The sequence below is a fragment of the Haliaeetus leucocephalus genome, unplaced genomic scaffold, assembly GCF_000737465.1.
Source record: "Haliaeetus leucocephalus isolate CR32 unplaced genomic scaffold, Haliaeetus_leucocephalus-4.0 Scaffold0, whole genome shotgun sequence".
Lineage (NCBI taxonomy): Eukaryota > Metazoa > Chordata > Aves > Accipitriformes > Accipitridae > Haliaeetus > Haliaeetus leucocephalus.
The window spans coordinates 7441996-7652094 of record NW_010972436.1 but is presented as its reverse complement, the minus strand read 5'-3'; the positions used below and the strand labels follow the sequence as shown (position 1 = coordinate 7652094).

Here is a 210099-nt window from a genome sequence, read left to right as displayed (position 1 = left end):
TGGGGGCGCGGGGGGAACCCCGGCGCGGCGCGGCGCGGCCGGGGAGGGCGGGGGTGAGAGCAGCGGCATCCTGGGCTTCGCGGAAGCGGGCGCTGAGCTCTGCCTGCCTCGCCTTCTCCCCTTGCCAGAGTTAGGGCCGGGGGTGCCTGCGCGGGGGGGTTGGCAGGTCCAGTGCTGTGCCACAGGACAGGCAGAAGTACCCCGGGTAACCCAGGGCGCGTACGTTAAAGAACCCCCTCTAGGTGTGACGTGCATGTTGTATCTTTCTGAGAACCCGTTTCCCTTCTTCCTGAGCTTTCTGAAAGAGAGTAAGGTCGGGGAAGAGCGATGCTAACTGTTCACAAAGGGCTGCCAAATGTCCAAAATAAACAGGCAGAAAAAAACAACATATCTGTGTCTTCTTTAGCTGCCTCCTCTGACAGCAATCTTAGCTCCTACTTCTGTGCTGAAGACACAACATCTACAGGCTAAATGTCTTTCCCCTGTAGCTGGGTGAGCATTTACACCAGTAAGGCTTAATTCTGCCATTGTTGTAACAACGATCCCGGCGGTAACTATTTTTTTAGTATGGAGAGTACATTATTGAAAGAGCTGCAGTCAGGATCTTGCTCCTGCATGCAATCCTTCTAATAACTAGGATAGCGGCCGGCTTGATTTTAACGAAGGTTTGTTTCTGCACTGTGGTACCCAACGGACTTTTGCTATTAATTTCAGTAGGCACACAATCAGTGTCTTAGGAAAGCACCTGGTAAAATTATAATTATTCATTAGACAACCTTTGTAAGTAGCTTCAAAGGCCAGACAAAAATCCCAGTTTTTCAAGAGCAATTTTACTATCAAAACGGTGCTGCCAGCAGTAGAGATGAAGGATGTAGGTAGGTAATACAGGGCAATAACAATGGCATAAAATTTAACAAAGAAAAACTTAGACTGAGTAGCAGCAGATTGTTTTCAGTATGAATGCAGAAGTCATTTAAGGGAGATGACAGAATCTCTCTCATTTAGATAGTTTAAAACTTGAGTGGCCAAAGCACAGAGCATGTTCTCTAATCCTGCCCTGACACATCAGGTAAGGGACATCTTCCTCTGCTGTGAGAAGTGACCAATATAACGTAGAGGTATTATCTGTAACGTATTACTTTGGCTCTTTTGGCATGCAAAACTACCACTGATTTTTAATTCTGTTTAACTTGCAGTCCTGCAGAAGCAAACATCTTCACTGGAAATTCTGATAAACCTGAACACGAACACTGGGCAGAGGGGAAGGTAATCTTCACATCCCAATTCACAGTGAAGTCAGCTATTACACTTCAGCTATTGTACTTCAGGTATTGTACCTTACAAGGAAGAATTGGAGCCCGTATATTTTGCTAAGAATTTATTCTTTTTTAAAGGAAACTGTGCTTTGGTTTCATTCTGATGGCAACCAGAAGTGCAGGAATGCAGTTTGTATCTCAACGTAGGTCCTTGAGGTTTTAATTTCCTTTATTCAGTGAAGCTTAGTCAAGCAAATGAAGCTGACAAGGTTGAGCCACTGAAGTGCTTGCAGCATAAGTCCTGGGCTCCAGCTCATTCCATTCACCCACTGAATAGGAGGCAGAGGTCACACAGCATTCCTGAGGCTCAGGGTACCCGCAGCCCAGCCTGGACGCTGTTGTGCTCTCCAGCCCTCTGAGAGCTCTTTATTTAAGCCATCAAGTTTGAGCCGTAAGCCTTTGTGAGCCCCAGCACAAAAGTACACACTCCTTCTATGAGCAGGCAAAAAAGTAAAGCAGCACATAAGCAACAGCCTCACAGATTAAAGATGCTTTACTACTCAGAAGTAGTGATAGTTTTAGCAGATTGTTGGTTTTTTAAAGGTGTGCCGTGCCCAATCTGTTTTTCCTAGCTGAGCACAACTTATTTATACTCCACAGAACCTTTAGTGGCACACACAAGCAACAGTCATCCTTCATTCAGAAATTCCTTTGCCCCTAAAATCCAAGGAGGTGTTTGTTTTAGTAAATAAAGATGACCCCCTCCACCACCATATTTGAAGTGTAATTTCCATATGTTTATGTCACCGCTGCCATATGTATTCTTGGCCACCTGCCTTGTTGCTGTTTCTCACTATGAGATTTTCCTAGAAATGTTCAGATATTGTCAGTTTTCAGGACTACAATAAACCTTTAAGTGCCTTTTGCTGGTTGGCACTTGCACAGATGCATAAATGGAGGAAGCTCTAAGTTTCTTACAAGGCTGTAATAAATTTAACACACATTTGCATCCAAACCCCAAAGGGGAACAAGAAATGGTCTCTTGAAGTGTGAAAAGATCTCCACAGTACTTGTCAGGAAAGACTCTATCTCAGTTTAGCCATAAAAATCATGGAAAGTGTACTTCTCTGAATTGAAATGAAACCACAGAAATCAGCCTAATTTTAAGGAAAGTGCTATGGGACTCTCAGAATCTGTGGCTGGTCAGGATCTTGATCAATTCTTACATGAAGGACAGACAGCTAACAGCATCACTAAACACCACGCTGGGGATTATTCATAAACTATTAGTTGTCATCTGTTTTGTTTATTGCGATGCTTTCATTTGCAATTCCAGTATACAGTCAGGCAGCTGCCTGGTCAGCTTGCAATGCCACTTACCTCTACAGATGTAGCATCAGAGGTAAGCCAATGGCACTCTTAAAAAAAGAAAGATGTATTTTTATTCTGAGCCTTTCAGTTCACACTGCAAAATTTATTTTGGCATTTTTCATCTTTTTGCCAAGGAACTGATGTATTTGTTCACTGCCAAGAGTGAAATAAGGAATCAGGCCCTATAAGTGTAGCAAAAAATACGGGATTGTTTAACTTTCATTAACAGGAAAAATGGGTGTGCATAGGCAGAGGGTACAGTTGCCCGATTGGCTTTATACTGAAAATCTGTTACACTAAAACCAAAGAAGTCCTCATAACAGTCAGAATTTCTCTGACTTTCTTGCACAAATATCTGTTGGTCTGAAAACATTGCTGAAAATAATGGCATTCACGTTTTTTTGATGTGCCACTTTTATATAAACAGTAAGGAACTGAGAAATTTAATCCAAATATTGAGTGTGCTTTCCAGTTATTATAGACTTTGACTAAACAGATGTGAATACTTTCATTAATCAGATTTGTGCACTTTTAGTAAAGTTTCTGCTTCTAGGAGATATAAAATGACCCATAAATATTAAATAACCAGGAAAAACATCCTGCTATGCAAATGCAATCACTTTTGTTGTCAGTATCATACAGCAACCTTAAGCCTTGGATTGCATGTGGCCATAGAGGCATTCCTTTACACTTCCTCTGCTCCATGAATATTGAACAAACTCCAGGTAAAGGGACCCACTTTAACATGAGGATATGAAAGACTCTTAACACCCTACAGCAGAAGGGACTCTCCGCAATGCTCAGCTACAGCAAGTACTATGGCTTATCGCTTGAGTGAGTGCTGTAATCTTTAGTCCGAAAAAGCACTTCCTCCTTCAGCCGTGGTCTAAAAAGATGAAGACTGCTATGGTTTTGAAAACAGAAAGGTTCCTGTTTCTAAAAAATGGATTCTGGCTGTAAATCTTCAGCTAGGGCCAGTCTGTCCCTCTATCTGAGAGCTAAGTGTAATGGGGAGCCCCAAAGAAAGGCTGGTGCATCCAGGGAAGGACTGATTTTTCTGAACCCACAAAAATATGTCTCCCTGCACGCTGCCTGGGAGAAGCTGGTTTGTTTTCTTTTAACACCACTGGGCTGCAGAACACCTAAATGTCCAGGCATTGAAGTCTCCCTTTGTGAGTAACTTCCTTGACTAATTACAGTCTTAAGAAAGAAATTGGCAAATTCTTTTATGAAATTTATTTCTTAAATTATGTTGCCTACGGTCATTGCCAGTGTTGCAAAGCATATCAGACTGGTGTGACTAGCTGCTGATTTTTTTCAAGGAAATGACTAGGTTCTATACTCAAAACTAACCGAGTCTCTCTGCAATATTATATTTTAATGTAAAATGAACTATATAAAACTGGCAGGGGTTTCAGCACTAGGGAAGTGTTTTGAACATGACTCATGCCACCCAGTTGCATGACTTATATTTCCAAAAATTATTATTGTCGTGCATAAAGTTCCGTCTACTATGGTTTCTAATTGCCAGAATAGGATGTTTTCTGTATCAGAACAGGACTTTTCTGTACTAAATCAGGTACTCATTTTCAAAGCCAGTACAGCCCTCAGCCCTGAGTCCCACAGTTGTCGCAAACACCATGCACAGTTCTAGCGACACAGGGAAGAGAAAGAGTTTTTCAGCTCTATCATAGGTGTAGCAATTTATTTAATCCATCCCTTAAACAAAAAAAAAGGATGACAACCCAAGTATTCCATCTGTCTTACTTCACTTCATAGCAATAGCACTGACTGCTGAATGTCAGCAATACATTTAGCAATGACTGGGACATAAAGGCCAAGGTTTTCCAAACTGACAAGAGGTTTGGCATGGTTTGAGGCTTGATGCTCAACCTGAAACTCTTTAAGCAGAAATAATTTCCAGAATACACAAAGTCCCTCACTCTTGATTTGGAAGCTCAAAAATAGATAATTTGAAATTTTAGCTCTCTGCTGTCCTTGTTTCGTGAAATTTGTATTTTGCTAAAGACCAAGGAACTATTCAAGGATCATGATAAGCACTTTACAAAGACTATTTAACTTAAATACCAGATAAAGGGTCTTAATTTACAGTCAGCTTAAGCTTTCAGTAGGATCTATGTAAAATGTTGTATAATGTGCGGGGATTCTTTCTGTCCTTTGCCACATTGCTGACCTCACTATCTTGAGCTTGCTATCAAGTACAGTGCTCAGCTGCTATCCCTGCAGTAAGCTGTTGGCACAGGTAGAAGTCAACAGCATGGATGAACATTCATTTGTCACATTACAATGGGAAGCCATTACATTAATCTCTCTGGGATTGCTGTTTTAAATTTTGAGATTGCAAACCTTTTCAAAGATGAGTCATCCACCCATCCATTCTCTCTTTTGGAAAAAGCTAAAAGAAGTGATTCTAATATGCCATTAATGAACCCTGTCAGTTAGACATTTACTACTTCTTTTTGGCCAAGCTTTTTCAAAGGAAACTGCTTAAAGAGCTCTAGCCAAAAAACAATTAAATCTGAGGAGTGATTTCATTCTTCTCTCTCCCCCAGTTCCACCACTTACACAAAGCATAAATAGCATAATGTTTTCTTGCCATGATATACCAGGAAATGATGATGTTCTTTCTGAGGAAGAGGCAGGACACAGCAATGGAATCGTTAATTGCATGCAGCAATTGTTCCCTTCTTCCTTTGAGGTGCCCAGGACAAGCAGAACAGTACTAGCTCCTCGAGGGCCAAGTTTTTAGTGGATTCCTCAGTCCAAGTTCTTGTGCCAAATCCTTGGTTCCAATGAGACTCATAAACTGAGCGTACATTGTGTTAGCCATTCTGGGATTACTTGGCTTCTTACAAAAGGAAGAGGCGGTGGTGCACACACCCCAAAGCTGAGAAGACTGAGCTTCTAAGAAGACGAGCTGTTTTTTCATGCTAGCTCTATGCCCAATTTTCAAGCATAAGTATATTCTGTCCAGTTGGGATCGAGGAAGGAAGATGATCCAGATTTAAGCTGATATTATGCATAAAATATTGTGGGCTACAGGGAATGGAGTGGAAACTTTATTGAATATGTGTAGAGCAGACGGCGCATATGGCTGGAGAAGGAAGAGAGCAAATATCTGGAAGAGTGGAGGCATCCGTATTTTTTCAGGTGGAAAGGTGTCCTGCTTCCCATTAGAAAGACAAATTCACTATCTGCCTGGAATTTTCCTTGAGAATTTGGTCTTGCATATGGTCATTAGGTGGGAGAGACGTTGTGCAGGATGACAGGAGGAAGGACCTAGCAACTATTTAGGAGCTTTGTAGATGCTTTAGTTTTGCTGACTCTTAGACTTTTGCCAATGTTTGTGGCTGTTTATTTGACATGGATCAGGCATTTCCCGTAAACTTCATGACATGGAAGTTACCAAGCCTACCACGTAAGTCCGAAGCATGCCAGGATGAAAAAACATGCAGGTCAGATGTCAGGATCTTTCAAAGACACAGGAATGATTTACCCTGAATATGGTAATAATGCCACTGTCCTGCAGTTGTATTCTGAAAATAATCAACTTTTCTGATATCAAGAGGAATCTTGAGATTTATGCTGGAGATGTAGGATGTAATACTATTGTACTGCAATATATGTGATACCTGCACTGGTAATGACAATGGGAATTATGCACAGTGTAGGTTAATTAATTACTTGAGTTTAATTGTGTTAGTTTTTGAACAACTGTGTCCTATACCGTAGGCGATGAGTGCTACATCTGACTTGGCACTGTAACTGCAATGAAATCATCCTCAGGGACTTCATCTGACACGCATGGTTCCCGATAGACAATTCCAACAATTTCCCATTGTATTTCTCTTATGAATTATGTGAAACATGTTTGCTGGAGTCTTAAATCAGCCCAACTCCCTACAGCTGAATATTGACACTGCCAGTCCATACTGAATACGTCTTGTGCAAGAAGATTTCTCTTTTTCAGAAAGAACTATTCTAGGCTTTCTTGACTTATTTAGGTTAGGCTTATTTGGGCTTCTCTCTCCAGACTGTCTCAGCAAAAATAACATTTTAAATTCATAGCCATTTTTCTAAAAAAGGTTTGTTTCAACTTTAGGAAAATGCAAAGCTTTTTGTTCTTAGTTGAGGCAATACTTAATTGGGGGAAGGGACCCCAAAAGACGTAGCAGCCAAAAATGACACTTTTATATTTTAGGTGGGATTTTTTGCAGAATAACTTTTCAATTTATCCTTCATTTCAGTTTATCCTTACAAAATCTCACAACTTCTTCAAATCTGTGCTTTTCTACAGACTGTTTTCTAAGATACTTTCTGGTAGAAAAGAGCTACGTCCCAGCCATTAAGCTTTAGTATATTGGTATGCTTGACAGACATTTGTAGCCACATCCAAAGTGAGAAAGAGAATATTTACAGTGCAATCACTTCTGTAACTGCAGTTCATAAGTGATATCAAATAGCTTTAAATTAGCTTTAAAGTAACTCATTTGCAAAGTGCCAGCAATATAGCCAGGGTGGCAGACACCTCCATGCTGCCTAGGTACCAAGTGCTCAGCTTCTTGGGCAGATTTTACGGTACTTACTTCGTGCAGTTGTGGTTTATCTAATTTCAAGATAGCTCAGCAAGTCCACAGTTACAGCTCTGCTGCGGCTGCATTAAAGGTTTTCTTTCTCTCTGGAGGAAACACCCTGCTACTGAAATCCTACCACCACTGTGACCAGCATAAGAGATCTCATTTCCTGTGCCAACTATAGCCTTAGTCAAAGATTAAACTCACCACATGGGACTGAATGAAAAAAACAAAGTTTGGGCAGGGGCTGAACTACTTAAAAGACAAGTCTGTGGTATACAAAAGCTTTAGGTGATACTAGAAGGCCCCGTGAGCAAAAGGCATGACCAATGCTAACATACAGCTACAAGTCTTTCTCAGTTTGCACACTATAGGCTGTGCAAATCATATGGGGATGCCGGAGATGAAAGTTTCTGCCTTGAGCAAAAAGGTAAGAGGCCCATCCAGGCTCACCATCTGCACTCTTTTTTCCTCTCCTTTCCCTCATACCCCCTCCCCCAGAGAGAGAGCAGCAGGCACCATGCTGTTTCCTCCTGCCCCTGCAAGGGAGCTGGGATCTCCCAAGCCATTACCTCATCCCGCTGGAGCGGCTTGAACTGATCCCTCCTTTAAGAACGCCTGGCTCCATGCCTGCTGTCACCCGCTTCCTGTGACCCTTCAAAGGTCTGATTCAAAACACATTCGTTGCAGCATCAATCTTTTAGCTGACTGCAGAGGGCCTTACAGAGGTCAGAGTCCGTTTTGTTCAGTCCAGCGAAGGTTTTATAAAAATATATATATCTATTTGGTTGGTTGGTTTTTGTTGTTGGTTTTGGGTTTTTTTTGATACTAGCCTTTTTTTATCCTTTTTTTTTCATCAAGCACTGGAATGTGTAAGTACAACAAGAAAGTCAGTAACATTATGTAAACATATGCATCTCATCCAGCCAGGGTGACCACTGGAGGCCAAACATAACAAACAGGCCAGATTTATTTAGATTTAAATTTATTTAAACTAGAAAAGTAAAGATTTAATTAGAGAAGCAACGTCTTTTTATTCCTTATTCCCTACAGAGTATATGCATAGCTCCAGAACCTGAAAATAAAATCCTGAAATGGAGAGATTAACATATTTGAAAAGAGAAAGGTTAAAAATGCTTGTGTCTGAGGACTCTTCCAAATAATTTCAGCTACATAAACTTCCCCTGTATAGAGTTCTTAGAAACGCGTTGGGAGAGGCTAACAAACCTGGTTTGATGTGGGTTTCATTTCTAGTCTTGCAGATGCGTGGCATTATAAATGAAAATCGTAGGCTTCGTTAGCCATACTGGCATGGCCCAGCAGGCTTCCCAGAAGTGCCACGTCTGTGGCTGACAGCTACCTTTGCTGAGCATCACTTCAGCAGAAACCAAGTGTGATAAATTCCATCCTGAAACATTACATCCAGTACAGATCCATTTTGATAAACTGCAAAAGGTTTTCAGTTTTATTAGTAACCTACTGGGCCAATGGTTATGGAAACAATAATTCATGCTAGATACTCTCAGTGAATTTTTTCAATTCAGTGATTGCATTCCGAGGGTATGACATGCCTCACATTCTTTCCTAGCCACAGCGATTTCTGACCCAGAACATGAGCTTCCCTTCTAGACAGCTGAGATGTCTGTATACTCTTCCTGATGCCCACTTAAGTATTTAGTAGGTTATACTGGACATTCAGACACAAGAAGCATTGTTTGTTGTTCAGCCATCAACATTAATATTTGCCTGTATTGAAGTTTTGGCTGATCACTGTGAACACCCTTTTAAACATCTGGTGGATCGGCAGAGGGGGAGTTTTCTCTCTCTCCATTTTTTGAATATAGAGGAAAGGCTCACAAACACTTCACAGCTACGGGTCTACTAGCTTCCATTACCTAGCCTTACGTTGAGGGGTTGCATTCAAAGGAAACTTCAAGCAGTTTATACTGCTGCGGTATTGTGGCATCAATAAAAGCCTGTGACAGGCACTGCAGACTGGCAACCTCCTGCTCACAGCTGGGTGCAGGCAGGGGCCTTGCTGGCATGTTAGTCTGCTCTGCTGCAGATGGAAAGGCAGGGAGAAGAGTTAACGTGTAGCTGCAGAAGGCTTAAGATGCCTATAAAATGTTTTGTGTAGGTTTGTTGTGTGCATTTGTTGCTGGTGTGAATTATAGAAACACAACAGTGAAAATCTTTTCTTCTCACTTTGAGGAAAAGAGTATACATACGGTCCAGTCATAGTTTGTAATTTTACCTTTCAGTTGCCAAGTACAATGCAGAATCTTAAGGCAGTGGTTTTTGTACGTTTCTGTGATGTTGTTTGGCAGCATTGATAATTGTAACATTTTTAACAATTCTACAGCATTTTAAGAAGAGAAAATACTGCAGTGGTTTCATTTGCGTGTTCCTCTTACCACACGTAGCTGTTTCACTGGATGTGTTTATAGGTTTCTAGGGCAACAGCTTCAGATCTAGCGTGATTACCTGTATCATACCACTCATCAGAGATGTGGGCAAACTTTGGAAACTTCTACATTGAGGAAATGCTGCTAGTTGCTAAGAGACAGGAGTTTTCAAAAGCTGTCTCAATGAAAATGCTGATATCACATGCCTATGTCGACAGCTTTAAAAATGTCATTAAATTATCAGTTTGTTTAAAATATATTTTACTGTAAATATATTAGAGTTAAGAAAATAGCTGCTTCATCAATGCATTATCATAGTTCTATAGATGTGCTCATTTAGAATAAATTAACATCTTTTTAGAAAAGCCTATCAATTGTTATTTAAAGCCAGCTATATTGTTGAGCCATAACTGGTATATGAAACAGCCCATACCTGTGTCCTAAAAAATGTTGAAGAGTCCAGAAGTGAACATTGGACTTCAACTCTGTTATTAATATCCTCTGTTAATCAAATTAAATGTTCGTTGAGATTTACAGGAATCCTATCCATCCTATATGCACGGAGCAGACAAAGAAGGAGCTGTCACAATATCCCAATTTCAGTAAGTCAGAGAGATCTAGTTGGGAAATTTTGCAGACATGTGGCTGCTTTGGGGTCACAAGACAAAGAGTGAGCAACTGTTAATCCTGCCCCATGGCAGTGGCAGCATATGTTAGCAAGATATTCTGAGTGAAGCATGAACAATTGCTTTCACAGGGCTCATCCTCTCTCTGCAATCATTCAGCTTTTCTGTAAGGAAGAAGATATGAGTGGCCATGGATCTCAGCACTTCTTGGCCATTGCCCCAGTCTCTGAAATAAGCAGCATAACTTAAATACTGTTATGTAAGGTCTGATCCAAAAAGTATGGTTGTTATTATTATGCTGACTTTACATTTATAAAGGGAAGAGCACTAAAAGTAACTGTTTCCAGATTCCCTGTTTTCATTTTGGTCCTTTTTGCAGCTGTCAATTAATAACGAGAACCAGGTTAGGGTAGACACAGTTATACAGAATTATAAAACTGACTACTGGCAGTTGTTTAAAAATGAGCACTAGGGAAATTTTGATGTTTCTGATTCTTTGCAAGAAGCAGCCAATAAAATCCCAACCTAGTTAATTAGTTTCCTTGTTGCTAGAGTGGAGATGTGTTGATCAGATTCTCCAGTTTACTACACTGGTGGAGGAGGTGGAGAATTTCCCCTGAGCAGGGAATGTCCTACTGCCACCAGTATAGCAAAGACATCTCTGCTTTCTCCATCAGACTCCACCTTTCCCATGCGCGAATGGCAAGAATACCTTGGAGTCAGGGAAAGGAGAGGAAAAACACGGCTCAGCTGTCTCCCTGTCTGATATAAGGAAATATTGCTCCTCTGTAGCTTTAATTGCTCCAGGTACTGGGCAGCTCCAAATAAACGAACTGCTCCCAGCTGCCTACAGCTCCCGCTCATCACAGTATCTAGCATTGCTGTGATGTTGCTGAAATAGTAACACAAGGAGCTCAGACTCATTCATCAGCTTTACTAATTTCAGTAGTCTAAAAGCTGCCTTTTTCTTTACCTTCACCTTGCATCTGTATTTTGAAGGGGTTCTATTGAAGTGTGTCTTCGTAGCTGATAACAGCCTTGCTCTTTGTAGCCACCTTCATCATCTTGAACACTCTTCTTCAGAGCCTTCCCCGTCTTTGTCCCATGACTGTTTTCTCCAGCTGGCACATTCCTGCTTTTGTTATGCCATGTGATTCAGCCACCTTTCTCAGTTCTCCGTCAGCCAGCCATCTGTGTAGGCAACCTGCCTCACTTCCTTTCAGAAATTCTAAAGTAGACCTTGGACTTCTTGTTTTAGTCACCTGCTTACGTCCATGGCTGACACAGAAAGCAGCAGCCCCAGACTCTGATGATGAAGATCCACAGATGAATGCCAGAACTGTTTTGAAAAAGCTGGCAAGGACCAATATTCTTACTTTGAAATTTTGTTTCTAATTCCACTGTTTTCCGCAGTTGATGTGTCCCATATTCTGGAGAAGTACATTGAAAGGCAGCAGATCTCTCTCTTTTTTGCCCTTCAGTTTCAGCTAAAAATTCTTCCCCCACTGAAAGGCAAGAGGTAGGAGCTATGACAGGCTGTATGAGGCAGCTTCTAAGGAAAAATAAATATTCCTCAAATCTACCTTGTTTTTGCCAGGTTTCTAAGAGGCTCCACAAAAATATGATTAACTCAAGAAATTATTAGAGAAACATGCTGAGGGTTTTTTTTGGTTTTTTTTTTTAATGTTTCATCTTCACTTTACAATCTAAATCTGCAAACTGAGGCATAGGTGAGCGTCTACTTGTATATGGTGGGTAACCCACATTATAGTGTCTGTCTAGCTTTTGTTTTGAAAACAAACTTCTTTTCATGGGCAACAATGTCTTTAAGTTGCCTCTTCAATTTAGCAACAGCAATTTCGTAGTGTTGGGGCAAATTAGAACAGTTTCATCAGTTACTTCCTTCCTTCCTGTTCCACCAGTGGTGCAGGCTTTGAAATGACTTCTCAAAAACATCACTACACGCTGAAATCATGAAATGCTTAGGCTCATAAAACTGTTGAGGGCCATTCGCATCAGCTGCCCAGCCAGACAGCAGGCCAGCACGCGCACCCCCGCACAGGGATAAGCCCCTTTTGCCGCCCTGCATCCCTCTTCTCTCCCTGTGCCCTGGCCAGGTGCAAGCCACCCAAACTAATTTCGGCCTCCAGCCTGCCCTTCCCTGCTGCCCTGACACTAAGGTCCAGGCTTGGCCTCCACCCCCCCGGCAAGCGCTGGACACCCTGCGGTGGCACAGCAGGGCCTGAGGAAGGGCGATGGAGTTGGGGATTTCGTTGCTGCCCCTGTGAGGAGACGTTGACCGCAGGGACTGATGGCCGGGAGAAGGGCCTTCTCCTGAGCCCCCACTCCCGGGAGGGTGCAGAGCTGCCAGCCAGTATCAGCCCCACGTCTGCCTTTGGCCCCACGTCGGCCTCAGGGGCAGCAGAACCAGTCATGCCAGCGGGTGGCTTCGTCCTCCAGGCCCTAAGCCCGCTTTGGGGTTTAATGAGCAATTAGCAACGCCAAATTGAGCCGCTGCTCCGGGGCTGTGCAGGGAGCTGCGGGCGCTAGGGAGGAGGGCGGAGGGCGGGCGGCGCGCAGGTGGGAACGAAAGAGCGGCGGAACGGGCGGGCGGCGCTCAGGGAGGCCGCCGGGAGTGCTGCGCCGGACGCCGGAAAATGGCGCCGCTGCGGGTGCTGGAGCTTTACAGTGGCATCGGGGGGATGCACCAGGCCCTGAAAGGTACCGGCGAGCGGCCGCCGCCGCCAGCGCGTCCCTCGGTGCTCGCTGCCGCCGCAGCTCCGCCGTGCGCCCGCCCGCCTCCTCGCCCAACCCCACCTCCTAGGGCGCCATCTTCTTGGTGGGACCCCGACCCCTGAGGGGAGGCTGTGGAGGGCGCCATCTTCTCGATGGGGCGGGTTAAGATGGCCCCTCTCTTCCCACAGCCCCTTCCCCGGCCGGGCGTGTCGCGCCGCTCCCCCCCATCTTGCACAAGCACCGTGTGGAAGGAAGGTACGGGGTGGGAGGGGGTCCCCTCATCCCAAGTCCCGGACACACAGTCTGCCGCGGTGCGGTGACAGGGAAGTGACCTTATAGCGGCGGGGTTGGTGTTAAAGGGAGCCGCGGGAGGTGGCTGTCTCATGGGCCTGCTGTCAGGGACTGCCTGGGGGTGATTGGCAGCACTGGGCATTGGCAGCTGAGTTTTGGCTAGCAGTATGTTTGCACTGGGGGCCTGTGGCTGTAAACTGAGCAGTGCCCGAAAGAATTCGCGGCCTGCTGGGTGGCACCAGGTACCCTGGAGCACGCTAGGATGGAAATTATGGATCCGTGGTCCTGCTTCAGCCTGGGCAGCTGCTCCCGGGAAGGCTGGGATTTTGTCTTTGTTAATACGTGCTCTGTCTTGTACTGACAAACCACTGCTGCGGATGGGATCGGGATCATGCAGACGCACAGGATGATACTCGGGCAAATTAGCCAGGGTATCCGATAGGCGTGCACGCAGACTGGGTTTTCATGGCGCATAGTTAGGTGAATAGCTGATACATGATCCATATATGAGACTGGTATAGCATTTCCTAAATATGAAAACTGGTATAGAGAATTCATGCTAGACCATGTGCCCTGGTTAGCTTTTGATCTACAAGGAACTCTGGAGCTGAATTTGCTGTATTAAAGCATGGCCTGGGTGACCTTCAGCAAGTTCTGTAGACTCTGTGACTTGGCTTCCCCAAATAAATAATTGAGCTAGTTTTATTGATCTCCTTTGTAAAGTACCTTGGGCCTTGTTACTTCGAAGTACAGGCTTCAACAAAAAAATGTGTAATTTAAGAGAATCACCATAATAATTTTAATTGTACCTACAATCCTTCAAATACTTCACCCTTCATAAGCATTAGCAGCCCTTCTATTTACAACAGAGAGCATTTTCATTAAAAAATCAGGTGAAAACTTATCTTGTTAGTTTTCCAGTGAGCTGAGTAATATTAAAAGGTTATGCTTACAGAGTAGAATCCATTTAGTGTTGTTCATTGACTTAAAACATACTCACAGTTGGCAGTGCAACATTTTTTCTAATTTCTACCTGAATGTGTATATGTTTTACATATATATAATATGTAAAAATACATGACATACCGAAATATGTACCTACATCGTTACTGTAAATAATCCTGCCTGCCTGTTGTAGGGATGCATTTTCCTTATTTCCAGAGACATCCTTAGATTATTAAGAACAAAATATATCTTTGTATGGAAGTGCAGATTTTGGAGTCTTTGTGGAATGAAGAGAGAGTGTTAGACATTGTATGTTGTGTATATAGCTGTAATAGTAATACTCTACTTTTCTAGTAGTCTGGTTTGTGAAGTGATGGGGAACTATCTACATGTTACAGACAATTTCCATATTTCCATAGAAAGTGGATTGGTTCCTGAAACTTAGCCTACACCATGGTCCTTCACTCAGCCATTTGTCATGTGTTACTGTGTGTATATATGTAACAAATCTTTACTGAATGTTATCTAACTCTGTTCTTAACATAATAATAGGTGTCTTGTGAATGTTTGGTAGTGTTCTGCAATAGTTAATAAATTGTAATGCCAGATGTGATAGCCTATGGATGGCTAACTAAGAAAGTGTCCTTTACAACACAACAAAACACTTAAAAGAATGGGAGTATTGGGAATGCAGCCTTAGAAGGTTATCAGAATACTGTAAACAGAATGCTGTATCCAGTAGATAGTTACTGTGCATATGAAGGCTTGAGAGCATATATCACATTTATATCTTGTGTAGTTTGGAGGGTGAAGGAATTAACCAAACCCCTTGTATTTTTTCCTGAAAAGGTATATTTTTTGCCAAGCTCACTGTTTCTGAACTTGCTGAACAACTTCATCAGTGTCAGTACATGTTGTAATTTCTGTTATTCTGGGTTATATTTGACTGAAGAAATTCTACCGAGTATGAAGTGAGACACAGATTCTTTTGTAGTCATACCAGCCTAAGCAGATGAAGGGACTGTGTATAAGAGGAGACTTAAATTATCTGTATAAATTACCCTAGATAGTATTAAATTGTTAAATACCAATTGAAATTTGCAAGGCGTATAGATACAATGCTATTTGCATTACAGTTGGTTTAACTTTTTTTCAAATCTCAGTGCTTATTTTTCTGGGAAGCATATGAGAACTCGGCCCATAGGCGTTGTGTTCTCTTCGAAAAAGTCCAAACCGTATACTTCTAGATGAAAATCTTGGTTTGAGTGTTGTTAAAACTAATAGTGAGGCAATTTGAAGAAAAACGGTTCTGTGCAATTTGCACTGAATTGACTATTTAATGACAGGCCATTATATAAAACTGGTTTTGATGAATTGAATTACACTCAGGAATACTGACAGTCAGGCATTTTGGTCCTTTCTGCTGTTTTCTCTTTTTAAGTCTCTTAGACATCTGGATTCAGTTTTCTTATACAATTTATAAAGGAACAAAGTAAAGTCAAGGGGGATTTAAGTGTTTGCTTTTATGTGGAAATCAAACAAAAAAGTGAATGTTCCTCTGTAAGTACTTTTTGTATATAATAACAGGGTTTCATATATGTTTTAGGCCTATATGTGTACATGAAACCATGTTATTTGAAAATGTTTCTGATACAGTTTTTTGGATATCATTTAGCAAGTGGCAGATTGGCATCTTCCATTTAAATCAAGTACAGAAATATTAGAAGGTTTTTCTTCTGTATAAATATGAAGCTTGAAAGCAAGCCTTCCATTTTGCCAGTGCTTTCATAAACCAGATACATGAGAGATGAAGATTACGTATAATACTTTATTTTCTTGGTATGGTTTCTAGTGGATCTATACAGCCAAGAAAAATAATAGAAACATGTAGAAGAGAGAGAGAGCATGAAATACTTCAGTGGCAGCACCCCAGGAAAGCTACTTGTTCTACAAAAGGGATTCTGCAGTCCTGGCAAGTTCTGGCTCAGTGTTGGTTCCTGGCTGTGTTATGGAGCCAGTTTTGTGGCCAGTTATGTTTAGCAGAGCTGGTCCAACTTTCTACTTTTCTGTGAAATTGCCAATGTTTTCAATTGGCAAATAGGTATTTTCCAGGAAATCTGACACTGCCTTTTCTACCTGGAAGCCTTTTTGGCTGTCATCTTTCATAAACTTAGTTTTAGGATGGCATATACTTGGTGTTACTGGATGAAGATGCTCATTGTTTTGGCAGCTGTCATTAGAAGTAGAATGCATTTGGCACCAAGTAGTATGCAATTGGTTTTGAGATTGTCCTTGCCTACAGTAAGAAATAATGGAGTTTTAATAAATTCACAGAAGTTTATACTCTCTCATAAGTGTTTGTCTATTAACAGTACGTAGAAGTTATTAGTACATAGTTACATAGTTGAATCAGGTTCTTTTTGACAGTGAAAAGAAGGCTGTTCCTGAATTTAGATTTCAGTCCAAAACTGAAAAAGAAAAATTTTGGGGATTGCCTAGCTCTGTTGTTTCTTTAGCTGTAGATAATTCAGCATATGCAGAATTTCTAGTTTTAGATTTTGAATGCTGTATAATAGTATTTTAAGTTTAGCAAAGGCATGCAAAAAGATGTGATTTAGAAAGTTGAGCTTGATTAAGGTCAGAAGTCAGCAAGTCTGTTCATATTCACACTCTTGAAAGATTGAGGCAGCTAAGGGATGGGAGTGCATTTCTTTCTTCCTGCCCTATGCTCCAAACTTTGTGAGATTTATAAAGATTGATGTTTAGATCATGTATGTCTAAACCTATGATATTTCATATATATGTGTGTGTGTGAATGTATTCCTTTATATATAAGGTGCAGAGTTTCTGCAATGAAAAAGTGTTTTATTTTTAGAAAATCTATGGCTACAAATTCATTTCCTTAGTAACTTTCCATCAAACAAACAGCCTACTCTTCCTCATTCCCAACCAAAACAAACTTAAACTGGTTTATTAATTTAGGCAGTTTTCCCATGAAAAATGGGTTCCAGGTCTCTGCCACAAGCATTTGTAATCTGCCAGGTTACTGAAAAAAGGCTTCGTGCATGAAAAGTGAAAGGACGTTTAAAAAAAAAAAAAGTGATTTTTGCAGCGCTAAAGTTCGTGATATTTCTCCTCTGCAATTGTTATATTCCAATTTTACAGACTAAGAATTTGAGTCTCTTGTACTCTGTCATCTCTGTTTATTCATTTTATTTGATTATCTGTGTGAATTGCACAGCATAATAAACTGGTGTGCGTAATTAAACTAGGCATAGCTATCTCAGGAGGAGACGCAAAGGAGACAAAACTGGCAAGCAGCTTTAGGATTGAGCACAATGCAAAAAAAAAAAAAATTGCCAGTTTGAGCAAATTTTTAAACCTAAACTCACTTTCATATATTGCTTCTCTAAAATATAGCTCTTCATAGCACAGGATGGTGCTAGTTGTGCTATAATGTAAATTTGCATGGTTTGTAGGGCTGAACATGAACAAATCCTGTACAAGTAGAGCAGTGAAAAAAGTTACTAAGTATCCTGCAGGAAGCAAGTATCAAGTTTACTGATAGTCCTGTTGACTGTAGCCATGGACAGTTCAGCCTAATCATTTCAGCCAAGAGCTGACGACGCCTAAATTAAATCTTTGCTCTCTGTTTTAAAAGGAAACAGGACTGACAAAACATGTGACTAATCTTCCCTTTTCCATCTGTTTCCATATACCTGTTAGAATAGATAATTGTTCTGGCTCTGATTTTCCAATATGCTGAGATCTGCCAGGCTCTGCCCTTGGTGTAACACCATGTATTTCATGTGCTTTGCTGACATTGATGATTCTATTACAAAAGTACAGTGGTGAATATAAACAGATCTATGTTAATTTTAGGTCTGCTAGAAACACATGACAAAGGAATCGATTCTGAAGAGGAAAAGGACAGATATTGTAATGTCAGAAACTTTATTTTCAGTGTTTGAAGATGACACGCTTTGGGTTTGTTTTTTCCAAATCAGAAGCTATTGCACACATCCCATCTTCCTTTGTTTCATGTGCCACACCTTCCAATCATTACAGCAGCATCCCTTTCACTCAAGTGACTATTGCGAGTACAACAAAATAGAGAATAGGGACCCAAAGTTTGATTGCTGCCTCTTTAGGCAATTTAAATAACAGTTAAAGAGTTTCTGCTATGTGGATGCTAGAGGTTTTAAGACTCAAGTGCAAAATCAGTACTTTCCTAATAGGATTCCTAAATCTGAGTTCACCTGCTTTCAGCCAAGTGAGGGTATTATAGTCTGCCTAAAAATAAGCCATAAGACCTCCCTCAGTAATTTCCCCATCATGTCTGTGGCTTCCTTTTGAGCTACAACATCTCATTCAGAAACTGGAAGTCTCAGTTCAAAAACTGTAGTGTCGAGGAGTATTGCAAATCAAGTATTCCAACAGCTACTTAGTTTCACTTAGAAAATGTGTATTATTTTTCTTTAGTCTGCATAAAATGAAATTATTCTCTGCATAGTTGTAATTCTATTAAATGGCTGTTTTTTGAAAATTGGACGTACTTCTTCGGGGGCAAAAAAAAAATTTCTCCAGAGCTGTGTCTGTTTCTGTATTGAAGTTCCTCTATATATTTTGGGGAGTTGATTTAACATCTCACTAAGTCAGCAATTCAGGGGCATTTTCATATTCCTGAGTTGCTTTTGTGCCTTTTGTCAGTGAGGATAGTTAAATACAGTCTTGATTATGTTTTTTTTTTTTACATTCTGCTTTCTGTCTTTTTTGTGATACATTGCTACAGTCATTTTCAAGTAATAAATATAATTGCTATAGCAAAATGGAATAGCACAGTTTGACATCAAAGTTATTTAAATTTCAGGAGAAGTTCTTTAAAAATGTTTCATTTTCACATTGTTTGAAATTTACACAAGCTTTTCTTTGTTAGGTTGGATGTGTGAGATCTGCTTGTCTGCTCGAGTTCCTTCATGCGTTTCCAGGGTATTTCCACACAAATACGCTTAATCAGCTTTTAGAGGGAGTCTGTTCTATAACAGGAACTCCCAAGTGAGCCACAGCTTTTGAGTGAAAAGGAGGAGAAGCTTTGAAAAAATTATCAGGTCTTTGAATTGGGAAGAGAGGATGTCGGGTGGAATAGCTCAGGAAAAGTTCCTGTCCCTTTTCCATGCAGATTAACATCTCTGATTTAGACTGAACATTGTATCGCAGGGGGATTCAATAAATTACTGTTAGCTATGTCCTCTATTTCAGTATTTCGGCCTGTGAAGTCCCTTGATGCAAATCCCAAGTACTTCTTTTCTTGTGTATGTACGCGGGGAGAGATTGAATTGATGTTAGTAAAACGGGTGAGTGTCTGAATCATGAGTTGTGAGAGAAAGCACACTGCCTGCCTTTCCAATTGTCATTTTTAAAGTATATGTTAATTTAGATAATAATTTGAGTTCTTGATTTTTTTTTAGTGTTTTTATTTTTTTCTTCTGGAGTGCCTGGAACTCACCCTAAGCATCAGCTTGTCAGGACAACATGTTCTAAGAACTGAAAGAATAAATGAGAAAAGCATTCTCTTAAACAGTACTTGAAGTTTGTTCCTATTACTTAGGTGTTACAGCTTTGTTTTAGGAAGATGAAAGTGTTGAGTTTTGAATATGCTTGTAAATTGGGACAGTCAGCCTGCTAAGGTGACGTTCTTTTCACGCTAGATGTCAGTGTTAACGTACCTGTTCTGTAATCTCAGGTGTAGTCATTCTGTTGTCCTCCTGGATACACCTGTATTAAATACTTTAGTTACAATTGATGGTCAAAATGTCAAGACAGTAACTGCAAATAATGATTTGTAGGCTGACCCTTAATGGGCAGCTCTCTCTAAATCTTTTTCTTGTGAAACTCCTGTTCTTACTGTGTACCAAGTAAACCCAGGAGAACCAGGCTGGCCTTTGTTAAAATGTTTGCTACAGCCTTTCCAATACCCAGATTTCTCTTTCATCTTAGTTTTGACTAAGATGGCTTTGAAAACCTGAAAGATAGTAGATGGGTGATAACTGCATCACTCAAAATTAAATCCACTGGGGATATCATAGTTGGTTTTTCATCCTCTCAAACTGTAAATAATTAGCTGACTAGCAGTAATTCATAAGATGTCTCATAAAGTCATTTGTCAATGTGTTGTTTGAGCATGTTGTGAGATTACTCAAAGGCATGTGGCTATTTGCCGTGTTTCTTTTGGTTTACAAAAGATTTTTTTTAAATCCCCTGTTTCATCTGGGGCTTTGTAATGGTGATCATAATGTAAATTTCCTGGTGGTTGAAACTGGTTGTGTATATTGGGACGTATGGTCACTGTTTTCTGCCTGTGGCTATAACAGTGACCACAGCCTATCTTCGTGGATACAAAGCCTCAGTGAAGGTATTGTGGTTAGTAATAATAAATAGTGTGACGTGATGAGCAGTGGTTTAAACACTGTTCTTTTTATGTCTTTGGCTTCTGTAGAACGTATTATTCTATTACTCTATAAATTAACCATTGCTTATTTACATTCTTTTAAGTGTATTTTTTTTCAGGATTTAGCTGTCAGTAGATTTGTTACACTGTGATCTCTTCTTTTCAATAACACCTCTAAGTGTCCAGAAGTACTTCCCTTGATATCAAGAGAAGAGGAGCTGCCAAATGTTGTCCTTCAAAGCATTTGGTATTTTGGGGACCTTGAACTCAAAGGAGGCAGCAGCTGTGTTCAAGGCCCAAGGTTTTATTGGAATATAAGCATAAATGTTTTTCAGGCAACTTCTTAAATATTTATTGCAAGAATAGACATACCTCAAACATATTTATTGGTACCAGTTTTTCACAATGAGTAGTAGTATACTTCTAAAATAACACATTTATTTCCTGAAAGTTGTCAGTGGCTGGAGAGGCTCAGGCAGTGGCAGGGGGGCTCGGCAGGTTGATTCAGGATGTGTTCCTATAGCTGAGGAACTTGGTGGCTACAGAGACCAGCTGAGTGTGGGTGGGAACGTTGTAGAGATGCGCCCTGTTTGGAGTTTATGTGTAACTCCACAAATTGTGTGCAATTAGCTTCCATTTTTGGATATATAAGGAAGGCAAGTACTGGCCATACAATTAGAAACATGGTATATTTTTCATATAAAGTTTTAAAGGCAACACAGCAAAGTTCGATCATGTAATTTCCCTTTTATTTTTGAGCATAGCTGTGACATAACTGAACAAATGCATTTTTTCCAAGAGTAGTAAAGAGAAGCTACAGTTTTCAAATTCTTTTTTTGATTTTAGAGAGCTGCACGTCTGCAGAAGTTGTTGCTGCTGTTGATGTGAACACTCTTGCCAATGAAGTTTATAAGCACAACTTTCCCAGCACACCATTATGGGCAAAGGCAATTGAGGTGAGTAATGAATGTCTCTCTTACTCTAGTCTGGCACTTGTAGAAGTAAGTTGTCTTTACTGTCCTTATTAGTAACAAGAGAAACAAAAAGATTTAATTTATGTTGTTATGAATATAGCAGTTTTACAATAACTTTGATTTCTTATGCTATGGTTGCTTGTTGAAGTTAGAGGGATACTCACACTGCAGTCTTTTCCTGAAAGTCTTGACGGCTGCATCAAGAAAGGTAATGTGAATGTCAAGAGGAATGCTTACCACCAATAAAGGAATGACAAAAAAATATTTTTAGATTAAAAAAATATTTTCATGTATTTTGAAAGAATTTAATTAAATTACTTGGAGTCATGCCTTCATTTTGTAGTTATAGTTGATCTCAGTAGAACACAAGAAAATATACTGGATGGAACAGTCTGGCATTTTTTTGTGGGCTCAACAGATCAAATGTTTCAGGGATTCTGTCCTTTTTCCAAATTATTTGAAGAACAACTAGGTAAAATTGGATTCTGTTTTAATAATTGAGGGGCAAACTAGGTGTGTTGTTTTGCCTGGATTTAGGTAGAAATTACAGTATACTTGATCTTCTTTTACAGTTTTACAACATGACAGTAAAAGAATCTGAATTTGCTTTAAGACACCAGCTTAAGTACAAAGTTTTGATGTACAAAGACTTAATATCTGAATAAGGATACTTTATTTGGAGGAGGGATGGGGAGAAATAACTAGTCAGTATTTTGATGTGATCTGCTGAAAGAACAAACTACACGCCTTTTCTGAAAGAATGAGTAGATAAAAACCTCACGATTATGTATAGATGCTGACGTCATTAGTGGTTTTGACTCGTATTTAAAGCAATTAATGCATATTTGCATTGTATGGTTTGCCAAGGTAGAAAAGATTGAAATTATGAGGTCAAATGAGCGATTAGGTAGTTTTTTGCTAGGTGAAGCATATAGTGGAAGTAAGAGGGGTAGTTTGGTCTGAAAGATGACTTTCAAACAGTTTACAACACTCAACATTCTTTTTTTTTTCCTTATTCAGGGCATAACACTGAAAGAATTTGACAGATTATCTTTTGATATGATTTTGATGAGTCCTCCCTGTCAGCCGTTTACAAGGTAGATATAGCACACTTTGGAGAAAAGTGCAGTTATTACAGTATGTAATGTTAAAGGAGAAATGTTCTCAAAAGTGACACTATGTGTGGTTCATCTGTGTATCTTTCTCTTCTTAAGCAAAAATGTTGTAGCTCTGTTCACCGTGATATTTACTGAAGTGAAAGAAATGTAGCAATTTCAATCTTAATAAGTGATCACACTTCTTGTAATATATGTTATAATTCAATTTAAGTAAGCTTCTTACAGCACCTATTTTGCATACTGTATTGTTCCTCCAGTAGTGAAATTCAAAGATTTTGCTGCTTAGGAGTGCTTCCTTTCCCTTTAAATATCAATCTAATCTTTTCCTGAGGCAACTCAGGAAAAGAAGGAGGTTTGGAATTTCTCACTTCTTCCTGAGACTAAGAGTGTAATCTGGTTTTGTTTGTACTTTGAAAATTGCACACGCACACAAATAGTTTATTCTGAGGAATGTTTCTATTTTAGCCAAGACTAGGAGGATAATGGCTTTGAAATGATTTTGTGGATGATATAGAGAAATGTCTTTCTGATTAAGAACTGAATTTACTGAGATGTTATTTGTCAATTAGTTTCAAATTCATATCGTTTGACAGCAGTGACCAGTGGAGGTAAGATTCTAGTAACTGTACTTATGCAAAGTAGTAGCTTCATGAAAAAGTCTGTTGATGGTGATGAAACTGCTTGTGTGAGAAAGTATATGTTATTGAATGGTCTAAGATTAGAAGGGTGCTGGTCTATAAAAATGTATTTGTGCAAATCTATGATTTATATAGCAATCATTCCTTAAAAAAAAAATTTTTTTTTCAATAATACGGTGAAAAGAAAAAAACTGTGTATGACTAATTAATTTAGAGACACACTAAAGCTCTTCTACCAAGGCTTTATTCTTTTTTAAGAGCTAATACAAGTATAAGTTAGGGGAACACAGGCCTGGAATCGTTATCATTTTTATAACCTACATGAGCTGTCCAGTTTAATGTTGCAAAATTGGTTACAAAGTTATTTGCGTAGGGCTCAATCCTGCTAAATGGTGAGCACTGAGGCTTTAATTCATAGAAATAATTTAATATATTCAATGTAAAATAGCAGGCTATTCCCGGGAACCCAGTGGGGTTTTTTTGTTCTTTCAGAGCCAAGTATGTTCAAGGCATTTGCTGGACAAGACCAGAATGCTAAACGCTTTGCAGACTAGGGAGTGGATTTCATTACTGAATGCTTCAATTTTAACCTTGCTGTGAGCTGATGGATTCCAGAGGCAAACTATCATTCCTCAGAGCATTTCTTAGGACACTGCCTCTGTGAGCACGTCCTTATGTCTGTACACAATGCTTTTGCAGAATCCCTTTTTGAAACTCAAAGCAAAAAGTGTCAGCATTCTATAGAAAAATGTAGTCAAATGTCAGACTGCTCCAAGTAATATACAATTGTTTGTTTATTCTTTCTTAGACTTGGCCTGCAAGGTGATGTATCTGATCCACGGACAAAGAGCTTTCTCTATATCCTTGATATTCTTCCAAGGTATAAATGAACTTCTACCTCAGTTCTTACGCCTTTGTTGTAACTAAGTAGGTCTTTTATATTTCAGCGGGACAAGTCATCTATGATTTTTTACAGGGGTACTACTAGTATTGTGTTGTATTACTTGTTCGTTTTCATGTGATCATATGTAACTTAGAAATACTTGTATTTTAGTAATGCCATTATCATCTCATAGTTACTGTATATGCTTTCATGGTTTGGTTTTCTTTTTATTGTGTGTCTGTTTAAACTGTGGCTGTATCATAAATGAAAAAAATTGAGTTATCTTCAGTTCAACGTCAAACTTGCACTGACTTTATGTAGAAGTGGGAGTAGGTAATATAATAATTTGCTAATGGGCATCGTGGAAACATGAAAATTGTTTGAAATACCAGGTTAAAAAAGCTTTGATTCAACATTTAGTCACCTTTTGAATAGGTAACATTTGAAAGTTTGTTTAAATATGTTATTGACTGTACAATATGATACATCTTCCGTCCCCTTCCATTCTTTCTTAAAGTGTCTATTCTGTCTTCCTGGTGCTGCTGCTAGATATCTTGGGGCAGATTGTGTATTTTTGGTTTGTAGTACAATCTCTTGTTTTGAGTAGTAATACTAAAGAAGTCAAATAGCACTGCATTGTCTTTGTGTTGATGTGTCATTTTTGCATGGTCAGACCCCAGTTCCTAATAAAATAGCTGTAATTATTTGTATTATTTATGCCTTAAATTTTGAAACAGTAAATCCAAACAAAGTGGGTTTTGCTGCCTAAATTGTTCTTACTGAGAGTGTTAAAATCTGCTCCAAGTAATGCTTGTAGTCTTTTTGGGGAAGAGATGCATAGCACTAAGAACCCTTCCTGGGAAAGTGGAGCAAGCAGTTGCTTAGGGAGATTATCCAGCAGAAATCTCTGCTTCTGAATTGAGATGTCCATTGGGCACCAATTGGCATGAGCCTGAGAATTTGCATCAGTTGCAGTCCACCAGATGCTTACTGTTTCTGGCAGTCCTGCTTCTGTTGGAGACTGGGACAACTGTTCTCTACATGTTCCTTCATTGGTTAATCTTGCTCTCAGAATTGGAGGAGGATGAAGGGAGGTTTGGCTGTCCTTTTTTTTTGTTTGTTTGTTTGGTTTTTTTTGGTTGGTTGGGTCTTTGGGGGTTTTTTTTTGTTTTGGTTTGGTTTTTTAATGAATGCTTTCTGCACAGAAGGAAACCGGTACCAACAGCAGCCTTTCTTTCAAACTGCTGTTAACACTGGGAGAAAAGGGTCTTCATCCTTCTTCCAGAAACAACTTCTTTGCAGCCAGCACCATTAAATGGGACTACCTCTTTGCCCCTGTCATGAGCAGATAGAGAACACAGGCACAGAAGGGCTGAGTGGCTTGGCTGGGATCACCTAAGAAGTCGGTGGCAGAGAACACAAAACAGAACACAATAGAGATTCTGTAGCCTTGTAAGTTAGACAATTAATAGGTAAAAAGCAAGATTATTATTAGTACCCTGCTTCTAGCAGAGACACAAAAATAGGGAGATAATGTGAGTTTCCAAAAGTTGCAAAGGATGTCTTTTCTGGAACAAGGAATGTAAGTCAGTCCTCCAGACTGACCTTTCAAAATTATAAATTAAAAATGGCAGATAGAGTGTAAGTTCATAATTTGTCAGAATAATAGTACCTTACTTATCTTTAAGGGAATCCTGACCTCAGTATTCCTTTCCATTAAACTGAGACACAGTTAAGAGGCTGGCTGCTTTTGGGACACTGTTGTGCATTCATATAGAAATGTTGCTTCCTGGTTGCTGTGGGCTTAGCTGGATAAAGGGCAGAAGCTTTTCCTTCTCAAAACCAAAACTTCAGACACTGTAGATCATATGTTTTTCGTCATGACGATGCAAAGGAACTGGGCTTGGCTGTGGCACTTTATCTCAACACCCCATGAGACCCTGCTGATGTCCCTTATCTCCCTTGGGCAGGTTGTTTCTTGAGGGAGCACTTAGTAAGCAGTCTGTAATATGTTCAAGATGGTGGCTTCTGCAGAGTTTCTCAGTTCCAATAGATTTATGTTTTACTGAGATAGTGTTTGTGTGTTTTTTGGATATGACATGTTTGCCAGACATTGAACATGGAGTATTTCAGCCCAAAAAAGGGAAATTCTTAATATAGGAATTATCACTTTGCATTCTAAATTCGTACAGCATGCATTCAGTTTATGGAAACTATAATTTCTCATCCCTTGGCTGTTCCTACCTTATATTCAACCTTTTATAATGAAGTGTCGCTGAAATGAGGCTCAAAGATAGCCTGGGAAGACAAATATTAGAGATAAGGAAAGGCCAGTTTCAAGATCTGGAAAGACCTGGGAAATCCTTGGAGCACCCAGCCAGCAAACAAAGTCTGACCCAAATGGTCCGGATACTGTCTGTTTATCCTGTCCAAGCCATAACCCATGGAAATCTAATGCTAAGACGTCAAAGCACTGCTTTTACAGACACATTTGTAATGTTAATACCTGCCAAGTACTTAACACATACTCTTTGTATAGTGATTACTTGTCTTGTGATCTGTTGATCCTCTATGAGCTCTTGTATTTTAGGCTATGCTCTGGATTCATTACTTAAAAATAAGTTTCATACTAGGTGATGATGATGTTGAGTGTGGGTAAACATACCAACAGATGTATTCTCCATTCCTTTGCAGGGAATTTAGCTGCCTCTGCTTTTTTCAGTTCAGTAACTTTTTTTTTTACTGTTATTTTTAGTATTTTTAAATTTGATGTAGTATCTTGTACATTTTCCAATTGCTTGTGAAATGCTTTAGTTCTTTAGTTCTTCATGTGAATGTCTTTAATTGATGGTAGTTAAGAACATGCTAAAACAAATTCTGCTGTGATTTGTACCAGTGGAAGTCCAAAGTCACTTACTGACTTAAATAAGCATGGTGCTGCTGTCTGGTGGCATTAGTATCCTGTTTCTATATGCTGTTCTGAGATCCCAATGTATGACAGACACACTATGTCTACATTAGCCTTACTAGAGGATTAATCAGTGCCAGGGAATGTTCCCAGAGACCTGAATCTGAATCATCTATGCATCTAAATTGTTAGAATGGTCCCTGGCACAGTTTGGGCATGTTCCTTTCTCCAGAGATTTAATATGCTGTTTTTGGAATGAGCCTTTTTCCAGACCTCTGCAGTGATCTAGCTAAACCTCAGGAACCTCCTTCCCCTGCCCTCCCCCCCACCCCCCTCAAAATGAAAAAGCTAAGTATAGAAAATTAAGAGTATCTGTAGTCTGAGCTCTAAACGTGTCATATTTCTTAAAGCAATTAGATGAATACTGGTTCTGATGTGTTACCGCTAAAGTTGATGTGACATTTTGACACTGATTTCAGGTTTAAGCACTTTAAAATAAAAGTTTTCTGTTCCATGGCTAAATAGTGATCTTTTTCCCCCGACAATTATCCTTCCTATTACATAAATCAATCTGTTCAATAATACTATGCTTTAGGAAATGACAGTGGTAAGCATTTTCAGAAGTACATGCATGGGGTACAGCAGTCCATCTGAACATAAGTAGGTTTTGTTGCTTTTTATAGTTACCAGCAGTCCACATTTTTAATTCAGTTGGGAATGATTTGATCTAGGCAACCTTGGAAGTTGAGGTACATTTTTGTAAGGATGCTAAACTTTAACAGCTAGCATGATGTGGAAATACTTTGATCTTTCTCGTAACTAAACAAATCTGTGGATGAATATAATGTAGTTTACATCTTGTTACTCTGATTTGTTGATTTTTTTTTTTTTTTTCCTTGTAGGCTCCAGAAGCTTCCAAAATACCTACTTTTAGAAAATGTTAAAGGATTTGAATCCTCTTCTGCAAGGTAAAGTCTAATTTATGCAGGTTTTAGTTGTTAATAAATGACTTTTTCTTTAGAAGGGCAAAGCAGGATTTTTATTTCCTAGAATTTAAGTTAACAAAATAGTGAGATGGAACAGCTAGCAGCTGTTTAGTTTAGGAATGAAAATCTTAGGTTGTGAAAGGACCTTGTTAAATAACTATTTATTTCTCTAAGCAGATAAAATATGTTTTAACAAGTTGACTCCATTGATTTCATTTGATAATGCCATGTCCTTTGGAAAGAGTCAATATTAATTTTCAAAGAAAAATAACAATAGGTATAGCACTCAGAGGTTTTGGGGTTTTATCCATGACAGGAGCTTGTGGTATCTTGTGTTAAGATCACAGTACCGTATAGGGGCTTTCTTCAGTACCTTTGGTGATAGTAGATGATCAGTCATTCAGGGTTGCCATCAAATGGTCCAGAGATGTAGTATGAAGACTGTTTATAATCTTTGAAATGTGGAAGAGGAAAGTTGTCGGTAAGGTTACCTAGTGACAGCAGGAGCATTCTCCTCTCTTGTGGGCAAAGCAGGAGACAGGGGGTTGCAGTCTTCCTTCTCGTTTCTTGCTGGAATAGAGTAGGATCTTTCCATAGCATTCCTTAAAGCACCAAGAGAGCAGCCAGCCTGCACATCATGCTCCTTAATGAATATGGCAGGCAGCTGGGAGACATGTTCAGCGCGCTCACTGGTTAAGCGTGCGGCAGTCCTCTTTGAACACGTGAATACTTTGCTGAAGGTGCAGGCTGCTGCTGTAGATCCTGCAATTCCCTAGGCTATGCCTTGCTGGCCAGTGTTTGGAACAAGTTGTAGTTCAGAAAACACCCCAGTCAGAATGCTTGCTTTCTCATATGACACTTAGGGTGCAGTGTCACATACAGTACCAGGTACAGGTCACAGCTTATGCTTTTAGTATAGTTCCAGCCTACTGCAGTCTGCATGGAATAGAAGACACAAGTCTTTTTAAGAAGATTTCCATTTCAGTGATTTTTTTTTTTCCACTGTTTATAAAGTACAGTCCTACCTCACTGTTATTATCAAAGCTACCAATTTTTGTCATCCCTTGAGTTAGCCCTTTTGTGAGGCTTAGCTGATGCCATGTATGTGAACAGAGGGAAGTAGTGAGCTATTTGTAGTGGTTTTAATCTCCTGTTTTATGATTCACAATAAAGAGAATGTCTTGCCCTCTGATTATTTTCCTTTTTGACACACTATAAATACTGTCCTAGTGATGGGATATTTTTTGAAGGTGTTTGCACTGAAGTAGGTGTGAGAGACCTGTGAATGTGTAGTAGTCGTTTTTGGCTACAGTAACACTGAACTGCATATGTTGTCTCCTCAAGTTCAGAAATGGATGACTTCATAACTGTAATTGTCTGTCCAGTTCTTTCACTGAATGTCTTGGTACCTAAGGTCTTGCTTTCAACGTGTTTTTATTTAGGATAAAAAAGGGCCTAGAGGTTATATGAAGGGAGTAATTGCTTTTTTATTCTTTTTACTGCCAGAAATGAACTCCTGCGAACGCTAGCAACATGTGGATTTAAATATCAAGAATTTCTCTTGTCTCCAACCTGTGTGAGTACTAAAAATACTCTAATGTTATTTAACTGTTCAGACTGCACTGAGCCCAAGAACGTTTGAAAATGATCTATTGTATTAGAAAAGAGAGTTGTGCCCAGAGCTGAAGATACTTTTGAATGAGGAAGTCATCTCGCGTGACTTCTGACTTCTTACCAGTATACTGGCATAATCATACTGCTGTTATTCTTCAGATCCTAGTCCCATATTGCTTTGCTACCATTTGATATTTTTTAAGAAGGCATGGATTTACACCATGACCAGGAAGGTGGTTTTCCCTGCAGGAGCCTCATTGCTTCAGAAGTGCTGATGCCTGTGAATTTCCCAGCACAGAAAATGTGACTGTGTTTGTGGGAGGAGGGGCTTTGTTTGCATATTTCCCTGGCAACTGAAAAAAGAGTTGAGAGAGATTTCAGAATTGTGCAAGACTAAATGGAATCAGTGAAGTGCTGTATATACCTGAGAGACGCTGATAGAGGGTAGCTTGAAAACCAGTTGTGGTGCATTTGTTTCATTGTTAGATGACTTATAATTGTTTGTTCAAAAAGGCAAGAAGACACCATTTTGCTTTTGTCTAGAAAACAGATAGTACCTGTCCCAAGGAATTGTGATGCATGTAATTTTTCTTTTTACCTCACATAAAAGTTTGTTTATGTACTTGTTCATTTACAGAGAAGGTCAAAACCATGAGGTACAAAGAATAATTGTCTGCTCATTTCGTTGAAAATACCTAGGTATGGAAGTTATAAGTGTTTAGGTATTATCAATTAATACTGATATCTCTGAAGTTGCAAAATATATTAGTGTCTCATAGTTCTATTGCTGTATATAAAGGCAGGTAACTTGTATGATGCTATAGACCACTTTTTTCTCTCTTTATCACGTGGACTAAAGGCTTGTGGATTTTGCTTACAGCTTGGCATTCCCAATTCTAGGCTGCGATATTTTCTAATTGCAAAGCTTCACCAAGAACCATTTTCCTTTCAAGCTCCTGGTCAGGTGAGTCTATTAGTGTTAACTGAATTTGTTTTGTTTCATGAAGATTGAGGGTTAAATTTTCAGTTTAGTGGTGTGTTTTGATGAATGGAGAGTGGGATAAATGATATCAACAGAAAAGTTAAATTCTGTCTCTTTTTCAGCCTGAATACTGAGTTTTCTAAGAACTGAGATGCATGCCAGTGGCTTAGGTGGCTTTAAACAGTTGGGAGACAGTGGCTGATAGTGGGCTAGAAAACAATTCATTCTGCTACCTTTTTCACACCCTTGGAAAGGTCTTTTTGTGAAAGCAATTATTTGTGGTTGTTTCTGACATCATTGCTGGTAGATCAGCAAATCTTGATGCCAACCTTTTTTTGAAATCTTCATGAAAACAACATGAAACGATTATTTGCTTTATTCTGAGTATCTCTGAAGGAATTCTTACTCACTACAGAGTCGGCTATCAAATTGTTTGTCAAGTGCAGTTCTTTAATTTTTTTTTCTCACAATTTGTTTTTAGATATTGACAAGATTTCCAGATCAGGATCTAGAAGACTTATTCAAGGACAAAGTCATTGACAAAGTGGGTGAAGCTAGTTCTTTCTTGTCTTCTGAAGATAAGAATCTGGATCCAGACACTGGTCCTGATTGCAGCAGCAAGAAGAGTTTACCAAAAGGGGCCTTTCTTTTTAAGCTTGAAACAGTAAAAGAAATGGAAAGGAAGCATGATCAGGACAATGATTCTTCTATTCAAATGCTAAAAGACTTCTTGGAAGAGGAAAATGAAGAAATGAGTCAGTATTTCTTACCACTGAAGTCCTTATTGCGCTATGCTTTCTTGTTAGACATTGTTAAACCCACCTGTCGGAGATCCACATGCTTTACAAAAGGGTAAGTTGCAAAGAAAATGTCTTGCTGAATCATGTTCTGAAATTTTAAGTGTATTTTTGCTTGTGTCCTGTAAAAACAACGAGAGCCGTTTCATCAAAAAAACCCAGGCCTCTGAAAAGAAATCTCCTTATATAGCATGCTTCCTGGTCCAGTGGAATGCCAGCATGAGAATCTGTCTGGCAGAACATCATGTGCCCACTCCAAAAAGGCATTCACAAAAGACAGTGCCATTTGTTGTTGACCTTCACAGAAGCTTAATTACCCCTGCGGAAATATGGTTCCAGTAGACTGGTATAGTACTGATTCATTAATGAATTTCTTTATATTGTGCAATGAAGTTACAAAGTGTCATGCTTGACAGATCCATTCCTCATTAAAACTGTCTCACTGTACATTTATTGATTTCTTGGATTTTTCAGCTGTGTAGGTCAGAATAGCTGTGGATTGGCCATATATCATAAAACCAGTTAGGCTGCTGCATTACAAATCATATTTGATGGAGCAGAACGTCAGTGCTTTTCTGTCTGGTAGTTTTCTGATTCGTACCTTGCAATTTTAAGTTTGACTGCCAGAGGCTGGTGAGTGTTCTGAAACTCTGCAGACAACCAGTCAGGACCTTTTCCACTGAATGCATTTGTATTGGAAAATGGCAGCTGGAGCCTGGAAGTTTGTGGGAAATGATAATATTGGTGAATTTTTCAAATTAGTTTGTTTCTTTGGAATTCTTGAAATGTTTAAAAAAAATTACTTAGTTGATGAGTCAAAGCTAATTATAACTTTTTTTTTAATTAGTAGAAGTTAGACTGCCAGATTGACAGAGTTCCTGCAGATTCTGTGATTTTAACTTTTTAACAATAAGAAAGCTGAGAAGAGAAAGAATTTCAGAAGTTCAAAATTTGTGCAACAGGAAAGCCCTTCCCCCAGCTCTCATTGACATACACCTTTTATGCCCTCACTCTTTTGAGTTGTGGGGGAGTCGGCGTCTCATGGAATGTGTTTCTTAACTAGAAGAGTCAAATAACCTTAGGCCAGAATAATCTCTTATGTATGTCATGTATGCCTTCAGTGTCATCAAAAATAAATTGGCCACTTGTGGTTTCACTAGAATACATCATGGTAGTTTGTGGTCATGTTTATCAAAATCACACTGAAGGAGGCTCCTGAGTAGTTAATATGAAGTCTTTATATATAGTGATGGGAAATCTGACATGGAACGTGACTGTTGCCCTTCTGCTGATGTGGAAGGAGCCAGGCCAGATATTTGTGGTAGTTTTTGGCTCAAAACATAGGAATCTGATTTACTGTCTTTGTTCCCTTTTTTAAGAGCCTTTGGGAATGAAGGTTTCCAACATGGTTCTCAATGTGGTCATATCATTTACAGCTCTGCATTAAGAGAAGGATTTTAATTATATCTCAGGCTTCATCCAGGTCACTTTCTGAGGCCAAGAATAAATTTCTGCTGTACGTGTTCTAGGAGTTCTGTTTTTATGTTTCTCTGAAGCATGAGATTTAGGAAAGAGAACCCTGAATGGAGCAGAACAGCACTCCCAAGTAGTACAGAGAATCCCTCCACTGAGATGCCTGTCTGGTGTCTTTCTTAGAAGTCATACTCACCATCAGCTTTGAGACTGGGAGAAAAATTTCCCTCGGTTCTGATTGGTTTTCAGGTATTTCCAGCAAGGTTTGTGTATTGAGGATAATCCAGATATGCCTTCTCCAGGTTTTGCTAGTTCAGGGACCTCAAACACCGATATTTCATCAGTGTTTTTTTGCCTTTCTGCCTGCATCATACCAGTATGTCTTCTGAAAGGCTTTGGTGGAGTAGAGGGCAAAATCTAATGGCCTGTGACGTGTGACAGAGACAGCAGATGATCCCGTGTTCCCTTCTGACCTTGGACTCCTAGGCAATTGGAAAATGATTGCTGAGTTCCTTGAGACTACGAACACCATGGTTTCTCCTAGGAGTATATTTGTGGTGACTGAAGTTGTGAGAGGAAATTGTCCATTTTAAAGGGCAGAGCAAATGAAAACTACTTCTTTAGATATAATCGTTCTGGACTTATTTGTAAATTCTTGATAAGCTATTGACAAGAGAAGCAATACCTTCTAAAATAGTGTAGTATTAGTTACAGAAACTCTGTCTAGCGTTGTGGAAATTACCTTTTTGTTAGTCATAATGTAGGACACAATATACCCAGAAATAATATATTATATATATGAAATTAAAAGTTTTTTTCGAAAGCTTACAGAAATAAAGGGGTGGGGGGGGAGTCTTGAGTCAGAGGAAAATTGAAGACTGTAATTTCTTAAGCCAACTTCTTTCATTATAACTGGTAATGAAATGTCAGAAAATCAATGCATCATTTTTTACTGTGGCAAAAATTCCCATCTTTAATGATGTTATGAGTCTAAGGTAGGAATGTTAATTTTTCTGTAGTCAGCATCTGCAATAATAATTAATAACAATCCAGCTAACACTGGCTGTCTGCCCACATTTGTGTTAAAAACCCACTCCACCTGCTCCCCAGCCCCCAAACCACTTCTCCACCAACTAGATTTTGGTGGTGGTGGTAGTTCTGTACTCTAGTGCCAGTTATTTAAACTGGAGTATTTTATATAACATGGATCCTATTAAAAGATTCTTTTCCCCCAATAAAACTGTGAAATACCACTTTGAAATTTATCATCATTTATTTATGTTGGCTCAGATATGTTCATCTGAAATATGATCAGATGCTGTATAAGATGACGATCAGGATTCCTCAGTGTTATGTGCGTTGCATTGTTAAACTTGGTATTGGGGAATTTTCAGAATGCAACTAACCAATTAAAGGTGATGTATTTACAACACAGTTCTATTCCATGTGTTTTTAATCTGCATCAGTATTTAGGGCTTTTTGTTCTGATCCTAAGGAAGATTTGCAAGCACTTTATTTTCAAATGAGTGTTGCTCTCGCTGATATTGGCAGAACTACTCGTAAGCTTTTCCAACTGAAGAAGAAATTCTCAAGATTGTGCCATGCTGGGTCATTGTGTCTGTGCTGAAGGGACAGTATTCCTTTATTCATTGTGGAATTAGAAAGGCTTGAAACAAAAATTGTTCCAGTGCCTTGCTTTAGAATGGGCCCCAAGTAGAGCAAAAGACCTTTATAATTGTCTTTACAGATGCGCAGATAAAAATAGAGAATAGTATCTGTTAATGATTGATGCAGACTGCATCTCTCTAATGCAGTGGATCTTCTGAAATTGTTCCACAGTGCAAAAGCCATCTGTTGACTTGCTTCAGTCTCTCTCTGTTCAGGACATTCAAACACCATCATAGACGAGCAGATCATGTTTCTGAAAGCCCATAATTATATTTAAATGATAGCCTGGAAGAGACTACAGGGTAAACATGTTGTTATGCAATCAACCACAAAGCATCCAAAAGAGCTTTTGTATGGTTTTAGAATGTAAGTTTGCTTACTGTGTAGTTGGATTTAATTTTTTCTTTCTTTCTTCTTTTCTTTCTTTCTTCTACTGCTCTGCATGGATGCCTGGCCATCCTTTATCCCTTCCCCCTGTGGAAAATCCACAAGCAACCAAAAGTTAAACCTGACTGAACCACTTTGTTTCTAATGGACTGATATAAAAGCTGGAGGCTCACACTAATGGTCCTCCTCTGAATATGGAGAACCAATCTGACCTCCTAGGACCATTTGGCCTTTAACACGTTTTGCCTTAATGTAAAATTGGTTTGTGCGATGTAGATGGCCCTTTCTGATGATGCTATGCTTGAATTCCTTGGCCTTGTATATTTGCCTAGTTGCCTTATATAAGGCATTAGTGTGGATAAACCCTTGTGTGTTGATTGCAGACTCATCCCTAGGGAGCATGTTCAGAAGCTACTGCACTCCAGGGGTTAGCGTTGTTAATAACAAGACCTTTTGCTTTATCTGTCCAGGATGCTATTTGTTAATCAAGGCAAAGGAACCTAAGTAACCTCCCTGTATCTTTGCAGTTGTCAGTACGGAGGTCCGATGAAAATATTAATTTAAGATTGTTATTGTTGTTAAGGTATGGACACTATGTGGAAGGGACAGGCTCAGTTCTGCAGACAGCAGTAGATGTACAGGTAAGAATGTGGAGACTAACATACAAGAATGACATTTTAAAATTTGAGACTTGTTTTAAAACTGATACGAGATTTGTTTTAAATTTTTTTCTGTCTTCTGGTTTGTTATTCTGAATATTATAAGAAAAAAGCTTTTAAAACTACATTTTATGGCAACTGAATTTCCAATTGATTTTCTTTATGTTCCTAAACAACAGTTTATTTAAATCAAAATTATATGTGTGTGCTTCTGAGTGGAGAATGTGAGTTGCTATTATTTTATTATCTGTAGTGTCATACAGAGGTTTCACAGGCGTACATGAAAACATTAAAAATTACTAATTCTGTGGATAAACTGCAGTACTGTGTTGTGAATCTAGTGCCATTTTTTGTGCATAGATGATCCAGTAAATATTGTCAAATGTTTAACATGCTTGAATTTCAAAAGTATTATTTATCTGGGAAGATATAGTATTTTGAAAAGTTCTGCTGTTGATACTAAGTTCACCACAAAGTGGTATTTAGGCATTGGGGAAGGTAATAATAAATGTATCGGTGAATCAGCATTCAAAGATACTTTTCACACAGCCTGTTTTGTACACAGGCACTGCCTCCTGCACTTCTGTGCTGTTCACTAATATTATATGGCATTTGTAAGCATAAGAAGAATGCAGCTTTGGAATTAGGAATAATCTCAAAGCAAATGTATTAAAACAGTTGCATCCATACAGCTTAATTTGTGTGGATAGTCTGCTATTGAGTTAATACTAAGTCACTATCCTGTCATTAATAGATGTTTATAGTCCTTTGATTGCCTCATTAAGTATTGGTATAGCTTGTAACTGGAGGAAGAAATGATGAATGCCCTCATGGCAACATTGATTTCTTTCTTGCAAGTCCATGTGTTGAGATAATGGCTGCAAAAATACAACACCAATTATACTTTCAAGCAAAACACGCTATTGTCTTTGGCACTATGATAATTAAATAAATATTCTGTTAAGATGTGACTGTTGAATTTTACGTATTTGGCCTGTGTCAGTAATATCTGTTGTTTTGAATATTCTTCATAGCTTGAATCAGTGTTTAAACACATTGAAGACTTACCAGAAGAAGAGAAGCTTATGAAATTGTCAACACTAAAACTGAGGTACTTTACGCCAAGAGAAATAGCAAATCTTCATGGATTCCCTCTCGAATTTGGTATGTGGTGCAAAGTACCCATTTCTACATCATTCTTCAGAAATGCTGATGTAGGTTTTTTACTGGGGACTAATCCATGCTTTTTATTTTGCATTTTTTTTCAGACCGTTTAATTCTTATGATTGATTCATGCTATTTGGCTAACTGAATTTCTGAATTTCCACTAGTTTTTTATATTTTGTAAGAGCCAGCTCCTGTGGTTAGGTTTATCTTCATAAACTTAGAAAAAAGTTTTGTGAGAAATGCTCTATTACTGAACAGCAATGAAGGAATACCTTTGTGTAAAGTTGAAACTATTTACTCAGCAGCCAACATTACTCACAACTGTGCTAAGTCAACATATCCTGCCAGTTTAGGAGCTCTGTTAGTGGTTCTCAGTGTTTGAGCTGCTTGCTTTCTCCCTTCCACACATTTGCAGCTGCTGACAGAAAGGGAATTTCAGAAGGTACAGATACTTCTTTGTTTAGGAGTAACGAAACTCTTCAGTTAATGACCTTTTAAGTCATCTCTATTTTCTAGAAAAGGCAGTCCTAGCCCTTGTTCAGTTACTTAATTTTCTAGCTGTTTTTGTGAGGAAGAGGGAGTCAAGGAACAAGACTCAGCAATACCAGTACATTGCACACAGATCAACCAGAATTAAGCCTGAAATAAATTCACCAGAATTCCCCGTGTAAAGAAAGGGAGGCAAGAAAGTGTAGCTGTTACTACCTACTAAGGAGCTTGGCCTGCTGCTGACACATCAGATCAATTTATTGTCTCAGCAACACAAGCATCCCTAGAATAAGACACAACTGACCTTGAGTAATTGGTTATATTTTTTTCGACTTCCTCAGTGACTTAGAGTTCTGAGGAGTGCTAATAGTTTTATATAAATTTTTTTCTTCTGCAGTTTTAGTTTGTTTTCTCATTTATTACTTAGTTATATTCAAAATTACTACATTCAAAAGCACATGATCAAGGTTGCAAAGTCAAATGTTACATTTGCCAGCACTAAGCTTACTTATTTAAGAGTATTTGCAGGAGTGTGCTGTGTTGAATTACATGCCAACATGCAGGATTTTTTCATAGCCTCTCTTCTTTAATAGATTTGTTCTTTTGGCAGACAGCCTTTTTCTTAGCACAGCTCTGTTCCGTATTGATGTAGGCTGCTGTGAAGAAACTTGAGCTAAACAGGGCTGGATTGGGCTTGTATAGATTTATCATTCTGTTCAAGATCACTTTCAAGCACAAAGTTGCCCATTTTCTCTTTTTTTAAAAAAATACAGCTTGTGTTTTCCAAATGTTAAATCAGTCTTTGCACCATCACTGAGAGGTGTAGCAGGGTTAATATTGCTTATATTTTACAGAGTGAGAACCAATACAATGCAGAAATTAATGTTTGGAAGACCCCATTAATTTTGGGTGATCAGTTTGCAAAACCTGACCTTTACTATTTCAGAGTGCTTGGAATGATATCATGCTTTCTCTGTTCAGAGCTCATCTTCAGGGGCAGCTGTGAGGTTCAATATTTTTGCAAACCAGAACTGAACTCTCAAGACAAGTCAGGCTTCTGAATTTGAGGAGCATCCAGATCACCACCATCTATGAAGTGCTCGTTTAGCAAACTTGTCTTTTGTCACGTGGGAACTGCAGAGGGAGGGACAGGGACAGATTCCACCTCTCAGAGGGCAGTACCCTTCTGCCTTAATCATAGGACCTTCTTTACAGTTCTTGCAGTTCCCTGCCTCACTGTATTACTTGTCCAACTTTCACAACACATAAAACAAGCCTCTCTCATCCAGTGGCTTCCTCTCACATATACTCCTGATTCATAGGCAGAGCAAGTTTTTCCCACTGCTATGAGTCACAAGTCTGACGTTTGTTTCCTTTGTGTTTAATCTAAGACATTTCCCTCTTTGTACTTTAAAAAAAAGTGTTACTCAGCTCTAGGCTGATTGAAACCTCTGGTGAATTTAGGTACTATAATCTTAAGTTTCTTTTGAGGATTTGCAAGCTATGGGATTTTTTGAAAGTTGCTATATTTATGGCTACAGTAAAGGGTGTTTCCCTCACAGCATTTCTCCCATGTTAAATTTCAAGTAATTATTGTGAAGTGTGGTATTTTCAGAGGGAAATATGCTATAATTTCTCTGCTCCTGTGTTCTGTAGTGACAGCAACATTTGTGCTGAAATTTTCAACAACAGAAAGCCTGGAAATGTACCCAAATATGTTGTTGGTCCAAGAAGCTGAAGAATCAGAAAACTAGAAGCTGAAAATGAAGTGAAGAGAATGTCAGGAAACTTTGTAACACATAGTGTTACTAGCTGTAGCTACAGTATTACCAGAAGAAACATGATTGTGTCTAAATGGTTCTATGTTTTAACAAATTGAGGGCCTTTTCCAATACGTGAGATGCAGAGTTAAAATCATTGTTCGTTCTTAACATTAATGGATTTATTTGTGCTTTTAACATCTAAATGTATAAATAGTACTTGCACTACAGGTCAATGAAATGCTGCAGTCATTTGTCTTAGTCGCTACTGTGGGTCCCACAGCAATATCATTAAAAGTGATCAGGGCATTCTTGCACCTGTGACCTGCTTTCATGAGGGTGATGTCAGGATGCCTTTTCCATTTTTCCTGTTAGTGATGTATGTAAGCTATTAGGAAACAAATGGCAGCCTAGCAGAAACCCAGCACAATGTGGCAGTGTGTGTTGCCAAGACCGCAACATCATCAAGTAGCATGCATGACCTAAACGATATGATGAGAGCTGTGCAGCAAGTGCCATCGTACTATGAATTGTTAAATCTGTCCTTCTGATGTAGGCTACTCTTGAGGCAAGAAGATAGAAGGTGCAAGATAATGTTAACACGCAGATGGAGGAGCCTTGGGATAAAGGAGACAGTGAGCCTTGAAAATTAATTCAGGTTTTCAGTTACCAAGAGGCAGAAGGAGAAACTCTGAAATTTTCAGGGTTCAGATAAGCTTCTTGGGCTGTAAGTGGACATGCGTGTGTGTGTGTGTGCATAAATATGTGTTTATTTTTATATATGCTTTCAAAACGTGTAGATTCTGTACCTTAGTCAGTGATATAATGTGAAAACTCCATCTGAGGAAGTATGTGTGGAGTGCAAGTGATTGTTCCAAAGAGAGAAGAACGGTTGCCCAAATGTGAGTGCCAGGAAGCTGGGCAGAGTTGATGGAGCTGGCAGAAGATGTGTTTACCAAAGCAGTCCACATTTGAGGCATTAATAGCTGGCAGAAAAGGATGGAACAACTCCTCCCAGACACCTCCTCCTCAGCTTTCCACCCTTGGCTCAGCAACTGTCCAACCATGTTCTCTCCTGAGCGACCCCTGAAAGAGGATTTTTCTGAAGTGCTATGAAAACTTCAGAACATACGTATCGCTACTTGCACACACAGTGTATTGATGCATCAAAGCTAATCTGGCGGGTGATGACCTTGGGCTCAAAGTTAGGTTTTCTTCTTGGGGAATGATCAAATAATTGAATGTGATCAAGTTTCAGCAGCTTAGCAAATGACCTTAATGGTTGAATCACCACTGCTGTTCGTCTTTCACTCAAGTTGAAGCAAATGCACTTTAGCTCACAGCTGGAGTAAGCTAAGAGTGTAAGCAAAGACAGTTACAGCAGACCAACTGGCTGTTGGCAACTTTGTTCTCAGAAGCTTGCTCACCTTTGGGTGCTCAATACACAGCACAGCCCTTTCACAATAGCTGGGCCAGTTTAATTTTTTCTTGGCCTCCCTTCTTTCTGCCAGTCCACGCACTTTACCATGTGAAGGACATCTCAGATGCTGTCTTTATTTCTGAGTGCATTTGACAGGGTCAGCATTGAATTACATGGAAAATTGTTCAGCTGCTTGATCACTGACTGAATAAGCCTTGCTTATAGCTTAATCTGTGCTGGTGGTATATTGCACTGCGAGACTCATTTGATTTGCCTCAACTGGTTAGAGGTGCTCAGATTGGAAGTACAATGTAAAGCTTGTTGAGAAATGCAGTTTAGTCCATCTGCAGAATCATCACTTTTTCTTTCTGCCATGGCCATGTTCCTCTGTGGATGTTCTCTAGAGTAGCGGTTGTTCAGTGTTGTAGGTGCTGCTGCCTTTCCTTGAGACTGCTGGATATTTTGAGCTACATGAAGAGAAGATAGTTTGGCATTACTTACACAATAGAGCAATGTTTTGAGGCTTCTTGTTAAACTTCAGAGATGGCAGTACTGCTAATGAAAGAACTGATATGAATCCAATGAACTGGTTGGGAATTATTTTTGTAACTTTGTGAATTTTAGACTGGGGGGTGAACCCTGCTGTAATCTGTGGTAACTGCATTAAGAACTGTTCACTGAAAAAATGAGTAGACTAAAAGCTAGGAACAAACCCAAACTAATGATGTTGCACTGTATGTTTTTGTTTTAGGCTTTCCTGACAAAGTAACAATAAAGCAATGCTATCGTCTTCTGGGAAACAGCCTCAATGTACCTGTGGTGGCAAAATTGATCTCCATTCTACTTGGATAATTTAGAACCTGAATCTGATGAGTACGGAATGGTGACAGAAAATACTTCTATCTTGCAAGAGAAAGCTGATAGCAGCTGAACAAAAGTCATAGCTTACCAAAATATCTGCCTAGAGATTTTGCTGAACAATTCTGATATGTTTTTAATGCCTTGCTTTAATGGTGTATTTGAACTGTAGAGGTGTTTTATTTAAATGGAAGTTTCCAGGACTTAATTGCTTTATTTATATATGTCCTTTTTATTTTGCAAAATGAAAAAGAACAGTGTTTACATATACCTCAATGAAAATGGATAAGACTATTTTATTTTATCTTAAAAGCACCCTCTCGGTGCAGTATAAAAAGGCTGTAAATGTAAAAGGTGTTCTAATTAAGTGCAGAGACCAAGTTCTACATGTAAAATGTCTTCAGCTGTAAATATCAGTGATCCATTCTTAAAAGATTTATTGTATATATAATCTGAAATTTTGATGTATTTTTTGTAGCCAATTAGACTGTTGAATTCAGTATTTTGTATAAGATTTTTAAGAAGACACAGTGTCATCCTTAGTTTATGGTTGTCTCATCCTCTCAAAATACTTCTAGGTTTCTGGAACCTAACTGCATCTGTCTGGAATGATTTTAGGTGCACCTGAATAAAAATATTTCAAGATCATCACAACCCTGACAATAACTTGCCTGTTTTCTGTTGTCACTGATATTATTCAGGATAAGATCATTGCTCCTTACCAGAAACCTACACATAAAAGACATAAAAACTGCAAGGGATGCAAAGAATAACAGGGGCTTCTACAGCTATGTCAGCCAGAAAAGGAGGGTCTAAGAAAGCATACCCCCCCGCCTTGATGAACGAGGCTGGCAAACTGTTAACAACGGACAAGGAGAAGGCTGAGGTACTCAAAACCTCTTTTGCCTCAGTCTTCACTGGCAGCCTCTCTTCCCACACTTCTCAAGTGGATGGGCTGCAAGACAGGGACTGGGGGAGTGAAGTTCCTCCCACTGTAAGAGAAGATCAGGTTTGTGACCACCTGAGGAACCTGAACATACAAGAGTCTATGGGATGTGACAAGATGCATCCCAGAGTCCTGAGGGAGTTGGCTGATGTAGTTGCCAAGCCATTCTCCGTGAGATTTGAAAAGTCATGGCAGTCAGGTGAAGTCCCTGGTGACTGGAAAAAGGGAAACATTGCACCCGTTTTTAAAAAAGGGTAGAAAGGAGGACCCTGGGAACTACGGACCTGTCAGCCTCACCTCTGTGCCTGGGAAGATCATGGAACAGATCCTCCTAGAAGCTATGTGAAGGCACATGGAGGACAGGGACATGATTCAAGACAGCCAGCATGGCTGCACCAAGGGCAAGTCCTGCCTGACCAACCTAGTGGGCCTTCTGTGGTGGAGTGACTACATCAGTGGACATGGGAAGAGCTACAGATGTCATCTGTCTGGATTTCTGTAAGGCCTTTGACATGGTCCCCTACAACATCCTTCTCTCTAAATGGGAGAGATATGGATTTGATGGGTGGACTGTTTGGTGGATGAGGAATTGGTTGGATGGTCACAGCCAGAGGGTAGTGGTCAATGGCTCAATGTCCAGGCGGAGATGATGGTGACCAGTGGTGTCCCTCAGGGGTCCATATTGGGACCAGTACTGTTTAATATCTTCATCGATGACATAGCGAGCGGGATCGAGTGCATCCTCATCAAGCTGGCAGATGATGCCCAGCTGAGTGGTGCATTTGACATGCCTGAGGGATGGGATGCCATCCAGAGGGACCTGGACAACTCTAGAAGTGGGCCCATGTGCATCTCATGAGGTTCAACATGGCCAAGTGCAAGGTCCTGCGCCTTGGTCGGGGCAACCCCTGGTATCGCTACAGGCTGGGGGATGAAGGGATTAAGAGCAGCCCTGCGGAGAAGGACTTGGGGGTACGGGTGGATGAAAAGCTGGTCATGAGCTGGCAATGTGTGCTTGCAGCCCAGAAAGCCAACTGTATCCTGGGCTGCGTCAAAAGAAGCGTGGCCAGCAGGTCGAGGGAAGTGATTCTGCCCCTCTATTCCGCTTTGGTGAGACCCCACCTGAGGTACTGCATCCAGCTCTGGGGTCCTCGGTACAAAAAAGACATGGACCTGTTGGAGCAGGTCCAGAGGAGGGCCACAAAGATGATCAGAGGGATGGAACACCTCTCCTATGAGGACAGGCTGAGAAAGGTGGAGTTGTTTAGCCTGGAGAAGAGAAGGCTCTGGGGAGACCTTATGGCAGCCTTTCAGTACTTAAAGGGGGCTCATGAGAAAGACACTTTCTAGTAGGGCCTGTCACAGTAAGACAAGGGGTAATGGTTTTAATCTAAAAGAGGGTAGATTTAGACTAGATACAAGGAAGAAATTTTTCACAGTGAGGGTGGTGAAACACTGGCACAGGTTGCCCAGAGAGGTAGTAGATGCCCCATCCCTGGGAACATTCAGGTCAGACAGGGCTCTGAGCAACCTGATCTAGTTGAAGATGTCCCTGCTCATTGCAGGGAGGGTTGCACTAGATGACCTTTAAAGGTCCCCTCCAACCCAAACTATTCTATGAGAAATTTAAAAGCTCCGTGTTTAGGTTCCTATGGCGTAAGAGCTGGAGAAAAACTATATGGGGTTCTTCTGAAGATTTCTTCACAAATCTTGATAATAGTGCAAGGGTTAGAACTGTATGTTGGGATGAAACCACTGCATATGGCCATCCAGAGTGCCACAGTTTTACACCATCTCATAGAGCTGGACTGAATGTTTTTTTAATCATCAAGTCTTGTGAGTTTAATATCTCTGAAACAATAGAGAAAATTATGGAAAAAACTGAAAACCTTCTAAAGAAACACGTGTTCCAGTTGTTATTTTTCCTTGCAGGTAATATTATATTGGTATCTAGAGAAAAAACAGCTTGAGGGAGGAAAAGGCAAGATGATACTTAGTAAGCATCCATTAGTGGTGTGTCACAAAACTGAAGGATTTCTTAGATTGATCATAGTTCCTGTAGTACCAAAGCAGTAAGTTATCAAAGCCGCCAATCCTGATTTTTTAATTTTTTTTTTTTTTCCCTATGGGATGACATAGAAACAGTCATGGTGTTATTGCATCTAGGTTTGGTAATGCAGGAGAAACTAAAGACCGTAGAGAACAGAGCTGCTGTCGAGATACTGCAGCTATTCTCATCTGCTGTAGTCCTCCTGAAAAAGAAAAGGACTACTTTTGTAGTCCTTTGTTATTTTGTGCCATACTTTATCTTATGCTGACTCCTTGTGTATTTCTTCTTCAGTCTTGATTTGCATGCTGTTTCTGGACTGTTAAACCAGGAAAAGCCTGGGTTGACCTACTTCAGCCTGTCTTATTCTCCAAGAGCATTTGGACCACTTGGGCTGTTCTACCTATAAAAGAGAAATGAAAATGGATTCTCCTAAAAGAGCTCTGGACTAGACTCTAGAGAAGGATGAGGTCGGCCTCTGTCTTTACCTGGTCTCTTGTAGTACTGTAATGGCAAAAAAGGGCTAGACTAATGTTAGGCTGTGCCTACTACTAAACTGTGAAGAGCAAGTGTGTTTTTGACAGTGTTATGAACCATAGCTATCTGTTTACATGGTGGTCATTGGGTAGATTTATCAGCCAGATCAATAACTAGTAGCTATATGGTTTCTTCTTGGGAGAAACATGACAACAGGAAGATCTGTTGCAATCTAACATGATCCAAACATTGAAATGAAAACAAAGGAGATAAATTTTATGTATAAATTGGGATTTCTTTCGCTAAACCATGTAAATAGTCTGTTCATTTTGCCTCACTATAATAATATTTGGCAAAATATTACTATTAACAATGAGTTTTCAATTCCTTAATCTATAAAACATGTTTTAATGATTTATATGCCACTTATAAGCAAGCAGTATTAAAGTGTAAGTTGAAAGTTATCTAGCTGCACCTAAAACTGATATAGCAATACAGCCTGTTACATGCTGACAGTGAATTTTAATTGAATGTGATTGTGAAGACTGAAATCTGTTTGCTACTCTGAGCTGTTTCTAAAGGAGATATTTTGAAAGAACAGAGTTCAGAGTTGTAAATATATATTTGTGTATTTTACCTCTACTAACCCCGTAATACCAGTGCAGCTAAATCAAGTGACTGCTGCTTATCCCATCAGTTTGTCATTACTGGACTCATTTACTGAGCTCTGCTGGGCTGCACCTGCTTGACCTTACTTGATGATCACATTGCTTCCTTCTCCGTGTAGTCTCCTAATCATAAGTGCTTTTCAGCCTACATCGGTGCTGCACTTGTGACTTCAACTTAAGCATTTTCACAGCAATGAAATGTGATTACAAAAACAGCTGAAAGGTTAATGAGTGAAATCTGGAAGACAGCTCTGGAAATGGAAGATTTCCAGAATCTGATTTTTGGTTTTATAACTCATTTATCTGCGTATCTGAAGCACATTTCATTATCTGAGTGAGAAGATGTGGTTGCATTCCCTCAAACTTGAGGAGCTCCACTGAGGAAAAGGATGTCATATTAGGTGGTGTCATATTTATGCAGTCATTTTTGAAGCTTGCCAGTTGCCTTACAGAATGTGTTGCCTACATAAGCTTGTTTTTCTCTGAGTTAATCTAGGGGTGCTCTATACTCATGGAGAAACCTGTGTAGCAGTGAATTTACTAAAATACCATTTGTTTAATGCAGTGGGTTTGAATATTTTTTGATACATGAACTCAAAATTTTCCAGTGGAGGTGCATCCTTCCATGTAGTGAACGTAAGGCTCCTGCCCACAGGCTTTTTTATCTCACCTTTTGCTGACTCTTGTGGGAGGAGTATAAAGATTGTCAGGAATCTGTGCATTACAGGCTGGAAAACATTGATCTGTGATAACACTATCATATGTCTTAAACTTAGTCATGGGTAAGCCCATTTTGTTTTCTAAAGAGACATCTCAATAGAAATCTGAACAGGTCCAATGCTTTGATGGCTGTATGTCGTGGTTTAACCCCAGCCAGCAACTAAGCACCACGCAGCCGCTCACTCACTCCCCCCCCACCCAATGGGATGGGGGACAAAATCAGGAAAAGAAGTAAAACTCCTGGGTTGAGATAAGAACGGTTTAATAGAACAGAAAAGAAGAAACTAATAATGATAATGATAACACTAATAAAATGACAACAGTAGTAATAAAAGGATTGAAATGTACAAATGATGCGCAGGGCAATTGCTCACCACCCACCGACCAACACCCAGCCAGTCCCCGAGCGGCGATTCCCCCCCCCCTTCCCAGTTCCTAAACTAGATGGGATGTCCCATGGTATGGAATACACCGTTGGCCAGTTTGGGTCAGGTGCCCTGGCTGGGCATGAGAAGCTGAAAAATCCTTGACTCTAGTCTAAACACTACTGAGCAACAACTGAAAACATCAGTGTTATCAACATTATTCACATACTGAACTCAAAACACAGCACTGTACCAGCTACTAGGAAGACAGTTAACTACATCCCAGCTGAAACCAGGACACTGTACAATTCTTTTTTAGCAGTTGTCACGCATTTCAAAAATAAATAGAAAATCTAGCAAATATGTGTTACATCTCAGGGATGAACTATTCATTCTCAGCTCACCCTTTGATTTCTCTGTTCTATTTGCTTGCTATTCATACTGAGGTTTAACACTCTGTTGGCTTATTGTATAAATACTGAATTATATTTCTTTTCCTTAGCACTTTAATGTATTTTGCCTCTTAGATATTTGAAGCCACTTACATACTCCATGTATTTTTTTCCTGCATGGTGTTTAAAGAATATGCCATATTAGTAAGGATTTGGAGGAGACAAAGTAAGAATTGGTTAAGAACACTGTGCATTTCTGGACAGCCTTATATAAATAGTGTATAAAGTAGAAATGGTCGAAGAAATATCCAAGGAAAAATAATGTGAAAGTGTAAGAAACTAGGCACAGAGGCCCAAATGAACTCCAGCAACCATTTTGCTTTTGCCTGGGCAAACATGAGTATTCTAGTGTTACAGCCTCCTTAGAAGTTTATGCTTGTTTTGTAACAACTTGTTTGAATAGATAACTGATATCCAAGGCACCAGGGAAAATGAAATACTGAGTAGTGATAGTATGTCAGTTTAAATGTTGTGAAGAGCATGAAGAGATTTGTGTTATTTTTATCTTCAGTTGATTACAAGGTTTGGGGAATTTATACAGCTGTTGAAGAAAAGAAGTATGTGGCCTTAGATGACCAGGCAGCCATCTCTAAAGGCAAGACAACTGGGTTGTTCTCTTTGACTTTCCTTCCCCTGGTCCTTTTGACAGTGGGAGGAAGCATGGACAATGGATCTTTTGGCAAGAGCTCTGATGAAGCAAGAAGCAGAGTTGAAGGGCTAAAACTGAGTGGAATACACCACTCTTAGTGAGAGAGGGTTGTTGGAGGGAATTTCAGGCGGCCACGCTGGTTGGGTACCTTTCACTGGGATTCAGAAAACTCTGCAACAAAGAAGTCCCTAAAATCTCCTTCAGCGGGGAGCCTCTCTGATTTTAAACACAGGAATACCTCCCGAAATCCCAGCTTCATTTGAGAGCACATTTGTCTTGTGCTTTTGTCCATGACCTGGGCTGTTGTAACTCAAACATTTTTAAATAACAACCTGGCATTTGGAAGCAAAGCACATTGATGGTGCTGAGGTATTTTCTCACACCTAGACAGTAATAAATAGTTTTTATTAATTTAAATGTTTTCCCTGTGTACATTTAAAAAAAGAAACTAATCCCATTCTCTTTATAAATATTGCACTTAAAAATGGGATTCTACTCAGAATTAGTATTTCTGAGTGACATTTTGACTGTATATTGATCTTACTTACCATGTGGCATTACTCATTCATTGTACATGTGTTGTAGGGTGAAGCATGTGGAAGAGTTCAGAAGAATGGACAAGTTCATGGAAGAAAAATCCTCTGAGAGTACTGAGTAAATAGACTTCTGGCTGAAGAAGTTCCCAAGCTGCAAATAAATGGAGGCCAAGAGAGTACCTAGGAGAGGTACTGTATGTGCATGCCCCTTCGTGCACCCTTCATTTCTGAACTATCTGCTCTTGGCCACTGTTGGAGACTGGGTACTGACCTAGATGGATCTTTTTCTAACCCAGTATGACCACTCTTATCTCCTTATATTTGTATGGTGACAGAATGCCAATATTTGTAATCACAGCATTAATACACAGCAAATGATTTATGGACTTATCTCAGATCTAAGCCTCTCAATAAAGCCAACAGTACAGAACGGAATGAATCTGAGGGAGGTTGTGCAGCCAGGTCCATTCATGGCTTTAGGATTATTAGTGGAGAAGGGTGACTGTGCAAATGGAAGTCCCTAAAAATAACTCCAGTGTATGTTAAAGCAATTGGAATGTGCTAAAAGGAGTGGAATAATCAATAGAAAAGAACAAAGCCAATGTAACTGAGTGGAAACTTTTAATGAACCTAATTTCAAAAAAGAATGAAACAGAAAATAGGAAGCATCAAAGTGGTTGGTGGTTTGTAGAAACACCATGTGTAGGGAGAAAAATCAGAAAGACAGAGGAACCAAATACGAGTCTCATAATGAAACTAAAACCCTAATATATAACTGCCTTCATTGTGATAAGGGAACCCAGGGAGAATTGGGACAGTAGATCAATTCCAGCTGAAGTAGCTAACTAAATCAAAACTCATCTCTTCTTTGTTATTTGCTATTAAAAACTGAAAACCTAGATTTCCTGGCCACTTAGTTTAACTTTGTCAGCAGGTAACTTATTAACTTCATCAACTGTATTGAGGGAGCAAAATGTTAAGCAGGTGTCAGAGGGCAGTATGCTGACAAGTAAAAGAAATTCTTAAGGAGTGGTGTGGGAAATGGAGCCTTGCTGCTGCTGCAGCCCCTGGGGAAGGTGCTGCAGCCGTAAAACTCTCCAGACACAAGTAAAGAGAATGAAGGGAGCAATGATGGGTGGATATAGGTAAGGGACAGAAAGGGGAACATTAGTTCTCAGAGTAACCCTTGTCTGATGTAAACCTTGTGGTTGTTGATCCTCCATATAAGGCCTAATACCAGCTTAGTGCTGGGCTGTCTCAGAGCTATGGGGACACATAAGAAGTGCTGAATTCAGTAAGGAGCATTGTTTACACCAGCGATTTGCACATTTGTACCATGGAGGTAACAGTGATTCTTCGTGTGTCGCTTTTGAACACTGGAATATTATTAGAAGGAGGAAAGATGAAAGAGGATCCAGGGAAGTGAAGATGGAAGTACTGGGAGACACGAGCTCAGGGGAAACTCAGGTAAATGTGCACCACTTGGGATTAAACCAACAACAGGGCTGGATTTGTAATTATTTGCAAATATTTGAATCATAACATTGAATAGCTGGGATCATTTTTGCATCTATAGAACAAAATAAAGGATTATTTGTTAGTCTTCCATTAAAAAAATAGCCAGGGTGGGATTCACACCAATAGTTTTCCTTCCCCCATATAAAAAGGGAGCATTGTCACAGACTTGTGTCATGTCTTTGCATCTGAGTTGACTTCCTAGGTGCAATTAATGCATATTGAATTTTTGGCCATAATCTGAGTCAACTCTTGTCTTCTACAGCAGCGTCTTTGCATTGCAGGCTCATACTGCTGGAAAAGTAGAGGAATACCACCATTTCATGTCACACAGCTACACAAGATGGTGGTAAATTGTAGTCCCTGCTAGTATGGGATAAACTTCAACTAGAATTAGAGGTGAATGCTCCATTACTTCCTGCCAAATCTGTGCACAACCTATACTCTTTAGAGGTGTTTTCTCAGCCATCATGTCAGTGAGGTAATGAATGATCTGTCCCAGGAGGAGGAGTTTGTGCCAGCTCTTCTTGTTAGAAAGAACAGCCCCTATTCTTATGCCAGATGTTTGCAAGGTTTCCATTCTGTTCCTCCAAAAATGATGTCTCAATCCAACATGTTTCAGTAAAATTAAAAGGTGTGGACCTATTTTTCTCCTTAAGATGGTTTATGGATTTCCCAACTTGGCCAGCCTAAGGTGCATTCACTAGGAATAGAGAGTAAATTAACTAAAATCTGGATGGTCTAATGAAATGGAAAATAGTGTGTCATGCAAATTTTAGATAGATGTCCAGAGCTCTTTCCATCCTATAAACAGTGCATAGTCAAAGTCACTTGGTCTTCAGGTCAACCATTTTCTAAGCTATAAAGCCTGTAGGAAGAGAAGGTGAATTTCTTCTTCCTCCTTGCATTAGCAGCTTTCTCCCCATTCTCTGTGGTTTATTGCTCATTGGTCATTTGGTATATTGGAGTTAATGAGTTGGAAAGGGAAGCTTAAATCAAAGATTGACAGGCAGCAGAGAGGGGCAAGGCATGCTCAGTATGCAAAAGAAATCAATAGAGAAAAGGAAGGATTTTGTGGGTCACAGCCAAAGTCCAGGCTGAAAACTGTCCGCATGCAACAGACTTTGTGAAAGAGAGTCCTTGAGGTATGCATACATTCAGCCAGCCTGCTAAGAAGTGCAGGTTTAGTTGGCCCATAGTTTCTTCAAGTTGACATGCAACTGACAGTTATAAAAACTCAGTCAACTGTTAAAACAAAACCCAAAACAAAACCAAAAGAGCAAAAAAACCCGGACAGACACAGAATTGACATGAAGAATGTTAGTGAGCACTAGTTTAACGGACAGTACCAGGATACCCAGGGGCAGAAGGTGTCCTGTTGACTAGACAGAAACATCAATAATTTGTCTATGTTCTGCTATTCCTGAACAGAGGTTTCAGAGCAAAGAGCATAAATTAAAAAACCATAGAGGGACAGGTTCTCTGTTGTCATAAAATATCATAGCTCATTTGGATTGAATGGAGCAGTAACAGTTTTCAGCAACTGAGGATACAATTCTGTATTTTCATGTAAACACTATCCCCTGTGATAGTAAAGGAGAACACCTGGGAATTCCTTCTCATGTTATTCTGTTCTGGCATCAACAGCTGATAGACTTGGTCTCCTGGAGGCCACAGGCTGCTGCTGAGGTGAATATCCAGCAAGCCGAGCTGCTGCTACCGCACCAGTAGGCATATGGGATAGGCTGTCCCCTGTGGGTTCAGAAGGAGCTTCACCTCTGCCCTTCCAGATCTCTAGGCAGCAGCAGTAGCTGTTGGGTTACCTGTATCACAGTCTGTGTGAGCACAAGAAAGATGGTCAGCAGGCTCATGCTGTTCTGAATTCTGAGATAAGTTTCTAAAACCACAGAGAATAAAATGTAATAAAAAAATACTCTTTATGCACACAACAGAAAATAGTGGAGGTGGTGGGATGCAGCTGATATAATCTCGGACACTATAGTTATTCACAGTAAAGATCAAGTTATTACTTGTGGCAATACCACAAACATTAGCTATCCTGGCTTCACATTCATTTTCAGAGTCCACCTCTGTCTCTTTTTGAGGTTACATTATTTTTTGTCACCACGTCCAATCTCTTCCCAGGGTTCTTTGACCTCATAACGCTTCTGTCTGTGAAAGCTCTAGAGTTCATTCAATCCCCCAGCTCCAGATCATGTCCTGCATATCTGTAGGACACCTGTAGGTGACAAGTGCAAACTGGAGCAGAAAGGAAGGCTGGACAGGGCTAGGAAGTGCAGGAGCTCTGTGGCCTCCAGGAAGGACTGGGGCTTAAAGGATCAGTGAATGATGGCTACTCTTATCTTCGAGCACGAGCAGTTACAACTGTTGCTACACTTTTCTTCTCAGTGGAGTTTTGAAATGTGAGCAACCTGCATGAGTTGTCTACTAAACAAAAAGGAAAATAAAAAAGAACAGTGGTGGGCCTGGAGGTTCAGGTAGCTCCTATGCATGAGGAAGGAAAAGATACATAAAGCTTCCCTAAGCAGGGAGAGGAAAGCACAGCAAGCTCTTGTGCAAGGGGAATATGGAGACTCTGGCAAAAGCAAAGGGGAGGTGGGACATAGACCCTGTCATGGGTCCAGTAGCAACAGCCTGGGTGTCAGAGACAAGTACTGACAAGCATCTGGATGAGACACTTCTTCTGAGAAGGCTGTGAGGTACTGCTGAAGGGTAGGTGAAAATGGGATCAAGATTCAAATATTGGCTCTCAGAACATATTAACTTGCATTTTTTATTACTTTTGAGCCTCCTTTGAATTCTTCCTTGGTCTTCTGCATTGTCTATGGCTGACCCTGAATTTGGGAGCCCTAGTGTGTGCAATGAAAACAGCCTACACATGCCAAACAAAATGCAGTCCCCTTGGTGTGTGATTGTCTGCCCAGCATCTGGGGACCGAGTCATCCTTGAATCAGAGCAACCATATTTGGTTAAAATTGTATTTTGCTGTTATAATCCATGGGATGCTGTTTGGTACTGCTAACTTGTTTGTGTCATCTGCCCAATAAATTACTGTCTGGAAGCTTCTCTTTCAATACAAATATTCCTTGCCAGCCACTGTGGGTTTTATATATGGGGTTTGGGGTTTTGGTTTTTTTGGTAGCAGTCTAGGTCCTTTAGTGCTGCCAAATAACTTTTCCTTTGCCTGTGTTGTGCAGCATGTGGGGAGAGCGAGCCATTCCCACGGTAGCCAGCTGCAGATTACAAGGTGCTCCAAGATACAGGGATGCACAGCTGTACAAAGGTCAAAGACATAACGATAAAACACAGGCAGATTTCAATTAATAATCTTTCAAAACTCCTGAAACCAAAAGACAAAAAGAGAAAAATGCATTTAATGACTAGAAGATTTGCATGCTGTCAATATTTAATTAAGATACCTGAGATAAAGCTGACCCTTGCAAGACAAGACAGCAGAATGGGCACCTTGTGAATAAAAAGCCGTGTGAGAGCAAAGGGCATCTGGGCTGGCAACAGTACAATTCAGTACTGGAGGTTTCACTTCAGATGCAGGACAGCTGGAGGAGGGCAATGCTCTGGGCTGCTCCAGCTCCTGGGCTTTTAGTTGCATTATTATTACTTACCGGATTGAGCTGTGAATCAAACCACTATGAAAAAAAGAGGCAGAAAAGAACCATTTATGATGAGCAGTAAGTACCATTGCTTGCAAATGCATTTGTTCATATGGTGGCTTCTAAGTGCCAGTAACAGGAACAGAATGGTTTTACTGCAGCTCTTTTTTTTTACATACTCTTTGGCAGATATGTGTAACTAAATGATCTCTTTGTTTTTTCCATAATACAACAGGCCTCGTTTGTCCTCAGAGCAGGGTAATTTAGTGTTCCATGCTGGCTCCAGCAAAAATATTGAATTTAGAACTGGACCACTGGGGAAAATAAAAATTAATGAAGAAGACCTTGCAGAACTTTTCAGTCAGGTGATATAGTTACTTTTCCTTAATATGTTTTTGCTTTCAGTTTTGCACATTAATAGTTTAATTGTCTTCAGAATTTGTCTTACCAGATGTTTGATGTGTTTTGTATGTTTGCTTTTTCATATTATCTATGTCAGCACTCTAATATGAAAGTAAGCTATTGCAGATTTGTAAAGTTAACATGCCATTACAGGAAATAATTAAAAGATTGAATTGTGTATGTAACAGAGCTCTCTGTATTTCAGTGGACTTTATAACAGTAAAGTTAAGCAAGAACGAAACTTTCCTAAGCTTTTGAAAAAGCAAAACTTGTTTCACATTATCTTTTGTTTAAATTTAGGTGAGAGAAAGTAACACAGAGATTAAAGAACTTAAAAAAGCCAGTGGTGCCTCTCAGAATGTGTCCCAGCAGGTTGCCCTGCTGACTTCCAAGGTGAGCCATACCCTTATGTTACCCTCCGCCAGCATTCCCAGTTTTCCATTCCTCAGATTAACGTTGTTACTTGATTCATTTTAGTTTTTCTGGACTCCAATTCAGGGAACTGGAGTAGAGTCCATATTTAACATCAGACCAGAGTCTATGTTTAATGTTGAGATACTTATGCAGTAACTCTGGAGACAATGGAAATATCCTGTAAATTCCATAATTTCCAGTTACCAGGATTCTTCTTTTGTTCACTGTCAACATCTCTATGGACTATATCCTCTAATATTTATGGAAGTGAAATCCCACTAAATTCAGGAAATGGACCCTATATGTTCTATAGTTGTTATGCAGACATTCCATTCCATAGGTGAAATGGGCTATAGGGGTTTGCAGTGGAAAGAAAAGACCTATGTAGTAGTTTTCTCTCTTCCCTGCTACTGAAGATTTTTCTCCAACCAAAGATTTTGAAACCTTCGTCTGACATGGTTTAAGTGTCTTTTGTAACAGTGTTGCCACAAGTTCCTTATAGGAAAATATTTTACAGCCTAAGAGACCTCCCTTTGGGAAATTGTGCTAAAATGTATCCATCATATTCCCTGATTCAGTTTCAGCTTGCTGTTTCTGGTTACAACCCACTGAGATGTAGTGAAGCTTTTCTTGGCTTTTGGTGTACTCTCTCAGGCGTCCATCCTTTGCACGCACACGAGCACCTGAACAGTCCTGCTGGAATATTCACATTCTCAATGTTGAGCACCTGCATACATCTTCACAAGACTGAGTCTTGCTTTTTGGACCCAAACAGGGACACATTTGTGCTGTCATTTTCTGAACAGCCTAAAACACCAAAATCCCAGTGAATGGGTCCTGATTTGAACCTGACTGTCACCTGGTTTCACATACCAGCTATTGTCTTTTCTCAAAAGAAAATATTTTGTTAGCCCACCAGCATCTGGCATGTACCTCTGTGGTCACCCTCATACCAAGCATAACATAATTTGCATTTTTTCTTGCAGATCGTAAGTCTTGACCACAAACTTCAAAGCTTAGAGCAGGTGAGTAAATGGGAAGCAAACTAAAGATCAAAACATAAAAACCCAGCCCAAGTAGATAAAGTGAGATTACACTGATTAAATAGCTGAATGATTTCTTTCCTCTCATGCATTACCCAGGAGAAATTTTTTTGGTAACAGGAGGTAAAAAAAGTGCCGAGATTTGTGAAGGAGGTGAAACGCCTTCTTACAAAATATAAACTGTGTAGGAGCCTGCATTCCTTAAAGGAAAAACAGTTGTAGATTGAAGAACAACTAGATACCAAAGAGAAGTAAACTCTTCCTTCACTGATCTGTCAAGACAAAGACTGAAGAATTCAAACTGGATTTTGTATTGTACTGGAAATAGCTAATTTTCAGCTGTCACCTGCTTCTCCACCGAGCTTGTGACAAGCCACAGCTACAGCTGCCAGTAAAAGCAATTGTCAGATGAGTCACCCATGGAATTGAGAAGACAAGATAACCCTCATCTAGACTCACAGCCTGCTACCAAAGAACCTTCCCTATTAATATTTACTTCTTACAGGGCTTTTCTCATCCTAGTGCTTGCAGCTGACCATCCTGTGTTAGACCAATCACATTAGTCATTATTTTGTACAGGGATAAGCAAAACAGCTCAAAATCTTTACAAATCAACCTTGCTGAAAAAGAAGTGTGTGTGTGTGTGTGTGTGTGTACCCAAGAAAGAATGGGGGGGAAAAAAAGGGGGGGGGAAACAAAAGTTTTGTCTTGAAAATAAATGCTAATGGAACACCAAATAAGCAGGAACCTCATTTTCTGCTCTTTTCCTGGGTTTCAGGCTATCCAGAGGAAAGCCTGCAGTAGTAACCCCTGTGAGAACTCAGGGACCTGTGTAAACTTGCTGGATGGTTTCTTTTGCCTCTGTCCCAGCAACTGGCAGGTGAGTCTTTAGCCTCCTTGAATACGGAGCAGGTATTTTAACTGTAAGGATACACCCGGCTTAGTATAATTGTGATGAAGTGTAGCATTTTAAACTTGCTCAGGACAGAATAAGATATACTGAACAGCAAAGCAGCAGTATCACACTCATCATTTGTTTAAAGTGCAACACATTTACTTCTCAACAGTATCAATATATACCAAAAAAAATGAAGCCCAAACCATTGGGCCAGACTTTGCACTGTTATATTCAGGCGATGGCCCATGAAGTCAATGCTGCTTGGCAGTTCCCACAGCAGAGAATTAGTCTTTGGTTTTTGCTAAGCAGTGAACTGAACTGTGTGCCTTGCTGCTGATCTTACGCAAAGATAGAGAGAGAATGGGAGAAGGGAAGGATATTTATTTAAGCTCCAACAAATAAGGCAAATTGGGGTGTAAGTAATCAATCTCATTCTGAGTTTTTTAAATCCAAACACTTTACTGGCAAAGGTTTTAATGGTGCTGTTACGTGCACTAGAGATTCTATCTTCTTCTCAAAGGCTTTCAACTTGAAAGTTGTCCCAGCAAGATTTGGTTCAAAATTGCTGTGCTTTCAGTCTAATAAAACAGCATCTCCTGACAGAAACAGTTTGAAAGAAAGTTTTCTGAGCCTTTTGCTAGCAAGTTGGAAAGTGGGGGGTGGGGAGGTGGGGGTTGGGTGACAGTACTATGCTGTCCATATGCTTTCTACAAACGTCTGAAATATTTTATTCTCCCATCAGACTGATAACTAGGGTCACAGAAACATAGCTGAAAACCAGAGTTTTGTTATAATGTTTCATAAGGGAAGCTGTGTTGATAGTGGCCCATGGTTTGTATATCTTTGGAAACTATATTAAACATTGGCTCCATGGTTTGCTTCATTTCTCAGCTATTTGGAAAATAAACTGGTTTTCCATTTCATCTTAGGGCCTCCTGTGTTCAGAGGATGTTAATGAATGCCAGATTTATGCTGGAACAGGGTTACTCTGCCAGAATGGAGCCACTTGTGAGAACAAACCAGGCAGCTACAGGTAACTTTTCAAAACTAGATACAAAAAATCCTATGTAAAATGTGCTGCTATTTTTGTACCCGTATCACACCTACAGCACAAGTTCTAAGAATAAGTCTGTTTAGTATCTATGTGCTATAATCCCTTGCAGTCTGAGAGAATATAAAATTCTTAATACACTGTACACCGAGCCCACTGCTGACACAGAGGGCCCTCTGAAGCTGTTGCCTGTTTTGACACAAGAAGAGCAGCAAGAACCAGATTTGTCACACAGCCATGCTGGGGAAGAAGGCTGCAAATTGGAGACTGGCTCCAGTGACCTGGTCTTCTGTTGTAGGTGCAGATGATTTAATGGAAACTTACTGCACCGTGGGATGTAGATGGGGTGGTGAGGTGTGACATGCTGGTCTGTAACCAGCACTCGCCAACGTGCCCACCTAGCACAGCCACGTTATCACCCCTCCATTATCACCTACCCCTTGAGACCAAAGGGAGTGAAGAGATGGAGATGGACAGCTTTGGCCCAGCAAAGGCTTTGAGTTGTTGGAAACCTCCTGAATACATGGGCACCCTCGATCACTGGCATTCCAGCACACTGCATAACTCTGAGAAATGCCTTCACCCCCTCCAGAAATACAGGCACTGCTGAGACTGCAGCAGAGCAAGCAATGCACTGTGCTGCCAAGCAGAAAGGGAGTAGAAATACTGTTTGCAGCCGGCTGGCCAGGAGGGTGCCTGGGCTGCCTGTGTGCGGGCCCCATGGAGATCATCTCTGGTCCCTGGAGCATATCCTCCTCTGGCTGTGAGCAGCTCCTTAGGAAACATGCTCTTGTTTACATGGCAAGCCAGCCTGAACGTTCTGTGTCTTATTTTCCAAAATGTCAAACAATCTGGTAAATAAATAACTTTCAGATACAATACAAAGCTATCCCTGTGCAATGGGAACAAGCAGGCTGCAGAACATGGCACAGCTTTCTGCAAAGCATTTTGTCTCTTGCTTCAGCACGAAAATCTTAGCCCCCACAAATATTTCCTTGGTGTAACACTGGCTTATGGTGCTTTGTCAGTTCTTGGAAGAAGCTCACACAGGGGAAGTTCTCCTGTAGTGCTCCTCACGCTTCAGCATTAACACAGAGCCTGCTGAGGTGTCACTGGTATGTGATGCTTCCTGTCAGCTTTTCTTTGATTTTAAAGGATGTTTCTAGCTTGCCTGCAGCTGTCCCCAACACAGACTTTTGTCAAGGAAATGACACAAAAAGCAGCCTTCCTTTATTTGTTGTTTCTTACTGTGCTCAGAGATGTGGTGTGCAGGTGTGTGACTAAATTAAGGTTTGAGAGAACAAACCCTCTGCCTTTCTTCCAAGTGTTGTCATTGTGTTAGTAGTCATGATTCCTGTAAGTGTGTTCCCCAATGTAATTCTTGCCCTCCTTGGTACTTGCTGAATCAGTGCTTCCTGAAATGAACTAAGACCTTTTCTTAAGTCACCCAGATCTTAATATTACTGATCTTGCATTATGCCCTCAGGATTATGGAAGGATTATTGAGGCCTTTCCCCAAGCCCATTGTACTGTCTTCACAGTCTCCCTTCACATACTGTCTGTCTTCTGAGTACTTCCCAGATGCTAAATCCATCCCCAGGTAGAGCATGACATGGCTCTTTTCAACAACTGTGACAGCATTGCTACTAGTGTTTCTGGGGCCCAGCAACCCAGGTCACCCCACTCCTGTTCTGGTGTAGTTATATACACCAATGTGGACTGTGGGTAAAGAAAATGGTTATATTTAACCTTCCATAGCCCCCAGTGATAACACCAGGTGAAGGGAGTACTGGATCAGGTACCGTGAAATGGAGCATAATGCAGTCTTCGCTCCCTTCAGATTCTTTACCTGCATGCTTCAGGCTGTAATTCAGGAAAGCACTAAAGTATGAGGAAAAAGAGCGGGTATTCAGGAAACGCCTTCCTTGATTGACACCTTAATGGGACATCGCATTAGTTGGATGAAAGGCTGTGAGAGTCCCCAGGTCTATCAGACTTTTGCGTCAGAACCAAAATAACAGGGGCCTCATGACAACATGCCGTCAGCGATGGGAGAGAACCAGGGCAGTGCCGAGCAGCAGTGCATCACAATTTGGCTGAAGATCCTTGCAGCGTGACCTACTTCTTGAAGCTGTTCTCTAAGCAACTTCAGATGGGTAGCAGATTAATCTTTGACAGACTAGACAGGAGAGTGCGGTTGTTGTCCTCCTTTGAGGCTGGTCAGATTGCTTTGCTGAGTCTTTTGGAGTTGAACATGAAGCTCTGAATGTACTTTGAACATACAAAGGTGATCTGCTTCCCTGACCTGCTGCCTCCATGCTTGCCCAGGTTGAGCTACTGCATTGGCGAGATGGTGTTGGTCTATCTGCCCTCTCTTACAATAATGAACATGATGTCTTACAGTACTGCAGACTGCAGTTAAGCATTAAGCTATTGTGGTTTTTTTAAGCCTAAGTTCATCCAGGTTTCTTGTCCTGGGTGCAGCATTTAGTTACCTGCAATTCGCTTATCAAACTGCTATTTCAACTGAGCATATGACACCCTGGCAGGGACAGTAGCAGCTTATTAATAAATTGCTCCAAGGTCCAGGTCAGCTGCACTGGAAAACCCTGATTCAAATTCTGCTGATAAATGCTCTTACAGAGTAGTTTTCATTAACCAGCTTAAAAGCGATTCAACAGGGGTGTGTACCTGCCAATATGTCTCTGTGAGGAGCAGACATCACAGCATATAACTTGCATCCAAATAAATGTCTCACCGTCATTTTAATAAAAAGTTAATGAATTGATAGGAGACTTTCTGTAGGTTTAGGTCCCTTTCAGTTGTATTTCACAGCCTCAGATTTGGTCCATGTGGAAATAAAGGGTCAGAGAAAAGGGAAATGTTATCCGATGGCTTAGAAGTTCTGAATCTCAGTTCCACCACGTAAGTACAGTGCTGTGACTAAGGTGTGCCCTATAAATAACAACACGATGCAGCTAGCAGCCTGCAAGGCAGATCCTCTCTATAGAATGCCTCCCTTCAACCCACTATGTTCTTCCCACCCCATTAGCCCCAAATGCCTCCTCCTGCCCGCCACACTCACCTGAAAGTTGGGCTGCTGTGGAGACAGCAGCTGCCGCATGTTGAAGCGTGGGTGTGAAGTTACCCTGCTCCCTGTTACCGGCCAGACATGGCATTTCTGTGTATTGCTAGAGGTAGGGTTTTAGCATCATATGAAGCTCATAAACTGAAATACAAGGTTTAGGTGCTCTCTGACTTAAGTGGGGATTTCCAGGCACATACTCTGCTAAGTCTTATGTTAGACGTTTCTTTTTTTCTGGATTTGTACTTACAAATGTAACAGAAGGCTGTGGATTCTCCCATAGGGTCAGACAGTCATGGGTATGCACAAGTCCCACATGATTTTTGAGTCTGCTGAACAGGAGCCTTGTGTCTGTCCATGATTGTTAATGGGATTGTCAGTATAGCTAAATAGATGGATTTCATAAGGAACACTAGCTATTTAAAAGAATGGGAATGATCTCTTACTATGGCAGTATATGATCTTTAAGTGCTGTATAAAGGCAACATTTTGATTTTTCTGTATGCTTTCACCATTAGCTGCTCTTGTACTCCAGAAACCTATGGGCCTCACTGTGCCTTGAAGTTTGATGACTGCCAGGGAGGATCTGAGACACTCTGTGGACATGGCATCTGCATAGATGCAGACAGAGATCAGCCCAATAAGGTGAGGAACAACATTTAAGTTTCACTATACATCACAGCATGAATAAGCAACAAAATGCTGAGCACCACAAAACTGTAGCGCACACTGCTGCTGAAAAATAGCAAGAAATGCCACTGTACAACATAACCCCTCTGTTGTCCCAAGCACAGCAGAAAGAATTGAAAATGCCTTGTGTCTTGTTAGAGGTCCTTGTCACAGTATCAGATCTACTACATCCATAGGGAGCTTGGGAATATTCTTTAAATAAGTCAAAGTCATATTAGAAGCATAATATTCTTACTTATTTGGGGACTTCCAAGTTGCTAGAATATTTTATTACTTAAAAGATTAAAAAGTACAAAAATAATGAATCTTGTTTTTCCTGGGAAAAGGCATACATGTGGAACATTATTGTCAGTGGCCTGGGACCCACCAGGGCTGCATAGCGGCTAGGGTGGCTGCTCCTTGTCTTTGGTGCTCGTCACGGTTAGTTGGACTCAGTCTCTGACTCCAGATGCTCTCCAAGCGTCTGTGCTGGATACACTGCTAACCTACACTTGAAGAGCCTTCTGGAGCAAGCCAGCTCTTTCTGTTTGGGAGAAAATTTGGGTACAGGATGTTCACTCCAAAGGGACATATGGAACATGCCAGCTTTGGCTCTTTCCACTCAGAGCAGCCCTCCAAAACTACCCTGCCAGGCCTGTGCTCCTTAACACTTCTATACACCCATGCATCATTCCAGATACACCATATATTCTTTGTGCTATGCTATAAAATAATTTATTTTCTCAATTTATAAAAGTTTTCACAACTCATCACTTGTTTTCTGCCCTTTTTTTTTGTGGAGAAAGCTTTTCAAAAGGGTTCAGTGTTGGCTTAACAGTGTCTGCTCCTGTGACAGTCAACAATGAAGCTCCCATTAGCTTTAATTGGACCAAAGCTAGTTAAATGCTGAAATCTGGCCGTTAGTAAAGTTTACTAGAGAGAAAACTGTTTTCCTTAAAGAAAACATATATATGCAATTTAATGTCAGTGCTGCACATTGCACAGATTACTGAACAGTTTGCTTAAAAGAAAAGACCCAAGCTGATTTCAGGTTGCTTACACTGATCTGTTTACCCTGGTTACAAAGCAAGTTGATGACTTCTAATTATGTTTATGTACAGCTCATAATTGCTGTTCATTTTCTCTGGGAGCTTTGGGGTAAATTGCAGGTTTCTTTTATGAACATAATGAATGCGCCTCTTGTTGCTTCCGTAATCTAAATAGGTAAATGCAGAGGAAGAAATAGACTGAGAAAACTACCAAAGCAACTTATAAAACAGAATGTGCAAACCATGTAATGCTCTGAAATCTTTCTTGCTATAGTTTAAAAGACATTTTATAAAATGAACTCCTCCTGCCCTTTTCTTGACTGTTCTCACTGTCTTAAATATGTAATGTGATGTTTGCTGTGGCAGCCCAAGTACCGCTGTATCTGTGACCCTGGCTGGATGTCCTCTCCTGGCAGCCCTGTCTGCAGTGCTGATATAGATGAATGCAGCCTTCCTAATCATCCGTGTTCACAGAATCCCCTTGTGCAGTGCCACAACACACCAGGCTCCTACTCATGTGGTCCCTGCCCCACAGGTATCATGTCCTTCCATGGTCTCAGGTGGGAGGGGGTGGCAGTAGGTAGTACTGCCTGCATGTCATAAGCACAGGCACAGGATCTAGATGAGAGTAACTCCATGAAATGCTTTGGTCTGTATTCTAGAGAATAAATACCTGCAGGTTATGTCTTATCTAGGTAACGCAGGCAGTGGAGGCTAACACATGATTTATACCATCCTAAACTGAGCATCTAAATAGGTCTGATGTACCCTCATGTCCGTCAGTGCCTTCATGTCCATCGTGTCCTTTTACGTTCATGTTATAGGTCGGAGGTACTTTCATATCCTTATGCTGACTGCCCCAAGGCAATATAAAAAACTAATTGTCTCCTCAAGCCATATAACCTATGATTCCTCTTCCTGAGTTGGGTGTGTATAGGAGGAGCTTTTGAAGTATTTAACCAGAGTTATGATAAAGCTTTGCTGCAAACTATATATGTGTGCACTAGACCAGGACTGCCTCCTCTGTAGGTTAAAGAGTGTTTGATTCTGGAATATCCAGAATACAGTTAAAATAAAACATTCTTGCACACACGTCTCCACCCTGTTGTGTTTGTAACCTATTTTGCAGACCAGTATTAATTTTCATCAGTTATGAGGGGACAGGTCTTCTCTTGTGTTAATGAAGTAAAATTCAAAAGTCATGTTTTTCTGCTCTATGAAAAGATCTGTTCAAAGATGAAAGTGAAAAGGCCAGGCATTTTCTATTTTAATGTCTTTCCTGTGCTTCTTTTTAGGCTGGCAAGGAAATGGCTACAGTTGCCAAGACGTTGATGAATGTGAAAGTAATAATGGAGGCTGCTCAACAGCGCCGATGGTTCAATGTGTCAACACAATGGGATCCTTCCACTGTGGGCTCTGTCCACCAGGTAAAATGTTTTTGTTTTTTTTTTTTTTGATAAAACTATGGAAAGGCTTAAAAGATGAAGATTCAACACATTTGAGCCTGTTTTATGGTAGACTTAAGAAGCTGAAGATTGTTTTTTTATAAAGAAGTATCACATACACAAAGCAATACTGTAATACAGATTGCAAAGTCCAAGCACATTCAAACTGCTTCAGCTATTAATGAGCTTTTTGTAGAGTATGTCTCTAATGACGATCCTCTGAATTGTTTCTCTTGTACTAGGTACCCCTTTTTAGTATTAGAGCCTTGATTTGACGAAGTACTTCCTTTATAAGATTATTAATGGGAAACAAGGATTGCGTAATTATGATAGTAATTTCATTGTCTGTATTAATTGAAAGAGTATCCTGTGTGCCATAAATCAGCTGTATTGTCTGTCTTAAAAAGCCTTGATAATTGTCACGCTCTGAATGCTGTCTAAGAAGGCAGTGTTTCCATTGCAGTACAGGTCGAGCAGTGGAAGTTGTGACTTACATCTTTATAATTTGTGGTTTATGATTTAAAATGCTTTATGAAATGCATGCTATCAATATGAGAAATACTAGCAGGAAAAAGTGTTTCTAATTGACCTTTCAATTGCTATTTAAACGGCAATAGACTGCAGGTAGTGAAGGCTCTCAGTTACTGAGTGCTGAAGGGCTATCACCATGCTGGAAATGTGGCCTCAGACAAGTTTTGATGTGGTGCAGTGGACCTCAGCTCTGGCCCCGCAGAGTCGTGCTGCAGTGCTTTGGTCCTGCTGAGCCTCCCGAGAGGAGCTGGATGTTGCGTTTGAGACCCAAGGGCAGCTCTGGCGTGCAGCAGGAAGCCTGGAGGTGGTGGGGGCTGGCTGGGTGCAGACACGCAGGGAGGGCAGCACATGGTGGCTGAGAGCGCTGAGCTTCTATGGCCTCACTGACCTCACCTATACTTGGCTAGCACTAATATACCCTTTTTCTAAAAATCAAGGGAGGGTTTAGTTACAATCAGAATCTATCCCTGCAATGTAGGAACCACAACAAATATGCCAGGTTTTACTTCAGCGGCAATCTCAACTTTTTTTTTTTTAAACTGCAGAAGACTATGATTTTACACCATAAGTTAGTCTTTTTCTCACTAGATGATTGTTTTGTTGTCAGTTCTCAGAGAACGTAGTTTATTGCAGATTAACTGAAATTTCCCTCTGAACAGGTTATGAGGGAGATGGACAAACATGTACCCAGGTTGATATCTGCTCAATAAATAATGGAGGGTGCCATCCTTTGGCTACTTGTACCTCAGCTCCAGGTACGGTGCTCTCTTAAGGACTGTAAGTAATACCAGTATGAATCTCAAGGATGGTTTGGTTAGGCTGAGTCCACTTTGTAGCCACATATTTAGATTGCAGCCCCTTCTCCACAGTTAGTTTTGCCTCACCCGAAGGAGTTTACAGGCAGGTTAGGTAAAGCCAGCAGGCCTTTCCACAAACACTGACAGAAGTAGATTTAGGCTTCACCAAAGAGCAGATTTCCTCATAAAAATGTGGAGATCTTCATCATTTCTCTTTGATGCAGTTTTCCAATTTCAGTTGCTTTTACTGTTCTTCTCCTTTCCATAAATACACTTCAGCTACTCCTACTGCTTCCCACGAAGGTGACCTTGGACTCTCAGGTACCCATAGCAAAGCAATACCAGGGATCTTTCCATGGTCAAACTGGACACTGTCCAGGGAAGGTGTCAAAAGATCAAATAAGTTAGAATTATATAAAGGCTCTGCTTCAAAATGTCAAGAACCTTTACTTTCATTGGTATTGTCATTGTAACAAGGACCGAATTACTTTCTGTATCTTGTCTCATCTCCCAAGGGCCAATGGCATTTTGTTCCTGCACATCTGGGTACACTGGAAGTGGATATGGGCCGAATGGGTGCTCTCCTTTCAGTGATATCTGTCAGCTGCAAAACCCTTGTGCAAATGGGCAGTGCTTGGTAAGTGCTAGCCTCCTCACAGTTAGTGACAATGTTATGTAGTTATAACCAGTAACAACAGGGAGACTGCTGAGACTGAAAGCTGAGTGCAGACATACTAAAGGTAATGAGGCAAGGTCACCAGGGAGTGGGAGATCAATGGATATACCTGGGGAAAACAAAGAGAGTTTCAGGGCACACAAACCATTTCTTTATGTTTGAAGTAGAGGCAGCAATCTTGGCACTAATAACCTAAGAGATTGTAGCTGGGAGCCCAGGCTAGCGATGGGATGCTGGTGGTGGTGGGGGAGAATTGATGAATGGCTGTCCCTGGTGGGAAGGGGAAGTAATTTACCACCTTGAGTCACGGAGGAATCACCCATGATAACAAAACCAGTACACCAGTACCTCTGTTGACCTTCAGACTGCTAATATCCAGTATAGTTAGTTATGTGTTCCTAGGCTGATCTTGTGAGAGCTCCCCTGGAGTCTCGGACTGTTTATATGGATATGGAAAAGGTGCTTTACGGGAATTGGTTGTACTCCTGCTGGTAGCCGAGTGTTCTGGACCTTTACTGATTGGTGGTGTGAATTCATTCTCATGCACAGCGACCATTTAGTTGTCCACATGGACCCTATGAAGGTCTTTTGGCTTCCTCATTGAGGTGTGCTGTGCTCAGGGAAGTCTACGCTGCAGACCTGGGGATTTCAATAATTCTGTTGTGGAGGATGTTTTTGGAGAAATGTTCACAAATAGCAAATTTGTTGTTCCAGTAGGGTCTGATCCCATTTTTCCACATTGGTCTGCAGATATCCTCCTTTTGATGATCCTAGGAGGCAGGAGGGAAATGGGACATACAGTATGGACTTGGTAGTGTTAGTTTAATGGTTGGATTCAATGATCTTAAGGGTCTTTTCCAACCCAAATGTTTCTGTGATTCTATGATATGTTACCTTTCCCTTTTCCCATTTTCTGCGTGAAAGGAGACTATCCCCTCACCTCCACTCCACCCCTTATCAGCATTTCTTGCTCTCTCTCTTCTGTAGGTACCTATTGTCTTTTCACTCAGATATTTAAAGGGCCTTTTGTGCCCAGATCTAATCTACTTTTCCTGACTATTTAGAAACTATTTATTTTAGTCAGTCTATTCAAAGATATGACATCTTCCACTAAATATTTCCTAACATACAACTATAGCCAATCATGGTTACAAACTACTACATAAAGATAATAACACAGTCAGATACTTCAGTAATAGGACTACAGAAGCATCTAATAAAATAGAGGAACAGTAAAGCTATATTTGGCCAGCATAATGACAGATGAAATGTAATGTTAATTAAATATCAGGCAATGCATATCAGAAAAAACCTTTTTGCCTTTTAAAGCAGCATTCGGAGCCTTAAATACACATCAAAATCCTCTTCCATCTTACTAAAAATCTCTGTTCAGGACACAGAGGACATGGACAGAGAATGCAAAAGGAAATAGAGAATATAGCACATTGATTGTATGTCATCAAAGAGGGGATTTTTAGCATGTACCTTGGAATGCCATGTTCTGCTTTAGCTGTAAAAATCATGTCTATAAAACAAGAAATATAAGGAAGGAGGACATATGAAATTAAAACAGTTAGAGATATGGAAAGACTTGATTATAAGGAGAAGTAGTAAAGGCTGAGACAAAAGAAATGGAAAAGGGACATACAGAATAAGGAATAATGCAGAGAAGGCAATAAAATTGCTCCCATTTAACATCCCTCAGGGTGAAAATGAAAGTTAACAGCCCACATAACTGCAGTGCAGACTTTCCAGAGAACTGGCTTGACAGAAATGATTTATAAACCACTATTATCTTGACTTTCTATTTATAAATTTTAGATAATATGATTAACTTGTTTCTAGGGTGATCATTTCATAGCCAAGCAAACAGTTTTCTGAATGGCTAAATGAATACAGATTTTGACTTTTTAGAAAGTAATTTGAAAGAGCCCTGCAAAGAAATAACTTAATAGAAAAAGCAAAGAGCTAGATAATCTGATTATGCTTTAGGTTTATTTTGGTATTCACCAGTGACCATTAAGGCCATTAAGTTCCAACCGTTTTATTTCTTTGCTCTGGTGTCTCCATATAGAATAAGTGTAAATATCAGTCTTTCTGCCAACTACATTGATTCCTTTAGATGATCCATGCTCATTGAGTTTATTGCATTTGCTTATACCTGTAGGCAATGATCTCTGGATATTTCTGCCTGTGTAACGCGGGCTGGACAGGCCCTAACTGTACGGAGAACATTGATGAGTGCATTAGCAACCCGTGCCAGAATGGGGGCAGCTGCACTGATGGGGTCAACAGCTACTCCTGCGAGTGCACCAGCACCTGGACAGGACCACAGTGCCAGACTGCCCAGCAAGGTACGGCCAGGACCTCCTCCTCCGCAGAAATGGGCCACCAGGCTTCAGCAAGTAGATGCTTGGTGTATATGATTAATATGTGAATAAGAACCAAGTTATGATGGAAAAAACGAGCTGTCTTCTTGGTGGATTACAGGTCCCAATCCAAAGTCCCTTGAAGTCAGAGTTTTCCATGAGTTTTGTTTATAGCTGCTTTGTTTAGCAGTAGGAGAGTAACAATGAAGTTGACCTGCAGGCCCACTGGCCTTGACTAGACACCAGACATCCTAAAATCACATTTCTCTTCCTGAGAAAGTGGTCTGGTAAGCTGGTTGGGAAAGACGATCTGATATAAGGAGAGCAGATTTACAAGGGAATGTATTAATGTTTCCTTTTGTGCGTACTATTGCATTTGTTGCGAAGCTGAGAGGTCCTGACATTTTTAGTCAAGATGAAAAGCCAGAGAAGGTTTTCAAACAGAAATTAATGAAAGAAATGTTATCCATGAAAATGGGGGACTCTGAGTTTTATGGAGTGACTGCAAGGTCCTGCCTTTAACATTTCTTCTTACTATCATTTTTTCTGTTTGTCTGGGATTTTTTTTGCCATTAATTTTAATTAAACAAGGTCAGGATAGCATTCCAGTGAGCATCCCTGTGGCAGCCATCTGCCAGATGGCTCATATTTATTGCAGATTTCTGTGAAGAAAGCAGATTAACTTTTCACAGAATACAGAATGTAAAACTTTCACTGAGCCCCTGTGAAATCTGCTCTATTTTAGAGCTACTTCAAGGTCTTTCCTATTTTCCTTAAATATCTAACCAGTAATGTTTTATTATTAAGCATCTAAGAAAAAAAAAAAAAAGATTTTTAACCATTCATAATAGAAGGGGTAGAAAACCAGTTTTTATCCAGTGAGAAATTATAATGTATCAACTTTTGGTTTAGTTCCTAATCAAGGGAAAAATGATACATTTTATGGCGTGATAATTCTGAATCTGAATGAGAAATGGTGAGATATTTTAGATGGACACTTCAAACAAAATTATATTCTTTTTACCACTCCTTGAAACAAAATACTTCAGTTTGCTGAGAATTGAATGTTTCCTTAGCATCAGTTCAATGTTAAACTACAGCTGCTTGTTGTACACTGTAGCTATATGTGCATCGTATTTTGGGTGCATAAAGCACATATTTTTCTGTTACTATTTGGGATTCCCAGTTCACAGCCCCCGTTCATTGAATGGCTTAGTGAGAGAAGAGACCACGGTGTATCATGAGAGGTATTATCAGGCCCAGAAATCTGACCAAAAAGAATAAATGGGACTATAAAACATCTGAAGGATAACTTCTATGATGCACCACTACTGAGAATGACAATTTTACGTCATATTAGCTTCAAAACGTTATTTCATTGTAGGTGAAAAATTTACAGATTCAATCTGGAGGTAGCCTTCTGGAAACAAACGAGTTTATGGACATGCTCCTGAGACAGAATCAACATCTTTTGGCAGTATCCACATATTCCAGCTGAAAATCTTTGTTCTTTTTCCAGGAACTACTTTTCTCTCAGGGAGTAATTTTTCTCATTTTTTTGTGATGTCATTCCAGTTTAGAGTAAATCCTGTAGAGTCTTTTATAGGAGTATTTTTCACCCTTGTTTTAAATGTTTCGAAAGCCAAAGCTGTGCTAGAAAGTTAGGTTTTGTTTAAATCTGTGTAGTGATAACACAGGTTAATCTGTTTAATTTTCTCTCTCTTTCTGCAGCTTGTGGAGGATATCTCTCAGGCCTAAGGGGGACGTTCAGTTACCCTAACAGCCCAAACAGCCAGCGGTACAACAGTGGGGTCAGCTGCGCTTGGGTTATTCATACTACTCCCAACAAGGTAAAATAGAGATCAGGTTAAAGAAACCCTCACTCTGCAGGACCCCTCAGCTCATCAGAGCAAACGTGTGGCACCTTCATGCCACATATTCCAATACTGTGATCCAATCCCCTCAGAATAAATAGTTTTTCAAAAAGAGTAAGTTTCAGATCCTCACAAGCCTTCAGGCTGCTTAGCGTAAGAATTTGCCTGGGTTACGTTTTCAAGGTTTTTCCTATGCAGCTGAGGGTTGGAATTTATTCACCTACCACCAGCTAGAGAAGGTGCCTATTTTAGCATGTGATCTCTAAATAGCTGCACGAGAAAAGCTCTGCTCTGATAGGCTCCACAGTTGGTTTGTGAGCTAAGCGACCACAGAGCAATTTCATGTTTCTGATTTCTGAGCTCAAAAAGGTAGAATGCGGAGTTCATATTGTCAATGGCTTTGTGTAATAACAGCATTTGAATTTTTTTAAGGATTAATTTTTAATCATTACATTCAAATGTGTATTCTGATTCTGATCTGCAGCTAACAATTCCACTTGTGTTATAAATAACAACTACAAAATATGTTACTTCACACTTTAGCATGGGACTTCTTTCTTGGGATCTAAATATTTGATCCATTTTTGACATTTCATGGAATGAATTAAGTAGTTATAAACCAGTGGATGCTAGTGATTATGTATGTATGTGACATATCCTCAGCTTTAAGCCTGAGAACCACTACTGTCTTCAGCAGAGCTATCTGAAAGCATATCAGTGAGGAATCTGAACATACATAAAGCTGTGTATGTCACTAAGTATCTAGAGTGGTCTTATGAGACACTGATTTTATATGTGCAAAAAAAGATAATTTCATTTTTTTAGCTCTCATGACAGTACTTTCAACCATAACAAGGATGAGAAATGTTAATTATTTGATGAGAAAACTGCCATTGGAAACCTGGAATAAAGTATTTTATGCTGTATTTCAAGCCTTTCACATGGTTTGAAATATATACACATATATATTTCACATACATAACAGACACAGGCAAATGGTCTCAGTTTATAGAAATAATGCTCTTTCCAGACAACTTACCTGTCCAAATTCTTTCCTATCTATCTTCTCTTTTTTCTTTTGACCCTTAAGATTCTGTAATATCTTCTTCTGTCCTGGAACTTTTCAGGAAATGGCATAATGGCTTCAAAGCTTGTAGAATCTCACAGTTGCATGAGCAAATACATCTGCTCTATGCAGAGTTACTGCATAAACACTGTCTCAGCAGATGGAAAAAAAGACATTTCTTATTTTGCTACTCCCTGTTAGATCCTGCATGTTACTTTCCCATTCTTCCAACTGGAGACAAGTAATGACTGTAACTCTGACTTCCTTCAAATACATGACGGGCCTTCAGCGTCAATGCATATGCTGGGAAAATACTGTGGCTCCTCACCTCCTGCAGAGCTTTTCAGTTCCCACAACTCCCTGTACTTTTGGTTCTACTTGAACCACACCATTACGGCTGGAGGTTTTACTGTTCAGTGGGAATCTTGGGATCCTGGTAAGTTTGGTGAAATATCATGTGATTTAGCATTGGAGCAAAATGAATGACATTTCCTTTGATTAGGAAATGTTAGGAGCAGTAGGACAGTATTTTACTAGGGAGTGAAGCTGAAATGTAGACATACATGTAATTTTAAAATATTTAAACTCCAACTCTGGGCCTCTGCATGAATAACTTTTGCTGGTTTTTAAGGCTGCTTTATACCTCCTGCGAGGAAACTCCCAAAGAGCATGTGTTTCTGGACATGCCATTCTTCTGATTAGTTCTCTTTTTCCACAGAAGTATGTAGTACTTTGAAATAGGCAAGCTACCCTTTTATGCCACTGACAATTTACAAGAGGCTAAAGAGGTTGAACCATGCTTTCCAAACATGATAGAGTGTTGGGAATTTGATTTTAAATTATCCGTGAGCTTTTTGGTATGATTTGCTGTACATTTCTGCCTGAATTCTTGGTAAAACTACTTGTTTAATTCTTCCAGGAGGCCTGGTAGTGCATTTCTAGAGATAAACCCCAAATCACCTTGTGGAAGGTCAAACTCACTTCAGTGTTCTATGTATTGTCTAGAAACAAAATGATGCATTGGGTTATGTCTTGAAAGAACAATACAGTATAAAAAGTATAGAAAATTCGGGGGAAAATGGTTTCTTTATTTCCATAAATATTTATTGAAATGCTTTTAATGTGCTATTTGGTGTTTTTTTTTCTTTCAATTAACATTATTAGATAGATAATTACTAATTGACGAATATGGATAATGAAAAGTGAAAACAGATCTTTTTGGGGGAAAAAAAGAAAAAAAAAAGCAAGGAGGGAGAGATGTATAGATGTGACTAAACTAGCTACTCCTTAGGTATAACACACAAGTTAACCTTACCACTCCCAACTGTTATGCTGAGAGGGATGGGGTTTTTTATTACAGCTATATAAAACAGCCTTCCCTGTAATTAACTTTTTTTTTTTTTAGTTAAAACAGTCTTGTGCATGGAGACTATTTACAAAGTACAGAAATCCAGATTGATTTTGTAAATCCAATCTAAAATACAGTGATTTTGATCATTCTTCTAAAGATATTTCCATCCTAACTGGGAAAGAATCTTTCTTTTACTGTGCAAATCAGGAAGTATTTGGAATTCTGCTTTTATAACTGAATTGCAGAATTAATTGTAAAATTTAAAGAAGTAACGTGTTTGCTTGTTTGGCTTGGTCTTTGTATTTTAATTTATTCTGGATCCAAAAGTGGTACCTAGTTTTGGCACTACAAGAGAATTCATCTTCTGACCTGACATGTAGTGTTAAAGACTTTGTTCTTCCATGTTTCTTTTCTGTTAGAATGTGGCGGTGAGCTGATGGGTACTTACGGCTCAATAAGCTCTCCAGGATACCCTGGTAACTATCCTATAAACAGAGACTGTTTCTGGACCATCTCAACCAGTCCTGGCCTCCTCATCACATTTGCTTTTGGCACACTAAGCCTAGAACACCACGAAAATTGCAGTTATGACCATTTAGAGGTAAAGTTTAATTGTGAACTATGACAACATTTTATGGCTAAGTTATTGCAAAACAAGATATTTCAAAACTTTTTGTACATACAGAAGGGGACTGTTTGAAAATTAAATCGTGGGTTGAAATGTCCATTTGTACTTACTTATTCCAGCCATCGATGCACACTCAGATACAGGCAGCATAACAGAAAGAGGATGATATCCCACTCCACTGAAGTCAGTGGATGTCTTGCAACTAAAGAGGATAGGATTCAGGCCAAAATACCTGTTGGGAAGCTTTCACTTTCTTACAAAGTTCAGTCTCCAAACTCTTTGTCAAATGTCAACCCACAGAGACTTAATCAGCCTAAGGAAAACTAATAGGGAAAAGGATCCAAGATTAATAGATTCATATTATAGTACAGTCCATGACTTGATGTGTGAGCTTAGGGTTTTTTCTCAAGTGCAAAGTAATGGTTACAGAATTCACAAGTACCCAGTCATGGAAATGAGAAAATGGTTTGGAATAGCATGTTCTCCAAAATTGTGCAATGCAGAACATGATTTCAGGAAAACAGTTTAATGGGTAATCTCCTGATGCTTTCTTTCCCTTTCACAAAACCCTTGATGACTCTCCTAGGAGCACTGTCACAGCTATCCTGGTAGGTCTGTTTCTTGGTTCCTGTGTGTTTGGAGGAAACTTTCTATGAGCTTTCCCTACACCCACCATCTACAACACCTCCTGGGGCCCCCAAGATAACTTTAAGAGTGTTGGTAGTGTTCACAGATGGCACACATCTAATAATCCTAAACACTGATCTATCATTCTGTCTAGATTCGAGATGGTCTTCTTCCACAAGATCCCGTCCTTGGTAAATACTGTAGCACTGGATCTCCACCCCCGCTCCAAACCACTGGTCCATATGCATGGATTCACTTTCACTCTGATGACTTAGTTACTGGTAAAGGCTTCCACATCCTCTATACAACATCTCCTGGTAAGTAAAATTCAACATTAAAGGCTGGTTTGTTACATTCCCAAGATATAGCCAACAGCATACAAATAGATGTAATTAACACTTGCTATTTAATAATACAGAAAGCCTCTTTGATTTGCAGCCATTGTACAGAGGCAGCCTAAACTGAAAGTGTTACCATACTTGTATCTCAACTAATATATTTTTTTCTTACTCTAGAAGATCCAACTTGTGGAGGAAATTACATGGATAGTGAAGGGGTTATCATGTCCCCTTTCTGGCCTAATCCATATATCAACAACCAATATTGTATCTACATTATCAGACAGCCAGAGGATGAAAAAATATACCTCAACTTCACTCACATGGAGCTGGAGAGTCAGACTGGTTGTTCATCAAATTATATTGAGGTGAGTTCTCTCAAGCAGTTGATATGGAAGGTTGATTACATGTGTGTACAAAACCATGCCACTTAATTTCTGTCCCAAGGGCCACTGCAGAAATAGGTGTTAATCAAAGGACGAAGTATACCAATTTATTAGGGTCCAAAAGTCACAGGGGCTAAAAGAGTAGAACTGTACATTCAGAATGAAGCAAAGATAAGAGAACAAGAAAATCTCTCTAGCTTAACACTAATTCTTAATCAGCTGTATGTGATTAAGGTGGAGTTTGGACTTTTGGTAAATGCATGCCAAATGTAAGAAAAATGGAAATAAAGCCCCAGCCACTATGCAGCATTTTCTGGAGTCATGGTGTTATACTGAAAATCTTGTTCTGGGGCAAAAAGGAAGCACACCATATATATGTTTATATAGACATACATATGTACATATATGCATATGTAAAGCCAGGATTTTATTGTTAGTATAATTGAAATTTTAGAAGGCTAATTCAAGAATTGTTATTAGTCTAAATCTAATTATTATAGAAAAATAATAGTACGGTTAGAATGTTTCTATATGGAAAATGTAGTACTACTACTACTACTACTACAATAAAAATGTTGATGCTATCTAGGATCCACTTGAGGTTATTTTTATGTTTGCTAAAGTGCTTTTACCCCTAGCTCTTTCTTCATCAGTCTGCAGCTTCACATTACATCCAAATGTACTACTATATGGTGCCTTTTAAGTATGCTAGGTACGACTTCTTCATTTTCTTTGTTATCCCTAAATCGAGTTTTGTCCAGCTCCAGGTCTCATTCCTTTGACTGACCACGGGTGAGGTTTGGCACGGTGCTGTGGAGCCCGGGGGCTCCTGGAGGCCATGGGGGCTCCCCGGAGGGGCAGAGCAGGGTCTCACCATCACGGCCCGTCCCACCGCCCTGGCCGGGGAGCAAGGCAGCCCCAGGAATTAGGCAGCTCCCTAGGGATGGGGATTGGCCAAGGTCAGGCTGGGACATGGGCCTGCGGGTGGGCCTGGCTCAGCAGAGCCCATGGCCGGGCAGGGCAGGGCTGTGGGGAGCTGGAGACCAGCACTGCTGCGGTGTGGCTGGGGCAGGGACTGGTGGCCCCGGGGGGCTGATGGGGGGTCCTGGGCCGTGGGCAGGGTGTGGGGGCCCCAGAGGAGGGCAGGCTGGGCCAGTGAGTCCTGGTGGTGCCCTTGGGGCCTGACAAACTCTTTACGTTGGTGGCCTGTGCCCCTTCTCCTGTCACCACGTCCCTGTGCCCCTCTGCGCTGCACCCCAACTCGCCACATCTCAAGGCGTCTGCTGTCATACCTGGCCTGTATTTCTCCATACAGTCACAAATAACTCATCCTACATGGAATGACTTCTGGGTACTGCTGGCCGTTTAAAAGTGTGCTTGTACTGCACAGAGGTAAACAGGAGTAAAACAAACGGGGCACAGTCACCCAGTCGATTAGCGAAGGTGCCACCACAGCTGAAGCAGGTAGGAGCAAGCCCTGCGGCCCCAGCGCAGACCTGGGTCCTGCGCTGCTGGCTACACAGTTAAGCTGCAGTGGGATTTGGTTTTGTGCTTAATCTCTTCTTGACCAAACGAGGAATAGGCCCCTGTGAGCTCCATGCAGTTAATCTGTTTTTAAAAGATGTTATTGTGCTGACATCATTCCCTTCCCTCCTCCTCTAATTCAGAGACTTTGGTTGGAATGAAGTGCAATTAATTTCTGAAATGAGAGGGGAAGTGTGTTTAATGAAAACAGACAGCTTTTGTTTGTTTGGCCTGGTACTCCTCTTGCCTAATTGCTGGCAGAACAGCAGCTAAATTCACAGCAGCCAGAGAAACAAAACCATTTCTGTTGAATGCAATCAGTTTGCGTTAGTTCAGCAAGGCATTTACCTTGCTGTTTGCTGATCAGTCACAAGCCATTCAGTTTCCCTGTGTTTCTGTCCTCCTCTTCTTCCTGCCCTCTCACTCAGTGGCTCAGACCAGAGCAGAGAAACAGGACCGACATCTTCTGACTGGGTCGGTCGGTACAACTAAGGCACTGTGGTCTTTTATCAAGGTCTGATTTTCCACAAATGCTTTTCTAAAATACTGTCTCACTGGGTTTTATAATGAAGTTCAGATAGGGAGATAGCTTTTGGATGCTTAAGTTACTTTAAAAGTCATTCTCTGACAATTGTCACTCTGAAAAGGCGCAGATCATTCCCATCCCTGGTGATACCAGGAAACCTGCAGAGTTTCCACAAGGGCCAGACACAGCTCACAGACACTTGCTCAGGGAGGGATGTTTAGTCTTTTACTGAGGAAGGAACAGCCTGGGACCAGGAATCTGCAATAAGAAACTAGAGACAATAAAACTTCTTATTTAAGAAAGACTGTGACATGGTGCTGCAGAGGTAAGGTGTTAGCCAAGGCAGCTCTTTCTCCTTGCCATCCTTCTAATTGGCAATAGGAGACATTACTTACAGTTTAGAGAACCTGTTATTTTTATCATTACTCACTGGGCTTTATAAACCAAAAATGTATGGAGAATCCGCTCAAGAAAAAATGTAAACTCCTGTGAACTATACATCTGGAAACTTTCACTGCTGTCCAAAGATTTTCTAAATATTCCAGCACAAATTCTGATCTCAGTTGCTCTGCTGTAAATCCAGAATAATTCTGTTACCTTAAACTCAAGTCTCAGGGAAATTAAAAATATCTGTTAGTCAGAAAGGCATCTCATGAGCTGGAGTTTGCCAAAGCTGGGCAAGTAGGCCAGCCATTGCCTGCTCACCAAGGCATTGACAAAGGTCCCCTGTCTTCTGTCCCAGTCCATGCAGGAATACAGCTGGAATACAGGAAAGAAGAGGTGATGAAGGGGGGGACCTGAAAGCTGGGTGTCCCTGGCTTTGCCAATGATTTCACTGGAATGATTTTTTGGGGGTTGACAGCATATAGGTGCATTTAAAAGCAGCTCCAGCTGTATGAGCTACCACCACTTCTACAGCAGAAAAGAGCTGTTTTCTTTTTAGCAGAATCTTTGGGAGAAAAATTTCATTTTTTGCCTGGGCAAATAGCAGCAGAACTCTTTTTTGGACCTCAGCTTGTTGGCTGCCTTCTTGGGCACCTCTGAGGGTGTTCATTGCTCCTTAGCTATACCAGTGATCTGCCTGGTCCCTGGGGTGCACCTATTCTTTCCCATGGACTGTGGGTTCAGTGCCTGAAGTTCGGAGCTGCAAATACCTCTTTCTCTTCTTGTCCCCTTGAAAATCAGGATTTATAATCAACAAAAAAGATAAATTTCTCCTTGATTAGCAATTGATTGAGGTCAGTAGAGTGGCAGTGCAGAAGGTAAAAGCTGAAAGTGATTCCTTGATAAAGCTTCATTGTCATTATTGTGCATTGGACCCTTCACATAAAGTAATGGAAAGATGTCAGTATACCTCTTTACTGCTTTAGGGACTCAGAGTTGCATCTCCTGTTAGTGAGCTGTCCCACTGCATTGATGTATGGGTGTGATGGGACGTGTGCTTGTTCTGGAGAAGTGCCATTGAAAAAAGAAGCTAGAAGCTTTATGACCACAGCACGAAAAACACAAATACCCCTTTTTATCCCCAGCAGATTTTCGTGTTGGCAAAAATTTCATAGCTGTCACTGGTGAGCAACTTACCTGTCTCTTTCATACTAAAGATGTCACTTTTGGAAGCATAGACCTAAATTGTACTAAAGCTGAGAAGATCTGTTTCACCCTAATGTCCTGTGACAGTAGCACGTGTGCGTCTTCTGTGCTGATCATCCAGTCCTTTGAGCTCTCATAAATCATGTGCTTGTGCCAGTTACTGTGATGGCTCTGTCCCTCTTACAAATAAGTAGAATAGTTATTCCTTTTGTTATTTAGCAGCTCTTATGAGATTATAATTTTATCCAGATATCAGATCCCAAGGCTTTTATGACCTGACATTTTTCTTTTTTTTCTTTTCGATGACTAGGTTCGAGATGGTGACAGTGAGATGTCTTCTCTTATTAACAAATTCTGTCATAGTACACTCATGTCACCAATCACTTCTACCAGCAACAGTCTCTGGATCAAGTTCAAGTCTGATGTGTCTGTGCAAAGGGCTAGCTTCAGGGCCATTTATCAAGTTGGTAAGAAGAACTGGTAACTTGCAATGTGAACTGATCTGCAATTTGGACACTTTCAGTCATTTCCGTGCTATATTATCCATATAATGGGTTGAAGACAGACTTCAAAAGAAATAAAAGAAACAAATAGAGTCAGTTTATTTATTTATTGCTACTTTTAGAAATTCTAAGGTGATGTCTGTAGTAGGTCTGTTGTAGGCACTCCTAGCATGCTTGGAAATGCAACCCTCATTGCTACTATTAATGATAAATCACTTCCTGCTAACATACCAAAAATGATACAGCTATAATTCTGCCTAAATAATTTTACTTTCATTTTTCCTATCTTTTAGTTCTTAATCATCAACAAATCTGTGTCTGTGAAACAAATGAGTCAAATCCATTAGTTTTCATGGGCACAGTCAAATTGGTCTTCTGTATATACATATTTATGCTATACTTACAGCAATATATTCTTTTAAATACATTCTTAATACTACTCAGATGATCTGTAGTAGATGCTGTTAAGAAGATAGGTTTTTAGGGATGGTTTTCTTCTAATTTCATACTGATATTTGATAGACATCACATTATACATTCTGTGAAACCTTTCATTGCAAGTACTGATTCTTGGTGTCTCTTGGCAGCCTGTGGAGGCTCCTTGTCTGGAGCAGGCACTATCCATTCCCCTTACTACCCCAGGATGTCCCCTCACCCAAAGACCTGTGAGTGGATCATCTCCCAGCCAGCTAGCAAAGTGGTGATTCTTAACTTTATCGACTTTGACATTCGAAATACAACCACTTGTGACTTGGACTACATTGAGGTAAAGAATAATACACATATACTATGAAGAGTAGATGGATTCTTAACTGTACATTCATTTTCATACTCGTCTCCACTACAACAGAAGTGCTTGACAGGCAAGCACTTCTTACAGCAGTTATAAAAGCTTTTCCAGGCTCATAATGGGATCCCAAACCTTTTCTTGGTTCTCCAAAGATGATGTGACCATTTTAATAATCAGAGATGAATATCAGGTGGCTTTAGATAAACAGACCTGGTTTTGGAGGTTTATGTGCAACTTACTGTTTGAGGGTATAAGGTCTCAGCTTTTCTCCATCTGACATGCTTTGCATGGGAGAATGCTCCTCTGACAGTCATAAGGCTGCATTTTATGTACCTGTAGTAGAAACCATGCTGAAAAAAGGGTAGGGTTTGACTTGCTGAGGATGTCTTTTATGTGGTTCTTATGAATTCATTTATGCTTAAAACTTTAATATAATAGAAATTTGTATGGGATATCTTGAATACACTGTTCTTCAGGTCAGAGATGGCAACAACACAGACTCTCCTCTTTTGGAGAAATACTGCGGTACAGCTGTGTCATCTATAGTGCAATCTACACGGAACAATCTCTATATCAAATTCAGAGCTTCCTCTCTTACCAACCTTGGCTTCAGAGCTGAGTACTGGCCATTAGATACAGGTAAGGATTTTTTTGTTGTTTTCTGTATAGAGTGTTGAAACTTTCCAAATTTTCCTGTACTCTGAAAACAGTTGGCCATCAAGTTTTATGAGGGTGTAATGGAAGATCAATTCTGAATCAGTTACTGTGTAGTATGCATTGAGGAAAAAAAGACTATAAAATTTCAGAAAGAAAAATATCTGATTTTATAATTGCCTAACTTTTTTATAAATATATCATTTAACCTGATGTTTTAAATCTCTACAGGATGCGGAGAGACACTCACTGAACCAAAAGGAAGCATTACAAGTCCTGGTCATCCAGAGGTCTACCCACATGGTATTAACTGTACCTGGATTATCAACATTCAACCTGGCTACCTTATCCGCCTGACATTCACTTCATTTAACTTGGAATTTGATTATAGTTGCAGAAAGGATTATCTTGAAATATATGACAACACCACTGTGCAAAAATTGGGAAGGTGAATATGTCCATTAGCCTACAGAGTTGAATTACTGTAGAGTGAGCACTGTTCTGTAGACCTCAACATCCAATTTTCTTCCCTAAATTCTGTGTGTAGATTAATTTCTCTGCATTACAGAAACAATAGCAGCAATTTCTCTGCTTAGGATAGCAAAGGCAGCTTGCTTTCTTTGACTATGGAATGAGAAGCACATTTAATAAATATTATACCAGGACAACCTAACTTGTGTCAAAAAGATAGCTTTTTAAGGACAGATTTCAATAGCTGGCATAGTCCAACTCCATTAACATTTTGATGTATGGGAAATAAGTTCAAAAGCATTAGTATATCTGTGCCCAGGAAAAAACGTGTTTTGAAACACTTGCATAAGTGAAAGAAAGATTACTTAAAAGATTGTGCATTTGGATCTCAGCAAAACCTAAACCAAAATCTGCATTTTATAGGAATTTGTTTTCAATTTCTCTTGATATGTGATTTTATCTTAGGGAAGAATCTTTTCTTTTTTTCCCCTTCTCCAGTTGGGGTATACACAGGGTTTTCTTGCCGCCCTAGAATTCAAGAACATCTGAACTACTTGGGAACAGTATCCAGCTGCAGCTACAGGCTGTAAAGTAGTTGGCTGACATGGCAGTATTTTGGAAAATAAGGAGCAAAGTAATGTCATAATGGAGAGCATTTTGCAACCTTAGTCTTTGGCCAGCCACTCTGACTCCTACAAAAGAACAGAATATGTTGTAGGTACAGCATAGAATAATTTCAATAAGAATTTGACAACTTGATGAACAGTTTCTTCTCTGACTTTGCCACACAAGTTAGATTTGCACACGTAGTGTGCTATTTAGTCCTATGATACAGGGTATAAGGCTGGGATCTGTATCATCCAAAGGACACATTTGTCTATGCATAACTGTTCAAACTGCTCAGAAAAGCTGAATCCTCTTCCAGTAATACAGATGCTTCATGAAGTACTGCCTTTCAGTTTGGGGCATCTTTTTGCTGCAGGTACTGCGGAAGATCAATTCCACCATCCATCACTAGTGGTGGCAACATGATGATGTTGTACTTTGTGACCGATCGCAGCATTGCATCTGAGGGTTTCTCAGCTAATTACATCTCCCTGCATGCATCACAAGGTAATATGTCAGTCTGTTCATTATGTAAATTGTATGTTTTCAGCTGTCACTGTAAATAACCACTACAAGAAACAGAAACATTATTTTCTGTGTTAACAGAAGACTGCCTGGTGCCTCTTCTACCCCTTCTTATTTATCCTGCTTTATTCACAAGCTTTTTTCCTCCCTAGGAAAGCAGAAAGCAATTTCTGTAAGCAACACTGCTGTTTTCTTTAAAAAGCCAGTAAGAGCTGACATGATAGAACTGCATTAATTATTTAGGAAAAGTATTTTCTGAATTTGCTTTGTCTGTTCTGAGCTGAGTATGTGTGATCTAGGAAGCTTAGCAATTGTGGACAGCTTACTTGAATGGGAGACTCTCAGGTGCCATAAAAATTAATTTAGTCCCTATTAAGGTGCAGTATTGATGATGGGCAGAGAAAGGTCATATAGGATGAAATTTGATAAAGCAGCAAAATAACCTGAAAGAACAAGCTGGGTCTTTTTTTGTTACGACAGAGTGCACCATTTCTGTCTCCACAAGAGTTCAAGGCTCCTGTTATGCCTTAAACCTGTCCTTTAAGTATCTCCTTTTAAAGGGCCATGACATACATCAGTGGGGTAAAGACTACTGAAGAGAAGAATGACGGTTCCTTCCTTAGTTCTCTAATGCAGAGAAAAACTGCGAAATTACTCTGAATTCTATTCAAGCACATCTGTGCTTTCAAACTATGCTGAACCCACCATACCTGATCCAGTGTTTGCCCCTCTCTCTAGCACTGAGAGCATTTTAGCAGTGACTGAACTGCACTTGAAAAAGGAGCCTCTTGATGAAAGACTGTAACTACCAGTTTCATAGACCCAATAGACATGGGTCTGCTATTGCTCCCCTCTCTGCTAAAGACAGATCTGTAGTAGAAGAGGATTTATGTGGGTAGAGGGACAGGTTCTGCCTACAAAACCTGTTTTTAAACCACAAAAGGGGCAGAGTGGGACAATGAAGAAAAGTAAAAGTGAGAATACATTTGTAGCTGGGTTTTTTATCTATCCATCATTAACCAGTTTCTAGGTCATTTGTGTGTGTGTGTGCAGGCTACAAGGGATTTATTAGATGAATACCAGAAATTCGTAATACTCATCTATGCAGCCATAAACTACCAATGGCTGCTCATTGTTTGCTCTTAGTTTCTTTAATAATTTTATTCTTCCTGCTTTCTGAGTTTCTCCAACCTGTTTAAAACCAGCAAAATTTCCAATTTCTACCATGTGAAAAATAACTGCTTTCTTGGTGACATCTTGGAAAATTTGGTTATTATTTAATCTCTCAAGCATGTGTGTAGGCGAGACCAGTATATATTTTGCCACTGTGTTTTTATTCACTACCAGATAACTTACAAATCCAAATAATCCATTTTCTCAGCTGCCTTCATTCATACTTGAGTTATCTGGCATGGAAACCAAGAAGCCAGTAAAAACAATTAAGATTTAATGAGAACTATTCCAAGGAGGAAATTTCTGTTTGTTAGAAAATAATAGGCCAAACCCCAATTTCTACTTTTAAAAAACTTTCCAAGAAAGATTCCGTAGTTTGAAACCTGAGTTCTTATCAGTAAGAAACTATGAAATTTTCAATCAGCCTTATAAAGAAAGTCTTCTATGAGCCTGGTTTTGCAGCTGCAAACTGTAACTTCTCTAAGTATGATTGTTATTTGTTAATGTGACATTTTTTCTTTTACTTTACCTCAGATTAATATTTCGTGGGTGGATTTGATTCCTTCCTAACTGTTCTTATAGCAACTCTTCTCACAGTTCAAGATCAAAATATTCTTTACTCAACTTTAATCTATATTTCTGCCTCTGAGTAACCCTATCTGTTTCTCTGGCTTTGATAGTTATCTCAGTGCCATCCAACTTCACTGCTCTACCTCCTCTCTTCCATATTCCCCTCCTTTACCACCACCATGATGAATGGATTTTCTTATCTTTCATCCAAAGCACTGCTATATGCATCATAGGAGGTTCAAACTGCATCAACACTGTCCCTGGAATGATTTCAAACTATGTCATAAAAATGCAAGTCTGTTTTCTCTTCAATGCTATTAATAACTAGAAACTGTAAAAAAATGTTTATATGAAATTAGAACTATGTAAAATCTTCATCCAAACTCTAAACAACAGGTATGATTTGTTTTTCCCATAATGAATGCAGATATCTTTACTACTCTTCAGCTAAACTGGGCTAACTCTCAATTTATTCTCACTCAGATGAGAACTATGATCTCTAGAATAAATGCTTTTTCATTTCAACCACTATAGTTTGTATAAGTGTGGCAAAGTAGCAGATAACTACTGAAACTGAGAGTAATAAACTTATACAGAAGTTGAAACTACGATCTGTTTTCTCTACAGAGATTTGTTTCTTTTGGTCCCAGTACAAGCATAGCAGTACTATAAGGTGGTCATAAATACTGGACTGCTAACATTCATTTTTTAAGAATCAAGTGTTTTGAAGTTTCTATGGCCTGAGAGAAGGCAAACACATGTGTGTATGTGGACTTTGCTGTGAGGAGCAACTCCCCGCTTCCCTGAAATCATATCAAGTTTAGTTTTCCCACTGTGAGATGTTTAGGTCTGATATTCATCTTATGTATATCCAGTTACGCTAGGGTAGCAAATTGCTGAACATAATCATATCTGAGAGATTTACCAAAGCTATGGATTTTTTTTTTCTTTACATCTGCTGCCTATTTTCATTTTTCTGCTAAGGAAAATATGGTTCTAATAATGTTTCTTGTGCAGTAAAAGTCCTTCATATTTTTAAGCTATGTTTTCTTAGCCAGCTAGAGTGTAACCAATATCAGAACTGGCCAGACCTGTTCTGGTTCATATTAGAGATTTCAATAAGATTTTGCCTGGAGTTATTTTACAGAGAATGAGCTATTGAAAAGATGGACAAGATTATCCTCCAAAAAAGAATAAATAGGAGTAAAAAAAAAAAAAAAAAAAAAAAAGGGAGGAAAAAAAAATTTTTTGTGTAAAACAAAACTAGTTTTCCTCTCCATGCATCTTAGCAAACAATGTTTTTGTTAGCATGGCTTATCTGTGATATATTAATTAGTTGAAAAGTAGCCTGAAAATAATGGCAAAGCTATATTTCCTGTTCAAAAAAATTTGAATGCCACAAGATACAGCCATGCCCATGGTCCATAAAGTGCAAACGACTGTTTTAGCAGTCTGCCAGCTAGTAGCTGCAACTAGCTCATACGGCAGCAATACAAATGGAAATCCTTCAGTCAAACATGCCCACATGACACTCAGTTGTTTAAAATGTATATTGCCCACTTAAACTATCTGTACCTTGGATGCTTAGTTCTTGGCTGTCCTTCTGTCTTTTAAAGGGGAAAGTCACATGGAAAGCAAAGTAATATTTGGGTTTTTTTCCTAGAGTCCAGGTCTCAAATACCAGATAGACGAATGTTACAGCAGCCATATAAGTGTTATGACAGATTTTAGGGTTTTCTTTTGCCCATCTTGGCTGACCACACCACAGAGAACCCATGTAAAATTATTGAAAAATCTTTGAAAGAGCTCAGTCTTTCCTGGAAGTGTTGCTCAGGGTCTTGAAAGATCCAGGCCAAAATTTTTCAACAGGAATAGAACTAGAGTCAGTGTATGTATTTTATTGTCCTCAACTTTTTCACAAGTAAGTGGAAATTTATTTGGTTTACTTTGAATTGGAGTTTGGGGGGGGGGATTTTTTCTTTTTCTTTTGTTTTTCACTTTTTTGTTTCATTAAAGGGGCTTCGTTTAATCCTTTCTTTTCTGAGAAAAGTCAGCATTTACAAGGTTTTTAGCTCCTCATAGAGTTTTTATACCTGGTCTTTCTCTGGCTTTGGTGAAAGATAAGATTTTGTCTCCTTATAATCCTGAATTGTGAATGATATTATTTATCAAGAGGATTAACTTGGTTTTAAATAGCTTCATTATGTGGTATATGTTAGCTGACAATGACTTACTGGAGAAGTCAGTTTGAGAAGGATGAGGAAAGAAAGGAAAACATTTGTAAACCCATGGACTTAAAAGTGCACCTGAATGTGATGTATAGATTTGTTTGTCGTCTTTATTGATAGCTGAGTACAAGTTGAGATCTCAGTTTCCATCTTGCTGACTGAACCCAGTAATTAGTAGGAGGATGTTGCCTGGCTTTTCTCATCAGCTGAACAAGCAAAGACAAGATGGAAAGTAGTGTCTGACAAATATGTGTGTGCAGAGATAAAGGGCATGGTTGAACAAGGCTGAGCTAAGAGAAGAAAAAGCTGAAATCCTACATGCATCTTGGGCATCAGCTCAGCCTGAGTCCCAGGAAAAAGGCTCAATCAGCTGGCAACTGACAACTTGTTAGGCCAATTAACTTGGTTACGTTTGATCAGGGTATTAGTGTGCCTGTCTACACCTATATATGTGTCTACAACTCTATAGTATGTGTGTTTATGTGTAAATCAGCAGAAGAGAGTCAGAGATTCTTTTTAAACAGCTGTACCCAGTGTTTCTAAGGAGTTTGGGTCTGAAATGCTACAAAGGACCTTTTTGTGCCTTCTTGGTAAAAATTAAGCCTGTTAGCATCTGCCAGCAGGAGTAACAGAAGGCCCTGAAGTCCAGATGTGCTTTTCCATTGCCTGTGGAGAGACATATACTTCATGTGAGAGTTTCTTCCTTTTTTTCCTAAACATGCATAGTATTACATAAAGATCTAATTGTTAGGCATCCCAATTTTCCTTTGGCAGAGTGAGATCGGAAGAAAACTCCCATTTTACATATGACACTATAGTTTTGTTTTTGATTAGTTGGAATTGTGGCAACCGATACATATCTCTTTATGGGAAAAAACATGGATATAATTTTCTGCAGTATGCATGATTTCATGAGTGAGTGGTACAAAAGCTGGCATTTTTCTCCTCTGTTGGCTATTACAGTGGGTTACTGCCATTTATGGCATTTTTTTCAGAAGAGCAAACACATTCAGTACCAAAATCAGAAAGCAGATTGAATATCTTTCAAAACCTCACACGCTGGCAAAGCAAGATGTGCAATTGTCCTCGACAATTTCCTCCTTCTTCTGTTTTTCATGAGCTGCAATAAGTGTCTTCAAACCAAACTGAATTCGTATTTTTTCCAGGCATATAATAATCACATTATGGCGTTGGCCTGCATTCTGAACTTTGGCAAAGGAGTCAAAGTATTTCTTTCTTGCTAACTCTGCTAAAAGTGTTCACTGAAGGAACTATTACTGCCCAAGCACACCCCCAAATGCTGTGTTAGCGAAGTGAGGACAAAAGGGGAATGCCAGCTCTCCTGTTGAAAGTAGAACACAACACATGAATCCAGTTACCAGAAGAGAGTTGGCTGTCAAAAAACATGGGTTCATTTATGCTTTTCCTAAACTTCATAGCAGTGTATGCTCAGTCTACACTTGGATTTATTTCACTGTAGCCAGAAGTCTGACATTTCTAAGGCAGTCACTGTTCCACCTTCTGTATTTATTCCCCCTTAGATCTTAAAGAAGATTGTTATGTGAAGTGTAGAGCAGTATGCAGCACATGGGATATAAGTTTCTGCATGGATTACTCCCAAGAGAACAAACTTTGGTGAGGGAGGGAACCTGGACAGTTTTGTGGAAATTGTTCTTAAAAGGGCTGATAAAAACATTTTGGCTTCTGTGTTGCTAATTTTACCCTAAGGGCCCTTATCTAGTACATCCATTTTAATATTCTCCAGGCTGAAAGCTAGTGTTCATGGTCTCAGCCTCTGAGTGAATAAGGAATAGCAGTATTGCAACAGCTCTAACCATTAAATGTGCATGAGTCAAACACCTAACCTTCCAAAATCAGGAGGAAATAATTAGTTAAAAATATGTAACCTAATAAATATATACACATTTTTATTTTTTTTTTTATTGGTTTTTGTGTAATGAGCTGTTAGAAAAAACTTGGATCACATTTCTAAGTCAGATTTCTAACCCTGCAGGCAGGGTTCTCAAGAAATCTTATGACTTAAGGACCTGGGGTTTGATGATAAGCCCTACATATCATGAAACACCATGGGAGCTGGCAGCACAGCAAGGGCATTATAAGGACTTATAAAGCAGCACAAAGTTTTTAAGGTGACCAGGACTAACCTGATTGTTATATGCATACATTAGAGCATATCTGTGATGGAACACACAAATGACTAAAATTCTAGATAAAGACTTTAGTAGATCATGATTTTAGGTAAACAAGTGCATGAAACCTTTTTGACTTGTCAATACCAAAGTACAACCCAATGGCAGAAAATTATTGGCCTGTTTCTGTGTCATCTTTCTTTGTTCTTGTTGTTATGAGTTAGGAACATGAGTCTGGTAGCTAGCTTTGGGGGTATTTATTCCACAGAAAACATTTTCAACAGGGGCTTTCCAGGTGACCAAGAATGCAAAACACCATTAAAAAAGACACCATTAAAAGCAAAAGCATTTTAGTAGTTAGAATGGATAGAGAACAGACATGGAAATGACCAACCTTAGACATGGAGGGCCTGAACTGTAATTTCATCCCTTTCCCCTAAATTATTATCCATATTGAAGTATTAAGCACAAGTATTACTACACTGCAGCTATGTTGTGCTAGAAAACATGTTTCAGAGATCTGTGGCAACCAGCTTAAGTGAGTATAAAGTTAATCATAATATTTTGCTTGCTCTATCAGTTGTACTTCATAATTAGTCTAACTCTGCCTATTTGATAGGAAGTACTTAAGAAATCTACTTTCATTTTTATAGTTGCAACCTGTAGGACCTGAAACGGGAATGGAGACCAGAATGAATCTCCAGGGTCATCAAATCCAGCCCACATTCTGCTTTTCAGAAATTCAGGAAGACTACCTTTTGTGTTGATCATGATAAACTTTTCAGTTTCCTTTCTCTGGTTACCTGGGTTTTAGGTCAAAGCCAACTTAGGCAGCTGGAACTACTCTTAAATGTTGCCTATTTATTACAGACACAGTGTTCTGGTAAAAGCTGAACAAATCAACTCAAATATAGAAAATCCCAGCTGGATTCTGGTTTTACTTTACAGTGATGACATTCAGCAGTAAGATATGTCCAGGAAGAGTTATAATGCACAGGAGAACAGGATGTTTGCTCCTTTATCTGTTGAAAATAGAAATTTCCTGTTAATTTAGCATACATATTAAATTAATTTTTACTTGTTTCTTTTCTTTTTAAAGTGTGCTCACACAACTACAGTACTGAAACTGGTGTGCTAACATCTCCAAACTATCCCAATAACTACCCTGTCCGGTCGGAGTGCATATACACCATCACAGTGGGAATAAACAGGCGGATTGTGCTGCGCTTCACCAACTTCACCTTGCACGGGAATAAAGTCTGTACAGAAGATTATGTAGAAATAAGGCAAGCCTAATTATTTTTCTTGTCCTTATTACTGATAACCATGGCAGCTGTCCAAATACACTTAGGCATGTTCAGAAGCTATAGTTTTAACTATACACCTGTGCTGTCAATGTGGGAAAAGGATTTACAAGAGAAATTTAAAGGCTTCTTTTTCCTCCTCCAATCCTGCTCCATTGTCAGCTTTCCCACTTGGTAAATTCCAGCTCTCAGAGCAAGTGGAGTATGTGGACTGCGTTGCCATGCACTGCATTCTAGTTGTTTTCCTTAGTGTGGAAGCAAAGAGTTTTACTGCCCGTTTTGTGACATATTCTCCATGAGATTTGAAAAGTCATGGCAGTCAGGTGAAGTCCCTGGTGACTGGAAAAAGGGAAACATTGCACCCATTTTTAAAAAAGGGTAGAAAGGAGGACCCTGGGAACTACGGACCTGTCAGCCTCACCTCTGTGCCTGGGAAGATCATGGAACAGATCCTCCTAGAAGCTATGCGAAGGCACATGGAGGACAGGGACATGATTCAAGACAGCCAGCATGGCTGCACCAAGGGCAAGTCCTGCCTGACCAACCTAGTGGCCTTCTGTGGTGGAGTGACTACATCAGTGGACATGGGAGGAGCTACAGGTGTCATCTGTCTGGATTTCTGTAAGGCCTTTGACATGGTCCCCTACAACATCCTTCTCTCTAAATGGGAGCGATATGGATTTGATGGGTGGACTGTTTGGTGGATGAGGAATTGGTTGGATGGCCACATCCAGAGGGTAGTGGTCAATGGCTCAATGTCCAGGCGGAGATGATGGTGACTAGTGGTGTCCCTCAGGGGTCCATATTGGGACCAGTACTGTTTAATATCTTCATTGATGACATAGCGAGCGGGATCGAGTGCACCCTCATCAAGTTGGCAGATGATGCCCAGCTGAGTGGTGCATTTGACATGACATCCCTGGAAACATTCAAGGTCAGGTTGGACGGGGCTCTGAGCAACCTGATCTAGTTGACGATGTCTCTGCTCATTGCAGGGAGGGTTGCACTAGATGACCTTTAAAGGTCCCCTCCAACCCAAACTATTCTATGATTCTATATTTTGTTTTATGTTTATCATCTTTAAACAGCAGCTATTCTATGATGCAGCACTAGGAAAATTTACATAATCTGCTATATTTGTCTATACTGGCATCACCATTAAAGTTAGGATATTAGCATGGTGATTTCTAGTAAATTTTACAGGACAGAGACAAGTAGAAGAAAGTAATATTTGCAGGAAGGTTAGCTGCATACTTACAATACAGCTGCACCAAGTACACACCCTTTCTGCTGTGTTGCTGTATTGGATTTGCACTGTGCCGGTGTCAGTGCACCCATTTTTGTCCTCATGAGCCAGCTCTCTAGATGAACCATGTCTGCAGAACACCAGTGTGTTTTTTCACTCTGAGCATGCCATGAGTTTCCATGACCTCAGTGAGCACTGTGATAAAACTCATTCTGAACATTATACCTGATTTTCTGTATGGGTTATTCCTCGGTTAGTAGCGTCTTATTTTTTCAAATGAAACAAAAAGCTGTTTGCTGAAGTTGCAGTGTTGAGATTCTGAATTCCTGCTGAATTAGCTGGTTGTTTTCAGCTGTACATACAAACTGGAGAAAGTTATGAAAAACTGAAAGGTTTTTTTCCAATATTTTCTAAGCGAAGTGTTTCGTTTTTTTCATTTTAAAACAATTATCTGAGATTAAATTCAACCTAGCTTTAATAGTTAGCACCTTAATTTGGGGTAGACCTGAATTATAACTGTGGGTTTTTTCACTTTTTCATCTCGAGAACTGAAAACATTAATTTCTTGCATAAATCTAACTCTGTTGTCTCTGTGAAGAGCTCAGCAGCATTAAACAGGCTTTAAGGTATGGCCAGAACATTGCTAAGTGCAACTCAGCACATTTCTGCTCCCATAACTGGATTTCCAGAATGTGTCATCAAACCTGATACCATTATATGGGGTAGCTAGATAAGTCTTAGGTGAGGTGCCACTCCGGTTTCTTGTCCTGAGGTGTCCTGTGATAAACTGCATTCAGTCAACTAAGAAAATTGTTCCTCTGACCACAGCTGCAGAGGCCAAGATGCAAGTGAGGGGAGGTTCTGGCACAGTTCTTCAACTGCAAGTAACCTGAGACAGAGGCAAGCAGTTTAAGCTGGGAGGATGACAAGAAAACAGAGTGGCAAGGTCTAAGTGGAATTTCTCTCAAAAGCAGGTATAAACCTGTGAAAACGTAATTGAAAGTACTACTGTCCACTTAAATAGCATCATATTAATATCACACCCATATATAGGTATAAATGTATTTATTATTGTCCTAATGACCTGTAGGGTATTTGTAATATGAAAGTGCGTAAAGATAAGGTCAGAAAGCAAGTGACAAGCAAGTTGTCACTGCCTTTTTTATTCCCATGAGACATGCGCAGGTAGCAAAACAGAACATTATATGTGCATCCTGATTACAGTATTAGAAAATATTACTGGAAATATTACTTAATTTAAAAATAGGAAATATGTGGTTGTAGAACAATCCTGAAGGCTAAGAAAATATTTCAAAACATGCACCATATCTGTTCTGAGAAATGGGTTCCCATTTGTGTGGTGGCAAATAAACGTGTTTTTTTAATAGGTCAGCTCATCTGGTTTTGTGCCAGGCTAAATAGTGAGAAGTGAGCAAACTGTTATTTCTTCAAATTAGAAGATTACCTTTGGTTACACCTATGATTGTGACCTTGTAGAATATAGAGAAGGTCCTGCCTCTGCAGCATCAAGTCTACTTGAGACACATTGTATTGACAGACTCTGCACAGGCTGCTGAGATGAGAGTGGACATACCCAGCAAGCAGGTGCTTGTGGTAGGACTTCTTACTGCAAGTAGCAGGACTCCTCCAGTATTTGGTAGCTGTATTGCTGTGGAAGATGAAGAGCAGGATTAGTCTTTCCCAGGCCTGAAAGAATCCCAAGATTTTTGATTTGTTAACATTTCTCATGGTTTCCCTCTTTGACTCAAGGTTTTTCTTCAATATCATTCTAGAGATGGAGGATATGAAATTTCTCCTCCTCTTGGAAAATACTGTGGTGAAGACCTGCCTCCTGTTATAATCTCTCATGGTAACAAGCTGTGGATAAAGTTTGTAAGTGACATCTTTGGTGCAGCAAAGGGATTTTCGGCAGAGTGGGATGGTACATCAGCAGGTAAAATGACTGCATCAAGTATAAAACCATTTTACACATCTCATTTTTGATCTTTCATTTGTATTTAATTTTTCACCTTTTCCCCCACATCTTTTCTGCTTCCCATCTTCTAAAATCTGTCTGCTAATTATATAGCAACATATTTTCATGTTGTTAAGATCAAGGATTCAACTTTCTTGATCCTTGGGCTTTCTTTTTCTCCACAGGGAAGGATATATTCCCTAGATATAATATAGCATCAACTTGCTCATATGTTTAGGAAAGCAGTTGTCCTGGTTTCAGCTGGGATAGAGTTAATTGTCTTCCTAGTAGCTGGTACAGTGCTATGTTTTGAGTTCAGTATGAGAAGAATGTTGATAACACAACACAGTTATTGCTAAGTAGTGTTTAGTCTAAAGTCGAGGATTTTTCAGCTTCTCATGCCCAGCCAGCGAGAAAGCTGGAGGGGCACAAGAAGTTGGCACAGGACACAGCCAGGGCACCTGACCCAAAGTGGCCAATGGGGTATTCCATACCATGGGATGTCACATCTAGTATATAAAGTGGGGGAAGTGGGGGTGGGAGGGGTCGCCGCTTGGGGATTAACTGGGCATCGATCGGCGGGTGGGGAGCAATTGCACTGTGCATCATTTGTATATTCCAGTCCTTCTATTATTACTGCTGTCATTTTATTAGTGTTATCATTATCATTATTTAGTTTCTTCTTTTCTCTTCTATTAAACCTTTCTTACCTCAACCCATGAGTTTTACTTCTTTTCCTGAATTTCTCCCCCATCCCACTGGGTGGGGGTGAAATGAGTAAGTGGCTGTGTGGTGCTTAGTTGCTGGGTGGGCTTAAACCACAACAGCAGTAACCAAGAATTTAATGGAGTGATTTCTATTTGAAGATTAGCTATCTATGAGGAGCACTCTTCCAATTAGATAGTTAATACTTCTAGGTGCTATGGGCTCTCTTCTGCTTACAACACTGTTGGCTAAATGCAGATTTTTCAGGCATCACTGAAGATGTTCAGGGTATGTGAAGGAGGACAGTAGTGTGAATCTCACACATCATGTCTACTTCTCTGCTCTTCTAGGTGTTAAATGTTGGTTTGGTTTCTTTGCCATTTGCAGGTTGTGGTGGGACTTTGATGACAGCTTCTGGTATCTTCATGTCTCCCAACTACCCTATGCCATATTACCACAATTCAGAATGCTACTGGTTGCTCAGAGGAAACCGAGGAACCCCATTCAAAATCCAGTTTGAACAGTTCCATCTAGCATATCACCCAAAGTGCAACTTTGATTACCTTGCGGTATGTACCTTCTGATGCTTTGCTCCATAGGAGGCAGCTGAGTATGATGAGTACACAGGCAAGGAAAAAACATATGGTCCTGGTCTTCAAACATTTGTAAGTAAACAGACCCAGAAAAGGAAAGCTCCATGCTGACGTGCTACCTTCATATCACAGAGCAGTGAGAGGTAAGGCAGCAGTGTCTGTGTAGCTGCTGGTAAGAAAAGCATTTGTGTCTAGATAAAAAGGCCATTGAAACAAGAATCTGTCTATATCTTTTAAACCTGCTGTGTTTTGGACCAAGGCCTTAGTATGCTTTCTTAGTAAATTACAAGGAAAAAAGCACAACAGTGTTGATAACCCTATTGTTAATCACAAATTTCATATTTGAATTGTTGGATAAATTATTTGAATATATTTAATAGAGTTGAAATGGAGTGCAGTTTTCCCCTCTTGGTGAGTAAGCCCCTCAAAACCCACCAGTATTCAGTTACTGGCTTCCTGGTTTTCCACTGATTTGCTTGTTTCTGAAATGCCTGTCAGGCTTCCTCTGAGCAGAAATACAATTTAACCTCTTGTATACCCAGTAACAATTCCCTAGCAAGACATTTGTCATGGGGAAATTACTTGGATTTGTAATGCCATCAGCTCTGTTAAATTATTTTTTTTCTCTCTCTCTTTTTTTTTTTTTTTTTTAAGGTATATGATGGCAACAGCAGTAATGCTAAACAGCTAGGTAAATTTTGTGGGAATCAGATACCACAACCCATCCATTCCAGTGGAGACAGCATGTATGTAAAACTAAGGACAGGTAGCAGTCTGCGAGGTGAAGGTTTTTTAGCCAAATACAAACAGGGTAAGTAAGTAAAAGAAGATGAGAATAACATGTTTCTCCAGTTCAGCTTGTTCCTGAAGCTGCTTCTTGCAGCTCATGATCTTACCTATTCATGAGCAGAGGACACTGTATAGAGCTTATTATTGACTCAGATTCTCTAGTCTGCTACTGTCACAGAGCACAGAGAGCTAAAAATTAGCTGCCCATCTACTCGTGTTGGAGATTATCTCCTGCCTAGAAGAAAGCTGGTGAGGTGGCTCTACTTCTATTACCTGTGCCAGTGACACTTACCACTCTAGATTTACTGAGAATAACAAGTGCTAGGAGTCCATAACAGGGTAGATTGGGCTGTTCTTGCTCTTCTGCTCACCCAGTCTCCTGACTTTTTAACAGAGAAGGCAGATAGAACAAGCTCCTCTGTTCTTCTAGCTGCTTTTGAGGCAGGATGGCAAAGTGAGTTACCCTCAGACATCCTGGATCATTGTGGGTGCTTAGGATCATTTAGCCTACCTGGAACACTTCAAAAAGTTTCATTTTTTATATCTTATGGTTAAGGTCACATTTTTCTTGCAAACATTTTTTTGTAAAATAGTTCTACCCCAGAAATATCAGAATAATAACATTTGGAGAAAAATCCGAGAAGATACATGACAAATTAAAGTTATTTTGTTCCCAGTCATAACCTTGAATATCATCCCGGTGTTTACTTTTCTCCTTATACACGCTAAATGCACATTGGAAGATACGGAATTTCACCACATACAAAATGATTTGCAAGCATCTTTGCATACCCTAAACATGACATGCCCAAGTGATAGGGATTGCTGTAGATTTATAGACATTAAGTTGTCCTAGGTTTGGACAATAGTAAATGGATTATGAAAAAACCAAAGCTATTCATCCACACATGGCATGTACAATAATTAGAAGAGTGAGGGAGCTTTGGCTCCCTCATTCCTTAAAGATATCACAGATTCATCTACCATGTACTTTTCAGACTGAAAAGTCAAGATGATATATTAGAAAAGGGTTCCTCCCCTTTCATTAATTAAACAGAAAGAGCAATTTCAAAGGACTCAGATGTAGAACCTGAGCTATCAGATAATGTGATCCACTTTTTACATTCATATTTAATTCCCAAAGATGCATCAGAGAAAACTTTCAATGGCTTGCCCAAAAGCTAAAATTATGTAGGAAGTAGAGGTATAAAATAAGGATGCTTAGATGCCAGATGCATTTATGTATACATGAAAGAAATGTAATGATGAATTGGAAAATATTGCAAAGGAAAACATGGTATCAAGTTAACATTCGAAGGCACCTTTGTGTCTGATATGTTTCTAATAAAATCTTGATGGCAGGATGTAGCAGCTTTTACCCATCTTGCATTCTTCAAAATCCTTTTTGTGCTCTTCATCCTGTCCTTTCAAACAGTTGTATGCTTCAGTGTAGCTTTGCAGACAAGCTCCACTCCACCTGACCCTGACCTTCAGCTGTATCCTGAGCATTTTGAAGTCCTAAAAACACAGACCTTGCTGCTTTGTAAATCATTTGGAAAGAATTAAAAAAAATTGCAGGAAGTAGGTGTATTATCCCTAGTGACAGAAAATAGAGGAGTTTTATAAGTGAATCTCAGCTATTTCTACTGTTCAAACACTGCAGATTTGCTGTACAAAGCAAAGAGCCTGTCCTGCTCCCCACCTCCTGCCCAGTTCTTCTCTGTGCATTACACTGGTCTGCTCCCAACACACATTGTATGCTGTCTCCAGACAAGGGATTGCCACATTGATATTTTCTGTCCTTAGTGAAAGTTGGATACAGGAAAATGAGACTCACTGACCTAATGCCATAATTGTAATTTCACTCTTTATCTAGTTTAGTTTCTTTTTCATTTTCTCTGCACTTCAAGGAAAGCTCTCATTATTCCAGGTGAGTGTCTAGTGCTTATGCTAGGATTCTATTGGATGACCCACAAGGAAAATCACGGCTCCTTTTTAAAGAATTTCATGATCAATTCCAGTTCCTGGAGCTAGAAAATCCAATACAAGTAGTGTACTTTCCATTTGTTGTTTTAGCTAGAGATTATAATTTTTTTCCAGTTTGCTGAAATAAACAACTTCAATCCATTAGTTAATCTTTGCTGAGCACCCTCCCCAAATTGTTTAAAATGAGAGGGCAAATTTCTATTATTAGTTAAAAAAATAAATAAATAGAAGAAAATATGTTTCAGGAATAACCATGTATTTAGAATTAAAGAAAACTGCAAAAAAAAAAAAAAGTACTACATATACTGATGAGTGTGCAAGTGTCAGAAGAGGTTGTAACAGAGCTGAATGAGTCAAGTTTGGAAGTTCTGGATTTTTTTTGCAACATGCAATATGTTCTTCAAAAGGTCACAGATCTCTTTCTGCATGATTTCTCTTCTCTAATCTGTAAATAGAAGTATTTCTCACCTTGTAATGCTATCAATAACTTCAGTTAATAATTTTTTGAGACACTGGGTTAATAAGCACTGCACAAATATAATTTATTATCACTCTTTTTTTCAGTTTGCCACGACGTACTGACTGTTAATCGTAGCCATGGCATATTGGAAAGTTTAAATTATCCAAATAATTACCCATTAAATGAGCACTGCAATTGGACTATCCAAACTACAAACGGGAACACACTCAACTATAGCTTCACAGCCTTTGATTTAGAAGATGGAACTGACTGTGACCGTGACTTCTTGAAGGTATGTACCCAGATGCTAGAAACAAGAAAAATCAGGTCTTTGCCAATAAAGAAAAACAAGAAGGATGTGGAGGACCAAGGGGAAATTTATCTTATCTAAATTTAGCCATTAAAACTCAAGTGTTAAGTCCAAATTATTTGTCCTTATTTCCTCTGCGATCAGTAGGGAGTGAAGCATTGCCAGAGATCACTTCATCCTACCTTAAGACAGGTGTCTGCAATAGGAAAGATGGATCACTTATTTTGCAGGTGCCTAAATTTGCTACAGAGAGTCTAGCTACCACCTTAAATTAGATGCACTGGCTTTTATGGGTGAAGTGAGGTGTCATGATTCCAGCTTCATGTAAAGAAAAAGAAATCCTGAGATTAGTAAATTGATTGCAAAAAAGGCAATGAGCCCAATTATTTTCCTCTTGTTTTTATCTGAGAAGGAGTGGGGAATGTTCAAAAACTTTAAAATGTGTTATTTCTACACTTTTAAAGGGAGGGTTGCTGTGTCTCCTTTTATATTTTCCTTTTCACAATTAATCTGCTTCTTTAAAGGGACTGAAAGTGAATTTACCCACAAACAAAATAAGAAATTTTTAGCCAAATAAGCCATCCAGTCAATCTAAAGTCCAATACCCTTTATTTCTTTTTTTCCTCAAAAATTTTATTTCTAGGACAACTGAAAAGATATTTTCTCTCAGTATGGTGGGAAGTACAGTGTAGTCATGATCACTGCTATACTGAGGATTACAATCTCCTGCCGCTGTTTTGCTGAACTAATCCATCCTTCAGATGTCCCCCTTGTACAGAATGCCAGCACGTAGCCCCTGTGCTCTACTTAGGTTTTACACAAGAGGAATTGAAATTTAGAGAAGTGTTAGAGAAGACTACTTACAGCCAAAGAGAGGGCTAAGGAATAGTGCCCACATTTCTGGGGATACTTGCTTACACTGGGGTCTTGCAGAAGGTCCAGCAGCAGGCCTGGTGATGGGCTAATCTATTCCCTCTAGATGTACTCCCTTGCTCCCTCTACCTTCTTATTATGCCAGCTTTCACAGCTCAAAATTGGTAATAAACTGCTGGCAAATGTGGTGTTCTTCCAGCTTTCTTCTCTTTGCGGCCAGGAATGGAAAGAAAGAATAGACATGTGAATAAAATAAACAAGGGAGCACTGTATTGAGAACTAACTGTTAAGGCCTGGTTCATTTTTGTGAGGAGGCTGAAAAGGAAACATTGGAGCCAAGTGGAGAGGCCAGTGCTAGTCTCAAGATGCCTAAGCCCGTGATCCATGGAAAGCAGGAGCCCTGCACACAGTAGCCAGCCAGTGAGGAGCAAGAGACTTGCCAGAAGACGCTATTCTAGACATAAGTCAAGGCTGGAGGAATAGTGCCAGAGGCAAGGACCTGATCCAAAGCACTTAAAAGAACTGAAATAAAACATATCGTAAGGAGTGAGGAGACAGGGAGCAGAAAAGTACTTGCACTCTTTGTTTTAACAATTTTTCAGTGCTTCCAATCAAAGAAAATACAGACTGAAAGAGGTATAAAGAGGAAAATGCAAGGGAAAAACAGAGTAATGGAAGTGTGTTAAGAAGGCTTTAATTTGCAATTCATGTGACATTACTTACAAATCTTTCTCAAATGCCATTAAGAAATACCACTTGGAAAAGATATTCTCATTTGGTTGTTGCATGCTACACAAATATGTGCCATAGTGTAAAAAAGAGAACAAGGTTAAACCAGCCAGGGAACTGAATAGTGTTTGCTCCCACCCTGCATCTTGCGAAAGGGGAGCATGTTGGCAAGGCTGTGAGTGCTCTGTGGTATAGGGGAAAGGGGGAATCATCTGGAACAAGTGTGCAGTTCACTTTCTAAGTGGACTGTGGATATCTGGGACTTTTCTGTCTGAAATCCATGTGCAATCTGACGCCACTGCAAATTGGAAAAAAGGTTAATTAAAAAAAAAAACAACCCACTCATAGCTGTTCAGTTAAGATAAATTACTTTTCTGCCACATGCTAGTTTTGAGATTCTTTTATTGCAAAGAAGCCTAAAAGGGGAAAGCTCTGATGCCCTGGCTGAGTATAACACTGGCAGAATAGAGGTATAATCCTGTTCACTGTAGTCCAAGTGTGCAGCGTGTGGACCATGTGCCAGAGCCCTTCACTGTTTTCTTGGAGGAAATGGGAAGCTGCTGCTCAGTTTCCATGTAGCTGCACTCACAAACCGGAGTGGCCACTGGTGCTGATCAGGTGCTCTTTTTCCCCAGGATCTTTTAGATGCCCCTTTTCCTATCTCCTTTTGTGTTTGGTGGCAGCATGTCTCCCACCTCAGCCCTTTGCAGCAGGCAGCAACACCCTATTTGTCATCTTAGCTCTGTGGCAGCCCTGAGAGTAGCAGCCTGGTGCTCCATGGCAGCTAGCAGATGGCAGGCTTGGTGACAATATTTGCTGTTACTTGCTGAGAGGCTGGGGATGGGAAGTACAAGAGTTAGCTGTTAGGTTGGATTAGGTGATGATCACAGTGGTGGTGGTCGTAGAGGGCGTAAGGGAAAGTGATATGTGATGGAGAAGGACAAGATTAAGTGTTGCAGAGGTGTTATAGCAGAGAGCTGACCTGTCTGAGCAGAGTACAATCAAGAAGTGGCAGTTGCAAAAAAACCAAAATAGCAGAGCTGGTTTTAAAAGTCAGTGGGAGATGCAGATTTAATGCATGTGGACATATTTTTATGACATTGCATATGTCTCAAAATAGAGCTCTGATTTTTTTGAAATCTTTCTGAATTCTTAAAAGAGAAAATCATGGTGCTTGGTGGGGTAGGGACAGCTAGGCTGGGCAAGCTGCGTTCCTGAGTACTGCTGGACCTGGCCTGCTGGACATTCTGGTTTTGGTCCCAGCCTCCATACTGGAAGAAGGCGTGTTCTTCAGTTTCGTGATTAGTTATGACTTACTTACATTTCTGACCCAAACCCACGTGTAGTATACAAGAAGAGCATTTTGCCTTGTGACTAATTCAGTCTGATACACACAGAATATATTAATTTTCTATTTTCTCCCTGGCTTAGTCCACATACGAGTCAGAAATTAAATATGTAGAATAATGACAAAACCAAAAGTTTCTACACACAGGTATTCCTAGCATTTGTCAGTTACCAAAGATATTATCATCACTTAGAGCAAATAACTGTTTCAAATACAGGACAAAGAAAAAGATAGATGTCCAAAGAGTACAAGCAAATGCAAGTACAGTGCGTGGCTGTCCCAGACTGAAATGCAGTCATAGCTGTACAATGAGAAGTCAGCCAAGTATTGCGTCAACTAGTTCCTTTTCTCCTTTGACCATGGGACGCTTCTTGTGAGCCAGACCGCTGTTTGCAGCAGCTGCCTGGTGTTACTCATGGTGAGCATTCCTTCTCCACAGGGAGCCTTGGGTGACTCTGACTCGATCTGGCCTGGGCAGGGCCTGCATCTCCACCACTTCAGCATGTACAACTCTTTGTACCTGTGTCAAGTAGGAAGGAAAAAGCCCTGTTCTTCTGATTTGGTGGCAATTTTTTGCCCCTGTGCATAGGTACCAGAAACTGAGAAGGGGCAGTGTAGGACAGAGGCAAACCTGCATTTTTTTATAATGTCAGTCCCTAGCATGAATCTCATACGAGCATTTTCTCAACAAATGAGCAGCATGCAGCGTTTCAGGGCCTGTCGGAGGATGTTGGCTCATGGCTAGTAATACTCACAAGATGTGTGACATTTTGGAAGGAGTTTTACAGCGAAGTTTTCAAGAATATGAGATGAATAGCTTCTGATAAAGACATGTACACAAGTGGCAATGATATAATACAAGGCTTACCAAATAACAGACTGTTTCCTAGTGATGCTGCACTAACTGTAATTAGATTGGATGGTCTTTAAATTATATTGCTTGCTGTGGCTTGGCTTAATAACCTAACATTAGTCTTTCTAGAGGAGTTATCAGGCTGTAGCCAGTGAGATATTGCAGACAATGACATAGAAATGTCATTCCTTCCTCTACATTCACCAGGTTATTAGCTGAACAGGCATATATTTAACTCCCCATCTTTAATGATGAATTACCTTCTTATTTAGTATGACAGAACATAATCTCCACAGAGGCAAAGCTATTTTATAAGTAAGGAGAATGTCATGTTATTGCCCTGAAGATCAGAGTTGGGCAGTAGGATTGAAATGTACTCCTTTCTTATCTTAGAAAAATGTTATTTGAAAACCACAAATCTTTCTGTCCTTCAGTGACAATATCCCTCTATGTTCTTCTGCTCAGAAAGTACAACTGTCACTTGAAGTCCAGTCTGTTTAGCATCTGCTTTTAATAAGTACAGGGAAGACCTTGCCCAGCCTTTTGCAAGATGCCACCAGCCTGATAAGCAGATAGTAAAATTGTGTCATGCGCCAGGACGAGTTTCAGAGCTCTGTGTTTGAGTCTCACCCCTTTGGTCTGTGTAGCATGTTAGTCTAGCAGCAAAGATGGAATTATCATTGGGTTAATGCAAAAGAACATCTTATGGGGGTAAATGACTGCCTGAAAACAACAGTACCCTTCCTTCTTCTGCAGGGCAGGTCAGAATTCCTCTTTGGAATAAAGAACTTCCTTGCTTACTTACTGCCAGTGTACTTAAGCAGTCCAGACTCTTTCAGCAATTAGGCTCAGAGTGGTTAAAATACCATTGCACCCTTATATGTGGGATATTATCAAATCAGTATGGTAATTAATATGGCATCTGCTCCTGAGAACTGTTTCATTTCCTTCTGGTAGTAACATGATAAATCCTTTTTTTTTTCCTTTTTTAAGCCACAGTAACTTTCCAGGGATGTGCCATAATATCCCTTTTGTCCATCAGGGAATACTGCATTACATAATTGTTGCTTGCACTCAGCTGGTCATCCTCTATTTTATTAGCTTATCATAGAAAAAAAAAAGCTTACCCTGTTTCTGGTTTTATTCCCTTTTGTACCTGTAATTAGTAAATATGCTTAAAACATACTAGGACATTAACATTATTACATTTGATTTATGAGTGTCTCTTTTTAAAGTGCTGCAGGAATTCTCCAAGCACAGAGAATGGCTTTGCTTATGGCCATGCATTGATTTACAAAATGTCACCGGTAGTACATCACCCTGGGGAAGCAGATGATATATTAAATATACCCATCCAGGTTCTGCACACAGACATCAAATTACAGCCTGCTGGCCAGACAGCAGTGGTATCCATTAATGTATTACCATGCAAGTTGGCAGTATGCCAGCCCATCCCTGAATTCCTTCAGGGGTTTATGGGCCTCCACAAGAAGTCCTTCAGTGCAAGACTGTAAGGATAAAAGCGACAATTCTCCTTGGGTTTCTATGGCAGGCCTCACCATTGGTACACATGGAAATCTTAGCCCTTGCACTGATTTTCAGTGAGAGATCTGGATACTTGGAAGGAGACTGTTGGGCCAAAAAGCTGCCCACCCTAGACAAGACTGGATCAGGGCTCAGATTTTTGTTTTCCCAATTGCCTGCACTGCCAGAATTGAAGTACACTTTGGCTTTACTCTTTGAAAGGTTACTTAGAAGCAGACTTACTTACAAATGCACACAAATACCCCCACGCCTCAAGACAGCTAAATTTGTCAGTGATGAAAGGGTTGCATGCTGCCTACAGAAACTTCAGATGACAAGAAGCACGAGTGAAGCCAGCACAGACTCTGCTCTTGGACTCACAAAATGAGTCAGACCTTCATGGACTCAGCATTTTCCACACCCTGACAGCTCAGAGCAATGTGACTTTGCCTGTACCTTCAGGAAAAAAGCACTGTACAATGAAGTGACTGTGAAATATTACCATATGATGATAGTGTGCATGCCCCTTGTTGGGGAAAGGGTATTTGGGACTCATCTAGTTGCAGCTGGATTTTTCTCTCCTGTTCTTCTTCTATATTCCAAATTTTGCTGGAAAGCTGGCCAGCATCTGTGAGACTGTGCAATGAAGTGGCTTATCCCACTCAGCGCAGGCATCACGGTATGAAACTACATGGTGGCTGGAGAAACCCCATCTGAATTGATCAAAGCTTCCCCTCATCAAAGGGAAGCCTCCAGAAAACCACACCGGACTTTGAGGAAGGTTTTGTCCCTCCCCTCCCTGTTGTTCCCATGAGCAGGCAGTTTTGCTTTCTTGAAAGCCTAAGAGGCAGGAATATTTCTCTTTTCTCCCACCTTCACTTGCTGAGACCAAGCTGCAGCTCTCCTCAGTTGCCATAGTTATGCATGATTTTCTAAAATGGGGGAATTCCCAGAGAGGATCCTGCCCTCTCTGCCCTCTGATGGTGTCAGTGTGATGTTGCCTGCGCTGGAAGTTCAGTTCATCTGGGCCAGCAAAGCACGTAAGGAGCAGCACTCAGCCCTGCACGCAAGTCAGCAGCGCTGCAAACTGCTCAGACCTGCCCTGGCCTTCTCAGGGCAGACGCACCTTGTCCATCCCCCCCGATTACTGTGTCCCTAGGCACAGCCCCATCTCTTTGTAAGGAGCTTTTCCCACAGTAGCAGCTTTCTGCTGAAGAATAACTTTGGAAATATTCAAAAGCAGTCCTGCTCCCGCCACCACGAGTGGATTCTTGCTGCAGAGGAGCCACCTCAATTTCTGAGGCATTGAGGAAAGCAGGCAATCTATCAAAATAGCCACAGCCTTGTGACCAGGCATGTGTGATCCCACTGCCACAAGGACATAGATCCCCAAGCAGCGCCTTGGTAAGCAAAGGCAGGAGAGACACTTCAAGGACCTGTCTGAATGCTGGCCATGACAGCAAATATCTGCCTGTACCTCAGGGAGAGGCATGGGGTCAGGAACAGGACACCTGGGCAGCCTGGGTTTGCCCCAGGCAATGGAGCCATGATCTGAGGTCAAAGCACTCACAGTGGTTAGCTGAAAGGCAGGCTTTTTGGACACACTCCTGCACTGGATGGCCTTGCTTTCAGCTCAGCCTGCTCCATCTGGCATGCATGGGTGAGAATCCAGGACTGCCCCATTGCAGGTGGCTGAGACCTTCTCCATCCAGACAGCATGGCGATTAGGTGCAGGTGCTCTCCTAACACAGGCTTGGGGATCTAAAATCTCATGCTGAACAAATAAGGTTTTGAGTGCAGATCGTGGGATTGACCAATTAGGTGGATGTCTCCTAGGCACTCCTTTCTTAAAAAGCAGTTGTTTCCTACTCTTATATCTAAAACAATTTTCAAATTTCATTCAGATACACACTGCATTTCTTATGTTCTTATAATAAATCCAGTCTTGCTAAAGAAAATTATTACTTTTATATCATTTGCAGAAATAAACCTTTCCTATAAAGACAGGAATGAGCAGATTTGCTTGTAGTTAGAAATTCTTGTTTTCTTTGAGCAGGTAGTAAGTGGTAATGTAAGAGATGAAAATTTCTTTTTTAGAACTATCACTGCAGTCCAATGTGGAATTTAACTTTGCTTAAAACTTTCAAAGGGCTCTGAGTATTTCAGGCTCAGGTTACGAGACAAAACATAGACTGAGATACAACTCTTACTATTAAAAAACTAGACATTTATACATTTCCATATGTTAGATAATCCCAGCGAGATTAACCAGTGTACCTATACGTCTAGTGATGCACGATGTCAAACTCCATTGTACTATGGAATAAAATGGTTAATTAGTGAAAATGTGTCATTGTGTGGAGACAAGAAAGTTGCCTATGGTGGTCAGAGCAAGGAGTTTTATCAAAGGTCATCTAGGGCATAAACCTATCTAAATATTAATCATATTAAAACATTATTTAGAATGAGTTCTTAAGGAGGGCTTTTTTCTAGAAGCAATTGCAAACACTTCTCTTCATGCACACACAAACATAACCTTATTTTGTTCTCCTGTTTGTGCAGAAATAACAAGGCTCCACACAGTAAGTCACTCAAAGTCTTAAGTCTTTGTTTCTAGGAAAACTATGTCGCTGTGGTGCTAAGCTAGGACAATGTGCCACATCCTGGAGCTTCAGTTTGTTTGGTTTTTTTTTCTCTGGCTGACGGACCTGCAGGTTCTTAAGCTTACACTCTAGTTCTTCTAGAAGGAAATGTGTTGCTTGGAAATGGAATATTTTTATTTGTGTTAATTCTTGCTTTAACAGTTAATGGTGATCTCACTTTGGAGTGCATTCTGTTACTTGGATGATGATTATATTGTCTGGTTTTTGGTTTTGTTTTCTGGTAACATATTTGTTGCGATGCCATCAAAATTTCCTTTCCAAAAAACGACCCATTCAGGAAGAGCTGCTCAGATACCTGTAATCACTGCCTCTAGTGTTTAGATCATTCAAAACAATCCCTCATTAGGTTTCCCACTTCTAAGAGGAATGGGATACTTGTGTGTGTCAGAATAGCTCTTCGAGGGTGTCCTAGGGTCTCTGGCAATGGGTGGGACACTTGCAGATATGCTGGTCTGATCCAAGGTGCAACCTCCTTTCCCGAGTTCTGCAAATACAGCCCAGGGCTGTTGCTGCTGGTCCCTGTAAAAAGGCTTTTGGACTGCAAACAAATTGTTTCAAGACTCAAATTGAGGCAATTATTGATATAATTACTCATATAATGAAATCATGACATCTGATACTAGAATTATTTACAGTACAATAAAATGAGAACTGTCAGTATTCATAGGATGGATTTTCCCCTCGTATGAAACTGAAAGCTTATCTTTAAAGACCCCGTCATCTCTGGACTAAGACTATGTGTTACGCCTAACTAATGTATGTATGCATGCAGCTTTTTTCCAGAGCAGGTTAGGTTGGGGGGTTTTCCTTTATAATGATTTTCCTGATGAAAAAATGCACCTTTTCACAGAAATAAAGTTCTCCAAGTGAAAATTGAAATTTTGACCTAAAAAAAAAATAATCAGTTTTCTGCCAGGAAAACTGAACAGATGGAGTGCTACTACCTGTCTGGAAGGCTCCTGCCAGTCTCACTTTGCAAGAATGAAAAAGCTTGACAAGGTCCTCAGCTAGAAAAATGTCCCTGCTTCGAGTATGCCCAAATGGAACACATTCAAAGTTTCTTTCCTCCCATTTGTTTGAGATCTTTATTTCTTTCCATGCAGCGGAAACTCCATTTTCCAGTCAGCTGTCCTTGAGCCCTTGCTCTAGTTCTGGCGATGAGATTCTCTGTGACGCAGGTCACGCCGCTTTGCTTTGCTCCTCCAGAGAGAGGTGAACAGCTGTGGCCTCCAGAGCATTGTTACTGGTGTCAGCGACATATTTCCAGGCTGAAGAGTCAGAAAAGCAAAAACGTAATACTGGTGACCATGGTGTCTCCTCCGGGAGAGCTACCCAAGCTGTACCCTTCCTGCAGCCTTGGCTAGACCTGCTGTCCCAGCCCCACTCCAATATACAGCAGACGGTTTTCAGCTGCCACTTTACTGCAGGGCAGTCCCGTTGCTTGATTCAGCCCTTAGAGAGCTAGTACTGCCCCTTTGTAATTTTGTGTCAGCCTATATGCTTGCTCCTAGGCAGCCTGATAAGGAGTTTCTCATAACAGTTATTGAGCCCATGCCTAATAATTCATCTGAATGTACTGCATCCCTGCCTGGGCCCGGTGCCGGGGTGCAGGCTGATGAAATGGAGTGCTCTGGGTGCTGCTGGGCAATTACTTCAGTTAAAGAGGGGAGGCTAAGGATCTGAACATGTGCTGCAGCTGTTTGCATATTTTGCCTGTTGGAGTGTCTGCCAAAATCATTACAAAGCCCTTGGATTTTCTGATGGAGGGTAAAAGGTCTGAACAAATAAATAAACTACAAAACAAATATCTACACAGAAAGGGAGCAAGCACTTTCTTCCCAATGAGGAACTGGGAGGGAGTCCAATCCCTGATTCCTAGAGTCAGTGTGGTACCAGAATGGCTAAAAAACTGCCCCAAGATTCAATTGTCTTGCTCAGTCCAAGGGAGTACCTTGCCTCATATAGCCTGGGGAAGAACCTTCCCTTGATTTGCAGCAGTTAGGATAGCACAGCTGACAAAGCAGGCCCTTAGACAAGAAACACTATCTCAAAGATCAGAAGAGAAATTGTGGCTTGTGAGATCTGCGTTCAGCTTCAGTTTCACTTGCCTGTATTTGTGTGAGAGCAAAATGTGGTTTGAGAAGTTCAAAATGCCCTGTGAAAACACACAGCTGTTCCCTTCATTTAGAAATGAAAGACATCTTGAAAAACCCCACTGTAATTCTAGCAGTCGTGGTTCTGCCTCTCTCAATGAGTTACAGCTGGCCAGGCACTCGAATTTCCTGCGAAACTCTGCTCTGAACCCAGACCCATGGGGCAGCGCGGCATGAAGGGATTGCCATAGTAACCATTCTTTGTGTCTCAAAAAACTGACAGAGTGTTTTCAGGGGAAATTACATAGAAATGTGACATTCGCTGTCTCAGATAAAAATAACACTCCCTTGATGAATCAAAGTTGCAGGAGATTCATGAAGGTTAGTTTTTTTGTTTTGATTTGAAAGTTTCTGGGTATGATTTAGTCCGTAGTTCTTTAGAATGGTTTTTCATTTGTAATCACTAAAGCTAATGGCTGATTGTTGAATATGTATCTTAACATAGTTTTTGCGTCAATTCAGAACACAGATTCATGATCTCCACGTTGATTCATTCTTCACCATTCATATTTTTTTGGTCTAAGATTTCCATGGCTTGAAGCCACAGAAATATGAGCAGTATATACCAGAAAGCTGTCAAAGGAAGTAGTACTATTAAAAAATCTAATTGGATCTGATTTTGTTTCATTTTGCTGAACTTAAGCCATAAAAGAATGTGTAAAGCTCAGTCTGGCTTGGAGGAAGGTCATAACTGTAATTCTGGGCATGGGACAGCTCATCTGTCTGTCAGGCGGTCCTTCAAGCTTTGCATTTGGAAAGCATACAGATGGATGTTCAACTTCTTAACATCTAATCTTTATGACAATTTCATATCTATTACCAAACACATCTGATCAAGGCTTTGCAAGAACTACCAGCAATGGGTCTGCAATTAGAAACTTTCAGGCTTCTCTGTTTTTGCCTAGAGAAATCATACCAAATGGAGTGATAGTTCTCAAGTTCCAATACTCTCCTCATTCTCTGAGCCTTTCATTGTATTAGAGGTTTGAAACCCCAAAAGATTCATGGTCACCAGGCATAAAATAGGCCATGGAATATTACCACAGAATTATTCCTGCAATTTGCTCCTAACTTCTGGCTGAACAACATCCAATTTATTTTTTATTAAAAAAAGACATTCAAACTAGACTGTCTGCTTGAGGATTTGAAACAATTTGAGTAGATTTCTTGGCCCCAACTATGTCTTAAATCAACCACAAGATTTCTGAAGGTTCTGCAAGACCTACGTCTTGAACAGAAAAGCTGAGGGTTTAATTACTCATTCCCATATGTAAGTCTGCTAGAAAACATGTGCAAAAATTAGTAGCTAACTTGGTTAATTAATATTTACTGTAATATCATACTTCCATACTATGGGTGTTGAGTGTAGGAGAATTCTTAGTGGAATCAGATGTTTGGAAAAGAGATTTGAATAGAGAGCAAAGATAAATAAACCTTGGCTGTTTTTCTACAGATCATAGATTTGATTCTTTGCACAGAGAGAACTTTACGGTGATGGCTTCAGAACAGAGAAAAGTTTTTGTTGAAATTCTGAAAGGAAGCATGCCAAAAATTCACAATGAGAATGTTCAGACATGGTTTCTGTGCCAGTGATTTGCTGGGTTGTGTTAGGAAGATGTGCTCTGTGAAACAGAAGATCAGATGAACTGTGGCAAAGTGATAACAACGCACAAGGGTTGCTGTTTTTCTAAACTTTAAGAATCTTAGTAACAAAAGTAGAAATAATAAAGCAACTCCTAACTTGACAACAACTGGCAATCTGATATCATCAGTCAAAGGCAATTTAGCTAAAATATCTCATTTTTACCAGCTTTGCAAAAATTATACCGCTCACCCCTGAAAAATGACACTGAGCATTGGGGTTTTTGATGAGGAATATAGATGCATATTCAGTGTGATTTACTGGATTTGAAAAAAGTCACAAAACTAGAATTTGAAAGACCCTTTAAACCTGTTTGGAGACAACTAATTTAAAGAGGCTTAAAAGCTCTAAACATCCACTATCACCCCATCAAAACATGTATTAAGTGTTTTCATTTAAATGTGAGCATATGACTAACTTCAGATGTCAAGTTTTAAATACAGGAATATTTCCTCAGCATTTTATTTGTTTTGGTTTTTTTTACCTGATGATGTTTTAAGTGTGGGATGGAAGATTTGTCATCCATGTTTGGAGAACAGAAAGATTTTCAGGCTGGCTGCATGTGCCAACACACTGACTGTCAAAACACCATCATGTAAAATATGACTAGGAAATCAAACAGAAAGTACAAAATTTCAGAAAGCATGGCTCAGTCCACTGCTTCTCTGAAGCAGGACACTAGCATAAGATCATGAAACAATAAATAAACAGATGTGAAGTTTGTCTTGTGGTTTTTGAGGATTTACTTTGCATTTGGTTTTCAGTTTGTCCTCAGTACTCTGGGAGGCCCTGGTGATGCTGACTGCTTGGTTTTCTCCATCACAAGATCAGTTAGTCCTGAAATCACCTGAGTGCTATCTTAAAGAAATGAAGATGTAAACAGAGTTGTCACCAAGGGGTGTGGAGGCACTAAGCATGTTAGATGCATGGTCAAATCAGACCCGTGACATCCCCTTGTTCTTTCTATTTCAGTTCATTGCCATTTGCCCTTTATCTTCTTCCCCAGCAACCCCCAATACACATCAAAACAGAAAGAGCAAAATCTTCCTACTGTACACAGTGTGCAGCCGGGTTTAAAGACATATTGTAGTTATAGTTGCTCATCATTTCATCCAGATCTTTCCACAGTCCCCAGAGCTCATATTGCTGTGCAAACATGGCCAGTGCGAGAAGTCTCACTGCTTTTTTTTTGACATTCTGTACAAAACATTAAGAATTGGGAAGCTGCTTTTTGCTCACTAGGATATTTTTTATTTCATTTCAGCTCTATGATGGACCTGATGTACAGTCCAACCTGATAGGCACTTTCTGTGGACAGTCTCTTCCACTGGCAGGGACCACTACAGGGACCAGCCTTCATGTGGTGTTTTATTCTGATGGACTGAACACTCGAAGTGGGTTCCAGATGCTGTGGCATGTTAACGGTAAGTTAGCCAGATTTCCTCTGGGAAGGTGTGTTTCCTTCTTCCTCTATGTGTAATGGAGTCCCAGCTTATGCCACCCAAAGTCAGCTAAGTAGAAATAACCCATTACAGCTCTAAAAACATTGCATTTCCTCATAATTCCTCAAATGCTTTCCTAGTGGATGTTTCTGCACATGTACACCTTCAAAGATCACCTGATCAGAGACTGAGGGCTGTAAGTGCAACATGCTTTCATTTGCACAAGTAGGCACAGGGATGATGGGCATCTGCAGAATTTCTGTACTGAACAGGAGATATATGGTATTACAGGGGAACTGTGGGTGACTTGGGGTTTCTAATGGGAAACGCTCAGCCCTCAGTTTGCCGCATTCCTATAGACTTGTGTTTTCTGTGCAGACTTCTCTCTAGTTTTCTTTAGTGGTGCTTGTTTTGTTGGGTAGCACGTTCACTTCCAGCTGCCTCCCACCCCCCTTCTCTGCATGAAATAACATAGGCCAGGATGTGCTTTGGGTGTTTTTCCTCTTGTTCTTGCATGTCACGAAGACTGTCACGGGCCTCATTAAATAAGCAAGCATGCACGCCAATTATAAACAAATCTGTTAATGACTGTACAACTGCAGTTTCTTCTTAAGTAAGGCTACAAATGCAACTTTTTCACTCTGCTTATTTAACAGCAATATCAGACTGTAACAAGATTAAATTGTGTGCCATTGTACATCCCATCAAAGAGGATCCAACCTTGAAAATAATTAAATCACCACAGTTGCCCTGTCTGCCTAATCAGTTCACACCATTCAGCTTTGACAGCATTGTAAAGCAGCTGAAATCAGCTGCAGAGGCCCCACTGTGGGTTGCTGAGGTGTACAGCATGCTATAGGTTGTTTGAATAGGAGCTCCTCTACGCTACCACAGACTGTTGGCGTTTGCGGGCTCCCAAAGGGCTCTCGTCGACTAGACAGTGGTGTTTTGCATTCAGCTGAGGTCAAGGAGCATTTCTGGGCAAAGGAGGGACATATGTGGGAGGAGTGAGATGTGTGGCAGCAGCCAGCAGGGGAAGTACTGCAGCACAAAGGTACGTTCTTGTGCTTCGAGGTGATGTCATTCTGGGACTGCACAAAAGAAGAAAAAGTGAAGGCTTTTATGCACAGCCAGATGACATCAGCTCCATACAGTAGCCATGGTGCGGGGTTGACTTGCTTTTCCAAAGCTCACAAACCTTTCCAGAATCTGCCCGCACAGTAAGCAATCTTGCACTTTCCCTCCACACCCTCCTCCAAACATTTCCTGGACTCTCCAGTCCTCTCCCACCCCCCTGCACTCCTTCTCTGTGCTGACACATTCAATTCTCTGTCAGACAGCACTGCCCCTCTGTTAATTCCTGGACACTAAACTGCAGCCTAGCGCTGCACAGGGCCCAGACTGCTAATGTGGGGCTGTGTTTAAGCAGCACAGCAGGATCTGTGGGGTCAGATAGGGCTGGCTCCTAGGGAATGTCACTGCTGGCTCTGAACGTCACAGCTGCGACTCCTGACAGCCTGTAATATGAGTGCAAGTTCCTCCAGAGCTGGCCACAGTTGTCCTCTTTTTGTTCATTGCAGGTGCTTCCTTTTTTCTTGATTGGTATAATGCACAAATATGGGTTTTCCTCTTACCCTTGGTGGCTATGTTGTCTAGGCATATACTGTTGCCCTAGACTGGATAAAATTAGATCTGTTACTGTGGTCGGGGTGCTATATTTGCTTCTCCCTTCTGAAAATCTTTCAAATGCACGAAAAAAGCTCATTGGAGAAAGTCTCCTTGTCTAGGGGAACTCATCAGGAGATGCAGCCTTTGAGTTGGGTATTTAAGAGTGAAGCATTCAGGTCTGTCCTGGTTTCAGCTGGGATAGAATTAACTGTCTTCCTAGTAGCTGGTACAGTGCTATGTTTTGAGTTTAGTATGCGAAGAATGTTGATAACACTGATGTTTTCAGTTGTTGCTAAGTAGTGTTTAGAATAAAGTCAAGGATTTTTCAGCTTCTCATGCCCAGCCAGTGAGAAAGCTGGAGGGGCACAAGAAGTTGGCACAGGATGCAGCCAGGGCACCTGACCCAAAGTGGCCAACGGGGTATTCCATACCATGGGATGTCCCATCTAGTTTAGGAACAGGGAAGTGGGGGAGGGAATCGCCACTTGGGGACTGGCTGGGTGTCGATCGGCGAGTGGTGAGCAATTGCACTGCGCATCATTTGTATATTCCAATCCTTTTATTATTACTGTTGTCATTTTATTAGTGTTATCATTATCATTATTAGTTTCTTCTTTCCTGTTCTATTAAACTGTTCTTATCTCAACCCATGAGTTTTACTTCTTTTCCCGATTTTCTCCCCCATCCCACTGGGTGGTGGGGGAGTGAGTGAGCGGCTGTGTGGTGCTTAGTTGCTGGCTGGGGTTAAACCACGATAAGGTCCCCTCTTCCCTGAGGGCTAATCCATAAGAGAAACTAAACCTGGATCTGGTAACATCTCACCTGACAAGAAAATAACAAGGTTATATATATATATATGGCTGAGAGAAGAGCTTTTAATTCTGCTTAACTGACAAACATGCTCTAGAGTTCAAGCTGCTGCGAACTGTTTCTCAGGCTGTCCATGTGCTCCTTAACTGGCGGTTCTGAAACATCTATGGGATATATATCAAGGACATTCACATGCTTTGGTGATAAAAAAGAGCAGCACTGACACTTGCCACCATGTGCCCGATACAGTTCACTTCAGACATTCTTTCCAGCAGCTTTGTTGACAGTTATGAGGTGATCACAAAAAGCCAAAAGCTTACCTCATTGATAGCTGACGTGAGGAGACCCTTCTGCCACACATGACACAGATTTGAAGAGATTTGATTTGAAACATTTGCATCTTATCTTTCCAGTTGCTGAGCCACTGCTTTTCAGTTGCTGAGTTGCTGATCTGGGTTGCTGAAGGAAACCCAGTCTTTAGGCTTTCCCAAAGACAGAATTAGTAACTCATCTTCGGTGAATGCTGTTATTTATGCTTAAACGTGTCCTATATAATTTTAACTTGGATTGAAATCTCTGGTGCAAAGAATTAAATTTAAAAGGGGTTGTGGTTCTGAAATAACACTGTTTATCTAAGGGGCTTTCATTGATGAGGCTGGATTTAGAATTGATTTGGCTAAATCACTAATGTTTTTTTCTGCAGCCAAGGCCTCAAGAGGATTATTCACCAGAGGAAGGCTTGAATCTGCAAGGTGTCCATTCCACTTCTGCTGTTTATTAGGAAACTTAATATAGGCAAATATATTTGGGGGCATATATTGGGCCTTTGAGAAACAACAAACTCTTGTTAACAGTCTGGACATTGCAAAGATGGCATGCCAATTGAATTGCTTTCCTTAAAAAAAAATATCAGGAGGCCAAAAGGGCAAAGGTCTCTCAGTGCAAAATTATACCAGTGACAACTGTCACTATCTGAGAAGACACATATTTCCTAGACCCGTCACTTACCTTATTAAGCAGTGTGCATGTAGGAGCTGACTGCTTTATATATACATCTACATTACATTGGAAGCTTACTCATTTGGCTGCTTGATTGTCAGTAGAGCTTATGAATTCAATTGGCTCTTCTCAGCATAGTCAAACTTTGTGTCCACTATTCTGTTTCCTGTGACACATTAATTCCCCCTTTAAAAAAGAAGCAAAGAACACTATTGAGAAAAGAATTATGTAGCCCTAAAGTATCGTATAGCTCTTTTCCTTCACCATCATATTCTTTCTGTGGATTTCCCTAAGAAATGATTGATGGACAGGGTGTGGAGAAAGCCACTTGGTTCATGAGAAGAGAAGTTTTCATTAGTCTGGGTCTGTATTTACAAAAGATGAAAATTATTAAAAGGCATACAATACCTAAAGACTGGGGTTTTCAGTATATGTGTCAGGTGAAATGTGAAATAGTTTGTTAGTTCTTCGGGGAAGCATAACAGAAACAGGGATTAGATTAGGATGCAGAAGCCATTCTCTGCAGACTTTGCCAGGCATCCATTAGAGTTGCTGGAGACAATATTGCATTGCAGGTCAATGAGGGAGCTGAGGCCCAGATTTCCTAAGCCTGAATCACAGCTTTGTTGCTGATTTCTTGCGCAGCCTTTGACAAATTGCTATTTGTTCAGCTTTCAAAAATGGCTATTCCTTTTCAATGTCTTTCTGTCACATTAAGTCTAAGGATGCACAGGGTCTGATTTCTTGAAGTCCTGAGCAGTTGTTTTGAGTTGTGGGTTCTACTATGTTCAGAGCTGGCTTTTTGTACTGCAGTCTGGCTGTTAAAAACATAGATATGTTCTCTATGAGAGCTAACGATGAATTAATTTCTATTTCTTCAGCAAGCTGGACCTGCCCCCACCCCCAAACTAAGACATAAGAATAAGGGCCAAAATTTTCTTAAAATGCTTGTTGCTGAACAGTTCAATCAATGTCTAAGAGCTAGAAAATGGCGCTTTTTTAAACATTGAACACTGGCAGCTGATAGGGGAACTGTGGCCATTCAGTATCAGCTCCTGTTTAAATGCCTAAATTTGCCTTCATGTCTCTGGGTCCCAGTAGTCTATCTTTATTTATTATCCATCTTACTGATTTTGGATTGGAACATGTTGAAGAAAATACCAGAATTCAGGAGACTGATAAAACAGTAATACAAAGCTACAAAAGTGATTAACAAATCAGAAAGAAGAAAAAAAAAGTTTCTCACTTGAATTTTTACTCTCTTGCATAAACCCTCATCACAAAAACTATCCCACTTGCTCCATTGGATAATATTCTATGAACTAAACCAACTCAAGAGAGCAAAAGACTTCAGAATCAAATCCAAATTATACTTCATGCAAGTATTAGTGTAGTACAGGCAAATGTTCATACTACATGCTCCTTGCAGCTAGAGTCAGTTAACATTTACTGAAGTATTTCAACATGAGCACAACAAATGGAACAACTCCGAATCCTTTCATTTCCCTAACTCTGATTTTACAGGAACAGTGCCAGTTCACTTTAAATTTTATGGAAGGGATTTTTCTAGCATGTGGCTAAAACATACCCATGAATAAATCTGAAAACCTTGCAAATAATAGAGGTTTCCACAGATTACTACTCCTCTATTCAGCTATAATTATTTATGAGAATAGGGATTCTTCTTTGGTTAATGAACACCATCTGCTAACCAGACAGGCAGTAATACGGAAAGATCTATAAATCATCCCTTGCACAATCTTCAATGACTACTAGATTTTAGCCAGAGGAAAGCAAAGACACCAAATATATGTTTCCTGAGCTTTCTATTTGTTGTCTGATTTCCTAGCAACTAACACCAGGTTAGGTAGTTGTTTTAAGCATTTTTCAAGGGAATTCCAGGACCTTTACACTACTAAAAGAGTATCTCCCGTCCCACTTTTTTCTCAGTTTAACTGCAGGGCTGAAGTTTCCAAAATGACTGCATGGAGGTCTGCACAAACAGAGCATATGCCGTATGCAGTTCAGTTCCAAGAAACTTTTCCGCAGTGCAGCTGTCTGTGTATTTGTCCACATACAGCAAGACCATGTATTTCTGTGCTGAGAAAAACTTTTAAAGATGTTTCACTAGGAACAGAATGGTTTCAGATTATTCACTATTATTTCAGTGAGAGCTGAAGTCATGCAGCAATTTATAGGTTCTGCTTCTGCATTTTTATTTACCCCTAAAGACCAAATCTTTTTTACTTTGTTGCCATAAACAGCACAAATTCCATTTATTTAAATAGAAGCAAACTCAAATCTGATGTTTGCAGACAAATGTAAACATTGGGAGAAGGTTTGTATTCATTTAATGGTGATGCCAGAGATGGAAGAAGTTCGATTAGCTAAGATGATTACATCATCATTTAAAGTTTTCCTATTTCAATATCTTAATAAAATAGGCAGGCTACTTTTGTATGGAAATTACATTCCAGGTTAAATCAAAATGTATTTCTTAGCTTGCTCAAAAAGTAGGAAAAGGATATGGTACATACAAACGCATGCTTCAGAAATGCTTCTGGCATTTCTCCTGAAGTTTTCCTTTTAAATGCAATATCCATACATATATTCACGTATATTCATGTATGTATATAAATAAATATGCATCTGCATCTACATCTACATCTTCAGCCTGAACACCATTCACATGAATGTAATTTTTTTATATCTTTTCTGACTATTTTAAGTATCTGCCAAGGCAGATTTCAAAGCCTAGTATAAGCATCTTAAGGCAGGGAATCTGTCTTCATAGGTGACGCACAAATAATACAAAAAATACTTGCTGTTCAGTTTTCCTTGATGGCTTGTATCTGTGATCCAATCAAAGAAAGGGATAATGCTACAAGAATTTTGTGGCTAATGAAAATGGGGAAGACACTGAATAAATCAAGGATCAAATTCTAAATTTACTTTTTTAAAATATTCAGGACAAAAAGTTTGTGAATAATAAGGACCCATAATGTTCCAGGAACCAAGCTACAAGCTGCAAAGTTGGTGAATAAAAGTTCGCTTCTCATTTTGAAACAGTATTCCTGGACAATTCTTTTGTTTTGTTTTGTTTTGGTTTGGTTTGGTTTAATTCTAAGGCTGGGCAAATCTTTCACATCAAACATTTGCAAGCATTTAAAAAAGTTCTTCTATCATTATTTGAGTTTTTCTCTTTTTAGTGTTCCATAGATTTAGCAAGAGAGTTTAAAGGCAGGAACATTTGTTTTAATCTCTCAAGTATTTCTGTAAATATTTTGTTAAAATCATCTAGCATCTATAGTTTCAAAAAAGCACAACAGAACTGATTCTTACATCATCCATATAAGAGCAGAAACATAATATATAGACTTCCTGCCAGTTGGCCAGACAGTTCAGAGATTATGCTTCTGCTCTGATATGCAGATATGGACGTTTCTGCTTGCATATGCAGGTCAGTCAAAATAGTTCAGGTGTGAAGTTCACGTATTTGCAAAGATTAGTGAATCCTTTATTCAGCTATTAGTCAGTGAATACTTAGGCATAAACTCAAGCAATTTCTGATCTGTTTGCAAACAATAAATAAGAGATTGGCAACATGAATTCAGCACATTCATTATAAGAAATGAATCAGATCTAAACTTTACCTCCATTTTACTGGAGCACTTAAGAAGAATCACTTCTCTTTTAACAAAAAGCCTTTTCTGGGAACATTTGTAGTTGGAAGAAAAGAAATGGCACATTAACAACAGTTTGACCGTCTTATGTGCTTCACATACCTCATCCAGAGAATATCGATTGAGCTTAGAGAAAATATAAACCACTCTGGAGAGGGAGTGTGAGTAATTTGAATGCTACCTGCAAGGGTTGCATAGAAAGAAAGATCTGTGCCTCAAAGCGCAGCAGGCAAGCTTTCCACTCATCTGAGCCATTTCGAGTTTAAATAAAAAACATGTCTTTGTGGCTATCAGGAAACTCTTAGTAGGAGAAGCTGAGTCATAACTGCCTGTTTAGTTTTAAAATGTTCCCAGCTTTCTCCAGGCTGAGATAAATAGCAATTGGCTTTGTTCTTGCCTGCTGAAACTCCCCTGCCTCCCCGTTCCCACCCCCTCAGGAGCCAAGCCATCAAGTCTGTTTTTTGAGAAATCTTTCTGTTTCCCAAGCTGGCAAGGAGGCTTCCCCCTCCTGAAGTCTGTCCTCAGCGGCCGTGTCATTCCTGCTGCTGAGGGAAAAGAAAGAGAGGAACTCACCCTGCAAATTCAGCAGTAATGCTCCCCCCCACGCCAATGCCTTTTTTTTCCAGTTGTAAAAATCCAATGGCCTGGTTTGTTTTGAGAAAAATTAGGCCATCTTCTGATGGCATTGGTGATACCGAAAAGCCGGTTGAAGAAACTCTCTAAGACTCGTTTTGGAGTTTTAGAAAGCAGTCATTCTTTATTGCAGCACTGGATGCACGGGGGATAGTTCCACCTAGCGTGCATGCCACAGCTTTAGCACTAACAGGTTATATAGAATAACTAATTGCATATTAATCACATTAGTATACATATACATAAAAATAATTGCAACTAATTATCTTAGTACTGCCTACATCCGATCGTGCGCAATGAAGGATCCATTTGAGTCGAAGGGCTGCTTTTGCGACCACCGACCCATTTGAAGTTCTTGTTGGCTGTCCTTGAAGTCTTTATTCCTGTCCTTGTTCTTTGATCTTGAAGTTTAACGCAGCTTCAATCACATGTGGTCAGTTTCAACATTGTTCTCATCTAGCGTACAGGAACATCTAGTCATAAGAGCAAAGAACTGCAAAACTTATGAGTAACTACCTCTACTAGTTAATTGCTTGGCTATACTTTTGTCTATTGTTTCAATCATAGTGTTAGTATAAGATTTCTAATAATTATTTACCAAATCTCACTTTTACAGTCACCTAGCAGCAAACCAGTTTCCACAGCTGGTACAAAATATTAAAACCATCAAAATATTTAGACATACCATACAGAATGTATGGAAATATGCTATCACTGGGAAAGAAAATGGGGTGGTGGGTTACACTGAAGGTTTCTTCCTCTCTGTCTCTCTGCTGAAATATTCATGGATATCAAAGTTTCAGGGACTTAACATTTACCCACCTGTGCTGGCAGGCCTCGGGGAAGTAAGTGCACTACATTTTTCTGTTTTTCCCTCCAGAGGGAATGAAGGCAGGATTGGTTTGAAATACACTTAAAAGCTTCTTTTACTCCTTGATTGAGACATCCAGTAGCTTGGTAATGTAGCTTAGTGGCTGCAGGGCAAACCACCTCAGGGTTACAGAGCATCCTGTGCAGCAAGGTGGGGAAAAAGGGAGAAGAACTAAGCACGTGCCAATTCACCGGTGAGATCAACCTCACCTATGTAAAGGATTTCCTGGGTTATAGCTAACTATTGTTCAATTGTGGGAATTCTTGTGTTTAAAAGGTGGTGTTCCAGTGAGCACTGGGTAATAGTCTGACAGAGATCTGTGTTACATTGCTGGCATGGCTGGAGTCTTCCTCACATCTGCATTTAGGTGGCTCTTTCTTAGTTTAAAATAGCTTCTTATTGCTTTGCTCCCTTTCAGACCTGCTGTTCGTTCCTCTTTTAGATTTGTATTTTGCCGTCCCAGAAGTCCTAGAGCCAACTGTGGCAAAGCCAAACTCAAGTTTTCAGTGAGGAGCTGAAAGACCCCATGGTAGACATGACAGCAAATGCCTGTGGGGCTTAGCAGCCACCCTTCAATAATGACAAGTTTGTCACGGAAGGTGTTGAGGAAAGTACTTGCATTTAATTGAAGATCTTGATTTATAGCTTCCTGAAGAAAAAAAAAAGTGTTAAGCTGAGCAATGGCCAAAGATACCTTGTTCAAGTTGCAGATTATGCATAGATTTAATAGACATTAGGGGAGTTCTACACATCTGTGTGGATTAGTTGAGCAGGTCAGAGGGGTAGTTTATTTGTTTTATGTTATAAAATATCTCCTATAACTAAAAGTTCTGACACAGATGCTATTTATCACTTCTGACATACCACAGTATTTGCCTTTGGGAATGCAGAACTCATGGTTTGTTAGATGGTTTTATTAAGTGTTTGGGGGCTTTTTTTGCTATGTGACAGAACCTTCCCTCTGGAGATGAAGCCAAAGAGATTAATGGAGTGCAGGCTTTACTTACAAAGCTCGAGTGACCCTGTAAAAGCTGTGTAAGCAAAAGATTAACTAGTGCCTAAATGAAGCACTTGGGGGCTTGTAATGTAGAGGGAAAAAAAATGCTGCTGCAAGGAGAGCAACACACACATAAAATCAGATCAAACACACAATTCTCTCGCTTTCTGCATGTGACAGATACACAGCCACCCTACTGGCTTCTCTAAAGGTGAGGTTTCACCATGAATGTAGCTGATCTAAATCAGCCCTGACACTGGGAAGGGCTGTTGTGCCTTCCCACCCTGCTTGACACATGTACCCAGGGACTGGGTCAGGGAGAGCATCTTCCCAGAACTCAACAAAAGGAGGCAAGTGCACCAGTTGCTACATCTCCGTAAAGCAATGATAAAACTGCAGTTTCAGGTGTTCAGCTGCTTTGTGCTGTCAAACTAGGGCCTGCATATAATCCATTGTTTTGCATCTTTTTTTTTTTTTAAATCTAGCTTTTAACATGCAAGATCTTAATCACCCAAGGGGCTGGGTAGTGAGGTTAGGACAATAATTTCTTATCTGAAAAGAAAATACATAACTTTTCAAACATGGCATGTCTTACAATTGCACAGTTACAATTCAATAAAAAAGAACATTAAATCCACGAAATGTCAGAAAGCCAGTTTATCCACTGTGACTTGGCAGCTTGTAATCATGCTCAGTGGGCTGAGGGAAATTGCATTGTCTTTAATTTTATGATTTCTAAAGCAGTGGGAAATGGCATTTTTACAACAATAGGAAGCCCTCCCCATGATAACTTAGTTGTGTATTAGTTGAGGTCAGTACCAGCTGAGCATGGATCTGATTCAGCTTTCTAGAACTGATCAAAGTTAGAGGCCAATACAAAACATGTCACTGTTTTTGCTCTGTGTCTCGGTTTCTTCAGCTGTCAAAGCAGATGCTGAGGTATGGTGAGAAACATACCAAAACAGGAGGTGAAGTGCTTAATGCATGGGCAGTGCCAGCAGGTCCAGCCTCCTGTTCCTGAGTTTCTCTACCCTGCTAGACCTCAGTTCCCTGTGATACAGCAGACCCTCAAGCCCTGTATACATTTGTGCATGAAATGGGTGCTAATGACTGTCCTCATTGCAGAGCTGTCAATGAGTTTTTCCAGAGCCCCTCACTGATGGGCTGCTTTGCTGTGTTGCCAGGTTGTGGAGGAGAACTCTCTGGCCCTTCTGGTTCATTTCACAGCCCTGGCTACCCCAACAGATACCCAAGCAATAGGGAGTGCATCTGGTACATTCTTACAGCACCTGGTAGCAGCATTCAACTCACCATTCAGGAATTCGACATTGAATATCATGCAAACTGCAGCTACGATGTTTTGGAGGTAAGAGCATTAGATTTACTCCTCAAAAATACACAAGTTACACACTTTTCTGTCTGGAGCAGATAATCCCAAGAACTGCAGAAGCAGAACAAATGATTCTACTGCAATTTCCCATTTCTGCTGTGGTTACAGTTACATTCCACAGATGTTGTCGCAGAAGCCACAATGGTCTTTTTTTTTTTTTTTTTTGCTTTTATGCATTTGGTGTCTCTATACCTTAATCAATAATGATGCTAGGCACTGTACAGTTCCTAACAAGAGACAACACTGCTTTGAAAAACTCAGTCTTAAAAAGTCCACCTTTTACAAAGAACTAAGTGTAAGGTGCTATACCATGGAGATAAAATTTCCTGGTGTAAAGTAAGATAATGGAACACTGGGGGGATAACTAAGGTGAGACCTTGTGTAGGACCTTCCAAGGAAGTGGGGAGGTTTATAACCCCAAGTGCTGAAAACTATGAAGAATCTTTGTATTCAGAAAAAAGAATAAAAGAAGAGGCAGTGTCCTAGTCAGCTTAGGGTAGTGTAACAAGGAGAAAAGGGACCTCTTCAAGGGTTTGTTGACCTTTAAGAGACCCATAAGACTGGATGGTCCTGTTATATATGACATCTTTGTTCTCATGTTGGGAAGCAGCCAGGTGACCAATCCCAGCTAACAGATTTGAATAGCCTTCCAGTGCAGGAAGAAGGGATAGGAAATAATTTCAGGGAGAAATTCTTTAGAAGTATAGACTTTCTAGATGGCTCCCACTAGAGACATTTGAGATCACTAACAGAGGTACAGTTGTTGGGTCTTTCAATGTTAATACATGTGTGACATATGTATGTTTTTGTAATGAAGCCAAAAGATTGATTAAGAAATCTTGTACCATTCTGCTGGGGCCTTTCTTCTCATCTTCTCCTGGGTAATGTGATATGTGATCAGCATACAGCTAGACAACTTTCTGTCCAGCACCTACACATACTCACTGTTGTCTATTCTCACCTTTGTAGCTTTGATTTCTCCATCTCCAGCCTGTGGTCCTTAGTGCAAACTCATTAGCAATATTCCTGCAAGGCTTAACCCACATCCCAAAGCACGTCCTAAATATACAGTTGCCAGTTAGATGATTGCTGAGCATTTGTATGAGTAGAAGAGATGTATAACTTAACTCCAGCTTTCTGGCTCTGAAACAGGCTTCCCTAGCTTAGCAATGGAATGGAAGTCTTAACCAAATGGACACTGTGCTTTGAGTATCCTATTGACTTTGGGACTTCTGTAGGATCTGAGTGTAAGGAAGTTGTTCCAAGAATTCTCCGTCAGTAGAATTGGTAGATATGACTGCATGTCACATTGCTGACACCAGTGCCTGTAAGTGATCTGTGTTGGCTGGTTTGGGTTTTGATGAAGTCTGTTGTATTGCAGCTTCATTGTTGTTTGTGCCTAAAATGACTAGATTGAAGCTAATCTGCCTGTATGCTTCAGTTATGCCTCTGTTGCCTAGAGGAATCCATTAAATAGCTACAAAATCTAAGTCTGCTGTGGTTGACCATTTCTTGAATAGTGCAAGGACAATGCCTACATCTGCAGGTGGCCACCCAGGAGCTATCACAATCCAGTAAGAGTACAGATGGCTGGCAATCATTCGCTTGTCAACTTTTTGACTAGCAGGGGAACTGGCCTAAAACCAATGGGTGGGTTACTGGACACAAATTGCTTAAAGAAGTAGTTTAAGAGGATCCTACAGTTTGCTGCTCTGTGTCCCAGAGCAAGGTATTCACCTTAGGGTTTAGGTTTTCTTTTTTTACCACTTCAAACTTAGTTGCTATGCTTTACTTCTTTCCAACTGTACTCATTCAGCAGCACAGATGCCTGCCTTGCTGTTTGAACTTCTCTGCCTTCCTGCCCTCAGAATTGGCATGCCTCTGACTTACTGGTCTCCTAACCTTGGCTCCTCCAGTTCCCAACACTTGTCTCTGATCTGCTGACAGATAACCTAATGTAAATCAACTTATTGGGCAAAATTCATTCATGTCTTAGTGCAAGATAAAAAGGTTCTGCCTGGCAGTGAACAGCTTCCCCTGCCAAACTGGAGGCATTTGGTGGAGCATTATGTACCCTGCCACATATGTATTTTCTTGCTTTTGTTATAAAATTACATGTTCACAGCATGATTGATATAGTCTGCACAGAACAAATGATTACTCAGGTTTAGTGGGGAAAAAAAAAGAACATTGTTAACCATTTTCAGGAGCCGCTCTATCTTGTCATCTTCTTTCCTGTAGTTGTCTACGTATGTCCAAGCTGAAGACCACACACACAAAAGTCTGAAAAGTGTTAGAAAAAAAGAGGTTCCTGGTGTGTCTTTGACACAGTGTGTTTCAGTGCTCACTAAGGTTCCAAACTTCTTTCACTGTCACATTATCTTCCCAAGAGTATCCTGTCTACCAGTACTTTGGGTTTTGAAGTCTGCTTTTTCTCATAATTATTCTCCTGATTTCACTTTTTCCTTATCTCTGAATAGTGAGTTCTACTGCTTCCTGTTTTCTTTCAAGCCAAATAACTTTCCAGTTTTACAGGAAGTCAAAATCAGTACTAAAGTAGCTCTGCATCCTGCTGTCCCTCCCTGTCCCATTAACTCTCTCTCCTCTCTAATATAAGAAGCTGTCTTTAGAACATTGCAATAATTTGTGTTCTTTTCTGTTGCTTTTCTGAAATATATTACCTTGTAATAAAAGTTCCCCAGTAATCACAAAACTTGCTTGGCTGGATGCATTTAGCTTTCGCTTAGAAACTCCCTCACCCCTTTGACCTGGCAGAGAATTGTAGGAAAATTCTAAATGATCTTTCCCTTTGCAACACCTTTATTGCTAACTTCATTTTTATACCATAGTTTCTTGAATATTTCTCTCTTGCACATTTTTCTGAAGCATATTTGTTCTTGTAAAATGCAGCAACTGTCTCCCCTTTCCTTTGACAATGCCTCCTAAACAGGCTGTCCCTTCCATGTCAGTATCCCAGTCCTGCCATACTTTTCACCAAACTTTTCACCAAGACTGTGCAATAATAGTTATGTAAAAATTTTGTGTGTGAAATCCTCAAGTTCTCCCCATCGATTCTGCATGCTCAAGTGTTTGACACATTCTCCTTTAAACCTCCTCCTCCTTTTTTCTTTTATGACACTGTTGCACTCTGTCTTTCTCTCTTCCCCATCAGATTCCATTCCTTTTACAAATATCCAGAGGCAAATTTTAAGTTGTTCTTAAAGATGTTTTCTAGAAATGTTTCATGGAAATAGAAGCCATCATTTTGGACACAATAAAAGAGTTAAAAAGGCTTCTATTGAAAATACATACATAGAGAAAAATGACCATGCCTGCTTTGTTAAATTATGACATCTTTAACGTGGACCAGGTTTTTGTAAACTAGAAATATATTCTGCCAAAACAAGATGTAGTACTGAGCTGAAAAGGAAGGAACCCTGTCAATCTATTGCACTTCCAAGTCTTTATTAGATGCTCTAATCTTCTCATTTAAATATGCAGAAACATCAAGTATTACCATAATTCTTAATTCTCTGTCAAAGCCAGGCTCTCTCTTTGCTGGCAGTTATATCTGAACAGGGATCAGTTTTATTCCCAGAAAATCTGTGTCATGAGTGTGACCAACCACATAAAAACAGCTTTCTGTTGCTCATAACTCTGGAATGCTGACTGTTAACAATAAATAGAGCTAACGGGGCAGAAGCAAATGATAAGAACAGATTAAAACCATGGGCTTTATGGCAGTGTCCTCCATCCCCGCTATGCGATCCAACATCAATTTATCTCTGGATCAGGTGCTCTGGTCAGACTAAATGTTTTTATTTTTATTTTTATCTGTTAGCAGCTCAGACATCTGTGAGTCTGTGAACCACACCCTGGAATTCATTCTTTCCATCCATTCTCTTTTCCCTCTCCTTTTTTCATGTGGTAACTATTGGTTTTCCTCTTTGTAGCCAAAAGTAACATTTTATTGTTTTTTGTCATGGAAACACTCTAGCTCGTTTTTGTTCCAGCTCTTGTGAAAGCATCCGATTAATTGAACTGGCATAAAGGAGAAAAGAAAATACACTCCTAACTGTAAAAAGCATGCCTTTGTGCTTTTTATTTTGAAACTGTGCAGAAGGCTGTTGGCTTAACGATTTAAAGGAGACCCACAAACCTCATATTTTCATCAATATTTCTTCCCCATCCGTAATTTTCTTCCAACAGGTCAACTCTAAGTATTCAGCTTGGGCCAAGTTAATTTCTGAGGTAATACTACAGAAATCAGCAGGGTTTATGTCAGAGCTGGGTTTGGTCCCCTTGCCTGTGGTGTGCAGATGGCCCCAGGGAGCACCAGGGATGATGTGAGAGGCTGGTCCATGATGATTATTAGATGCATATTAGAAACTCCTGCTGTTTCCTCTGCCACATAGCTTCTCTGGGCTGGTTTAGATGATTAAGAGCATGTGTTCCTGCTAGTTCTCATGCTGTGGTTCTGACTCAGGAAGTGTACCACAAACACATTTTAAAATTCAGATTTTGAACAGACTTCTGACAAATGCAGCTGTCATTGGGCCTCACATGCAGCCAGGCAGTAAGATTTTGCTAAAGACACTGAGCTTCCAGAGGATAAACATGCTTCTTGCCCAGACTGTGACTGCTTCATTACAGATTCTTAATCTGAGCTGTGATTTCATCCATTCTGACTTCTCTTGAATGCCTTGAGACAATCGATTGGACAGAGAAACCATTATCCATTCAAGTCATGCAGCCTCCCTGCAGAATGCAAAAAAGTGCTGCCTCAGTCAAAATTGAAATGTTTAAGCTATTAAGCCTGTGTATTCAGCCACTAAAACAAAATAGTCTTCTGAACATCTAACAGACTATGATGTTTGTAAAAAAATTAATTCCTTGTTTCTTCTGGGGATGCAAGCTTCAGCTTCTGAGATCTCACATTACCCTGGAGTCACTGAATATTTTTTGCAGTTAAAAAGAAAAAGTTCTTTCCCTTATACCTCTAACGGCAGAGCAGTGTCAGGCACTGTGAGCAGTTAGTGAGCACAGGACTAATCAAATTATGTAGGAATGCACTACACTTAGCCCTGGAGGTGGTGGGACTAGCTCAGCTATTTGTAAAACTTGCTCAGATATTTAGTTTGGACATAACCCAAACTTCTTTTGAGGTTAAAAAGTATCCAGCAGAGCTTATTAAAATACTGAGTTTCCCCTCATCTAGAAGAGATCAGAGGCAAAAGGGCCATATGGAAGGTTGGTTCTTACTGCCACATTCTGAGACAGATTCATGGATTGCTTTTTTTGACCTTTTTGAAGTTTACCAGACTAATAAAATATTGGTGCAGACTTGGGATGCTACTGGTGGGAAAATCCTGATGGGGTTTGTTGCCTTATTTTCCTGTTCCCTGGTTTTGTTGTTAGAACTTGCCATTCTCTAGTTTAGCTTTAGGATTTACACATAATATATGCTGATACAATGAGAAGCTATCTATTCCTAGGTCAGTTACTGAAAGACAATACCACATTATTTGGTGTATCTCTTTAACAGTTTTCACATTTGAGGTTACTGTCAAGCTGACTTTTGCAGCTGCTGTCCTACCAGGGACATACCAATGGAAGGCAGGAGACCCTTAATATCAGGTGACATTTCATTAGCATTTAAGAAGCGTAGAAAATTCAATCATTGAAGGCACTAGGGACCAAAATCATATGTCTGGTTTTGAAAATTGCACTGAAGCATGTTGTGTTTTCTTCAGCTTTGAGAGGGAAGACTAAGGAAGGTAAGCCAGTTCCACCAGTTATAAATGGGCTCAAACTAAAATCCCACATCTCTTTGGGAAAACAAGGAATAGGATTAACAAGATTTCCGCACTGCCATCTAATTCACTTGAATTGGTTTAAAAATGCATTATAGAGTACACAATACTGCTGATGATGTTGATGAAAAGAGTGTTGGTTTTCTGGTTTATAACTGCCTGAGGCACACTCTTCTGAGTAGGAAATAATCACTCTTAAAAGTAAAAACCTGTCTTCTGTGGGAAATATGTGTGATATGTATCCTTATTTCCAAAGAAAATGTAGTTTACTTGACCAAAATCCCATAGTCTGGATGTTGATTCTGCCATCGAAGTCAATAAAATTGCAATGTTTTTTGTTTTATCAGAAAGAGTGATGAAATCTAGCCCCAATTTAAAAATCAGCCTTAACTGTGCCTTTAAACATATTGGGTGCAAAATATCAGCACAAGTTCCTGCAAAGAGATACAGTTTGTTTGCACAAGCACACAAAAAATGTGGTTTTATATCTCCTCAAAAACAAGGTGCTAACCCTGGAGGGATGACAGAAGAAGAATGTGGTAAAGTCCCCAAAGCAGAAAATCCTTATTTAATGCAAGGCTGTTTTGAAATCATCTAGAATTTCATACTTGCGCTGGGTGGTTCAGATACCAAGTAAACCTGCAGAGAAAATAACTTTATTAACTACTTTACCTTTCAAAATGTGGAATCACTTTCAATACTTACAGATTTTTTTTTTCTAGCTAAACAGTTCTCATGTATTCTGTGTGTCAGACAGTCTCTTTGAAAAACCTTGACAGTGTTTCTTCCATTTCTAGGTCTACGGTGGCCCTGATTTCCTCTCTCCTAGACTAGCCCAGCTGTGTGTTTCAAGATCAGCACAGAACCCACTGCAACTGTCTACTACTGGCAATTCAGCCATTGTCCGTTTCAAGACAGATGCAGCAGTGACAAGGAAAGGTTTTAATGCCTCCTGGCAAGAAAATCCAGGTGGTGAGTATACTGATTAATACCAGGAGAAATTCAGGAAGTCTGAGAATCACGGATCAGCCATGCAAGCATTTAAAGTAGTTGAACAGCAGCATAGGACTGAAAACTGAAGGAGAATTTGGGTGTTACTGGATTTGGTAACACTAAGAGATGCTGAAAACCACACAGAGGAAAGAATTGTCCAGCTAGCTGAAATCTAGGCCTATTCAGGTATTTTATAACAGTCTACCTTGTTGGGGTTTCTTCTCTATGTAATTAATCAAGACATTCCTGTAATCAGAAAAGAACTTTTGCGTGCTAGCAGTTCTCCCCACCCACTCACCCACACAGAGTCCTTTATTAGCTGAATGATGCTTTTGGTTTTAAACTGTAAAGTGAAAAATATCTGACAATGTGGCTTAAGTTGGGGAACTCGGTGGACTCCAAAAATATTTGGAGTGATTAGTAAATACTTGAACTCTATAAGGTTCATCTATCCTCCATGTGATTATTTGTTCAAAGCTTTACTGGTAATCAGTAAAAGAAGAGACATGATTAAAAGACCAAGCACATGTTTCTACATGGGAGTTCTTATGAAAAGGCCAATTATCAGAAAGTAATTGCAATGAAAAGTGAGGAGAGGCAGATTTTAATTCTTGCAGTATTGCTTGATTAAGTACACTGATTCATTAGTTTGTCAAGTTTTATACTTCTCCATGCTCACAAGTTTCATGAGAAAGGCACAAGATATTTTTTTTTTAATAAAAGACGTCTACAATCGTCCTTTGAATTAATCCCCTTCCAAGATCTGGTGGCTTATTTTGTTTACTTAGGCCATCTGAAGTTTTCTTATCCGTTTACAGCATCTTGCCTGTTGTACTCCAACCCCCCTCTACCCTCTAAAATACTCACTCACCAGAAAGCAATAACAGTATAGTTTTTATCCTTCTAGCAGGCTGCCTCCATCGACAGCAGTCCTTGTCTTTCTCTCACCCTCCTCCGTCCCTTTACAACATATAAAAGCCTATTTGTTTGTGTTAGTCCTATTGAAAGCCCTGGTACTTTCCGCACAGAATGCATCATTCCTGGCTATTTAGATATTCATGAGCACTGGAGCTGTTCTGGTCAGAAATACCTGAGGGTGGAGTCCTCAAGAACCCCTCAACTGCATGGGTAGAGAAGCAGAAATTTCAGGCTTGCAATTGTTGTACTGCTAATGGGGAAAGTGGAGATCCTAGCTGTCTTGATATTTTCAGAAATGGTTTTCTCACCCCTGTGCTCAGCTAGGCCTGGTCATTGCTTTCTCAGTATGGTAGGTCTGTGGCATTCATGTGAATGATATTTTTCATTGCTTTTACAATATCTAGGATAGAGGAATACCAGCACTGATGTTTCAGCGTTTACAACATCTACTACCAGCCTGGGGCTAGAAAGAAACATTACTCACAAGCATTGTTGCATATTCACCAATAATGATAATGTTATACTTCCCTGATAGCCATTTCCATTGATTTTTGTTGCGGACAGGACACTTCAACAGTTGGAGCACTCATCTTACAAAAGTTCAATGTAGAAAATATATAGATGGAGGTGTTCTTCCCTTTGTTTAAAAATAGGGGTGGAATCTCGCTAAGCTTAAAAGCTTGTGATTAAAACTGATTATGTCTTTTTCAGGCTGTGGTGGTATTTTCCAAGCTACCAGTGGGGAAATCCACTCTGGAAACTATCCTCAACCTTATAAGAACAACACAGATTGTTCTTGGCTTATCCAAGTTGACTACAGCCACAGAGTCCTACTGAATTTCACGGATTTTGATATTGAAAATCACCCTTTGTGTGACTCTGACAATGTTGCAGTAAGTAGCAATAGAAATTTCAACAGTTTTCTTAATGAGTCTGGTAAAATGCTTGCAAAAGAGGAAGCTTACTGTGCAACCTAGGCTGCAATTGGTTTCAGACTGGTAATTGCATAGTCATATTTATTCAGTGATGAGCTAAGTCTTAAACTTACAGCTAAATAGTTATCATCTGGTTCCCTTTGCTTCACCAATGAAGCAAGCTTCACAAATGCATTTCTGCATTCTTCCAGGTTCCCACTTATATTTGGAAGGATCTTTTCTTGAAGGCAGTGCATGCTGCATCCTGGCACCACGTTTTTCCTTTTGGTGGTGTAAGTTGTAGTTAGTACTGCAGGAACAACCTCATACAAGGATGGCTGTTATTATGACACCCTTTCCCATTTATAGCTCAATTTACCACAGCTTGCTCCAAGCCATAGGTTGGACTGCCCACATATATAATAGATTGCCCACACCCTGTTAGAAACTCAGGAGAGAGGGAGGTCTACATCCAGAGGGGATTGTGGCTGGCTGGTTTTCTTTATGTATGCACTGTGTATTCAGGTGCTCCTCAGCTGTCTGTTTAATTACTTCATTAGCGCCACTGCTCTCTTAAAAGCTTCACATTGCTGTTGGTTTGTAGGCTTTTGTTGATGTCACAGAAATTCAACTTGCTGCTCTATCAGTGCACAAAAACGAAGAAATCTCCACGTCTCCACTTGGCCTTTTGGGAGCAGGGACATGATGACACTCAGTATAAAGGCATGTGTGATTAGTACCAGGCGGATAAACCAGTGGCTGTAGCCCAAAACCCAGCTCTCCTCTCCTTGATAAACTGTCATTCACAGAGAACTCAATTTGGCATGAGCTGGGACTCTTTTGAAAACAGCATCAGTTTTAACAGCATTGCCTCGTAAAGCTTTTTTATACTGAACCAGAAAAAAGGAAATGTGTCCCCATTTTGCTGTGCAGAACTGAAGATTTCATTTGGCCACAAAGCATCTTTGTACAATGACTGTTCTTTTGTTTTTTTCTGGTTCTGAAGCATAGGGAAATATGGTTATGTCTTTTTATTTAAATTGTTTAACTTCATCAGGGGGAATCACTGAAAGGGAAAATCTATTGGAAAAATCTCCAAGTCTTCTGTGGTATCACACAGGAGTAGAAAATCAGATTGCCGGACAGAAGCACAGGCCATCTGAAATGGCAGTACTGGTAAAAATGCCAAAAAAAATTTCACAAATTAAGTGCTAAATTCTGAAAAGACCTGAAATACAAGTTTCTCTTTTAAACCTGACGCCAACGGATGTATGTACCTATCTAAACACTTTGTAGAGTACTGAGCTCCTTGCAGTTACAGACACAACATCCATTACCTTTATAGGCCGGATATAGGCACTGGGTTTTTAATCGCTGAAAGGCATCAGTCCTTCAGCTGGCGGAGGAGATGGCTGTGGCAGAGCTCTTTGCATGAGCAATATTTGCAGATGATTGCAGTGCAGTGACGCCCCTTTTCCTCTATTGCCGTATGAGTATCTGTTGTTTGCTTCTGCTTTTGGGGTTTTTTTGGGGGGGGAGAGGGGGTGGAGGAGGAGGAGGAAGTTGCTTGTCAGCCACAGCTGTGCAAACACAACTGAAGCAGCAATGTAAGCAGGGAGGGAGATTTAAATTTAATTCAGCTATCAATCACTGTCCACCAAGTGGAGGGTGGCTTGAAAATGGATGAGGGAGAATGCTGATTTGAAGCTAAGAGATAACGAAGGGCTCTGAGGCTCTAGTGTATGAGGTAGAGCAGAGCTCTTCAATGCTAATGTAGGGGGACCAGCAGGGCAAGAAAGGAGTGGATGGGGTTTCTTTCTCTATCTGGTATGCCAATAAGCAGAAAATCACTTGTTACCAACACCTGGATGTGATCTGTGTTCATCTCATTCCAATGCTTGCTATATGCCTCACACAGTATTAGGAGAAGAGAGTGAGGGACAGAGAGTGCCTGGAAATAGATAAGTAGATGTCTGATCATGAATGGTTTAGGAATTGCGTTCCAAAATCTGCATAAATGGAAAATATGGGCAGCTAAGGAAGTTGGTGGGTTGTTCCTATATTAGAGAGAGAAAAACAACTGTGTATGAGTAACACAGTGGTCCCACCCTTTACTATTTCTTAAATTTTTACTTATCTTTATGGATTTTAATTGCTCTGTGAGTTCTCTTGGGGCTCCCCTCCACCCTTGAGTGTACCAATGGCCTTTTCCTTCATCCTTCCCCTTCTAGACCCAGTCATTTTTCCCTGAGTTATGACTCGAGATTTTTTTTTAAGTATTTCTACCATAAATTCCTTTCTATGGAGAACACATGAAAATGTATTTTTTTTCCTGTAATGTTTTCCATTGCACATTTGTTATGTGAGCAAAATGGAGGGAGGGAAAATACTCATGTCTGCTGCTTCTTGGCTATGCTGCAACTCCAAAAAGCCCAGTGTGTTTTTCAGTTCTGCTCAATGATTCCACATGTGAATCTGAGCACAGATACGGATTCTGCTAAATTAATTCTAAGCCTGTAGCAGTAACCCATGGTGTAACTGCTCTGAGCTCCCTCTAGAGTCAATGGATGGAGTGCATAGAGCGTAGTCCAGGCCACCAAAAAGCACATTCTTCATTCACTTAGCTGCCTAAATTTAGTTGATTCCTCAGTTTCTATGCCTCAGTTCTGTGCCTTATCTGTTCTCAGAACAGGTGAACAACTCTTCATCTGCTAGATGAGGACGCATAGCCTTTACTTTCTCTGATCTCAAATATAACTCCATTATATTCTGTAGAAAGCATAAGATCTTTGAGAAGAATTTTTGTTCTCATTGTCACCATACATAAGGAATAAATTTTTAATTTATCTTTGTGTATCAGCCCATTTCTATCTGGAGAGTGTGTCTTACAACAAACAAATTTGTTTCTTTGAGGGAAAATAGAGGGAAAGAAATAGTGAATGCACTAATTCCTGTATTTCTTGCCCATGTGTTTAACCGGTATTGTATCTGACGCTACACCAGGAGTGCAGGTCAGTAAGGGTGTCAAGGATTTGGAGACTTGAGGATGATGTGCCTTGGAAGGCAGAGCTTGTAGCACAAGGCACTGAAAAGGGGAGGGAGAAATAGTTTGTTCTTTCCATTGGCTTTGATTAAGTAAATGTTATTTTTCTTTCCTGTTGCAGTACAACAAGCAGTACACGGGAATGTAGAAATGTAAGCCTCTGGGAGCTAGAGAGGAGGTATGACTTCATTTATTCCAGGTGCTGGCAGAGAGGATCTTCCAAGAGAGGACAGCTAGAAATATGTGGAGTTTTTATGGCTCAGAAGACAAAAAATATCTTTTTGTCGCGTGCTTTTGCAAAATGCAGGATGCATTTGAACAAGAAGGCAATGAGTCACTCAGTTATGTTCATTGTGGAAAGGGAAGAGAAGAGCAAATTGCTGCTATGCACAGTGCAAATGAAAATTTGGCTTTTAAGTAAGCAGATGCATCATTTTCCTTTACACATGCAGACACAGAAATACATTTCTCAGATGTTTTCAAAATAACTTTAAGAAGCAGCAGAGAGACACAACTCTTTCCTGAACTAGTGTGTGAATATTGTGGTTTCTGATCTAGATTCAAGACTGAAATCCTCCCTATAAAACAGTTTAAGATACTAAATAGCAGGTGAGCAAAAATGATGCAGCCATACAATATCCATGTGTTACTGTTCCTGCTTAACTTGTAGCTGCCATAACTCCTAAGAGTCGCTGCTGTATCTCACTAATGCTTATGCTGAACTGTTCCTTGAATCAGATTTTTAGCAAGTGTAAAGGCTAGGAATAATTTCTGGGTTTCTGACAGAGGAGACAGTACTGTTCTTCAAGCAAGCTGCCCAGAAACAGCAAATACACTTGATTTAGAAAACATTCCTCTGACTTCATGCCCTTCTGCCAGTATTACCACAGAAAGACTTCTTTATTCCAGAAAGCTCTTAGAATGAAATGCCTACTTAGACTCTTATGTTACTCATCCTTAATACCTTCCTAAGTGAGATAGCTCAACTACTCAGGTCTCACAGCAGTCCATGTGTCAATGGTCATATCCTCAGCTGTGCAGAGTGGCACAGATCCATCAAAACCAGCAGTTTACGTGAACTGTAGTCAGGGCCTCTCTACTCTCTGTCATTGCAATGCTTATTCTCAGTTCTAGCATTCAGATAAAATCCTCTCACTGCTGTCTAGGCAAAGACAGTACCTTAATTCCTAAGGGTTATTTTGTTAGTCATTGCTTTTTTTCACATTCCATGGTTTGTGGTTTTTAACTCCAGGCAGTCTGATTTATATACAGAATATATGTGCAGAGGAAGAATAAACACTGCACACTATGTATTAAAAGGCTGATTGTGGCAGGATACCAAGAGAGAAGAAAAGGTTGAATGGATGGATATTTTGGGTCTCTCTACCAGGTATTCATTTTTACAGACATCGCAATACACTTAACGCTCTGTCGCAAGGTTCCACACAGCTAGCTAGTGTTATAGGCCCAAGGGCAAATGTTTAATTCATGAATACAGCATTGGCTATGTAGGGTATGTCAGTGGATTAAGCAGGAGTTTTGTCCTTTGTTTCTTAGCTCCGAGGTTTATTTGAGACAGGTCACCTTTCTCTCAGCTACTGTTTTTATATATTTTTTTCACTAATGCTCTCAAAGGCCTTTGAATACTGGAGGCAGAAACATTGCATTGTGTTAGACAGTCTAGTTAGAAATTTTTAAATCATTGGTGTTGCATTGCACAGACTTGCTGGAATTTGAGGCATTTTGAAGTAAAAGAAGGCAATCTTAATAAGAACTACACTTCTTCTAACCCAATGGCATTATTTTGCTTAAAGTGGGCTTTTATATAGCTTTTAACATCCTAGCACCTCAATATCTTCCAGTCCTCCTATCCATATTTTTATCCATATTTTTCTCTATTTTGCTATAGGAAGCTGAGTCACAGGTTATATTAAATGACGTGCCTATGGTACTGCAAGATGTTAATGCTGAAACAGGAACTGAATTAAACTCTTGCTGCAGCCCAGTAGCCCAAAGGCTTTTCCTCTGTGGGTCATGCAACTGCTCTTGGCTCCAGTGCTCATCATTTCTGAAATCAGGCACAAGGGCTCTGAGACTGGCCCATGGCTCCAAACAGAGCAGCAGCAAATCACATCTACTGGAGTGCTAAGAAAGATTAGTGGGACGTTTTGACTGTGGCCATTTTCCACCTCTGTTTCTTCTCTTGTTATAATTTTGATGTTGCTTAATCTAGAAACTCATTGGTTTTAACTTCACTACCCTCTTCCTGATTGTGAAACAGAAAGGAAGGAAACGAAATTATCAGCTGTACAGGGAAAAAAAGAGAAGGCAGGCATTTGTGGCAAAATTAAAAGTGAAGTTTTGTAAAACCATCTTTGCTTTCTTCCTCCCTTTTTTTTTACTTTTCTTTACCATCTGCTTAAATAGCACTTCCTGTATATGTGTGTAATTCAGCACCCTAAAGTTAGTATAAAGCATAGATATATGGACTCTGATCCTTGATGCTAGGTACATGTACCTAAAAACCATAATCCTAGTGTCTTCTCTTTATATAGATAGTCATAGCTCCCATGGAGCACTAGTTGCACATTAGGGCCAATTTAGAAGTTTTTACTGATGCAAGGTGTAGGGTTTAACTCAATAGAAGCTGCACAGAAACTCATGTTAGCCATTAACAGAAAACAATAAACATATGGGGATATCTGGATTGTTAAAGGTTGCTTCCATACCAGATACACACAGAGGAAGATGGTTACTTGATGCATTTTTGTTATAAAGGCTACTGTAGCTTCAGCCTCAAATACATGCATTTTTTTGAAATGGCCACAGAATTAAGATAAGCAATGCATAGTTTGTTTGCATTGCCCATACCAGGGCTGTATCAGGATCAAAATGTATGAAATATAAGAGAGGGAGAGAAATAAAATTCTTCTGAGTACTCCTATTGAAACCAAATACTCCATTTGATCTTTTCACAATAGGTATTTGATGGTGCTAATAATGAAGCACCACTTCTTAGAAAACTCTGTGGAACACAGCATCCTCCTACTATCACATCCTCCAAGAATCTGATGTACATCCAACTGCGCTCTGAAGCAACCACCCAGCACAGGGGCTTCAGTGCTCACTTTACTGAAGGTAATTTCATCATTTACATTAATGCAAATTTATCTAATCACCAGTTTGTTTGTATTAGGGACAATTTTTAGCACAGCTGATAACAGGAAGTGTTGCTTATATACATGCAGCATACCAGTGTGTATCTTTAACAGGACTGAATTTTTCCAACTTATAGATTAAATAATTTAAAATCTAAGGATCATCTTAGATTCTTTGATTGGAGAAAAAAAAATGTACTTTTTATAGCAAGGCATCTAGCACACATCAGTTGTCTCTTATTCCTCCTCCCTAGAGGATTAGCTACCCCTAACTGTCCTGAGAAAAATGTGCAACTGGCAGTTTCCACAGACCTAGTGACAAAATAACATTTTATATGTCTACCCATGCGCACAAATCTGAAAAGCTATAAAAGAGTTCTGTGTGGTGCTGTTGATGAAGTCCATGGATTCAGGCCTGCAAACCCTGCCAAACATCAACTATCCAATTTGTGAAGGACTAATTGGTATTTTACAAGGTTTCTTTTTTAATAAAAAATGACACCAAGTGGGCAGAATTTTTCATTAAATTACATACTATTTGACGATTGGTGATTTTCTTTCATTTTTTCACAATAATTTTGGAAACATTTTTCCCCAAGATATAGCCATTTAGTTTTTGCAAAGAAAATCCCTTTCTCTCATTTTCTTCTTAGGATTCTTTTCGCTATAAATGAGTATTTTTCCGAGAAATTTTTTTTTCTTTGAAAATAATCTGAAAAATTATAAAGGAAAGGATGAGTCTGCATCAGCAAAAATCTCAGGAACCCGTTACTGAGGTACTAGTTAGATACTAATTAGGCATTTTTGACTAACAGCTATGAAAGCCTAATCTGTTAAACATTCTCAGAGCACATTTACTGGATTAGGCCCTGTACAAAACATGCCTTGTGAGCAAGTGTTCCCTACCTAGGATGTAGGCAACCCAACTTCCCTCTTCCTGAGAAAACCCTGTAAGTCCCATCTCCTGCTGAATGTTTTAGGCAGCACAGCACGATAAATGAATCTTAGTCTTTGGTGCCTAACTCCCTACCCTGCTGTTTATGTGTTAAACTCAGATCTGGGGTTTTATGATGAGTCAGTATGCTTAGAAATGAGGCATGGCAGCACTCAGCACTGTCAGCCAAAGTTACGCGGTTAGCCAAGCTCTTGCACATGTGCAACATTTCACACAATTGCAGTTTTGTTGACGCAGCTCACAAGAGGATCATGCCAATGCAGTGTGATGCCATCCTTGGGCATTGGAAGGTTCTGGAGGGTTTCTTATGATTTTTTCCTTCCTAGTTGCCAACACAGGCAAATGATCAGAGAGATGGGTGTATGATTGCACTACCCTGAAACCAAGTTATTCTGGCCCCATGAGTGCTCTTCTGGGCTATGGGGAGCTGATAAAGATAAGGTCTGTTCCCAAGTCACTGTGGTTTCTCTCAGATGGTCATCCAGGTGCAGCACAGCCTGTGGATCCAGGTCAAGAAAGTACACCTGGTGCTGGGAGCTAGTCCTTAAGACTCTTTTTCTGATAAATTACTGTTTTGAATTTTATCCTCGTTTCACATTGATGTAGCATGTTACATTTTATGCATTCATTTTCACTACAGAATCTGTGTTTTGTATATATAAATATCTACGTGTGTATGTGTGTGCATGTGTTTCATTCTAAAGCATGCGGAAGTTTCATAGAGTCAGATTCAGTTGGGGCAGCAATTTCCTCTCCTCTGTATCCTGCCAAATACCCAAACAATCAGAACTGCAGCTGGATTATTCAGGCTCAGGAACCATGTAAGTAAAAACGTCTTTTATAGTTAGCTGGGATGACTAACATCCTCATCTTCTTTTCTGTAATAACAATACAAAATTCCTCCTTTATTTCTCTAGGAAGTTCTGCATCCTGGTAGTTGGAGAGTGTAGCTCTCCTAATCTGTCCTAAATCTGATTTTACTGTAGATTTAGTGCATGGTGAGGAAAACAGTTTACAACTTTGTCATTTTAGCTGATTTACTGTGACCGAAGTGTTGCAATTATAAATGAGGTGTTGAATACTATGTGAAGCTGGATTCACATCTAAGGGCTTATATGTAATTAAAGCACTTGTATTTAGCTGCTCTTACTTTGGTCTGGATTTTTCAAGCCAGAGTTGTGTTAGATCGAGTCTACGATGTTAACATAAGAAAATGAAATTTTAATTAAATAATGAGAAAAGGTATAGAGGAATTTCAATTTAAAATACAAATAAAAAAGAATATAAATAAACTGGTCTTATGCACATAGATATACCCTCAGATGTTCCTGTCTAATTTTAGACAGATTCATGATTGATCATGAAACACCAAATATTTTCCATCAGATGCCAGTATTCCCTTTAGTACCCAATATTACCTTTACATTGCTTAAGATTCCTAAAAAATATTTGCAGTTGGGTAGTAGTATCCTGGTAACATCATTTAAAATAGATGTTTGTTTTTAATAGCAACTACTGTACTTCAGTTGTTCATCTGATACTTAGCCATTGTTGTTAAAATCCTAGAATGTTCCAACCACATTTATAAGTTTATTTTGCTAAGTTATAAAATGAAAATCAATTTGCCAAAGAAAACACCAAAACAAAGATCAGGAGATAAGCAATACTTTTTTTAGCATAGGTTCTTATACAAAGACGTGAAAAGGACATCATCAAAGCCGTTCCTCACCTACACAACATTTATTTTTAAAGAAAATCTTTTCCTGGATCCAGGTTGAAAACTCATACTTAAATGTTGTCTCCTGATTTACATCTTATACTGATTACAGTATAAGAGACCAGAAAAATGCTGTATAAGAAGTAGCCTATATATGTAGTGACTTCCTCCACTTACTGCCAGGACCACCACATACCACAAGTTACAGGTACAGGTACACGTGGCTTCATTACACCAGTCACACAGCATTACAGGGCATAGGCATATACAATAGATTTAGCCAATGGCAAACCGCAGCAGAGTTCCTGCTCTGCTTTTACTGAGAAGGCCGACAAGCCTGCTGCTCTTGCCACCCACTGTGTTTTTCCTTTTTGCTTTGTATCCTGAGGACCTGCATTGATAGCTGTAATTGATTAACCAGACAGGACACAAAAGAGTGCCAAACACACAGACTGTACAGCTGAATGCCAGTCAGTGGCACCCTGCTGAATGCAGCCCCCGAGTCCATGTCTGTCATTTCAGCTTATTCTAGCTAATTAATTGTAGCCCAGCTAAAAGCAAAATATTTGTGTCAAATTCAGGCTTGGTCAATGTGGTAGAAAACTTAGTTATCATCTAAATCGTGAGACTCTTTCCGACCTGCTCAAGCTGCATAGGAACTCTAAGGCCAGGAGTAACTACTGTCACAGACTGGTGTTGAGGACAGCCTCTCTTCTTCCAGTTGTGACTTCACCTTTGTTCAAATCAGACAAGAAGAGCAATACAAGAGTAAAAAATACCCTGAGTCAGAAATCCTCTTTTTCAGGACGTAGCCTGCAGTCCAAGGGTGTGGAAAATCCAATTCTGTACAAATATAGCTGAGGGTAGCTAATGATCCTTTAACCAGTCCTATTGATGTATGTGGAATGTTACAAAACGATGAAAGAACTGACTCTTTCTAAGCCTGGAGCAGGGCAGCATCAATTCACATTTTGTCTGGATCTATGGTATAGATCGCAAAGGGACAGAAGGTCACGGATGTGTAGAAATAAGTTTTGTTTCTGAATGTGTGTAAATTTTCCATGTTGTATTTGCTGACGCTTTCAGTATATAATTAAGCTGTTCAGATATTAGGAAACTTAGATTCATCTGTATGTGTAAAATCCTACACTTCTGATCTTGATTGTACTAGAGAGTACTGAAATATGAAGAGATTTACCAGGACCTTTGCAAGGTTGGTAAGGATTAATGCACTTCCATCAAATTCACTCCACATATCAGGGATTAAACTACTTCAGATGTTACACTTTATAGGGACTGATTGACTTCAGGGGAGAAAAGAAAAGATCATACATTTGTTTACATGTAATTAGTTCCCTGTGAAATGCCAAACTTCTTCTTAAGTGTTCACTCTTTGCTGTTGCCAGTCAACCACGTCACACTCTCATTCACTGACTTTGATACTGAAAACAATAGACAAAACTGTACAACGGATTTTGTGGAGATTTTGGATGGGAATAACTACGAGGCTCCTCTTCGAGGTATGGTACCTTTCCCTTGTTTATTTCTTATATAGAACTACACCCAAGGTACGCAGGAGAAGGTTTTCTGTAAGTGTCCTGTTTCATGGATTTTCTCTGGTAAAGGAAGCTCCTTGGCCACTCTGGCTAGAGGAGACTGGGGATGAAGGATAAGTCTTCAGCGTGAATGGCACAGTCCTCCCAGGCTCTGACTGTATGTTTTCTGTTTCTGACTTGTTTTCCTTCCTCCTTAGCTGAACAATATTGGGAACCAAGCAATTAAGTTTAAACTGAATGCCCAGCTAATTGTACAAAACCATAACATAACCCACAGTCATAAGCACAGTCCACACTAAACATAGGTAAAGAAAGCTGCAGATTTCTGGGAGCAGAAAATGGATTTTCCTCAAGCCCCAGAAAGTCTGATTTTCTGCTTGTTCCTGAATTTTCTACAGCTTTCTCCTGACATCTCTGTCCCAAGTCATCACCTTCAAGTGGCAGCAGTCTGGAGCAGCAAAATTCAGTGCTTATACTGCCAGGAAGCCATGAGAGAGCCCAGGACACAGGGTGGTCCTGACTCCCCTCACATCCCCAGGGTTGCCTCAAACTCCTTTCCAGGAAATTCAGAATACCTGTGCTTGATTATGCTCTCCCTTACTGTACTTTTGTACATGCTCCCTTGGCAGGAGTGGGGCTGCATGCAATTTAAATGGTTTGTAATGAAGAGCAGAAATCATTTTTTGGTCTCCTACCCTTGGCTTTCACTTGGCAACACGACCAGGATACTAGCTGCTATCTTTCTTTTTGCTGTCAGATGCCTTTCTCCTAAATCATGATTCATATTTCTAATCCCCATTTTACAATCCATTACAGAAGAACCGGTCTGTTATTTGTCACTTGTTTTTTTCATCAGAAACCGAGTGAAATGGAAACTACTGTCAGATATATTTGATGGGATTTTTTTTTTTTCCTAATTAGGCTGCAATTTCTGGATAGAGTGAACACAAAGGAGCTCAGTGACAGAATAGCCAGTGACTAGGGTGCCTGGAGTGCAGGAGGTCCTTCCTCTGTTTAAAAAAATTGCCACCAAAGTTGAGTTCTGTGCTAATGAAATGGAGTATTTCGTTTTTATGTAGATTGAACTGACAACTGCAATTGTAAGCAACAACAATTACTCCTGGTTGCTGTCAGACATTAAGCCCAAATGTTAAATCAGCAGTAGTAATTACATGTTTAACACTCCTTTTTTTCTCTCTGGCTTGTTCTCTTTCAGGCCGTTACTGTGGCACTACTATACCACATCCTATCACTTCTTTTGGTAATGCCTTGGTGGTGAACTTCATCTCCAACAATAACATTGCTGCCAGGGGCTTCCATGCCACCTATGCTGCATCATCATCATGTAAGTCCATCTGGCAGGTGTTGCTACCTTTTGCCTCCAACTTTTAAGAAAAAGAACAGATCCTGTATCTCTTTGTCTCTCTGACATTCCCTCTTTAAAAATCCCCTATTGCCCTTCCTCTTTTTTGGCCAAGGTCTCAGCAAGTATATCAACAAGCTAAAGAACAAGGAGACAAGGAGAAATACTTTCTTCATTAGCAAATGCTCTGGCTCTGTCAAGGTATTTTATTTTTATGTTATCCTTCTCAAGCCTTTGCTGTCTCCTTCTTGTTGCAGCCTGCGGGGGTACTTTCCACATGGACAGAGGAGCTTTCAACAGCCCTGGCTATCCTGAGCCATATCCGCTCAACACCGAATGTGTCTGGACGATTCTCAGCTCCCCTGGCAACCGTCTCCAGCTGTCCTTCATGTAAATGCATTGCCAGGGGTTATTATTCAGCCCTTTAACAGACCTGAAGGAAGGATGCTTTGGGTTTATTAGGAAATGTAATTACCAGATGATAAAGCTAAAACATGTTTTTAGAGTGACTTGGAGAGAGAACACAGCGGTGGTTAGTGGCAATTTGCAATCACTGCTCTCCCATCTTAGTCATTGCTTATATTAAGGCATATATAGTATTATATAAATAGTTGGTTTACTGTTTGAACAACACGGGATGCTGAAGAAGCCAGTTCTCACTCACTTATAAACAAGAAGAGGAAATTTAGCATTGCTCTGCCTTTTCTTTACAAAGGGAATTCCTACTATTTTCTTACTACAAGACTCATTGTAGTATTTATTATGTAGTGGAGTAATATAAATGGTGCAGATACTCCACAGATTGTAGGGTTAGAATTGATATTAAAGTCTTCTAAATTTCTCCAACAATTATAGCAGTGGAGGTAGAACAGGGGCCAGGAGAGTATCTGAAGGAATTTTGTTTTCCCTTCACCAGAGTAACTTTCCTTTGAAGACTTCTGACCGGAAAGTCACGCATGATCCACAGAACAATGTGGAGTCCTTTACCAGGGTCGTTAGGTTGTTCCTTACCCATGATGTGAATTTCTGAGCCTCTCCGTTTCCTGGCATCAAACAGTGGCTGCTGCCAAGAAAGAGAACAGTGACCCTTTGCAAAGCTTATCAAGAATTAGCAGAAGAAAAGTAATTCTGAAACCTGCATTTACAGTTAATCAGGGCAAAAGGAAAATTTGCCCAATAACATGCTGACTGCATAAGGTGCAATTTGTTAGGCACATACTGATTCACTAACTCAATAAAAAGGACATTCTATTCCTCCTTTGCTCACTGAAGCAGAGAAAAAGTACTACAGCCTGAAAACATTTTCCAAAATATTTGCTACAAAATAATGAATAACAACTTTTCAGAACCAAACCAGATATCTAGTGTGAAGCAGAAACTATCAGTGGAACATATATTCAGTTATATAAAGTGACACTGAGTAGATGTAAACTCTTTTTCTTCAGTTACACATAGCTGGAAGGCAAGCTGAAAATACTGGAAAGCATGGAGTAATTGTGTTAGAAAGCAGTATTTATTTTATTTAATTTAATATTAGGGGTTTATAAAGTTTTGTTGGCATGAGACATTAATTTTCTTCAGTTCAGTCTGAACAGAAATCCCTGTCTTGCAGTTTGAGGCTTAGCTTTAAATTACTCTGAAGTATATCCAGATGAGCAGTTGGAACCATTTCACAGCACGTGTACACTGAACACATATGGTTATATTCAGGACTGAAGGGAAGGAGTTGTCAGAAAATCAGAAAGCATAAATATTTGGGGCATTGGTTATAAGAGGCACTCTCTGGAATCTTTACTATATATTTATAGCCTGCTTCTGAAAAGTATAATGGATTGAATCAAAGCACTTCACTTAGAATAACATAATGATTTTTAGAATATATTTAGCATTCATCTTGGTGCAATAATTTAGAATTTATAATTTTATTTCCAAATCCCATTCCTTTTCTAAGGTAAAAATTGGTTTAGAAGTGTTCATAGCAATCCTTATTATTATTTTGTGCACCCAGCTATGTGAAACTCAGAGAAGCAGTAATATTTTCTTATTCTGGAGAAACTTCTAAGGGATTTCTGAGCTCTGAGGTGTTAACTACAAATGAACCTAGGCCTCTGGAAGTTGTTTTCTCACTGGAGAGTGTACTGAAATAAAACATATATGAAGGAATTCCAAACTGATTTGCAAGGCTAGAAGTATTCTCTGCACCCAATAGATGTGCATCCAGTAAATAGTCTGACCTGGGCTTATATTAAAAATTTGTTTTATATAGCAGGGGCTTGCTGTGTTTCATGGTTGTTGTTGTAGAACCAACATGATGATCAGTGACTTCTGGGTTCTAGAGCATTTTGTTGCTGACTTCTTATTAACTGTTACAGTAGAATACCAGCCACAGGGGGATTTGTGACCTGGTGGGGCAAACTCTGAAGTATGTGCCAGTCATGTGCCTGCTAATGCTGTTCTACTGCTGTTGAAACAGAACATTTCAGGTGGAAGATAGTAGCGGATGCTCCAAAGATTACCTGGAGATTCGTGAAGAGAATGATACAGGCACGCTGGCAGGACGATTCTGCGGGAACTCTTTGCCTGCAAATTATACATCTACTGTTGGATATGTCCTGTGGGTCAAATTTGTCTCAGACAGCTCAGGCACTGGTGTTGGCTTCAAGGCCACATTCTCTCACTGTAAGTAAATGTTATTTAGTTCAAAACTATTGTTCTTTCATAACACTTCCAAAATGTGAACATTTGGCCCTGTAAAGTCTATTAGAAAATGCTTGTTGAAGTCAGCAAGTATGTGAATTCACTTAAAAAATGTTTTGTAAAATATCTGCTGAATGTAAAAGGATGCTCTAAAACTTGTCAGAACAGAACTCCTATGTATGTAAGTATAACATAATCAGAAGAATTATACATGACTTTCTATCTTTTTAAATCATCATAACAGACAATATTTTTTCAAATTGATCATATTATCCTTCCAGAAGCAAAAAATTCCATGGATTACAGAAAAAAAAAGTCATCTATTTCGTTGACTGTTTTCTAACAGTTTATCACCTGGTTTTCAGATTCTTCCTTCAGCAGTATTGGGCTGTGAAGATAGGAATAAGAGCTATATAGTAAAAACTTCTATGACAACCCAAGTTTACCAGTAGCCTGTTAGAGTTAAAAATATCTGACCATATGTCTTTGCTACCTGAGAGCAAGCAATGGTATTTAATGCTTACGTTGCCTTTTATTAGGCAATTGATAAATTAAGAAAAAAACATCACTTTCCCAGCTTTCCATTTTGCTTTTTGAGTATGACAGTGTCCATGTTCTGCTTTGGATCTAGATGCCATCAACCAGGGAGCAGAATTAGAAGAAAAGAAAACGATGCCAGTTTATAGATCTAAAATTTCAAGGGACCATTGCAAACATCAGTCTGACTTGCTGCATGAACAGATAGCTGAAGCTAAACATCCCCAGCCATTCTGATATGCAAGCTAAACTTCTACTAATTTTCCTTACTTGAGACTTTTACTACTCATTTTCAAAAGGAATTATCAATAGTTCAGAGCTCAATCAAATCAGAACAATTTTTCACCAGAACACACAAAGGCATTTAAAAAAAAAATATTTTATTATTTAATGCTTCTTGAGAAGAAATGAACATGAAGTAGGCAGAGTCAGGGGGGAATTTAGATGTGCCATCTTCCCACCTTTCCTACATGTAGAGCCACATGGGTAATTTCCCTCAGATAAGGGCACACTGCATCCCACACAAGAAGAAAATAATTAGATGTGCATCCTAGGACTGTTTGAAACACAAGTCTATGCCTCACAGTGCTGTCTAGTCCTAAGTAAATTAAGTCAGATGGGCTGAAATTAAAGCTATATTCCCAGCTGGGCCCCAATGCTTCATTTAATCTATGTGAATTAGAGGCATTAGTTTTGTCTTTCTTGTTTTTCAGTATATGGAAATGACATTGTGGGAAACAGAGGACAAATAGCTTCACCACACTGGCCCAGAAGTTACCCTCACAATTCCAATTATCAGTGGCGAATAAGTGTTAATGCTTCACAAGTTATCCATGGCCATATCCTGCAGATGGATATTGAAAATCATCACAGATGCCGTTATGACAAGCTAAAGGTGATTTCATTGTGAGAAGTTACTTTATTTCAATTAACTTTGATAAAAATGATAAATAGAGAAACCTATAAGAGGAATAGGAAGAATTTCCGAGGATCTGGAGTGGCTTATTGGTTTTGCTATGTCATCTTTCCAATAATTATTAGCTATAGGAAGGGTTACATACTCTCTGGCTCCCTAACAGTATTTCAAATCTGTACGTTTGAAACTTATTAAAAATAAGTCCACAAATTTCAAAATCAAGAATTTCAGGTCAGATACCAGCTAGAACTTTGCTCTGTGCTGGTTCAGTTGAGGACAACAACGATAATAACATCTCAGTGCCTCTAAAAATAAGGTTATTTTAAAATCCTACAAGGAACAATCCTTTACTTGCACTTCCTTTGTTCTCTGGATCAATAACTTGCTGTTGGCAGTAGGAAGGTACCTCCTCCTGTCTGATTGTTTTTTCTGTACTCTCCTGTAATACAGTTTAGCCTTTTTACCAGGCTAAAAAATACAGCACACGTGGTGCTAAGCAAAATGAGGCAACAACTTCTTTCTGAACTTAGCTAAACATAACTACTTAGTTAAATAAGGTAAATCTCTTCTTGTCTTTTTTAGTTTGTTTGGTTTTGGTTTTTAACCAGCTGATTCACTCATTATCCTTTTCTTTCACCTTTGGGAAAAAGAAATTTAATACTATTTCAATGTATTCAGTATATTCAATTTATTATTAATTCACTGATATCTAAATTTGCTATTAATTCCAGAAATGTAACTTTTTCCTTCATCTCATGTCAGATTTTAATGGCATCTTCTTTCTTCTAACTCAGCCTGCCTTTCTTTGTCTGTCCCTCTGAAAGAAAAATGAGTTTCTTAAATCAGCTAGACATTCAGTGGGTGTGAATCAGCCTGACCTTTAACCTGACTCAAGGATCAAATCTTCAATGTAATAATGTTTATTTAATATTTCCTAGCTTTCTCTACTGGACATTTTTTGCTGGGGGGAAGAGGACAAGAACACAAATAGGTTTGAAAGGTGGCAGAAGAGAAGCATCTTTTAACCAGCTGAGAATGTGGCTTATAGATATGTAAAAAGAAAAACATATTATTGCATATTTATCTGATAGAATTTAAAATATATGTGTTCCTCAGGGGGAAAAAAGGAAAAAAAACCCACAACAATGCCCTTTTTTCCTGCAGAGTGTGTTGGTTTTTTCCTCAGCAAGGAACAATTGTACCAGTGGACTTTTTTAATGTGGGAAGCCAGTCCATGTCCCCAAAGAGCAGCCCTGTGATGGGGAATGAGCTGAATTTGATGGCTTCCATACAGATCCTTCTTCTGTAAAAGCTTCACAATTAACAGTATATAATGGAAAGGGAGATTTTTTTTCCGTTTTTGTAAGAGAGGCTTCTCTCTAACTGGGATTTGCTGAAAGATCCCTCACTCATTTAAAGAGGGTAATTTTCTCCTTGGAAACTTGCTGAGTATGGGGCGGATGAAAATCTGCCTGTGTGAGGAATGGCAGCGTTCTCCTTCCCTCTGCAGGTTTACGATGGGCCCACCATTCATTCTCGTCCTATTGCAACGTACTGTGGTGCAGACTCCGCTTCTTTTGCATCCTCTGGCAGTTCAATGACAATCCAGTTCCAGTCAGATTCGTCTGTGACTGGAAAAGGCTTTCTTTTGGAGTGGTATGCAGTGGATGCTTCTGCTGGTACACGCACCATTGCCAGAGGTGGGTTTTCAGTGGGTTGCGTGGTTAAAAGTGATATAGCCAGTGATATACTGAGCTTTACTTAAAAAAATCAAACCAACAACTTCCCCACAAGAGAAAGCCCTAGCTATTAACAGAGAGAAAGCTTTCATTGACATTTTAATTAGGCATTTTAATAGCTTTTTTAAAAAATTTCTAGGGACTCCCAGATATACTGTTTTACAGTGTTTTAAAAATAAGCGTGTTGGTAGAGGGACTTTTTTCTTTACACAGGTATTTCATGAAAACTAAACATTTTATATGCTTTCATGAAAAAGTGTCCCTCTTGAAATACCATTCTTAAATCACTGGCCATTGTGATATAAAATCTTTCACTATAATGCATCTCATGTTCGTAAATAAAGAGAATATGCTCAGTATGATCCTGTACCTCTGACAAATAGCTCCTGGAAAGAGAGGGAATATGCTTCTTGTACCATTGATATCCTCTGAGCAAGTTCAACAAAAGAAAGTTAAGACTAACTAGGATATACTGCAATGTCTTCTTTCTAAATCTGAAGGCAGATTTCCGGGGACAGAGGAAATCCCTGGGTCTCTGCAGGATAGTAGCAGTATGTAAAGGGTTTATTTCTGGGAGAGTACTGAGCCACTAGATATCCCTGCAAGGACTCCATCTTGATCTAAACATATAGCTGAGACATTGAGAGTGGAGAAAGAAAAGAACTTCCGTTTCAAGAGGGTCTAAATTGTTTATGTATTATTGGTTATGTGTGCACCATTCCTTTCTGATATGCAACCTGTGTGAAACTGCGGTAGATGCTTTTAGCTCTTTTGCTAGATATTCCTCATGGTAAAATAGGTCATATCATTGCTGCACCAGGTAGCACAGGAACATCCTTATAGGTCAGGATTTTCAGGTTTTGTACTCTCAGTCCAAACTGAAGAAAAGCATTCCTGTGACTACACACATCATCACTGTGTCCCCATTGTGCTTAATTATAGGACTGTCATCTTAAATTTTACTAGGGAAGTGTTCAGTTTAAAAAGAGGATGCTGTAATTTTTGTCTTCTTGTACATGACAGGTGCATGCGGAGGGACTGTAACAACTGAAGAAACACCTTCATACCTCTTCTCACCAGGCTGGCCCATGAATTACAGAAATTTTGCTGACTGTGTGTGGCTTATCAGAGCGCCTGGATCCACTGTGGAGTTCAATATCCTGGCCTTAGACATAGAATCTCACAGCTCATGCAACTATGACAAACTTATTATCCAAGATGGTGAGGAGCCAATCTTGCCCTACCTCAATAGCATGCAATAGATACCCAAGATCCCAGTACCTGGAATTCTCATGTCCGTTGAGTTTAAGCAATCTAGATAGCAATGGGAACATGCTCTAAATCAGTATTCTTCCTCTATGCTGAGATGTTCTGCTAGACAAAATAAAACTAGCAAAGTCTAGCAAAATATTTTCTGGTTTATAAAAATATTTCTAAATCTGTCAGATCTTGAAAAGCACCTGCCTGAAAGGGTGAGCCACGGCAACCAGCAGGCACATGTGAACTGATTTGCATTTAACATTGACATGTCTTCTTTTGATCTCAGGAGACACTAGTCTTTCTCCAGTGCTGGCTACCCTGTGTGGACGAGAACCTCCTGGACCAATAAGATCAACTGGAGAGGCAATGTTCATCCACTTCACGTCAGATGCAAGCGTCACTGGAGCTGGGTTTAATGCCTCTTATCACAAAAGTAAGGTTTGTTTCTCTTCTCTCCCAGATAAATGTCTGCCTTGCTGCTAACAGTGGGGTAAGGAAAGAAAAGACTCTCGCATTTTTAACAGGTGTCTACAGTCTAGCTAATTAATCGCACAATGATTATTCACCTCATGAATATTCATTAATGAATGTCTGACTCTGCAAAGGTAAAATTTGCTATTTTCCTAACAATATAATACAAGAAAGCATGATTCAACCAGACCAGTCACTTTTCAGAAGTAAGAAAAGTGTATGCCTAAGTTTATAACAGCTCAGCTGAAGGGTGAAAGCATGCCCAACTAAGAGAGGGAAATAAATGATGCAAAGCATAGGCACAAAACAGACAGAGACAGATGCAGAAAGCTGTGTAAGTTCCAGCAGGAATGTCAGCGGTTTCCAGTGGCACTCCTCCCACATGCACCCAGGTATGATAACAGATTCCTGAATGGGTTGAGGCACCAAGGAAGGTGTTATGATAACAATGGACAGCCAGGGGAAGTTTTTCTGACTGGCAACTTGAATAAGTGATGGTGGTTTGGTCCACGGCTAGAAGCAATGTATACTCAGACAGTGTAACAATATGCTCATGCCATGGGAGGTCCTTGGCATAGCTGCCTGCTTACTCGTCTGTTAATTCTGAGAACAGAGTCTCATTGTCAAGACGTTTGGTGTGTGTCATCTTGCAATCTACTAGCTTGTGTTTGGTAGATCATTCATTGTGTGCATTGCTTTATGCCCCTCAACTCTTCATACACTTGCTTCACCATTTGCTTTTAACTATCACACCTTCCTTTTAGAGATAGGGTTTTTCTCTAAATGAATATGTGAATAGTTGATGCTAATATTTTTTTCCTTGCTTCAACTCTTTTTTCTCAGGTTGCGGAGGCTATCTGCACACAGGCAGGGGTGTGATAACATCCCCCAACTACCCTCAGGACTATGCTCCAAATCTGAATTGTTCCTGGCATGTAGTGGTAACCTCTGGATTTATCATTGCTGTCGATTTTGAACAGCCTTTCCAGGTTAAGAGTGAGGATACTTCCTGCAGCCTTGGAGATTATGTAGAGGTGAGGTTATTGGCTAAGTCACCAAATCTTAAAAAGCTATTAAAGCTATTGAATCTTATTGATTTCAGTGTCAGTAAGGTGGCCCAGGTTGTCAGGGGGTGGAAATACCAAAGAGAAATATCACAGAGATTTTTTCTCTCTCTCACTCTTATTTATTGCTGTGTATTAATTAATCACTAGGTTATTGTTTTCCCCCACGGCTGGAAGCATTAAGATGGTGTGTGCTCAAGGTTTACATTCCAGGGCTGTTTGCTTGAGTGACATTAGCAATTTCTCATCTAGCTGAAGAATGGGTTAGATAATGCTGCCCCACCTTTGGTGTCCGGAAGAGGGAATGGACGGTTTTGTGGAAGCAGCCCCATCTCTACCATGTACACCACAGACAATCAGCTGTTTGTTCACTTCATTTCTGACAGCAGGAATGAGGGTCAAGGATTCAAACTGAAATACGAGGCTAAGAGTCTAGGTAAGTCTAGGAAATAAACTTAAATTCTGCCACTCAATGGATATAACTTGGAGTTTGTCCTCTTAAAGGAGGTTTTGTTATAAGTCCCAACCCTGGTAAAATCAGATGTCTGCAAAAACGTCCTGTTTCCTTCTTTAGTGCATGACTTCTCATTGTACTATCAAATTTCTCCTTTTCAAAGACAGACAGCTCCAGGTCATGGAACCTGGAGACATTAAAGTTTAAAAAAAACTTATGGGGAACACTTTAGCAGGGAAGTAGCATCTATAGGTAGGAAGAGGTATTAAAAATTCATACAGGAAATGAAAAAATACCTGGAAACAAGAACATTATTTTGAACATATAGTACTCAGTGCAAGTGCTAAATGATGTCAGGAATGATTTAAGCTAATGTGTCTAGAAAGGTGGTAAGATTTCTCACAAGTTTTACTCTTAGCTGAGAAAATAACATTCCCTGCCAGAGATAACATTTCTTGACAGAATGAAAAAAATGGAGACTCGGTTCCCAAGTGTAAATCAGGGACTTGGCATTTGCAGTTGTTCCACTGTATTAACGCACATGCCACTTGGGGCACCAGGAGACCTCCTGCTAAACAATATAACTAAACACAACTAAGGCAACCTGTCAATCTACTCAAATTTTTAAGTGCTTGTTTTCTGCCTACTTTTCTCCACTGCGACAAAGAATCATTCTTAGCATTACTGTAGGGAATTCATGAAGGGAATGGGTGAAGCTGTACAATAGTATTTCTACCACTTCAATTTATAAAACTTGACTAAACCCCTGTGTTAAACCAGTATTGCTGGAACATAGTGGGGGGTTTTGACAGAAAGGTTCTGGTCAAAATAAAGATATTTTTGTAGGATAAAGGACCTGAACAAATCCTCATGTTTGCTCTGACTGGTATTCTTCACACATTCATTAGTGTCTCAAACAGACATTTTAATTTTTGGAAAGCAGAAGTGGGAAATGATTCACAGAAGCATTGATGGGTCTGACTTGTAGGCTTTCTAGCTCTTGGGAACTGGGGTAGGAACAAGCCAAGCAATATGTTACCTGCTCAGTTTAGAAGCAATCCAAGGAAGAACTAATAGCAATTTAATTCAGGGCCCTGAACATTTGGAAATGGGGAGGGCTGGGTAAGCAGGAGCACAGGAACATAGGATTCTTCTGCATTAAAATGTTTTCCCACAGTAAGCAGTAAAATGCATTTGTTTTTGTTGTAACTATATGACACTGAAAGGAAATTGTCTTGGAATATAGTGATAACTCATATTTTTGATGCCTCACCCATTTCCTTAACCTGTTGGTTTTGATTGGTGATCTTTTCTTTCCCAGCTTGTGGAGGAAATATTTATATCAATGATTTCAACCCCAGTGGATATATTTCTTCCCCCAACTATCCAAGCAATTATCCCCAGCATGCTGACTGTGTCTGGACCATAACTGCTCCTAATGGACATGCAGTAGAGCTGCAATTTGAAGATCAGTTTTACATTGAACCTTCATCAAAGTATACATCCACATTATTTTGCCTGTGTTTCTTCAGAGATTCCATTCTGGTTCCTCTTTCCCTGTTACTTTCTCTAATTCCTCCCAGAGCACACTTACAGATATACAATCAAAAGTGGTTAGGAGATTTTTGAGAGAGATCACTGAAGCTATCAGGCTGCTGGTATACCTTCCTAGGACTTTGCAGTGCATGACAGAAATTAATACAACAGACAGAGAGGAAGCATCCATGGTAGAAAGGTGCTTTCTGTAAAATCTGTGCCCTCTAATCCTTTCATATTCAGATTTTCAGTCATTTTGACTCTCAGGCCCTTTTAAATCCAGTGGGTTACCACTACAACAATTTGTGTCCCTCCTCCATTGCCTGTCTGCTGATTTGCAATAGGTCTACATGTTTTGCACCCCCTGCCTGAGGCATAAAACAAGGCCTAGTTTCCAGCTGATGTAACCTCATTGATTTGGGGCTGAACCACTCTATGGCAAAGGTGAGCCTCACCTGTGAGACCATGTCCAGAAAAAATGGTGCAGGATGGACAACCCCAAAGGTGTCCTTTCTCTCTGGCTTCCCAGAACACTGCACCATTCTGAAGGCAAAGCTGTTATTTAATATATCTTGGGTCCTTCTATGCTGACCTAAGTAAGCCCCCAGATTTGAATTTTTATTCCCTTCATCTGTCTTATGTCTGTTCCTTAATTCAACAGTCATCAATGAGACTTAATAGGGAATATCTGCCAAATCTGAATGCTGCTAGAAAAAATATGTTAAAGATGGTCACAACTACTTTATCAGTGCTGTTCATACTCCTCCTCCCCAGGACTTGCTGACTTGCTTTGCTTCTGTCAGATCTGATCTGATCATAGACTGGATTTGGGATGAATCTTTCTCAATGTCTCTAGCACTTCTTTTGATATAAATATTACATAACTATCATTGATTATGAATGTGTTGATTCTGTTCTTGTCACACTGCATGGAAACTGATCTAATTCACTACAGCTTCATGGCTTTGTGCACATACTGAAGTGATTTTAAACCATTACTGCTATACATTGAACAGAAAATTCTCTCCTTTCCTAGCTGCACTTCCAGTTACCTAGAGCTACGCAACGGCGCCGACTCCACTGCGCCCCTCATTGCCAAGCTGTGTGGAAGTTTGATGCCAGGCTCGCAAAGATCCTCAGGAGCTGTCATGTACCTGAGGTTCAGGTCTGACAGCAGTGCCACATACGTGGGATTCAATGCTAAATACTCCATCGGTAATGCTTGCATTTATCAATTTGTCTGATTTTAGAGAAGATTTTGGTCTCAAGTGTCAGGCTTTTGTAATAGGGCTTAAATCATGCATACGAGGTGGACTGACAGATATGTGCCTCTTTCAACTAGTGTTAAAACTAAGGCATCAGAATCATCATAAGGGTTAACAGCAGCATGTTCCGCACCTAGCAAGAGGTGAAAATTATGGACACAGGAATAGGAAAGTGTTCATAGATCTGCAGCAGTGGAAACAAAGACTGAATAACCTCTTGTCAAAGACAATTATCAAAGGGGCAGTAGAAAAAAAGGTTGATGTGGATAAAGTCATGTAACATGATTTCATTTTCAGCATGCAAAATTAGTGTCACTTTCATGAGCAGGATCCTGAAGGGAAATGCAAAGATCAGCTGAGAGTTGGCAGGAGAAGAACAAATTAGGAGCTTCTCTATGTAAAAGTTAATCAATCTATAATAACAATGCTGCTAAACAGGGGCAGCACAACAATGGACTGAAAAAGGAACGAACAGTAAGAAACATTATTTGTCAGCTGGGAAAAGAAATACATTAAAATTATTTGCTCTCAAGCTGCAAAAACAGGATTAGAAAGCACTAGCAAAGTTTTAAAATTAAATAAAAAAAAAGTCTTTGATCAGATTCAGAAATATACTACTTTTTTGGTTTTGACAGTGTTAATAATCTTCAAAGAATTGCATCTCTTATGTTAGTATCATTCATATAGGAAAGTCTAGGACTGTTAATTTCTCAAAGGCAAAGTAGTGGACTATATTGCTTTACACAGAATTTTGCTGACTGAGTTAGGTCTCAAACACTTAAACCAATATAGCATGCTGTTATATTTAGCAATGGGAAAACCGAAGCAACTTGCAATAAAATATTGTTAGTATATGAAGCCACAATTTATATTTATCCATAACAGATTTACAGTATCTCAGGTGCATGCCAGTCATCCTAGAACAAAGGACTAATCACTCAGAAGAGCAGACAGCATGAACAGAACTGTTATTGCCACAAAAAGATTGTAACTAGCAGACACACAGAATACACTGTAAAATCTAATAAATTCCACTTGGGAATATTATTTGCTGTAAGTCTTAGTATTATGAACTTATGTTTGCAGGTACCATGGAGAAATGAGTTTTCAGAGAGAGAAAATTAAAAATAAATAGCTGTTTCCTGAATTGTGCAATGATCCCTTACCAAGGCATCACAAGGAGTGGATGTGAACAGGAAGGGACTGCAGGAAAAAGGAGTCTGAACCATAGCTGTAGGCCCAAACAAGCAGTCAACTTTTGTCAGTCATCAAAAATTTAGATCCACATTTAATAAACTAAATTTCCATATAATTATCTGAGAAAGCTTTCCAAGATTTTCTGGTAAATATGGCCATGGGTAGAGATTAGATATAGACCTTGAAATCTGTGAGTTTATTCAAATTAATAAAAGATGTGATAGAGAGGAAGGGCTGCTTGCAATGTGAGGGGGTGTGTGGAAAAAAAAAAAAAAGAACACCACAACAAACTAGGACTGGTTGAATTATAAGGAGAATGTGGAAGATCTTTAACTGGAAGGCAATTCCTGTTTTATTATCACAGTTAGAGAACAAGTCAGTTGTGCCTTAGCTTTAAGTCTTGTTTAGGAGAAAGGTCATCTCTGTGAGGTCCTTCAGTCAACCAAGCAATGTTTTTCCTTTTGCAGCTCCCTGTGGCGGGACAGTGATAGGACAAACTGGCATCATTGAAAGCATGGGGTATCCTGAGCTTCATTATCAAGACAACCTGCTGTGTGAATGGTTTCTGCAGGGTCCCAGGGGCCACTATCTGACTATCAGACTGGAAGGCCTGGATATTCAAAATTCTTCCGAGTGCACAAATGACTTTGTGGAGATCCGAGAATACAACGCTTCTGGTCCGAGAATTATTTCAGTGTTTGTCTTACCTTCCCTAGTATTACTATGAAACCTCACCAGAGGTTCCTGAAAGCATTTCCCTTTGGGTATAAAGTGAGCATTTTCAATGTACAGTATTTGCTTCTGTCTGCCTTGCTTGCTGAAGCAAAGGCAAAGAAAACCCTTCTATTTCCCAGCAAGAACTTGATTCTACTAGTTTATTCCTGCCTGTCCGGTTAAATTGGGAAGTGATCTTTCAATATAACTATAAATAATATATTGATATAAAATTGTCTTCCTGTATTTGATTTTTGCAGGAAATTTGTTGGGCAGGTACTGTGGTAATACTCTCCCTGATGCTGTGGACACCTCTGACAGTTTTGCTTATGTCAAGTTTGTCACTGATGGATCAGTCAATGCCGGAGGATTCAGACTGCGCTTTGATTCTAGTACTGAAGGTGGGATTTGTAAGACTGCAAGTTACTTTCAGGGAAGCAACATATACCACAGACTATAATTGCACTAATACAGCATATATTGTAGATCACTTATTCTTGGAGTCGTGTGTATCTGCTCTTAAATTTAAACTCTGGGGGAAGTATGAATAGAGCTCTCTGATCACTACTTAGCCAGTCTGAAACTTTGAGACGCAAGCAGTCTCCCACTGTAATGCTTGTTGCCATCAGTGGTAGGTCTCACACAATGAAGCACACTCTTCCACACCTTTTCTCTCCAGCAATCAGTCCAGGGATGTCCTAACATACCCTCCCCACATCCCTCTTGATGAGGAGGCAGGTAAAGAAGTGCTGTGATTTTCCTTTATGTTATTCTGTCCCTCTGAGGTGAGTGGTATTCTTAAATCTCTATAAACCCAACAGTTTTTAACCAATAGGTTTCAAGCAGAATCCCAGAAATGCAGAGACATTGAGGTTGGAAGGGACCTCTGGAGATGAGGTAGTCCAACCCCCTGCTCAAGCAGGGCCAAGTAGAGGAAGTTGCCCAGGACTGTGGCTAGTCAGGTTTTTACTGTCTCCAGGGATAGAGACTCCAAAACCTCTCTGGAAAACCTATTCCAGTGTTCAACAACCCTCATAGTGAAAAGTGTTTTCATACGTTCAGATGGAATTTCTTGTGTTTCATTTTGTGCCCATTGCCTCTTGTCCTGAGCACAATGACTTCAAATGGCTGCTCTGAGCAGGACTAAGGCCATAGACCTCATGCATTACACTTCTCTTTCACATTCTTTAGTGCCCATGCAATGCTTGTCCTGCCAAAATATGGCTACTTTTTAAGAAATTATTTGTGGTAGTGGTCTTGAAAAATCTCCTGCCAACCCTTCTTAACTCCTTCCAGCTCATTTAAAAGCTCAGCTGAAAGCTTCCTTATTCTTTGTGTTCGCTTCTGCAATAAAATAACAGACGGGGAAACAAACTCCAAAAGAATGTTATTCCACTTCCAGGACCCTGCTATGCAACCATAGAAGAGAAACTGTATTAGTAAAAATTTAATGCAGGTGGATACACAGATTAGACTATTTTGCAGGAGTCTGTGAGGGTGAGGAAAGGGACTAAATCTCCCACTGCACTCCATTAAACTGTATCTCTATATTTTAAAAGGAAACTAACTGTAAGCTGGTAAATTTATACCATTAGTCTCAGAAGAAAAACGCACTCTATACCCAAGACTTTTCGTGTTCTTTCCTCAGAGCACAATTTGATATGCATAACAAAGATAGGAAAACCACAAAATAACTGTACTGAAAAAGTGTTGCTTAAAATCCCTGAAAGTTTTTCTCTACCTCTGTTAACCAGCAGAGAAAAAAGACATCCTTCATCAACACCCACTTTAAGACCCTGCTCGTTCTGTGTAGCTCTGCCCAGTGATCTGAAAGGCAGAAATGTCTCAGTCCTGCCACAGTTAGAGGCTTGTATCACTTGACATCAAAGCCTGTGGGTCACTCAGGCTTCTGAAGCCTGGCATGAGCCCTTCAGAGAAGGGAATATTAATAATTAGACTAAAAGGAGCTGCTATGGTTAATTAATATTCAACTACATTTATGGCTAAGTGATAAAGACTGGCAGGAACTTAGCTGTTTAGATAAACATATGGACAGGATAGGCACATCAAAGCAACCTCTCAGGATCTCTTTTTCTTGCATTATCAATGTTTTTTTGCTATAACTCTATAAGCAATGCTTTAAGAAGTGTCCCAATATTTGCGTATTTCAGAATGCGGTGGGGATTTTACTGCCCCTGTTGGAACATTTACTTCACCCAACTATCCCAACCTATACCCACATAATCGAGTGTGTGAATGGAGGATCACAGTGGAGGAAGGCCGACGTGTGACTCTAACCTTTAATGATATGAAAACTGAAGAACACTGGAGGTGCTCATCAGATTATGTGGCTGTGAGTATTGGGCATGGAGGCAGAAAATGCTCTTCCTAATCCCTTTATGGAGCATTAATGGACATAATAGAGCTGAAATGTCATTTGTAGGTCTACACCTGATTTTAAGACAAAACATAATTTAATCCATGGAAAACAGATAAATGAGAGAAAGTTAGCTCTGTAGAGCGTCTAAACTCATCTGCTTGTTTTAGAGTATGGAAATTTTGGAATTGTGGTCCAGGCAGAGGGGAGGACTTGAAGAAATAATTGGAATTGGCTCTTTATCTATTATGGAAAAAAGCTCTGGGGTTTTTGAAAGCTTTCAATGTCTCTTCTCTGTGGACAGTAAGTCCGTCAGTCACTTCCAGGTCTCTTTTGACTTTGGAGGTTGTTACTGCTGTTGTTACTTACTGATGTCAATTTAAAAAAGAAAAGAAAGAGAGAAAACCAGAGATTGAAACAAACAGCTGCTACTGCGTTGGACCTTGCATATTCTGAAAGAAAGAAAGGGAAACCCCAGGAAATTCTACCTATTTATTGCCCCCATCTCCTAAAAGATAGATTTTGGTTATTTTATCATTGTTATTTTAGATTTTTGGTTATTTAGTGAAAAAAACAAAAAAACCCCAAACCTGGCACACAGAACTGGACCTGGTCAGACGTACAAATGCCTCAAAAATATGATTCCTCTACAAAATTGCAAGAATGGAAGATCTAGTTTAGTTTCCTATTTGTTCAGATTAGCAGTGCAAACACAAGAAGTAGCTTCAGTATCATCAGAAATTAGCCCATGCAAAACTGGGGGGGGGAAGTAGCTCTCCCTTGTGATTTGTAGATGATCTTCCCCTTGTTTTCTTTCACAGATGCTTTAGACAAACCGTGGGGAGCTGGCTTTTTATTGATTAATGAAGTAATGATCTCTTAAAGGAAGCTCTGTCCTGCCAGCTTTTGTGCCTTCAGCACTTTAATGTATTCCAAATCTCAGTGGGAAGCTTCACTTCTGCCTCGCTTGCACTGCTGAGATAGTAGTAGAAAGAAGGAAATTAACTCCTAGGCTAAAGGCTGTATGAAAGAAACTGCAAAATACATCTGGTTCATCAGAAAGTGAAATGTTTGAACTAATCAAAAATACCCACCAGCACCAAATATTTTGGAGGAGATTTTTGATAAAGCTGATGTTGGCTTTAGCAAGACTACAAAGATGATTGTTTGAAACGGAATGAATATGATCAGCAGCTGACATTATGAAGTGATTGAAGATATAAATATTGAGCTAAAATACAGTATTTTTCCAAATAAAACTGTTTCAATTTCTTTTAAAAAAAAAGAAAGAAAGAAAGAAAGAGAGAGAGGGCATATATTTGTGTTTTGCCAAAATAAGCAAGGTATTTTTGATGTTTTACTTCAGAGCCTCATCTACTCAAGGCAATGGAAGTTTGTTCAGTGTCTTGAGTAGATCTGGGAACTAACCTGCTGTGATGGACATCAATGAACCTTGTATTAAAGATGTGAAGCACTGTTAATTGATACAGAACATGCTCATAAGACTGTATTTTGATCTCATAAGAGTTTATTTTCACCCAACAGGTTTACAATGGCCTCAGACAGAACTCTCCCCAGCTGGCCAAGCTGTGTGGTGAGGTAAATCCAGGCACTGAGGTGAAATCCTCTGGAAACACAATGAAAGTAATTTTGGTGACAGATATGTCCCATGCAACCAGAGGCTTCAGTGTCTCATACACGTCTAGTGAAGATGCAGGTAGTGTGTGTTTTTGAATTGTTTGATCTTTGGTGAGTCATTTCATAGTTAAAGTACTGGTGCAAGTCAAAGAATTACCTAGACAAACAACAAACCTCTGATATCTTTTTTTGTCTTTTACATCTCTTTGGTGGGAGTAGATCACATACCTTTAATTAGTTGAAAGGATGTAAAAAAATGGGGAATGTCTGGGAGCTACGGACTTCATGTGCCTGTTATATTAAAATTTCAAATTAAAAGAACAACCTCTGTTATATATCACAGTCCTTACTCTCACTACTGATTTATTGTTATGTACTTAGTCTTGAGTAAGACATGGTCTGAAGTGGCCTTATTCCATGAAAAGATCAAAAAAGCATAGTGCCATAGACAACTTGAATAATTCAAGTGCTTCCTTATTACTCAGGGGGGTAATAAATTTATTGTAGCTTGTGAAAGAGTGCAGCTAACCTACTTTTGCAAGCTCAGCCTCCAGAGAGGAGGCAGCTGGCAGAGCCTTACTACTACAGCCTTGTGTCTTTTGAACTTAGTTTTCCAACTCCCCCCCAAATATCTACTGTAGCATGAGTGTACTGCTCTTGAGGGTATGTTCCAGAAAAATCTCAAGTCTAGAATTAGGTAATGGGTAGGGCTGAGCAATACTGAACTGCAGCTGCAGTGGGATTTTATCAAAATGTTAAATAATGCTTGTTGTATTGATGGTGCTGCTGAAATATTTTATTTGATACTGTGAATAATTGTTTCTTTGATTTACACATGTGTTTTTCAAGGCTTGCCAATAAATTCCAGGACATTAGGCAAGAATTCTTTTGTACACAGCAGTAAATTATAAAAAAGGAAGAAGGTGGAAAAAGTTTTGGTCTAATCAGTACATATGCTTGCTGACATGCACATATCAGAATAAATAGGGGCAAGATTTATCTTCATACAAGAATTATTGCTATTTTTTAAAAAATTGCATTTTGTTTCTGCAGTTTGTGGTGGAACCCTGATGGTACATGCAGGTGGCAATTTCTCTTCTCCTGGTTATGATGGTGTCAAAAATTACACAAGTAACTTGAACTGTGAATGGACCATTGAAAACCCCTCCCACTATAATTCATCCATATATATCTCTTTTGAGGATTTCCACTTGGAACATCACCAGGACTGCCAGTATGACTACCTAGAGTTACGAATAGGTTTGTATGTTCAGCGGGAGAATGGATTAAGCCTATCAAGGTTCCAGCTATGCAATTGTGTTTCTTCCAAATCTTGTTCCTGTATATTTGCAGACAGTGATTGTTGTAGGATCTGTACATTTGAGAGAGTGTTCACATGCATGCCTTCCATGTTGCCTCCTAGACCAGGAGTGGGATTTCACTGCCAGAGCAATGGATGCATGGATTTAGTCACCCTTTCTTTCAGGGGAGAAAATGGAAAACTGGATAGGTGTTTTGGGGGGATAAATTGTTTTGGTGGTTGCAATACACACCTGACTCTCTCTTTACAGGGGACAATACAAATTTCACTTCATCTCCCTTGAAAGATGGCAGCCAGGAGAAGTGGGAGTCATCAAAACAATTTATTTGGCCCACAGCCTATTCTTTCCCTGCTCCCAAAATATCTCCAGGGACAGCAGGAGTGGAGTAAAGAATGTTTTAATTATTCATAGCCTCTGGGCTGAATACCCAGTTCATACTGCACTTTTGTACTCTTAAGATGATTCTCCAAAACCAAATCCATATTTCCTGTGAGACTCTATCACAAAATACAGACTAAAGCATTTAAAAGGAAAACAATCACAGGATGAATGCATGTGTAATTGCTCTGCACATTTGAGCATCTTTAGCTATCCATAAGAACAAGCAACTGGAAATGTCATATGAAAGTCACTCAGCTAATGCCAAGTGTAGTATGAAAACTCCAGCTGTCTTCTTCACTGAAAGGCTGTATCTGTGAGTCCCAATAGGGAGAGCAGGTTCTAATTTATGAGGAGATCGTTTCTGAAAGGTGTGGGGGGGATTGAGACCAGGAATCTGTTACATCCTTTTCTGCATTAATTTGAACAAGAACTCTTAGTTGTATAGCATCGGTTTGTCCCCTGTAGAGCCAAAGCATCCATAGCTGCGTAGCTTAACAATTCCCTCCCATGTATGCACTGGAGCTGGGAAATAATAGAAAGAGAACTCAGAGAAACAAATAATAAAATATATCTGTTCCATTACTCATTAGTTCCCACTACTCTCACTTTACTGTGAACCTCAGGCCTCCAGGCAATAAAATCAAAGGAAAGAGTCAAAAATGTAGTCTTATTTTGCTCTACACAGCTTTGCCATCTAAATAGTAATGTTCATTTTGGCCATATTAATGGATCTTCAGTTTCACAACCAGTGTCATGACAAAGGCAGAATGCCCTAATTCAGCTGTGTACACGGACAAGTAACATTTAATTAACACTGAGATCCAAATAGTGCAAAATATCACTAACCTCAGCCAGGTGCTGTTTAAGACTCTCAACACAGCAGATGTGAAATTGGAGAAAGGTCCAATTCAACAGTAAGTCACCTGAGAGACCCCAAATGAAACTGAGATGTGTAAAATTCTTTTGAGTTACCCATGCAACACACTTAATGGTATTGAATGAAAAAAAAAAGTGGAATTGACTTTGTTTATTCACTGAGAAATTTTTAATCTAAAAAGGTAAAATAGATATTTCAAATTTCTTAGAATAAGGCTTTATATTAAGTTATTAAATTATCAGGCATGTGCACATAGTCTGTACATGGTAGTACAGTTGAGCATATTGCTGCAGTGAAATGTACTCCTAACTTTTGGCTTTTGTGGAAGACTCTTGATTTTGTCTTTTGGACCATTCCCTCAGTTTGAACCAAATCTTACAGCACAGTCTTTCTGGTTACATTTTCTGCTTATCAACAGTCTAGAGCTCTGGCCAGCTGGCCATTCTTGAAAGCAGTTATTGGTGTCATTTTTCACACTGTAGAGACTGAGTAACCTGGGTCACATCTGTCACATAGTCAATCACCTTGTGTAAGAAGTGCAAAAAACAAGGAGTACACTTCACATTTTAGTGCTCAAAATAGATAGTACTATATTTTCCCAAGCCATAATTTATCATGAACATCTTCTGCTTGTACAGTTCACTATCATTTTTAGTGCATGTTAACAAGACAGGTTTCAGCATTTCTCTGTGTAATTTACATTAATAGAATTTTATTATATGCCACCTTTTATCCCTGTGCTTCAAGGCATTTCAAATGGTGGCTGTGTCACTGTATATGACAGCAAGATAAAGTTACTCAGCCATGTTACTTGGAATAACTGTGAAAGTGCTTTGAAGAGTGCCCAAAGTTTCTTCCTCTTGCTCTACTCTTTTCTTCACAAGAACAGCCTGCCACTCCACATGGAGCTAGGAGTTGCTTTTGAATGGAGACTCTGAAGACCAGCAGCCTGCTGTTATTAGAGAACAAACTTAGCCATGGTGTTGCCTGGATGTTGTGAGGAGCACCATTATGCTTATTTTCCTTTTCCTGAGAATATGTCAGGAATAAACAGAAGCTGATACTTTTACCAATGTGATGGATAAGAGCTTACACCAACATGAGCAAACATTCAGTGTCACAGAAGTGCAATGTCCTGTGTTGTGCTTTCCTTTTAGGTTTCAATGATTTGAGCAAATGATGTGCAAATTTGAGCATTTTTTGCCATACAGGTAACAGTATGTTGAGCTCCCTAGGAAAGAGATGCCCACTATTAATACAGCAGTGACAGCTTGTTCACGGAGGAAGCACATCACTATATGGTAGAAAACTCAAAATTCCTGTTGACTTTAATGAGGATGTCACAAACACATAGGCCTAATAGGCTTCCTCATGATCAGGTCCTTGGGCCATCTTTTCCCACTGTTCTGCCCCAAAACGTTTGCAGTTTTGGGGCACTTTCTGTGTTTTCGGGTCTGATGAGTCATATAAAATGAAAGTGTGCAGCATGGCAGGGAGGGGAGAGAAGGAGCCCAAGATATTAACAGGATCATTAATACAGCTTTGGAGAGAACTTCCTTGTTGTTGAGATTTAGATCCCAGCAATGAACTGCAGCACTCTACCTATACCCATAACAAATAGCCAGTTATTAAGTGTGATATGTATTTTTCTCTGTTTTCTAGTCAAAACAAAATGCATGTTTGCCCTATGAATTCCTTTACATTATTGTAGCTCTTTTAGGATTCAAAAATTTTTTTTTTTTTTTCTTTCTTTACTCAGGGGATGCTGATGGAGAGCTAATAGCCAGACTTTGTGGTCAGGCTGCACCATCTGTGCCACTAGTCATAGCTGCCCCCCAGATCTGGGTACACTTTGTAAGTGATGAAAACACAGAAGATAAAGGATTCTTGGCCCATTACACATTTGAAGGTAAATGGCTTGATAGACTGTTGCCCTTGCTGAGTGAGGCACTTCTAGGGAGTGTTGCCATTCATTTGGTGATACTGAGAATACACACTATGGGATTAACTCTCAAAGAGGTCCTCAAAAGTTACACAGTACCTGCCACTATTTATATCTATCTAAAGCAAACATATGCTAGCAATTGAACTTTCAGATTTATTTGCTGCTTCACTGTTCCCATTCCCTGAACTGCATTTGAGGTTTTGCAATGCAGTGCAACACTCAGAACAGCCAGTTGCTCTTGGGAATAGGGATGTAACAGGTAACACCAGCCAAGTTTGACTTACTTCAAATAGGCCTCCAGAGTGGCTGAAATGCATTCTGCTGGTTGAACCTTTGCACTCATTTTGAAATCCACTTAAAGCCATATCAGTGCAAATTACACCACTTTGCCATTTACATGCCAGCACAACTATTCTTCCTGTCACAGCTGGATTTAGCCTTGGTGCTTATCTAGACACATCAGCAAGTTTTTGACTTGATAGTGTTGGTCCAAGAATGGCACTGGTTTGCTTAGGAGTCTGAGATAAATAAATGGAAGTTAAGGTGGAAGAGGCAGCTGTGTCAGCTGGCAAAGGTTTTGCAGAGCTATATTAAGTATCAGAATAAATGCAAAGTTTCAAGGTCATTACATCTGCTTACTCACTATTCAATGACAGATTTTAAAACTTGGATTTTCTCAGAGAAATTGTTCATCCTTACCTATATCAGTCCAACTTAAACATATTTTAGTGCAGTTACAAGCTGAATAATCTTCCACTCATTTGATTATAGTGTTCAGTTACTAAAATGTATTGAAATGTTACTTTTTTTCTTCAGCCTGTGGTGGTATACAGTCAGGTGAAAGGGGAGTTATCTCAAGTCCTAACTACCCAGAACCTTACAGCAATCTGAATCGCTGCTCCTGGTTGTTGGAAGCCTCTGAAGGTGAAACCATCACTGTGAGTAACACAATGTCATGATTGTGTAAGCAGCTAGCAGTGTGAGAAACACCCTCTAAGTCTTGAGGAACAGGTTTGAGACAATTTGGAAAATCAGAAATGTGGAAGAATGAAACATCTCCCCATCAGCCTTATCTAAGAAACAGGGGGAAATGAAGGTAACACAACCAAACTAGATGATTGTGCTTTTTGAAAAGCAGAAGGATCCTAGTCTAACTTGACCTCAAAACATAGCACTCACTTTTCCTTTAAAAAATTACTTTCTACGTTTAGGAAACTAAAATAAATCATGTCGTTAGATGTGCATGGGTATTCTCAGTATCATGAGAACAAATATGAGGCTGAAGTTTTTTCATCTCTGCAAGAAAGTTACAAGCCACTAGAAAGTTACTTTTGTGTCTTAATGGTTAGTCTGGAAGATAATATGATTGCTGGTACAAATCTCATCAATGAGATGCTACTCTTATTTCCCAGCAATTATTAATGGACTGCCTGAGGTGCTACTTTCTTGAGCCAAACTGCTGAGAGACCAGTGTAAGCACCTTTATGATCAAGCAGTGCTAAACTTCACTCACTGACTTATTTGACTGATCCTTTGGAGAACATGTCTAATCAGTGACATTTGCAGTCCAGGTCAGAAAAATATCTGAAAAGCAATTTTGTAAAGACACATTGCAGATTTTCATATGTGATGTTTTTCACTAATTTCCCTATCATGTTTTCCTTATTTACAACTACAAGGTGTTTCTTAGAAATGCAAACTCATAGTCCTAATTATTCTGCTACGTGATGTTCTGACCACTGCCTAGGTTCTTACTTCAGGGAATACAGGATTATTTTAGTAGCACACAAAATTTCTATTTAATCCACGAATTTGTTTAAAGCAGAACTAGTCTTGATCAGATGTAAGTAGATTTCTATCTTAAAAGAACTGAGTAGCAGATCCCTCAGTGAAGGCAGACTAAACTTTTCCAGTATAAGCTGCCAGTTTCAGTTGCTGGTAAAGATCTGAACTTAAACCATTTGAGCTAAATTTGTATTTGGCCTTTGCCTCAGGCAGAGTTCTTTTGGAAATGAATACACACAGAAGTTACAGGAAGAAGTACTATGTATTTGCTAAACTTTTCCACAAAGATCCCAATCCTAGAACTGGTAAAAAAAACTTACTGGAAGAGGGCCAGGCAGTCATTAGTGTACATCAATATTTCAACATCAACAAATCCAGGAGTCTACTAGGTCAGCAATCTAAATCTTTGAACTGGAAATCCCACCTGTGTGCATATCGCTCCAAGGACAAACAGCATCAGTGTGGGAGGGAGACAGGGTCAGAAGCTGCCTGCCTAGCCCAGTCTATTTATGTGATGCATCCAGGCCCACAGGAACCAAACATGAAACTGTTTCTCTCAGATTTAATGGAAACTAGCATTCTTTTCAGCAACTTTTAAGTATTCTGATTAAAAATAATAGGAAGAAAAAAATCCAAGGCTTTCGGCTTACATAGCTACTTGTATTTGAATGTGCAACTTCAGATTTCATGACCAGAAGCTTGGAGAGCAGGAAAGTGGTTCAACACCTGTACATATTCAAGACCATTTTGAACCACATACTTAGCTTCAAACATATGGTTAAGTCCCAATAATGCCAGTTTTGAACCTGTGTGTTCCTCTTCCATTTCTGTCTTCATGCTAAGTAGTTGCTGTTACTTATAGTGGCAAGACTCGAAGCAATACTTGCAGGAAAGCATCAAGGTGAACTGAGGGTCAGATTTCTGAGCATACCCAGAAATCATTGTGCTAGGATGGCTACAGAATCTGGATGGAATTGCTCCAACCACTCCACTAGTGTGTCTGGTGTTAGCTTCTGAATGTCGCTTTTGTGTGTTGCAGCTTACTTTTACAGCCTTCCATGTTGAAAATCATTCCCGTTGTAAGTGGGACTCTGTTACTATCCTCAATGGCGGCTCTCCTGGGTCTCCTGTCATAGGAAAGTATTGTGGAAACACATCCCCTGGGACTATTCGGTCTGGTTCCAGCAAGCTAGTCATCATCTTTAACTCTGACCACTCAATTCAAGGAGGTGGTTTTTATGCAACATGGACAGCAGAATCTCTAGGTAAGAGAAAAAATATGGATTTTTCCAGGTCTAACATCATGCACTACATCATGCCTAAATAGCATTTTTCAACCACAAAATGAAATAGGATTCCTCCTCTTTAATTAAGTTTGCATTAAAGAACAACAGAAATACATGCCAACATCTTCAGCATTCCTGAGAGAAGCCAGCACTAAAAAAGTCAACTATTAAACCAGTGTTGTCTGATCTCACACAATGAAATGAAATTTGGACTGATTTTGTACTTTTTAAGCCTCCCACTGGCAGTTTCTTGATGTCTGTAAATTGATATCATGCCCATTATCCTCCCAGCAGTGGCATCTATTGTCAGTGACTATGAGACATTTCACATCTTGAGTACAATTGTTTCACAGATTGATTTGGTTTAAACACTTAAAACTAGAAAGAGGTAAGTTTCAAAACAGAGGGGCAGACAGAACTTCTCAAAGAGCACATGTGACAACAGTCTAAAACTCTTCCACTTTAGTGGAGATGTTGGTACACTTTTGAAGGTGGTACACATGCAGGATGGAATTGGCACATTTTAAAAAGCTACCTTCCTTCTGTTGAAATTATCATCTTTCTGGATTGGGGAAGGGGGGTTGGAAAGGTAGCTCACCATCTGCACACTGTCCTTCAGGAGATGACTAAAGGCAAGTGTAGATGTGCTGGCTGGTGGCAGGGCAGAATTCATTGTGCCTTCTTACCTCAGTACAGAGCTGGCAATGTGTTTCCTAGTGTCACCTCCAGCTGCAAACTTTCTGGCTGATGCTGATCAGCTTTCCACCAGTTAATGATCTAGCAATATTCACACAGTCAGGTCAGTTGATGGAATGCCTTCTTAAATATATCAATAGCCCATGCTTGTGTGAATATACACTGTCACGCAGGTTTTTGACACTGTTCCCTATTGTCACTGGGATTTCATGTGCAAGAAAGGCCACTCTTCAATGATGTAGTAGACATTAACATACACATGCAATGTGCATAGTCAGTATTCTCTCTGTGAAAGAAGAATTCTTTTTTTATATACCTCATTTCCTTTCCTCAGCTTTCTTCTCATTTGTCCACTGAGAATCTCTGGGTTTACATTCTGCATGTATGAGCAAAACTTGGCCTCATATCCTTCTAAACACAATTGCCATTCTAACATAGAAGAATGAAAAATAAAATCTTCCTTTTAAAGCTAATATATATTTTTTAACAAAGAAGGAAAAAAAGAGAATGTTATAAGCCTTTTTTTTCTCTTTATTCATCCTGTTACTACATCGTCTCTGAAATAATAATGGGTTGCTAGTACTGTACCACATAGCCCTAGTAAATTATTCTTGGCATGGTATTTGCAAGTATGTTTCAAATTAACTAAACTTATTATGTATAAGAACATGAGCTGCCACAGAGCCATGACTAGCTATTCCTTATAAATGAATCTGTTAACAATTTTTAAAGGCATGTTTGTCAGCCCTCTCCATAATCCCACTGAGATCCACAGGGCTGCCTGGGCTGGAGGAGAAGTCACCGTTTTGCCCTGGGTAAACGGATGTAGCTTGAGTAGATTCACATGTGGAACTGCAATATTCACATGTTGCAGAGTGAGAAAAAAAAAGGATTCAGCAGTAGATTGAGGTTTCTTCCCTAGGGTGCTTTCCTGAATGGCTGTCAGTCATGATGTGCATGCTGTGGGGTGTGGGAAAGAACGTGCACAGTCTTGAGAGAAGCTCCTCATTAATGTATTTCTGACCCTTACTCTCTCTCTAAGCAATACTCACTTCTAATTGCCACCAGAGCAAAAGGTTATGAACTGGCAAGGAGAAGGAACTTGTGAAGAGAAAGTTAAGTACAGAGAGAGTCCTTCCCTAGAGTGTAACTACCTCCCTGCTGCAGAGGCGGGAGAAGGAACATTAATTAAAAGAGGGGTAAATGAAGTTTGAGTGGATGTCAGGGCTTTCGTCTCTCACTCTTGCAGCCACAGAGGCAAGCAATCATTCAAAGCTGACACCGACGGGAAATATTTGAACATTTCTCCCACCTGTTGCTACTTTTTCCAGGATGTGGTGGAATCATTCATTCAGATAGCGGTATGATCAAGTCTCCTCATTGGCCTCAAAACTTTCCCATGAACACCAGATGCACATGGACCATCATTACGCATGAAAGCAAACACTTGGAGATGAACTTCCACAGTAACTTCCAGATTCCAGATAGTGATGGAAGCTGCCAGAACAGTTATGTGAAGGTAAAATAATTGTTGGTATTAGATCAGCAGAGCAGTGCTTTAAGAAGTCATGATTCCAGAATCCTGTTTTGCAATTGTCATGGTTAGGATTGTCAAGGCATAAAATTCAGGAAATATAAACTGAAGTCCTTGTATGAAGTCCAGTCAATTTTCTGTATGCCTTGAGAACTAGCTTGTATATATTTTTAATTTTTATCAGTTCTTGAAATTCCACCTCCAGCAGGGTCCCCACCACTATACATGCTGCCCCAAAAATGAAAAATATGAAAAAATTACTTATGACTTCAGAACCAGGAAATAATGAGAAAATATAGTGTAATAAAAAGACCTTTTCAATTACTCCAGTGAGTAAAAAACCAGGAATGTGACACTATAATTCTACAAAACTTCTTTATAAGTGTATAAACTGTCCAAGTTGCACTAATTCTTTTTTTTAATCTCAAAAAACAAAGATAGCATTCTTATCTTTCATAGGTTGTCAAGAGCCACTTGTTTTCAAAGCAATAGAATGGAGTGGACATGCTTTGAATTTTTCAGTGTCATTTTTTTCTCAGGCATTTGGCATACATCCAGTGGGTTTGTCCTCAGTTTCTCTGCAGCAGTACAACTCCCACTTGAAATAAAGGGCAAACATAATTTGACATGTAGGAAGACTTGAGCAGCTGTACCTACTAACTTACAAACTACAGCTGCACTCATTTTTTAAGGCTGTAGAAAAAAATACTATTAGAGTTGTCTTTTCATAGCCTGCTCCACTGATTAATTGATGTAATATGTTACAATACATTTTACTATTATGAAAGTCTTAATGCCACCCAGTTAAGGTGATTTAATTTCAAATTTCTAAACTGTCCTAAATGACATGGTCAAAACTACGTCAACTGGAGTTTTTCTCCATAGCAAAAAATCTGAAATTTTTGGTGATGTCCACCTCCATTTCTGAATGTCCAGTTTGAGAAGTATGAAGATGTCTGGGTATGAAAAAATGTGGAACAGGTGTAAGTTTTTTCCATTCATTCCAAGCTGAGCAAGAAAAAAGAGGAATCCAAAATCAATAGTGACTTTGCAAAATCTTGGCCAGGCCATAGACTGTTTATATTAATCATTTAAGCATCCATTGCCTCAAACACCTGGCCAGATGAATGAGGTGATTCACATGCCTAACACTTACAGACTAACCCTTGGGTAACCCTTTCTAGGATGGTTGCTTAGAGCAATCACAATTTCATGTGGTTGTTCTAGTGCCACTAGACTTCTCTCAAACACATTCTTTTAAAAATCAAATATTATTTTTAAAATATATTTTTAGTATAAAGTACCAGTAAAAAACCTGTTCAAACACAACAATGAAGAATAAATTTATTATCGGAGTAAATAATTTTTTTCTTTTTTCTTGAAGCAGACGTTTTAAATCCTCGGCAATAAACATCCTGATTCAGGAAACTATTTAAGCACTCAGAGGCACCAAACATCCATGCCTATGTTTCATTTTATATGTGTGTTGAAATTCAGTGCTTAAACTGTGAGCCTCAAGTACGTGTTTAAGTAATTACCTGAAGAGGGTTTCACTGAAATACCTACCTAAACCTGCATGTGCTTCTTGAATGCATGGTTTGATTGAACTTAAATTGGCTCTTGGTACAGTTGAAGTAATATATATATATATTTCTTTATGATATTTTTGTGAATCATATTATTTTGTTAACTCTCTACGTGATTTGATAGTTGTCATTGAACAAGTGAATGTAACATAACAAAAAATTGGAATAATTTTTGATTAGCAAGACTAGATATTAAGGATCCAGATCTTCCAGTCTGATGCCTCTATATTACCCTAGCATGATAGCTTTGGTTTTTATTGACTTATGAATAATATAAGGATTGCATTTAATAATTCATTGTATACACAGATATTCATATTCATAGGGTGTATGGAGATAAGTTAGCAGAGACGAAATGGAGATAGGTAACGATGTGCATAAAATGTTTTTCTCTGGTTCCCTGAACCTGATCTATGTTGGCTCTGCTATCAGCAGGGGTTTGAGCAAGTGACGTCCAGATACCCTCCAGAGGTCCCCAGCAACCTAAGTTATTAATTGTGATTCACTCCTTGGAGAAGTCTTTTTGTCTCCACTGACCGTAGAGTGAATGGAGAGGGATTACCCCCAATTTAGATCTCTAAGATTCAGTGTGAGATGACTCCTACGCTAAGTTTATGGAAAGAACAATTGCATATGCAATTCCTGGTGGGTTCCCACAAACTACATGGGCTTTGAAACACTAAACTGTTTCCAATCTGGGCTTGTCAGGTGTGGAGAGGAAATGATGAAGAAGCAGCAGCTTTGTTAACCACAGGATGTGGAAGTTCAGCTCCTGATCCTGTTGTTGCTCCAAACAATGTGATAACTACAGTATTTCAGTCTCAGGATGCTCCTGGGCCAGGTTTCTCTGCATCTTTCATAAGCAGTAAGTAATATTAAAGCCAGATGGCTGCTCTATTGGTCCATTTTGGATTAGTTTGATCTGTGTGTAGCAATTCAGACATCAGTCCAACAAGGCATTGAAGCCTCTGCCCAGCTTTTGAAACCAAGAGTTTCCTTACTGAATGCAATGGAGCTACCGTGTGCTCCAGTGTTGGACTTGCCAAAGATCCTCCATGCAGTTGTAACTTTGTAGTTATTTTTAGCCACCTTTGCCTTTTCAGTGTGCGGACAAGAAATGAATAGGCTTTAAATTTTTAGAATTTGTTTCTCTGTAGTTAAACTGCTTGGAAGCTAAACCTATAATCTTAAAAAGGAAAAAGGATCTGCTCCTCCTGTAGAATTTTTATCTCTGTTCTTCTTTTCAAGGCACATGCTGGAACTGTGGTAATTTCTCCTGTGTATGGTGTAGCCCATGCCCTTCACATAAACTGCTCTCAGGAGAAGAAATTGCTCCTCACCACCTGCTCTGGCCTTCGCTTTGCTTTGCTTTGTTGTATTTGCATTTCATGTAGGTCAAGTGGCATTTCTTGGGTGGCCCTCTCCATTTCTTTAACCACAGTATGTGCTTTGTGAGGGTCAAACCCACCAGAAGTGTAGAGGGCAGTGCTCAATTGCCATTGGTTGTTTGGGGTTTTTTTGTAGGATGCTGCTAAAGGAAACCACTTTCCCTTCACTGGATTCAGATTAAAACAGTGAGAAATTAAGTGCTTAGATGAAGACACTATTGAAGTATACAGAATTCTGAACTGAAATTGATTTTGTTTTTATAATGTCTGCACTAATGTCGTCAGTAACAACTAACAACCTCTTAGTGGAGACAATCACAGGCTTCATATGTCTGTTCCTAATCTTATACCAGCATCTCACTGTGCACTACACTCTTTTAAGCCTGTGGCTTAAAATAAAGAGAAACCCCGAGGCCATGCAATCATTAGGCTCAGAAGGAGCTCCATGAAAATGAACAGTTCTGTGTGCTTCAGAAGTTCTGGGTGGCAAACCTGTCCTGCCTCTGCATATAGCAAAGCAACCCAGAGATGGCCCTGCAGCAGACTGCATCCTCCTGGCTGTCAGGCACGAAGGAAGAATGGTGCCACTTGGGTAACACGGGCATTTTCAAACGAGGCTAAACTGCTGATGTCCCCCCAGTAACGCCACATCCAATTCAGCTACATTTGTATGTACTAAGGGATTTTGAAATGTGCAGGCTCCAAACCCATAAGAACAGCAGTGCTCTGCCCTTCTGTTCAGTGGGCTGAGGGGCTATGGCCTGGTCTTATCCAAGACACTCCAAGCTACTGTGTGAAGCTGTAGGCAGGAAGGCCCTGTTTTTCCCAAAACCACTGCTGTGTGTATGTGTAAGACCTACTTTTGCTATCATGATACATACTACTCTCCCTGTTTTTTTGACCAGCCTGTTAAGGAGAGATGAGGTCCTTGTGTACATTATTGGTTTTCTCAATGCAAAACCGGAATGATGTTATCACCTGGATTATAACTGTGTCTTGTTTATTTATGTTTGCAGGATGCGGAGTAAATTTCACCAGCCCTGCAGGTCGTATCGTCTCTCCTAACTACCCTAGTCAGTATGATAACAACTTGAACTGCAGTTATATCATAGACCAGGGACCACAGTCACTGGTGATCCTAGAGTTTGAGACCTTCCACTTGGAAGGTAACTGGTACTTCATAATTTCAGTATGTACTATGAAGTGTAACTTCTTACTTGAAAACATACAAGTCTTCTATCATGGAAAATGGTTGATGATTTAATTTGCTGGTCCATTCTGAAAATCATTTACAGCCAAACATTTAGAGAGGTAGTTTCCAGGGTTCAGTTTTGTGTCACTGAAGAGTTCCAGAAGAGTGACGCTAGATCTCACCTGTTGAATATCGTACAGCAATGAAGTTGGGAATTTGTTGGGTGGTTGGAGTATAAAAGCGTCTGTGGCCAATTTGGTCTTTGTTCCTGCCTAACCTTTTTGATCTTAGGCCAGCTGTTTTGCTTTTCAGTGTTTCTGCTTCCTTAACTGATAAAATGGATATAAATATACTCGGGTGTTTTACAAGGATGTACAAGCATATAAATGGGAAACTAGGTGAAAGACTACAGTAACTGAAAACGTGTAAAAGTTGTTACACTGTATATACCCACGAACAAAAGTCCCTCTTGAGATTTTCAAACTTGGCAGCATTTAGCCAAGAAATAACAGGTATAATATCTTGGTCTCATTGGTGTGAATGGTAAAACTTTCCCAACTTTGATAGGACCAAATTTTTATGGGTGGAGATGTCGTGATAACACAGAGGAATCAGTATGTCCAAACTAATTGGGTAGCATCACATATTTTAAGGCCATCTTAATTTGGTTCTCTTGAAGTCACCTAGACAAAGAGACTTTTGAGTAATTTGTTACTAAGCTGGGGTGTGTAATTTGAATTTTTCTTTGGACCAAACAATAAAGTCAGAAAATATGTTCCTTTTATTTTCCTTTTAAGCTTTCAAACTATTTTAAATTCAAAAGTATTATGGTCCAAACTTAATTTAGGCCCGAGGCAAAGATTTGATTTGTCTATGATTCTATCTATCTGAAACATTTTTTTTCATATCCTAATACAAACCACTACTTTAAGAATTTTTTTTAAATGAACTGTAAACCACAGAAATTACATAATTTCTTCATGTAGAAGACATTATTATTCAGTAGACACGCTAAACATTAGGCTGAATCAGATGATGCCAATTTTTACACCTCTGTGAGTACATTACTGATCTGTATTCTGTCTGTGCATTCAGTTAATTTATAAATGGATTGAAGCTTTTATTATCAAGAAAGTTAAAGCAAAGAGGCAAATGATACAGACATAATAATAAACATAGACCTAAATAACTACTAAAAATATTCTACTTTTTGCAGGGCAATTTGCTCCTTTATTGTTATAGGCTTCCTTAGGCTACACAAACTAAAAGTCCTCAGTCATATGAAAGAAAAGAACTGTGGCTATGACCTAAAGGTCAGCTGGTTATAAAAGAGGAAGTATGACATTCTCCAGCAGCTGATTATTAACATTTTTCACAAAATCTTAAACCACAACCCTGTAGCAAAGAGAAATTGCCTGGGTTTAAGTTGGAAAGAAGATTGAAACCACTATCTTGCAAACTATCACGCAGAAGTGAAAAAGTATTCAGCTGTCCCACTGAATATGTTTAGCACATGTGCCTCAGGGTTTCCCGCGCGAACTCCCTTAGTTCTTTTGCAAAGGCAGGACAATGTTTGACAGCATCTGTTAAAAACATTTCTAGCTATTCCATATGCAAGGAAGCATTGCACCTGCTTAGGCTGTTGCTGAGTATGGCCTTTAAAATTTTAACCGTGCTAGTACAGATGTTCTGGACTGGGTTTTTTAAGTTTAGCTACATGTCCAATTAACATAATTTACTACCTATTTGACCTCTCAAAAGAAATCCAATTATTTTTTCATGGTTGTTTAGTAATGAAATGAAGTATCTAAAGTAATGCCTGTAAGGCATACATATCTCATTGACTTTAACTGGTTGAGATATCTTTTCCAGAAAATTAGAAGGCAGAATGTAATTGGCTACAGTGTAGTGACACATTGGTACAAAATTGAATGACTTCATGGGTTAGTCACAGACCTCTGCTGTAGAGTAGTTATGTTTGCAATTATGATGAGATGCCTATTCTGATTATAAAGAACGACTGCAAATGAGATAGTTAACCCACAGCAGTTATACAATGTCAGTATCTGGAACCAAATGAACAAGAAATGCATATACTAAATATTAAATATATATTAAGCACTAAATATAGCAAGTAACAGAGCAAGAAAGAACTGGAATAAACTGTATTGGTTGATTTTGTGATCAAAATTTAATCTAAATTTGCTGCTTCCTGGTAGGTAGAAAAATTGGTTTTATCTGACTTTGAGCCCCGGAAAATAGACACCTAATTTAGCTTATCATCTAGATTTATCTCCTCCTATAATGCAGTGAAAAAGTGCTTTAAACTCAAAACTAAATATGTTGTACAGGTGGAATGAATTGCCTTCTGAAGGCCTCCCTCACTCTCTTTACCCATTGACTATTACAGGAAGCCATAGACAATAGCTTACACAAGATACTTAAGATTTAGGCAGCAAAACATAGGCAAGATTAAACCTAGGAATGGAGCTTGGCTTAGTCTCTGTGATCTCCTTGCAGCCTGAAGAATGTCTCTTCCTGTGCCAAACTGAATATGGTTACGGAACCTTTCTTTTGATTTGCCTGTTTCATGAAGTTGCATTGGTTGCCACTTGCTTCTTGTAGTACCACCTGCATTGTCATGTTTGGTTATTTTATAAAGAACCAAACAAATGGGGGTGAGATTGTTTTCACAGCCCCACTTCTGCAACAGTGATAAATGTCTTCCATCTGTCATCCTTCCTTGGATCAAAGGTCTACACAAATCTAACCTATTAGAATTAGTAGTAGACTTGCTATCTAAGAAATAATTAATCACATCCATCTTTGTTCATAAGCTTTATTCAGGTGAATGTCCCTACAAATACACCTCTGACAGCTATGGTAGTGTATTATTAAATGACTGTAATACTCTTCAAGTATGAGTATAACATCCAGTAAAGTCTGAGTTCCAAATCATGGAAAATTAGAGCAAATGGATGTGGGCCTTCTGCAATATCTGCTTTTAGAATTCTGTAGTATTTATATTCTGTCCATACAAAACAACTGCATTGTGTTGATACCATGTCGACCTGAAAAATGTTTTAATAGCTTGATTATTTCTCCCCCTTTTTTTTTTTAAACATGCAACTGTAATTTTGCAATCTGGGATAGGGTCACAGCTTCATTTCGGAGTCTTCTCTATCTGCTTTCTCAGTTGTTACTAGGCAATTCAGAAAATAGACAAGTTTTGCAACAGATTATTTTGAAAGAGGATATATATATATATATATATGAAAGACTTGTAATTCCTTGCTTTCAAAATAGTATCTTGTGCTATGGAGCTGGTTAATATGTTGCACAGGAGTATATATCTGTGTAATACTTTTCCTACATTAGTAATTACTAATTGTATTACCAGTATATATCTGCGTAATATTTCTCCTACATTAGTAATTATTAATTTTATTACCATTTGTACCAGAAGCTACAGCTGTGAACCAAAACCTCATTATTTTAAGTTTTACAAACTTCAAGAAAAAGACAGGTTCTGCATCAATACAAAATGAAACAGAGTCTATGGTTATAAACAGAGAGATAGAAAAAGGACATTGTTATTAGGGATCAGATAGTTAGGGGCCCAAATTCGTTCAAGGTTTTTGTGCAGGCATCATATCAAATCAACAATTTTATGGAGAATAATGAGACTGGACAGAAATTTCTGCTAAATGGAAAGGAAACAACACAAAGGCGTATTTCAAAACGCAAGGTAAGGACAACTGAAGCTCTTATCATGTGAACTTTGGAGGCAGGGGTCAATGTATCAGTGCTGAGCAGTACCAAGAAATAATAGAATACAGATAGATAACAAAAAGCCTTGAAAGCAAACACAGGGAGCAATTCAAAGCAAGAGGGTTATGTTCATAACATCAGGCCAAATAATTGATCCCTCCAGCAGTATTTGGAAGAAATATTGCCAAGGCTAGAGGAACAAATGGTAGAGTATCCATGTTGGAAAAAACACTATTTCTCAGGTGGGAGTCATAGCTATATGGAAAAATAGGAGGGAAATTATCTTAAAAATAATAACTGGAAACACTTGACAATATTTACATCTAGCCTGGATGCGAAGACCTAGAGAGATCCAAACCATAGACACAGACCTAATGAGGGCAGGGAAAATGATGAGGCTGTAAAGAAAGAAGATGCAAGTGAAGACCTGAGAAGGGGAAAAAGCTGTCCTATTGAATGGTTTTGTTGAGAGACAGAAATAAGATTTTAGGCTGAACAGATAGAGGCCTGGAGGAGGGAAGCAGACTTATGGGGTCATCAGCATAGAGATAGTAGTTGCATCTGTCCTTGCAAATGAGATTATACAGAGCTAATGTGGAGATAAAGAGAGAAAGACAGGAGAGGAGATGTCTCACTGAATACTCATGGATGAATCAGAAGAGAGACTACAGTAATACCAGAAGGATGAGCAAAAGCTTTTAGTAGAGAAGGTTCTAGGAAGAAAAACAGTGCTAGCTATGTGGAAAGTGACTGTCAGCTCAAAGAGGATGTGGGTCTGACATCTGGCTATGAAAGATCTCTGGAGACTTGTGAAAGCTGTTCCATTGTAGTCCAAGGGACAGAAATTGGTCTAGAAAAGATCTAAGATGATAGAATTAGAGGAAATAAATCACAGAGAAGAATCTCTGATGATGTGCTGAGTATGTGTAGAGGCTGGAAGTATGACATGAGGAGATAGAATAGAGGAATCTGAGGCTGGGGATTATTTACAGAATAATGCATTTAGTATGGTGAGAAATTAAGGAAAAGTGTGAACAAGAGAATGAGTTACAGGATAGAGATCAAACAACCATCAGTCCTGCCAGGATTCATGAGTCATAAATTATATCTGCCCAAACAATGAGGATTCAAAGCTAGAAATTAAGCTTTTTGCTCACAGTCCTATGTCAACCATCTTATTCTTTCCAGTGCAGCAGTTTGAAACGACTTGTGACAGGTATTGTGGACCTTTGCTTTGCTGAGAAATCCGTTTCACTTCACGCCTTTCTCCAAAGTCTTTTCAGAAAAAGACCTGAGTTGCTTTCTCAAATCGGTTCCATTCTGAAATTGCACTTGTCTCCATTTCTTTTTTTTTCTATTTCTTTTTATTTTAAAATTGATTGGTTTTTTACTTGCATCACATTATCAAGTATTCTCATAATAGGGTAGGACATGAAGAATATTTTTAATTAATTATTTTATTAACATTGTAATCAGCTATCTGATGTGGCTGGTTGTTTTCAGCTTAGTTACTTGTATTAGAGTCAGACAAGCACCGTATTTCCCTATTGGCATAATTGTAAAGCATGTTAGAATACATTGTCTTCATTGAGAGAGAAGGAATTTTTAAATTAAAGCTCCAGAGAGGATCTAAAATATATCTGACTGCTGGGATCACTCTGTTGCTCTTGTGAAACAGAATTATCACTCCATTCTATTTGTCATCCTGTTCAATACAAGTTATCCTGTTTCCTATAACACTAGGAAGCAGCTTGTTTTGACTGGACAATCTGCAGGAATCACTTTGCTGCCAACAGTAGGTTCAGTGTCTCTCCTGTTAAATTTAGGTAATTCCCTATTAATCCTTTGCAGTTTAAGTAACTGCCCCAGTGTTGCTAACAGATTGCTAAACATGATAACTTAACTTAATAAACGTGACACCCCAGCTTCCATTATGCTTCTAAATGATGATGAAGAAGACAAAGAAAACATCAAGTTGTTCTATAAGCATAACAAATAATGAAGCTCATTTTTCAGTAGATGTATGCTGTATTTTTCACTGACAGCGTTAATCCAGCTTTCCTGCATAGCCCATGGGGCTTCCTTCTTGCTCCCACATGATAGAAAACCTCTCTAGCTCCCACCATACCTCCCTTGGTGGTACCACCCTGGGTGCCACCAACCTCTCCCCATGGTTATGGCTCCCAGCTGGGCAGGGAGGTGGTGACATGGCTCTGAGCTCCCAGGGCCCCGTGGCTGGTGGTCAGCAGGTCTCTGCCCGCACTCACCGCCCTTACACTGAAAGCACAGCTTGTCCTTTGGGGACATTCCTCTGGCACTTGTAACTCAGCTACTGACCTTCATGAAATTTATATGAACTTAATACATTTGAGACCTCTCGCCTCAGTTGAATCTGGTTGCAAATGGTGAGGTCACTAGAAAGTCAGGAAGGTAGGGCAGGGAGTCAGAGAGTATGGCTCATTCCTCCAGAAATCTAACTGCAAAGGAGAAAATAAATACCAAGGGGAAACACCAATGGAATGCTACATTCCTCATTTCTGTGTTTCTTGGTGCTTTTGAATGGGCAGCTTTTCACTCACCCTAATATCAGCACCAATTTGCCCCCTAAAGCAGATTGCTCTTGAAAATAGTTGGGTTTTTTCCTATTGCTCAGTCATCTCCAAATCTCCACTGACTGCCACAGTTGCAGCACTTCACTGGCAAAACACAAGATTAAATTTACATTTTTTTGTCTTCTGAGTCAAGCTGAAGAATCTGGGTTTAGGTACTCCAAAGTTTGAGGGAATTCAGAGAGAAAGAAGTCAGCTCTGAAACATGTTAGTATATGGACTTTTTTTTCATTTTCCCAAATTCTCACTCTTAATGATTTAAAATTCCCTGCGCTGAGTGCTGACTTCTACATTAGGGGAAAGAAATACTAGGCAGTTGGTTGCCTGTAACAAAAGGCGCATTGCTTTGATGCGCAGAGGAGATCCATGCTTTTGTTAGGTCCTCTCATCTCCTCATAGATGGTATTCACTCAAATATGAACTCCCACAAACTCAAGGGGCCTGGAGCCTTTTCCAGATGATAGGATGTATTGAATGAGACCAGTCTGATGTCTTATATATGAGGTGTCTTCACCTTTTTCTGCCTCAGTTTTTCTGCATTTTAAAAATTGACATTTGCTTCCTCAGCAAGCAAATGAGATCCCAGATCCTGGAATGGAAAGTAATATAAAATTTAATTCTTATTCTGTGTGACACCTATATACTTACAGCTCAGTATATCACATGGAAAATATGCTACTAACACTTCTGCATTATATGTCCGCGCAGCCCCAGCACTCTTGAGCAGAATTTGTCTTTATGATGGAATAAGCATCTTCAGTGGGACGAGGGTTACCCCACATCCTCTCATCACGCTCTGTGGTAATGAGCTCCCTGCCCCAGTCAGTGTCTTTGGACCTATGCTGCTCAACTTCTACACCGATTCCCACATTGCAGGCTTTGGATTCCAGGCAAGATACAGAGCAATTGGTGAGTAGCCACTGTCCTATGCTTTAGGCGGTGGAAATATTCCTGCTGGATAATGGTTCAGCATAGGAAATACTGTACCTCACATTGGGAATATCTTAGATGGATGTAGATGGTTCATATTCCCTCTTCACTTGCCCGGAGGAGCTCTCAGGACCCAGACATGGGACTGTTTGGTGCATGTAGTCACTGACTGATGTGTTATCTCATTTCAAGACACTACAACAGACCAAGTCAGAAACTGAAACACTTTTCTTTTGCTGTAGAAAAGAAATGCAACCCATTTTGGCAGGTTTTTTTTGTTGTTTGGGTTTTCTTTGGGTTTTCTTTGGGTTTTGTTTCTTTTTTTTTTAAATAATGTTTAAGGAGAAACATCACCAGTTTATTTAACTGAGTTAATGTAAAAGATTTTGTCACATACAGGAGAATGGTCTGATTCTTAGTTATACTAAAACTATGTTATACAACACGGGAAGCAGAACAGGATCTTAAATGTATCCACCTATATGCCTCCATTTGATGACCCTTTTGCAGTGCCAGGTATTAATGTAAATAAAAATTGGGATCTAGGTATACTTTTCTTTTTTAATAAATATTTCCACCAAAACTTTTTGTCATTCACATGAGATCTCTTTTGTTTAAAAGAGTAAATATATATTAAAAAAAGAAGTTTCCACCTGAGTTTAGAATTTGTATCTGCAAATATAAATATCCCAAAAGATTAATTTTATTTTCAAAATCAATTTTAGTATTTTCTAGGTTTAACTTATAGAGACAGTACTTTGATTTTTGAAAGCTATTTCATTTTCTAACTGCAGAGAGAAGTGTGAGTTCTTAACTTTGGTATTTCCCTTAATATATTCCTCATGTTCAAAGCCACAGCAAAAAGCATAAGGCTAAATTCTTTATGTAAAATGAATGGCCTGATACAGATAAGACAAAGGCAATGGCATCGAGAAATGACACTGTGCAGTTACTCATGGAAAAGACCTTCATAACTCACTCAAGTCAGTTGCTGCTATCTGACTTGTGACTTCTGACATTTGAGAAAGATGACTGCAGCCTTATTAGATTGTTGCTGTACACAAAGCAGATTCTAGCAATTAACATTCCTCTTCCCTCTAGTTGTATTGTTTGATGGAAAAAAAAGAGAACAAGGCTTCCCCCTCCTATTGTAGAATAATGCTCATTCTTTATCCTCTGCCTCCCGTCCTTTATCTGCCAGTGCTCCAGGCTGCCAGCTGAGGAGCCAGGGACTCTGCGTCCAGCAGCACCCTGTGTGGGACTGCCTTTGGTTAAGGTGCTGGCCTTGGCAATGGCATGTCCTTTAAAGCATGAAAAGTTCTGTGTGGCTTTGAGCTATTTATCAACAGGACGCAGGGAAACGTTTTTTTGCCAAGTTAAGATTATAAAATAAAGGCTGAAGCTAACAATGGAGTTGGTTTTATAATCGTTTCTGTTCCCGCAAGCACTGAAACTGGGAACAAACATTAGCCACATCCTGGCCTCCCCAGCATCCATGGTGTGAAACCCTGAAGAGCCAAGCAGTGCCTTTAGTTCACAGCTGCAGAGTTTAACTTGCTCCTCAGCCGGAGAGCAAGTACGCTGTCCTCCAACTCAGCCCCCCCCACTGCTGGCAAGTCCCAGCACAAGGTGAACAAGCTGAACTGGGGAACAGTCCCCATGGTTAGTGACACCTGGGGACTCTTCCCTGCCTTTCTGCACAGAACAAATGCTACAGTAATGTCCCAGCCCAGCCAGAAGGTGGAGAGATGATGACCTTCTGTGTACAGTTATTCCAGAAAAGTCAGGGGCAGGGCTATGTGTGCAATTGTAGCTGCTTTTGTGTCAGTGCCAAACTTCGAGAGGCTTCCATGGGGCCAGGGTTTGGGTGAGGGAATGTCTTTGCCTACATATCAGCCAGGTTTCTCTTGGCAAGCTAGAACGGGTGCAGAGCTACTCCACACACACCTCACTTATGCTGCTGCGTGGTGCACCCACCCCATCCCACTGCTCCCTGGTCCTACTGCAGCACACTTGAAATCAGGCTCAGCCTTTTACTGCACAAACATGGAGCCATTGCCATTTGGTATGGACTAGTAACAACCTGTTACTTCGATATTGTGTAGCCTTCCAGTGCAGAGCACAACCTGATAGACATCTCCACATTTAACAGTTCTAGGCATGACAGTGAGGACTGCTCCTAATTTATCAAGGGCTTCTCTTTCCTTATGGCTGAACTCCTGCAAGAAATATGAAGATTAGGACCAAGCTAGTATTCAGACACTAATCACTCTTTTTTCTGTTTCCCCTACAGCTTGTGGTGGCATTTTCAATGGCTCTGTTGGTGTTATTAGCAGTCCAGCCCATTCAGTTCTTGATTATCACAACAACATGAACTGCTCATACTACATCACAGTTGGATACAGCAAAGTAGTGGCGCTCAAGTATGTAATCCAAGTTCACCTTGTCATCAAGGGGACAGAGGGGTCTCTGATTCCACTTAAAGACAGCAATTATTGACAATTTTCTCTCTGTCTTTCCTTTTCCAAGGGGAAAGCTGAACTAAAATGAGAAATGGCTACTGAAGCCATCAACCTCAGGCTCCCTTACGTCTTCCTCTGTAACTTGTTATGTGCAAAACATCACCACAATTTTAACTTCCCACTTTGGTTACCAAGAGGACTAAGAAATTGTAAAAATGCAGCTCATGCTTTCAGTTAAATGCCGTCAGCCTTTGAGGAGTTATGAGACTCCTGTGAGTTGATATAAGAAAAAAAAGAATTCTTTTAGAATTAGAATTTAGAATTGGAATCACTTTACAGCCCAAGTAATAATACCCACCCAGAAAGAATATACTTCTGAGTGCGTGCTGTCTTGCCTAAAAGAGGGATATGGCTGCTGCAAAACTTCGCCACTGAGAAATTAAAAGATGGACACATTCTTCTGTAACATATATGCTGATTGTGAATTAAAAGAACATTTCCCAACTAAGCAGAAGACCCAGCTGGTCTGCACTCTGAGCTTGCATTTTATACGCCCCTCATGTGCCCAAGGAAATTGCAGGCTGAGCAATTTGCAGAAGTGAGAGAGGGTATGTTTGCACAGGGGAGATCTGCTGCTTCACAGAAAGCTGAGGTGTGCTGACAGCTTGCCTTGCAAGTGGCCCAGCAGGTGAGGGTCACTATTTCTTTGAGGCTGGTTGGCTGGAGTGTTTTGCCATGCAGTTAATAGTTCTGCTTGCTTGTACCTTGAAATGTTTTGTGGTATCTGTCTGTGTATGGCTTTGGCTATTGCTATTACTTGGACCTTTCCTTAAGCACTAAAAACACACATAACACAGGAATAGAAATGAAAGTGTGATACCTAAAGCTCCATGTGTATTTTACAGATTCAACAGCTTCCAGCTTGAAATATCTCCCTCCTGCTACAAAGATTATGTGGCTGTATATGATGGCTCAGACACCCATGCTCCTCTCCTTGGGAAATTCTGTGGCTCAGAACTGCCTCCGAATATTAAGAGCTCCAGTAATAACTTGTTCCTGGTGTTTAACACTGACTTCTTTGGAGCAGGCAGGGGATGGAAAGCATCTTTCAGGGAGACCTTAGGTAAGATTATTATCAGACTCGTAACCCCAAGAATCTGCTGGTAAGTAATTTCCTTTGGTGAGGAGTGGTTACGGTCTCACTCACTAGGGGTGCTGGAAGCAGGAAAATGTTTCTGATTTTGTCAAAATTGAGTGAACTAAGGTAAATACTAGGCTTATAGAATCCCTGCATTCCAGCTCTGATTCTGAACAGATTCCTTTTATTCTTTGCTAATCTTTCCCTGCCTCTCTGAAACGCACAGGCATTTCTTGGGTGACTGAAGACCTAGCGGCACGCAAAGGCCTCTCTTTTGAAGGAAATCTGGCAATACCCGAGAACTCTTTCTTTTGTAGTCAAGGGTTGGTGGTGCCCTAAAGATGCCTCCTTTCCATCCATCCTCCATTTCCATTTTCTTGCAGTTCACTGCTCACTTTTTTAAAAACTAAAGTGTTAAGACCAGTTAAGACTGGCGTTCCCCCCAGGTACCATTGTGCTGATCTCTACTGATTTTGTGGATCAGTCTGGTTAACTGGCCATAACATAAATGGGATCATAGTGAGAAGGCACTGGATGTTAAATGTTTTGATGGACACAAGAGTCAGGGGCAAAACTTGATTATTGCCTTAAAAAAAGGTTTAAGCCCAGTAGTCTATTTTTAAGCTCAAGGTGTAAAAGGAATTTTTTACCTTCTTGTAACATCTGAATTGTTTAGAAATGACAAGCAACAAATTATTACATGTAAATTGATTTCATGTCATTGCTACTAGTTTCCCGGGTAATTAACTCAATGGTTTTTGTGATCTAGAAAGAAGTAATTGTCTAGTCTACAAGGCTGGTACTCAGACAGTTCAGAATGAAAGGCCTTTGTGGCAGAACAAACATAGCCTTCTGCTGAGTCATTGAATCCCCTCCCAACCCCTAGCCAGGGACTTTCTCATTTGATACAGTCTGAGAAAGTATTTACAGATAAGGAAAATAACTGGTTCTACAGGCTTTGCCAAGAAAAACATTCCCACAGAACCTCATGGTCATCACTATTATTAACTCTTCCTTTGCTTCACTCTAAGTAATTGCTACAAGAATCTTTAAGACCACTTTTGTGGACTGTTATTTCAAGTAACATAATGTTTCTTCACATGCTGCTGTCTTGAAAGCATTAGGTATCTGTTGTCAGAGATCCCCCACAGCTGGGGTTCATGCTTCCAGGGTGAGATCATCAGGAACTCCCCAAGCTCTTGCTCTTCTTGTTGGCATATAGTCAATTTTTTTTAGCCACTGACTTTAGATTTATTTGTGCAACTTGCCAGAGATTCTGCTTAAGCACACAACAGAACACAAGCCAAGCTCTTCAAGTCAGTACCATGCCTGATAATTTCCTAGAGTGAGGAGAAGCCTTTTATGAATAAACTTTGACATCTATTAGGCTAAGTTTTGGAGGCACATTTCTGCAGGATCCCAAGGAAAGGGAGGTTGTCATGTTGCAGGAGTTACTGAGGAGCAATGGATTTGCAAGTTGGAAAAGATGGCCATGCAGAGATATGGGTTGTGTGACGAAGAGCCCATGGTGGTGAGATGCTTAATGGTAGGTCTTCTTTCTCCACTGTGGGAAGCAATCCACAAGGACTAAACCACATAGTCCTTAGGAAGGATCCTGACAGCCCCATGCTAGTACAAAATGGCCAAAAAGTAGAAAACTATGTTATAAAAGGAAAACATGAGTCACATTCCTATAAACGTTCCCAGTTTGACTTGTCTAAAAAATAGAGCCAGGAAAATCTGTGACACGTCTTTGTACTATGAGGTCTGAGATTCTGCTTCAAATGAAAGAGAATAAAACCATGAAGATCTAAAAGCCTGTTATTCTAAAAGGTGCTTTAGAGAAGCTCCCTCATGTCTGTCAAAAGATAAACCCCATGTGGTTTTGTAAGAGTCCAAATGCAATCAGATGACAATTAATAATGATAAATCTCTTATAAGGAAGATGGTATCTGTAGAGAAACAAGAAGCCTCATTCTCTGTTGGATGGCAATGAGCGCATTATTCTGTAGTTACCCTGGGGAAGCACAACTGATAACGTGATTATTGCTCTTTATTTAATGTTGTGAGTGACCCTGATTATGTATCTGAAAGAAGCAAGCAGAAACAGTACACTTGTTTGTAGCAAACTACACTATTTCTTTTCCTTGTAAGCTCTTACAATTTCTTTCCTGATCAGGCTTCTCTCAGGGGTACAGCCAAAATCCAACATTATCTATTCTTTCTCTCTTGTGAATTTTATTAGTAGGGAGTCCATCTGATAACCATTGTGGTGGAAGGAAAGAGAGAAGATGAAGTAGGAAACTCACAGAAGCCTAGCAAGACCGACAGTAACCAGGCATTCCAAGAGTTAAACCCTGAAATTTCTGTAGAAAAACATGCTCTGTTTTAATTAAAACAATTTGTTTGCATCACTGATCCTGCACCCACTAGAATATTGAACGTTCCCCCACTAGTCAGAAAAGGGAGACTAACAGGAAGTATGAAATAGTATTAATTTGGCAGCACAGCAACATCTCACCTTTTTTGTCAAATGTCTTTTCTTTCACCTTGCTACTCCACACGCTGTGCATTAGATTGTTAAGTGCACATTTCACAACCAGCATTCTTTGTCACAACCGACTCTGTGATATGGTGCATTTGAGGCAGGGGAACATATGGCCCTTGTTGGTGGAGTTTGGTGGGTTTATAATTTCACTATCTCTGCTGCTAAATTTGGCACTTACTGGCCTTATCTTTGGAATCACTGGATGTGCTCTCAGGCTGAGCTGGTGAACTGGGGTGACTGGAAGATCCCAGCCTCCTGCAAGTGTTAGATTTGTGGAAAGACAGACGACTCTTACTTTAGTAACCACTGACCTTTTTTCTGCCTTTGTTTTCAGTCTGTAAAATGAGATTATACCTCCCTTCCACAGTGAGCGTGTGTTCCTCTAGGCAATAATAAAAGGATGAGAAGAGATAAATCAATACCAGCTTAAGGCATTTGGTTACATGAGATCTCTGTGAAGGAACGAAAGCTAAGATCTCTCCCCAAAGAATAAGGTCTGCGTGTACTGAGCTTGTGACTCGGCCAAAGATCTCCTGATTATCTCTCCAGCTCTAAGGGGAGACCTGAGCTTTTCCACTGACCCTGGCTGGCAGGGACGGAGCCTGCACATACCTCTGCCATTCCTGCTGTAATAGCAGGCACTTTGTACTTGGTGATAAATGGAGCTTCTGCCTATTCCCATCCAGCAGTGGGGTGACCCTCTCACCCCAATTTGTGATCCCTCTGAGGCTTATGATACAAAGGCTGAGAAGATATATAAGGGTTTGGGGTTTTTTCTTGTTTTTAAAGAGTCAGCAACCCCTGTCGGGAGATGTAGCTGTGACCTTATTAACAGCACATCATTTCTCCTTGGCAGCTCTCTGTGCTCGCGTACATAGCTCCATTGTCTCAGTAATGAAAAACATATCACATTCTAAACCATTGGAGAAGGATCTAGGGGTTTTCTGAAAGGCAGGTCTGCTCATGGGGGCTGTCTGAGGAAGCCATATGAATTTACAAGAAGCAAAGTGTTACACATGGTTAGGTAAGTGGGTTGAGTCAGAAAGCTCTTCCTGAGCTGTCTTCACACAATACAGGCAAAACCGAAATGGAGTTGGGACACTGGGGAAGGTAGGATGGAGGAGGGCAGGAAGATTTCCTGCTTTTTCTCTACAGCTCTAAATGCTGCTTGACTTCAAGCTGTAGCCAGCTCTTTCCCCTCCCCTTTTTTATACTATCGCTTGTGAACATGCAGGAGAAATTCACATTTATACTTTGTTAAAGAGCAGTATGGTGTACTGCATTAATACCAATGTCATCCCTTGTTTGCATTACCTTGGGGTACCTTGGCCATGATTCCACTGTGCTAGGGACTGCATGGGCAGAATAAAGCAACAATCTGCTGTCACAAAGAGATTTTAGTTTAAACACAGGACAAGGAAAACCAGATGGATATAGACAGGCAAGAAGAATAGGGTGGCAACAATGAGAAAACTAATGTTGTAGGCTCTAAGGCAGAAGAAATGCCTCCAAAACCTTTGGCAACCATTAGGCTGTTGGAATGTGAAGTCCTCAAACACCCTGTCCTTTGCATTGTCCTGAGTTTTCCCAGTTTTTCCCTCAAGGATCCCTCTGTCCTTTTTATTTGAATGAACATTTCTATTGAATGAATATTAATCATTTTACACAGGAAAAAAAAATTAAGCGAGTAGAGTTTAGAAGAAAAATAGCTGGAAAAATGAATCTTCTGTGATATCCCAGAAAAATGCATTAATAGGTAATTGACATAAATAATCTAGTATGCATATAATAGAAATAGATGATAATCTATATGCTTTTCTTTCTGACAAAATTATCTGTAACTTACCTGATAAATCACTCGGAGGTATCTTGTCTTCCCTATTAGCTGGATATTGAATTACTTGTTTCCTGTTTGGAATACAGTACACTAAGTGTCTATCACTAATGGATTTACTGTTATGCTCTCCCCTAATGAAATTAAAGTGTACTATTAAAAAATGGATCCAGTAGAATTTTCACAGTATTTTTATGCTATTTTATTTTGTCAACAAAAAAATTTGCTTAACATAGTTCTAAGTCCACTTCTGCCCTGCAAACTGAAAACATGGCTCACTATTCAGTTTCTAGGTACAGATTTTCAGCAGTGCTCAGCATGTGCAGTTGCTGCAGAGCTTTTTGGGGTTGTTCAGAATTGCTGAACTCCCCCCACCCCCCCAGTTCTGAATGGGCAATATAAGGTGTAAAATATTGGTTTGGTTATTCTATTGCATATGTCAGGGTTAGGTGTTTCTTTGTGAGTCATTTCTAAAGTCTTACACCACCAGAAGTAATTCATTGCACTGATTTATGTAAATAATGTTAGCACCTGCTGTAGGTGGCACCAGGCACCTGTACTGACAACAGCAGTTATGGACTGTTAGGTGGGAAAGGACTCAGCACAGCTGAATCTCAGCCTTCCTGCAAATTTTTCTCCCCCCAACAAAAACAATTCTTAGAAGAACGTGTCCTTGACTGTGGCATGTGAATGCTGTTAGATCTTCTCATGCCTTTGGAAAAGCAGCAGTGCATGGCAGAGATATCACAGCCCATTAGGACAAGTTTCCAGGAGTGTATCTCAAGATACCCAACCTGGACTTAGAGCTTGGTACTGCAGAGGGTCTAACTGAGAAGCAAATTGCTTGAAACTCACAAGACTTCTTGCAAAAATTTCTTAGGGCTTTTGGTTCACACAATTTTTTACCAAATATATTACACGTTAATATTACACACTTCAGATTCATTACACTGTCATAGCTTAACTATGATTAGCTTAATCTATTAAAATAATGAATAAGTCATGGCTAATAATATCTTTTCTTGATCTTATTATAGTCTATGAAAATAAGAACATCTATAACAAGCTCAGAATATATGTTCATAAGTCGCAATTCCTGGACTGTTTCCAAATGTATTCTTGGGCTAAAAATTTTGGGCTTGAAATCTGACTAAATTTAGAAAGCACTTGCAGTGTTGAAATACATCTCTTCAATATCTCTGAAAAGAATACCACTTTTGAGCTAAGGGATAGTCTACAAATGCCTCTCAGAAATGTCAGTTATTTAATGTCTGTGACATTTCTTCTCCCAAAGCATAATAAATAGAAGTGGTTTGCATACTCGAACTGGATAGATAGGAAAAGAGGTAGACTTTTAAATATGAAATTTCTGACTGATCTGAAAAAATGAGGTGAAAAATAGTTTTCATACACAGCGATTAAACATTGTAGGTGACTAAACAGTTAAAAGCCAATGGGATATTCAGACTAAAGGCACTTCCCACAACTGTTGGCAAACTCTGCTGGCATGAGTTGTCTTAGCTTCACTAAAGTCAATGACTGCTTCAGCTGAAAATCTGTACTCCGGTGCATGCAAACAAAGGGTGAGGAGACATTTCTGATTCATATCGCAAGAGAGATCTGCAAAGGCCTGGGTGGCTGTGATGCCAACAAGTATGCTAATACAGTATTAGAAAGTATTAGAATGAGGCCAGACTGCATGTCTGCCCAGGCAAACATCGAGGAGATGGATAGGATGGTACATACATGACAGTTTTGCAGAACTAGGGCAGGCTTGGCAAAGAGTATGTCTGGACTGTCATATTTGGGATCAGCCAATAGTCTAAAAACTTAAGAATATGAACTTCATCTGACTGCATTTGTGAAATCCTGCTAAAGCAGGAGACTGGGGATTTGCAGTCCTAAATGTCACTGCTGGAACCATTGCCAGGCCATCAAACCAGTCAGAAACCCTTTCTGTGTAAAGACTAGGCTGAGGACTAAAAAGAGTCCTGTGCTTTCAGAAGTGTCCTCCTGAAACGTTGCAGGCACTGTGGTCAGGGCTGCCACTACTGCCAGGGTCCTGCTTCCACACAAAGTCTCAATGTCTGTACCGTGATTGCCAAACATGGGAACAGCTCAGCTCAGCTTGTGAAGGTTTACCAACCTTCAGTATCAGCCATGAGACAAAACGCGACAGTACAATTCCTCCCTCCAGCCCTATATCCTTCTGAGCCATGATCCAAACAAGCTATAAGCTAATAATTACAGCCACAATTAGTCCAGCCATTCCTCTGCACTGGAAATAAGACCCATCAGGAAAGAAGCATTAGTCTTGGCAGAGTTAATCCTTGCTTATTCTGATTTTTAGTTCAGATCAGAGAGTAGCTTAGAGTTCCCAGGCATGCTTCTAGGTGAGACCAAATGTGGTTCAGAAATCTGGAAGAGGATTTTCATTACTGTTCAGGCAGAACTAGAACAGTTCTTTGAACTTTGCTGCCTTCTGGTAGATGTTTGTTGTGCTCATTTAGTAAGGGAAGGGCAGCAAAATTAGATCATTGTGTTTTGAAATGTCATTGGTTTAGTTGTTTCTGATAGATGTAAAACTACTCAGTAGGCTCCTTTCACTGCATCCATACCCATATAAATGAATCTTACACCTGGCTGTGCTTCAAAGGCAGGCAGCTTCAAAGATTCGTCTTCATCTTCATACCCTATCTAGAGGATGTAACTCTTAACAGAGAAACATGTGCTTGCTCTCTGCTGTAATTATTTTTATTTGCCATAGGGGACCTGCAATTCTTTCTTTTCTGAATGGTCCTTCAGCCTTTTAGTTTCGTTAATGCTTCCCACCAAAAGCAATTAGTGATGACAGTGTGTGCCCTAGTTATTCTGATAATTTGTATTCTCTGGCAAGCTGTTTATGAGAGGCACAAGATTGCAGTCTGATTTATGATGACCTTATGATTTTTATTTTAAATAAGAAACCAGAGACTGAAAAACACAGTAAGCCATGTAGTCAGTCCATCTGCTCATATGCAAATTGTTCTATAAGGTACATTTCTTATTCTTTTTATCAAGTTTACCTTTTAATATCTAACAGTCTGTCCTACAAATTAACAGACATCTCAGTTCCGGATTTTGCCTAAATTTTGGCTACATTTTTTTCTGGCTGTGTTAGCCAGTGATGAGTACCATTCCATCAATGACCACCAGCAGGCCAGATGGCTACTATTTGGCCTTCTATTGAGAAATGGTGCTGGTTTTTAAAACAATGAGTTCTGTCCTGGCTAAAATGCAGTGCAATAGTTTTTCTCTTAGTGTGAGTTCCCTCCTGTTAAGCACTTGGTTCTTCATTTACTTGTGGGTGTTCCCTAGACCTACACAAGTTCACTATTCTGTAACTTCTAGTGGCTGCAATCAGATGATCAGTACTGAAAAGCACCAGGTTGGATAGATTTTTCAACAAGGGCTGCTCTTTATTTGACTTGATGCAGCGCTACTTGATATCTGGTTGGATTCCAGTATAGCCATAATGTACTGTCCTGTAAGCAGCTGACTCAACCCCAGCTGAGAGGGCTAAGCATTGTGAAAACTAATGATGAAACCTCATCTTTATTAACTGTAAATCATACTTTTAGCTATTTATCTCCCTTAGATGCTCTTATTGGCTATACTAGCTAGAATTAATTTTCTGATGATGAGGATTTGGCCTATTTCTCTCTCTGTCAGGTCCATTTTATGTGCTGTACAAACATAGCTTACCCACATCTGTATTTTTTGTCATCTGAGCTGTCTTTATAGCTGCACAGCTAGCAGTGAAGTGCACCATTGCAAAGGTCCAGACATTTGATATCCAAAAAAATGACAGTCCAACAGCACTGACAGCCTTTCTGTTGCATGGCTCTGTGGCAATTCCCTGACTCCTGTTGCAATGGTCTAACTGGCATCTCTGCAACTCTAACACTAAAAAGGGTGAAGGGGAGCTTTGTAAGGTGTCTGACCCGTATATCACTCCAGATTCAATATTGCAGGGCTGGATGGTTAGACTATGATCTATGCCTAATGATTATATGCTTAATGTTATGTTTAGTAGATGGTGTCCAAAATGCCGAGCAGGAAACAGCTCCAGCAAGATTGTTTCAGAGGGACTGAATAAATCATGCAGAAGGGTGAACCCAGAGAAAAATATAGCGAAACTGCACTCTTAGGGCCCAGGCACCCTCTTGTCTGACATTTCCCTCCTTCCTAGACTGTTTGTAAGAACGTGATTTATTGCTCGCATTTTCCCCACTGTTTGTTGTCGGCTTCTGCAGTGGCGTTCGAATGAATGCTAACACTTTTCCAAGTTTCCGACTTCATTAACAGCCCACGAAACTGGACTAGAATCTATTAATTCCTGACTTTTTCACTTTGTAATAAGTTTCTTCTGTTCGTTTTTAGCTATAGCAAAAGCTTAAATCTCATGTTGTTAAGATTTTGGTTTTAAGCAAACTTCTTTTTAGGGTGGGGTTTTTCCGGCTTTGGTTAGTAGAGCAGGATGACATTTAGCCTTAGTCACTCTGGTTTAACCATTACAGTCTTGCAAGACAGGGTTCTCTCCAGTCCTGCATTACTGATGCAATCCTGATACTTGGATGCTGATTTTTCACCAGAGTGATCTTTTGTGATACTGTAGCTCAAGTAGGGTGCAGTTTTATATGCCCAGAAATATATCAGTGTGTCAAGGTTAAGTCACTGTAAGTCAGCCAGACAGGCATATTTTACACATGCAGATGAAGCTCTGAAACTCCATTCACGTTGCTTAGCCACAGCTGTAGCTTCGTTTATTATCTAATTCTCCTAAAATGATACACTGTGGGAGACAACAGGCTCCCTGCAGTTACCACTTTGCTCTGTGCAGTTTACAAAAACTTTTTCTCAGACTCAAAAGCAAGAGTATGAACCATACTTAATTTGAATTCCTGAGTTAAATAAATGGCCAGGAGACCTCACAGAGACTGGGGAAGGAAGCATAAAGTAAATAAATTGTTCAGATTTACTAGCCCAGTCCAACCTCTGGAAATCAAACTACAGGGGAAAAAAAAAAAAAAAAAGTAAAAAACCAATCCCTTCAGATGGTCTGTATTTTTTGCTTGTTTGTAATTAGATGCAATAAAAGGGTTCTGATCTTCTAATAACTGCTTTTGTCCAAAAGTAATTTCTTTCAATGTGACTGAAAACATTACAGGGTTCGAAATTTCACAGCATGTAAGTACAGTAAGGGACTTAGCTCTGTCTGGAGACCCAAATGAAAAGCAGCCTGCTTTTCAGAGAGGTTTTAAGTTCCCACCAAGCAAAACGCTTCCAGGAGTAAGTCCCTTCTAGCTAGATTCCTGAATATGAGTCTGGGTCCCAGCATCAGGCTGCCAAAGTCAATCCCCCAGAACGAGGTCATATTGCCAAAATGAGCAACTTAATTTTTAACCAGATTTTCAAAGTTAACAACCCAGTGCCCCCTACTGTCCAAATATTCTTACCAGCAGGTAAGAATTACATTAAAAGGCCTTCTAACCACCATTCTTCTATTTAATTTCTGTCCCCTGTCTTCTTACAGTCCCTTTTAAAAAATCTGTTGCTATATTTTCAAAATGGATACTCATTTTACATTCAAGAGAAGACATGAGCCTTTCTTAATTCACTCTACTAAATCTAATTGTGATTTGTATCTATCTAACGCTATTTGTGTTGAAAGCCTTTTAATCATTCAGATATTCCTTGTGAGACAGGACAGTAAAATTCTGTAGCACAGAAAAAAGCTGCTGGCTTGCATTAAAGAGTTGAAGATTAAATAAATGCCAGGAATTGCTTTTGAAAAGTTTCTGCTTCTTCAACAGGACCTCAGAACGGCTGTGGTGGTTACTTGACAAATTCAGCTTATACATTTGGCTCTCCAGTCTCCAATGTGACCAGAAGATATGAGAAAAATCTGGACTGTGTATGGATCATAACTGCACCTGTAAACAAACTGGTCAACCTCACCTTCAATTCATTCATGCTTGAAGCACAGTCTGCTCAGACTTGCCGATACGATTACGTCAAAGTAAGATAGCTGTGTATTTTAACAAGAAAATATCAGTCAGATACAATCCACTATCATCTCCATGAGGCTAAAACTTAATTAATAGAAAATGGTCTTATGAAGAAATTGAATTGCTTAATATAATTAAAACTTTTTTCATTGGGTTAGATTACTACTCCAGATGACATCCTGCCTTTTTGGAAACCAGTAATAGTTTTAACATTGTTATGGGGACACACTTTTGGTCTTAGACTGCCTATATAAAAGAGTATTTATTTCACAGAATAGAAACAAAACAAAACTCAAGCACTTCGAAAGTAAACTTGCAGATTCATTATCATACACAATTACTTGAAAAGACTTTAATTTACAAAATTTTGAATAAATAAGTCTTGATGCTCAATGCGCATCTGTGAAAGCTATTTTCTTGGAGAAGAGCATACGAAACGTAGGCTAGCAGAATGCTGCTAAACAAGATCCACCAAGAACTGTTATAGATCCTGTTGAGCATTAGAGATGCTCAGTGAAACTAGGAATTAATTTTACATTTTGCTGAATAAAATGAACCTTTTTCACTGAAAAGCGCTTTGAGATTACATATAAAAAAAGAAACCAGAATGCCAAATTAAAATAGAATAAATTTTTTATAGATTTGCTAAGACGGGACCAGAATGCTCCATAATGAGATTTACACTGTCCAACAGAATTAGTTAATATGGCAGTGAATAATTATAGTCATCAAGAACATCCTGTTAAAGCACAAGAGCACATACTGTGCTTTCAAGTAAAAGAAATTGTAATGTCGGGAGGGGTCAGAGAATTTTATTCTATTTATTTGTTTGTTGCACCTGAACTATTAGTGGCTTATATACATTTCTTCTTCCAGCTTTACGATGGCAATAATGAAAATGCCAATTTAGCTGGCACGTTCTGTGGATCTACAGTGCCAGCTCCTTTTCTTTCTACCCATAATTCCTTGACTGTGAAATTTATCACAGACAATTCTGTGGAAAGGGAGGGTTTCAATGCTACCTACACCACAGTGGATCGTAAGTATACATATATATGTATCCATGTACATTGTTGTGACTCTTTTGTGGAAATACATGTTTAAATAATAAATCATCAAATTTTGTTCTAGATATAGGGGTCAGGAAGGGGCAAAGAGTCCTTAGCACAGCATCTATAACCAAGCTAAAAGCAGCACTGCTAGACTCTAGTGCAATTCTCTTTGGTCTTGGCTGGTTGTGGGATGGCTGTCAGTCTGGAGTGCAAAACAGGAACATTCACAGATTGTTAACAAATACGCTGATATTATAGGGAACAAACATTTATTGGAGTTTTATAACATACATTGACACAGCATTAGCATGTGTTTTACTTAAGATTTTTTTCTTCTAGAGATTGACAGGTAAATACAAAAGTATATTGTCCAGTGTAATTTTGCTCAATAAATATTCTTTGCCAGTTGGAAAGGTTTCCACTCTATGATGCATTTATTACTGTTTTACACAGGACCGTGTGGAGGAATATATAATGCAACTCCTACATCCCTGACTGCAACATCTCCTAACTTCCCAAATGAATATCCACCATTTACTCTCTGTACTTGGGTCATTGATGCCCCCCCACATCAGCAAGTCAGGGTGGTGGTTGAGGCCTTCCACCTCCATTCTGACCAGGACTGTTCTCAGAACTACCTAGAGCTCCAGGATTCACCAACAGTAAGAAATTTACAGATGATACCATTCCCCATTCACATTCACTTCCCTTCACTCTTTGTAAAGAGAGAAAAAACTCACCATTTGGTAATAGATTTATTGATGATTCTATGTGAGGGCCATATCCAAAGCATTATGCACTGTGCCCCGCTTAAGGTGTGTTAACTAATTGGTACACAGACCTCATGGAAGCACGCTATACACACATTGAATTAGACCTGGTAAGTGTTACACAATTTTTCACAGTTGCACCAAGTAACAGAGCTGCCAAACTTAAAACCCAGAAAATACTGCCCAACAGTATGTTTTCATAACTAATTGTACTTCCTCCCATCCAGGAACCGTAATAAAAATGAATATTCATGCCAAGAAGAGGGTTTGTAAAAAGAACCAGAAAAAAAAAATCTTGTTTATGTCCCTTGTTTTATATTATTCTAAACCTTCTTTCATTGTTTCTTATATTGGCATGAAAATACCTGTTACATTTGGTTTGTTTCTTACAATAATTGAGGGGAGATATAATAAACAATACATAACAAATAAAATGTTGAGACATTATTAAGTGATTCTCATGAGAACTTTAAAATGCATTGCATAACTGGTATAGAAAGTGTTGAAAGATTTATTGTCCTCGTTTCGGCTGGGATAAAGTTAATTTTCTTCCTAGTAGCTAGTATAGAGTTATGTTTTGGATTCAGTATGAGAAGAATGTTTATTGATAACACACTGATGTTTTCAGTTGTTGCTAAGTAGTGTTTAGACTAAGAAGTCACCAATTTTTCAGCTTCTCATGCCTAGCCAGCGAGAAGGCTGGAGGGGCACAAGAAGTTGGCAGGAGACACAGCCAGGGCAGCTGACCCAAAGTGGCCAAAGGGGTATTCCATACCATGGGATGTCATGCCCAGTATATAAACCGGGGGGAGTTCGCTTGGGGGGATTGCTGCTCAGAAACTAACTAGGCATCAGTTGGCAAGTGGTGAGCAATTGCATTGTGCATCACTTGTTTTGTATATTCCAATCCTTTTATTAGTACTGTCATTTTATTATTGTTATTATTATCATTATTAATTTCTTCCTTTCTGTTCTACTAAACTGTTCTTATCTCAATCCATGAGTTTTACCTTTTTCCTTCCGGTTCTCTCCCCCATCCCACTGGATGGGGGGGAAGTAAGTGAGCGGCTGCGTGGTGCTTAGTTGCTGGCTGGGGTTAAACCACAACATTTATTCACCTCAAGTTCAGTAAGTAGAAAACCGAATTATATCATTAAGTAACTTGTGACATGTATTGAATTCCAGCACAGCCAAGGATCGGTCCATAGATTCTGTGGCACTGAAACTTTTCCAGTCCCTGAATTTTATTCTTACGATCGCACAGCCATCGTGACTTTCAAATCAGATGAATATATGATTAATAACGGAGTCAGATTTACCTATCAAGCTACAGGTAAACTTGAAGAAATGTCTAAAAAAATCTACCTACCATTCTCTTTGTTTATTGCATACAGTGAGAAGCAATTACATGTTTCTGGTTTTCTGTCTCAAGGTTGCAGCAGAGAGTATAACCAGCCATTTGGTTACCTGAAGAGCCCTGGCTGGCCTGGTCATCACCCCAATAATATGGACTGTTCTATCATTCTACGAGCTCCCATGAATCACACGATTTCTCTCTTTTTCCATGCTTTCAGCTTGGAAGACAGCATCCAGTGTTCACGTGATTTCCTAGAGGTATCAAGCAAGTATACATATTTTGTGGGCCTGTGTCAAAATCTGCTGAATTCAAAGGATTTTAATAAGCTTGGGTCAAGCCTGAGCTGAGCTGACATTAGGGACCAATTTATTGCTACAGTTTTATGGTGAAAGGTACTCAGATGTGACAGTAAGAGGTTAAACAATACACACTATAGTAGTTCCAAACCCAATGAATAAATAGTTTCATTATCAGCTAACTCATCTTTACCCAGCTCTTGTTGCTGTTACCCAGTTAACAGAGCAAGCCGGGATTGCTTTCATCCAATATTAACATCTGTGCGTGAACAGAAAGCCATGAATATAAGTGCTTTCGTTCCAGCAGTAGATTCCATCTGCTTGATATTTTTCTTAAAATTTTTTTTTTCAAAATACATTTTTTATTAAAAAAAAAAAAAAAGGAGCTCTAGTAACAAGTGTAGGACACTTGCAAAGGTACTTTGTGTCAATAAAAAGCATATCCTCCTACACAATCCCCACTCTGGCCTTTCATGCTTGTTGAAGGTTTCCCTATTCACTGGTCAGATGACAAAAATCAGATGTCTGTGAAAGCATCGTTATTTAGTTCTCCTTTCATATCCTCTTTACTGTCTCAAGAAATGGACCTAAGCACCAGCATTATTGGAGCTCAGACAAAAATCAGATTAAACCTGAACTATGTAATATGATCTGTGTCTTAACGTGACCAGGGAAAAGAGTGGTCTGCAGGGTAAAGAATTAATCTTTTTATCTGGAATATTAACATTTCTCTTGAAAAGTAAAACATGGGCTTGAATTTTAAAAGCACGTCTTAGCTACTAGTCAAGTAATTTTTTCAGTCAGGAGATGTACCACTCCATAAAATTTAGCTACCTGTTTCTGATGATACTTGTTCTGTGCAATTACTTACAAACCTCAGACAGACTGGTTAATGATCTCTTTTTCCTTCTATACAAGAATATATAGTAGGAAAAATAACAGTATTAAAATGACAATTATGGTATGCATGCAAGTCACTACATAGTTTGTGCTGTGCTTATATCACTGCATAATTGTATTGGTGTATAACTGGCATAGGGATTTAAAATTGACAATGTTCTTTGTGTCCCTTGAAGGTCAGAAATGGGAGTGATGTGCAGTCACCACTACTTGGCAGGTTCTGTGGCAACACTGTGCCCAGTCCCATCTTCCCCCAAAATCATGTTGTCTACATTCATTTCAAGAGTGATTTTTCAGGGGCTCATGATGGATATGAAATTACATGGACTTCATCCTCAACGGGTAAGGCTGTAATTACAAAGTAATTCCACTTAGCAATTGTCCATAGAGGGAAAATACAGAAATGTGGAATTCAGCCTGCTCAGTTTGGGCCCTGCTTCATCAACACTTAAGCTGTTGTCCACACTATTCAGTGACTGGAGAGAGGTAGTTTTTCCTCAGGACCAGTGGGGCAAGATCCATTCTATGTGATGGAAGCAGTTCCCTCTCTCTAATAGTGACTTTCGCAACCTCAGATGATGTAGTCTGCTTAAGATGAAGATCTACCTCTTTCACTGAGAGGTCAAAAAAATATCAGGAACATCTATCTTGGGATCCACATAGTGGTGGTAGTGACCCAGCCTACTCCATTAAAAGTCCAATTGTGACATGGCCTAGGATCTAGGCACTGCTAAGCCTGAAAAGGACTGAAATTTGCCCCAAGAAAATAACCTAAATATAATGCTGTGTAGTGACTATATCATAGACATTCATAAATGGCTTATGAAATGGCAGTGAATAGCTGGGTAGTAGTTTCTTCGTGACACTAAGTTACTGGAGGTAGGAAAGCTCGTGGCCAGCTGAAAAGCACTGCAGAATAACCTTACAGCATTGAGTGGCTTGGTCATGAAAAGGCAGATAAAGTTCAGTATAGGAAAGTGTTGATGAAGAACATGGGCAAAAAAAGACAATCTTAACTTTACTTACAAAAATATGGGCTCTGAGTTGACTTTTAGTACTCAGCAACAAGATCTTGGGCGTAAAATAGTTCCATGAAAACAAGAGGTCACTGCTCACTAATAGTCAAGTAGGCCAGCACAGTGCTAGGAATTGCTGGGAAAGGAAGAGAGAACAAATGGACAGCCACTGTATAAATCCAAAGTTCACACACAAATTGAATGATGTGCACAGTTCTGGTCTCCTCCTCTTATCAAGAATCCAGTATAACTAAGGGCTCAACATAAAAAATGGCTTCTGTATGAGGAGTGCTGAGACTTTTTAATCTGGTTAAGAAACTACTGAGGTCTATAAAATTGAGTGATATCTGATGATAGTCATCAACTGTTCATTGACTTTTTCCATAGAAGAACTAGAGGCCATCAGATAAAGCCAGGAGGTGATAGGTTCAAAACAAACCAAACAAACCAGTTCTTCACATAGTATGCAGTTAAGCTGTGGAACTCCATCCCATAGAATGCTGCAATTTGCATGGATACAAGGGCTACCTGAACAAGTTAATGGAAGACATCTGATAAATACTATTAAATACAAAGATGGCATCTCTGTGAGCTGTGAGCTGAAACTTCTTGGAGACTGTGAGAATAATCTGGGGCATGATCTGCACATGCTTACTCTTACTCTATAAACTTGCATTTCTCCCAGGACATCTGCAGATTCTGCCCACAGTTGGAGATTGAATTTTGGTATAAATGGCCTTTAGTTTATTTAAGATGACTATTTTCTCTGAGTTGTTCTCTGTATTTTTCTATCACATGAGGATTCACTACTTTTCATTCCAAAGAACACCCAAAGAGTATTTGTCTCTAGTTGAGTAGTTGGAAACTGAACTGACCAAGGCACAGGCTTAAGACTTTGGTTCCTGTTTCAAAGAGGTTTGGGGTTTTGGTTTTTATTTTTAATATCCAGTGATGGTCTAATGCCCATTGCATATTCTTCTCAGGCTGCTGAAGCTAGAGCCTCAATTTTGTCTCTTATTGGAATAATACCCTTATCCACATTCATTGTTCCAGCTCCCAGTGTCTCTCTGTTTTTCAGTGCTACTGTACTAATGTACTACACCGTGCAGTATCTTGTGAAACTAAGCCTTCTAAGCTAATTAACAGTGTCTGTTTCCAGGATGCGGAGGAACATTATACGGCATCACTGGCTCTTTTGCTAGTCCCAGCTACCCAGCAACTTACCACAACAACACTGATTGTGAGTGGGCCATTACTGCACCCAAGGGACGAATTGTCACAGTGAACTTTGATTTCATCAGCATCGATGACCCAGGGGATTGCAGTAGCAACTATCTGATCCTTTACAATGGGCCAGATGCCAGCTATCCCCCAGCCGGGCCGTACTGTGGGATGGTATGTATTGCCTACTGTCTTTGATCCTGTAAGTGGTTAAAATGAATCTTTACTATTTCATATTCAAGACTGTTTCCCCAATTCTGGCATGAATTCCACATAGATGAGTGGAAGTGAAGGCATGAGGGGTGTGTGGCACCTTAGGAGCCTTCCAATGCAGACCTTACAGTGACATCTAGTGGGAGGTATTAAGATATATTGCTTTGTATTTGTGATTTAAATATTTGTAATACCCTGAGGGAGAAATGCAACAGCAGTATCTAGCACAGACCTGAGGTCACTTCCAACCTATGATCCAATTTGTGCCTCAGTTTTAACTCTCCGACTGGCTTTTCCAAAGGATCTTGATGTTCTATAAAGCTCATTTTTCTTGTCTTTAATTTTAGGATACAAACATCGCTCCATTTACTGCTACATCTCATCAAGTCTATATAAAATTTCATGCTGAATATGTGACTTTACCATCAGGATTCCAGTTAAGCTGGACGAGCTAGAACACTGTTTATGAGAAATATATCACTGTCCCTTGCTATACTGAAGAGACATTAGATCATGAAGTAAGTTTGAAATCCGGTTATAATTGCAGCTGAAGTAAGGCCTTTTAAAAATTACTGTAAGTGTAACTGTTATGAATTTAGATTTCTGTCAAAAAATGTGATCTCTCACTGTACTGAAAATAAACTATTATCTACCCAACTGGGAAAATGAAGTTTTTTGCTAGTTTTTGAAACATATTTTTTATATTCTTCTACATAATTTTGAAGTTTTACATTTAATGCTATAAAAAGTGAATTAGCCAGGATAAAACTTAAACACAAAATATTCAACATGAAGTTGATAAGAGGATCTAAGATATGAAGTTGTCTTTAATTAGTTCTATAGAATTATGTGGGTTTGTCCCCAGAGCCTTTGAAAATGTTAGCTAAAGTTTTATTCAAATTAGAATAAAATCAGAAATTGCTAAAAAATGGCCCTTGTCCTACAACCACTTACACAGATAACTTTGCCAAAGAACTTTCTGTAATACCACGTGTTAGGTATAAGAACCCAGCTGAATAAGTACTCAAGCATTTACTGAAGTTTAACACAGTAAGGACATGCTGTGTTACTACATCTTAACCACATTAAGAAGTAGTGTCAGGACCAGAGACTGATGTTCAGTATACACAAATAGCTGTGATTATATTTGTTGAGTTATATCTTCAAGCTTCAAAATCTATTTTACAAGGGAGTATAAAAAATTTGTGACACTTTTAGTAGCTCTCATAGAATCATAGAATGGTTTGGGTTGGAAGAGACCTTAAAGATCGTCTAGTTCCAACCCCCCTGCCATGGGCAGGGACACCTTCCACAAGACCAGGTTGCTCAAAACCCGTCCAACCTGGCCTTGAACACTTCCAGGGATGGGGCACCCACAACCTCTCTGGGCAACCTGTTCCAGTGCCTCACCCCCTCACAGTGAAGAGCTTCATCCTTATATTTGATCTAAATCTACCCTCTTTCAGTTTAAAGCCATTACCCCCTTGTCCTATCACTACATGCCCTTGTAAAAAGTCCCTCTATGGCTTTCTTGTAGGCCCCCTTTAGGTACTGGAAGGCCGAATAAGGTCTCCCCGGAGCCTTCTCTTCTCCAGGCTGAACAAACCCAACTCTCTCAGCCTGTCTTCATAGGAGAGGTGTTCCACCCTCTGATCATCTTCATGGCCCTCCTCTGGACTCGTTCCAACAGGTCCATGTCTTTCTTATGTTGGGGGCCCCAGAGCTGCACCTTTCTAGTCAACTTGTAGGCAACTTCCTAGACATTTATAAAACAGATATAACTTCAGAATAGGGCAGACATAAAAATATCAGTTGACCTTTGACTAGAATTAGTTTTTCCCTTCCCCAGGCTAACACACATCATACATAAAAAATGTTGTTGGCAGGGTATATAGAGGACACTGATTCCCACCATGAACCATTTTTTGTCACAACCCAGAATGAATGACCAATTAATTTCCTGAATGTCACCTGCGATGGACAGGCAAGAGGAATTCACACCACAGCAAAGGAACGCAGGCCTCATTAGAACTCTCACTTCATTATGAAGAGTTACTCGCAGTGAAAGTAACTCCTTTATGTGATTGTTGCAATAATTAATTATGAAATCACATTAAAGTGTTAATGGCAGTTCTAACAAAATCTAGGAACACTTTGAAGATTTCCCAGCGAATGCTGAAAAAGCCATTGTTCCACAAACATACAAAACTTTACAGCGACTGAGAAGCCATCCTGGTTAAAATAAAATTTAAAAAACACAAAACAGACAAAAAGGGGAAAAAGGTAGAAGGCAAGCTATAAAATACAACTCAAAATCATCTGGTAATAAGTTAGAAAAAGAGAAACCTGTGAAGTCTCACTGGCCAACAGAATTAGATATAAGCCAGCATTTTAGAATTGTCCAAGGACCAAGAAAAACCTCGCCTAGGTACAGGTGATACTCCTGCTAACGTGCAACACAGAAAAAGGAGAAATATCTGCATTTGGATGAAACTAGGAGATATCTATGTCCTACTGAGCTGCTGGAGGTACAGAAAGTTCCTCTGATAAGGGAAGCTATAAAAGACCATACAGTCAAATTAAACATTTTCAGATTAGTGGCCCAGAAAACTTTTGCTGGGAATCCACATCAAACTGATTTCATATTTGGAATCAGGAGACAATGCAATCGTTGTCCATAAAGTTTATTAGAAACCCCATAAAGGGGATAGCAAGGAGCAAAGAAAACAAACGTTTGAACTGCCTGGAGCTAAAGCTACAAAATAAGCTCTAAAGATAGCAGTGTGTAAGACTGTGAAAGTACAATCAAGCATGGCTTCAGCTGTTTGCCTACAGAGATGAGGAGGACTTAATTTCTTCCTTGTGGACGGCAGCATCCCGGGGCTTTATGAACATCCATTGTGGTTTTGACCTTCCTATCAATCACTGTGGATTTGGTGCAGTTGGCACAGGGCAGAGAATCCCCTCAACATCTGGCTGCTGTCTCTTGCTGCTAGGTGGCTGGTCATGGAAGCATCAGATTTTAGGTGAGAATCAACTTGGCAAGAACATTGTCATTTTCTGCATTTCACCAGCCTGGAGTACAGCTCAGCTGGAAGCCACAGGTGAAAGGGAAGGGCACATCTCCCCCAAACAGCTCCCTGCCACTGCAGGTAGTGCTCTGCGGTACATTCATTTCTGTTGTTAAAAGTGGATCACACCCTGACAGACAATGAGTTCTCAGGTTAAACCTTGGCCTTGTCAGGAGTATGACAGAGCATAAACTGACAAACAACAGAAACCTGTACATGGTTTTAATGAATGAAGTTCACTAGTAGCTTTTTGAGACTGGTATGAGCCACACGTCATACAGTTTTTGGACACGAAGTTGAGTTCCCCAAGGACACCCCTGTCCCTCCTGCTCGCTCCGCTGAGCCTGGCCTCCTGTTGACTTAGTGAATAGTATGTAGATGCGATCTGCCAACCTGTGATGTGCATGAGGCCATTCTGGTTAACACGACCTTTGGCCTTAAAGCTCTAGAGGGGAACTGCAGTTAAATGGATGAGTTTGCTGAAATCTGCTCTTCAAAAAGATTGATCTTACTATGAGAAAACACGTTTCACTTTAAAACATTAAATGTGTTCAGACATTTTTTGATACGATATATACTTGCTCTTGGCATGACGTTCTGCCACGACGTCAAACAAATTTTATGGAAGCATTGAACTTCTGCAGGAGAAAAGACTAAAGAGCACTGTGAATGGGAGGAAGAGAGATTTGCAAGATTTTTTTTTTTTTAATCTAACAATAAATAATGCTTGGTGCATCTTTAAATGTTACAAATACTCCATACCTGTGCATAATTTTTATTTACAAATGAGTAAAATGCATGAGGTTCTTTAGAAAAAAATGAAAGTCCAGCAGAGAATTTGTGTTCATGAAGACTGCTGAATGAAGCTGCTGGTACAAGGTTCAATTGATCTAGTCCAACCGACTCTTGCCAAAAATAGTCAAAGTCTAAAATTAGAGTAAATTATCAAACCCATTCTTTAAAAAAACAGGAACAAAGTAACCCACTGCTGTCCTCTAACATTTTATATGAGGAACCACAACAGAAATACCACTGCAGAAGTATTAAAGTGGAGGTCCTTAGAGGAAAGAGCTGGTGCTAAGCCATGTTTCTGTCTTGGAAGGTAAGGAGTCATTTAAAACACTTGCTTTAAAATGAATGCACAGCAAAAGCAAACAGGAACAACTAAACAGATAATTTAAAAATAATTATTCCATGAAACTTCTATGTGTTTTTTGCAGTGTAGAATTCAAAAGACAAAATCTGTGTTTAATAAGATTTATGGCTTCATCTCACAATACTGCCATGAATATCTTTGCTTTTACATCTGTGCACATTGCTGTCTATTTTATAGATAACATCGTAGTTGTGAATGCTGCATGTCCATATTATAATACCTGCATGACTACAAACAACCTCCCCCCGTCAATGACAAAGCACGGATAATGAATATGCATGTTTTCACGTCCTAGAGCCTGCACATTTTTAAATTATGTGTAAATCTTCTTCTGCATGTTACTATACATACTTATTCTTATACAAAGGTATGTTTTATGAAACAGTTACATATGAATGGTAAGCACTCCAAAGACTAGGATTTGAAGAATAAGCACTAAAAGGTCCGTAACAAGATTTTTTAATTGCCTTTCCCATGTGGCAAGGCTATTCTTTATAAACAATAAATGAGAAGTAATACCAGAATGAGATCATTGGGGCTATGGTTATTTGAAGCAAAGGAGAGAGAAGATATACAGCTAAAATACTAGAAATTGTGCTGCTGGTCAGTTTAAAACATTAGCTAATTTTAGTTAAATTTACAAAGCAGTTTTGGCTGAAAAACATTTTTCACTCGGTTCATAAAGCAAAGGAGGAGGTGTCTCGGTTTCCCACAGTAACTCAATATCTGTGTCCTAGGCACCAGAATTAACATATTTAGTGTAATTATATTTTGTCAGCTGCCAAACTAAAACCACTGCATTACTCTGCAGTCCTGATTAAAATGAAATGTAACAAAAATTCATAGCATTGACTACTGTTCATAATAACAACAGCAACAATACAGGATTACTAACAAATAAATGTTTAAAATGTTTATTATCTGATAATAAAAATAGAAGCCAAATTTTATAGAAGTTTGCTTTTATAAGGCAAAGATCAGCAAAATAAATATTGTGTGGCAGTTATCACACATAATTACTGTAATTTTGATGGATCCATTTTTAGTAGCAGCGCCTAATGGTACATAAGTGTTTTTGCAGGTGCATGTTGCTGTTGTACCGTTTTGATGATATGCTAACTCTACATTAATGGTGACCGTTATGATAGTTTTTCTCGGAGGGGAAAAAAAAAAGGATAAAAATAGATTAATAATGTAAAACCTCATTTCCTTGGTCAGAAGAACTACCTAGGACAGCCAGAGCAAGGGCAGCGTCAGAGCCACTTGTCCCCTCGCTGCTCCCCAGCACAGTGAGAAGAGCCAGTGGAAGGGCACGTCCAGTGCTCGCTGCCTGGCCGGAGCAGGCTGGAGGGAACCAGTGCAGGGAGCAACTTCTCCCTCATCTTACCACCACATGGCAGCTGCAGCTCTGCCATACGATCCTGGCCATATGTCTACCTCATAGTCTCCTTCTTTAGCCTGCTGTCCTAAGGACAGAAGGCACATGCCAGCCTCTGCAAAGAATTCAGGCATTTGCTCTACAAACATTTAAGCCAAGTGACAAATTTAGAACAAATCTGACAGATATCAAAGATATTTTATAGTTGTTTCATAAGCAAAAAATCCATAGCTGGCTAGTACAGCGAGACCTAAATTGGAAACGCCTGTACTGTGAGCTCGACTGCTGTACATGTGGCGAGGGCTCCACCGGCCAGTCCCCAGACACACGTTGACCAGCCTCTAGCTGGGGGTGTAGAGGGAGCTAAGGATATTTGGGGTCAAAGGGGTTACGGAAGAACTGGATGTACTAGGAGGAGGCGGTACGGGATAAGAGAGGGGAGGTGGGGGGACTGCAGCGGCTTAGGCCCCCTGCAGGAAGCTACTCTTCACGAGTATGACTGCTGATGGAACAACCTGAAAATTAAGTTTTCAAGATCGGGGAATGACCTGACCCTTGGACAATGTGGCATGTGTACTTACTTTCCCACTCCTCATTGCATTGATATTTAGTGCTCCATGAGGAGCTGAGAAGTTTAAAAGGAAGGCTTGACAGCAACTCCTCTTTGCCAAATCCAGTGCAGACCCGAGAAGGGTATTGATTAGTGCATTTACTCAGATGAAAGGTTTGCTAAAACAGGAACCAATGTAGATGGCATAGAAGGTGCGAGTGATAGATGAACTATTTATACAAGAGGAAAATGAAATTAGGTGAATGGTAAAAAATAAACCTGACAAAAGGGAGTAATGGCAATATGTTTATTAAGTGGGGAGTAATTAAGTACTTCTATGGTAGGGGTCAAATGTGGACATCCAGGCCATGTGCAATGTAATAGGCTATTGTTTTGATCACTGCATAAATGGAGCAGTGACAAGCCAGGTGAGCTCCTCATTAGTCACGAAGACACCGTTTCGTGAGTGTCTTGTCACAGTCATGTGTGCTTTATCTGTTTGTTGGAATAAGCAAGTTAGGACCATATTTTATAATAAATCTGCCTAAGCCTTTGCTACTAAATGAAACCTGCAGTCATTCTCCATGAAACAAGAACAGTAGACATGCTCGCACGTAGGTCTTTGGGACAACTGACTGGTGGCAATCTGGGCATTTTCTTAGACAGGAAAGGGATCCAGCGTCATGTTCCGGCAGACAAAAAAGGAACTGCACATTGTTGTCTTGTACATCTGAGTGACTGTGTGTTCTGCTGAGCAATCCAGATAAAACAACGTTCTTCCAGTTGTGTTTTGTAAGAAAGACCCAGAAGCAGCCTGTAACTTCAGAAAAGGACTCAAGGACGCTATTTAGGGATAAACATGCTGCAATTCTGCAACCCAGAACTGAATCCTTACATTCTTAAAAAAGGAAAAGCTGAAGTTGCACCTCCAGCAGCGTTTCTCATTTGCTGGTTTAGGCGCCTTCCCATTCATCATCTTGGTTTCTGTGGATATTAGTTTTAGGCTTCTAAGCAACACCACATAGTGCATAAGGAGCACACGTGCAAAATTCAAGGCTGTGGCTCTCAACGGGTGGCCTGGCCTTCAGTCATTTTCTAGCGAACAATTGCGCTGAGCTTCCGTATCTGTTGAATGACAGTAAGTAGGAGCTTCTTAACTCCTACCAAAGATGTTATATGCATAAATACATTCTAAGCAGTAAGGCTGTAACTGCAGCATCATAGCGACAAGGTCAATTAAAAGTGCTCAGAACCTGGGCCCAGCCTTGTGACTAGTTTTGCAACTAGAGCCGACTAGAAAATCCACAAGGACACCTGAAGAAATGGAAAGCGCTGATTCAATGAACCCCCATTTTTTTGCAATGACATCTTTTGCCTTAGGTAGCCTTTGCCAAGCTTCACGAGTGCTCTGAAACCCTACTTGGTCAGTTCCTAAGGAGCCTGAGCTTTCCAGCTCCATGGCTCTGCAGCTTCTCCTTTCTCCTGCTGACCTGCTGGGAGTTGACCAACCGCCCCGAGCAGACCCCTGCCAGGGCAGCAGGAGCCACGGCTGCCAGGCACACTGTGCGGGACAGGGCACCCGAAGGCACTTTTCTCCTCTGTGCAAAACAGTGCCACATCCACCACAGCCCATCTTCTCGGGTTTTTGCTTGTGAAGCGCTTTCCAAGTGCCGAAGAAAGGGGAACGGGTGTTAACACCACATTTCGAACAGACGGCTGCGTAGGCCCGCGAGGCTCGTCGCAGGGAAGGACAGATGGGCCTCAGGCACCGCGGTAACCCAAGCTCTCCCGCCTGCCCCGAGGTAGGAGCACCCAAGCGAGCCCGCTGAGGAACAGGCCGCCGCCCCAGCGGCGGCACTGACGAAGCCGAGTTTCCTCTCCGAAGCCGCCAGCTCCTGCAACCGAGCCCGTCACCGGCGCCTGACAGGACGGCGGGCATCACGGGGCTGCACTCCTCTACCGGGCAGGCTGCTCCGCGACCCCGCCGACGGCACACGGCTGCCGACGGCACACGGCTGCCGACGGTCACCCCCGTAGCGGGACGCCGCTCCAGGCCGCACCGACCCCGCCACCCCAGGCGGCCCTCCTCCGCCGCCGCGCATGCGCCAAAGCCGCACTCGCGCAGGCGGAACCCTGCCGTCTTGCGGCCCAAAACCCGTTATCACCTACGGGGCGCGTTTATTGGCCAGCGAACCTTCCTCCCGCGCCTGAGGCCAATGGCCAGCGGGCTTGCGCCGAGGAGGCGCGCTGACTGGCTCGACGCCTTCCCAGCCGTGGGCGGAACCGCTCGGGCGGGCGGCCGGCCTTGGAAGGCGCGGGGAGCGCCTCCGCTTCCCGGAGGCAGGCCGCGGCGCGCCTGCGCGCGAGGGCGGGG

General features: G+C 39.9%; 3 protein-coding genes across 12 annotated transcripts in view; all 3 read left to right on the top strand.

Annotated features, from left to right (window-relative positions):
- The first annotated feature begins 1246 nt into the window (after window positions 1–1246).
- On the top strand, window positions 1247–42085 carry TRDMT1 (tRNA aspartic acid methyltransferase 1). 10 transcript variants are annotated; one of them, XR_774944.1, is made up of 12 exons: window positions 13071–13244; window positions 21520–21629; window positions 22668–22744; window positions 24212–24283; window positions 28097–28162; window positions 29687–29756; window positions 30675–30758; window positions 31258–31628; window positions 35685–35742; window positions 36795–36924; window positions 39073–40304; window positions 41348–41431. XR_774944.1 is itself a non-coding variant. In XM_010576986.1 (11 exons), exons 1-11 carry the CDS (start codon window positions 12911–12913, stop codon window positions 41446–41448), a joined length of 1203 nt encoding a protein of 400 aa, XP_010575288.1. In that variant the 5' UTR covers window positions 12880–12910; the 3' UTR covers window positions 41449–42085. The 10 variants fall into 10 exon arrangements, 8 of the variants coding, with proteins under 8 accessions (XP_010575730.1, XP_010575288.1, XP_010575486.1 ...); XM_010576986.1 differs by lacking the exons at window positions 13071–13244; window positions 39073–40304 and adding an exon at window positions 12880–12974 and having other exon boundaries at window positions 41348–42085; XR_774958.1 differs by lacking the exons at window positions 39073–40304; window positions 41348–41431 and adding an exon at window positions 31764–31919 and having other exon boundaries at window positions 13069–13244; window positions 36795–36812.
- Window positions 42086–53420: 11335 nt separating this feature from the next.
- On the top strand, window positions 53421–202214 carry CUBN (cubilin (intrinsic factor-cobalamin receptor)). Its single transcript, XM_010576658.1, has 67 exons — window positions 53421–53539; window positions 53697–53826; window positions 54164–54256; window positions 55264–55302; window positions 56099–56200; window positions 57148–57251; window positions 60873–60999; window positions 62439–62607; window positions 63368–63499; window positions 64708–64803; window positions 65361–65482; window positions 67689–67875; window positions 69622–69740; window positions 71032–71266; window positions 72601–72782; window positions 73591–73753; window positions 73952–74142; window positions 78111–78267; window positions 78891–79069; window positions 79570–79732; window positions 79979–80195; window positions 81201–81331; window positions 88570–88756; window positions 91814–91974; window positions 93088–93269; window positions 93948–94104; window positions 96633–96820; window positions 109888–110047; window positions 120911–121092; window positions 127727–127901; window positions 129552–129733; window positions 135779–135935; window positions 137615–137731; window positions 140034–140147; window positions 141400–141528; window positions 141804–141936; window positions 144020–144225; window positions 145494–145675; window positions 147207–147396; window positions 148459–148656; window positions 148982–149128; window positions 150010–150200; window positions 150483–150666; window positions 152006–152180; window positions 153257–153435; window positions 155150–155359; window positions 155657–155797; window positions 157568–157749; window positions 159319–159490; window positions 160465–160671; window positions 163751–163900; window positions 164753–164874; window positions 166761–166986; window positions 169035–169222; window positions 171532–171688; window positions 173228–173377; window positions 180492–180692; window positions 183007–183136; window positions 184081–184298; window positions 194551–194756; window positions 195622–195784; window positions 196251–196459; window positions 197753–197900; window positions 198000–198181; window positions 199297–199462; window positions 201296–201531; window positions 201918–202214. Exons 1-67 carry the CDS (start codon window positions 53421–53423, stop codon window positions 202023–202025), a joined length of 10905 nt encoding a protein of 3634 aa, XP_010574960.1. The 3' UTR covers window positions 202026–202214.
- Window positions 202215–205624: 3410 nt separating this feature from the next.
- The window catches only part of RSU1 (Ras suppressor protein 1), a 116434-nt gene continuing 111959 nt past the window's right edge, over window positions 205625–210099 (top strand). Inside the window, exon 1 of the mRNA XM_010576448.1 lies at window positions 205625–205743. Coding sequence (XP_010574750.1) covers window positions 205726–205743 — 18 coding nt within the window. The 5' untranslated portion in view covers window positions 205625–205725. The remainder of the gene's footprint in view (window positions 205744–210099) is intronic.

What these genes read in the sequence shown, in the direction of transcription:
- TRDMT1 (XM_010576781.1), top strand. Translation starts at nt 13,142, where the DNA reads ATGGGGCGGGTTAAGATGGCCCCTCTCTTCCCACAGCCCCTTCCCCGG. An exon ending in TTCTCTTGTCTCCAACCTGT is followed by an intron (nt 29,757 to 30,674) that starts GTGAGTACTAAA and finishes TTTTGCTTACAG; the next exon opens with CTTGGCATTCCCAATTCTAG. An exon ending in AGACAGCAGTAGATGTACAG is followed by an intron (nt 35,743 to 36,794) that starts GTAAGAATGTGG and finishes TATTCTTCATAG; the next exon opens with CTTGAATCAGTGTTTAAACA.
- CUBN (XM_010576658.1), top strand. Translation starts at nt 53,421, where the DNA reads ATGCTCTGGGCTGCTCCAGCTCCTGGGCTTTTAGTTGCATTATTATTA. An exon ending in CCTCTATACAACATCTCCTG is followed by an intron (nt 73,754 to 73,951) that starts GTAAGTAAAATT and finishes TTCTTACTCTAG; the next exon opens with AAGATCCAACTTGTGGAGGA. An exon ending in GCCGATACGATTACGTCAAA is followed by an intron (nt 194,757 to 195,621) that starts GTAAGATAGCTG and finishes TTCTTCTTCCAG; the next exon opens with CTTTACGATGGCAATAATGA.